The sequence below is a fragment of the Neomonachus schauinslandi genome, chromosome 13 (assembly GCF_002201575.2).
Source record: "Neomonachus schauinslandi chromosome 13, ASM220157v2, whole genome shotgun sequence".
Classification (NCBI taxonomy): Eukaryota; Metazoa; Chordata; class Mammalia; order Carnivora; family Phocidae; genus Neomonachus; species Neomonachus schauinslandi.
The window spans coordinates 59826642-60114248 of record NC_058415.1 but is presented as its reverse complement, the minus strand read 5'-3'; the positions used below and the strand labels follow the sequence as shown (position 1 = coordinate 60114248).

General features: G+C 48.3%; 2 protein-coding genes across 3 annotated transcripts; both read left to right on the top strand.

The window, feature by feature from the left end:
* Positions 1-146160: 146160 nt before the first annotated feature.
* LOC110581727 lies at positions 146161-149254 on the top strand. Its single transcript, XM_021691632.2, has 3 exons — positions 146161-146189; positions 147823-147877; positions 148727-149254. The coding sequence occupies exons 1-3, from the start codon at positions 146161-146163 to the stop codon at positions 149252-149254; spliced, it is 612 nt and encodes a 203-aa protein (XP_021547307.1).
* On the top strand, positions 149201-283128 carry SHB (SH2 domain containing adaptor protein B). 2 transcript variants are annotated; one of them, XM_021691446.2, is made up of 6 exons: positions 149201-150107; positions 198981-199101; positions 235801-236016; positions 253084-253255; positions 258673-258792; positions 282209-283128. In XM_021691446.2, the coding sequence occupies exons 1-6, from the start codon at positions 149394-149396 to the stop codon at positions 282390-282392; spliced, it is 1527 nt and encodes a 508-aa protein (XP_021547121.1). In that variant the 5' UTR covers positions 149201-149393; the 3' UTR covers positions 282393-283128. The 2 variants fall into 2 exon arrangements, with proteins under 2 accessions (XP_021547121.1, XP_021547122.1); XM_021691447.2 differs by lacking the exon at positions 198981-199101 and having other exon boundaries at positions 149318-149701; positions 149770-150107; positions 282209-283127.
* The last annotated feature ends 4479 nt before the right edge of the window (positions 283129-287607 follow it).

Below are 287607 nucleotides of genomic sequence, written 5' to 3'. Positions count from 1 at the left end.
ACTTTACAGTATCAAGGGAAGCACTAAACCTTTGTCCTTGGCATCACTGGGGCCTCTGCTGGACATCACTTGGACTTAAAGCTCCCTCCTTGTAGGGATCCACCTGGGGAAGGGGAAGAGCAATTAACACCTTTCCATCCCCTGGAGGACTGGCCCTGCCCCCTGCCAATTACTGAATCAGGACCCACCTGCTCTTGAAAGTGGTGACCAATTATCAGGAATAAGTGTGAAGGCGAGGCTGCTGCCCAGAGCCTCATTACCTGCCTCTTCATCAGCCTGTAGGGGAGGGAGAGCCCCATCCCGGCTCTCCCTAGAGCAGGAGGATCAAGGGAAGATGAGGATTTTCTGAGTGTTCATCCACCTGCAGGAAGGAAAGGCACTCACTCTGCACCGTCAAAGGAATGAGGCAGAGGCTTGTGGGTTGTTGTTGTTTTTTAATTATATGTGCATGTTTCTAGCAGATAATGCATTTAGATATTTGCCTGTGTTTCTTCTGTCATTTCCCTCCTGGTTCCAAGAAAGAACCTGGCCTTTACTCTCCATTGACTCTGGAAGAGCTGCTTGCAGGCATCGGTTCCCACTTGGCCTTTGTTTTCCGAAATACTGAGTTGTTGGAGGATTCACACAAGGGAGGCAGGGAGAGAGGAGCTGGCTGTGAGAGGGGAGATGTCCCAGCAGGGCTTTCAGGAGCTGGGGCCCACACCCACTTTTCCAAAGCACCAAGGGAGATGGCAGGCCTTGGAGGGGAATGGCTGAGTGCCCGCAAGGAGGCTGGACTGTGCCTGCACAATGCCCAGGCTCAGACCACAGGGCAACTGGCAGTGACCACATGCAGGCCAGTAGGGGCAGCCATGATAGGCCGGGCTAGGAGCCATTATCCCCTTCTCCCTGCAATTTGGGGACCCAGGGAGGGTGAGATGCTCCCTCACTTTCCGAAATGCCTGAGTCTGAACGTCCCAGCATCCTGGCAGGGGTAGGGAAGAGGTAGAGGCTGTGAGTGTGAGTTAGAAAAAGTGAAGTAATATGATTTGTCTTACTGATTCAGGTTTGTTTTTTTTTTTTTAAGATTTATTTATTTGAGAGAGAGAGAGTGTGTGTGCACATGTGTGGAGGGGTGCGGGAGGGGTCAAGCAGGGCAGGAGAGAGAAACCTAAGCTGACTCTGCACTCATTGTAGAGCCTGATGCGGGGCTCGATCTCACAACCCTGAGATCATGACCTGAGCTGAAACCAAGAATAGGATGCTTAACTGACTGCACCACCCAGGCTCCCTGGTTCAGGTTTTTGAAAGAAGACACAGGCTATGAGGGATAGCAAAAGGATAAGCCGTCCCAGGCTCTGGCTTGGGTGACTGGGTGCCTATATGAAAATGACTGGAAGGAAATTCACTAAATGTTCACAGTAGTTTTCCCTGGGTATAGGAGTTAAGGGGGATTGGTATTCTGTTCTTTTGGTAACAGAGCTTTTATAAATGTTCTCTAATAGGATGTTTTACTTCAGTAATAAGAAAAAACCTAGAATTGATGTACCACCCCTTTAGTGGCCCCTCATTACCTGCAGGCTAAAAGTGAAAAACCCTGTGGCATAGTTTTCAAGGGTTTCCTGCTTCTGGAATTTCCCCTCCCTTTAAGCCATTGTGTCTTCCTGTGCTCTGCCTCCCCTCCCCTGGCCATTCATCCTTTAAGACTCAACTCAGAAATGCCCACCCCCGGGGAGCCATCTCCTCCTCACCCACTTCTACTATGGCTCTATGATCCTACAGTGTAGTGCCTGTGTCCATTTCTATCTCCCCAGCCAGCCTAAGAGTACCACAGGGCAGGGACCAAGTCTAATTAATTTCTGTCCCCAGCCTCTGGCTCAGGCCTGGGCACACAGTTGGTGCTCATTAAATGCTTGCTGAATGAACCGTGGAGGAACTGTTGTCCTTTTCTCTGTGTACGGGGATCCTTCTCTCCCTGACGGGGATGAGGTGGGCAGTGCCCCCAACACTTGCCTGCAGACGGTAAGACCGGAGTGGGGACACGTGACAGGCCAGCTCATCTCTGGGGTATTGTCATCCCTTTTGCTCCCTGTGCTGATAGGGAGTTTTATGAATCAGGCTACAATGACCTTCAAAGAAATTCTTCAGGTTCCTCAGAGATGGCCACTGTCACGCACCAAGCCCTTGGCAGGCAATTCAGTTCCAAAGCACTCTGCTTCCCATCTTCAGCTTTCCTTCCACTTGGACCCTACCGCACCTAGCAATCCAGAGGTGTGATTGCCCAAGGAAGGTGAGGTGGGGTATGAGGAGGCCGGCAATGTATGCCACACAGGCTTACTCAAAACAGCATGGAGAGAACTGGAAATGCAAGGAGCTCCTCCTACCCAGTGCACACCTCTTCTCCACAACTGCTCATTCCTATAGATCTCTTCTCCACATGGCCTTATGGGAGATAATTCTTCACGGATTTCTCATGTTCCTGCATGTCTTACAAACAGAAACACGGTCAGCTTTCACTCCAGACTCTTCTTTTTTATGGATGTCTATATAGGGAACAGCCTTGGAAGACAGAGATCATTTCTCCCTCTAGGGCAGGTGTGCTTGCTGTCCAGTGAAGTAAAGGTAATGTCTCTCTCTGGGGGTGAAGATAGATCTGTGTATGAGCCCTTGTAAAATAGTTGGATTATCTAAACTTGGGGTTCCTCAGATTTAGCATACACCCATCATGCATGTACCATCCACCAAGGCTGCTCTGATCCCCCTGTGGGACTCAGGGAGGAAGGGAACTGATGTGAGCATGAAGCTCAAGCTGATGGCTATACCATGAGCAATAAACTCTTTTGTCTCTGACCCAGAGTCTCATGTCTTCTGCCGCCCTCCATGTAACTGTGGCAGGCTGGTTTGGTAGCTTTCAAGTAGGGGAAAATCTCAGACCTTCACAGTCCTTGACAGGTTTACATTCAAAGGAAATACTGAATTTTATAAAATGTTTCCAGTTTTCTTGAAGTTTTATAAAACTGGGAATGAGGCTGGAATTTGTTGAACTGGTTGCCAGTCCTTTACATTCATCATCTCACAGAATCCTCCCTACAGTCCTGTGAAGTATATGTGATAAGCCCCATCTTACAGATGAGGAAGCTGAGGCTCAGATGAGTGAGGGGACTTGCCCAGGGTGGACTGAATTAGAGACCCAATCTATTCTCATTCAGCCCTGGTGCCTCTATCTCAGATCCTAGCAGTGCAGAGAGCTCAGAGCGGCCTTGAAACCCACTCTGTGGTAAGAATCTAGGAAGCAATAGGTGTTTCTATGGCAACCAGCTTCCCAAGGTCCACATCAATGCAGCAAGCCTCAACCCTGAATCTGACCCTAAGATCCCTAGGCTGCAGTCTTGGAGGTTATTCCCAGGGAAATATTCTGGCCTATCTTTGGTAGAATCAATTCATAGAAAGGGGAGACCTCAACCCTGGTAACCATTGGAGTTGAGAAGTGCTAGAATGTGTACATCCTCCTGAAATTGTTAGACATTGCCATGATGGAGTCAAGAAGTAAATACAAATTGAAGACCTAGCATGTGCCAGACATTGTTCTGGTAGTAGGCATAAAGCAGTAAAGAGGACAGAAAATCTCTCTGCTTTCACAGTGCTTCATTTTTAAAAGATAAATACATAATTTAGTAGTGACTAATCATAAGTGTTAGCAGCAATAACAAACAAAACAAAAATAACAACAAAAACCAAACAGGGTAAGGACATAGAGAGTGAAGAAGGGGTGATAGTGGAGGTCAAGAAAAGTTTCTCTGAAGAGAGGAGGTTTGAGCTGATATCTGATGAAAAGAGGAAGTGAGCCAGAAAAACACATAAGGGAAGAGCACTCCAGACAGCAGAGACAACAAGTGCAAAGGTCCTGGGGCAGGAGTGTGCTAGCATAACTGAGGGGCATTGAGCTGGCTAGGTGGCTAAAGAGGAGTGACCAAGGGTGAGCCCAGTAGGAGATGAGGTGGGACTTGGGGATATGAGGATGGCCTCCCATCAACGCCAGGCAGAGTGGTATTTATGTCCTAAGGCCTGTTGTTTTCCGTTTTTGAGCTTGAATTTCCTTACCTGCTGCATGAAGCCACTGACATCTTCCCTGATGAGATAATGTATCTAAAGCATGATGTCCTAGCTACTGTAATTATCATGGGTTTATTATTGTTTAATTTCAGTGTCTTCTCCTCACCGTGCTCCTATTCTTGTACCACTAGAATTGGATGCTGTTGCTGCAGTGACTTTGGGCCTGTGAGCCGGGGCACCGGTGGGGTGGGGGGTTGAGCCTTTACCAGTAATTACTGCTCCTGGGAAGCCCTCTTGGCTCGGCTCCACACTCAGCATGGTGAGGACGACAGCCACTTGTCAGAAGCCTCCCAGAGAGACCACCTGGAAATGAGAGCAGCCCTGACCGGGGGAGCCGTGCTGAAGGGGAAAGGGAGTGCAGGCCCCTTTGTCATTAGGCAGCCAGAGCTGGAGGGATCGCTCCGGTTTAAATTAAGGATTTAATGAGATGAGGCCAAATTAGATGCAATTAAAAAGACACTTTAGAGCTGGCAGACAACCAAGAGAGGCAGTAATGACTTTCCTAGAAGGGAATCCCACAGGCTGGGGGTGGGGAGGACCAGGAGGGCTTGGTTTTCTACTCCTGGAAACATCCAGGGTTGGGGGATGGGAGGATAAAATAGAATCAATTATTGACAATGCTGGTGCTCAGTGAGGGCTGGATGGCCCTCAGATGTTGGCCTGGGAAGGGCCTTTGAGAGATTGCCAAGGCTTATGGTTTCCAAACTGGGATTTTTAGTGCCCACAAGGATCCAAAGAAGACCTTTACTAACTTCACCAAGCACTGTCCAAATATATATCCTAAATTATTTTAAATCTTGAAGCAAAAATGTTGTGCATGCTTTCAAATTTTAGTTCATGGGGGCTAGCCAACATGCTGCACAGTGAGATTCTATATTACCCTCAGGGTAAAGCTTCCATGGTGAGCCTGGGCTCCCGCGTGGATTCTAAGCACATGCACCATTGCTTGGGAAGGTTGCTCACCTGTCTCACTGTACTGCCCTCCTTGGGTAATTCAGGCCTGGACATGAGTTCACATGTCACATTGTCCTAGGTGAATCATGGACAGAGCTCAATTATATGTCCAGCACAGTTAGAGGCCTGTCTTGGACACCGAAGATGGGCTGAGGAGTAACAGGGGAGTAGGTAAAAGTGCCACAAATCTGATACTATTGTGTCAGACTATTGCTGGGTGTAAGTGTAGGCACTTCTTAAAAAAAAAATTTATTTATTCATTTGAGAGAGGGGGAGAGAAAGAGGGAGATAGCATAGTGGGGTGAGGGAGAGGCAGAGGGAGAAGCAGACTCCCCACTGAGCAGGGAGCCCGATGTGGGGCTCAATCCCAGGACCCTGGGATCACGACCTGAGCCGAAGGCAGACGCTTAACCGCTTAACTGACTGAGCCACCCAGATGCCCCTCAGCACTTCTTATTCGATCTGTTAACTCAGTGAGCTCAGTACGGTCCCATGGTTACTCTGCTTACTATTCTAGATAATGTGTTTTGCATAAAAATGAATCCTAAAGCTTGGATTTAACATGCAAAACAAGATGAATTTGACTGTTTGGAAAGTTTGAGTGAAGAGCTGTCAGAGATGGGCACTGAGGTGTGAGATTTTCTTAAGTGACAACCCTGGACACCCTTCAAGCTGCATTTGAAAAGTATTTTTCTACCAAACAATGAATATTTAAACTAAGAAACCTATTCATCATCTCTCTCCAAATTTAATACTGACTGTTTAAGGAACGAGAGCAGGCCTTAGGTATTATATTATTAATAATTCAACCCTGAAACAAAATAATTGCCTATTATTCCTCTTGAAGTTCCTAGATCAATTTAATTGGAGAATGTTCTGAGATTGGAAGGTTAAGTGTTTTGAAAATCTTTTACCATTTGCAACTACCTTTCACGGTGGAACAGGATCTTAATAATACAGTGAAACCAAATCTAAATACTGAAATAAATTGGATATTGATACGGATACCGGATTGCAACTATTATTTATAATGCCCGATTTCAAATTATTTGGGTTACTGAAATGGCCTCATTATCCTCATTGGTTGACTTTATAATAAGTAGTGCTTATACATTAGAAATGAAACATAAATTTATAATAATGTCATTCTTGTCAGTTTTACATAATGGACCTCCACTGACAAATGTGTTTGAATATTACTGTTGAAACGGTTGGAAACCGCTAACCTAATCCAACCCCGTGGTGGTACAATCAAGAAACAGACCCCAGAGAGGAGCAGAGGCTTGTTCACTCAGGACTACAGAGTCAGCAGCAGGGCTGGGCTTATAAGAGGGATCCCCTGACCTGCAGCTATAAAGAGGCCCAGCTCTGCTTCCTTTCCACCTGGCCCACCCTCTTCTCTCTCAGTGGGACCCTCTCCCATCCATCCCTCTCCACACAGTGCTAAGCTGTGACTAAGTTCCCTCCTTCAAATCCTGGGGTGGATTAGAACAGCACTTTCAAACCTTTCTCCCTGGAGCCGCCATGTCACATGGGGGAGCCTGGTGGCCCACTGTCAGGCAAAGGGGAGACTGAGCAGCAAAGCACCAGCCCCCAGCCCCACTCCAAACAAAGAAGGTGAGTGGAACATAGCGCAGTACTTGAGCACAGAGGGCTCTGACACTGGGATGCCTGGTTCAAAGCCCACCTGCCCCTCTAACTGAAGTAAACCGGGCATGGCAATACTGCCCGCCCAGTAGGGATGTTGGGAGAACTTAGGGAATCAATCCATGTAAGGCACATAGAAACTAGCAGATCACTCTTAGCCATTATTATCTGTTTTATAATCAGGCACTGATGTAAGATGTTCTTTTTTCTAAAGGACTTGGCTGCTAAGGAATGTAGGGTAAGAAACCGGCTTAGAATATAAATCTAAAACATTTTACCCTGGCGTTTGTAGTCTTCAGCCTTTTCCACCCCTCTTGGCCTGCCTTCCTGTGTCTTCTCACTGCCCCCAAGGTATGCCCCCCCCCACCCAGGCCCCCCACCCACCCAGGCTTTTGCAAACGCCACTCCCCTCACACATGCCTCATCTTGCAAGGCCTACCCATTATGCCACTGCTTCTCAGAAGCCATCCATGGTAGCGGACCTCGATAGTGGCAACTCCAGAATTTCTACAGGAAGGGTTAATGGCAGCACTGGATTGGGGCGTGGAGGCTGATGTCTGTGCCACACAGAGTAGCTTCGACCTAATCCTACCGGGCACTCTGGAGTGTAAGTCACACTTCTAGGTTGTCCTGTCCCTCGAGACCAGGGAGCTGGGCACCTGCCAGTCATTAGCTAAGGGGAAGCTAAATTCCCAGACACTTCAGTCTGCTGCACTTTTGGGAAGAGTTTTCTGGTAGCCTGGGGCAGGCTACTGAAGGGGAGTCACTGGTGTAGACCACTGAAAGCAAAAGAACACAGGAGGCAGGGGAGGAGGGCAATACACAGACAGGTAAAGGGCCTCTGAGGGGCACTGGGTGGAGCCCCTCCGGCCTCCACCTCAGACACTACACCATTCCCTGTATTCAAGGAGATTTCAGAGGGGAAAATGCATATGCCAACAGGTAAATTCAGATTCATAGGTGATCTGGGGTGATTAATTGTCTCCACTTTTCCGAAGATCACCTGCAAAGTGGGGAGTTATAAACTAGGAATTGAAGTGTGCTTTGCACTGGAAGTGACTGAGCTTGCATTATCATGCCTGATTTGCATCTCTCACTCCCACCCCCAAGTCGGGGCTGCTATCTGTGCTGTTGCCCCAGGATGGTTAAAGACAACGCAGAAATCACAGGCTCCCCACAGACTAATTGCAAGCCCAGGATATCAAAATGGACTGATTTCCCCAGGGACACAGACATGTTTTCATAATTTTGACATTCTCTTTCATCCTACATCTCTGACAGAGCCAGGATGTTAATCAAGTCATTTCCTGTGCATATCCACACTCCCACCTTTGGTTGTCAGGGCAGTGGAGACGGACACTAGGGAGGAACTGGGGATAGGGCTATGAGAGGGCTGCAGCTAGGTGACAAACCTGAGAATCTGTGAAGAGGGGGCTCTGTCTTCCCAGTTGATCCTGAAACCCAATCCTAATCCTGTGGAAAACTCATGGACTACCAGAGCTGAAGGGCCCTTGGTCTCCAAACCATGGCTTCCAAACAGTGCTCCTCCAACCCGACATGGCAAGAAAGGATCACCAAGGTCCCCAGGAGGGAAGGGACTAGCAACCTGCCCCAATCTTGAGTATGGCCTTCCACATTAGAGGCCATCTGAAAAGCTATCTGCAAATGGTAAAGAGTCCCAGGTGCACTGACCTGGCAAAGCCATTCCTCTTAGGCTACAGAGCCCCCCCAGACAGAGGGAAGGGGAGAGTACAGCAAGCTGGGCAAGAGCCTGGCCTGGACCCAGAGCTCCTAATTCCTAGTTTAATTTCCTCTCCTTCATTGGCCCCCACTGCTCCCCACCCCCAACTACCTCTCACCTAATCCGAAATTCAGAGCATGAGGCCTGGAAGGGACCCAACAGGTGATTCATTGCACACCTCTTCCTGCCATCAGGCACCTGGCTGCTCTCACAGCAAATGCTCAGCCAGCCTTAACTTGGACCCACCCAGCCACGGAGAGTTCATTGCCTCTTGTGGTGGTCCCTCCTGTCTTTGACAGCTCAGTTACAAAAGTCTTCCTCGGGGGTGCCTGGGTGGCTCAGCCATGAAGCCTGCCTTCAGCTCAGGTCATAATCCCAGGGTCCTGGGATCGAGCCCCGCATCGGGCTCCCTGCTCTGCGGGAAGCCTGCTTCTCCCTCTCCCACTCCCCCTGCTTGTGTTCCTGCTCTCACTAACTCTCTGTCAAATAAATAAATTAAATCTTAAAAAACAAACAAACAAAAGTCTTCCTCCTATTGTTCCCCAAACTGCCTGCTGCTCCACTTCCTCAGTCTGCCTCTGGGGCCCCAGGAGGCACAACTGTTCCCCTCCCTGGGATAGAGCCATTTAGAGGGCAATAATAGCCACCCCAACCTTACTTCTTAGAAAAGATTTCTACTAGCCCTTCCCACTCAACTGCCACCTTACGGGCTGTTCGTACTAACAGCCCAAATTCCTCACTGCTTTCCTATTCACATAATATTGTCACCTTCATTATGGCTCTTGCTCTTCAAGAGAACACTGTCCAATATGCACGGCAAGGATCCTATCAGTCCATTTAACAGCAGCAACCAACAGAAGTGCCGGGATTTGCTCAAGATTGCATAGCACAGCTAGACTCCAAAGTGTCCCATTTTCCTTAGGAGAATGCTTGGGTGCTGCATCTCAGTAACTATGGGGCTCTCATTCTCTCATCTAGCAGGTGTCCCTGGTGCTTCCCTTAAGGGCCCATCCAACCTTGCAAGCCCCCTAATTGGGGTGACATTGAAAAGAGTGTCTGGCTCCTGTGGCTGTGATATTTAAATCATCTGAGCCCTATGTGGGCAGGTAGGGAGGTGGCTACATGGCTCTGATCGCCTGGGACCCCTTCCTTAATCATGTGGGCCCCAGTGGTTAAATTCCATGTGGAGAGCTGGGCCTCTGATGTCTGACCTTCAAATATAGAGCAGCTCTGGCCGGGGGGAGGCAGCCGGAGCCGCTTACTCATAATGCCAGCTGACTCATTTTTTTTCATTTGCTCAGCCAATTGGTGGATGAATTAATTAAGTGATACAGCCAGAATAAACAGCTACAGGCTTCACTCTGCCAGCCTTAGCATCCTCCTGTTTTGGACTCTTTAGATGGATGTAGGGAATGGGGGAGCAATGGCTTGGGACTTAGGCTGAACTGGGTTTGAATCCCAGTTCTGCTACAGCAGCTTGGTTGCATGGCTTTGGACAAGTCCCTTCCCTGACACGAGCTTCAGTTTGCTGGTCTTTACAGTGAAAGGATTGGATTCAGTGAGTGCAAGGGGGCACTTTTCAGGATGTTGCTCTTCAGAGCCTTGTGTAAGAATGAGCTAGATAAATGGTAAACACAGATGCAGAGGTTGCAAGCTGATGGCCTGAGAGGTACATCTGTTTCATGGATGTGTTTTATTTAATGAGCATACTACTATGCAGGGATAGGTTTTTACTTTGAATGTGTTGAGATGGGAAGTACATGTTTTAGTTTGGCCCCAACCCCACCATTCCCTACTTTCCTATACCTAGTCTCTTTTGGGACCAGTCTGGCTTCTGAAGATTATTGAGTGTGCAGCCCTCAGGGCTGGTTGAATCATTTTCTATGGACAGGATAATAACAGGGATGACAATAATAGCCAATCCTGTTTTATGCTTCCGTTTTTTCCATCTATTGAAGTGTTTGGCATGATGCTAGAGTCTCCAGGCAATTTCACAAAGTCTCCAGTTCCTTATTCTCCATCCACATAGAATTGTGGTGAGGCTCAAGTTGACTGTGTGTGGTAGGGATTAAATGTATTCTTCTACAAGCTGCTTGCCAGTGTGATTGCATTTGAGAGATGAAAGCTAACTTCACCTTAGTGGATGATTGTTTGGGAAAACACACTATTGGATCTTTTTTATCCAAAGGCAAGGCCCAAGGCTTGGTTTGGGGGAGCAGGGGACGGTGGTAAAGGTTGTGATGGATGAATGGAAACAAAACTGCTCCACGTAATAAAGTAAAATTAGGCCATACTTTGGTAGAGAGTTTATAAAGTTAACTGGTTCCAGATTTCTTGAAAGCTCAAAAATAAGATTTGGGGTGGGGGGTACTTAAGACATGGGAGAGAAAGCGTAAGAAAAGGCTTTTGTCCTCAAACAGGAGCGAATCTGAGCAGCACGGACCAAGGGAGTGATTCTCAAAAATATTAAGTTGACAAATGTCAACACACTAGATCAGGAATCACCAAATTATGGGTGTGGGTCAAATCCAGCCCACTGCTCATTTTTTTACTGCCTACAAGGTAAAAATGGTTTTTATATTTTTAAATGGTTGGGGAAAAAACAGAATATTTTGTGACATGTGAAAATGATATAAAATTTGATTTTCAGTGTCCATAAAGTTTTCTTGGAACCCAGCCACGCTCATTTGTTTACGCACTGTTTACAGCTGATTCTGCACTACAGTCACAGACTCCAGTAACCGCGCCAGAGGCTGCACTGCTGCTCAGTGTACAATCGCCTCAGTAAACATGCTTAGAGCCCTTGGAGGAGGAATGGGGGACTCATCACCCTATAAACTTGCTATGGTGTTTTGGGATCATTCCTCCTAACAGCCTCCTCTTCTGTCAGTGGGTTCCAGGTATGAAAACTGGCTCAGGTCTATGAGCTAAGAAATATGCATGCCTTTTATTATTGGGGCAGCCATCCATCCTTGGCCTCCTGCCCCTCCGTTCTTGCCTTCTGATTATAGATTTCAAGCAGCGCCCTGGTTGGCTGACTGTCTATTTTGCCTGTAGGAATGCCGACTTAGCTCAGGCTGCTATAAGAAGATGCTGTAGACTGGGTGACTTAAACAATAGACATTTATTTCTCACAATTCTGGGGTGGAAAGTCCAAGATCAAGGGGCCAGCTGGTTTGGTTCCTGATGAGAGCCCTCTTCCTGTCTTACAGATAGCTGTCTTCTTGTTGTATTATCACACAGTTGGGGGCAGGGGGTAGGGAAAGGAGCTGCTCTACTCTCTTCCTCTTCTTATGAGGACACAGATCCCATCATGGAGGCTTCACCCGCTTGACCTTATCTAAACCTCATTACCTCCCAAAGGCCCCACATCCTAATACCATCACATTGGGAGTTCAGGTTTCAACATGTGCATTTGGGCAGAAAACAAACATAAAGTCCGTAAGAGATTCACTGCTCTATTAACACCTCCACAACTTACAGAGGATCAATCCCACTTAGCTGCTTCTTCAAGCAGCTTGACTGATTGTTACCATATTGGGGCCCCTCCTCCCGTGGCGGGGCGTGTGGTGGTGGGGTGGGGGATAGCACAGCCACCAGGCCTCTGTTACTTCAGGGCCCATGGTCCCCATGGCTGTCTACAAACCCAGACTTGTGACCACATTTCCTACCGTCAGCTCTGGCTGGCAGAGGAGAGCCACCACCCTACTTATCAGCACAAACCTGATGGTGCTTGGGTCTCCCATGGAATGTAATCCTCTGGTGGGTCTTCTGGCCTCACATGAGATACCATTCCAGCATGCCCACTTCCCTGAGCCCTCCTATCCCTCCTCTACCATCTCCCAGGGCAGCTCAGGCATTTCCACCTTGGTCTGAGTGGCCACTACTATTGCCAGGCATTTTTTTAAAATAAAGATTTTCTTTGTTTGAGAGAGAGTGAGAGAGTGAGGGGGGAGGGGCAGAGGGAGATGGAGAGAGAGTCTTAAACCAACTTCGTGCTGAGCCAGAGCCTGATGTGGGGCTCGATCTCATGACCTTGAGATCACGAGCTTGAGATCACAATTTGAGCTGAAACCAAGAGTTGGACACTTAACTGACTGTGCCACCCAGGTGCCCCTATTGCCAAGCCTTTAAAAGCTGTTCCAGCAGTGAGTTTGCCTCAAACCCTGGAGTCCTTGCCAGAGTGTGAAATTTTAGTATCCTGAAAAGTGCCCCCAAGTCAATAAATTCCCTCTTATTCAGTCTCATGTTCCAGCCTCCTTGCCAAGCACCCTCAAAATCCAATCCCAGAGCTACTCCCCTGGCTTCCCCTGGAATGTGCTAGCTAATTTTTCTACCTCCTCCTTGGGACTCACCATGTCCCAGAACAAGTTATGCAGGATTTAACCCTAGTTATCAACATGGCAGCCAGCTGACGAAGTGGGGGTAGCTCCTGAGGACAGGACTCTTGTTTTCTCGGGGCCAGGGCGTATAGAGAGTAAAAGTTTCCCTGAAAAGAAGAAGGGCTAGCTCCTACTACAGAGGAGTCGGCCACCTCTGTAAGCTCTGGCAGTTCAGGTATGTCAACAGTCAAAACTCTTGGGGATATCACCCAGAAGTCTCCACTCATGTTTCAAAGTCTGAGGTTTTCCTAGCCAGGACCTTCAGCACAACAGACAGACCTTGGCTGAGCATTTAAACATCTATGGCCTTCCACAACTCCATCAAGTCCTGACTGCTTTCATTGAAAAGGTAAGAATTTCTTTGTAATTTACCAAGGAGAGCCCTGGCTCTCACACTTAACCTTTAACTGTTGTTAACTGCCCTCAGTTTCCTATTATCTCTGTGCAGGTCCCCAAGTCACCTCTTGCAAAATCTTCAGTGGTTGGGTTACCACCTTGTACCAAGGAGTAACAGAGCCCAAATGCCACTTGGGATGGGTCCTCCTTGATACAGCCAGCCAGTGAGTGAGCCAGGCTCCAAACCCCATCATCTTACTGTCTGTTTTCTCATAGCCCACCTCTGTTAGTTCAAGTCTTCTAAGAAGTAGATACCAACAAAGGGTTTGATGTGCAAGGGTATTATTAGAAAAACCACCTAAGAAGGACAAAAGGGGATGGAATAGAGAGTAGGCAGAGGCTGCAGACTGTGACACAGGTCTGCCGCCCATGAAAGGAGAGAGGGAAGGAGGATTGTCAGGAAGGAAGTGTCAGACTCCAGTGCAGTTCTGAGAAGGTCTTGGCCAGTACCATTGGGAGCTCCCAAGCAAAGGTTAGAGGTGTCCCATCATGGGAAGAAAGGGGCCAACACCAGTATCCCAGTTGGGTTCAATCTGTGGCTAGAAACAGCCCTGGGGAAGTGTGGCCTCAGCATGATTGCCATGATGGATTCAAAGGTGGTACAATGGAGAACTGTCAGCCACCTGTGCGCTTCCAAAAACTTCTCTTAAAGGAACTTCCATGGCCACCACTACATTTCCATTGGCTTGTCCCACCTTCAATGCAATGCCACAAAAATTAGTTTACTGACCATAGAGCCAGGCAAAGGCATGGGGTCAGATAGAATCCAATTGAGCATTATTTTAAATTTTATTACAAGTGCCATCCCTGTCAGAAAGGAAAATTGGGAAAAAAATAAGGGAATTCATTTAGGTATTGAATAAAGTGATTCATTGCATAAAAGTAGATGCATCATGGTGGGTGGGGATGGGGTGTGTGTGTTGCAGACTCAAGTCAGATAAGTAATTTAGGTAATGGTATAACTTGCACCTAAGGGACCTGGGTTATGAGTACAACTCTATTTGAACACTATGAACTTAGAATCCCCTGGTGTCACATTAAAAAGTACATGAGAAGTATCACCCAGGACGATTATGTTTCTAAGTCTCCAGTGTCAGCCACAACCTCTGGACAACAAGTAATAGCTTCCCTCTGAGGTGGTGACTAGAGCATGGCCATGAACGAGTGGCCAGAAACCTCAGCTCGATTGAAATAAGTATTCCTGGAGTGGAGACCTCAATTCTCTTGGGATGAGAAAGCAGTTCCCTTTGTTAAAAGGAGTCTTTTTAGCCTCTGGAAGGTATAAATTAAATACAGAAATAATGAAGTCCATTAAACCCATAATATTAATACATTTGTATTTAAATTTAGGAAAGATCTGTACATATTTGGTATTTGCCGAGTTTGTGATTTGAGAATTTGGCATATCTGAGATTATACTGTAAGTATGTAATTGAGTAACTGATTTTAGACTTGTGATTTTAAATTAAAAGTTGTAAGAGAATTTGATTAGTTTTGTAAACAGTATTGGAATGTTTATGAGAAGTTGAGATTCATCATATTTAGGATTTTGATTTATTAAATTCACAAGAGTAATTTAGGTGCTTGGAAAGGTTTTGCTTATTAGATCAGGCACACAAAGTGCTCTGAGTGAAAAAAGGATGCATCAAATTTATGAACACACTTCAAAAAGCTTAAAGGAATTGAATAAAATAAATTGTAAATGAGACAGTTTAAGGGAATTTGGATTTACAATGAGGACAATAAAGTTTGAAATTAAACTTAAAGGCTTAGGTTTTAAAATTTGTTATTTTTCTGCATCAAAAAAATTATCCTGGTCATCAAGAACTCCTTCTGACACTACGTCTAAAAGGAATCCATCATTGTTCTCCACCCCAAACATTGGTTCCTGAGTGGTGAACAGCACTACCATGCACTCAGGTGTCCAGATGAGGGTCCTGGGCACACCTTGCGCTTCCTTCCTTCTTCTGCACATCTAAATAGCTCCCTGTTACTTATACCTTCTTCATGGCATGGGATCTACCCTCCTGTTTCCCCCTACCCCTCAGGCTTCACTCCTCCCAGGTTACTCATCTGCTTCAGGGGGCCTCCCTGCCTCTGGTCTCCTCCCTTCTTTCTTTTCTTTTGAGAATTGCAAAGACACTGCTAAGAGAAGTAGGGAGACCCAGCCTGCCTGGCTCTGGCTACCTTTACATCTGCTGCCCCCCTAGCAGCTCCATAAGTCTGTGGAGAGACATTCTCTGAGTACCTTGCCCCTGAGTAGCAGATGGTCCTTCCAGATCTGAGTCACAGCTTCCCGTCTAAAATGGCAGTATATCTCCATGAGCCCAGTTATTGAAGACTACTGTTGATGGTCACTGGCTAGGATGTGTGTTAGGAGAGGTGCAGCCTCCTCTCTACCCATCTGCTTCTGCTGCACCTCTGAGTTGGGGTAGAAGCCCTGGAGAGGTTGAGGGTGACAGCAGCTGCCTTCTCTGGGCCTTCCCCCGGCTGATCACTTTCCTCTAAAGATCTTGTCACCTGACCTAACTCTGAACTCTTGGAAGGCAGAGCCCTATTCCTGCCTCCCTTAAGGCAGAGATGGACATCAACTGGAGGTCAAAGAAGCAAGGAAAGGACCTTTGTAGCAAGAGCATGGGAAAAGAGCAGGAGCCCAAGTCCAGCTCCACCTTGGGCTATCTTTGTAAGCCTGAATAAACCATCTCCCACTCTGGACCTGGTTTCCCTGTCCCCCCTATAAAGTGTTGGAGACCCCTTTACCCAGCAAAGCCATTTCTAGGTGTTTGTCTGAATATACTCTCACATGTGTACCAAGAGACCCAAATAACGGCAACCTTGCTAGTAACAGTGAATAGTGAATAGTGTCCATCCCAATGTCAATCAACAGAAGCATCCTTGAATAAATCATAGCACACACGGAGACTGTGTCTGTCAGGGTACAGTCAAAAAGTAGAATTTGCTCCAGTCATTTGCAACCCACAACATTCTGTTACGAAAATTTTCAAATATATAGGAAAACTGAAAAAATTGTAAAGTGAGAGGTGCCTGGGTGGCTCAGTTGGTTCAGCATCCAGCTCTTGATTTTGGCTCAGGTCATGATTTCAGGGTTGTGAGACTGAGCTCTGAGTTGAGCTCTGTGCTTGGCAGGGAGTCTGCTTGCAATTCTCTCCTTCTCCCTCCGCCGCCCCCCCTTACCCCACTCACATGTGTGCTCTCTCTCTAAAATAAATAAATTTTTAAAAAGATCTTTAACAAATTGTAAAGCGAATATCCATATACCCACTAAAATGAACATTTGGCCTTAATTGCTTTATCATATATATCTATCCCTCTAACCATCTGTGTATCCATCTTATTTTTTGATGTATCTCAAAATAAGGTGCAAACAGCAATATGCTTTACCCAGAGACACTTCAACATGTACATCATTAACTAAAGTTCCATATTTGTTTACAGATTTTTTAAGGTAAATTTTCATGTAATCAGATACACAAATCACAAATCTTAAGTATTCTATTCAATGGGTTTTGCCAAATTCATCCACCTGTGTAATCCAAACCCCCAGCAAGATATACAACATCAACATAATAGGTAACTTCACTCCAAAAACTTCCAGGCTCCCCATGCTAACTGACAGGGCTAAAATTACTTTTTTTTTTTCTAGTCAGTCCCCACTGCCTCCACCTCCACCTGCAAACACTGTTCTGAATTTTTTCCGGTAGACCTTAGTTTGTCTGTTCTAGAACATTCTATAAATCGAGTCCTGCTGGGCAAGGTCTCTTTCAGTCTAATGTTTTCAAGACCCACCCATATTATGCATTGTGGTTTGTTTCTTCTTTTTGCTGAGTAGTATTCTATTTATGATATGGATAATCCACTGTTTGCATGACCACTATCCTGTTGATGAACACTTGGGATATTTCTAATTTTTGTCTATTTGTGAATAAAGCTGCTATGAATTTTTAAAAATATTTATTTGCTTATTTTAGAGAGGGAGAAAGAGAGAGCACGATCAGGAGGGGCAGAGGGAGAGGGAGAGAGAATCTCAAGCAGACTCCACACTGAGCACAGAGCCTGAAGTGGAGCTCAATCTCACAACCCTGAGATCATGGCCTGAACCGAAACCAAGAGTCAGATGCTCAACCAGTTGTGCCACCCAGGCACCCCTGCTATGAATTTTTTAAAAACAAGTCTTTTTGAGGTCATATATTTTCTTGGGTGAATATCTAAGACTGGACTTTTTGTTTATAGGGTAGGTTAATGTTCAGATTTATAGAAAGACCCAGGGCACTGCTTTCGCCCATACCCCACCATGATCAGGCTTGTATCCCCTCCCATTCTTCATCCCAGTGCAGATGCCAGCCTGCTGATGCCATCACCCTCCCTTCATGGTGAGTTTTCTCTTGGGGGATCTCCTCGCCATTCATCCTTGTCATCGGCCTGGTCTGGACCTCTCCAAGTATGCTTCAGTGATTGTAACACTCAAGGGGAAGGGCTAGATCTCTATCCCTTTTGTTCCAGGAGCCCCTACTTCCTTATAAATGTCCCTATCTCTCTCCCAGGAACCTCTAGGCTCCCCATGCTAACTGATAGGACCAAAATCAGGCAATAATATTGGCCTCTAAGCTGATTCTAAGCCCCGAATGAGTCCAAATGTTCCATCAGTAGGGCTAACCACCCATAGCCACCAGACCGCATTCTTCTCAGAGCCATTCAGAACCAACTCCCTGGTCCCATCTTCCTATGTTGACTGCGAGGGGTCACCAAAGGGATTACCAGTGCTCTCCAGCTTGGTGAGGGTCAGCCTTCATGTGAGCATATTATAGCACAGATATCAAACATGGACACCCAAATTCCAGTCCTGACTCTGTCCTTCTCCAGGCATTTCTTATTGCATCTATAATTATTTTATTATTGAGAAATTTCAAATACATTGTAAAACAGAGAGAGGAGTCTCTGCTGAGCTCCTTCTCTTCTAGGCAACCTGAGTTTCATGCTCTGGATGAAATACCTCCAACTAAGCCTTAGGTTTCTCATCTGAAAAGAGCCATGGGCAAGCCATTGGGGGGTGGGGAAGCCCAAGTGAAAAGAAGCCCCTCCCATCACTGAGGGCCATCCACTTACCCTTGAATTTGTGCCAGATTCACAGTCATCATCTATAATCTTCACTTGGGCTTTGGGAGGAGAGTGGCCACTCAGGAATTTCCTCCTCCTTTACAGAGGAGGAAATTGAGGCTGAAAGCAGGGGATCAACCTGTCACATCCCCAGGTGGGGACTCTCTTTGTGCTTGTCCAGCTGTTGAACACAGTAATTTGTGGTGAACTCTCACCTGTGGAGGGGGTGAGGCCTGATGGCTAAAAGCCTGGGTTTGGGAACCAGAGTGCCTGGGTTCCCATCCTGAGTTTGTACTTAATGCTGGCAAGTTACCTAACCTCATTGTGCTTTGGTTTATTCATCTGTAAATGAGTATTCTGAGAGGCCTTAATATTGTTAATAATGAAGCATTATTATTATTATAAGGCACTGTAAGAATTAAAGGTACACAGGTAAAACATTGGTAAACACCTGTAGAACAGAATACCCAATAACAGATGTTCCACAGACACTGGCCTGTGTCCCTGTGTCCAGTTCCTCTCTGTCCCTCCCTCTTTCCCTTCCCTGCCCCTCACATACACAGCTGGTGCAAGAATGCAAAGTGCTCAGAGACTGCCATACGAATGAATGCATAAATGCATTTAGGTCATTGGAAGCCTTGCCTTCTATGGATGTAAGACTTGGAGGCAAGTCTGGCTGGTCTAGCTGAAGTACACTGGAGCTACCCCTGCCTGCAGCCACATGAACGAGCATTTCCCAAACCCCTTCCCAGTTGCCCTGACCCTGGTAGGGTGAGCTGCAGGCCTCTGTGGAGCTGTTTCTCCACAGTTCATGGTGCCTCTCGCTGCCAGCCACAGAAATCCCTCTCTTTGTTAAGACTCTGTCCGAAGTCAGACCTTCTCGGCCAGGACACTCCTCAGTTAATGAAGCCCATGGAGACAGTGGAGGCTGAAACGTACAGCCTCGCCCCAGGAGTGGGTCCGGGGAGAGCAGTTTGCCAGAGGCAACTGGAGCAAGGCTGGCAGACACATCCCAAGTCCTGAGTCAGGGCTGGAGGGGCCTTTGCAGTCTCCCCACAGCTGCCTCCTTGTATGGAGAGAGGGGAGACTGGCCCAGAGGTCCCTGTCATGGGGAGTCAGGGCCCAGTCAGGCCCAGAATCTAGTGCTGTTAACATCCCTCTCTCCCCACACAACACAGTGGGTCTCACACTTGAGTGGGCATTACAGTCACCTGGAGGGCTTGTTTAATCAACAATTGACAGACCCCACTCCCAAGTCTGGAGTAAGGCCTGAGCATTTGCATTTTAACAAGTTCCCAGATGATGCCAATGCTGCTGACTGGGGACCACACTTTGAAAACTATTGTTTTAGGAAACTGCCTTGTTCCTCAGAAGGGGGAATGGAGCCTAAGAATATGGTGCTGAAGAGGGAGAGATAACAACTGCCTTCTGGTACGAAACAGGACAGAATCTAAAAAGATCCTATGATGGGCAGGCCTCAGGGGAGGGCAGCATGCGGGTAGGGAAGGAGGTCAGGGTCCTGGGCAGGTTCAGACTGGAGCAAGGCAAGGTGACTAGGGAACAAAACTTAAGGAGACACTCCCTCTCAGGTTTGCTCAAGTACAGGATCAGCAGCTTGAGAGGGACTGTCTCTTTAAATGTGCCCTAGAGTCTGGCTAGCTTCTCCCCAGTCCCAGCTTGGCCCCTATTGTCCAGATAATAGCCCAGCAGCAGTGCCACCCCTGTTTTCAGAAGCAGGGCATTTAAAGGCTTAGGCCAGGAAGGGGAGTGTGTGTGTGTGTGTGTATGTGTGTGTGTGTGTGTCTGAGAAAGAGAGAGATAAGACCAGGGAAGGTGGCAGAGAAAGGGCTCTGCAGGAGCATACAGCCCTGCACAGGCTCCTTGTTAATTCAAAGGTGCCTCCTGGACTAGCAGCATTACCTGCTGGGGAGCTTTAAAAAACTCTGAAGCTCAGGCCACACTCCAGAAGCTGCATTTTAACAAGATCGCCAAATGACGTAGCCCAGGAACACTGGGGCTCACCTGGGAGTTTTTTTTTAAATACTGATGGCTGGCTCCTGCTACCAGAGACTTTGATATAATCCTCCTGGGTTGTGCACGGGCATTGAGGTTTTGAAATCTGCCAGGTGTTCTGAGGGCTAGTGATGTAGACAGTGTCACAGGTCTTTAGAATTACTGCTGAAGGCAACATACATAGTAGAACTTATGGCATTTTAGTGTCTGGGGCATGAGTTCTAATCCTGACTCTGCCGCTAACCAGCTATATGGCCTTGGTCGGGTCACCTTCTCTCTCAATTCCCTCAAAGTAAACCGGAATATTAACAACCTCTCTGGACCAAAACATTTGTGATTATTAGAGTTCAAAGGGTCTTGGTTAACATTTAGGTCACATAACCTCAATTTTACCATTGAGAAAGCTTAAGACATCTCTGGGTCTCAGTTTCTCCACTTATTAAATTGGACATTGGCCACTAAGGACCCTTCTCCAAAACATGTCCATGTTTCTGCCTTTGCACAATAGTTCCTTCTGGCAGCAATACCTGCTCGCTCTTTCTCAGTTCAGCAAGCTCTCCTTCCTCCTCCAGGCATGGCTCAGGGTGGTCTCTCCCCTGCACCCTCCACCCTCACCTACTCAAATTTTAGGCTTCAGCTCAGAGTTTACTTCTTACAGGGAGCCTTCCCCGACCATCCCTTCCCAAGCCCAGGTTAGGGTCCCTACAGTACCTGAACTTTCCCACCCCTTCCTGCCCTTTATCACATGAGATATATATATTATACATATTATGTATATATATATAATATACATATATTATATATATATAATACATATATAATATATATATATATATATATATTTTTTTTTTTTAAGTAGGCTCCACGCTGGTGGAGCCCAATTCAGGGCTTGAACTAATGACCATGAGATCAAGACCTGAGCCGAGATCAAGACCTGAGCCAAGATCAAGAGTTAGACACTTAATCGACTAAGCCACCCAGGCACCCCTGTCACAGGGTATTCTGATTGTCTAAATAGTTGTCTGATTCCCAACTGGACTGTGATAGCCCTGTGGGCACCCTTCATATCCACCTTGCATCCCCAGTAGGTGTTCACCAAATATGTGCAGAACATTGAATGAGTGACAGCAGGAGGTTGTGATCAACAGACCTATAGCTAATTCTTGCTCCAAACTTGTAGCCTTTACCAATTTAATTCAACTCAAAGTTTAGAAGGGAACTGAAGCGTGAGGAAGACCTCATTAATTTAGGTCTCTTCCCTCCTGACATTATCCTCAATTATCTAACTGCTGGAGGAACATCGTTTTCTGGATGGCTGAAGATCAACTGAGTTAGAGGCCCAGGCAGAGCTCCACCACAGCATCTCCCAGATGCGCCACAGTTTACAAAGCTTTCCCATATTGTTGTCTCCCCATTGGGAGGATGGTGGTGCAGGAATTACGGTCATCACATTGAACTTGAACTGACGAAGGGCAGGCATCCCATCTATTTTGCTCACTGAGGTTTCCTCGGCACACTGTTGTTGCTCAATCAGTATGTGTTCTGTGAAGGAATCTCTTGTCTCACAGATACAGGAAAGGGAGGCTCAGGAAGGCCAGGTAGTTTCTCCCATGTTTACAGAGCTGGAGATTCAGAACTGAGGGATCCCCTGGGCATGCAATAACTAACCTAGCACAGAATTTATGCATATTTTGTATGCAAACTTTTTATGCCTCTCTGCTTACTTACCATATCTTGTCAAGCGATGGGGTGATGGTGTCTAATATCTAAGCCTGGCAAGTCCTGGGGGTGCATTCCCCACAGCCCAGTGTTTTCTCTGTCTTTGGCTTCTGTGGGCTTGCCAGTGTGCAAGCCTGATGGAATGTGCCCAGTGCCAGTTCACTCTCCTCTACCTCTGAGCAGAATCCTCAGTGCCCATCCCACTGTAGTCACAGAGCAAAAGGGTCTCCCCACCCCATCCCACTCCAGCCTTCAGCTCAGTACCTGACAGGGTTATCTAGGACTCAAAGAAAAGAGCAAAAGGAGGCTAAACCAGGCATTTCATGCCTGCTTCTAAGTTGGGCGGGGAAGATGGTGGCTGCAACATGGTAATGGCTGGGGGCAGCTCGTCAGAGTGAGAACGATGCCTCTCTTATTCCCCAGCAGCAAAGAAACCACAACATTTGGACAGAGTAGTCAATGATGAGCTCCTGACTGCATTTTCTAGCTTCTTTCAACACATTGTAACAGGGCAGTTAATAGCCTATAAATACAGAAGGAGAGGATTTCAGTCTTTTTTTTTTAATGTTTTTATTTATTTATTCATGAAAGTCAGAGAGAGAGAGAGAGGCAGAGGCAGAGGGAGAAGCAGGCTCCCTGCCTAGCAGGGAGCCCGATGCGGGACTCGATCCCAGAACCCTGGGATCATGACCTGAGCCGAAGGCAGACGCTTAACCATCTGAGCCACCCAGGCGCCCCGAGAGGATTTCAGTCTTAGTATGTGATCACCACTGACTTAGTATGTGATCTTGACTAAGTCCACACCACCCAGAACATTCTGGAAGAGCTGCCTTAAAAGAATGGACATGGGTGACAGCAGAATTATTACTCATTTAACACTTCACAGTTTCCAAAGAACTTTCACATATATCAGTCTGTTTGGTCTTCAGAGCAGGTCTGTGTGCCCATTTTACAGATGGATAAGTAGACAAATAGGTTAAGGACTTGTCCATGGTTGGTCACACTGGCATTATGAGGCAGGGCAGGGACTTGAATCATATTTTCTGACTAAAACCCTCATTTTTTTCTCTTCATTTCCAGTTAGTTGACTTCAACAAACATTTTTCTGATCACATACTGCACACAGGGCCCAATGGACCAGCCAACAAATGAAAATGTCATGCTGCCTGCCCTCTAGAAGCCCAGAGTCCAGTGGCAGAGTCAGACGAATACTTTACAAACAGCCCTTAGGAAGAAGAGGTGAGTGACCCTGTCAGGGTGGGATGGGTAGGGATTCGTGAAGGAGCTGGCATTGTCTCACTCTAGAACGATGAGTAGGAGCTTCGTAAGAAAGAGAAATGGGGGCGCCTGGGTGGCTCAGTTGGTTAAGCAACTGCCTTCGGCTCAGGTCATGATCCTGGAGTCCCGGGATCGAGTCCCGCATCGGGCTCCCTGCTCAGCAGGGAGTCTGCTTCTCCCTCTGACCCTCCCCCCTCTCATGTACTCTCTCTCATTCTCGCTCTCTCAAATAAATAAATAAATCTTTAAAAAAGAAAGAGAAATGGGAGAAGAGGCAGAGATATGTTACCACCAAACACACAGAGAGTGTGGAGAGGACAGAGGTTCCCAAGTGCCCTGACAGAGATGAAGAGAAGACAAGGCTGGAGAGTCACTGACCCAGACCAGGAAGGATTAGGCCAGCAGACTAAGAACTAAAGTCTCATCCTATATATGGCTGGGAAACTTTGAGTCTTTAAACACCATCAGATAGCTCAGATCTGCTTTAAAAACAAATTCAAAAAATAATTTTCTTGCTGTACATATTCCTTGTAAAAAATGGAAGCAAGCAAAGGAAATTAAAATCACTTTTAATCACATTGTCCAGAGATAACTACTGTTTTCTTTTTTTTTTTTTTTTTTTTTTTTTTTTTTTTTTTTTTAATTTTTTTTTTTTTTTTTTTTTTTTTTTTTTTTTTTTTAAAGATTTTATTTATTTGACAGAGAGAGATACACAGCGAGAAAGAGAACACAAGCAGGGGGAGTGGGAGGGGGAGAAGCAGGCTTCCCGCCGACCAGGGAGCCCGATGCGGGGCTCGATCCCAGGACCCTGGGATCACGACCCGAGCCGAAGGCAGACGCTTAACGACTGAGCCACCCAGGCGCCACCATGTTTTCTATAAATATATGTTTTTCTAAAATGTCTTCATAGTTATTCCTTTGTACCTTTTCCCCACTTATTATTTTGTGCACAGTTTCCATGTCATTCCATATTCGTCCTCAACTGTGGCTCTAATTTTTGGAGGGGTCATGGACCCCTCAAAGATCCAATGGAAACACAGACCCTCTCCCCAGAAAATGCACATCCCCAAATACACACCAGTCATGTCGCTAGGCAGAGGGACAGGCCCAAGATTGCCAGGTCTTTGGATGTTTCTAACAAGCTGGAAATCCATTTCTCATATGAAATCTCCTGGTTTCCAAAGTTGACCGCAAATATAAAATATTAAAAATAAAAACAAAACAAAAATACAAACAAACTCATGAGAGGTCTTAGTCTGTTTTGGGGCAGTCTGTTTATAACCTCTGGGCAAGACCAAAGTCACAGATATTTAGGGCTTATGGTCAGACCCAGCTCGTGTTTTCAGCCTTGACTTGCCTTCTTACACAGCCAAACCCCTCTCTTTACTTCTCACTTCCACACCTCGGCTCCTGCCACTTCATACATGAAACACCTGCCCCAAGCCCCACCCCTGCCACAGGTATTGTCCAAATCCCACTGGAATCTATGCAAGGCTTTATGGGTGAACCTCAACACCTGTGATGCTCCCTCTGTTCTTAGCTTCTTGTGGCACCATCTCCAGTCCTCTGCTGCACTGGGAACCCCTGGGATGGCACTGCTTAGGTCATCTCAGTGCCACCCACCATGGGGTCCCCCGCTGCAGGGCCCCTAAAGAGCCAAGTCAGAGCATATGCTCAAGAAACACTAGCATGGGTGAGAGAACGTGCAGCATTCATCCCTGTGCAAGTGAATTCCTCAGTCGGATTGGAAGGATGGATAATTACAGCCTGGCTTTAGCAATCTGCTATGCATTCACCCCTCAGGGTGTGTGAATTGCTGTGAAATTCTTATCCAGGGGAGAGCGGAGAGTGACTCTTAAAGGGAAAGTTAAAGGAAGGATGAGAAAGGAAGAAAAGCCCTTGTAGCTCTAGAGCCAGGCCCGTATTGACCTTTGAGTCACAGAAAAAAAGAAGACAGAGCCAGACTGGCCCAAAAATGCCCTGGTGTGACATGGGGTAGGTGTCTTTTCCCTTTCTGAATAGTAATGGGCAGAACCAGATCACTTCCTAGGGCCCTTCCTTTTGTATAATCTCAGATAATAAGATCTATGTGGCAATCAAGGGGATTTACAGTGTTAACGAAATCTAGGGGTTACAGAGGCTGACTTTTCTGGTGGTCTCTCTCTGATAAGGCTCCAACAGGGGAAGGGGAAGGCCAGGAGCTGTTGTCCAGAGCCCAGTAGAACAGCTGCTTCCACTTTCCCTGGAGGTGATCGCTTGGTGAAGTCCTCTGGGTCTCAAAATGCCTCTGGGCCAATGGAGATCTGACCACTGGGCAGACCCTGAGACTCTTCCTGGGACAGTGAGAAGCAAGGCTGAGAGTCAGTACCTGCAGGACCTTGAACAGGCCACTAAAACTCCTTGAGCCTCAGTTTCTTCATGAGCAAGATATGAACAATAAATCGAATTCTGGGTAGTTGAGATTATGACATTTAAAAATCCAGCACAGACCTGCCACATAGCAAGTGCCTAATAAATGTTAGTTCTTTGTCTCATGAGCCTCACTTTGATATGAACAGGTCAGTCTTTGGACACAGACCTAGGCAGTTCTGCAGACTCCAAGAACCTGTTGTGTGGGGTTTTTTCCCCTAAAGATTTATTTATTTATTTTAGGGGGGCAGGGAGAGAGAGAGACAAGGGGGAGGGGCAGAGAGAGAGAGAGAGAGAGTGAGAGAATCCTCAAGCAGACTCCCCACTGAATGGGGAGACTGATGTGGGGCTCGATCCTAAGACCCCGAGATAACGACTGAGCCAAAATCAAGAGTCGGACACTCAACCAACTGAGTCACCAAGGCACCCCAAACCTGGTTTTATCTTCAACTGAACGACCCCAGCCCCACCCTGATACAGCTTTGGGGAAATCATCTCAGCAGGGCAAGTGGCATAGGATGGTGAATGCAGGAGGGAGAATTTAAGAGAAGCTGGATCAGGTGGTGGAGGACCTGAAATCCCTCACTGGATGTGAGATTGTGAGTCTCAGTGGGCTCTGTCCAAGGAGCTGTCTCAATTATCTGGATCCCTAAGTGGGCAGGACCTGGTTCCAGGGGTCAAAGACTAAGGGGCAGAACCCCAGACTCTGAGCAGGGTCCCCCAGGTGGCACCTCCCAATGGCAAGGACTGGTGACCCCATGAGGAGGGGCACTGGGTAGACTGAAGCTACAAATAGGGGAACTGAGGCCCACAGCCACTGGGGGAAAGCGCTCAGGGGCAGGGCCAGAACCCAAATTTCCTGAGCCCTTCCTGGGTACTCACTGCCTCCCAGGGGAGGAAACCAGGAGGCAGGATGGAGTAACAGCTCTGGGCACACAGACCCAAGGCCTGAGAAAGAAGAAACCATCCCAAGTATGGGGTCAAACATCACCCCACTAGGCACTCTGCTCACAGGTGCCATGGCGCTCCTTGCCTTCCAAATGAGCCCTTAGCGTAGCAGCACTGGCTTCAATCTTAAAAATTAATTACTAGATTCCTGCCTACTTTTTGTTTTTTAATCAGAGTTTGTATGTTCAACATGCTTGTTTCCTTTCAGCCTCTTCTTTGTTCCGCTGCACTACTCGCTCAGCAGCTTTCAGATCATAATGTAGTGCCTGGGTCATAGTAAAGTTTCAAAAAATGCATGTTAATAGAAGTCCAGTTCCTTTCGTTTATGATCATGTTCTCTGGCCAGGCCCTGTGCCAGGTGCTGGGGGTACAGAGACACATCTCCCTCACCCTAGATCACCACCACCAGTGCTTAGCACTCTTGGCCTCCATGCCTGGCTCCCTTGATTGGGAATCCTTGAGGGCAGACCCCCATATTACTCCACTCTCTGTGGCACAGGGTCCAGCTCAGAGCAGGAGCTCAGAGAACATGGGATTAGGTGAGCAGAGAAGCAAATGTTTTGACCCCAAGGAAAAGATCCCAAGGGAAAGCAGAGCAGCCAAAAGCTAGAACTGCTACAACCTGTTGGTGTCTGTCTCCATCTCTCTGTGTCTCCATCTCTGGATCTATCATTCTTCTTCCCCCCCTTCCTTTCCTCTCCCCCAGTGTCTGCCTCTAGTTCATAAACATGCTCACATTTTTTTTTTCCATGGGTCAACTTAGAAATAAAGATAAGTTCTCAGTCATTTATGTACGACTAAGATGATTTGTGACAATAATCAGCATGCAATACAGTTGACAAGGGTAAAACCCCACATGGTTGAAATTTTCATTGACTAAAAATTGACTAAAACATCAAATCTTGACATTGATTTGCTAAATATGACCCAGGAAACTCAGGCTTGATCTAAATAGTGGCCAATATAAGAAAAACCACAATGGCAGATGTTATCATGAGTCAATTGAAAAAAAAACTGGTTGATAAACAAGTCTTCTTGGTGAACAGCCTTGATTGAAACAATGTCAGTACGACTAAGAGATCAACTAAATTGAAAAGAAAAATGACCAAAGGAATCAATGAACTTTATGGTGCTTGCCTTGAAAAATATTTTTCCCATAAAAATTAATCAGTGTTGATATAATTCTTATGAAAATATTGATAACAGCAGAGCCAAATGCCCAGGCCTAGGGTGCAATGGGGACACAGATGGGTGGGTTTGGTTCACCTGTCTGCTATCTCTTACTACTTACTCTGTGCCCTCAGCTGCCTACCATGAGCTGGCCCAGCTCTTCCTGATTTGTAATCATCACTGTCCTACCAGTGGTTTTTGTACTTCCAAAGGAGCTGAGTTTTTACACTAATTGCTGCCTCCTTAATCAATTAATGAGACTTAAAAGGCCATTTATCATTGGAAATTGCAACCAGAATCACCAGAGCACTACATTGGTCCACAGATGCTAAGGAATTGCATCGTACATTGATAATTGTACCCTGGCTTTAATGAGATTCTTATTAACATATACATTATTAATTAGACCATTAATGCAGATGTCATTTTGAGTCACACCAGGATTCCCGATGGCTCACATGGTTATTAAACCTCAGTAATTTGCAGGAGGAATTAATATTATATTAAAGGTTCTCTCCACTGTGTATTTTAAATTAAACGCTTGCTTTCGAATCTTACCCACAGCATCCACCTCCTACCTGTTAAAGAGAGGAATAAGAGGGAAGCATTTCATTCTAAGACCTGAGAGCTTCCTATTTGGCAAATAACTTTGGTGTCTGTAAGTAGGTAGGGAAGGAAAGGCAGAGAGAGTGGGGAGGAGAGAGGAAGGCCCTCCCTCCCCATCCCCCACACCTTGGGAGGAACCTACTGTTCTTTAATTAGCAAGGTTTCCTAATGCATCTTAAATAGGATATTCAATTTTTTCTTATAATAAAGCATCATTTATTTGTTGTAAATAATTTAGGAACTACACATAAGCAAAAAGGAGAACATTTTCAGTGCTCATTCTCTCTGTACTCAGTAATTACGCTCTGAACATTCTCATGTGCTATTTTAGTCTATTTTCTCTATGCTTAAATAGACATCCTTTTACACAAAGAGAATCATACTCTATATATCGTTTTAAAACCTTTCTTTTTTTCATATTTTGTGAACACTTTTCTATATCAATAAATGTTCTTCTAGAGTATCGTTAACTTTCACATTATACATACCAATCGACTTCATTCTTTTAAATGGACATGGGATGGTCAGCTTGATGCATCAACGTGGTTAGGCTATCACCCCAGTTATTCAGTCCAACTCTGATCTAGATATTGCCATGAAGGTATTCAGTAGATGTAATTAAAGTCCATAATCAGTTGACTGTAAGGGAGATTATCCTAAATAATAAGGTCTGATTCAGCCAATTGGAAACCTGAAGAGCAGAGCTGAAGCTTCCCTGGAGAAGAAACTTTGCCTGTGGACAGCGGCCTCTGCTCATGCCCGAGTTCCAACCTGCCCTATGGATTTCACCTACCTAACCAGCCCCCACAGTTGTGTAAGCCAATGCCTTGCAATTAATCTCCTAATACGTCTATCTCTTACTGGTGCTGTTTTTCTGGTGGAACCCTGATACAGGCTCACAGGATTTTACTATATGGCTATATCATAATTTATTTAACCAATTCCTCACTGTTGGACATTGTGCTGGATGGTCTTGCTGTTAACATGGCATTCTCACTCCTGTTTCAGGCTGGAACTGCCCTTCCCAGTCTACTGTTTCTGGAGTGGTTCCAGAACAGTGGAGACTGCTGATCAGAGGAACCCATACAAATTTTGAGGGGGAGAAGCTAAAGGGAAGCCATAGTTATTGGAAAGGCATGGCGGTCAGCCATGATGACAGCGTCACCAGGCAGTTTGGCAGATCTCCCATGAGCTCCCACTCCCCAGCCTCACTTTGGTCACCAGATGCATGCAGCTTCTCAGGCTTTCCCACGAGCTCATCTTTCCCACCTGTGCCACCTGCACCACCTATGCTTCAGATGGAAATGATTAGCAACTGCTTTTTGAACACTTCAACTTTTCCCTCTAGAACCTGGCTCCCACGTCTATTCCCAGATTTGCGTAAGCCCTAACTCCTATGTTAAACCCTCTATTCCTGTAATACTTGTGAAGGCTCTGTGTTCCTGACTGAAACCACTAGTAGTTCAGGGGACTATCCTTAAAACGGGAATGTGAAATTCTTTCACTAATATTAGAATTAAGGATGTTAATGTCTACATTGCCACATCATGGTTGTCCATGGCACAAAGTGGCAAAACACCTAAATTATATTAAATTATTATTACTTGTAGTCATCTGAAGTATCTGTAAAAAGAGAGTCAGGTAGCCAAACAGCTGCTGCAACAGAACATTATATTGGAAGTAAAGATCATAAGGACAGTGGAGTTAGTTGACTACTTCTAATTATGCTAAAGAATCTGAAAGAACGAAAACGGAGAGCTCAGGCTTTACATTCCCTTCATGGCCTGAGTAAGAAAAGATAAAGCTTAGGTGACTGCCCTGAAAAATTCTTCAAGATCACAGAATTTGCTGATCTGATCATGTTCCCATCACAGTGAAATACCCGGCCTGATAAAACAGTGGAATGGCCTTTTGAATACTAATTTATGGCACCAGCTGGATAACAAGCCTTTGCAGGACTGGAGTAATATCCTACAGAATGGGGTATTGGGATATATGCTCTAACTCAGTAACCAATATATGATACTGTTTCTCCCACAGCCAGGAGTGGCTCATATCACTATTACCCTTAATGATGCACTAGCAATATTTTTGTTTCCATCCCTGTGGCTTTGGCTCTCTGGCATAGAAATCTTTGTTCCCAAGGGAAAACTGCTTCCATCACACACAAATGCTTCATTCTGTACTCACGGGAGTGATTACTATACAATGGGGCTGCTGTAGATTAAATGTTTGTGTCCCCCCTCTCCAAATTCATATGTTGAAATTAATCACCCAAAGTGATGTATTAGCAGATGGGACTATTGGGAGGTGATTAGGTCCTAAGGGCAGAACTCTCAAGAATGGGATTAGTGCCTTTAGAAAAGAGACTCCCCAGAGCTCCCTGGACCCTTCCACCATCAATGAGTAAGTGAGCTCTCACCAGACACCAAATCTGCTGGCGCTGTGATCTTGAACTTCCCAGCCTTCAGAGCTGTGAAAAATAAATGCTATTTATAAGCCACCCACCCAGTCTCTGGTATTTTGTTATAACAGCCTGAACACACTAAGACAAGGGCAAAGAGGAGTCTTTCTGGGACCCAGGAGACTTTCTGGATGTTTCCTAATGCTCCCATGTCCTGTGGTCAAAGTGCATGGAAAATATCAGCACAATCTAGTGACATAGACTCTTCAGGAATGAAGGTTTGAATTATCTCACCAGACAGGAAAACATAACTATCCAAAGTGCTTGCTAAAAGCAAAACCAGATTAAGGAATGGGTAATAGAAGAAAGAAGTCAAACCCAGCTACAACCACACGACCAGTTGCCAAAATGAGAACCATTTGCTTTCTTGTTTCCTTGCTTTGATATGTTTATGAGTATTAACTTCTTTTTTCTGTTTCCCCCCTCCCATTCTTTTGCTGGCTAATATGAAGTATATTAATAGTGGTTAATTCTATATATCTGTATTTAAGGTACAGGATACAAAAAAGAGAGGTGAGGGGCACCTGGGTGGCTCAGTTGGTTAAGCTTTTGACTCTTGATTTAGGCTTAGGTCATGATCTCAGGGTCATGAGACCAAGCCCCACATCGGGCTCCATGCTCAGCAGGGAGTCTGCTTGAGATTCTCTCTCTTCCTCTTCCTCTGCCCCTCCCCCTGCCGCACGCACTCTCTCTCTAAAATAAATAAATAAATAAATCTTAAAAAAAAAAAAAGGCAGGGTGACCCAGCCAGAAGTCAGTCTTAGTGGAAGGGATTTGCATGAATGCCAAGTTGACAAAGGGGTGGACTCCTCTGGATCTTCTTGGAACAACAGCTCCTGTATAAGGCTGGGAACTGCATTTCCCAGAACCCCTTCCCTGTGTGGTTTGTAGAATTAGGGCTGTCAGAGGGGAACTCATATAAGATTTGAAAGGCAGAAGTGAAGCAGAAGCCATTTTTCTCAGGACATCATGGCAGTGGCTGTGGTAGCAGTTAGATGTGGTGGTTTCACAGAGGGGTCCCATGAATGCTCACATTATGGCTCCCCTTTGGTGGTCAGATATGCTGGGCTCCATATACCCCCCACCTCCCCACCATCCCCATCTTCAGTGTAAAGTGGTTAGTCACTGAATCTCCTGACTCTCCTTCCAGACCTCCACTCCCCAGGTCTCAGACACTGGCATGGCCACCTTGTCATGCAGGCCCCTGAGTTGTGATTTTCACTGAATCCTCCCTACGGGGGAAATATTATACCATCTGATTTTTGTTTTAAAGAAAAGTATTAAAAACTTGCAGAGCTTATGAAAAGAAATATTGGAGAGAAGTAATTAGCTGTGCAAATGGACCCTTCACCCTCTAAAGTAGTGGTTTTCAAATGGGGACTATTTTGCCCCCTAGGAACATCTGGCAATGTCTGGAGACATTTTTGGTTGTCATTCTGGGTGCGGGGGCAGGGGTGAGCTGGTTGCTACTGGCAGCTAGTGAGTAGAGGCTAGGAAAGCTGCTAAACTTCTTGCAATGCACAGGACAGCCCTCCCAACTACCCCTCAACAAAGGATTATCTGGCCCCAAATTTCAATCATACCTAGGTTGAGAAGCCTTGCTCTGGTACATGCTTTGGTGTTAGTCTAGATCTTGCAACTCCAAGTGTTCTCTAGTAGGAACACCCTCAAGGAAGTCAAGGAGGGAGGAAGGAATTTGAATGTTCTCAAAGTTAAGCCTACAGGCTCCCCTGCTCTAAAGGGGTCCCCTTATTATTGTAAGGACCTTTAAAATGGCAAATTCTCCTGGTTGAGGTTTCAAAAAAGATACTCAGATTACAAAGTCAGTTTTACCAAAATTTTTCCAAGCCTCACCCAACTGAGTGAAAGAGTGTCCAACTCTGCCCTGCTAGGACACACTGCACTGTTGTTCAGAGGCCCAAGTGCTATCCATATGGCATCTTAATGCAAATTAGAATAAGCCACCCCTCTTTACATCTTAATAATAATAATTACAACAAAGTCATTTTGTATAAAATAAACAAATCAGGGCGCCTGGGTGGCTCAGATGGTTAAGCGTCTGCCTTCGGCTCAGGTCATGATCTCAGGGTCCTGGGATCGAGTCCCGCATCGGGCTTCCCGCTCCTTGGGAGCCTGCTTCTCCCTCTGCCTCTCTCTCTCTGTCTCTAATGAATAAATAAAATCTTTAAAAAATAAAAAATAAAAAATAAACAAATCAACTGTAGAATATAAAAGAATACTTGAAATTCATTGAGCTGTACACAGAAAATGTGTATACCATATGTATATTAAACAAAAATAAATGTTTTAAATAAAATAGGAAATTTGAGCTTCTACTCACTAGAATTAGTACTGGAATACAATTATTTATTTTTAAACTGTTGTATCAGACACCTCTTATGCCCCCCCAACACCATATCCTCAAGGCCACTTTTTTACTCCAGCTGTTTCTAAAGCACTCAGCTGTGTTACAACGGTAACCTGAGAGCACCTCACCTCACCTGGCTCCCCCCCTCCCCATATCTCCTGATTTCTGCTCTGGGGCTTTTCTGCTGGGGTCACATACCACATTCTGACAAATGTGCAAACTTTGAAGTACACGGGGTTAACTCCCCAGAGAACAACAACCCCTGACCCATGGGGGATGGGCTCCAGTGGAGACATGCTCCATTCTTCTGCCCCATGGGGTGCATTCCATATGGCTCCTCTGGGTCCCAGCCAGATGGAGCCCAGGTGCTCACAGCATGGCCAGCTGCATAACAGGGACATGGATTGACTTATCTCCCTGTTTCACTTTTCCTAGTTCCTTGGTGCCAGTATCCCAAAATGAACCACCTTCACGAAAACCCCTGATCCAGCCTTTGCATTTTAGTGGAACCTAGACTAAGACATGCCTCTCATTTTCGTGGAAACAAAATGTTTATGATCATTTTAATGCTTACTTGCTCCAATATCTTGTTTTCTCTAGAAAAGATTGCTAGATTTGACTGATTATCAATCTTAAGCAATTTTAAATACATTTTAATTTCAAGAAGCTAGGCTCTCCATTGGCAACCAATGTTGTCAAAGTTAAATACATTCTGAGAGCTACAAAAGTATTCAGAAAGGCGTCCAGTAAATTATTGATGCAAGTGTATTGCTGAACATCAAAAGGAGAGTTCAGAAAACAGTTTAAGGTTTTAGTTGCTCACAGATCAATGCCTTGTCAATAGCACAGCAGTCAATTCCAGTTGTAAATTTTTTTTTTAAAGATTTTTTATTTGTTTATTTGACAGAGAGAGAGAGAGTACAAACAGGGGGAGTGGCAGGCAGAGGGAGAGAGAGAAGCAGGCTCCCCACTGAGCGGGGAGCCTGTGGGGCTCGATCCCAGGACTCTGAGATCATGACCCAAGCCGAAGGCAGACGGTCAACAGACTGAGCCACCCAGGCACCCCTCAGTTGTAAATTTTCACATAATTACACTTGCTCAAGTTCATCCCAATTCTTCAAATTACACGTCATTTAGAAGAATGAAAGACCAGGATATTTTTCAGCATTACAAACCTTTCTTATAAAAATAATATTGTTGTACCCAATATTTTTTTTTTTAAAGATTTTATTTATTTATTTGAGAGAGAATGAGATAGAGAGAGCATGAGAGGGGGGAGGGTCAGAGGGAGAAGCAGACTCCCTGCTGAGCAGGGAGCCCGATGCGGGACTCGATCCGGGACTCCAGGATCATGACCTGAGCCGAAGGCAGTCGCTTAACCAACTGAGCCACCCAGGCGCCCTGTACCCAATATTTTTAAACAGAAATTGATTTTGAAATTTTATGTGGGTCACAAATGGGCTGATCATAGAATTCATAGTCAAATGAGTTTTCTTCTGACTTTTTCCCTTATATTTCCTTCTTAAGAGAAGCTGACATGGGGGTGCCTGGGTGGTTCAGCCAGTTAAGTGTCTGACTCTTGGTTCAGGTCATGATCTCAGGGTCATGAGATCAAGCCCCGTGTTGGGCTCTACTCAGCACGGAGTCTGCTTGAGATTCTGTCTCTCCATCTCCCTCTATACTTCCCTCCATCTTGTGCTAGCTTGCTCTCGCTCTCTCAAATAAATAAATCTTTTTTAAAAAAATAGAAGCTCGAGCGCCTGGGTGGCTTAGTCGTTAAGCATCCGCCTTCGGCTCAGGTCATGATCCCAGGGTTCTGGGATCGAGCCCCGCATCGGGCTCCCTGCTCCGCGGGAAGCCTGCTTCTCCCTCTCCTACTCCCCCTGCTTGTGTTCCTGCTCTTGCTGTCTCTCTCTCTGTCAAATAAATAAAATCTTAAAAAAAAAAAAAAATAGAAGCTCACATCAATGATCTCCAATTTGTTTAGCATTAAGAATAATTATTCTTGGGACGCCTGGGTGGCTCAGTCGGTTAAGCGTCTGCCTTCGGCTCAGGTCATGATCCCAGGGTCCTGGGATCGAGTCCCGCATCGGGCTCCCTGCTCCGCGGGGAGCCTGCTTCTCCCTCTGCCTCTGTCTCTCTCTCTCTCTCTGTCTCTCATGAATAAATAAATAAAATCTTAAAAAAAAAAAAAGAATAATTATTCTTAAGTACTATCATTTAATTTCTCTTTAGAGAATGCTTCAATTCTTTTGATGCTTTCAAAGCATTTGGTATATTAGTTTTGGTTCCTGTTTATACTCACGCTACTAATTTTACATAAAATATCGTAACAAATTGGTATTAAGAAAATTAATACAAAAGTAAATATTTTTGAAAGTATGTGTCAGCTTGCATTCTGCAGTCCATATTTTCATAAACTAGGTCTTTTGATTATAAAATGTATTCCTTCTTCCAAAGTAGAAATAGAACAATAAGTATCAACCTGGTTAGAAGAAGACATTTTACTTCCCTCTGCCAGAAAATCATCATGATAAATGTTTATGTTACCCATCTTTAGAGTGAAAAAATTTATAGTAAAAATATTTTCTAATTTTCTAAACAAGGAGGTTGCTTGCAAAACAAATGGCATCCTGAGACATGACAACTTTGGGCAGTATACAACATGAACAGCCGCACATGGGAGCAATGTGTCTTGTTAGCATTTTAGACCCCTCCTCCCATAACTTGGCCCCAACCTACCTTAACAGCTTTTCACTTCACATACCTCTGCTCTAGCCAGTAAACATTCCCTATACCAGGTCTTTGCTTTTGCTGTTCCCTCTGCTTTGGATGCCAACCCTGACCTGCCCCTGCCTAGTGACATCTTAGGGGCACTCCCTCCCCCAAACCTCCACAGCATGTTTGGAAGTCATTTGAGCCTGACTCCTAACCAGGCTGTGAACTCTCTAAGACACAGAATAGATCTGTTCCATCTCAGCTTCCTAGCAGTCAAGCCTAGCCCACAATGGACTCAGAAAAGTGGGATGAATTAAGAAAGGCCTAAGATCCAGGAAACTCTGAAGACCATGGTATTTCTTGGTGGTGGCACTAGCTGCTGTTTAACTTGGAAGTGTTAGAATGATAAGGGGCTCATTCTCTGAGGGCCCTTCATGGGCAGAGAGGGCCCCCGTGTTAGAAAGCAGAGAGACAGGTAACCATGAGGCGTAAACTTTCTAAATAAGCCTTCCCCTCCACCTGAGCTCTCCTGGGGACACTGGGGCTTTTGTTAACTGCCTCAGCAACTTAGCCTTTAATAAGCACCTACTGTGTGCTAGGCCCTGAGATAAACCAGACACAGACTCTGCCCCAAGGAATCCGCAGTCTGGTGAGGAAGACACATGCGGATCAGTGATAATAGCCCAGTGTGTTTATATTAAATGCTTACTAGAGGGAAAGGCTAGATTTGATGCAGACACACATCAGGCAGCATCAAGAAGTGACACCGAAGCTGAGATGAAGGCTGAGGAAAAATTTCTTGGTTGGGGGGTTGGGGGGTCTAGGGATGGAATTCTAGGCAGAGAAAACAGGAAAGAGTTTGGACAAAGGCATGGAGGAGTGAAACAGCCTGGCCTTTCTGGGGAGATATGGATCATGTTGTGTGACTGGGGCATTCAGTTATGAGTAGAGGAGGCCCTAGAGACTGGTACAAGCCAGATTATGATGCCCGAGAGGTTAGACTATCCTGAAGGCAATAGGGATCCTTTAATCCCTAGACACAGATTGGAGTTTTAGGAAGGTCATCCTGGCGTGATCCACGTGCCCTGGAGACTGAGCCAAGCTACCTGATTGAGGGTTCATAAAAGGCAAATAAAGGACATATGGGTCACTGAGGATCTTTTTAAAACACAGCTTCTGATTCAGTAGGTCTGGAATGGGGCCTGTGATTGTGCATACCCCAAAAAGCTCCCCTGTAATGCTGATAGTGCAGGTCCATGGACCACACCTTGAGTAGCAAGGGAATGAAACTTATTTGCTAGCCCAGTCACTAGTGAGTGCTATGAATTCAAAGAACACCTTCTGTATTCTCAGGTTTTCACTTGCCAAGGACTGAAACCATTTTCCCTGGGCCCTGCTGGTTGCACCATTCCCTTGCGTACATGGATGAATCAAAAGGTGCCCATGTCTTTAAGTGGAAGCAAGGGGTGACTGGTAGATGAACAGTAGGTCACAAGGTCATGTGTCTCAGGTTGATATACAGGCAGCTCCTGGTCCTGCAATAAGCTTAAAAGGACACATTCATCACAGGGTATGTCTAGCCCACACTTCTGGAGTGCTGTGCTCAGCTCTGTGAAAGGAACAATAGTCAACCATAGTATGTCAGGAGTGAGAGGACAGGATGGGGAGAGGACCCAATGAATGAGGGATCTGGGGCACTCAACCTGGAGAAGACAGGCTCAATGGGACATAGTCACCTCCAAGTATCTAAGGGGCTATCACAGGACAAAGTGAGCAGATATGATCTGTGGTACCCAGGAGCTGAGCTAAAACTAGTCAATGGATTGGAACCATAGCAGGAGAGATCTCTTTCATTATTAAAAAAAAAGAAAATTTCCAACAATCAGAGCTGTCTGAATAAGGGATGAGCTACCTTGGATGGTAGTGAGCTCCTCATCACTGGAGATGGACAAGACTGTTTTAAACAGTAGAAGATTGAATTTTGATCTCTACGTCCTGAGATTCTCTCATCCACTTACCAGCTCAAGAGACAGTAATAACTGCGGTGAGCCCAGAAACCCACAATAGGATCCCAGAGCCAACTGAGTTGTCAATCCACTGGGCAAATAATAAAATGCTATTCATATTTTCACACTGTCCCTTCATATCCTACCACCTTGTTCTGACTGTACCATGCTTTGGAGAAATCCCTCACTCTGCTGGAAGTCAGGAATCATGGTTTGGCCTCTCTGACCATCTTTCTTTATGGCCTTGGGAATGCTGTCTCCTCTCTCTGGACTTCAATCCTGACCTTAAACATCACACCCTGACCCATTGCCCAACATGACAAGTAGGAAGTTCACTTAGGATGAGGACCATCTCAGGTTTACTGGTGAACCTCAGGCCCTAAAACATAGTAGGTGTTCAAAAAATAGTTGATAGATTGAATTGTGCTCAGTGCGGTGACTAGGATTGTTGAATGGAATGAATTGAGTTGAGATGAATTGAACTGAAATGAACTGAATTGAATAGAATTCACAAATGTTTTTGACACAGAGCAGCAGAATGTTGGTGCTAGATAAAATTTATAAATGGTATTTAGCCCCAGCCTCTACCACTCACCCTTCCTTCTGTACCCTACCTCCATTTTCTGCTGAAGGACAAAGGGGTTGATGCAGTCTGTTCTTACTCCTCACAGAAAACACTATCTCTGAACTATCTTACTTGTGCTAAAAGGTTCTAATTTTTTTATTTCAAACTAGACCTTTCCTCTAAGCTCTAGATGTGTTTGGCCTTTGCTCACCAATATTTCAATGATGATTCCACATGCACAACAAAATCAAGATGTCCTACTTCCCCCAAACCTGTCCCTCCACCGAGTTCTCATCTCATCCCTAAGTTCCCTTAGTCAAGAAACCTAGGGTCATCCTGGACTTCCCTGATTTTTAAAAAAACTCAGCTGACTCCAGAGGGTGGAGAATAATGAATGATTCCTGAGTTTATTATTTTTACATCAGTAATAAACTCAATTTTGCAAGCTTAGAATAATAATTTGAAAAAGACACAGTGCAGAATTGATCTGAAAGTGTACCTTTCAGCAAAGCACACAAATATTTGCTGAAATAGCCAGATTATAAATTCCATACTCATCACAGTTTTTTTTCCGGAGGCAACAGCCCCTCCCCACCAGGTTGGCCTTGTTGGCAGCCAACCTGGATCATGCTTTCTTGCCAAGAAGGGGTAGAATCTACTTGAAGGGCTGCCAGGGGGCTATTAAGTGCCTGGGGATCAGGCAAGCTGGGTTCTTTGCTCCCCATCTGTGTAAGGGGGTCAGGGAGTTGGACAGAGCCTCAGAATGCAGATCCTTGGACCTCACTGATTTAGTAGTGGGTCCCTGGAATGTGCATTTTCAACAGGCTTCCCAAGTGATCCTGAGGCAGTTGATTTGCCAGCACCATGGTGAAAAGTACCCGACTAGAACATTTCAAGGGGTCCTTCTGGGACTGACAGACAACCACTCCTCTCCAATGCTCAGAATAGGAGCTGGCTCTTATGTGTGACTGGGACCACTACAAACCACAACTATGTGATGCCCCAACATGCCTTCCTCCTGAGGATGGGGTCAGCTGTGCTAGGAATTGACCAGCAGGACCGGCCTCTGGAGTGGTGATTTTTAAGGAGAACTAAAATATTCTAGGAGACAAAACAAAATGTATTTCCCAGAACACTCCTCAAAGATGGAGCCATGCATGCCTGGAAAACATCCCTTAACATCCTGGGACCAAGATGCCAACCTGCCCTCTCAGGAGGGAGGGTGGTATTTGTTTCAGGGCTCCTGCTGGTAAGCAACAGAAATAGGCTCTAGCTGATAATAAGCAGAAAGTAAATTCAGTAAAAGCACAAGGAGCAACTCAAAGAATGGTTGGGACAGATGCAGAACCAGTATTAGAAAATGGGCAGGGGCCAGAACCACAGCCAAAATACCACCACACAGCCAGAGTATCAAGGAACCCACTCCCGGCCCCAAATCCCACTGGCAATGACTTGGAGGGCAGTGCTGCTGGTATGGGCCCTAGGTGCCTGCCCTGCAGGCAGGCTGGGGGCTGCTGCATCAGGAGGGAGTCTCCACTGTCTCCTCATGTCACTGGAGCAGGAGGGTCTGAGTAACTGCAGCCTACTGCAAGGAGACCTAGAAAGTGACCTTCCAGCCTTTTCCACTTCTACGATGAGAATCAGGCCCAAACCTAGGCAGGACGTTCAGATGCCAGGATACTTCCCAGCAGACAAAAGTCCACTCCAGAAAGACTGGCTACCTATAGGGCTCTGGTCTTTAGAATGGAACAGAATGGAAAAGAATAAGAATAAGAAGAATAAGAAGTAAATATATCAGGACAATAGAAACAGGATTTGTGTTGACATTCCTATTTCCTCTCTCTAATAGATTATTTCCTCTCTAAATAAATGTCAAGGCTTTTGTTTTGAAGCTGAGTTAAAGTACCCACCTGCCTGGGGTACCTCCAGGACTCAGTTAGAGCCTGACCATTCTCTGACCATGAGTTCCGTTGGGTCAGGTCAGGAAAGAACTACTTAGACTCTTGTAAGCAGAGAGATCTAAGCTCAAATCCCTGGAATGAGTTGTGGAGGCCTCTCTCGAATTGTATGGCCCCATCATGGGAAGAGGGGAGCCTGCAACCCAGCAATCAGCAATTGCAGCAATGCGATCTGTAAGAAGATAGGACAGCTGTGTGGCTGACAGCAGGAAGAGGATGCGACCACTGTGCCACACATCTGCCAACCTTTAGGATCCTAGGGTGGGGGTGACATGGTTGTATGGCCTCCACCCTCCTCCTCCTTGTTGATTTTCACTTGTCCACAACCCAATCATTTTGCAGACAAAATTACTAAAGCCCAGAGAGGGTCACAGAAGGCACCTTGCCTGGCAAACCCCAGAAATTGCAGGGATCCAGGTGGGAGCAGCTGCATCCCTTTTCCAAGATTCAGGTCAGAACCCACTTGGAGTCAAAGGGGCCTGAATCAGTCAGTTTTTGCTAACAGCCTAAGATATCAGTGACTCAAAATGAACACTTATTTCTGGCTCACATCCATATCCACTGTGGGTCGGCTCTGGCTCTGTTCCACTCCATCTTCATTTCAAGACCCAGACTAGATGAGAACATAGATGAGAACACCGTATTTCAGTCCCATGGAAGAAGGGAAAGAGCAATCATGGAAGTACCTGCTGGCTCTTAATGCCTCTACTCAGATCTGCTTATGGTACTTTCTTTCACTTCCATGGGCCAAAGCAGGTCATGTGGCTTTATCTGACATCAGTGAGGTGGGGCAATTATAGTCTTCTCACAAGGAGGGCAGAAAAGAAGGGGAACAGTAACACAATCCAGCATGGAGCCATCCCATGGGGAAGCCACCATGGCAGCCCCCTTCTGGGGCTCCTGCCCCTCTGATCTGCATGTCCTCCAGGCTCACCACGCCCCCCCCACCCAGGCTGGTCCATCCCATTCCTCTGCTCCTTCCACACTGTCCCTAGGATACGGCCCCACAGTTCTAGTCCCATTTTGAAGATGCAGAGACTGAGGCCCCACCAAGAAGACCCAGACCACAAACTTCTTCCTGTTGACCTTCCCTGGACAAGGAGCTCCTTGTCCACTCCACCCTCCTCCTTGCCTACTCTAAGTCCCTTGGAACTGTTCTCTATGGAGCGCCTGCTGCACACCTGCTATCAATCTTTATGTTCCTCCCAGAGTCTCCCAACCACTCTGTGAGGTAACACTGATTATGCATGCCCTTTCACAGAGGAGGAAACTGAAGCTTAAGGGTGAATGACTTGCCCAAGGTCACACCCACAGAAGGCAGCAAACCAGGTTTGTCCAACTCCCCAGCTGCCACTGCCACTCATGCTGGCTCAAATCCCCTCCTCCCCAGCCCCGACCCCCAATCACTGCCACCTGTGGTCAGGATGCCACAGCTATGGGACTGTTCACCTTCTCACCAGCACTAACTAATCTTTAATTCAAACCCATGAAGCCAGCCCTTCAGGTACTGTTGCCAGCCATAGAAATGAGGATAAATGTGGCTGTCAGCGGCTTCCTGCCTCTTTGTTTTTTAATTTACTTAGAGTGGGGTAGCAGAGATGGCAGGAGAGGAAGCAGATGGCTCAGCGTGACAGATGGGCTCCTATCCAGTGACACAAGGACAAGGTGAGAGAACGCGTGATCAGGAGAAAACCCAGGCTCCGTGTGAGAACTCGTGCACACAGTCTCCTGTGCTAGGGCATCTGGGATGTGGCCAGCTCGCCAGGCCTCTGGGTGCTAGGCTGGAACTCTCAGGGCTGGGGCTCTAGTTTGCCCAGCCCCACACCTTCACCTGACAGTGAGGACACCAGGGCCCAGAGAGGGGCTGCAGCCTGCCCAGAGTCACCTGGTCAGCCACTGAAAGACGCCTGACTCCACAGGGCCCCAGCTGCACTGTATCGTCAGTGTGGGGGGGTGAGGCCTGTGAACGAGCTCCCTGGGGATTGTCTCACCTTACCAGCCCTACCAAACATTTTTATAGAATTTTACCTTCAGCCTCAGCTCGCCTGTGCTAAAGACTCAAGGCAAGCTCTCAATAGTGTTTCATGCCTAGAACATCCCAAGGTCTCTAGCATATGAGTGGCAGCAGCAGGGCTCCAACTCAGCTCTGGGGGCTTGGAGAAGGCAGCTCCCATTCCACTTCTGTCCTGACTCCCTGAGAAGGAGCACAGGAGGGAGAAAGAGATAGGACATGGGGTGTCACTGGTGGCAGAGCCTTAGGGCTTCCCACGGTACTCCGCCCTGGTTGTGTCATGCAGGGAAAACAGTACTGCTTACGTGGGCGGCTGCATTCAAAGGGGAGAGGAGTGGGAGAGGAAAAGGCCCTTTTGTCTCCTGGCACACTCATGAGATTCAAGCAGGCAGACACAGGTGGCCCGCAGCAGAACAGAGAGCAGGATGGGACCAGGCTGCAGAGCTCAGCACAACAGAGTGAGAATCTGCGTTCCCAGGACAGAGGAGGCAGGAGGGAGCGAGGGAGCGGATGGAACCGGGAGAGCAAGCCTAGAGCCTGCCGTGGCAAAGTGCAAGCTTTGTTCCCTTCTGGGAGAGGTTGGTTTGTTTTCACAAAAATTGTAAAATGGGCTGGATTTTATGTCATTCAAGTTTAGAAAAGAAACATTAGTGAGATAAAAAGATGAGCCGGAAATGGAATGAACCCAGAGGCAAAGGTGACCATGGGAAAAGACCTCCCCTCGGAAGTTACAGAAATCTTGGGGAGCACCGGATTTTTCTCAGACAGGGATTAAAAGTTTAAATCTGTTGTAACATAAGAGGCTGCATCTGGGATACCGTATTATGAAGGTGATTTTGTAGGAGAGAGAGGAAAGTGGAGATAGGGAAGCAGCTTTCTCCACGAGTGCCCCCCTCAAGAGTGAGGAGCATCTGAGGATGAGCACAGGGGCGGCTGTGCCCAGCCCTTCCCACCACACCACGAGCACACCTCAGAGACCAGCATTACAATCCTGTTTTAGATGTAGGGAAAGGGACAATGATTAAGCGACTTGCCCATGGTCACCCAGCAAGTGAGAGGAGGATCCAGGATTCTACCTCAGGTCTACCCAACTCTAAAAGTCAGTTCCACTAGGACATGCTAAACCTGAAGGTAGGGCAAGGTTTTTCTCCTCCCTCACCATAGCTTTCCTCACCTGCCCCATGTGAGCCACATGGCATACTTGTCATTTCTAGAGACCCTAGGGCTGGGCTCCTGGTGGGGAAACACAGAGGCACAGCATACTCAGACCAGCAACCAAGACCACAGGGCCCATCTCCTATCCTGATGGGCCCAGGCTCCTGTTACAGAGAAGCCCAGGAGGAGAACCATCCCAACAGTGTGAGAGATGAGGGAGAAGTGGGCGGAGAAGGATTCCCTCAAACTGTGTGTTGCTGGAGGATAAAGACTTCTGTACCAATTGATTGAGGGTTCTAAAGCCAGGCTCTGCAATCAGACCAGGGGTATCCAGAGGTGAACAAGGCAGGAACCTGAAATCTCTCAGCATTTTGGCAGGAAATACAAATCCACTCGGTGAAGGAACCACTTGCAGAGACGTGAACAGGATGACGAGGCACCCAGAGAGTAGCCATATTGGGAGTCATTCCACCTGTAGCCTAAGGGGGCAAGGGGCAGACACCATGTTCTAAGAGCTTCGTGAGGGCTAAAGCTATATGTAGAGTGAGCTCCCTCACTTACTCTGATCATAGAGGGAGGCAGGCCCTGCCAGAAACATGATGCCAGGGCAGAAGAGGAGTCTGGACCTCTCCCTCCTACAGCTCTCCAGTCTGCCCTGGCACCTCCCCTGGGCTGAACCTAACCAGATGTCCGAGGGCAAAGAAGATGGTGTGATCCCTGGGGCACAGGGCAGGCCAGGAAAGTCAAAGACTGGAACGGAAGTGAATGACAATGGAGAAGAACCAGTCCCAGAATCTGACCATCCAATTTCTCCAACAAACCCCTCCTGACCAGGGCTTAACAAACCCAGTTATTTTTAGGTCACATGTTGGAAATGTGAATTCTACAGTTAGGAACACGCAGATTTTCTTCACTGCTTCCACCCTTTTATGAAATTACTGACTTTCATGTTGACTTGACCCTGATCAGATCCAGGCCACGGCCTCAGACCACAATGTGAAGACTGCAGTTCAGGCTGGAGGTGAGGCCATGTTCTCCATCCCTTCCAGCTTGGGGAGAGTGGCTGAGAGGACTCCTCCCAGGTAGGGCCACAGAGTCTGCAGTGACACTAGACCCTCCCTTCAGACTGGGACCTTCCTAACAGTGTTGCTGAGGACTCAAAGCACACAGCATGAAGAGCCACCTTCATTGATTTTTCACTGCACACTGAAAATTACACGAGTCTCCAATTAAACACACACTTTTACCCTCCCCACTGAGTTTTTTCCTCTCCTCCAAGTCCTGCTCCAACCTGGGACTAGACACTAGAACTCAAAAATCCTTTTTGGAGAGAGAATCTAACTCAGAACCTCTAAGTCACTGGAAGAGGCATGGATGATTCTGGAAGCAATGCTCCCAGTGACTTTGAGAGAAGGGGCGGATGTGTGTGAAGGAGAGACCCATCGCCCTCCATGAGATAATGCTGCAAAGATTTGTTGGATTTTAATAGATTAGCAAAACCACCTTAACATCAGCCAGAGCTGCAATTTTGATATCTTATCATTTGCATGTTCTATTCTCCTGGTCAATACATTCCTGACACACTTGCTTTCCCCCAAATCCCCAAAATACTTTACATCCTTCAAGGTTTATCTCATCATTCATTCATTTATTCAACAGATTTTTTTTTTCAACAGATATTTTTGAAACGTGCTTTACACAGAGCATATTGCTGGGCACTGGAGCTACAACAATGATGAAGACAGATTTGACCTCTGCTCCTGGAGGTTTTCTTCATCATGCAGTCTCTTCCCTCTTCGACCTCGCCCTGAGCACCTGCTCTGATGATCCTATCGCATTTGACTTTCAGTGACAATCTCTTGTGTGTCCAGTCCTCCACACCAGAACACAAGCTGCTGAAAGAGTGTGCCTCCCTCTACCTTAACCAGCGTGGCGCCAAACACAGGAAATCAGAATCCAACAACAATCTTTCAAACAGATGAGGCCAATCACTTAACCTCAACCTCTTCATCTGTGTAATGGGAGACATTATCTCAGGGTTTCCCCAGTTGAATTTTCTGAGTTGATGCTTGTGAACACACTTTGCAAACTGTAAACCTCTAAGCATCAGTAGGGAATATGCCCTTAATTTACCACCAGGACCATCCGAAGCAGTTTACCAAAAAGGAACTCCGTCCAGCTCTTCTGCAGATCAGGGGTTGCTGTGTGCTCCTGGTTTGTAAACCTCAGCTGAACAGGAGAGACAAAGCAAGTGCTGATGAATCTACCACCCCCGCGTCTGTCCCCATAGTTAAAAGGCGGGTCAATTACCAAAGGCTCATTTGTAATCATTACAGTTGTCTGTGCTGATTGCTTGGGTTAAGAAGGCCCTAATCAGTGGAAGGGGCCCGGGGGCTCAAAAGCGCCTTTTGTCTCTGAGCCCCAGCCTAGTCCCGCTGGAAGCTGGGGGAAAGGGTGTCCGCCGTGGGGTTCCGGTGCCTTCTGACTTCCATATCCAGGGATTTTATGGAGCCTCAGGGGCTTTTTGGGGCTGACCTCTGATGGAGGCGCTCCAAAGGTAATCCCATTATGGAAAGGCACCCCTGGAAAGTTTCATTACACTGATGCATACCGTCCATATTTCATCATCACCAAGACAGGTTTTCTCACTCTTTTGACACGAAGACAGACAGGTGGAGTCATTTTGATTTGGGCTGCCTAGTTTCGTCCTCGGGGAAGCTGCTTCCTCTGGCTCTCATGATAATTGAATTTCACGGATGGAGTCTTCCACATACTTCTCAATTAGGGCTATGTACAGGCAGCGAGGTTTTTCAGGTGTTGATCTATGATTGTCACTCTTGTTTTAGCTTTAAATTAATCTTCTTAATTTCCACCAGCTCTAAATCCGGCTTTGCTAAATAGCATTATTCTGACTTAAATGGTCTAATCTGTCGTAAACTGGGTACAGCTGAAAATCGTGTATGCAGGAGCCTTCCTCATTAATCACAGCTGACAAGAAGTCAGAAATCAAGAAGCAAAATTGTCTCTGAAGGCAAAGTGGGGAAGGATTGAAAAAAGCAGCCAACTAGGGGTGATGGCAGAGCTGGGAGGGCTGGGGTGAATCTCAGCTCTGGCTGTGTGGCCCTGGGTAAGTCCCTGCCCTCTCTGGGCTTGCTTCTACCTGTGTGTATGTGTGTTTAAAGGCAGGCAGGAAGGAAGCAGGAAGAATGGGGGATTAGATCGGTTGTCCTCAGGGACCTTTTCAGCTGTAACGTTCCCTGAGCCTATATATGACCTCTCAGAAAAATGCCACCAAAATGACATGTTGGTATTTAAATGCACGGCTGTTACCGACTCTTGAGAACACTAAGAGAACCTAGTCTCAGTACTTTACTGCAGCATTTTCCAAAATGAGGAAGGCAAGGCGATTTTCGGTAGTAAAGGAACACAGAATCAGTGACCCGGGTTCCAGGCTCCATCCCCCTGAGCAGCTGCACAAGGGCTGTTTGGTGCCGCACATCTGAAGTGCCTCTTTAACTCTGGCCCCTCTCCCAGCTTAACAAGAGAAGGAGCGGCCTCAGGCTCAGCTCCTTTGTCAGGCAGCAGACCCAGTTAAAATCCAGTATCTGGTGGTGGTGTGTGTGCTTTCTTTGTTTTTCTCCATATAGGGTAGAGACTGTTTCCTTTTAAGACATATTTATGAAGGAGCTGATTTTAAAGAATATTAAGTTAATGCAGAAGTTGTGCGGCTAGGGCAAAAATTAAAAGTAGCATGTAAATGTCCAGTTTTGCAGTCTCTGGAGAAATCTGTTGTGCCTCAGTAGAGGACCAGGTGCTATTCAGGTACTGGGGAGACAGGTGTGTAACACCTTTAGGTCCTTACCACGCCCCCACTCCCATATCCTGAGTGAGTGTCCAGGCCACCCTTATGACCCTTGCATGCCACCCCCATCTTGTCACCGATCATGGGAACCAGCCCTTCTATGAGAAGCCCTTGGATCCCCATGTTGTCACTACTCTGCCCAGTGGGGTGACCAACCGTCCAGAGGGAGTTCCTGGGACATGGGACTTTCAGTTTTAAAACCAGGACGGGGGGCACCTGAGTGGCTCAGTCAGTTAAGCGTCTGCCTTCAGCTCAGGTCGTGATCTCAGGGTCTTGGGATTGAGCCCAGCATCAGGCTCCCTGCTCAGTGGGAAGTCTGCTTCTCCCGCTCCCACTGCCCCTCCCCCTGCTTGTGCACACTCTCTCTCTCAAATAAATAAAATCTTTAAAAAAATAAAACATAAAACCAGGGCAGTCCAGGCAAACAGAGACAAACTGGTTCTAATGGGGAGCTAGCCCAATCCTGAAGCAATGCTACGCTCCACTTTCACTCCGCATGACTTCAGTGGCTACCAGTGCAGGTGAGTCAACCCCCACCCCCACAGACTGGCACCTGGCACCCTTCCAAACTCTAATCTTGGTTAGCACCACCTGCAGTCTTTTATAGCATTCTCCCTCTCCCATAAGAGCTATTTCACACTTCCTTCGTCCTCCCCAACACTCCTCCCAACACCACCCTCTCTCCCCAAGAAGAGTTTGCCTGGAGGGCAGCAAGCAATGACAATGAAGCCGCTCCCACCTGCCTGACCACTTCTCACTTCCCACTGGACCTGCCTGCATGTAGTCCCTCCCCCTCCCTCTGGCCTTTTGTCCTCCTTGCTCTCTCCCTTATCTGCAGTCACTCCCACCCTACTGGCACCTGCCTGGTCTCTCAGAACCCTTGCACACCTCCGCTTGGAGCTACCACCTGCCTGGTGGTCCTGTTCCCATCCAAATAACTCTCAGGAGCTATCTCCACTTCCCTTTCTCAGCTTTCCAGCCACTCACTTCTTCATCCCTGCACTATGGCTTCTGCCTCCTCTAAAGCAGCTCTCCCCACATCTCCCATAGCCCACTGATTGCCAAATCCAGTGGATACTCAGTGTCCTTTGTTTTGACTGTTTTATAGATATCGGCTCATTTGAGCGAAACACTTTAGGTGTTGTTAAAGTAAAATGATACATCAGCCTACTAAGATAGGTATTCTATTATCCCCATTTTAAGCTTGAGGAAACTGAGGAACAGAGTTTATGTAACTTGCCCAAGGTCACACAGCCACATATGATAGAGCAGATGGCTCAGAAGTCTGTGCTCCTCACATTCCCCTCTGGTACCTCTCTGCTGCTCCCATCTCTGATATCCATTCCTTTCCTCCTAATCTTTGCATTCCCAGCATCTGGGATAGGATCTAATACCCAAAGAGTACTCAACAAATGTTTGTGGCTGAACTAACTGAATGCCTGTGGCACACTTAGGGAAGTCACAATCTAGGGGAAGAAGATCAAACAGCACCTACCAGTGTGCTGGATTTGGTATGCCGGATGCTCATAGGCTCTTAAGACAGTGATGAGAAATAATAGTAACAGCCACAACGACAATGGCCACCCTTTGCTGAATTCTAATATGCACCAAGAACTGTACTAATTTATCTATTATCCCACTGCGTCTTCAAAACAGTCCTCTGAGGTATTATTCTTAAACCTCATTTTACAGATCAGGAAGCCAAAGTTCAAAGAGGTCCCCAAGGAATGAAACCTATATGTAGGGGAGCCTCAGAGAGCAGTGTGTCCTGGAATGCTTCCCAGAGGAGGTGCCACCTGAGCAGGGTTTTGAAGCACCAGTAGATTTAGTCAACTGAAGAAGAGCACGAAGGTATTCCAGGGAAAGGGCACAGTGTCTGCAAAGGCTCAGGGTCAAAACAGCATGTACTATCAGGGAACTCCAGATAGGCTAGGCTGGCTAGAGGTCAGAGAATGAAATGGGGAGTAGGTGAGGGGAGGCCTTCAAGGGAAGCGAGGAGAGGAGCCTCATAGGCCACAGGAAGGAATTTCAATGTCACTGGGGCACAGGGCCGTAGCTCTCAAACTGAGTGCATCAGAATTGCAAAAGTGATCCTAGACCTCCCCACATAATCTGAATCAGCAGATTTATGATAGGGCTCAGAAATGTGTGTGTTTGTGTGTACCTTATTAAAGCTCAAATAAACAGCTTTACAAGATATAACTGACACATTAAACTATAATATTTAGAGTATACAATCTGATAAGGTTTGGTGTATGTATATACCCACGAAAGCACCACCACAGTCAGGAGAGAGAGAGTATATCCAGCACCCTCAATGGTTTCCTCTGTTCTTCATAATCTCTCCCTTCCACTCCCATTCCTCATTGATCTGTTATTATAGATCAACTTGCATTTTCTAGAATTTTATAAATGGAATCATACTACACATACTTTTCGGTCTGGCTTCTTTCACTTATTTTGAGATTCATTTTGAGATAGACATGTAGTTCATATCAATGATCCGTTCCTTTTTATTGCAGAATAGTATTCCATTATATGGATACACAGTATTTTGTTTATCCATTACCTACTGATGGACAAATAATGCTTCTGTGAACATTTGTGTACAAGTCTTCCAATAGGCATATGCTTTCATTTGTTTTGGGTAAATACCTAGGAGTAGGATGGCTGGATCATATGATAGGTGTAAGTTTAATTTTTAAAGAAATGCCAAATTATTTTCCAAGATAGTAGTACCATTTTATATTCAAACCAGCAGGTATTATATTCAATGGCAATGAGTGGTATATCTCACTGTGGTTTTTAATTTGCATTTCTCTCATAACTGATGATAAACATTTTTTACATTCATATTTGCCATTATGTAGTGTAAGTCCCCTGATTTTGTTCTTCTTTCTCAAAATCATTTTGGCTAATCTAGACTCTACATTTAATAGGAATATTAGAGTCAACATGTCGATTTCTACTAAAAAGGCCAATTGGGAATTTGATTGGGATTGCATTGCATCTATAGATCAATCTGGGGTAAACTGACATCTTAACAATGTTGATCCTAGCAACTTCATTTTTTAAGGTTTTCTTTAATTTCCCTCAGCAACATTTTATAGTTTTAGGGTACTGGTCTCTCACAACTTTCCTCAGATTTATCCCCAAGTATTTTATATCTTTTGATACTATAGTAAGTGGTAATTTTTAAATTTCTATTTTTTTTGTTGCTAGTATATGAAATATACTGGATTTTTAGAAATTGATCTTATATCTTACAACTTTGCAAAACATACTTATTCTAGTAGTTTTCTTGTAGATGCTATTAGATTTTTCTATGCAGATGAGCATGTTGTATGTGAACAAAGACAGTTTTACTTTTTACTTTCCAATCTGGGCATCCCCTTTCTTTTTCTTGCCTGATTGCACTGGCTAAGACCTCCAGTACCGTGTTGAATAGAAGTGGCAAGGATGGATATCCCTGTCTCATTCTTGATCTTAATGGGAAAGCATCCAGCCTTTCATAATTTTTAAAAATATTTTATTTATTTATTTGATAGAGAGAGACACAGCAAGAGAGGGAACACAAGCAGGGGGAGTGGGAGAGGGAGAAGCAGGCTTCCCACTGAGCAGGGGGCCTGATGTGGGGCTCGATCCCAGGACCCTGGGATCATGACCTGAGCTGAAGGCAGACGCTTAATGACTGAGCCACCCGGGTGCCCCCAGCCTTTCATAATTAAGTATGATCTTAGCTATCAAGATTTTGTAGCTGTCCTTAATCAGGATCAGTAAGTTCCTTTTATTACTAGTTTGCTGACAGTTTTTATCAGGAATGAATGTTGAATTGTGTCAAATATGTTTTCTATTTAATTAAGATGATCATGTTTTTTTTCTCTTTTACTTTGTTAATATGGTGAATCACATTAATTGATTTTTGAATGTTAAACTAACCCTGCATTTCTGGGGAAAGCCCCTCTTGGTCATGATGCATTATCCTTTTAATCTATTGTTGAACTCAATCTATTGTTGAACTCAATCTGTGTTCATAAGGATTTATTGGACTGTAGTTCTCTTTTTGGTGTAATGTCTTTGTCTGCTTTGGGTATCAGGGTAATGCTGACCTCCTAGAATGAATTAGGAAATATTCCCTCCCCCTGTTCGCTACTCCTTAAAACTTTTTGGAGGAATTTGTGTTGAACATATCATACCTTTCTTAAGTGTTTGTAGGATTCATCAGTGTGGGAAGGTGTATACATATATATATGTATGTATGTATATATATATGTATGTATATATATATAGCTTACAAATTCAGTTTCTCTAATAAAGCGTTATTCAGGTTAACTCCTTCTCCTGGAGTAAGCTTTGGTAATTTGCGTCCTTCAAAAGACTTGTCCAATTCATTTAAGTTGTTGGATTTATTGGCATAAACCTGTTCATAATGTTCCCTTATTATCCTTTTATTATCTGGAGAATCTATAATGATACCACTTCTGTTATTCCTAATATTGAAACTGTGTCTTCTCTCTTTTATCCCTGGTCAGTCTAACTAGAGGCTTATCATTCTTACTGATCTTCTTAAAAAAAAAAACAGCTTTTGGTTTCATTGATTTTTTTCTACTGTTTTCTATACTCTATTTCATTGCTTTTCACCTTGATCTTTTTTTTTTTAAAGATTTTATTTATTTGTCAGAGAGAGACACAGCTAGAGAGGGAACACAAGCAGGGGGAGTGGGAGTGGGAGAGGGAGAAGCAGACTTCCCGCTGAGCAGGGAGCCTGATACGGGGCTCAATCCCAGAACCCTGGGATCATGATCTGAGCGGAAGGCAGATGCTTAACGACTGAGCCACCCAGGCACCCCCACCTTGATCTTTACTATCTCTTTTCTTCAGCTTACTTGGATTTCATTTGTTCTCCCCTTTCTAGTTTCTTAAGGTGAATGTTGAGGTCATTGATTTGAGACTTTTCTCTTTTTTTCTAATATAGCCATTTAGTGCTATAAATTTCCTTGTAAATACTGCTTTAGCAGCATCCTACAAAATCTGATGTTGTATTTTCATTTCATTCTGTTCTAAATATCTTCTAATCATTTTTCACTATTTATTTGATCCATGGGCTCCTTAGAAGTGAAGTATGCTATTTAGTTCCCAAACATTTAAGGATTTTACAGAGATCTTTCTGTTACTGATTTAGAATTTAACTCCAGTGTGATCTGAGAAAAAAATTTCTATGAGGTGAATTGTTTGAAATTTTTTGAGACTTGTTTTATGGCCCCAAATATAATCTATCTTGGTAAATGTGCCATATGCACATGGTAAGAATGCATATTTTGCTGGTGTGAGAAGTATTCAATAAATGCTAGCTGGGACAAATTTCTTGATAGTATTGTTCAAGTCTTCCATATTCTCACTGATTTTCTGTCTACTTATTCTATCAATTTTTGAGAGATGATTACTAAAATCCCTAATGATAATTGTGGATTTTTCTAGTTCTTTTTTTTTTTTTTTTAAGATTTTATTTATCTGGGAGAGAGAATGGGAGAGAGAGCATGAGAGGGGGGAGGGTCAGAGGAAGAAGCAGACTCCCTGCTGAGCAGGGAGCCCGATGTGGGACTCGATCCTGGGACTCCAGAATCATGACCTGAGCCAAAGGCAGCTCCTTAACCAACTGAGCCACCCAGGCGCCCTTCTAGTTCTTTTAGTTCTTTGAGTTTTGCTTCAAGCTTTATTATTAGGCACATAATATTTAGGATTATATTATCTTGATTACTTGACCCCTGCCCCCTTATCACATCATGAAATGACCTTTATCTCTGGTAATATTCTTTGCTCTGAAATATACTTTGATGCTAATATAGCATTCCAGCATTAATTCCATTAATATAGCATTCCATTTTCTTTGACTACTGTTAGCATGGTATATTTTTTTCCATCCATCCACTGTAACCTATCTGTGTCTTTATATTTAAAATGTGTTTTCCATAGGCAGCATATAGTTGGGACTTGCTTTTTTATGCAATCTGGCAATCTCTGCCCTGTAATTTGGGCATTTAGACCCTGTACATTTTTTAAAAGATTTATTTATTTATTTTTAGAGAGTATGAGCATGAACAGGAGGGTCAGAGGAAGAGGGAGAATCTCAAGCAGACTCCACACAGAGCACAGAGCCCCAATGCAGGGCTCTATCTCACAACCCTGAGATCAGGACCTGAGCTAAAACCAAGAGTGCTTGGGTGCTTAACTGACTGAGCCACCCAAGTGCCCCTAGACCCTGTACATTTAATGAGCTTGTAGATATGGTTAGGTTTAAATCTATCATCTAGATATTTATTTTCTAATTAACCCTGCTATTCTTTGTTCCCCTTTTCCTTTTTCCTTTGCTTCTTTTTTTTTTAAAGATTTAATTTTTTTATTATTTTTTTTAAGTAAACTCTATGCCCAATGTGGGCCTCAGATTTACGATCCCAAGATCAAGAGTCACATGCTCTACCAACTGAGCCAGCCAGGCACCCCTCCCTTGCTTCTTTTGATTACTTTATAATGATGAATATCTATATCACCTTTTATCACTGCTTTCTCTTTGTTTTGTTATTGTAGTAGAGTCTACAGAATACATATTTATCATAGTCTACCTTCAAGTGATATTGTGCCACTTCATGGATAGCATAAGAACCTTACAATAGTGCACACACATTTTTCCACTACCAACATTTGTGCTGTTGATATACATTCTACATTTACATATTTTATAAATCCCACATCACACTTAATTTTTTAATATTTAAATACCAGTTATAGAATTTTAAATTATATATTTATGTTCATATATGTATTTATAGTTTACCATCTCTAATACTTCTCATTACTTCCTGTGCATTTAGAATTCCATCTGGTGTCCTTTATCCTTCTGTCTGTTCAAATTCCTTTAGCATTTCTTTTCATGTGGATGTATTAATGATGAATTCCCTTCGTTTTTATGTCTAAAAAAGTTTTTTGTCTTTTGTTTTAAACAATATTTTTGCTGAATATAAAATTCTAGGTTATTGGGACTTCATCAAGATAAAAAGCTTTTGCACAGCAAAAGAAACAGTCAACAAAACCAAAAGACAACCAACAGAATGGGAGAAGATATTTGCAAATTACGTATCAGATAAAGAGCTAGTATCCAAAATTTATAAAGAACTTCTTAGTCAACACCCAAAGAACAAATGATCCCATCAAGAAATGGGCAGAAGACATGAACAGACATTTTTCCAAAGAAGACATCCAAATGGCCAACAGACACATGAAAAAGTGCTCAACATCACTTGGCATCAGGGAAATCCAAATCAAAACCTCAATGAGATATCACCTCACACCAGTCAGAATGGCTAAAATTAACAAGTCAGGAAACGACAGATGTTGGCGGGGATGCAGAGAAAGGGGAACCCTCCTACACTGTTGGTGGGACTGCAAGCTGGTGCAGCCACTCTGGAAAACAGTATGGAGGTTCTTCAAAAAGTTGAAAATAGAGCTACCATACAATCCAGCAATTGCACTACTGGGTATTTACCCCAAAGATACAAATGTAGGGATCTGAAGGGGTACGTGCACCCCGATGTTTATAGCAGCAATGTCCACAATAGCCAAACTGTGGAAAGAGCCAAGATGTCCATCGACAGATGAATGGATAAAGAAGATGTGGTATATATATACAATGGAATATTATGCAGCCATCAAAAAGAATGAAATCTTGCCATTTGCAACGACTTGGATGGAACTGGAGGGTATTATGCTGAGCGAAATAAGTCAATCAAAGAAAGACATGTATCATATGACCTCACTGATATGAGGAATTCTTAATCTCAGGAAACAAACTGAGGGTTGCTGGAGTGGTGGGGGATAGGAGGGATGGGGTGGCTGGGTGATAGACATTGGGGAGGGTATGTGCTATGGTGAGCACTGTGAATTGTGCTAGACTGTTGAATCACAGATCTGTACCTCTGAAACAAATAAATGCAAAATATGTTAAGAAAAAAAAAAAGAAGAAGATAGCAGGAGGGGAAGAATGAAGGGGGGAAATCGGAGGGGGAGATGAACCATGAGAGACTATGGACTCTGAAAAACAAACTGAGGGTTCTAGAGGGGAGGAGGGTGGGAGGATGGGTTAGCCTGGTGATGGGTATTAAAGAGGGCACGTTCTGCATGGAGCACTGGGTATTATATGCAAACAATGAATCATGGAACACTACATCAAAAACTAATGATGTAATGTATGGTGATTAACATAACATAATAAAATAAAATAAAATAAAATTCTAGGCTGAAAGGCTTTTTTATCTTTCAGTACATCAAAGGCATGGCTTCATGGTCTTCTTGCTTGTACTGTTTCTGATGAGAAATCTACTGTTATCTTCATCCTTGTTCCTCTGTACGTGTCTTTTTTGCTTCTTGCAACTTTTTGAAGTTTCTCTTTATCAATGCTTTTGGTCAATTACTATTATCATATGCCTTGATATCCTTTTCTTCATGTTTCTTGTTCTTCAGGCTCATTGAACTTAAATCTGTAGCTTTATATTCATCATTATTTGTCATGAGGGAACATACTCTGCATGTTTTCAACATTTAAACTTCAAACATTTAAAACATTTGTTTTATTTTTTGCCCAGTATATGGTCTATCCTGGTGAACATTCCATGGGCACTTGAAAAACATAAGTATCCTATAGTCGCTAGGTGTCAAAGTGCGTGATAATGTTGTTGAGCTCTTTAATGTCTTTACTATTTTTGTTCTAATAATTCTACCAACTACCACAAGAGTAAAACTATGGTTATAGATTTATCTATTTCCCCATTTAGTTCTGTCAGTTTTTACATCGTGTATTTTGACGCTCTGCTATTGCACATATTCACAATTATAGCTGTTTTGTCCTCCCAATGAATGGACCCACTTTTCATTATGAATCTTACTTCTTTGTCTCTGATAATACCTCTTTTGAAGTTTATACTCTCTGATATTAATATAGCCACTCTAGTTTTCTTATGATTAGTGTTTCTGCATAGTGTGTACAGCAGGGTCTACAGAAAATAGACAGTTGTAGACAGCAGATAATTAGCTCTTGCTCTTTTAACCAGTCTGAGAATTTATACCTTTAATTAAAATGTTTAGTTCATTTACATTTAATATTATTCTTGATATGGCTGCTTTTAGGATGGCCATTTTGATATTTGCTTTCTTTTCTTTTCTTTTTTTTTTTTTTAAAGATTTTATTTATTTATTTGACAGAGAGAGAGGGAACACAAGCAGGGGGAGTGGGAGAGGGAGAAGCAGGCTTCCCGCCGAGCAGGGAGCCCAATGCGGGGCTTGATCCCAGGACCCTGGAATCATGACCTGAGCTGAAGGCAGACACTTAATGACTGAGCCACCCAGGAGCCCCTGTTATTTGTTTTCTATTCATCCTGTTTTCTTTCTCTCTTTCTTCTTTTGTCTTCTTTTGAGTTAAACATTTTTTTTAGTATTTCATTTTAATTACTCTATTGGGTTTTTTCCCTCTTCCCAACATTTTATTTTGAAACATTTCAAATGTACCAAAATGTTTTTTTGAAGATTTTTTATTTATTATTTGACAGAGACACTAGAGAGGGACACAAGCTAGAGAGGGAACACAAGCAGGGGGAGAGGGAGAAGCAGGCTTCTCGCAGAGCAGGGAGCCCGATGCGGGGCTTGGTCCCAGGCCCCTGGGATCATGACCTGAGCCGAAGGCAGATGCTTAACAACTGAGCCACCCAGGCGCCCCTCAAATGTACCAAAATGTTGAAAAAAATTTTCAGTGAACACCCATATACCCACCATCAACAGTTTCTATACGCATAGAAAAGGAAAGACCTCATTTGGTCCACCTACCCTGTCTCTTGGATTTAAATAGAGTAGAGGTAGGTGCACTAAAAGAATTGCATGAATAGCAATGTAATTCCCAAAATGTGGGGAGTGAGAGTCCCATCCTCACATATATATCAGGCCTTTACTGTGAGAAGGAACTGGACAATCTGGACTGTTGCACAGAGAGTGACCAGGATAAGGCAGTGAGTGGATGCTAGGAGATTATGAGGAAGGAATTGGCTGTGCTGTACCCAAGAAAGAACAGGGGGAGTTAACAAGAGACATTTATAGGTCATAGCCTTCCAGCCTCAGGGGAGGAAGGGAAGTTGCCTTTGAGAGAGGCCAGGAGTCAGGATTAGACAGACACTCCATGAAAACAAATGTAGCTTCAATAAAAGGAACAACTAACAGGAAAAGCTGCTAAAAATGAGCAACACTTCCTCAGGAGACAGTGAACTCCCCATCACTGAAGGTATGCAAGCATTCACTCATTCAACAAATATTTGTTGATCCCTTATATGCCAGACACTGAGCTAGGCACTGTGGATAGTGCAGTGATTAAAGTAGATTTCTTGTCCTCATGAGGTGGTAAATATTAAATAATCCCACAAATAAATCTATGACTATCAGTAATGGATCATTCAGTACATCTGCTCTGGCAGGAATTCGAGAACAGGATTAAATGTTTTCTAACTCTGAGACCAAACAGCATAGAATCACAGGAAGCCCTATATAAGTGACAGCTTCTACAACTATATTATCATTATTACTATTTGTTGTATTATTCATTTGTTTCACATTTCCTGGGTGCCCACTTTTGGCTGTGCAAGGAGGCAAAGCTGCATGAGATGGGTCTTTGTCCTCCAAGTGGAAGGGACCATCCAGCGCAGTGTAGAAGTGCTGTAATTAGAAACCAGGATCCCAGGCACTGGCAGCCCAGGAAGCAGTTGGGGAGATCCTGGGGTAGGAGTGGGGCTGGGGGAATCTTCTAGAATAAGTGGGGGTGAGCTGGATCTTGAAGGGCAAATGGGAGGAGACTTGAAGGGAGGAAAGTAGGCAAAACTGCTGTGTGTTGATCTCCTCCGTGCCTTCTGCAGACCTCCAGGAAACTAACAATGTGAAGTGCCCCCTCCTCTCTAACCCCCTTCCGCATCCCCTCCTCTCCAACACCCATCCCCACCCCCTACCCACTTGGAGGTGGAGAGGTAAGCTCAGCTGGGCCCCTTAGCCAATTAACACTCTTTGCATCTGAAAAAGCTCAAATCAGCTCCTCAGAGGTGTTAGAGATCAGAGTAATTAAGGTCTCTTTCTCATGCAAATCTAAACCAGAAATTGAATGTTTGTCTCCTTGGAAAATTAGGGCCCTAAGTTCTGTAAGGTGGTTGTGAAATTCAGCATGGGGAGGTGATGGTTTCAAGAACTAGAAGCCAATTTGTTGGGACGCTCTCCAGAAATATTTGATTCAATTAAATAAATATGTACTCCACATGGCAGCAGAAGTGATATTTTTTAAACGCAAATCAGATCCCATCTCTCCCCTGGTCTCTGATGCACTCACAATAAAAGCCAACGCCCTTAGCAGTCTCAAAGCCCCTGCCTTCCTCCCAACTTCATCTCAGGTCCCTTCATAAAGTGCTTGTCACACTTTGTAATTATTTATTTACTGTTTGGCCTCCCCCACATCATTAATTAAATACATTTCTGTTACCACTCACCCTGGAGCACAATATATAAAGTTGTCCAACTGAAAAACAGCTCAACTGCAAATCAGCAATGTGCCCTAGAGCCATTGGGAATAGGACTCATATTCAAAACTTCCCTGCCCACGCATGGTATACCCTGGCTGGTGTCAGGTGTAGGGTCACCATCACTGACTTCTAGTTGTGTCTCTGGGTTCACTCTTCTGGAGAACAACTAACTGTTCTCTCTCTGAGATGCCCCAGCTTCCTGAGCACTCTTCACAAATGGCTTATTTTTAAGTTGGACACTCAACAAACATAACTTCCAAATGCAAAGAGAATTCCTCCAGTCATAGGAACAAACAGGAACATTTTATTTAACTGAGTTGTTTACTGTCTTTCTTGTCTCCCCAGTTGGGATGCAAGCTTTGGGAGGGCAGGGACCCATGTCTATCTGGTCACCACCTATCCACAGCACCTAGAACAGTGCCTGGCACTTAGGTGGACATTCCAGAAATAACAAATATTTTGAATGAATGGACTTTCTGAAACTGCCCACGTACAGGTTTGGTGCCAGCACCATGGGTACAGAGGTGAACAAACCCAGATTCAGCCTTGGAGAGGCTCATAGCCCAGCAGGGGCACCCACAGGACCCAGGATTCATTTGTTTACTCAGCACTTGAGCGCCCCCTACAGTGGAATCAGCCAGTAAGTGCAATGATAGAACATAAGCAAATCCGCCATCTGAGTTTCGGGGGAAGAAAGGAAGTAAGAAATGACCATCTTCCCATTGCGGGCAAATCCCCCAGCAAGAAAGGATCCCAATACCTCATTTAGTCATCAAACATTGTTGGAACCAGGCACTGCTCTAGGCACTAAGGATACATTGATGAATAAAGGCTGTCCTTGACCTCAAGCAAAAATGGGCAAAAACAACATCAAAAGAACCCACATCATAACACCATGTCACATGGTAACAATGGACATATAAATGAGTCCAGACCTTTCACAGAAGTAAGAATGATTTATCACAGGGGAGAAGAGAATACAGTGGGTTTCCTTGGGAAAGATAATGCCTGAGATGGGTTCTGACAGATGAATAGGAGTTTTCTGGGCAGACAATGGAGAGGGGAATGGCATTTCAGGCAGAGGGCACATCTGGTGCAGAGGCATAGAAATGTGAGCTAGCATGATGCATTTGAAGAACTGCTGAAATGTAATGTGAAAAGGGAGATCTGGAGGCACCAAGACAGAAGAAGTAACTGGGTCCAGACACTGGAAGGCTTTGCCTGGACCTTATGCCTCAAGCTATAAGGGACCAGTGCTGGGATTATACACAAGAATGATGAATCAACTTTTGCCACATAATAAACCAGTCCATATCTCAATGGTTTAAAATTGTGTTCATGACTTACGAATCTGGGGTCAACTGGAGTTTGGCTGGTTCTGGCTGGGCTTTGCTGCAGTGGTTTGGCTCTTCATGAGTCTCTTTTCTTCCTCCTGGGCCCAGGGGCCAACGTGCATGTGCCTTGATAATGGCAGTGGCAGAGGCACAGAGTACAAAGGGAGACCTGCAGGATGTCTGAAGGCCTGGGCTCAGAAATGGCACATTGCTGCTTCCACCTCATTCTGTTGGCCAAAAGAAGTCCCATGGCCTGGTCCAGATTCAAAGACATGCACCTGCAAAGTCATATGACACAGAACATGAGTAGAAGCAGGAATGAAGAACTGGGTCCATCAATGCACTCTAACACGGGTAACGTGATCGGATCTCTGTGTTAGGTCTCTTGGCCGAATGTGGAGGGTGGATTAAAGGGGATAAGGCAGTTTCAGAGATTCAGGCATGAACTAAACGAATGCCCCTGGACCCCACAATTTGTTCTTTCCTCTATTCCATGTACTGGGATTTAGCCAGATCAGGCAAAGGGGGGCTTATCTCTAGTCTTTTGTTCGATTCTAAGAGCTCAGCCTGAGCACTTTGGTGCTTGCAGCAGTGAATAGGGAGCCTTTGAAATAAGCAGATAAAGGCTAATATTCAATAAACCAGTGAACAAGGGTTTTCTTTAACTCTCTTGGAAAAGACATCTCTGAGACAAACACAGAGCTGAGCTGCAATATTGGATAAGCCCCACTGATCACAAGAAAACCTAACATAGGTAATGGACTATTGGCAAACGCAACAGAACCAAATAAAGCAAGTAATTAACAATTATTGTGCTGGGAGGTAATGGAACTACAAATCCAGGCTGCCTAGGTGTTTGTCCCAGGCATTGATAAGAACAGAGTGTTTGTTAGTGGGTGAGTAACCCAGGTGTGAAATTCATTTTATTAGACTACATCTAAAAATAGGCTTGAATCAGACAGTGGAAAAGAACAGAATTCATCCCCACTTGCTCACGGGTAATAAACTCAAGGCTCTGGTTTTTGTTTAAAAGGGGGGAACTGAGGTAGATTGTTTGCAAAAATGGTCCCAATTATTTCTCTTCCTGTATCGATGTTGTTTTGCAGATGTGATTTTGCAGCTCTTCCCAAGAACCCTGTCTCTTTCCCCACCTCGGACACCATGACTAACTCTGACCAATAGACCATGGCAGTATTATCCTACTTCCAACCCTAAGCCTCAAGAGGCCTTGTACCCTGCCACTTACTCTCTTGGGACCCTTGTCCCCACCATGTGAACAAGCCCAGGCAAGGCTATTGGAGGGTGAGGTAATGAGTCAACCCAGTTGTCTCAGCAAAGGCCCGAAGCATGTGAGACAGCTCAGCCAAAATCAGCAAAGAGGAATGATTGAGGAGACCTAGAATGGCTGGGGTGGCCTTCAGTCTTGGCATCTAGAACCATCTGGGCCCCTCAGGACCACCTAGGCCAGGGATGACAAATACACAACACATAGGCCCCCACCTCCTGTCTGGTGCCCAGGGCAGACATTGCTAATCTATTACCATACACTCCTCAACTGAGCCTAGAAACAACTTCTGAATCCTGCTGGACACAGCACTGTAGGCAATCTCTACCCATCAGCTGCTCATTCCTAATGACTTCCATTACTCCCATTTCACAGAGGAGAAAATTGAGACACAGGGAGAACAGGGGACTTGTCCATGAAGAGCTTTCCCTATGTCACATGGCCTCCATGTGGTTGTAGAGAACACTTTTATGCCTCAACTGTAATTCAGGGAATGACTCCAGTACATGGGAGGGGGTTTTTACAAGCAGCGGCATTTTTTTCCTGCTTCCAGTTCAAGTTGTTATTTGGCCATGTTTTAAAGAGCAGGTTTTTATTATCATAATAAAAGAACATAAGCAGTAGATTGTGCCCACTGCACTTAATAAAACCCTAAGGAATTCATTCATTCACCCATGGGCCAGGCAAGATGCTGGGCATTGAGTTTATGGGGACACAAAGGACATCCCAGGCACCCAGGGAGCTGAAATGCCCAACTCTGATATTCTGCTTAGTTGGGGTAAGGTGAGACTGGTTCATAAGCAGGCTCAGTTCAACTCTCCCATCCCAGGGCTGGGAGGGACCCAGAGATTCCACACATACCACCGCTCACTCCATCTTTTGTGCAGTCCTCTCTAGAGCCCTCTAACAGGGCCCCATTCACACACCTCCAGTGATGGAGAGATCATTACCTCCCAAGGCTCCACAATTCCATCTTGGGATGGTTCTGCCTGCTACAAATTCTTCCTTTTACCAAAAGGAAATGAGGTTCTCTGAGACTCTCTGCCCTCGTACTGCAGGGAACTAACTTTCTGGGGACCTAGGAGAAAACACTGAGAGGGGGAGATGTCCCAGGAAAGAGAGACAAGAAAAGGAAAGAAGGAAGACACTAAAACTGTCCTTCCCAATTTACAGTGTGGTGAGACCATTTCGTATCCTTGCTCATAATTCTTACTCCTATCAGTCGAACATCATCTTGTCCATTGTGCCCTGGTATATGCTGAGATCCTTGTAAACCCAGCTCCTTCAGAAGACCCCAAATGCATTTTCTACGGTATCCTGTGCAAGAGAGCTGGTTGCTATGGTAACAACTGGATATAAATTTTCCAGAACCCCTAACTAAACTATTAATCAGAAAGATGAGGAAAGGGCCAGGGAAGTAAATAAATCAGTTAAGAAATAGGCTCCTACCAGGAAGGGCAGGGCCACCCCACCCCAGCTGGGGTGATAACTCATCCCTCCCTTTGATCCTTTGATGGGGAGGGAGGGGCAGCTGGAGCCCAAGGGGAGCACTACCTCACTCCACTTTCCAACTATTTTGTCCCCCATTCTTGCAAAGTCAGAGAGGCTTGATAGTGAAAGCCAGTGCCTGGTATCTCATCCATGGAGAATGAGAAGGGCCCTGTTAGCAGGAACATCAAAAGTAAAATGTTGGACCCTGAGAACAGTGTTCTGGCCAGCTTGAAAGAAGTGTTCTACTGAAGTGTGGTGATAAGATTGGGAATAGAGTCAGCACGGATGGGTAATAGAAGGATTAGAGTGATGAGGGTCACATTTTAACGAGAAGTTTATAGGATTTGTTTGGCTGGGTTTTTTCCAAGGACTTTATCTTACTTTCTTTAATGTTTATATTTGGCTGTCTTAATAAGGATTGGCATGGGAAGGCTTACTAGGCCTTCCTGAAGTGAAGGAGACCCACCTGCAATCTGGTAGGTCCCACTACAAAGTCTGACTCTGGGATGGGGATGGGGGTGGGTGCTTGCTCTGATTATAGGAAACAAGGATGCTTTCCTGGTACACACAGAATCCTGCAAAGGGATCGTCCATGTGACCAAAAAAGGTTCTCATGCCTCAGGCCTGGGAATGGTAGGCTCCACCTTGGACTGGACTGTGTCCCCTGTTGACCAGGCCTAGTGGTGGTCCCACCCCTGGTATAGGTTGGCAGGGGTAAGGCAAGTAAGCAAGGGAGGAGTGACTGAAGAATCAGCCCTGGCTCTCCTGCAAACTCACCCTGAGATCTTGGGCAAAGCCCTTCCTGTGTCTGGGCCTCAGTTCTCCAAACTCTATAAGGAAAGGCCTGGGCCAACTGAGGTCAAAGTCACCATGTAACTAGCAGTAATGGACCTTGATGCAAAGTCTAACACAGGACCATTTCCCCCTAACCCTTGCTTCTCCTTAAGGGGAAAAGTGAACTTCATCAAGAACGTCATCCTTGGGCAAGAGAAATGGAAGCAAGGGAGAGGAATCCCACCTCAAAAGCTACCCTGGAAGAGATCTTACCAGAGAATACAGAGGGATGCCTCCAAGACTCCAACAGAGGGGTCCCTGATACCTCTTTGGTGCTCTCTCACGCTACATTTAAGGCTCTCAAGTGAGAAAAGAGGAAGGGAAAGGGATGAGAGGATGGAAGGGGGCTTTCCACTCTGAAGGCCGAGATTGAATTAAAACCTCAAAGAGAAAACTGAACGGCACCCCACCTCTCTCCCCTATGGAGCAAGTCTTCACCCCAGGAAAAGCACTGGCTACACAAAGCCACTTTGCCCACTGCCTCCTGTAAGCATCCTCAAAAAACTGTTTTAGGCTCATCAGAGTGGGGAGGCCTTGAAGGGAGCACTAAGACCCAGAGAGGGGAATGACAGACCCAAGGTCTCACAGTGAGAGGTGGGAGAAGCAGGACTCACAGCCAGGTTTCCTGTGCCTAGACCCATGCAGTTTCTACTGCCCTGGCCGAGTATCCTAACATTGTCTTCCTTGGGCTCTTGCTATAATGCATGCACATTCTGCAGTGAAAATGGCAAAGAGAGATCATGCAGGGATTGGTAATTTTTCACAATGGGTGGCACCGAAGCTTCCCTGTTCCCTGGAGGAGGGAAATGAAGGGTTGATTAAGTACTCGAAACATCCCTGCCTGTGGACCATTTAATAAGTGCCTCGTCCATCTCTCAGGCATTAAAACCAACATTTGGCTTGCTAATCCAATTTGGCAAGCCTCTCCAAGGCTGTGATCGCTGGCTGCTGGGCGCCATTTTGTTTGATGTGTTAGGAATCAATGCAAGCTCCCTGCACTTACTCTCACTACCACTTGATTAATTACAAATGAGACCTTTCCCTTTGCATTAATGTTCCAATACAGACAGAGCAACCCCCAATGGCCCAAGTAGCTCTGAGAATCTGGTGATGACCCAGCCAGTCATCTGATTCTCTCAGCCTAATTCCCAGATCTAAATAAATCAGCAGAAAGCAGGTGTGGGGTCTGCAAAATCTCCCTGAACTTTGATCTATGCTATGCTGTCCACTTAGCAAGAGGAAATCTATAAGCAGGAGCCACAGGAGAACATTCAGCATCTTACCTAAAAATTAATGAGATATGCTGTCATTTTGTTTCACAGTGTCCCTTATTTGAGTGCAGAATGAGTGCTCAGTGTATCTCTTTCTCTCAGCAGACAAGATTTTTCTGAGTTAGTGGGGTTTCTTTTGCCTTGCCACCAGGAAGCTCAAAGCTAAATATAGTTCCATGGTTCTAGATGCAGGTGCTTTCCTGCACAGTCAGAGTGGTTTCTCACCTCATTTTATTTATTTATTTTTAAAGATTTTATTTATTTATTTGACAGAGAGAGAGAGATAGCGAGAGCAGGAACACAAGCAGGGGGAGTGGGAGAGGGAGAAGCAGGCTTCCCGCGGAGCAGGGAGCCCGATGCGGGGCTCGATCCCAGGACCCGGGGATCATGACCTGAGCCGAAGGCAGACACTTAATGACTGAGCCACCCAGGCACCCCTCTCACCTCATTTTAAATAAATATTTTTAACTATTATATCATGTGTGTTCCTTAAAAAAAAAAAAAAACTATGAATTACTTCTTTTGCCCTGCAAACTTGCTTACAGTGTTGAAAATTTTCCTTCTTTCTTATAGGAGAATTCTCTTGGGAAAGGAAGATGTCACGGACATTTATTTTTGCCTCCGCAGTATTCATTCTTCAAAAGACACAACCCATGGGCCTCCATTCTTAGTTCAGGTTGTCTGGGTAGACTCTACCCTCTGGCCCAGGGATGGGCATTGAACTCCTTGGGCCACAGTGATTGGGTTGGAGTGCCTGCCCTTTAACCTAAGGTGGTTCAATCAGAGTGAACATCAGAACTTCTGCTGGGAATGCTGAGCAAAGATTCTTATCCCTTTCTGCTGGGTTTGAATGTGTAAGGATGTGGGCCCAAACACTGCAAAAAGTCATCTTGTGAACCAAAGGGGAAAGCCTGTCTGAAAATGACTCAACCTTGAGGAGGAAGAAATGAGAGGCAGAGAAAGAAAGACATGCATCCTGACAACATTATTTGAGCCCTATATCCAGCTATAGGAGCTGATACATTCACTTTAGGTGGGTTTCCAGTGGCTTGTAGCCAAAAGAACCCTGACAGTTTCTGGGCCAGGGGGAGGCTGTTCACTGCCCCTGTGCCTCCAAGTCACCCTCTCTCCAGCCCGCACCTTGAGAGACCACAGGAGCCCTGTGACCAGTCTGGTATCCTCCTCAGGGACGTGAGGGTTGTCATAGTGGCACTGGAGGCCTCTTTAGTGCCCTAATACACGAGAGGTCAGGTTTTGTTGACAACCTACCAGGCTCTCGTTTCTGAGCACCTGTCAGTGCAGACTAAAGGACAGTCTTGTCCTCTGCTCTCTCAGGGTTTCCCCTACCCCCTCTGCTCTCATGTTATCATCCCTCCTTTGGCCATCTGTCGGCTGATGGCTTCCAAGTCTATTTCCAGCCAGGCTTCTCTGGAGCTCCCCACCTGGATGCACCCCAACCTCTGTGCCAGGCACCTCAACCTCCATCCACATCTTCTACATCTTTGAGGGCACCTCCCTTTGTCAGGGCAGCTTAGAGACTTAGGGCATCTCTGCTCACTCACACTGTGCCTCTATCCAATTGGTCACCAAGTCCAGGCAGACATTAGCCTGATGTCCGTGGAATCCACTTCTACCTCCACTGTTTCTGTTTCAGTTCAGGTCAAACACAGGTCTCCACACTGCTAATCTCCCCTCCTCCAATTTACTCCCCATACTTCCATCTGAAACTCCTCCTAAAATACTGCCCTCACTTGCAGCTTCCCTTCTCACAACCTTCGAGGGCTCCCTGTGACCAAAGTCCTCACCTGCATGATCTGGCCCCACATTGAAAACACTCCAGCATACAGTACATCTTTCTCTACAAATGCCTCACACTTCTCTTCCTCCACATCTTTGCTCACATGTTCTATCCCCCCTCAGTCTCTACCAATTGAACTCCTAATCATCTGTCAAAGCCCAGCTCCAATTCTCCCTTCCTCTAAGAAACCTTTTACCTACGCCCACCTTTTTTTTTTTTTTAAGATTTTATTTATTTATTTGTGAGAGAGAAAGAGAGCACAAGTGGGGTGAGGGGCAGAGGGAGAAGCAGGCTCCCTGCTGAGCAGGGAGCCCGACGCGGGGCTCGATCCCAGGACCCTGGGGTCATGACCTGAGCTGAAGGCAGACGCTTAACGACTGAGCCACCCAGGCGCCCTACCTACGCCTACCTTAAGAGTGGAATCATCCTTTTGGCTTTTGGCTCAGAGTAGGGGAAGTTGCAACTGTCTTCAGCCGTCTCGAATCTGGGTTCATCCAACAACACCAGCCGCTTCCACCATGCAGCCTGAGTTCGACCCCAATGAAATCAAAGTTATATACCCGAGGTGCACTAGTGCCACGTCTGCCTTGGCCCCGAAGATCAGCCCCCTGGGCCTGTCTCCAAAAAAGTTGGTGATGACATCACCACGGCAATAAGTGATTGGAAGGGTCTGAGGATTACAGTGAAACAGACCATTCAGAACAGATAGGCCCAGGTTGAAGTGGTACTTCTGCCTCTGCCCTGATTATCAAAACCCTCATGGAACCACTAGGAGACGGAAAGAAGCAGAAAAACATTAAACACAGTGGAAATGTCACTTTTGATGAGATTGTCAACATTGCCCAACAGATACAGCACTAATCTTTAGCCAGAGAACTCTCTGGAACCATTAAAGAGATCCTGGGGACTGCCCAATCTGTGGGCTGCAATGTTGGTGGCCACCACCCTCATGACATCATAGATGACATCAACAGTGGTACAGTGGAATGCCCAGCTAGTTAAAAACTACAAAGGAAAATATTTCAATAAAGGATCATATTACAACCAAAAAAAGGAGGGGGTGGAATCATAGACTGCCATAGACAGATATGTACCCAACCTATAATTAGAAAAATTATTTTATAAGATCACACAGGCCTATCCCTGACAATTGAAGAACCGAGGACAAATAAAAGAGGAGTCTTGCAGCCCACAGCACCTGCTCCCTTTCTTTCCACCCTCCCCTGTCCCCTGATTCCATCCTGTACTGTAAGGGTATGTGCACATAAGTGTGGACTTTTAAGTCTTCATGCCCAAGGTCTACGTCAACCCAACAGCTCCTGTGCCATTCCCACAGTCACCTTTTGACCATCCCTTGAGGCCAGAGGTTCACAGCCTTGCAGAAGAGGCCAGTACAGGTTTGGAAGCAGGCTTGGTCCATTTGGGCAGGAGATCACAAGGTGGAGAGGGCCAGAGGGAGGTCTAGAAGGGGCCTGGCTCTGGGGGGTCCTCAGCCCTGTGGGGAGGATGCAGCTGAAGGAGGGTGTAACTATGGCCTCTGCAGTAGGGCTTATCATACATGACTGTGCACAAGAATCAGAAGATTCTGCATTTATAATGAGCTCCCAAAGGACACAGAAGCTCCTGGGCCATAGACCACAGTAGGAGTAGCAAGGGGCTACAGCACGAGGCTCAGGACCAAGGGTAGATGGAAGCTACATTAGCTGTATGGAGTCTTCTTTGCCACTTGAGCAAAGTACAACAGGAGCTTCGGTTCTCCAGATTGAGGGAAATAGATTTACAGGAAGGACATCTCGGTCTCACCTCATTAGCTCCAGGGTTCTCCTAGCAGCCCAGAGAGGCAGTGACTAGGCAGGTTGGAAGATTTGGGCCTCTTGACTCTAAGTCCAGGCCGTTTGTCTGCTTACTGCTGTGAGGAACCCACCAGAACCCTGGGAGCAGGCATTAGAAGGAAATCAGGTTGTTTCCTGAGTACATATGACTGCCAGTGAAAACCAACCTCGCCATCAAAATTGCACAGCTAGAACAATCCCACGTGGCATCTCAGGGATGTTGGAGGTGGGAAGACACTGTACTCCCCCCGGGGTCTTCCCTTCCCCTGCACTCTCTCATGCTCTAATTTCACATCCTAGCTAATTACTTGACTCTTTTCTCCCCCTCAGCATTGCTGACAAAGTTGGGCCTCCCTCCACCCATTATGGCCCCAGGCAAAATGTAGCATGAAGGCTTGGAAGTAGGGACAAGGGGTGGGGGAGAGTGGTACCTCCTGCCTTCTTGGTTGTTCCTGGAGTCTTAATAAACCACTTGAGCTTATATATGTCTCTTCTTGCCTGGAGAACATTGGGACTGAAAGTACCTCATACAATTGTCTCACTTAACAATGGGGAAACTGAGGCCCAGAGAGGTGTGGCGACTTGCCTGAAGTCCTACAGCAAGTTGATATGGAGCCATGGCTAAACAGAGGTCTCCCCACTCCCAGTGCAATTCTGCCCCCTTCCCCATACTGCCTCTTTGCTAAACCCATCCCTCGCCCACCTTCAACATATAAAGGACCTCTCCCAGTGAACATCTGAACGAGTTTCAGCAAACCATTTCATCTGTCTGAGCCTCGGTTTCCTTACTGCTCAGAGGGGAGGAGCAAGTCCCACCTCCCGAGTCATGGTGAGGACTAGGGGAGCCAGTGCGGGCCTGGGAGTGTGAAGTAACATGACTAAGGAAACAGCCCTTGCATCATTTTCCTGTGGCTGCTATAACAAATTGCCACCAACTGTGGCTTAAAACAACCCAAATTTCTTACCTTACAGTTTAGGAGGTCAGAAGTCTGAAATGGGTGTCAGTGGGGTAAAATTAGAGTGTCAGCATGGCTGTATTCCTTTCTGGAGGCTCTGGCAGGGGAATGGGCGGGGAAACGCAGGGCATCTGTTTTCTGGCCCTTTCTAGCTTCTAGAGGCCACCCACATTTCTTGGCCCATGGTCTCCTCCATCTTCAAAGCCAGTACTGGCCAGTATCACTCTGGCCCTCCTCCTCCCCTGCCTCCCTCTTTCACTTCGGACTCTTGTGATTACATTGGGCCCACCTGGATGATTTAGGACTCCATCTCACGGTCAGCTGACTAGCAACTGATCTGCAACCTTAATTCTCCTTTGCCTTGTAGCATAACATGTTCACAGGTTCTGGGAATTAGGGAGGCCATTACTCTGCCTATCACAGTCCTTGACCATTTGGAAACTTGGGAGAATCTGAGAAAAATCAGAGAAAAATACACAGGCTAAAAAATCTTGGCATGTAATCTCAGGGGATTCATGGGCACCCAAGCATGAACCCTGGTTATGACTCTTGGCCCAAAGGGATAATGTGGGTCCCCACCTATGACATTTATCACAGGTACATTAGTGTGTGCACCCACAGGCACATGTGCACACATGTGCTTGTACACATGTGTGCCTATACCTACTTATTTGTGCTATGTGTGCACATGCATCAAACTTACATGGATGCACACACATACATAGATGTACACATACCACACCATTTTCCCATGGAAATAGCAAGACTTTCTTTGGCTTTTCTTTGTGTGAGATATAGCACATTTGTGTGAGATACTGCACAGAAGAGCAGTCTGCCCCTGCACTGCCTCTCCAACGAGCTCATTTCACCTCCACCCCCGGTCCTTGGGGTCTGGCCACTCTGTGCTTGTCACTGACCTTCATCAATGACCTCTGGTAGATGTGGCACCAGAAAGTGAGTACCAACCCCTGGCTGGCATGAGCTCTGTGGCTTATTTTTCTGCAGTATGTTCAGCTTGCAAAGCTGCTTCTCTGAGGCTTCTCCTTGGGGTGCTGCTAATTTTTTGAGTGGTGTCCTTTCAGGGTCCCTGGTTCTCACACCTGTGCATTCAGAGCCAGAGATGAAGCCAATAGAGGCCAGTCACAAGGAAGACAGGAGGGTTGACTGCACCCAGGCACCCACACGTACATGCACACTCACACTTGGGCATGTCTACCAACACACGTTTATACACACACACACACACACAGTTAATAAACACAAAGATGGTTCCTATTTTGGGGGATTAAGTGCTCAACATTGACACACGGCAATCTAAACCCTAAACATCCATTCTTATTACAAACACCATTCAGGCCCCAGGGAAATACACTATCACATTGCCCTATTTCCTTGAAACACACTCAGTCTGGAAATGTTGTATTTCTGTACCTGATGATGCTGGAAATGGACACTGTTACAGAAATCAGGAAAGACTGAATGGCAGAAGAGCTTAGTTGATGGAAAAAGCATGTTACCTTGTTAATTCCTTTCCAGCACAAAGCATGAATGTTATATTCTTACACAACAAAATATCATTTCCCTACTGAGCCAAGCATCCAACTTCCTGCTTCTCTTCTAGCTCCAGTGCTGTTCCTGGAGGTACTCACTATTAGCAGGCCATTCACAACCACTGTACATGGTGGCTGAAGAACATGATGCCATACTCAACACTTCGTATTACTCTAAGATCTACACAGAATGTGCATGAAGCATGATATGAAGTATTTACCTTGGCAATCATGTGGATGTTCAGTGATAGCATGCCAAGTTTTATTTTCATAGAAATGTTTAGTAAGATTTAAATTTTTTAAAATAAAATAAAATACATTTATTTAAATGGTGTTACTATACATGGGTTATAATTTGTATTTTATCTTTCATTTTGTTAGATAATTATGACTTCTTTAGAAGAAAAATAACTTTTCTAGAAAATGTATTTGAAAAATGTTTTTAATTCTTTGGTTTTTATGTTCACTTTAACTTATGCTTATTTTTAACTTACACTGTTGGAAGGAAATATATTCAAATCCTGTATACTTTCACTACAATTACATTTCATGTTTTAATTCTTTAGAGTGGGGTTGACAAACTTTTACTTAAAGGGCCAGAGGGGTGCCTGGGTGGCTCAGTAGTTTGAGTGTCTGACTCTCGATTTTGGCTCAGGCCATGATCTCAGGGTCTGTTGGGCTCTGTACTAAGCACAGTCAGCTTGTTCCTCTCCCTCTGCTCCTCCCCACAATCTCTCTCTCTCTCAAATAAATAAACAAACAAACAAACAAATAAATAAATAAATAAATAAATAAATAAATAAATAAAATCTTTAAAGGGCCAGAGAGGGGGCGCCTGGGTAGCCTAGTCAGTTGAGCGGCCGGCTCTTGATTTTGGTTCAGGTCATGATCTCATGGTCCTGGGATCAAGCTCCACTTTGGGCTCCACACTTAGTGGGAAGTCTGCTTGAGGATTCTCTCTCTCCTCCTCCCCTCTGCCCCTCCTCCACACTCACACGAACACTTTCTCTCTCTCTCTCAAATGAATAAATAAATCTTTAAAGGGCCAGAGAGTAGGGCGCCTGGGTGGCTCAGATGGTTAAGCGTCTGCCTTCGGCTCAGGTCATGATCCCAGGGTCCTGGGATCAAGTCCCGCATCGCGCTCCCTGCTCCTTGGGAGCCTGCTTCTCCCTCTGCCTCTCTCTCTCTCTCTCTGTCTCTCATGAATAAATAAATAAAATCTTTAAAAAAAATAAAAAAATAAAAAAAAAAATAAAGGGCCAGAGAGTAAATATTTTAGGCTTGTAGATCATACAATTTCTGTCACAAGTACTCCACCCTGATGCTCTAACATTAAAACAGTCATGGACAATATGTAAAAAAATGTGCATGGCTATGTGCGAATAAAGCTTTATTTGCAAAAACAGGCAGTGGGCCTATAGGTCATAGTTTGCCAAACTCTGCTTCAAATCATTACTGTCAATGGAATCCAAATTTGTGAAAATCTTGATAATATAATTATTGAATTTCGCTGAGATGAAAGCAAGAAAAATAAATTTTATGAAATACATAACTTATGAATTATGTATACTTTGATTTTATTATTCATTCAGACATTGCCAGCTCATCAGCAGTATATCCAGATATATTTAGTCATAATTAAAGTCAATTGTTTTCGGTGATTTGTTGATTTTCAGTCATATAAAAATTATAGCTTGGCATATATTCTTGATTTTGTCATTTCAAAGGTGTAGTCCCGTCAAGGCGGGAAGATGAATATATGTCATTTAATAGTATGTTGGCTTGAATTACAACTTTTAAACAGATAAACATATGGTAGCTGGGTCTCCCTTTGTACTCATGTCCTGGACTCTGCAACAACTGGGAGTAGCCTGAGCCCTTCAGGAAGGTACAAGCTTGGCTGGCTTTCCCTTTCACCATTTTGACCTTCCTGCTTCCCTGAAACATAGACATGATACTGGGAGTTTGGCTACCATCTTGTGACCATGAGGAAGAGGCTAAGTAATGGTAGAAACTTAGGCCTAGGGGCGCCTGGGTGGCTCAGTCATCAAGTGTCTGCCTTCCGCTCAGGTCATGATCCCAGGGTCCTGGGATCAAGCTCCACATCGGGCTCTCTGCTCAGCGGGAAGCCTGCTTCTCCCTCTCCCCCTCCCCCTGCTTGTGTTCCCTCTCTTGCTGTCTCTCTCTCTATCAAATAAATAAATAAAATCTTAAAAAAAAAAGAAAGAAAGAAGCTTAGGCCTGACACCACTGAACCACCAAACTCAGTTCAGAAACTACCCATCCCCAGACCCTCACCATGTGAAGAAAACCAATCACTATGTGGTTAAATCACTATTATTTGGGTTTCTGTTACAAGCAGCCAAACACAAATTCCAAAGACATAAATCCCAACTGGGAGGCAACTCTCCCTCCACAGCTTTTCTGATGCATCCATCACAGATCCCACCACAGTCTGGTTTGAAGCACAGCACATTCATTCACTCATTCATTCATTCATTCAATAAGCATTTACAAGCACCTATTCTGTGCCAGTGCCCAGAGTAGTTCTGGGCTACCATAAGGAACTGGAGGGTAATACAGGGAGAGATCATCATAAGGAATTCACAGCTTGGTGATGGAGCTGAGCATGGAAATAATTACAATGGATCCTTGACTTCGTTAAGACATAGGTCCACATACACACATCAGAAGCCCAGACTAACGATGGCCTAAACAAAAAGAAGTTTATTTCTCTTGTACATAAAAGTCCAGGCTGGTATGGCAGCTCAGGCTGTGAAGCTGTCAGGGGCCCAGGCTTCCTCTTTCTTATTGTTCTGCTGTCATGGGGTTCCCTCGTGCACCTGGTCCAAGATGCCTAACCACCTGCCCATATGCTAGCCAGCTGGAAGGGGTAGGGGAGAACATGCCCCTAACCCTTTAGGGTACAACCTCCAAGATGCACATATCCCTTATACCCCATTGGGCAGAACTTTATTACACAGCCATAACTAGTTGCAGGGAGGTCTGGGAAATATAGTCTTGCTTCTGGGCAGCCATGTGCTCAGAAAAAACTCAGGTTTCTATTATATGGAAGAAAGGGAAATCAGCCATTTCTGCCATACTTTCCAAAATGGTGCCAAACCACAAAAATGATGAACTCAAACAGGTAGGCTTGTGACTTCTGGAATCACATTCCCAATAATACACTGGTACTTCCTCTACTCACTCCCCACTACTACTATTTAACTGTCTTTTGAAGATTTCATTAAAGTTTTGTTTATCTGCATTTATTACACCAAGAGTGCGCACACATACACACACAACAGGCAAAAAATAAGACGGTTTTTGTTTTTGGGGGGTTTTTTTGAAAGAGAGAAAGAGCATGCCTGTGGGGGGCGGGGGGGGGGGGGACACAGGGCTTGATTTCACAACCCTGAGATCATGACCTGAGCTGAAATCAAGAGCTGGATGCTTAACCGACTGAGCCACCCAGGCGCCTCAAAAATAAGAGTTTCTATCACTTAAGTAGAGGCATTCCTGATGTGATGAATTGAGAACACCAAACTTCAGGGACAATTGGACAATTGGACAGCAGGCAGTCTGCTAGGTTCAGTCACTAGCTCAGTATCTTGGTTCAGCATGCTGGCCCTCACAACTCAGGATTCCAATCCGTGGCTTTCATGGTCTTCAGAAAAAGCCAACACAGTGAGTGTTATGCCTGTGAGTGCCACAAATCCTGTGAACTGAGGTGAGGGTAATGATAAGTGAAACAGTCCATTTTAATGTTGCTATTTTCATTAAAAGGACTTTTTAATGTGGTATTTTTACCAGCTCATTCTGAGCTGTATCAAGATGTAAAAGCTGTTTGTTTTCGGTGCAAGCCCACCTTTAATCCCACCCGATTTCTCAGCCTCAATCCACTTCTTGCTTCACTCCTTCCTCACTCATCATTCAACTGCAAAATTTATGACCATAACAAATGGCCCATAATAAATGGGCCCTAGTAAAATATCTGTAAATCCACCAGTCCTCTCCCAAGGGAGATTTAATAAAAAGGAACTCAGATAAAAATACTCATTAAGATTGAAACAGACTGATAGACAGTGCTTAATTTATAATTAATACATGAGAAAATTATGGTCTTTCTCAAGGGTATTTGAAAATATTTTAGTCTCACAATTTTTGGCCAGTATCAAAATTGTTCCATTAGTTCTCATATTTTAGTAATGCCTGTGGTAGGTTTTTCTTTATACACAGAGATCATATTCTAGGTCTCTTTGGGGTTTGTCCTCACACTGGCAAATTTTCAGATGGCTTTGCTGGACTGACATTTTTAGTCACTATTTTTCATTTTCCTTTCATGACCTGACCTAACATGGGTAGAAATAATGAGGTTTAGTGGAGTTTATTTTTGACAACTTTGGTGGCTTTAAATAAGTGTCTTTGACCTAATTTAAAATGGTTGCAGATTTTTTTTAAATTTTTTTTTTTTTTATTTGAGAGAGAGAGAATGAGAGAGAGAGAGAGAGAGCATGAGTGGGGGAGGGTCAGAGGGAGAAGCAGACTCCTCGCTGAGCAAGGAGCCCGATGCGGGACTCGATCCCGGGACTCCTGGATCATAACCCGAGCCGAAGGCAGTCGCTCAACCAACTGAGCCACCCAGGCGCCCAAAATGGTTGCAGATTTTAAGGTGCATTATCTACTAAAGCATCAAATGGAACCACTGGGTCATTAGTTGCTACAACAGAATCATTTGAGCTGCAAAAGAAAAATACAAACCACTTCTGTTCACTGCTTTTAACTCTTCCTTGGCTAATGTCTTTTATAGTTCTTTTGCACTAACTATAAAAGATTTTCAGTATTTAAGAAGACTGAAGAGGTGGATCTAATTGTCCTACTCCAAAACTATCACCAGAGATACTCAGTTTCTTCATCTGTAAAAGGGACTAATAATGGCACCTAATGCACAGTGTTTGAGAATTATATTAAGATATGTAAAGTGCTTAGCATGGTGCCTGGTACATAAATGCTCATTAAGATGACAGCTATTGTTGGGGCGCCTGGGTGGCTCAGGCGTTAAGCATCTGCCTTCGGTCATGATCCTGGGGTCCTGGGATTGAGCCCAGCATCAGGCTCCCTGCTTGGCGGGAAGCCTGCTTCTCCCTCTCCCACTCCCCCTGCTTGTGTTCCCTCTCTCGCTGTGTCTCTCTCTGTCAAATAAATAAATAAAAATCTTAAAAAAAAAAAAAAAGATGACAGCTATTGTTATATTGTTGTTATTCTATAGGGCAAAGGGCCTGAGTCTGGACACAAGGAAACATTGGACTGACCCAGACTAAGAAATCCACCCCAGAAAGAAAGGCCTGTCCCCTCTAAAACTGTCAGAGACATGCATGAATAGTAAGGACTGGGGGAACTGCTCTAGACTGAAGGAGACTAAATGCAACATGTCAGCCTGGATTGGTCCTGGACCAGAGAGGGAACAGAGACTTTGTTGGGTCAGTTGACAACAATGGGAGTTCTTTGTGCAACTAGTCATGCAACTTTTCACTGAATCTAAAATTATTTCAAAGTGAATTATTGTCATTAAAAGGTGTCTGCATATTTCTTCATGCCTTGAGGAGGCAATGGGTTAATGTACAATTCCCTCAAGGGAGTGACCACCAGCCTCCACATACCTGAAGCACTTTCTTCTGGGGACTCCAGGTAACATGAGATCATCAGACAAACTGCAAAATATGAGTGAGAACACTTCCACTTCTGTTCGTAAGGATTAACTGCTACAGAAACTGCCCTCCTAACCTAAACAACTAAAATCTTTTTTAAAGATTTATTTATTTAATTAAGAGAGTGCAAGCAGAGGGAGGAGCAGAGAGAGAGGGAGAGAATCCCAAGCAGAGCCCCCAGAGCATGGAGCCTGATGTGGGACTCGATCCCAGGACCCTGAGATCATGACCCAAGCCGAACTCAAGAGTCAGACACTCAACCGACTCAGCCACCCAAGCGCCCCTTGCTGCTCCAGTTTTTAGCAATTTCCTTTTCTAGGTCTTTGGAGCACCTTGATAGGCCCCATTAAGAACTACAAATGAAGCCTAAAGAGTTTCTCAAATGCAAGTCTTGTCACCTTGAACTTCAGGACTGTCTTATACACTCAAGAAATTGCTCCCCCAGGGCTGAAATTCCTCTGCTGCTACAGAATGATTTTTATTTTGACCTGTTGCTGTGATAAATTACATTAACACATTTACTAATCTGAGCCATCTTTTTATTCCTGAAATAAAAAACCAACTTGGTCATAACATATTATTCTTTTAACATATTACTGGATTGAACATTATTTCATTTGGGACTTCTGCCTCTATGTTCTTAAGTGTGTAACCAGTTTTTTGAACAGTCTAAAGTCAGCAGAGTATAAACATAAAATGGTTTTATGTTGGGTACCTGGGTGGCTCATTCAGTTAAGCACCTGCCTTTGGCTCAGGTCATGATCCCAGCATCCTGGGATCAAGACCCGCTTCAGGCTCCTTGCTCAGCGGGCAGCCTGCTTTTCTCTCTCCCTCTGCCCCTCCCCCTGCTTGTGCTCTCACTCTCACTATCTCTCTCCCTCTGTCAAATAAATAAATCAAATCTATTTATTTTTGTTTGTTTGTTTGTTTGTTTTATTTGAGAGAGAGAGCATGAGAGGGGGGAGGGTCGGGAGGGTCAGAGGGAGAAGCAGACTCCCCGCCGAGCAGGGAGCCCGATGCGGGACCTCGATCCAGGGACTCCAGGATCATGACCTGAGCCGAAGGCAGCCGCTTAACCAACTGAGCCACTCAGGCGCCCTAAATCAAATCTATTTAAAAAATTATTTAAAAAATGGTTTTATGTTTTGGTCCAGTTGCTTACCTTTAAACAAATTCTGTTAAATCTCTCCTTTCTGCCCCATAATGACATTTGAACAGACCACATGGCTTTCTGGTCACTTTCAGTTACCAAATAGTCCAGGCCAACCTATTACCAGTTTTAAACTCCAGTTGCAGCATGGGTACTCTGCATGTGCAGGTCAAAGCATGTCTAGAACATTTTCTTAACCAAGCTAAGAAAAATGCAAAATTTAGATAAAACCCCACAGAAAAGCTTCAGAAATGTGCAGACACCTACAAATACCTTTTGATCCTCTCCATGGCCAGTGTGAGTTACAGAAAGTTGAGCCCATCCAGAATGCCTAGAAACAGCAGATGTCCTCTGTCAAGAACAAGGTGGTGACGGTGGCCTTGGGTAGGTGCCTATCTATAGAGTACAAGGACAATCCACACCAGGCCAGCAAGAAGTTATCAGAAGGTACAGGTCTCTCTAGTCCACCAACCACCTAAGGAGGAAGCAAGTGATATGCTCTGAAATAATCCATGCCCTGGCTGGAAACAAAGCAAAAGTATTCACCATGAGCCTGGACTTGGGGGTCTCCACTCCATGGAAACACATTTGGCCTGCTCAGCCCTCCAGAGAGGTGACAAAGAAAGGAAATACTCCTACATGCTTATAGCAAGGACCATCCTTGAAAACATACTAAGTGAAAGAAACCAGTCACAAAAGAGACCACATATTATATGATTCCATTCATATGAGAGTCCAGAATAGAGAAATCTATAGCAACAAAGAGTAGGTTAGTGGTTGCTTAGGGCTGGGGGACAAGGGGATAGGGGAAAAAAGAGGAATGAGAGGTAAAGGGTACAGGGTTTCTTTTTTGAGGTGACAAAAATGTTCTAGTATTTCCTATGGCGAGGGTCACACATATCTGTGAATTTACTAAAAACCACTGGATTGTACATGCTTTAAATGGGTGAAGTGGATGATATGTAAATAATATGTCATTAAAGCTATTAAAAGAAAGAGAGAAAGAGAGAGAGAGAGACTGCCAACTAGACTGTGCAAGAAACGCAATGCGTTAGGTACAACAGGCCTCGAGTGAGATGTCTGAATTCAAAATGGCCATCAGATCCATGCAGCAGGCACAGATGGGAAGGTTTGAATCAATGGTCATAGACAAGAAGCACAACCAAATCCTCAAAAGTATGGGAGGAGGGGATAACTCCTGGGGTACCCATGCATGAAGACATCCCCCTCACCCCAGGTGACAGGCTTTCTCTTTCTGTCCTCTTCTCTCTGGGAAGAACTTACTTTGTTCTGGTCTGGGGACAAGGAAGGGAGACAGAAGGACTGACTGTTTCTATAAAAACCAGTAACCTTGTCTGCAAGTAACTCCCTGTGGTAACAAAAGGGCCCTTTCTTAGAAAAGGACTCTGAAGTCATGCTTTTTTGAGGATTTTCAATATCAGAGCTTCTTCCCAGTCCTGGCTGTGCTGCAGGCCCCCAGACTCCAGCAGTTTCTCTACACTGGGAGTGAGTACCCAAAACTTCAGAGCTGGAATTTCTTTCTTTTCTTTGTCCCTGGTTGGAATGGAGACTTGCTGAGGAACATGAGGTCCCTGGTGACCCTCACCCTTGCTCCACTTCCCTATGCCCACTGGGAGGAGGGAGGCCTGGGTCCTGCCATGCTTTAGTCCTATGAATGGCAACTACAAGAGAAAAGAGTTTATCCAACACAAGAATAAGGTCACTGCTGGAAGAGTAAAGTAGTGTGAGTAGAATAGTCAAATGACGGGTTTTTAAAAAATATTTATTTATCTATTTTAGAGAGAGAGTGAGAGCATGGGGATAGGAGTAGAGGGAGAGGGAGACAATCTCAAGCAGACTGCCGCTGAGCACAAAGCCCAACGTACGGCTGAATCTCATGACCCTGAGATCATGACCTGAGCCAAAATCAAGAGTCGTACACTTAACTGACTTAGCCACCCAGGCACACCTCAAATGATGTTTTTAATAGCCAATGGTGATCTAGGAGGTTTTAGTCTTCTCCTGTCCTTCCATTTCTATCACATTCAGCCCCACTGCAGACCCTACTGTTAAGAGGCCAGGCTAATTCCCTAGTCCTAAAAGGCCTGGGAGCAGCAATACCCCAATAGCAATGAGCATACCTAGCGTCCGGATCTTGGCTTCTAAATACTATTCTCTGCTGAAAGGAATAAGACTCCTTGGAGAAATAGCTGACTCCAGGTTTTATTTAATTTTCTTAAAGATTTTATTTGAGAGAGAGAGACAGACAGAGAGAGCAAGCAGAGGAAGGGGCAGAGGGAGAGGGAGAAGCAGACTCCCTGCTGAACAGGGAACCCAACACAGGGCTCGATCCCAGGACCCTGAGATCATGACCTGAGCCAAAGGCAGACGCCTAACCGACTGAGCCACCCAGGCACCCCAGTTATATTTAATTTTTTTAAAGTATTAACTCACATTTTTTCTAATATCAGTCAAGAGTAAATCAGTACTTCCTGAGTCCTCTTTGCCTCTTCTTTGAGAATATTTTTAACTTTTCATTGTTTTGGACCACTTCTACAACTTCTAAGATTTTTCTCTGTTTAACAGGTACTTGCCCCCTGTCCTTTGGTACCAGGGCTTCCCCACTCAGTTCCTAAATTTGCTTCATCTCGTGACAATCTTGAATACTTCTCCAAGTTCCTTATTCAAAAGGGTAATAGGTGGTATGTTTTTAAACCCTTGCATATTTGAGGGTATCTTTTTGAAACTTCAAACATTCAGTGTAACTTTGTGGGACATCGGATTATTGGATTACAATCTTTTTCTTTATTCTTCTGGAAACTCTATAAACATCCTCTATTGAAATCGAGGGCAACAAGAATTGGAGGTCAGTCTGATTTCTCTTCCTTTGTAGGTTTCCTTTTTAGTCTGTGTGTATACTTGCAGGATTTTAAAAATCCCAATTCAAATATTTTTGTGAGGTGTCAGGAATAAGTGCGTTTTCAGCGATTTTTGCCTGGCACATATTGATCTCTTCCAAGTGGCACTCTCTGGATTGTGTAGTATTCTCTTATCTATTGGATGATGGCTCTCTCTGGTACCACTCTCAGAAGCATGGAGTATCTGCACGGTGCCTCTTTATTCTCTGGTCTCCATACCTATAAACTTTCCTCTTGTCATTTTAATTTCCCCTTTTCCCTGTGTTTTTGATGAGATGTTTCGACCTTGACCTCTAGAGCACTGATTTAATCATTTTACAGCACCAATTCTATTCTTTAATCTCACTAAGGGATTAATGGTGAGTTTGAATTTTGTGATTACATTTTTAGTTTCTCTTACAATGTTTCCTTTTCTCATTAATTCTCTTTTCATTTAATCTTTTTTTTTTTTTTTTAGTCTCATTCTGTGGCTTTTTAAACAATGTCTGTCCCTCTACTCTTGTGGCTTTCTGCCTTTATTTCATAGGGGCTGTATATTCTGACATATGTGAATGTTGAGTAGGATTTTCCCTATTGATCCAAAGTTGATGTGAAGACCCATTTTAGGACAAAGGGCTAGGTGCCCATGTTCTAGTTCAAGGGATGTGGCCCGCATAAACCTCATGATTTGATCCTGTGAATTCGACAGTTTGGGGGCTACAGGCCACTCCTAGGGTTCCTGAGCAGACAGCTGGACCTACATTCCTGAGAATGCTCCTCCAGAGGAATGACAAAGCCCCAACTCCCAGCTTCCCCCCTTCCCTTGAACCTGGCAAAAGCAGACCTGTCCAGAGCCCAGGAGGCTCCTTTTGTAGGAAAAAGCTCTAGGGCTTCACCTAGTCAACACTGTCCCTGGAGGGGAACTCAGCCTTTTCCCCAGCTTCAAACTCCTCCAGTTTCCTCTTCCTCCCCAGCACGTCTTCCTTGTCTCAGCCTAGGAACAAAGACATTTGAACAAATCCACAGGAACATGCTAATTGACAGACAGGCCAGGTTCCTGTTGCCCTGAGGGGGTCATAGGCTTGTTGAGTACTGCCAGGGGAAGAGGAGAAATGAACAACTTAGCAATAACACTGGCTCCTGTATTTTAATGTATTCAAATATGTCCCCTCAAGGAGTTTGCAGGCCCTCCGGGGTACAGGGAGTCTGAGCTGAAACAATTTCTCTTAATTGCTGAAGCAGACACCCAAATAGAATCCTGGATTTGAGATTCCCATATGGAGATTGGCTCACTCTGGTTCCAGGGTTGACGAAAACTCCATTGTAAATCAGGGTCTGACAAAGTGGGTTTTTCAGAGCACTATTTCCACAGAATATTAATAGGTATTTCTGAAAATAGGGTTCCAGTGAAAATAAATTTGAGATATTCATAGTAAACAGTAGCAGTTTCCTTTCTGCAGGACTTCTTGGCGTCGTGCATACTAATTGCTTATTATTCAGTCACTCATCCTGCATACACTGAGCATCTATTGTGTACAAAGTGTTGTGGAAACAGGTGAGATTTCCACATGGTCCATGCCTACAAGAAGCTCACAGCTGAGCATTCCAACCTTATTACTCAAATCGTGGTCTGGGCCAGTAGCTGCAAAACCAACTGAAAACTTGTTAGAAATGCAGACTCTCTAGCCCCACCGCCAGAACCACAGAATCAGAATCTGCATTTTAACAAGTTCCCCAGTGATGTTCATGAAGTTAAAGTATGAGAAGCCCTGGTGTCATGCATTGTTAGGAGCGAAAAAGAACACAAGTAGAGAGAAAGCTGGAGGCCTTTTACTGTGGAGTCCAAGTACAATAGTGGCAGCAGAATTAAGGAGGGGCACATTGTCCTCACTTCCGAATGGACACAGCAAGGCTCTGGACAGGAAGACTAAGGAGGACACAATTCTACTTTGGCATCAGTATTGGCTGAGGTGGGGTTCCACTTTGAGGAAAAGAAAAACCCGAAGTAACAGGGACTTACATAAGATAAAAATTTATGCTTCTCTTACTTTTGAGAAGTCCAGCAATAGGAAATACTGGGCTGCTATGGCATACCACAAGATCAAAGACCCATGTTCCTTCTATCTTGTTACTCTACCATGCATTCCAAAAGTCAGCTTACGGTCCAACATGGCTCCAGGGCCTCCAGCCACCACAGCTGCATTCCAGCAAGCAGGATATGAGAAAGAGGAGCATTTCTTCCTACTTTTAAAGACACTTCTGGGGCACCTGGCTGGCTCAGTCAGCAGAGCATGTGACTCTTTATCTCAGAGTTGTGAGTTCAAGCCCCATGTTGTGTACAGAGATTACTTAAAAACAATATGTTAAAAGAAATAATAATAAAAGTAAAGGCACTTCCTTAAGGTTTATACACCATCTCTATTTACATTCCATTGTGTGAATACATGAGGGACACTCTCAAGGAACAACTTGGAGAGAATGTGAATGGTGGCTGAAAACCTAGCAGAATTTAAGTTATTATTGTTAATATAACCTCCTTTGTACCCACAATGAATGAGGACCAGGAAATTCAGGTTACACTTGTTTCTAGAATCAGAGAGAATGAAGGAGTTGGAAAGTTCTCCAACTCGGGTGCTTTGGGAATTGGATGGGGTCATCCCACTCAATGGTGCCAGTCATTTCTCAATTTCCAAATAATGTAATAACATTAAATTCATGGAAAGAATTTTCTGAATTTAAATCTTATTTGATACATTTCCCTTAAAACTCTAGTGCTTGTAACTACTTATCTACTTTTGAGTGGAGATGTTTACAAAATAAGTGAACAAATGGCAAATGGTGAAATGAATATTAATAAGAGAATAAAATTGCAAGTTCAACAACTTTTCCATGAGCATATGGTTTTTACTCTATTTTGCATGGAGAAAAGAGCCATATTTCCCTCAGGTAAACTGTTTCTCTGGTTCTCATTTGCATGTTGAGATTTCCCAGTGAACTACAAAAGGTATAATGATGTCCAGACACTTCATCCCTGAATGGAGTTGAGGTCCCCTCTCTAGGAAAAGGCCAAAGATGACCTTTGATGATAAAATGACCCCATTGTCCTCTGTGGCCCAAACCAGACACCTGAATTCATGTCAGCATTGCCCTCAGTTCCTACCCCAGACCTGCTAAATCAGAATCTGCATTTTACCCCAACATGGTTCATGTGCACATTAAAATTTGAGAAGCACTGTTCAAGGAAAGGAGGGATTTAAGAATGGGGTTGATCACAAGCACGGGGTAGGGGTGCATTAGGCAGGAATGTTTCTTGAAGCTGATTCCTGGAAGCTCTGTGTATGTATGTGTGTGTGTGCAAATGTGTGTGCCTGCACACAGGTATGTGAAATAAACAAAGAAACACCAGGTCTTGATTTGCCTGAAACAGCCAAGCTAAATAAAATGCTTTTTCCTCAATACACATGTAAATACTTTCTCATTCATTCATTTACATACCACAACATTCTCACATGCATGCAGTAGCATACATTCATACGCAGGCACAGGGTCCCAGGCACACCTGCCCACTCACCTGCATGTACATGTTCACATGCATTCACACACACACCCAGGCCTGGGGTAACAGTGATGGTGCAGCTACTCACCGGTCCATTTCTCAGGTGTGATAGTGTGCCGCATGTTGGTACCTTGGCTGGTATATGGCTATCTCCAGATCCTTCTGTCCAGATTGCTGGAATTGTGATGAGCTCTGTCTCCATCTGTAACAACCCATTTCCAGAACAGCCTCGGGATGAGTGAATCGCCGCAGTGTTTATCATCTTGCCATGGGATGGCTTCTGTCTCTACCCTATCTCCCAGCATGTGAGTCGTAGGACCTCCTTTTTGACTTGAAAGGTGTCTTAAAGATCATCCCTTCTGACCTCCTTAATGTACAGGAGACTGACGCCCAGAGAAGGATAGGGATTTGCTCAAGGCCACCCACAAATTAGAGGCAGAGCTGAGCTTGAACCCTAATCTAGGGCCAGGGCCCCTTCTACCCTATGCCCCCCTCTTCCCAAGCCCTGATCTTACTACAGGTCCTTCCTGGCAAACTAGGTCAGGAACAGCACAAGATAGTGGCTATAAGTGGCCATGAGCACCCAGTGACACGTTGGCCACATAGTTAAGAGGGGCCAAGAGGTGCTTCTGCCCAGCCTGTGAGAAATGCTCCCACCCCATTGCCCTCATTTCCCCATGCAGGCCCTTCAAATGAATCAACATTCCTAGATCCCCTGGAGGTCAAGGAAATGGAGCCAGGAGAGGAGAGGGATAGATAGGCGAGGCAGTTAGAGGCCCAGCAACTCCTTTTTCTAGAAAGTAAATATGGCTCAGTCATTCCATAAATATCTTCTTTTCTCCTCATGCCTACTGTCTCCTGCCAGGTCTCATTCTCTCTGCCTGGTGTTCAGATCCATGACAGGCAGAGGGGTACCAAGAGGAATCAGACCTGAGGCTACCACAACGTCCCAAACCCACCACTGCAACCCAGTGTGGGAAGAGCTGACAGAACTCATGGGGGGGGGGGGCGGGGAATTTCCAAAGTAGTGGATACCCAAGCAAGTCTGGCAGAATTAGCCCCAGGAGGAGGGGCATTCTAGAAAGAGGGAGAGTAGGCACAAAGGCCTGTAGGGGAGAGTGCTTTGATCCATCATTTAGCATGAGTGGGGCAGAAATGCAAAAAGAGGGGTCAGAAGAAAAGACCACAGGGACCATCCCGGCAGGAGGAGGGCAGCACTGAGTAAGGGCAGCCTGGGTCCCAGGAGCCATCTGGAAGTACTCAGGCTGCCGAAACAAAACACACTAAGAAACATGCATGACCAGTCCTCTTAGAACCAAAGGGGAAACTGAGGCCCAAAGAGAGGCGGAGACAGCCAAAATCACATTGTGGGCAGAAGCAGTATGAATGCCAGGAACTCAACCCCTTAACTAACAATTTGATTATTAGGTCAAATCCTTTCTCGTTGCTTGCAAGTTCTGCCCATCCCAAGCTTGGGTATCAAAACATTCCTAGAGAGAGTAGTAAAGACACAAGGTTGTGGGGGAAGCTTTTCTTGCTGGAAAGAGCCTGACAAAAGTGGAGATGGGGGCCCAGAGAGACCGACAGCTGAGCAGATGTTGCATGACCAGGTGGGGGCTGGATGCCTTGAATGCCCAGGTATCTGCAAGGAGCCCTGTGACCCTGGGGTAACATGCCACCAGGAGCAGTTTCAGTAGGACACCTCCTCTGGCCTGCCTCCCTTTTGCATAGTGAGGGGAGACCCCACAGGCCCTCCAGCTCTGAGACTAGGTCAGACACTGAGCTAGACGAAGCCTCCGGAGACAGAACAAGCAGCTTCAGGTCCTGCTGAGTGCGTACTTACCAGGAGAGTTATCTCAAGAGAGAGGAAGCAATTATATTTAGTATTTTCTGCCCCATACATGATTCAGTTGAATAAAGAATGTCACCTTTGCTGTAAAAATCAATTGTAATAAGGAAAACACTTCTACATTCAACAAAATCCTCGGGATGGGCAAGCATTAATTAATAATGCTGCTGCTCCATCTTTTCTATCACCGCTAACCCCTATTCAACAGGACATAGGGTCAAAGAATTCCCAAGGTGGGAGAAACAGGAAATACCCCTCGGGGAGGGAGCCCTGTGCTCTGGTATCAAACCACCGGCTAACCTGGGGCAGCACCAACAGTAGCACAAACAGGAGGAAGGGAGCAGGTTATCCCAGAAGAAAGGCAGAAGGGACCACGCCAAGGTCCAGGCAAAGCCCTCAGCTGCCCAGCTCAGCAAAGGTATCAGCAAGGGGACCCAACACATAGCTCTGCCCCCTGGGACTCAGTTCCTCCATCTGTATAATCATGAGGTTGTTGACCCTTTCAGCTAACGTGTTCTGTGACTCTGGAATCCAGTCTGGGGCTGACACACTACAGCCTGCACACCAAATCAGGCCCACGGCCATTTCTGCATAGTCGGTGAGCTAAGAATTGTTTTTACATTATTAAAGGGCTATAAGAAGAATAGAAAATTGCAAGGAAAGCTATGTGACAGGGACTGTATGTGGTGGGCAAGGCTTAAAATACTTATTATCTAGCCTTTTACAGAAAGTGTGCTGATTCTTGATCTGGATAATTTTGGATCTGTGCTCCTGCCCCATTAGAGTTCATAGAACTCTCTGAAACTCTTTGGGATAAGCCAGGATTTCTCACTGGCTATGAAATCATTGTTTAATACTCTCTCCTCCGCGGTCCTGTAGCTCCAGGAAGGCTTGCTCCAGGGCACTCCTAGGCCCTGGCATGTAACAGATCTTCAGTCTGAATGAAGCCCGTGTTTCTCGCATCCCTATAACCTATACACAGCACCTCTTAACCTGCACAATTACTTTTACATAACGTAGACCGGAACCATAAGCTTATTTTATCCAATTAACCATCACTGAGGGCTTTACTAGGACAAGGTTCCATACTAGGTTGGTGCCCAGGCCTGGCTCTTTCCACCAGGAGCTTACAATCTCATAAGAAAAATCAGACATGGACACAAATAACTATAATACAAGCTAGACCATGATTCATGCCCCAGAAGAAAGTTAGAGAAAGTGAAATGCACACACAAAAGGGAGAGGCAATTATATCTGAACAGGAATTAACACTCCACTAGATAAATGGGCAAAAAACAAGGAAAAGAGAATTCACAAAAGGGAATACATTCTAATAAAACAAATATATGGGAAAATCTTCAGCATTACTAGTAACCAGAAAAATACTAATAAAAAGTACAATGAGATCTCTTTTTATGATTATTAAAATAGTAAAATATCTATTTCAAGTCATAATGCCCAGTGCTCTCAATGGTACAATGAAACGACTCTCACACACTGCTATGAGGTAGGGGTAAAATTGAATAACTCTTTGAAATCAATTTGGTAATAATATCAAATATAAAAATGTATAAACTTTATGATCCAGACATCCCATTTCTAACAATTTGACCAAAGAAAATAATTCAAAATAAGGAAAACTTTATATGCTAATATATGAGACTACTACCTTAGCAGTTGTTTGGAAGCAATATAAAACCTCACGATGGAAATCTCTTCCCTGGGTCCCTTTTCTATACCAGCTATGTGACTATTTAAGGATGACTCACATTAGTAGAATAGGACCTTGTCCCTAGAAACACAAGAGGAGTCTCCTCCTGAGAAAGAGGGACCAGTGTCTCGTGGGTGGCTGGACTATCCCAGGTAAAGTTTGGGCACGGTCAGTGGGTGTTTTCTGCCACATGGACAGAAAAAGCAGAGGAGGCTGGTCAGCTGAGGGAGGAAGGAAAGAATGAAGTTCACACAGACACAAGATATACCTTATAGCATTTGCATCCCTGTCCCAGGGGTCCCCAAAGCCGAGCCACTTGCCTACCGTTGGCTTCTGTGAGATGCCCCAATACCCTCTGCACAAAAATCTTCTGCTTAAGCTACTTTAGGTTAAGTTTCTGTATGTAAATATTAAATATTGCAGTGAAGACTATAGACGCAACATGGGAGAAAAGCATTTTGACTTAATAAGGGTTAAAAAATAAATCGTTTACATTACAAATGTGTCGCAAACTCAAAATTTGTGGACCGAAAAGGTAGAAAGGAATACATTAACATGATAAAAGTTTGCCAGCAGTGGGATAGAAGTGATTATTTTCTCTATTCTCATACTGCTGTATTGTTTTTCCTAAACTTCAAACAAATTCTGAGGAGATGAGTCATAGACCAACACAACTGTGATGTTGACTGAACAGTGCTTGTTGCCTGGACAGAGGGCAGATATGGGGCCTTGGAAACCAAGGGAAGGATATTTTTATTATCTCCACTGAGAGATCAGAGAAAACACCATGAAGGAAGTCGTATGTGAAATGGGCTTTTAGGTGAGAGGGAAAATTGAGATGGAGAGAAAGTAGAATTGAAAGCTTGGAGGCGGAGAGCACCTCGTTTGGGGAAAGATGTACTAATCTCTATGGCAAGAGCAAGCTAAAGCCAAGATCAGTAGGAAATCAAGCTACAGTGCATAAGTTTTAAAGGGGTGACCTTCAGCCCACATCGGCCCAGTTGTTTTTTATTCAGTCAACAGTGATCATGCGTTTCTAAATTAGTTGCTATGCCTCTCATCTCTAACCCAACTCCTCTAAGTTCTGCTTTGTGATGCTGGACCTAGGATGCCTATTTGGCTTGGCCAGTTGGCATCTTCGAAGCCCCTGCCGATAGGGGGCGCTAAAGAAAGACCACATGGTGGAGAAGTAAGGGATACACACACCACAGGTGGGAGCAGTCACTGATTTAGCTTTAACTTATAAGGTTGACTGTTCACATACCATGTGATCCAGCACTCCCACTCCAAGGTATGTCTTTGAGAAACCCATGTGCATTGGGAGACATGCCTGAGGATGTTCACAGTGGCATTATTCATGATAGCAAAATATCCTTCCCATAGCAGGAGATGTGGAAAGGGGAACAGGACAGACAATGCTGGACACTCCCTTCTTCAACCCCCAGACCCCAGAGCACAAAGCCGCATGCCCTCCCCTCCGGCCACTCAGAATAACCATCGCTGCTCAAGGAGGGCCTCAGTTTACTGCCAGAGGATTCCAGAAAATCTGCTTCCTTTCCCTAATGAAAAATTAAACAAAACAAAAGTGTGCCTTTAGAAACACAGGCAGGTTCCTCCCTAGGTAGGGAGCTATGCAGGCTATAGTGAAGCCTGGGAAGAAAATGCTTTTGTTCCTTCTGGAAAGCCCACAGGAGCCAACAAAACAAGACACCAATTAATTTTTCAATAATATAGTCTGTTAGATATCCAGTTTTAGCTAAATCCAATCTAGCCTGCTTTAAAAGAATAAGTCTTATCTCCCCATTGCTTAAATGCAAACTAAAAGGATAGAAATCTGCATACAGCAGGTAAGTAATGATCTTCAGGGTGGCCGGAAGAAGTCTGTCTCATCAGTGAGAGAGCTGTTGAAATGCATCACAGGGTTTTGTTTTGAGTCCTGTGGTTGGCTCAGGAATGACCCCAAAGATATCCAGGTCCTAATCCCTGGAACCGGGGAATGTCACTTGATAGGGCAAATGGGGCTTTGCATATATGCCAGGGAGGCTATCCTGGATTATCTGGGTGGGCCCTCAACGTGATCACAAGTGTCCTTATAGGAGGGAGGCCAAGGCAGACTTGGCACAGAAGAGGGGAAGGCAATGTGACCGTGGAGGTGAGCTTGCAATAATGCAGCCACAGGCCAAGAGATGTCCGCAGCCACCAGAAGTTGAAAGAGGCAGAGAGCTGGGGCCTCCCCTGGACCATTCTAGGGAATGTGACTTAGCCCTCTAAGACTCAGTTTGAATTTCTGACCTCCAGAAATTTAAGAGAATAAATTTCTGTTGTCTTGAGCCGCTAAGTTTATTAGAGCAGCTATATGAAACTAATACAAGCCAGGACACTATGACTTCATTGGCAGCAACCTTCTTTGCCTAAGAGACTTGAATAATTGGGTGCCCCCTGACTTTTCTGTAGGGTATAAATAATTTGTGTCTTGGAAGAAGGAAGGATGTGAAACTGAATAGGTGAACAGAGGTCAGATCATGAAAGACCTTAAATGACAAGTTAAGGACCTTGGCTTACCCCCAAATTCTGTAAAGCAAGAGAAGGTCTGGAATAGGGAAAAGGTGTGAGCAGATTTTTAAAAAAAATTTTTAAAGATTTTATTTATTTATTTGTCAGGAGAGAGAGAGACAGAGCATAAACAGAGGGAGCAGCAGACAGAGGGAGACGGAGAAGCAGGCTCCCCGCTGAGCAAGGAACCTGATGTGGGGCTCCATCCCAGGACCCTGAGATCATGACCCAAACCGAAGGCAGACACTTAACTGACTGAGCCACCCAGGCATCCCCAGATTTTTTTTTTTTTTTTAATATACCTTAGCTCTGTAAAGAAAGAAATGGGAGGCAGCAAAATTATAAGCCAAGACACGGAGAAGCAGCTGTTTCTGTCACACAGGAAAGAGAGGAGGATGGCAGGTCAGGTGAAGGGACACTCATGAAGGCCTTAGACCCTGGCAGAGAAGAGAAGAGTGGCTTTTATAAGAAGGGAGGTAGAGGCGGCAGGTCATTTTCAAAAAGGACAATCCAGGTTCTGTCTGGTTTGGGTGACAAGTACAAGAAAAGGAAGGCATTTGATCACACCTCCCTGCATGTATTTTTAAATGGCAAAAACCAACCAAATTATTCACCTACAAAGAGAAAGTCTTTTAAATTCCAAAAAGACTAGTGCAACTCTGGTTGGTGCCATGATCAGTGAAAGCCAGCTTGCACACTCCCTTTGAGCCAAATTTTGAGAAGCATTTCACATGGGGCCTTTGTGTGATCAATGCAAGTGGGACACAGATGTGGGGCTTTTATAAGGGAGGTGGCCTGGTAAAGAGAAAGATCCTTGAGGCTGGAAGGCAGGAACTCCTGGGTTCAGTCCTGGCTATTTTCATTAGCTGTGTGGCTTCAGACAAGTACTTGCCCCTCTCTGGGCATGTCTTCTCCTAGGTCAGCAGTGTTCAAATGGGTGGCAGAGCTCTGGAATTCTGAAGAGGTGCCTAGGGGCCATAGAGGCCTGGGAGTGGGTAGGGGGTCCCTCTCCTGACTCCTGGAGGGGCTGGTCAAATGTGATAATATTTTGTTTTCTTCCTTCAGCTGACATTTACTGACCCCTCACTATCTGCCAAGCACTGTTCTAAGTTCCTATCTGTATTACTTATTTTACGGATGAGGAAACTGAGTCACAAAGAGCTAAAATGGCTTGTTTGAGGTTGCAGTGCTCCCAGAGGACAGAGCTGGGATTTAAGCCCACGCAGTTTGACTCCAGGGCCTGTGGTTTCAGAAGCTTGCTTCACGTCCCCAGTTATTCTCTCCCTCCTCTGTGCTCCCACAGTCCCCTGGTTTGTCCTCCATCGCCCCTGTGGTAACGCTGTCAGACTCTTCCAGGGCACACTGGGAGCCAGTTGAAGTTCAGGACTGAGTCAGGTTTATCTCTGTCCCCCCAGAGCACACAGCCTGGCCCCATACATAGGCTTGGCTCTTGGTGACCACTACTGAGAGGCTGTCCAAATGAAGATTTAAATAGGGAAGGAGGAAGCCCAGCAATGAGGTGGCTCCTCTGCCCACTCACTGGGCACCAACTCTGTGCCAGACCCTGTGGACACAAAGAGGAATCTGACTGGGCCCCTGACCTCCGGAAGCCCAGCCTGGCCAAGCAGACAGATCCAGAAGCTGATAACAGAAGCCCTGTATACTATTGTCTAGCATCACCCAGACAAACCCTGCATTTCACTGGCGAAAATAATGAGATCACAGGAAACCTGCCTGTGCCCCTGACAGCCAGCCTTCTCCCCAGACCTGGAGCCCGGCTAGTCGTGGGGGAGGGCAGGTAGATGGCTACGCTGGCCAGCAGCCTCCACCCAAAGGGCCCTTCATTCCTCCATTCAGCCAGACGCAGGCTGAGCAGAGCCAGAGCTGGTCCTGGAGGGCTCAGATGAGATAGATCAGACACGGTCCCTGCCCTTGAGGACTTCATGGGCCAGTGGGCATGGTGAGCTGCAGACACATAACCATCCTACTAACACACAGGACTCAGACACAGGCAAAGCACCTCCAGGTGCTAGGTGGGGGTCACGGACTGGCAGATCACAACTGTTAAGCATGCACTGAACCAAACCTTGATTTTACAGAGATAGACACTGAAGGTCAAACTGGGGAAGGGGCTTGTCCGCAGTCACACAGTGGTCAGTGACAGAAGGAGGACAGGAGTCCATGCATTCTCTCTTCACACCCCACCCTTTTCTCCAGTTTGGAAAGTAGAATTCTTAACGAATCAATACATGCTCTCCCCAGCAGTTGCTGAGATTTTGGAAAAACAGACAAAAGAATTCAATGCTCCCATTCCCCACACCCACCCCCTTAGCCCACAGGGACAGTGGACACACTCCTGGTGTATTGCTGCTCTCATACCCAGCTTAGACCAGGCCGTGTCTGGGGAATCACATCCTGCTCCCAGAGCCCCAGAGGCTTGCCATCTGCTTGGGTGCTGACTGCCCCCAACCCACACTGCTTGCCTAAGCCCCTGGGCTGCAGTTCAAACCTCTGGGGTAGGCCCAGAGAAGCTGGGATTGTGAGGCACTTTTGTCCAGGGCAGGGAGTGGCGGGGAGAAAGAGGAGGGAGAGGGGAAGAGAGGGAAGGAGGAGGAGAAGGGGACTCCTAATTGCTGAGCACCTACTGGGTACCAGGGGTAGCACTAACACCTTCCCAAGTGTTCTCAATTCATCCCTACAACTCCTGTCTGGGAAGGTAGGATGACCTATCCTTCAGACAAGGAAACCAAGTCAAAGAGGGCCTGCAAGAGTCACTCCTGGCCAATCACCAAGCTCTGGAAGGCAGAAGGGCATTCGGCATCACCAATAGGGCCTGTAGGACTCACAGTCCATTTGTGAATACCATTTCCTATAGCTTCATTCCATAAATCATGGCCAGGCTTCCTTCTCCAAGTGAATGACAGCTGCTGATAGTAGTAACAGCATGAGCAGTATAAACAGTGGTATCACTGGAATGGACAGAGGCTTCAGGTTTCAGACTGAACCTGAAAGCCCTGGGGCTCTGGGGAGCTACCTCAGGGCTCAGGGGCCACTAGACATGGTGGAATCAGGCAGGCTATCCCTAGAACAGAGCAGAGTCTGGAGCAATTCAACTAATGCAGGGACCATCCTAACAAGTATATACTTAGTGAATGTCATAAAAAGGGGGTTCTTTGATTATGTCAATATCAATTCAGTCAGCTGTCCCCCATGGTATTCTAAATACCCACCCCCATGCAAAGGGTCTAAGGGGTCTGAGTGTAGGGAAATGCCAAATATTTTTGCTCATTCTCTATATCCAGCACCCCTAGCACAGAGCTAGCCACATGGTAGGCCCTCAATAATTTTGCTGGATGAAAAAGTACAATCAGGCAGGGCTCTGACCCCAGCCAAAGAAGCTCCTCTCTTTTCTGGTCTACATCACTGGCTTCTATGTAGGTTTTCCTTTGAACAAAAAAGGTTTTTTAAAAATAGAATTGAAATCCAATGACCTAGTTCATGCTCCTCCTTTTATAGAAGGGGAAACCGAGGCACAGAAAGGCAGAGGGACTTGCCCAAAGGCACAGAGCTCAGTGGTACAATCGAGTTCCCACAGACTCGAGCTTTCTTCTCCATGCTGTTAGATCATCTTCCAGGATCCTGAGACTATGGAGCCAAGAGAGGGGCTGGGCTGGGCTCTGCTGGAGCTACAGCCTCCGGCTGCCTGGTGCCAGAAATGCAGGGAGGGTGAGGCTCCTCTGATCGCTCCCGCTACTGGGAACAGATCTTAAATGCAGTCAGAGGTGGTGCCCAAGATTTATGCACCAGGATGTTTATCACTGTGTTATTTATAATATTGGAAAATTGGAAATGACCTAGAAACAGGTTAATAAATTATGCTACAACCTTTTAATGGAATATAATGCAGCTAAATTCATCTCTTTGGAGACTGGTAAATGGTAAGTTAGAATCCAGGCAAAATACAGTCCTCTAAATACAGCTGACACCAATTTTAAAAAATATATATATTCAGGGGGGAAAAAGGCTTGTCAGAATATATATCCTAATACTAAGAATGGTTATTTCTAGGGATGTTAAAGAGGTGGTTAATGGGTGATTTTTTTCCCTCTTCTACATATTTTTCTGTACCTAACAAATTTTCTGTAATAAATACATTTTACCCTTAAAATCTGAAAGGAAAAAAAAAATTAAGATTCTCTGACCAGGGCCAGACAGACTCTCATCCTTTGATTCACAAATACTACTCAACATTTTGTTTCAGACCGTTGTGTTTCCAGACAATAGAAAACGTCTCAGCTTTAAAGCACACAGATGCCATTTTTAATCCATTTCACGAGGCAGTCATCATGTATTAATAGGATCCTTCTTAATTGCTGAACCAATTATTAGAAATTCTGAAAATGTTGTAATACATATGGTGCATTTAGAAAAGCGATTTAAATGTTCAAGCTTTAAAACCCCAGAAGGTACTATTTATTTCTTTTGCACTCTGTAGATTGTCCATTGCCTTCTAAGAAGGAATCATGTTAGTTCTGTCCCCTGCATAGACCTAACGGTTCTTTTTTCTTCTAGCTGACCTTATGACTGGTACTAATGGTCCCTGGTACACTGTGTGACTTTGAACAAGTCACTTGACCTCTCTAGGCTTCAGCTTCTCCCTCTGTAAGAGCTTTTCCAGCTTGAGATTCTTAGCCTCTGTAAGAGCTTTCCAGCTTGAGATTCTTAGCCTCTCAGTTCCTTGGCAATAGCCAGGGGAAAGTGACAAGATAGAGATTTTCAGCCTCCAGACTGACTCCTTGGCCAGGTCCTTATATGGTAACCCTCAAATGCTGGGTCATTGATTTCTGCATCCAGATTTCCAAGCATTTCAGAGAAGCAGCATCCGTCAGGGGCGTTGCTAAGATAGATTAGGCATCCTAAATGGGGAAATCATTCTGATCTAAATCTTTATGGGCTCCCAGTGCCTCATTAAACGTCCAAGCCCTGGAGGCTCTGAACCACAGCTCCTCCTCCCTCACAGCCCTTCAGGAGGAGTTCTGATTACCCCATAAATTACATGGTGTCAGAGGGTATCTGCAGGCCCTTCATCTTCCAATCCAGCTGCCAACATTTTTATGGGATATGGATCCTGCCAGGCTCAGGCTCTCCTCCATCCCCATGGTTACCAGGGAGGGCCCAGCAGAACGTCTTCCTTGGAGCACTAGCTCAATCTCCACCAATGTTTCTCCCCTCCCAGGAACATACTAAATTCTCCTGAATGGAGAGTTCTTTCTACCAGAAGCCTTTGTTGTCAGCTCTCCTGCCAAAATGAGGTCTAGGTGGCTCGTGGATCCTGAAGCCTCAATGAAACTGAACAAGCCACTTTCCAGACTTGTGAAAAGCCTCACTTCTCATCCTCTTAGGATCTCAAAGGGGCTTGCCCAGCAGCCAGAATCCCTATTAGGATCCCAGTCTCAGAGCCAGACCCCAACCAGCCAAGCACTATAATGGTGGAGCCATAAAAACATAAAGTATAAAGAAGGCCAAAATCTCAGGTTGCCCTTACCTAGGCTCAAAAATCTTTGTCTCTTACCTCAGTGAGGCCTGCTATTGATCCCCATGCCTGGAATGCCTCCATCTCACTCCTCTGGCCATTTAGGTCCATTGCCTACTGTCTTATTTGGGTTTTTCTAGATGTAGACCCTGAGACAAGGATTCAGGTGTAAATATACATTTGGAAGGTAACCCCAGGAAACATGTGTTGAAGAGCAGGAGGTAAGGCAGAGAAGGGAAGGCAGCCAATAAAGGTGTGTGGTCAAGCTTCAACCCACTGGGGAACTCTGGGGCTCACAGTTCTCCATCCTCCTCCTCCCTGGGCAAGGTTGCTGGGGTATGCACACATTATTGGTCACTGGTTGGAGGTTGCTGGGGAGGACACTTTTAGTTCTCTGGCACTTCTGGCCTGCCGTGGGCTCTGGCCAGCAGGATAAGCCTTTGGGCAAAGAGCTGCAGATACTGACACTTGGAGACCAGGTGTTCATCGCAATGGGAAGGGTGATATAGCTACTACAGCTGCTAGAGGTGATATAGCTGCTATAGCTACTCAGTTGGCAGGCCGCTCACCTCCTCTAGGAAGCTGTTCTGGCCGCTGCATCCTGGGCAGAGTTAGACCAGCTTTATCCCCTTTTGTAACCTTGCTTTCCTGTGAAGAGGCAGGGAACATGTGGACACTGGGCCCCAGGGAAGGAAATGAGTGCCCTCACAGCCAGTGGCTACGGAGACAGGACTCGCCTGCTGATGACACCAGGTCTGATGGTCTTTCTCCACCTGGCTGCCCTTTCGTTCCCAATACTGAGGTGATACATTTGCTCCCTCAAGAAGATTTGGGGGAAGCCAGAGATGCATGCTTCATGATGCACCTTTATTGGCTGCCTTCTCTTCCCTGCCTTACTTTCTCACCCTGCACATGTGTTCGCTGGGGTCACCTTCCAAATAAACTACTTGCACTCAAAACCTTGCCCCAGGTCAACCTCTGGAGACCCCAAACTAAGAAAGCAGGCAATGGGCAGAAATGGTCAGAGAGGTGAGAGGGGGGCACTCTTCTGAAGAAGTCTAGATAGCAAGACTGAATAATATAAAAATGTCAGTTCTTCCCAAATTAAATGCTCTGCTTAATACAATCCAATCACAAACATGTGGGACATTTGGAACTTAGTTTTAAAAAGGAATTTTTAAACCAGTGTATCAGTTTCTTGTTGCTGCTATAACAAATTACCACAAACTTAATGGCTTAAAACAGCATGAATTTATTCTCCTATGGTTCTGGAGGGTCAGAAGTCTGAGATGAGTCTTAAGGAGCTAAAATCAAGGCGTTGGCAGGGCTTCTTCTTTCTGAAGTCTCCAGGAGATAATTTGCTCTTTGCCTCCTCCAATTTCTAGAGGCTGCCTGTATTCCTTGATTTGTGGCTCCATGGCCCCAAACTCTGCTACCATCATCTTCTCTCTCTGCTATTCCTGCCTCCCTCTTATAGGGAGCCTCATGATTACACTGGGCCCATCTGGATAATCCAGGATAATCTCCCCATCTCAAAATCCTTAACTTTATCACAACTGCAAAATCCTTTCGTCAGGCAGGTAACATTCATAGGTTCCAGGGATTAGGACATGGACTTGGGGAATGGGGATACATTATTCAGCTTACGACTATTAGATTAGACAAACAGATGAATCAGAATTGCTAAGAAACTTTTGAAGAAATAACAAGTAATGAAGGTAAACTTGCTTACTTGATAAACTATAAAACTCTAATAATTAAAACAGTATACCATTGGTAGAAAAACCAATAGTAATACAGTGATATAGAAACAAATCTAAATATGTTAAAGGTTGGTTTAAGAAAAATATGGTAAATCAAGTGGAAAAAGAAAGAAGTGATTATTAACTATATAGTTCAGTTGGTTAATTACGGGAGGACAGATGGTTTCCTTATAACTTAAACTGAAGGTAGATTAAAGAATATAAGGACACCTGGGTGGCTCAGTCAATTGGGTGTCGGACTCTTGATTTGGGTCAGGTCATGACTGCAGGGTCCTGGAATGGAGCTCCATGTGGACTCTGTGCTCAGGGGGGAGTCTGCTGGAGAGGCTCTCTCACTCCTTCCCTTTACCCCTCCCCCAGCACACACAAGCATGCACAGTCTATCTCTCTCTCTCTCAAATAAATAAATCTTTTTTTTAAAGATTTTATTTATTTATTTGAGAGAGAGACAGAGAGAGAGAGTATGGGGGAGAGCGCAGAGTGAGAGAGAGAAGCAGAATCCCCGCTGAACTGGGAGCCCGTCATGGGGCTCCATCCCAGGACGCTGGGATCATGACCTGAGCTGAAGGCATACACTTAACCAACTGAGCCACTCAGGAGCCCCAGTAAATGAATCTTAAAAAAAAAAAAAAAAAGAGTGTAACGTTTAAGAGTTCAACCAAATGAAGTAGTAGAAGGAAATATAAATAAAAGATATTTACTAGCTTTCAGTATTAGAAAGGATTTTTCAGTATAAAAAGAATAAAATTCCTAAAAGAAAAGATTAATGAATTTGACTACATAAAATTTAGTCTCTAAGTCAAATATACTATTATATGAATAGCCAATAAACACATGAAAAAGTTTTTGATGTACTAAGTCATCAGGAAAATGAAAGTTATTATTATGAGATACCACTACAAGCCACTAGAATGACTAAAATTTATAAAACTTGCAACATCAAATGTTGGCGAGAATATGGAGAAATTGCTGATGGGAGTGTAAAATGGTATAATCACTTGAGAAAATAGTTTGGCAGTTTCTAAAAAAAGTAAACATACACTTACTCTATAATCCAACAATGCCATTCTTAGATATTAATCTAAGAAAAATAAAAGCATGTCTACAAAAAGATTCATAGAAGAATGCATTATTCATAATAGCTAAATACTAGATACAACCCAAATGTCATTGGACAGAAGAATGAAGAAACAAACTGCGCTATATTCATACAAAGGAATACCACTAAGCAATAAAAAGGAACAAAGTGCATCAACAGTAATAACATGGCTAAATCTCAAACACAATATATTGTGAAAGAAGCCAGATACAGAAAGGTATGTACATCATAATTCCATTTGCATGAAATGCTAGAACAAGCAAGACTGATCTATGATGATAGAAATCAGAGCAGTGGTCGCCTCTGGCAGAGCAAGTGGGGGCTGAGGATTGACTAAGAAGGGACACAAGAAAACTTTTGGGGGGTGGGGGGAGGGGACACGGTGTGCCTGGCTGGCTCAGTCAGAAGAGCATGCGACTCCTGATCTTGGTGTTGTGAGTTTGAGTCCCATGTTGGGTGCAGAGATTACTAAAAAATAAACTTAAAAAAAAAAACTTTCTAGGGTAACAGAAATATTCTCTATTTTGATAGAAATGTGGGTCAAATAGGTATATGCTTTTGTCAAAATTCATCAAACTTAACACACTCTGTGCATCTCTATAATGAAAGATGAAAAGATAAACAAAATTAGAAGATAAATGACAAATTAGAAATAATATTTGTGAAAAATATGACAAAGTTTTGTGACTTTAATATATAAAGATTATTTGGAAATCAGTAAAAATTAACATTCCAAAGGGAAAAAAACATGAACATAAACAGTCAAGTCCCTCCAAAAGATGAAACACGCACACGAAAAGCAGTAATAAAATGACATGGATATATACCATACATACATACATATGTGCATACATAATACCTCAATATAAAATATGATAAAAGAAATCTCTATATGAAAAGTAGTAGTAAAAGAGATACAAATTAAAACAATAACTCTAGATATATCAACTTGATTAATAAAAATTTGGTTCATTATAAAATGCTGAAACTAAGTGGCTATCTGGATAAAGAAGGGGTAGGATGCTCAATAACTGATAAGAATAACAATAATCTTCCCTCATCCCAACCCAGCTACTCTGCAGCACTGGCCTTGGAAGATGACTCCCCTAGGAGAAAGGACAACACCCAGGTTGGAATTCTGAAATGCAGCCATGGTTGCACAGGTCACCCAGAGTTCCATTTGGAAGCTCAGAGATGGAGAACTCTGGGCCCACCACGTCCTCTATGCTACAATGCATTTTCATCCTGACACAATTTCTTTCCCACCTCTCTCATCTCTGCAACCCACTGTCATTACCTAGAATCCTATTCGTTTAGTTCTCCCGTCTACACTACTCTCTCACTGCCACCCCACGTTCTCGCGTAAGAGATTGACTTGATAATCTGGTATCAGTCAGGAACTTCCCAGAAATTCCCAGTACCTTAGAAAATAGGGGTTATTCTGATAAAACATTGGTTTATTTTCTTTGTGTAAGAATGTGCTGTCAAATGAGTGGAAGAGAGGAACAGGCAGTCCAGAAAAGTAGAAATGCAGTTAATTAACAAACATATATTAAAACATTCAATGTCACTGCTAATAAAAAATACAAACAAATTAAGGCCCTATTTTTTAACCTATAAAGTTAGCAAAAAATAGTTTTTATTGACAATACCCAATGCTGGTAAGAATATAATGAAATTGAGGGTACTATATATTGTACTGTCCTTTGAGAAAGCAATTTGACAGTATGCATCAAGTCATAAAAACATCCACACTACTGACCTAGCAATTCATCTTCTGAAAGGGAACATTAAGAAAAAAAGTCTAAAAGAAGAAGAGAAAAAGGATCTATGTACAAAGATGTGCACAGTCATTTGGAAGCAGCATAAATAATCCATACGAATACAGTTAAGTAATTAGGGCACACACATAAGATGAAATATCCTGTAGGCTTTAAAGAAGTGTGACTCAATCAAAATGGAAAAAGCAATTCACCAACAAAATGATCAGCCATCCTCATGATTAAATAAACGCAATTAGAGCAATAGAGATACACCATTTTTTACCACCCAGATTGGCAAAGATTTAAAATTACATTAATGTCCTGTTGGTGTGGGGCATGCTATTTACTGTTCATGGGAGTGTAAATATTGTAACTTCTTGTGCATGTGTTAGCTATTCAAGCATACAGAAAAATATGGGCAGTAATAAAATAAATATCTGTGTATCTCCCACCCAAGTTCTGAAATATTAACATTTAGGGGACTTCTTTGAAGAGCAATTTGTCTTCATCTCATTTGAAAATGTATATACTCTTATATACCATAATAATTTGATTTAATACTATGTATCCTCTTTAAATGTATATTCTGTGGTATACACCAAGAATTCCATTGCTAGGAATTTAATGTACAAAAATAGTTCAACCTGTGCACAGATGAATGTACTAAAAGGTACAATGAACTATTCTTACTATCTAACGATAATAGATTGGAAATAGCAGTTAAGTCCACAGAGTAGAGAAGTGGTTGAACAAACCCCACCCCATATCCCCTACAGAACTCCACCCTGCTCTTGAAACAGAATGAGCAATCTCTACATATGCTAATAAAAAAGTATCTCCAAGATACAGCATCGAGTGAAAAAAGCAAGGTATAGAACAATATGCACTGTACCATCCCACGTGTCTATTTAAAAATATATGCATATACACAATTATATATGCATTACAAGTTTTTGGAAGAATTCCCAAGAAAACTGTAAAAAGCAGTTACATCAAGGAAGGCAGCTTGGGGGAAGATGGAGATTTACTTTTCATCTTTTATTCCTTTTTGAGTTGTTTGCATTTTGTTTTACTATATACATGTGTCACTTTTGTAATTTAAAAACTAATTTTAAAAGATAAGTATAAATACTACAGCCAGATGAGAAACGTTTATAATATTAAGTGACCAAAGCAAAAAAACAAGCTAGAATGTGGACTCTGAGGCTCCAGAGCCTTGTCATAAGTCTTGCCACCTGCTACCTGCCTCATGCACTAGAAGTTCACAGTTCCCTCCAAGCTTTTGTGCATTCTGTTCTCTCTAGCTGATCCTAAAACCACTCTCATCCCAGTGCAATGTCTCTCTCTTTTAGTCCTAGAACACTTCTGCCTGTGCTTTGCTCCCCTGTTCAACTGTGATTGCCCAAACTCCCAGGCTACTCGCAGCTCAGCCCTCACAGGCCAAGGCATGCAGGAAACATCAATGCGCATTCTAAAGAAGTCCCTGGCTCACTGTTTTCTGGAGATAGTTCCCAACACCCTGTAATCTGGGCCATGGGTGGGCACCTGACCCAACTCAGGCCATATGGAATCCTTCTAGGGATGTCCCCAATTGAACCTGGAGAAAGGGGAACCATCACATCTCTTGGAGCAAAGCTTTGAGCTGTGGGACACTCAGTAGTGGTCAGCACTGTGTCCGCTAATAAGAAAGAAGCCATTAAACAGTGGGGCTGACACATAGATAAGCAGAGATGAAAGATGGAAGGAGGTTCTTGGCTGTATTCAAGTCCCCATATTCCTGAATTCAATGGGGACATGATTTGTTGACATGAGAAAGGTCTTTCCACAATTTAGTGACATGGAAAAGCCCAGTGTCTTCCCAATAACCTCCTTTCTCCTTTGGCCTTAGCTTGTTTAAGTTGAGTTTCTGTGATAACCAAAAGCATCCTAATTGAATGAACCAAATGCTGTCTGATATTACCTCTTGCTGTAAGGAATCCTGAAGTCAAGCTTGGTAGACTCCCTGTAGGATGAGGCCCCATTATACCCCCTCATCTGCCTGGGGCAACAAGAGGCCCCAGCCACTGCCCCTGTTCCAATCTCTCTCCACCTTCCCTTCTAGAGACTTCCATGAAATCCCAAAGGATCCGTACTGACAGGGGGCTGCCTGTCCATCCTCCTTGGTTCCAGGAGCACAAGCCCAAAGGGGTGGTGTACTCACTACTACTCACTCCTTCCCTGTCCAGACGTTGTCTTGGGACCTCGCACAGACAGCCTGACCAGCAGAAGGGCAACTGGGAGGGAGGCCTGGGGTGGTTTCCATGCCTAAGCTTGGGTGAGGGTTATGGCTTTGGGGAAAGCTTTGTCTCAGAAGATACACTGTACAAGCCAAGAACTGCTCTAAAGTCAATTTGAGGATTCCATCTCAGGGCTGCCTCTCTAGCCCCTTATCCTTAATGAGATGAGAGAGACAAGATAAGATAATGGCCAAGAGATAGCCTGAAGCCCTGGAAAACCCCTGGCTGGTTCAGAAGCCTCAGCCTCTAGTCCCAGCTCTGTACCGACTGGCTGACCGGCTGTGTGACCAAGCTTCTTCCCCTCCCTGGACCTCTCTCTCCAGGCTGTAAAATGACAGGGTTGGGCAATTTCTAAGGACACTTCCAAATCTGATGTTGGTGGACGCCCTGTTAGATGGAAAGGGAGAGGGTACAGGGAATCCCCAGGGGTGGAAGAAGAGAGTGCAGTACAAATATCAGGGGTGTGTAGACTAATGGCAGCCTGGGACCCCCATCCTAGGCATAGCCTGAGACCTGCACCTGCCACCCTGCCCAAGCCCCTCAGCTCAGACAGCAGAGTGCCATGGGATGAGATGACACCCAGAGATGAGGACTCATGGACAAGTTCTCTAGCTCCAGCCACAGAATGCGGGTCGCTGCAACCTAAAAAGGCATCTTTTCACATGCCACCATCTCTCCTCCTCCTACGTCATCTTGGCCCCTTTGATGGTAGAGAAAAGGGCAGGATGACAGGGGACAAGTCCAAGAACAAGCACCCTTGAGGGAGGTTTGGGAATGGGGGAGGGGGCAGAATCCTTGTCTGTGAGTCAGGAGACCCTGGTTCAAGGCCCAGCTCTGCCGCTATTCTGTGTGTCCCAGATAGTCCCTTTTTCTCCAAGCCCAGGTCTGCCCTCTGCACAACAAGGGGTGAGACCATATGACTGCTAAGGACCCTTAATATCTGACATTTTGTCTTTTTGGGAGCTGCTACTCTAGTAATGATTCTGGGTCCTCATCCTCCCAGGAATGGTGCAGCTCAATAAGCTCATAATCTCATTTACCAGGGGCATTTGATGACCAGCCTGAGTAGAGACAGAAACAGTCCTTTACACTCAACTTAGAATCTTTAGCCATCCAAGGGTAGCCAAGGAGCCTTACAGATGAAACCCTGGCCTCTTCCCAATGCCAACCCTGCCACCATTCCTATCTTTAGGAGACAGGCCACATCTTTTATAGGGCCTGGAAAGGTGGGCTCAGAGGGCTTTGGGCAAAAATAACCACCTCCCTGCCCCTGGGAAGGTGTGACCCAACGAAGTAGGCACCTGTGCTGTGGAAAGATGCTGGGAACTAAGAGTCAGCTGTGTGGCACCCAGGGATAAAGGAATACTTGGGGTCAGGAAGGGGGTGCATAAAGAAGGGGAGTAAAATAAATCACTGACACATCCCACTGGATGTTTGCTTGTGGTCTCCTGGCTTCTCTGGACCCAGAGCAGGAGAGTTTCCTGGTGGACCCCATGTAAATTCTCTGAGTAAACAACCCCGCATTTAAACACAGGCCCCAAGGCAGCCAACACACAGATGAAAATGGTTTGTGGCTTGTCTCTACTGCACCTTCACTCTATATAAATAGATGAAGAGTTGGTTTTACCCCCACTAGGCCCTGTCCTCTAAGACTGTGACCCTGCCTGGGAACTTACTATGTTCAACCACCAAGATTATAGGACAAACTGTTACTGCAAGTTGTCTACCCTAATACATTACCAAAGCAAACAAGTAGATCCATCTTTGCTTAACTTTGGGGGGCCTGAGGTTCTCCCTGGTATTTTGAGGTCCCACTCCTCTAGGAAGTTCTCTGTCCACTCTGGCCATACATGTCTATACCCAGCATAATCCTCCCTCACCCCCAGCATTTCATCACCATCCTCCAGGCCCAGTCTTCCCTCTGCAACTCTTCACCCCCACCCCCGCCCCTGAACCATTAACTAGAGCCATGTACATTCACTGAAAGTCTGAAGGTCCCAGCAGGGAATTACCTTACAGAATAAGAAAACCATTTAAAATGAAATATCAGGTTTCACTCTAGCTAAAGCTCATCAGCCAGACTTAACCATGGGGAGAGCCTTATTGCTTTGGTTTTTGGTAAGACTCCAGCCTCCCTGTGCTTATTTATTCATTCAACAGTTATTGACTGTGCACCTGCCATGCCCCAGGCACCCCTTTGAAGTGCTGGGGAGATGCAGAAAATAATGAAAAGTCCTTGCCATTACAAAGCTGCCTTTTTGGTAGGGACAAAAGACAACAAGCAAACAAATAAACATATAATATGATGTCAGAATTAAGAAAAATTATTCAAAACACGAAAGTAAGTCCTTTTCCACTATAGTATCGTCTAACGAGCTGCCTAATGTCCTCTAACTTCCGAGGACGTGTTGTCCAATAGGGTAGCTGCTAAAATTTATGGTGGCCATTTAAATTGAAAAGTTCACTTATTAACTCGATATGAATTAATGAAATATATTTAATATAAAAATTATATATTTACAAATAACATATTTGTCATATTAAATTATATTTCATTTATTTCTATTCTATTACATAGTATATTAGTATATACAGAAATATAATATATATCTAATATTTCAATTATATTTATTGAAACTTAATTTAAATAAATATTAAAATTCTGGGGGTGCCTGGGTGGCCCTGTCAGTTGGGGGTTTGATTCTTGGTTTCGGCTCGGGTCATGATCTCAGGGTTATGGGATCAAGCCCCAAGTTGGGCTCCATGCTCAGCAGGGAGTCTGCTTGAGGATTCTTTCTCTCCCTCTCCCTCTGCTCCCCTCCCCTGCAAGTGCTCTTTCTCTCTAAAATAAATCTTGAAAAAAAAAATTCTATTTCCCAGTCACACTGACCATATTTCAAGAACTTCCTAGCCACATGAGGCTAGGAGCTATCATGGTGGATGGCCCAAACATAGAACATTTCCTTCATTGTAGAAAGTTCTTTTGGACAGTGCTGTTCTAAGAGAGTAACTTTTGTTTGACTATTTGCTATTGATTAGGGCCCAGACTCTAAAAAGTGAAATGTTGACTTAAAGAAGATGGATAAGCTGCAAGTGATTTTTGTCCAGCAGAGATGCAAACGATTTCTGTCTGGAAGAAAAGATAACCCCAAAGGCTAGTTTTATTTTGCTATGGGACATTAACCAATTTGGTATCGAACTCTGCAATCTTATTCTGGCACTCTTTTTCCATTGATTATATGTATCAGTTTCTCATACCCCCTTTGAACCAGCTTTGTCATCCTGCTGATACCCTCACTAATGAGTTAAATAAATCACTGACACATCCCACTGGATGTTTGCTTGTGTGAGAGCCAGGTTTTTGACTCTGTAAATTATACTTTGTTTGATACCAGGTAACGATTAGGGCTCGAAGAAAAAAAGCAGAGTGAGGAGATAGAGAGCAACAGTGTGCAATTTTAGCTAGGCGGGTCAGGGGAGGCCTTCTGCGGAGGTGACATTTGAACAAAGACTGAGTGAAATGAAGGAGCAGGCTGCTTGGAGATCTAGGGGTGTGTGTTGCCGCAGGGGGAACATAAGTGCAAAGGCAGGTGTTGAAGCTGCACTGTACTTGGTGTTTGAGGCGAGTGGGAAGCTAGTGTGTGTGGAGCAGTGTGATCCTGATGGGTGAAGAGCTATGGGAGAGTCCAAGGTAAGGATTCTGGATTGCATTGTACAGGTGGGGGAGGATTTTAAGGTGGGACTATAACTACTCCCTCTCATACTCCAGGGGGAGTGTTGAACAATGTCCTTCGTGATCCGCCCTGCTGAGACCCTTCCTGGGTGGGAGGGATGGAAACTCTTCACAACATGCTAAGCCACAGAAGGTTCACTAGTAACAATGTGGGTGGACACCCAGAGGTGTGTGAGGCTGTGACCTGGGAGTAATCTCCCCTCACCACTCCCGCTCTCCTGCTTTAGCCCCGCGCACCTCTGTGTCTCACCTAAAGGCTCTAGAAGGAGCTTCTCTAAACAAAGGAACAATTTTCTTTTTTTTTTTTTTATTCTTTTTTTTTTTATTCATGAGAGACAGAGCGAGAGAGAAAGGCAGAGGGAGAAGCAGGCTCCCTGCAGAGCAGGGAGCCCGATGCGGGACTCGATCCCAGGACCCTGAGATCATGACCTGAGCCGAAGGCAGACGCTTAACCATCTGAGCCACCCAGGCGCCCCAAAGGAACAATTTTCTTTAGAAGACTTTGACAGACCTCCAGAAGTTTCCAGCTTTGAAAAGAGCAATTTTTCTTTTCATTCCCAATAAGTGAAGCTGGGTTTTCATCAGACATAGTTGCAGGTCTACGGCTTCAGAGAGCTGGTGAGTTTGTTAGTACACGCCCAAGGATTTGGGATGATAAGGAAATAAAGACAGGAGGATCAAAGGGACCGAGTGCAAATGGGAGGTTACAAAAAGACATCTAGATGTCTCTGTAAGGTGGAAGAGCAGGGGCAGAGGGAAGTTGTGGTTGGGGAGTGAGTGAGATGGCACAGCTAAGATTTCAGGGGTGGGGAAAGCACTGGTGAGTGTAGGTCCCAGCACACACGCACCTGCATCAAATCCTAGCTCTGCTACTTAGGACCTGCACGTCCTTGGGGTTTAGCTGGTGACAGCCCTCGCCGACTCCTGCCTCTGGCAGGCAAATAATCTACCCTCCCTATGCTAGTCTCCCTGAGTACAAAATGGCAGAAGAGTGTTCCCTCAGAAGGCTTGCTGGAGCATCAAATGAGATAACATGTGTGGAGGCCTTAGAACAGTGCTTGGCGTGAGGCAAATGTGCCCTAAACACTAGCTGCTCCTATTGTTATAAAAGATGATCCCAGGGGTGCCTGGCTGGCTCAGTTGGAAGAACATATGACTCTTGACCTCAGGATTGTGAGTTCGAGCCCCACGTTGGGAGTAGAGATTACTTACATACACACATACATAAAAGATGATCCTGGTACTGTGTGGCTGAAGTGGAGTGTAAATCCGGGGACACTGAGGTCACCTAGGATGGTGGTGGGAGTTAGTTGGAGAGTAAGAGTATTGAGTATTGAATTGAGTGTTGCCTGCCAGAGGCGAGAGTTGGCTAAGACTATCACCAGCTAGACCTCAAGACCTGACCTTTAAAGCTCTTCTTTCCAGCTCATCTTTTAACTCAGGCAAAAGACCCTATGGGCATGACATCCTGTGATGAAAATTGAAACTACCCCTCAAGCAATTACAGCCTGAAGGAAGAGCTCTGATGGCCCAGACCATCTAGACCAGTTTGAGCTAAACCCGCGACTCACGCCTGTGTAGATGGACCATGGAGTGACCTTCTATCTCTTCCAACATTACCAACATTACCTTTACCTCATTAAACAAGCTTCATTTACATAACATACAATGTATATGTAGGCATGATTCCTTAAGGTGTGTGGGTGACCTTATGCCCACCTCTTCATAAAATGACAGAGCTTCCCTATCTAAATATTCATCCTAATGATGAAGGATAGTTAGAAGGCAGGCAGGCAGGGACAAGGGGCCCCCTGCCCTAAGAGGAAACCACCCTTAAAAGGATTTTACACCACCCTGGAAGGAGCCCTCCACCCCTTCCCATGTGATAGGTAGGTGACAAAAACCTGATTGGATGACAGGTGCATGGAGGGTTAATCAGATTAAAACAGCCCAACAAGCCCATAAAACCCCCTAAATTTAGAAACTCTGGTGGCACTCCCCTGGGGTCCCTTCCCTCCTCAGGAGCTTTGTACTATCACTTTGCTATGGCTCAATAAACCTTGCTTTGCTGACCACCACTCTGTCTGGTCTACCTCTTCATTCTTCGAAGTGGCGTGACCAAGAACCATGGGCACCAACAGAGAAAAAAATCCTGTAACACTAATCCTAAATAAAAGGAACCCATTCACCCTTGCTCGGGAGTCACAGCTGTGGAAGTTATTCTCCATGATTTCCTTATTATATATATAAACTATAAATAAAGTTTACTTTGTGTGACAATTCCACCTAGTATAGTTTTTATCTGTGACTCACCTTAGTTTGGCTACAGGACTGTGTCAGAATGGCAACCTGCCTGCCTGGGCACTCCCCAGGGTCATCGTCCAAGCTCCAACTCCTGCTCCCCTCCTCCTCAGCAGAGCCCAGAGTGAACCCTAAGCCTCTAAGAAGCCCTCAGGGCCTCCCAGGTTTATGGAGTCCCAAGAACTTTACATGTATCACCACATTTGGTCCTAATAGTCCTGAATGACAAGTATGACCATCCCTTTTTCACCTCAATTCAAGGCCCAGGGGCAAGTTGACCAAAGGCTCAACAGGCGAATTTTCTTCCCTTGTTTTAATCAGAACAGCCTCCTTTTTGTTGGTGTCGATATTGGACTTTCTTTGAAGATGTTGCTTGACAAAAGGATGCCTAGTTTAAAAAGTAAACAAGGAAGGAAGAACTGACAAGACCTAGGCTTGATTATCTTAAAAGGGGTCTTAAAATTCTGACATTTTTGGCCCCCAAACTGTGCTGAAACCTTCCAGGTAACCCTCAGTTTCAGTGGGACCCAAAGAGGTCTTTTCCCCCAAGGTCACTGCTAACTATGCTCCTTCTGCCTCACATAGATCATCCTCAAGTAAGCAGAAATGCTGGGTTTCTGGGAGGAGAGAAGGGGTGGAGCCAGAGGGAGCAGAGAAAAGGAACCTGATCTTGTTCCTCTCCAGATTGCTCTTACTCATTGAGATTACACAGCAGGCTGCATGATACACTTCAATAGCTCTGCTCAGGAATTACACACAGAACACAAAGATCCAGCAAAGTTTATCTGCCCACCCAGGAGAGTCACAGGACAAAGGGCAGGCAGAGGGCGAGCCCATTCTGCTCCACCCCACCTCACCCCATCCCAGGTGCCACTTCCCTTCCTCCCAGAGAGGGCAGGGCCCTCATCTCTGCTGATGAAACAATCTCCACCCTGAGGCACCTTCATTCCATCCTCAAACAGCTTCCTCTATCTGGAAGGAACTGTCCTTCTGAGCTGGAATCCTCTCAATTGCTATCTCTGAGTATAAAGATGACCTTACTTTCCCATGTTTATGTCTAAGACGTAAGATTGGGTTAATTTAAATCTTTTCTTCTTTGTACTTTTCTGTACTTCTTGGTTCTGTTTAATTAGGAGGCATTGCAAATACAAAAGCAATAAAACTATTAATTTTATGTAGATTTTGTTTCTTTTTTTTTCTTTTTTTTTTCTTTTTAAAAGATTTTATTTATTTGAAAGAGAGAGAATGAGAGAGAGAGCACATGAGAGGGGGGAGGGTCAGAGGGAGAAGCAGACTCCCTGCCGAGCAGGGAGCCCGATGCGGGACTCGATCCTGGGACTCCAGGATCATGACCTGAGCCGAAGGCAGTCGCTTAACCAACTGAGCCACTCAGGCGACCCCTTTTTTTTTTTTTTTAAAGATTTTATTTACTTATTTGAAAGAGAGAGAATGAGAGAGAGAGAGAGCACATGAGAGGGGGGTAGATTTTGTTTCTTATCACTACCTACCTACAGGGTTCAGGAAGAGGTTGCTAATCCCCGGCCAAGGAGAACTTCTATCTCTTCCGAACCCCCAGAGCTCTTGACTTTCCTTCTTCCACATCCCTGAGCATTGTCTGTCTGCAGCTTTAGTGTTGAGTCCAGATCATACCTCCTTCCCAACCAGACTGTAAGTGCACTGAGGACCAAATTGAGTGATTTGTCTCCACTGCCCAACTCCCTACCTCCAATCCCTCCATCAACCCCACACCATTTCGCCTTTCAACAACACAACTATCACCACCCACCACCATCCATCAACATTATCACCACTACTTCCACCACCATCACTACACTCACCATCACTAACATAACCACCACCACCCATCACCAGTCATCACCACCACCATCATCAATACCACCAGCACCACAACTCCACCATCACCATCACTACCACTATTACTCCATCAACATCACAATCACTACTGTCCACCAATACCACCCAACAAAAACAAAAACACCCATCTACCACTACCACCTATCACCACCAATACTACCAACTCATCACCACCACCCATGACCATTATAGCACCATCATCACCAGCACTCATCAACACCACCCACCACAAACAAACATACCCCCAACTACCACCATCAATGCCACCCACCCCTACTACCATGACCGCTCCTAAGCATGTACACCATGAATGGTTGGTTGGTTACATGAGTGAACTGAACAAGTGTGTATATGAATGAATAAGCAAAGGGATAAAGAAAAGACAGCCTCAGAATGTTCGTGAAAGGACCATTTGGTGATTTGTGGTATGTAATGTAGGTAGATTTATACATCTCAGCTTTGTCTTTTTAACATCCCTTTCATCTCCCTGATTTGCCCCTCTCTGCTACCTTCTTCAGCCACTGTCCAGTATCTTCTAAAGCCCAGGCATGGGGCAGCCTCATCTAAGATAGTTCTCAGGTGGCTGTCAAGGCTTTGAGATAAAGGAGCTTAATGTCTGAGTTCCTGGTGAATGAAGTGAAGTGTACACCACCATCACCACCATGGGAAGATGGTGATAAAATGTGTCACCAGCTGCCTCTCAGCTCCTGGGGTGATGAGGTGGGGCTGTCCAAGTAGCTCTGGATAACAGCCTAATTTAAAGCAGGGGAGGGGCACCTGGGTGGCTCAGCTGGTTGAGCATCTGACTCTTGATTTCGGCTCAGATCATGATCCTGGGGTCATGGGATCAAGCCCTGCATTGGGCTTCACACTCAGTGCAGAGTCTGCTTGAGATTCTCTCTCTCCCTCTCCCTCTGCCCCTCTCCCATTCACATGGATGTGCTCCTCCCCAAATAAATAAAATCTTTTTTAAAAATAAAAAAATTAGGGGCACTTGGGTGGCTCAGTTGTTAAGCGTCTGCCTTCGGCTCAGGTCATGATCCCAGGGTCCTGGGATCAAGCCCCACATCGGGCTCCCTGCTCAGCGGGAAGCCTGCTTCTACCTCTCTCACTCCCCCTGCTTGTGTTCCCTCTCTCGTGCTGTCTCTGTCTGTCAAATAAATAAAATCATTAAAAAAAAAAGAATTAAACTGACCTAAGATTCACAGAAAAGCAGACATATTTTAAAAAAATAAAAATTAAAAAATTAAATTAAATTAAAAAGTGGGGGAGAAGAAGAGAGAAGCAGTATCAACCAAAATCAAATTCTGGGGATGCTTCTGGGGCATTAGTTATTCTCACTGGCTAAGAAACCTCAGTCTTGTCTTCCCAACTTCCCTCCCTGCCACTCAGCATGCAGCCTGATGCCCCAGGACATTGCCAGAAGCCAGAAAATCTTGGTTCTACCTTCTAGCTCCTGTCCTAGCAATGACTTTCTGGATCTCTGTCTCCCCATTTGAGCAATGAGGAACTTAGGAAAAATGTGTCTGGTGTCCCTCCGGTTTTGATGGTCTGTGATTAAACATTTCTACCAAGAAGGTTTCTTTGCTGGACAAATCAATAGGTGGGGTTATTCCCTTGATGGATAATCCCTTTCTGTTCACATCCTTGACAGCAGACATGATACCAAAGTAAGATTGGGGGGGGTGCCTGCGTGGCTCAGTCATTAAGCGTCTGCCTTGGGCTCAGGTCATGATCCCAGGGCCCTGGGATCGAGCCGCACATTGGGCTCCCTGCTTGGCGGGGAGCCTGCTTCTCCCTCTACTGCTCCCCCTGCTTGTGCTCTCTCACTCTCTCTGTCAAATAAATGAAATCTTTAAAAAAACAAAAAAAACAAAGTAAGGATTGGGAGTGAACATCAAAGAAAAAGGGATAGAAACCTTTATCTTTAGGTCCAATTGCTCCATTGGTCATGAAGTTCAAAACTAGAAGGGACTCGGGGATCATATGATCCAAACCCTGGCATGAAAACCTGCTCAAGACCCCTAACCAGGCAGCTGGGGGGTTGGGCCCAACCCCCCAAACCAGGGCTAGAGTTCCTGCAGCCCCAGGAAACCTGGATGAAACTACCAGATCAACCTCAACACTTTCTCAAATCCCTCCTCCTATACACATAGCTGCTGTAGCCCATACACCACCGGAAAAGCTGAAGCCCCAGCTCCCAGAAAGAAGTCTTGGGACAAAGGCCTCTGGGGCCAAGTCATCCTATAAGCCTCAGAGAACTCAAGGAGAGCAACAGCTATCCTCACCTTTGAAGCATTCAAAGAAGAGAGAGAGAAAAGTGAGAGTGTGGCAACCCCTGAGCTATATGATAAGCCCAGTAAGGAGTCAGGAGCAAATGGAGGCAGAGGGAGAATAGAGTCCTTGTCACAGAAGTCAAAGGTGGAGAAAGTTTCCAATCACATGTCAAGGTGAACCTTGAAGTCGATCCAGAGTGTCTTGTGTGTTAAATTCTTTTGTTTCTATATTTTATATATATATATAATATATATAATATAATATATATATGGTTTTGGGTTTTTTTTAATTTGAGAGAGAGAGAACAAGCGGGGGGGAGGGGTTGCACAGAGAGAGAAACAGACTCCCCACTGAGCAGTAAGCCCAATCCAGGGCTCGATCCCAGGACCCTGGGATCATACCTGAGCTGAAGGCAGATGCTTAACCGACTGAGCCACCCAGGTGCCCCTCAGCTATTAAATTCTTTTGAATTTATTATTCTGAAGGCCAGCTTGTGTTGCATTTTGTAGTACTTTCTTATAAAGTTACATATTAATTATAGCTGGATTTATAAGTGAAATGTCTGGAAGGTTGTTATCTGAAATGTTAACAGTGGTTGGCCTCTTGGGGATGGTGTCTTATGTTGTTTTAAATTTATTCTTATGCTTTTATGTATCACTTACATTTTCTACATGCATATTTATCAACTTTATAATCAGTAAAATCCATAAAGCTTTTTTTTGGCAAAAAATAAAACAAAACAAAACAAAAAAACCAGGCTATGTTGAGAAAATGCTGATAAATAATTTCTTAAATTTTTTCTGCTTACATGAAACCAGTATCATTTTGCTAGTTGCTCCCAAGGGGGGAAAAATGTCCAATTAGCCAAGTGATCACAATTCAACAGTTATTTTTTTTTTAATTTTTATTTATTTATTTGACAGAGAGAGACACAGCGAAAGAGGGAACACAAGCAGGGGGAGAGGGAGAAGCAGACTCCCAGCTGAGCAGGGAGCCCGATGCGGGGCTCGATCCCAGGACCCTGGGATCATGACCCGAGCCGAAGGCAGACGCTTAACGACTGAGCCACCCAGGTGCCCCTCAACAGTTATTTTTTGAACACTGAACAGGGCCCTGTGCTAAGTAAGCCATGCTGTGTGAAAGAGAAGGACATTTAGGGCACAGTTCCTGTGTTCAAGGTTCTTTTGATGTAGCAAAGGATCTCAGATGTGTAAATAAATAACTGAAAGCAAGGCAGAACAGAAGTCTAGCACAGAGGCACCTGCAAGATGCTGCACAATCCCCAAGGAAGCTGTGATTCGCCATTGAGGGATTCAAAAAGACAGGACAGCTTTGGAGTTTGGTCTTGAAGCTAAGTTGGATTTCACTGTGTGGAAGAAAGGAGGAAGGGGCACGTGCAAAGGCAAAGGAGGCACTTGTGAGCCCTGCCCCCCTTTTCATCCCCCTCCACCTCACCTTCCTTGCCCTAGCCTTCCTGAGCTGCTACGTCTGGGCACAGGCCCACAGTTTCACACCTTCGCGCTGTCGTTTACCTGGAATGCCCCTCTCTCCCTCACTCCTGCTATTCTGAGCCTCCTGTTCCTGTCACTCTTCCAAGAATTCTCCTAGACTGAGCAGGCTGAGTTCAAGGCCTCCTGCCTGTGCTCTGACAGCATTCTGAGTCTGTCTCTATTGTCACACTCTGTACCCTGCATTGTAATGATCTGTTGGGTATTTGTTTCCTTCACCAGACTGTGAGCTCAGGTGAAGGAGGGGCTGGGAGCCTGGCGCAGAGCACTAGTGCTCAGTAAGCACTTAACTGAATGGAACACACCCTGTAGCTAGTCTGGGAAGCAGGGATGAGAGGCATAGCTCCATGTGCCCAGCACACTCCCCCACGCTCTTCTTCTAGGAGCCCACCCTGCCCTCCTGGCCATGGAGTTGGGGCAGCGATGGCAGCTGGGCCATTTATCACTCACCATGCCCCAGATACCAAGGATGCAGGTGGCCCAAGCCAGACCAATCAGGGCCCTTCCCCAGTGCAGTCAGGTGGAGGCACACTTTCCCCACTGGGGAGTTAAGCTGACAGTGCCCATATTCTTCACCATGGAGAGAAAACCTGTCTGCAGGAGAGAATGAAGCCATCACACCAGACAAGCAGGAATGGGTGGAAAGCAAAAATGGTGTGATGGGAGTTACTGATGGAGACCCTGGTTCCAGTGCTTGAGATACCTAGAGCTAGCCTGGTCCAGGCAGGTCTTTCTTCATTATGTCTCCTATCCTGGGATCTTTCAGTAAATATCTTTGTGGGTATAAGCTAATTAGGTTGGGTTTCTGTCACAAGAGTTTCTCTGTTCAGTGCTGGAGTCCTCAGCAATACATACAGCTGGAAAGATTAGCTAAAGCCAAATTAAGAAGGATTCAAGTATTATACAAGGGGGTTTGGAGTTTACACTGTAGATACAGTAATGGGTAGTCAGAGACTCATGAGAAAACACCAGCAACATGTAAGTTTTGAATTAGAGGGAGAGACGAGACAGGAGGCCAGTTGGAAATGCAAAACAAAACAACCCCCATATATCACAGAGGTCAAGGAGAGAAAAGATTGAATAAAACCCTGGTTTTGCTATGTAGGGAAGAGCAGCGAGGCTTGTGATAAATGGGGAAGTAAGGGAGAAAGGTGGTCATGTCGAATAAATAGTCATTTCTGAAACACTGCAAATAGCCCCGTGTGCAAACATTAGTCACTAATACAAATGGGATCTCAGGGGTTTTATAAACAAGTGAGCCATTGCCAACACTCACATCTGGTAGACGATACATCCATCATGTGTAAATACTTCATGTAGCATCGATTACCCTGATCAATTTTAGGCATCTATCATTTTCCAGGCCAACAACCCAGCACAGAGAAATTACAAAGAAATAGAATGTTCTGTTCATTCTACAGCTACAGCTGGCTCACAGGAAAACAGTGAATAAATCCGTGGCAAAACTCAGGTGGTTTCAAGGCATAAAGAAAAAAGCTGCTATTTTGTTTGTCTGTACAATTATTTCTTAAACTAGATCAAGATCTTAAACTAGATCATTATTTTCAAAATTCACTATGAAAACCACCCTCATCGTGGGAGGAAGGAAGATCAGTAATGATATACAAGAAATATCGACAACAAATGCCTAAAACCAGGAACCATGGTCATCAAATCTGATACTCCAGCCTTCTTAAAGAAAGAGAAAGTAAGACAGGAAAGATAGAAGGCAATAAGCAGTTTAGGTTTGATCTTATAGGCAAAGGGTAGTCATAAGAGGTTTTTTAAGCAAGAAAATGACATGGTCAATATGGCTCAGAAAGAGCCTTTTCGAGGGGTCCTGGCTCAGTTGGGAAGAGCATGAGACTCTTAATCATGGGGTCATGAGTTCGAGCCCCATGTTGGGGGTAGAGATTAAACAAATAAAACTTTAAAAAAAAGAAAGAGACTTTTCTAGGTGGGCATGGAAGGCAGTGAAGTCCCTGCAAGCAGGGAAAAAAGTCTGCAAACTCATGATTGTCAGTCAAGAGGGATGATGGGGGTTGGAGTGGAATATGAGTGAGGAGCCATCAAGACAGAGGTGATTGCTAAGGCCCTGAAATGGGGCAGGAGAGAGTGACCGGCATGTGCTAAGGAGGAGATAGGAAGGAGCCACTGATCACTGAGTCCTGACTGGGCGCCAGGTACTACACTGGGCATTTTCTGTACATTATTTCACTTAGGTCCTCAAACAATCCTGCAGGGTAGCTGTGGTTGCTGTTATTATTTCCAAATTTACAAATGACAGGAGACTCAGAGAGTTTAAGTAGCTTGCCTGAAGCCATACAGGTCTTTTGGACACAAAAGCCTGTGTTGTTTTCAATTTAAGATATCACCTCCTGGGATACAGTATTTATCTATCTCAACTTCACGGGTAGGAGCCAAGTTTAAGATTTAAAAATTGACTAACACTCCCAGCTGGTGAGTGCCCAGTTTTGGAAATGCTCTCATTCTCCCTCACCACCCTACCTAGCTGATCTGTTAAATGAGCCTTTGTTCTGCCACTTTGTGTAGCTCTCATCCTGTTCAATGTTAAACCAGAAAGTCTTATTGGTTGTGCTTTAAAAGGGACCCTAAGAAGGGCTGGGGGGAAGTGGAGCTCGCGGGGTGAGGATGGCTCTTCCTTCTGCCAGGAGGAGCCTCACCACCTTTGAAAATAATTCTCCCAAAGTCTCCTAAAACCCCAAGTCTCTACCTAGCAGCCCCAGCCTGCCGAGGTAATTTCCAAAGCCCCAGCCTTGAAGGCTCACAAATCCTCCGTTCATGCTCAGACATATAAATTGCATTAGTGGAGAGGAGAACTATGCGTCTGGTGGTATGATCTATGAAGAAGAGAAGGCTCTGGAGCTCAAGTGCACACACGTGAGCACACTAGAGGCCTGGCCCATATCCAGCAGAGCCCAACAGGAAGGCTGGGCCTCTCCAGCCCTCTCCAGGCTGAGATTAAAAAGGAGCCCATTTCACTCTACAGTGTCCTAGTTGTGGGGGAGACAGATCTCCCACACTAGCAGGCACACGCACATACACTCCAGGTCCTTGTCACTGGAATTAACAAGTTTGCTCAACAGGCCTGGCTCAGAGGGTCTGCTGGAGCATATGGGGCAAATATCTTTTCCTGCAGACAGTCCAAAGAATCCTGCTTTTTATCTTCAGCACTTCCAGCTAGTAGTTTATAAGAATTCCAAAGAACGAAATATTTTTCAATCCATTCACATTTATCTTGAACTCCTGATCTGTTTTAGATCCTGTGCTGGGTTCTAAAGACCCAGAGATGAATTGAAAATGGTGCCTACCTCAAGTTCTCAGTCTACAGGGGAAAGCAGACCCTGAAAGAGGTCAAGGTCTTAACAAAAGGCCTCTGGGAAGATTTGGAGGCAGACAGACCTGGGATCACATCTCAGTTTTCAAGCTTGCTAGTTGTGTAGCCTTTGGCAAGTCATTTGAATAAATGAGCCTCTGTTTCTTCATCTGTAAGTTAAAATCTATCCAGCAGAGTTGGTATACAGAATACAGGATTGACATAGTACCCATGTGTGTACCATAGTACCCATGTGAGAGTTATCCTGAGGTTTTCTTGGACAGGACCTGGTGATTGACTGATTGATTGATTGATTGGCTTAACAAGGCAAGGGGAGGAGTCTAGGAGAAAACCTGTGTTCAAATTTATGCTAGATTGGGGCAGGGCCTTCCCTGCAGAGGTTGAAATAAAGGAGGGCTAGATCTGAAGACACGAGACCTTGCCAGCTCCAACATATTTTTGAGAGAACATCATTTTGGATGTTGTGCAAAACACTTTGGAATTCTCCGTACTTGGCCCTTTAGGACTGAGTGGGGAATCACTACCTATAGACATGGGCCCAAGCTTGCCTACATGGACACTCAGCCTATTATAGAGGTTTTGTCAATGCTGAGCTGAAGGCTACCTCCTTGTAGCTTCCCCCAATGGGCCCAGCTCTTCCTTTGAAGGACTCACAGACCTGCTCTCTCTGCTTGCAGACAACCCATGTCCCTTGAGTCTGTCCTTTGGCTGAACAGCCCCCAAATCCTTCACTTGTTCTAACACAAGTTTCCTGGCTGCCCTCCCAACCCAGACATACTCCAGGACACAAAACCCCAGGAGGGTCTGGTGCAGTCCAGGGTGCATGGAGCACTTACCTCCCTCCATCTAGACATTGCTCCACCATTAGTGCAGCCTAAGATCCTCTCAGCTTGAGATCCACCGAGGGTGGCCCCTCATGCTTCTCATCCATTGCCATCAACTCAGTCCCCTGAGCCCTCCTTTCATTTACCTCTCTTGAGCCAGGGTTCTGCACTTGGATTTTTAGCTCCAAGAGCAAGACTTGAAATTGAACCTGGATAAAACCTACCCTGCTACGGGGCCATCTAGAAGACAAACCAGTTGGAAACTGGAATGCAAAGAGCTCCAGCCAAGTCCTTCTGAGAATTTAGAGGCAGGTAAAGGGGAGCTGAGATGGTTCTGGCCCCGCTCTAGCCTCAGCTCCTCTACCTTCCATATGGGAATGATTAACATCTGCTTCCTGCCAACCCTGAAGAAGGTATCATACCTCATGCCTCAGGAGCGACAGACTCTGAGACATCAACTCATACATCCCTCTGCTGTTGGACGACACCTTCCCCAACTTATCTGAATGGAAAATCCTGCAGAAGCTATGATGTGCAAGCGTCTCCATCACATGGCTCTATGGCCTTCTCAGGGCAGAGCACCCTGGTGGCTGCTGGGGAACTCTGGCCATGACAAATTATAAACCTGGGGATTCAAGGCCTGGAAGAAGATCCCTGAGCCAGTCAGAGACACAAATTGGCCACCTCCCACCCGCAACACCTCAAAGTCTTCCCCCATCTCAGCAGCTTGCTCTGTAGAAACTCTGCCATCTTAAGAAACACAATTGCACTGTTCACAGCCCCAAAGCCCTATCCAGAAGATGATTAAAGGTCTAACTTGCTTAGTTGGCCCCTTATTTTATTTAACATTTGGCCCACCGGAAAAATAAATTCTAAAAACAGAGGCAGGTGATGTTGCTGACCATAGCAGTGATCTAGAAGACAAATCTCAGGGTTATTTTTCTTTAAAATTCAATTCATTCTGATTCACCAAATACCAAATACAGAGTTTAAAATAAAGTGATCCAGGTGTGCCTGGGTGGCTCAGTCAGTTAAGCGTCTGCCTTCGGCTCAGGTCATGATCCCAGGGTCCTGGGATCAAGCCCCATGTCGGGCTCCCTGCTCGGCGGGAGCCTGCTTCTCCTCCTTGCTTGTGCTCTTTGTCACTATCAGTCTCTCTCTCTCTCAAATAAATAAATAAAATCTTAAAAAATAAATAAATAAAGTGATCCAGAGTGACATTAGCAAAATGACACAGTAAGGATCTCCAAAAATCATCTCCATATGAGCAATGAAAATACTGGCAAAAATTGTCAGAATCAACTTTTTCTGTACTCTGGCAATTAGCCAAAGGCTTGCAGCAATCCAGGGAGTATATATCCAAGAAAACATATGTCCATTCAAAGACTTGTACATGAGTGCTCATAGCAGTATTCCTCATAATAACCCAAATGTGGAAACAACCCAAATGTCAATCAACTGAGGAAAAGATAAATAAAATGTGGTAAATCCATACAACATTATATTATTTGGCCTTAAAGAGGAATGATACATGCCACAAAAGGATGGAGTTGAAAACATGTTAAGTGCAAGAAGCTAGTCACAAAGGCCACATGGTATATGATTCCACTTCTATGAAATATCCAGAATAGGCAAATTCATAGGGACAAAAAGTGGATTCGTGGTTGCTAGGGGCTGAGGATTGTGGGAAATGGGGAGTGATGCCAATGGGTATGGAGTTTCTTTTTAGGGTGATAAAGATGTACTAGAAATAGATCGTGATGATGGCTACATAATCTTTTGAATTTAATAAAAACCACTGACTTGGACACTTTTAAAGGGTGAATTTTATGTTATATCAATAATACCTCCATCTTTAAAAATACCCAGTAAACTAGAAATACAAGCAAACAATAAACATCAACAATAGAAAACAAAGTATATGCATTTCTCTTCTGTTTAAAACTCTTTAATAGGAGTGCTTGGCTGGCTCAGTCGGTAGAGCATGCAACACTTGATCTTGGGGTGAGTCCTATGTTGGGCATAGAGATTACTCAAAACTCTTCAATAATTCCCAGTTGCACTTAGATTGAACCAGACCGTAATGACCCTCAGCCCACATCAGTCTCCCTGCTATGAACTAAAGCCACCCCTGTTCTGTTCTGGTACTTGTGCCCTCTACCCAGAGCACTCTTCCTGGCAGGGCTACTCATTCTCAGTCATCAGGCCTCAGCTCACAATCCCCTCCACCAAGAGACCTTCCCTCCCTCGTCACTGCCTCACCAGCCTGTTTGCCTACTCCACAGCCTTCGGGTTAATCCATACCCACCATTTACGACTTGCTTCCTTGTTTGTGATCTTTCTACCCAGCCTAAAAGACAAACTCCATGAGGGACTTTGCCTGCCTCATTCACCACACCACAGGGTGGGCACTCACTACACGCTATTTATAATAAATAAGTGACATGTCCTCTAAAAGCTCATTGTCATTTGGAATTAAATATTTTCTAATATTTCTTTTATTCTTAGCAATATATCTCTTTCTGAGAGAGAAATTTAGTCCGACTGGTCCCTTGACTAGGATTTTTTTTTTACTGAAGTATAATTAACATGCAGTGTTACACTAGTTTCAGGTGTAGAACATAATGATTCAACAATTCTATACATTACTCAGCGTTCATCAAGGTAAGTGTACTCTTAATCCCCTTTATCTATTTTCTGAATCACATGAAAGATACTGATTCTCTATTGGAATGTCTCAGTAACTGCTGTCCTACCGGCCATATTAGTAGCTTGCGACGCACCAGGAGGGGCTGCTGTTTGACAGGACCCTCACCTTCCTGGCAGAATGACTTATTTTTCATGTGAGTGGCACAGATTGAAGTGAGTAGGCCTGGGACCCTTCCCACATTGCTGGATGCCCGGGTTGGGCACAAGCCATGCTTTGCCTTGCAGGCTGCCGATACCGAACGTGGGCTGGGAGGAAGGGCTTCTGCTGTGTGCTGGTCAGGGAAATCCTCCCAGATAGTCTCCAAACAGTTTTTTCTTAGCTGGAATTGGCCCCTTCCTCAACCCAAAATTCCATGAAATTTCTATACAAATGTCTATTTCTCAAGCATGTAGAAGATACCCACTTAGATTATTTCCATATTTTTTCACTAATATCAAAAATACTTCTTTCTGTACACCTCCTGAGGCACATGTTTTTGCATTCTTATTTATTTCCTCTGATACATTTTTTAAATAAAGTACTGAATTAAAGAGTAGTCATACTTTACAATTTAAGACATATTACCCAGTTGCCCTCCAAAAAGGTTGAACCGATTTATGCTCCTTCTAGTGTATATAAGGTCTTATTTTTGAAGGCATTTCTCAAGAATTTTTTATTTCCAATTCCTACTTCCCCATATTTCGCTTTTCATGGGTATTGAAAGTAGACTCCCTCTCTCACCAGGGAAATTTAGTGGAGGAGGATCTGCCCTGGAGAGTAGCAGAGTGGGTGAGACTAAGGGTTCTCACCTCCCAGGCACATCCTGGGGTATACAGAACCGTATCTCAGGGGCCCTCCCCAGGGGTGGAAGTATCCTGAGTCACGCACGGCTACTCCAAGTGTCCACGAGAGAGGGGAGGCATTCCCACTGACATGAGGCAGCCTTTGTGCAATCCCCTTAAACATTCCAGACTCCTCCACAGAGCTGCCTGGGGAGGAGTCACACCAGGTCTTTCTTCCAACTGTTCTCTCTATGTCCTTCCCCACCTCCCCATGCCCCCAGCTCTGTGGTTAAAATTGGGCTCATCCTTAATCAAAGGCGGACTCAAGCAACAAGAGAGTATTGCTCTTCTGCATCAAAATGGCCAAGATTTAAAAAAGAAAATAGTGTTGGCAAGATAGGAGAGCTGCTCTGGTGCTAGTGGGAGTGTGATGGGTCAACGGGTATCCAAAGCCATAGCAGTGTTTACACTCTTTCCCCAGGAATTACACTCCTCAGAATCTGCCCTCAGGGAAGACACATACATACAAAGATGCTCACCATAGCGTTATTCATAGTAGCAACAAATCTGCAAACTACCAAGATATCTGATGATAGTGAAGTGGTCTGAAGAAGAACAAATCTGAAGAACAGAAAACTGAACAGCCATTATTATGTTTTTGAAGAATATTTAATGATAAGGGAAAAAACTCTTGACATATGAAAGGAAAAGAAGAGAGCGCTGCCAAATTGCATCTATACAATGATTTCAGTGTCATTAAACTTAGGTAAGAAGCCAGGAAGGTTATTTACTAAAATGTTCACAGTGGTTTCTCTGGATTAAGTGTGGCTATAATTATCTTCCTTACCTTTTTGTGTATTTACCAAATTTTCTTTTAGGAGAATACATTATTTTTTTAAAACATTTTATTTATTTATTTGACAGAGAGAGACACAGCAAGAAAGGGAACACAAGCAGAGGGAGTGGGAGAGGGAAAAGCAGGCTTCCCGCCAAGCAGGGAGCCCGATGCGGGGCTCGATCCCAGGACCCTGGGATCATGACCTGAGCCGAAGGCAGACACCCAATGACTGAGCCACCCAGGTGCCCCGAGAATACATTATTTTTAAATTGGAAAAAATATTAAAAATAAAAAATCCTATCATTGTCCAAGGCTCAGCTTAAATTATACTTTTTTCTGGAAACACTCCCAATGGATGTGACAAGTGTTTCAAAGATGTGGCTCTTAACATGACAAGTTCCTGTAACTATCAGATCTGGTCACTGAACCTTAGCCCTTGCATTTCTTTTGCAGACTCATCTCAGTCTGTCTTGCTTTAGAATTACTTAATAAAGTGCTCACCTGCTGCCCTCTCCCCAGCTTGTCTTCCAGATGGGGAGCAGAGGGACAGGGACAAAGTCTCTTTTTAGGTCCTGTTTTTCTTTTCTTTTTTTTTTTTAAAGATTTTATTTATTTATTTGAGAGAGAGAGAATGAGAGACAGATAGCAAGAGAGGGAAGAGGGTCAGAGGGAGAAGCAGACCCCCCGCTGAGCAGGGAGCCCGATATGGGACTCGATCCCAGGACTCCAGGATCATGACCTGAGCTGAAGGCAGTCGCTTAACCAACTGAGCCACCCAGGCGCCCTAGGTCCTGTTTTTCTAGGGCCAGGCACAGTGAATGTTTATTGTATTTGTTGAATGTGATCACATCAGATTATCCATAAAATAAGAAATTCTAATTGGATTCAGAAGATCGAGGCCACTGGAGCTCATACTCCAAGATAAAAAGATGCCAAGATTAGGGTCAAGACCTGTGCTTCTCACCTTGGTCTATAAAAAGGGCTCAGCCAGCCTCTGGGCATCTGTACCAACAACAGGCCAGCCCTTGCTCACCACTCCTTGTACACACTTGCTGTCTTCCTCAGTCTCTGGGCCACACCAACTTCCAGCTTCAGGGCCTTCACACCTACTCCCTTTGCATGAAAGCTTCGTCCTCTTCTAACCAGCCACCTCCTTGTTACCTGGCAAGCTTCAACTCTATATAGGCTGGTTTGGTCCCTCCTAATAGCACTTTCTTCTTTTCCTTCTTGCCCTTTTCCACAATTGTCATTCTGTATTTGTGTGAACATTTGCGTTATGTTTCTCTTTCCTGCTTCACTAGAATCTCCAGAAAGCCAGGTCTATCTTGATTATGCCTGGTCCCAGCATCTGGCACAGAGCTTGGCACAATCACGAGCTGAATGAATGAAAGGAAATAAATGGCACGGGATGGGCCTGGCACTTAGTAGGCATATTCCCCATTTCCCTCCTTTCCCAGATCCCAGAGCTGATCCAGCTCCCTGCACTTAAGCTGCCGATGTGGCCTCAGCATTAGAGCCAGCTGCGGTGCAGAGAGGCTAAGAGGCACACAGGGTACACAGTCTGTTGGTGGGATCGTGGGCTCCAGAGCCCAGGCTCCTGATCCTTGACACAATGCTCCAAAGAGCTAACACGTGGGGTTGGAAGCAACCCCAGGCTGGGATCTATTTTCCTACCACCCAAATCCCTTTTAGGAACAAGTCTTGTTTTGGTAGGAGGGAGCAAAGAAAGGCATTCATACCACCATTTATCACCAAGGCAGGGAAGCCAGAGCTGCGTGGGTTTGGATCTAGCTCAGTGCAATAACAGTAATCCCTTGCATCTTTACACTGCATTGTCATTTCCAAAGCACATTCACTTTTGTTCTCGTTTCAGCCTCACATGAGTCCTGTGAAGACAGGAAAGCAGCTGATCAATCCATTTTATGCATGAGAAACACAGAGGTGTGTCAATTTGCCTAAGGCCACAAAGCTGGTCAGTGGAAGAGCCAAGCCTGGAAGCCAGGCCTCCTGATTCCTAGTCCAGAGTTCTTTCAGTATTTCCAAATCTTTGTTTGTTTCATATAGCACTTTTTAAATCAACAGCATCAGGAGGGTGGGGGGATGGGGTATCTGAGTGATGGGTATTAAGGAGGGCACAAGTTGTGATGAGCACTGGGTATTATACACAACTAATGAATCATTGAACACTACATCAAAGACTAATGATCTACTGTATGGGGGCTAACTTAACATAATAAAAAAGAAATGTATTAGCGTAAAAAAAATTAAATAAATAAATAAATAAATCAGGGGCAGCTCAGCGTTGTTGGTGATTTGTTAAATGGCTGAGGGAGGAGCTCCTGGGGTGGTGGGTGTGGCTCCCATAACCCACTGTGGCCAGGCCCCAGTTTCCATCACCCCAATCATGTGGTCTGGATCTCCGGCTCAACATTCCTTTCCTAGTCCCTCTGCTCTGATGAAGAGCAAATACAAATCCTGTATTCTTGCCTCCATGCACAGCCCCAGCAAAGCAGGCAAAACAGGGATGGGGAAGTCCAGGGAGTATTTCTGATGGAATCAGGACCAGGGATTATGTGTATCACAGAGGAAAGTGCAAACACTTTCCAGTTGAGAAGAACTGGGGCTGTGAAACAAACAGAGAGAGAAAAGGGGGTGAGGGTTGGGATTCAGAACTCCAAGAATCAGATATAGAGTTCATCAGGAAGAAAGAATGGGGCCACCTGGGTGGCTCAGTGGGTTAAGTGGCCGACTCTTGATTTCAGCTCAGGTCATGATCTCAGGGTCATGGGATCGAGCCCTGTGACAGGATCCGTGCTCAGTGCAGAGTCTGCTTGAGATTCTCTTCCTCTCCCTTTCCCTCTGCCCCTCACCCCATCTGCGTGTTCTCTCTCTCTCACAAATAAATTTTTTTATTAATTTTATTAATAAAATTATTTTATTAATTTTAAAAGAAAGAACAAAGAATGATATGTTGGGAAAAGCCCAGTGTGGACATTAACTTCTGACTTCCAGTTAGGTTTTCACACTATAACCTTAGAGGAGTCACTATACCTCTCTGGGCTTTAATTTTCTCATTGTGTGGGAAGAGGGTAGGGTCAAGATGTCAAGCTTCCAGTCTTCCCAATTTGTTCTGACTGACCCCCAAACTCTCACTGTGACAGTTCCCACAAATACCTTACATGAATGAACAATCACTTAGTAAAATATCTAAAGAAAGTAAATTCTCACTATTTGGGACACCTTAGAACACAGTGCTTAAGAACATAGGCTCAGAAGCCAGATCCCTGGATTCAAATCTAAGTTTTGCCCTCCCTGGGTTCAAATCTAAGTTTTGTCATATCTGTGTGACCCTGGATAAGTTACTAATAAACCCCTCTGTGTATCAGTTTTCCCATATTTAAAGCAAAAATAGTATTTGTACCATTGCATAGGGTTGTTAACGCAGATAAAAGGAGTTAATATAAGTAAAGCACTTAGACTAGGGCCTGAAATAGAGAAAACATTCATTAAGTGTGATTCTTTTTTTTTTTTTTTTTTTAAAGATTTTATTTGTTTATTTGACAGAGAAATAGCAAGAGAAGGAACACAAGCAGGAGGAGTGGGAGAGGGAGAAGCAGGCTTCCCACCGAGCAGGGAGCCCGATGCGGGGCTCAATCCCAGGACCCTGGGATCATGACCTGAGCCAAAGGCAGCTGCTTAACAACTGAGCCACCCAGGCGCCCCCACTAAGTGTGATTCTTATCATTACCCAGCAAAATCTGGTACTCTTCATTCCACTTAAGTAAAATTTACTGATAACTGAAGCTTTCCCTGGGCCAAAATGTTAAAAACTATAATTATTTTGGATATAAATTAAGAACTACAATAATTTTCAATGTAAATCTTTCTAAAATACACTTTAAAATATTTTGCTTTCTTAAACAGTATCTATTAATTATGTTTCGTCTCCTCTCTTGACACAGGCTCAGCAAAAATAGATCATTTGTAGACTAGCTCACTTCTCAAGACCTTTCTAGTCTAAGTTCTAAGATCTCACATGTAAAATACCTGAAGAAAGCTCACCTCTATCCTGGGATGGCTTGTGATATGCCCTGTCCCACCCCAGCCCGCTAAGGTGAGATGGTACTTGGCATTCCCCCATGGAGGGCCGTGTTCTAGGAGCCCAGTGCCTATACCTGTCCCCTTCCAGCTGTGGCACCGCTAGACTCTCTAGGGTCTTCTTTGGCCCAGCTCCAGGGTTGATAGCAAAGTTATGCTCCCAGGCTCCTGGGCTCTCTCAACGTGTTGAAACCCAAGCCCGTTTGGCAAGAAATTTGGCCCCAGTGGTGCCAAGGATGGCAATTTGCCCACTGCCCCACTGTGTGCCAGGCTTGGCCTGAAGGTTGGAGCTTGCTTCCCTTCTACCTAGTGTTTAGGTCACACCAGGAAGGGACCATGAGGCCTCCTGGCTTCCCCTGTGGCCTTAGAGAAAGTTTCTGGCAAGCCCATGTCAGCACCCTCAGTCCCTTTGAAGAGAGGCCCTGACTGATAATGGGGAACCAGTGATGGTGTGGTTCCTGTCACTGGCAGAAAACCCTTTAACACCCAAAAGGGAGAATCTATGATTTTTCTTAAATTGGGAAAACTCTGCCTCTTGAAGCCCTACCTGAAGTAAGGTTGGACTTGAACTCTTGAAACTTGATGGATGAAATCTCCCTATAGGTCCACAGAAAATGCAGGGGGATGTCCCTGCTGAGGCTTTAGGATAGGCAGAGAAATGTGGTCCAGATGTTTGGTCAAGTTTCCTAACCTCTTTCGCGTGATTGGTTTTGTTTTGCTTTTTAAATGCTCAACATGGTATCTGGTATATAGCAGGTGCGTAATAAATATTGTGGATTCTTCCTCCTCCCTGAGCCTTCCCCACCCTATGTGTCCCAACACACACACACACACACACACACACGTACGGACACATGCATACTTGTGCCTTTCCCAACCAGGGCCTTGGAAGCCTAGATTAAGTAGGAATTAGGAAGTATATAAAGGGACCAATCCACTCGCCACCACTGCCCCCATTCCAAGTGGGACTCCCAACCCCCACCACACTACCAAGAAGAGCCAAGAGCCCACTCCCTTCTCCACCCCAGATAAAGCAATTATTCTGAACAATTATTGAGCACTTCCTCTGTACCAGGTGTTGTGCTAAACACCTTTCATGCGTTATTCCACCAGCACAGAAGCCAGGTCAGGCCATCCTCAGGGGTCCAGATGAGGGGGAGCTATAAAGACTAAACTAGTCTCCACAGCCCCAAAGTCCAGTTCCTTTAGACAAGACTGGCCCCAAACATCCCCAGGCATCTCTTGCTGAGCCCGGAAATTACTGAGAGGGTGCCTTTACATTCACTGCTCTCCCACACTCCACCTTTCTTTAATCTTCAGATTATCATTTAGATTTTCTTTTTCCTGAACTGATATAACAGTGGGGTTTTTTTTTTTTTAATTATACCACATTCACCAAAGTCATTCTTTTGTTGCCTTTTGCTGGTTTATCAACTTTGCTTTTGAGTTGAGTTTTACTGATTTTGACAAATTGGAACCACAATAATAGCTTTCTAGTTCTTTCAAAAATATAGAGACCCTCAACTAGGGAACTTGAAAGGAAAGGAAATTATCCATTTAAATAGACCAGTTGTTTCACCCATCAGCTCCCTTTCCCCTTCTTTTTTGTGTCTCTATACATATTAACATAATTTCATAAGACGTCTCTAAGCAGCGTTTCCATTGTAATTAACTGCTTTTCACTCAAAGTGACACATCTAAGAAGTGAACTAGCACAAAAAAAGATATATTTAAGAAATTGAGAGCTCAGTTAACTTTGCTACTGATTGTTGTGGAAATGAACAGCTCTTCTTCAGAAAAAGAGGGACTCTCAAGTATTAAAGTTTACCTCACAGAAGGCGAAAACTACAAGAAACAGACCAAAATGTTATCAGTGGTTGCCTCCAGGTGATGGAATAAGGGATAAATACTTCCTTATTTCTAATGCTTTTCTGAGCTTTCTCATTTTTTTTTTTAAAGCATGATTTGTTTTAATAACAAAAAAAAAAAAGGAAAAACACACTCAGTGTGATGACTGCTGAGGGGCAGGCATACCTAACAAGTCATTCCTCGGCTCTCATTTCTTGTCTTTTCCTGGAGAAAATGTCAGGATGGAGCAGGGAGGAGGGTATGTCACCAAGAAGTCCTTGTCCCCAGTGAGCTGATGGAAACTCGGAAGTTGCACAACTTGGCCAGAGTCACAAAGTCATTGGCAAAATTAGAAGAGTTCTCAGTCTCTAGGTTATCAGGTTATCTGCCCACAGCATAGTGGTGTACTTTCCCCATTGCTTGATTCCAGTGAATGATTAGAGGTTACGTTAAACCATTCCAGAACCACAGCTTCCTCATAAGCAACAGGTTTGAGGCACCCTCACACCCATTAGAATAGCTATGATAAAAAATAAATAAATAACAGAAAATAATGTGTACTGATGAGAATGTGGAGAAACTTGCTGGGATTGCAAAATGGTGCCATGGCTATGAAAAACAGTAGAGTCTTAGTGCGCCTGGGTGGCTCAGTTGTTAAGCGTCTGCCTTTGGCTCAGGTCATGATCCCGGGGTCCTGGGGTCGAGCCCTACATTGGGCTCCCTGCTCCGTGGGAAGCCTGCTTCTCCCTCTCCCACTCCCCCTGCTTGTGTTCCCTCTCTCGCTGTGTCTTCCTCTGTTAAATAAATAAATAAAATCTTTAAAAAAAAAAAAAGTAGAGTCTTCAAAAAATTAAAGACAGAAATACCACATGATCCAGCAATCCAACCTCTAGGTATATATCCCAAAGAAATGAAAGCAGAGACTTGAAGGAATATTTGACCACTCATTATTCATTAGTATTCACAAAAGCCAAAATATGAAGCAACCCAAATGTCTGTTGACAACAATGGGTAAACAAAATGTGGTATATACATACAATGGAATATTCTGCAGTCTTAAAAAGGAAAGAAATTCTGCCACATGTTGCAACAACGGATGAAACTTGAGGACATTATGCTAAGTGAAATAAGCCAGTCACAGAAAAATTCTGTATGATTCCACTTACATGAGGTACCCAGAGAAGTAAAATTCATAGAGAAATAGAAAGGTGGTGACCAGAGACTGGGGAGAGGGAAAGGGAGACACAGAGTTTCAGTTTTACAAGATGAAAAAGTTCTGGAGATCTGTTTCACAATAATGTGAATATACTCAACACTAATGAACTATACACTTAAAAATGGTTATGATGGTAAATTTTATGTGTTTCCTACCACAATTAAAAAAGAAGAAGACGACTAGGTTGATGGTATGAGCAGGCCACTGTCTGCTGTTTCCACAGACTTGAAGAGGAAGTATTATGTTACCAGAATAATCTTGGCAGTGCTCCGACTTGGGTCTATAATCACCCTCCCATGGAGCACATTGGTTCCTTTGTGCAACACACGTGTCACACACCCATGGCAAGAGCCAGGCAGAAGTGCACCATAGAAGAACAGGAGCCCAGGAACAAAGAGGATACTGGCACCCAGCCCATTGACTCCTAGCTGAGAGCCCTGGGGAAAAGACAGGACTGGCCTTAGAGTCCCACTAGTCTGAGCCTCTTAAGAGAGCAGAGGGTGGGTTCTGCCCCTGGAAGAGGAGGGCTGCGGGTGCAGGAAGCTTGGAAGAGAGTTATAGTGAAGCCCCTGCAGAGATGTAGAGGGTTTGCAACATAAGGATTGATTTCCAAAGCAGAAACCCGGAGAAATCAGTCCCTTCCACTGCTGAGCTGCCTTTTGTTTTTAAGTCACTGATGTGCCTAGGTGCGTCTCTCAGCTTGCCTCCTTAATATCTCCCTGACTCCTCCAGCTTCTGCTCTCCTAACATCTACCTTGGGTTCCCTTTCTTATGTCCTCCTATCATAATACCTGTTTGCTACCTCTGCTCATGCATTCCTCCATTTGTTTCTCTACTCTTTCTTCTCTTCATCTATTCGTTCAATGTATTACAGAGATGAAGAGCCATACTGCCTGGGTTCAAATCCCAGCTTTGCCCCTTACTTGTTGTGTGATCATGGGCAAGTTACTTAGTTTCTCTGTGCCTCCATTTCTCCATCTCTGAAATGGAAATAAAAATGGTGCCTACCTCAGATAGTTAGTCAAAGATTAAATCCATGAGAAGTGCTGAGAACCATGTCTGGCACATAGTCAGGACTCAAAGCAAGTTACCTATGATCATTCATTCGCTCATTCATTCAGCAAACATTCAGAATACATACTATACATGAGTGCAAGCGAAACTATACTGTGGGCCATGGGAAAAATAATCTAGATACTGCCCTTGAGTTGCCCGCAGCCTGGAGGGGGAATCAGGCTCATAAGCAACTAAATATAAACCAAAATGGTAAATAAAATGTAAGGGGCAAGGGGACAGAAAGGAAGGAGGAACTGATTGAGAGGGAAAGTCTTCTAAAAATGTGGCATTTGAACTGGACCCGTAAGACAGTGTAGGATTCAAAAGGTGAGACTGGAGGGAGTCTCTTTCTGGTGCAGCTTGAACCTAGAAATGTGTAAGTACTTGGGAAATGAAGAGAAGTGCTGGTGTCTCTGGGGTAGGGTTGCCAGAGAAAATACAGGACACCCTGTTAAATTTGAATTTCAAATAAACAACATATCTAAATTTTTAGTACAAGTATGTCCTAAATATACCAAAAATTTATTTGCTATCTGAAATTCAAATATTAACTTGGGGTCCTACAGTTTCATTTGCTGAATCTTGCATCCCTACCTTGGGGTGGGAATAAACCTTTTCCAAACCCTATGCCCTGGGCCTGAGCTCTGTGTCACCTACCACCCCCTCCCGTCACTCATGTATGGCCCACCACCTTCATGACTCATTTGTTATTGTTGACTCCAGGCTTTAGAGGGACCCTGATGAGCTGTCAGCAAGCCATTCAGTACCACTTTGTTATTAACAATCAACCGCCCCATCCCCCAGACAGAGATGAATGGAAAAATCCCACATTTGTTCATTTTGTTGAAGGTCACTGTGTCTGCCGTTCTTATGTTCTCTTCTTTATTTTTCTGAGATCACATCTCTTTTTTTCTTTTGAGATTCATGATGGAAAGGAATTCATTCCCTTCATAGTTGTTGTAAAGATAGAGAAATAAAAAAATGCCAGCCTAATGAAGTATCTGAAGACTGTGGCACTAGCTGTGAAATGCACCTAGGGGACCTAGGTCTTCACGGTGGGCCCAGAATGTTACAGGCTAGTGGCAATTTGTGCCAACTCTTTGGGAGTCTCTCTCTGTAGCTTCTGCCCAAGTGGGGCCTTTAAAGCTTTTCAGGTGAGCAGCAGTGGGTGAAGCGGATGGTCCCCTGCAGAAGAGGAACCTGGTGATCTGCATCCAGGTCAGAGGCTGGGGAAATAAAAGGCGGTCCTCAGGCCCCTCCCCTCATCCATGAAACATGCCGCACAAAGTCATTTCACGCCCCAGCATCTGCCTGCTGTTCCAGAAAAGTACACCTATTCATCTCTCTCAAAAATGTTTATGGAGAGAAATTATCAGCAAGAGAAAACAAATTCTCCGGTGAGATATTGCCCTTTGTGAGATACCTGTTTCTGTGGAAACATTGACAATGGGTATGGTGTCTGGCTTGAATGTGGTATGCCTGAGAGGGCTGGGAGGAGCCTGTCCTTACAAAATGTCCGGAGCAGGGGGATTCTGCCACCTCAGTGCCTGCCTGTATGACCTGGCTTCCAGATATGGCTACAGTGAATTTTCGGAGATTAAAGGAAAGTTGGAGGGGGAATCTTTTTCTTATTGATGCACTCAAAGCTTGCTCAGGCTCCCAGACCAGGAGACATGAAACAAAATATAATAACTGAAAGAAACACCCCCCACCCCCGCAACTCTGTCTCAGCTGCCTCAGGCAGGAGGGTTTTATTCATCAGGTACCACACACACAGGACTGAGGATATACAAGCCTTTCAAGAGCCTAGAAAAATGCTCGTACCTCGCATACATTCTTGTTGACTCCAAGATACAAAATGAAAATTCCAAAATCAAAATTTAACTAAATGCCCACAAAATACAGTATTATGTCAACTCCCTAAATTGTTCAATTTGGTAGCCATAAAAAGTTTATTATATTTAAAAACAATTAGTGGGTCCTTTCACTTCAAGGAATTCCTAACTATGTACTATGATTTCTGAGAAATCATAGCCACTGAAAATTAAATTAGCAAAATTATAAAAACACTCTTAAGATTATTTTAAAGCAAAAAATAATTGCATTTACAGTGGAATGTGTGCTATGACATGGGGGGGTACATCCCAAAATTAGCCTGTTTAGCTCTTACAATGGTCTTTGAACAGCCCTGGTCCCAGAGGTCAGGACCCATCAAAAGTTTTAAAGAGAGCAGGTGTACACAAACAGGAGTAAATGAAGTGTCTTTATGGGCAACTGAGCTGCTTTGTTCACAGAACCCAAGAGACCATTCAAGCTGGAAGGATTCCTGGCCACCATGGAGCCCACTACAAAGACAGGGTTGGTCTCTGAGTCTCCAGATACCAATTCTCTTTGTATAAGATGAGACACCCAAGGCTCAGAGAGGAGAAAGTCATCCCCTAGTCATGCAGCAAAAGCATTTATCAGGGCTAAGGACCTACAACCTTAGAGATGGAACTCCAAGACTCTTTCTTTCCAGACTTTGCCCTTACCACTATACCATGTTTGGATTTCCTGCTTCCTTTGCCAAGGCACTGAGGCACCCCCTTGTCGTTAAGAGACTATCTAGATCTCTTAAAATTTCACTCACTGCTTTGATTTTGGAGGTTCTGATCATTCTTAGATGCCTGTTGATGTCCACCATCCACCTGTTCATCTCTTGGCTTTTCCATCTCTGGTCCAGGCACCCTCCTTTCCAGGACCTCTGCTGGGGGGCCCACCTCATCCTGTGCAAGTTACTTAGACCAAGAGCTCCTTTCCAGCGGGGCTCAGCCAGCTGACTGGCTGGCTAATCGAGCTGCCATATCTATAGCTTGACACCTGGGCCGTACCCTCTGCCGCCCTCCTGTGGCCACTAGGAGAGGTGCACTGCTTGGGACTCAGTCCATCCTTTTGTGCCAAGCAATTTGAGCCAGCTTGATTGCTCTTTCTGGAAAGGCTTCCTTATTCCTGGATGGCTAGTACCTGGACAGCATTCCTCTCCTCCCCTCCTACTCCTCCAGTTAACTGCCCATGGCAACTTCAGCCTCTCCACTGAGCAAATCAATCCATCAATTCCCAAGTATCAACTGAGCACCATAGGGTGATAAACCTGGGGATGGGGGATGCAGAGAGGATCTAAGATGTAATCCATGGCCTTGAGGAATTAGTTTGCAGTTAATAAAAGGAGTCAAAACATACACAAAAAAAATTAAAAATAATTTTATGTTCAACTGTTCTGTGCCAAGAACTTGAAGAATTCAGAAATGGGGTGAAGTAGTTATGGAGGCCCCTGGAAAGAGCAGATTTGAACTGGTATTTGGAAGACAGGAAGTATCTTGAAAACAGAAAAGTATACGGGCGCCTGGGTGGCTCGGTCGTTAAGTGTCTGCCTTTGGCTCAGCTCATGATGCCAGGGTCCTGGGATAGAGCCCCGCATTGGGCTCCCTGCTCAGCGGGAAGCCTGCTTCTCCCCGTCCCATTCCCCCTGCTTGTCTCCCCCTGCTTGTGTTCCCTCTCTCGCTGTGTCTTTCTCTGTCAAGAAAATAAATAAAATCTTAAAAAAAAAAAAATTCCTATATGTCTTCTTTACTCTCATTGTACTACCACACAACTTCTGACACGAGATGTGTGGGTTTTCCACATATCAAGCAATTCTGTGACACCAGCTGGATATCCCACAATTTAACTCAATTCTGACACTACCTGGAGATAGCATCAGATCTTACAGGTTAAGTGTTCAATCCCACAAGACTGCCTCCCCTGCCCCACTTCGGATGCCAATTCCAAGTCCAAGTTACCTATGCTTCTGACTCACCAGTTATAACTTGGAGGTTCCCACAACCCCCTCCTCGGGTTTGATTAATTTGCTAGAGCAGCTCACAGAACTAGAAAAAGTTAATTTATTAGATTACAGGTTTATTACAAAAGGATATAATTCAGGAACAGCCAGATAGAAGACATGCTTAAGGCAAAGTAAGTGGGAATGGGTGAGGGGCTTTCATGCCTCTCTCCCCACATTTCCACGTTCACCAACCTGGAAGCTCTCTGAATTCCATCTTTTTGGGCTTTTATGGAAGCTTCATTACTTAGGCATGATTGATTAAATCATTGGCCATTGGTGACTAATTCAACTCCAGCCCCTCTCCCCTTCCAGGAGGGAGGGTGGATCCCGAGGGTTTCAGGGCTCTAATCACTAGGTTGGTTCCCCTGGCAACCAACCCCCATTTTTAGGGGCTTTCCAAAAGCACCTCATTAACATAAACAGGTGTGGTTGAAAAGAGCTCACTGTGAATAACAAAAGACAACACTGCACTTTTATGCTCTGAACACTTAAGAAATTCCAAGGGTCTTGGGAGCTCTGTGCTAGGAACAGGATGAAGACCAAGCATATATTTCTTATTATAAATCACAATACCACAAGAAGAAAAGGAAGAGGAGTATTCTAGAAGGAAGCAAAGGACATGAGAAATAACAAACTAAGATAAAAGTTATGGCTAAAATAACATTTCTGAGACAAAATGGAGATGCACTCCCTTCTTACGTCATCTCTGGGTATGCGTACCACTTTGTTAGTCCTCTTTGTATAGCTCATACCACATTCTGAGTGTGTAATGTTCACATGTCTCCCCCTGCTATTCATTAGGACCCTTTTGGTTTTAACACAAATCAACTTAAATTGGCTTAAGCAAAAAAAGAAATGTATGGATTAAAATAGCTGAGAAAGACATGGATAGTACTGGCAAAAGGTCATATGACCAAATCCAGGGCTGACACAATCTTATCATCAGCTTGCTATCTCTCTCTGTCTCCTTCTCCATCTCAAGCTGTTTTTCACTCTGTTCTCATCTTTTGAGGTCCTCATTCTCTCCTACCGTATCTGAGTTTCCTCCAAGTCAGGAAAGATGGCCTCTACAGTAAGCAGTTTCATATACTTCCAGCTGTGACCACAGAAACCAGAGAGTCCTCTTCACTGGCTCCATCAGAAGAGTCCCAAGGAAAGACATTCACCAACCCAGCATTCCTTCTACGCTCTTTCCTATATCGCAGGGTTTAGAACCCTGGGAAGTACATGTCCCAGAATCCCTATCTACACATCCTAGAGTAGAACACTTGAATAAGAAACACTTGACAAGATGTGGAAGGCAGAATAAGGCAGAAGCCAGATTTTTGCCCCTCTGGCAATGTCAAACTTTAAGCTTAGGCAGACGTGACATTTTGCAGTGGCTTCTGAGTATTTTCCTGAAAATCCTGGGCCTTGGGATTGAAGGCAGCTGTGATCATCTCTACTGGTTTCTCGAGTTTCTTCAAATTCCTATCTATGAAAGCTAGTGACAAATCTGGTGATCTTCGTTGATCTTTGTCCAGATTTTCCAATGATTTTGTAAGTATGTAATTCCCTTTATTTTGTTTGGTAAGATTTTATTTACAAGTAATCTCTACATACAACATGGGGCTCCAACTTACAACCCTGAGATCAGGAGTTGCATGCTCTTCTGAGCCAGCCAGGTGCCCCTTAATTCCCTTTATTAAATACCTCCCTACTTTAAATTCCAGTGGTTCCTGTTTGTGACCCTACCCTAACTGATACATGTGTATATACCCAGCAGTGGAGGAGAGGGAAGGGTCACCACTCTAATGAGGGAAAAGAAAAGATGTGTTAGCAGCCAAATCAAAAGCAATCACACTTCCCCATGGAAAACAGTGGGATGCTAAGTTCAGGTAGGTGGGATGAGATCAAACTATGGAAGGTGTTGAATATCAGGCATTCAGCCTTGATGTATTGAGGAAGGAGGCCAGGTGAATATGATAGCAAGGAACACATTTTAGGGCAACCAGTAGTAGGTAGTATGTATGGGACAGATTAGGGGGTGGGCAACAGAAAGGAAGCAGTAACCATAGAAGTGCCCTAGAATGAAAGAAATGTGAAAGCATGGAAAAAGGTGCATCTCAGAGATGTGCTGGAAAAAAAACAGGATATTTTGAGTTACATTTAAGGTATTTTGGTAGATTGTATTTAAGGTCAATCAGCTAGAGATCAGAGTCAGGACTTCAACTTGCTTCTCTTGCTCTTCAAAACCTGCATTCATTCCTCAAAGTTATGCTGCTTTTCTTCCTACCACTAGTCCTTTTAACAAGTCAAATGGTCAAACTGTATCCTCTCACCTGGCAAGAGACTGTAGAGGACAACCAAATGGCATATCTTTTGTCCCTCTGACATGAAGCCCTGAGAAGAATACAGTCATGAGGAAACAATCTGACACAATAATACTCATTAGAAAAGTGGAAAAAAAAAAAAAAGGAAAGAAACAATTCGACAAATCCAAATTGAGGGATATTCTGCAAAACAATAGGCCGGGTCTCTTAAAAAAATGTCAATGTTATGAAAGACAAAAAACAAAAAACTGGAATACCATTCTAGATGAAAAGACACTAAAGAGATGTAATAAGTAAATGCAGTGAGTGGTCTGGATTGGATGCTGAAAAAAAAAAAAGCTATAACAGACATTGTATAAACAATTGGTACAGGGTGCCCGGGTGGCTCAGTCAATTAAGCATCTGCCTTCGGTTTGGGTCACGATCCCAGGGTCCTGGGATTGAGCCCTGCTTTGGGCTCCCTGCTCAGCAGGGAGACTGCTTCTCCCTCTCCCTCTGCTTCTCCATGTTGGCTCATGCCACAGATTGGAGCTCAGAGATGAGCCAGAGCTTCTTGTGCTCTCTCTGTCTCTCAAATAAATGAATAAAATCTTTATTAAAAGAACAATTGTTACAGTAAACCACATATTACATAATAACGTATGTGGTAAAATGTGGGGTGATGATCAGGTGGAAGCCAGTGGTGAGGGCGGTAAAATGATTTACCCAAGGCAGAACAAAGGAGATAGAAGTTTACTGAATGCACTGTAAGGGAGTGGGGGCAGGATAGCAGAGGAGAGACTGTCTGCAATGAGGCCATGGGTGGGGGCTATATTTAAAGAGGGAAGGTGAGTGGGGCATCTGGGTGGCTCAGTCAGTTGAGCGTCTGCCTTGGGCTCAGGTTGTGATCTCGGGGTTCTGGGATCAAGCCCTGCTTTGGACTCCCTGCTCAGCGGGCAATCTGCTTCTTCCTCTCCCTCTGCCCCTCCCCCTGCTTGTATTCTTTCTCTCTCTCTCTCAAATAAAGAAATAAAATATTTTTTAAAAATAAAAATAAATAAATAAATAAAGAGGGAAGGTGAGGAGGTATGGGGATGGAATTCTCCCTTTTTCGGTAACTGTGCCTGGTTGTAAGTAGCCCATTGGTTAGTTAGGGCCTATGGATATTTTGACGTGGGTCGCATGATGGGCCTGTCTTCAGCCAGGTGGTCGCTGTGGGCCCTTCTGCCTTGATCGAGTTTCCATTGCTCAAGCCTGTTGTCTAAAAGCGGCCTCTACGGTGTTTTAACGTTAAACTTACCAAGTATGATAATTTTATTGTGGTTTTATGAAGAATGTCCTTTTTCTTTAGAGATGGGCTGAAATATTTAGGAGTAATTCAACACAATGCTTCAAAATTCTGAAATGGATTAGTAAAATCAGATAAGGGTGCAGAGGTGGCAAAATGTTAACAAAGAGTCTATAAGGTTGATTGTATTATTCTTGCAATTTTTCTGTAGTTATGAAATTTTCAAAAACAAAAAGGGAAAAATTATAAATGCAGTCACTCCTCCCAACCCCCAAGAAGACAAGTAAAGAGGAAGGCCTTCAAGTTGAAAAGACCTGAGTCTACCACAACTAGCTGTGTGACCTCTGAGTTCTCATCTTCTCAGCTGGAAAATGGCAGTCACCGCCTATCGTGAGCGTTTCTGCAGGACACTGGCAGATACCATTGGTGTGATGCCCAGAACACAGTTAGTGTTCACATTTGTTCTCCCCCCCTTTCTCCTGCCTAATCTCCACTTCTCAGAACCCAGTAGATTTGCTCAGGATAAATAAGAACAACCACATGTGCTGCTGAGTGCACAATTGAGGCTACACGACGCCCTGCAGGGACACACCACAGCCAGCCTGCCTACCTGCCTGAGATGCAGGCTGGCTGACCCTCTGAACATCAGACCACAGGAACAAAAGTCAGAAATGCCGCCACCACAACTTGTTGGCTCATGCCACAGATTGGAGCTCAGAGATGAGCCAGAGCTTCTCAAAGTGGGGCCCCTGGCCCATCTCAGCCGAATCAGCTGTGGTTCATATAAAAATGCAAATTCCTGGGCCCCACCGCTAGGATCTAAGTCAGCTTCTCTGCAGTGGTGTTGGCAGTGTACATTCTAAACACTGTTTTCTAAGTGATTCTCAAGTCTGAGCACCACGACCCACACAGTGGCCATGGTGGATGTGCTACTTTACAGCAAAAGTGGTCCACTGGAGAAGTGAATTCTTGTGTTTAGAGCCTAAGTCCACAAATGGGAGCAAATGGAAATACAAATAGAATTATACATAGAGATAAAAGCGGGAAACTCGTGAAGAAAGCAACGATTCTCTCTGGGTTTTGCTAGGTCCAGACCCCAAGAATATAAATGAAATGCTGCTCCAGCCTTGGAGGTGAAGTAAACCCACAGTCCAGAGCCCCCGAATTCATCACTGTCTTAACTTTAGGACCAAAGGGATCAGAGTGGGCTCTGAGGACTGGTCAGAAGGATCTCTTTCATTCACCATGACTCAGGGAAGCTGAAAAACCAACAGTTCCCTCCTCTGCACAAGTACAATAAGCAATGATTCTACAGCATCTTGTAAACTCCAAGAACTCCAGAAATTCTAGTGACCTGGGGCTCACTTAGATTCTGCCCCCATTCTGCCAGTGCCTCTCCAAGCTGTGCCCACAGGCCTTACAGGACTCTGTCTGGGTATGATAGTTCTGTAGGATGCTACGTGGGTGAAAGAAGCTGGCACCTGGTTTCCCTGTGACCTGGTGAGGACTGGTTAGTGGATGTTTAGAGTTCAGAAGGTGGCTGGGCTCCTCTCTCTTTCAGCCCAGGAGATCAGATGTTTTGGCCTTGAAAGTTCCCCTCTGATCTGGAGAATCCTCTATTCCAAACCAGCTCCCAGCAAGCATTTACCCTCAGGGTCTGAGTTATTTTGGGAGACTTAACATCCTGCACTCAGCCCTAGGGAAGGGAAGAAATGGACAGACAATTGGGCAGTCTCCACCCCCACCCCACCCCCAAACCCAGACAGAAGACAGACGGCCATTTGCAACTTTAACTCTTTCCTGGCTTTGGCTAAGACCAATGCATCCACTCAGGAAAGCCTCAGATGACAGCATGGTGACCATTTTAATTCAAGAAAAAAATTGTAGTGGGAGAAAATTATGCATGGAAAGTGACTTTTAAAAATTGTCTTTAAATGTTACAGCCAAAGTGAGAGGATGGAAATTGCATCAAAAGAACATTTTCTGTGTATGTTCTAAATCACTTTCCCAACCATAGGGCTTAAAGTAATATTTCACCTTTTCAGGAACTCCGAAGTTTATTTTGGAGATGAGGAGAATCAGATTAAACTCCTCAGATTTACAGTTTTACACACTAGCACAAAGTCATTCACATTAGAACCCAGGTAAGTGAGATCTTGGAGGTTTCAATGTTTGCTGCCACTGAGCAAAGCCTGGGGGTGGACAGAAATGAATAATGCACAGCCCCTGCTACCTGCCCTCCAGATGTCTCTCAAGGACAAGACAGTCACATATCCTGGGTACCTGGCATCCCAGAAACAAATAAACCTGACTGTGAGACCCCCAGAGAAAACCTGGTGGTGCTAGTAGGTTTGCATTTAAGTCCTCCTCAATTGCAGAAAAATGATGCTCTGTTCTTGAACACTACTTGCCTCTTACAAAACAAAGCAAGGATAGACTCCCTTCTCCATCTCTGACACCCGCCTCCTCCAGTCTACATCAGCTCTGGCCTGCCCTGGTCCCGGTTCCTCACAGAAGCAGTGTGACTTGGCCTAACCAACCCTAGAGGTATCCCTGATTTTTCACTGCCCCCAGCCTCGTTGGGACCTGGACTGACCTAATGTACCACCCACCTGGGGTTTCTTCCTGCCACACTTTCCACTTTCCCCTTGCCCATGGGCTCCACAGCCTCTTCGGCTGGGCCTTTACGTTGCCTGACCCAGAACTTTATGCCCTCAGACACTTCTGGTCCACATCTGGCTCTTCCTGGCCTAATTTGTCCTACTGGCAATAAGCTCCAGGTGCCAATGGTAGCCTTCAAGACTGCTGTCAGACTGATAGTTGGGACTGAAAAAGTTACTGCACCCAGTAGGTTCACAACCTCCATAACTTATGCTGCAATCACCACAGGACAGGTGATTTGCATCACTGCAAAGCAATTAGCTGGAAAGCAAATTAGTTGAAAATTTTCTAAGGAAGTTTCAAACTGGATTTCAAACTTCAGCTATAGCAGAATTACCTGGAAACAGGCTTGCTGGGCCACAACCCCCAGTTTCTTTCTTTTTTTTTTTTTAAAGATTATTTATTTATTTATTTGACAGAGAGAGACACAGCGAGAGAGGGAACATAAGCAGGGGGAGTGGGAGAGGGAGAAGCAGGCTTCCCGCCGATCAGGGAGCCCGATGTGGGACTCGATCCCAAAATCCTGGGATCATGACCTGAGCCGAAGGCAGACGCTCAACGACTGAGCCACCCAGGCGCCCCAACCCCCAGTTTCTAATTCTGAAGGTCAGGCAGTCAGAATGACAATTTGTATTTCTAACAAGTTCTCAGGTGAGGCTGATGCTCTGGCCCAGGGACCTCACTTTGAGAATCTCTGCTCTAGTCCAGTGGTTTTCAAGTTTGGCTGCACATTGGACTCACCTAGGGAGATTGTTTTTCTTTAAAGATTGATCTGGGGTGCCTGGGTGGCTCAGTCAGTTAGGCATCTGCTTTAGGCTCACGTCGTGATCCTAGAGTCCTGGTATTGAGCCCCGAGTCTAGTTCCCTGCTCAGAGGGGAGTCTATGTCCCCTCTTCCTCTGCCGCTCCTGCCCTCCCCCCCCCCACTGGTGCACACGCTCTCTCTCGCTCCCTCTCTCTCAAATAAATAAATAAATAACCTTAAAAAAAAAAAAGGTTTTATTTATTTATTTACAGCGCTTGCATGAGCAGGGGAGGGGCAGAGTGAGAGGGAGGAGAGAATCCCAAGCAGACTCCCCACTGAGCGCAGAGCCTGAGGCAGGGCTCAATCTCACGACCCTGAGATCATGACCTGAGTCAGAAGCCCAACCAATTGAGCCACCCAGGCACCGCTGGGAGTTTTTTTTTATTAAAAAAAAATACAATGCCTGAATCCATCAGAAATTCTGATGTAACTGGTCTGGAATTCAGACTGGTCACTGGGTACTGTATAAGTTCTGTAGGTGATTATAATGTTCAGCCAGGGTTAAGAACATCTGCTCTTGTCCATTTCATTAGCAGAGGCTGGGTTAGGGGTTGGGAGCCTTTTTTATCTCCCACATGGACAGATAAATATAGGACACCCAGTTAAATTTGAATTTCAGATAAACAACGAATAATATTTCACTGTAAGTATGTCCCAATTATTGCATGGATGTCCTTTTTTGCTATTGTTTTGTTTTTTTCTAGATCTGGCAACCCTACCCTTAGACACTTCCATAACACAGAATGGGAAACAATGATCTGCCAGCTCCTATTTTATAAATAGTAACACCAAGTCACATAGGAAGTCAGAAGAGGGCCGGGATAAGAACTCAGGAGTCTTGACCTCAGTCCAGAGCTCTTTTCCTTCCATCACACTTAACTGTGCTAAAGACACTTGTTCCCTTTTCTTTTTTTTTTTTTTTTTTTAAAGATTTTATTTATTTATTTGAGAGAGAGAGAGCACATGAGAGGGGGGAGGGTCAGAGGAAGAAGCAGACCCCCTGCTGAGCAAGGAGCCCGATATGGGACTCGATCCCGGGACTCCAGGATCATGACCTGAGCCGAAGGCAGTCGCTTAAACGACTGAGCCACCCAGGCGCCCCACTTGTACCCTTTTCTTGTTAGGGGGTTATTGTCAGTTGCCTGGAGGTGACTTCAAAGGAGTCAGTATGATTTACACCCTCTCTGCTCCTGTGCCAATTCTCACCTCCACCCCCCTTTCTACTGTTGCAGGTATCACAGAGGTTGTCCTAGGATACGGCCATTCTCAGAGCCATATCTTAATGGCCACCTCAGGGAGGAAGTGGACTGGAAGTGGCACTGGTCAGAGACAGCTGTGAGCGAGAGCCCATAACTGGGTAACACAAGGACAGGTGGGATTTGGCACAGGCAAACTACAAGTAAAGCATGTTGGGAGAGGCCCACTTAATTCGCAGAGACACTCGGAATTAGTTGTAAATTCTCTGGGAAGAGATCAAGGCAGCGGCATAAACAGTTCAATTAAACTGTCGGCTCAATGCTCAATGTGTGGTAATGGTCAAAACACAGCCTTTAATCTAGATATAGAGGATTATCTTTGGATCCATAATGAGATTCTTAAGATTAGTTGTACCTGAGGTGGAGAGAACAGAGCTGGCTCAGTGACGCACAGACAGCCTCGAATGTCAGCATGACCAGGACTCTTGTGAAAGGGCTACCTGGATGCCACAACCTTCCTGGAACCCGCTCTGGATGCTGGGAAGACATGCATAAACCTCATTCAGCTTCCTCTGCTTAAGAGAACAGCCTGGGAACAGAACACCAGAACACATCTGCTTCAAAAACTCAGCAAGTCTGCGATGTTCCCACCTCCAGACCAAAGTTAATAGCCACTAGCACCAGGTCCAAGGCAGAGATGCCAAGCTTTAGCCCTCTGCCATTCTGCCCTCCATGATTAACCATTCACGTTCACTTGTTCATTTGACAAATACTTACCGTGTGCCTACTAGGTGTCAGGCAGTGTGCTGAACACTGGAGATATACAGTGAACAAAAGCAAAGATCTCTTTCCCATTGTGGGGCAAGACAATAAACAAGAAAAATAAGTAAAATATGCTGTGCATGAAATGGGTCTGGGTAACATTCAGAAAAATAAAGCTGGGAAGGATAGAAAGTGTTGAGTGGGAACAACAATCCTAGATATGGTGCTCAGGGGAGGCCTCACTAAGCATGTAACATTTAAATACAGACCTGGGGCACCTAGGTGGCTCAGTCGGTTCAATGTCTGACTTCAGATCAGGTCATGATCTCAGGGTCCTGGGATCGAGCCCACGTAGGGTTCCCTGCTCAGGGGGGAGTCTGCTTGTCCCTTTCCCTCTCCCTCTGCCCCTCCCCCTGTGTAAAATCTTAAAAAAAAAATAAATGAATAAATACAGACCTGAAGGGAGTGAAGGATGAGCCATGGGGACAGCTGAGGGAAAGCATTCCAGGCAGAGGAAATACAGTGCAAAGGCTCCAAGGCGAGAGTGTTCAAGGAATACCAGGAAGAGGCAGCCTGGCTAGAGCAGGAGAGAGGACGATACAAAATGAAGTTAGGAATTTGAGGGGACTAGGTCATATAAGGCCTTGTGGGCCTCTATAAGAATTTTGGCATTTATTATTAAGGACATGGGGATTTAATGGAAGATTTGAGCAGAAGAGGGACATAATCAGATTGAGTTTTGTTTTTTTTTTTAAAGATTTTATTTATTTATTTGAGAGAGAATGAGAGACAGCATGAGAGGGAAGAAGGTCAGAGGGAGAAGCAGACCCCCTGCTGAGCAGGGAGCCTGATGTGGGACTTGATCCCAGGACTCCAGGATCATGACCTGAGCCGAAGGCAGTCGCTTAACCAACTGAGCCACCCAGGCGCCCTCAGATTGAGTTTTAATAGGATCACTGGCTGTGTTGAGACAGAAGCAGGAAAATGGGTAACAGATGCCTGTGATGATCCAGGCAAGAGATGAAGGAGTGTTGGGCTGGCGTGGAAGCAGTGGAGGTGGTGAGAAGTGGTAAGATTTTGCTTATTCCTTGCTGAAGGGTTGGATGGAGCAGGAATGAAAGAAGGATGTCAAGGATGACTGAGAGTTTTGCCTCAGATCTTCTTAGAGCACTAAGGACTCCCAAATCTATGATTCCAGTCCAGATTCCTGCCCTGGGGCCCAGCACACAGCAGGAGACTGACATTACCATTTGATGACCTGAACTGAAAGAAGTAGAGGAGTCTGTTGTTTCTCCAGGCCTCTATCAATGACATAGCCTACCTCCAGATACTGGAAGGAGGATGCAGGAAAAAGAGCTGTCATGTCCCCACCTTGGTCTAAAGTGAGAAGTTGAGACAGGGCAGAAACAGAAACAGGGCCATATGGAACCCTTCCAATAAGAAAATCAGGGACAAGTGCCGGGGCAACAGGGGGGTGTGGAGCTAAAAGTAAAAAATGGCAGTGATGGGCATAATGTTGGATTTGTGGTATCAAGAGACCGGGTACCAATCCCAGCTGTGCCTCTTGATTTAATCTCTTCCTTTCAGTCATCCATTTTCCCTCTGTGAAGTGGGGTGACTGGCTCTGTGAAAGGACAGTCTGTTCAGCTCTGACTGCCTGTAGTGCTCTGATCCTTTCCCTACAAGTTCCTGTCTTCTTCAACCATTTGACATACTACTTTTCCAATATTGTCTTTAGGAAACTTTTCTGTTTCCTTTCAGAATGATTATTTCTGAATCTGTCTTGTAAGGTGTGTCTCCACTAGCTCCCAGAGGAAAACACCTGTGTGTTTTTGCCTGCTTGAAGTAAATACTACCTTAGTCCAGTTACCCCATCTGTAAACTGGGAATAACACCAACTTGCAGGGCTGATGAGTAGGGTTAATAATATACGGAATGTGTTGGGGTTGAGCAGACACACAAGTGCTCTGGAAGTTCTTGGCATAATACTATAGCATTACAGTAATTTTGGCTTGCAAATTATACCCCAGCAGAGGCATCACATGGAAAAGTGGGTCTAACCCCATGGTCTGCTGAAAGTGAAATGGAAAAAATAAGTTGTGAAATATAACTTCTCTTCCTAAACCTTTGGAAAAGGCAGAGATAATTCTTCCATGTGCAACCCACATGCAGGGAACAAGCTTCCAGACCCCTGAGAGGACTTTCTTGTCCTGAGTGGCCTGGCCTGTGGCCAGTGTCTAGCTGCTCCTCCTTACTGGGCCTACAAGCAGAAATGGGAAGAGAGGGAGCCAGAGAGGATTTGAGGTTGGTTGAGAAATAGGGCTTACAATGAGGATGTACTTGCCTTTTGGGTTTTCTTCTATTTGGGCCTCCCTTACTTGCAGAATAATTGTTTATACAGCAGAGGAGTGATTTAAAGGGTAATTTGAGATATTTAAGTTTAAGGTTACCCAAAATAAACACCTTAGGCCCAAGTCAATTTCTGGTTCTTCCACCATTCCCCAGACACATCACTCACACTCACACGCACACACCCTAGATTATTTCCTGAGAAATGCCAGGTACGTAGATCTCAGGCAATGAAGGGGCTGCGTAGATGGTGTCTGTGACTGTGGGAGTTATAATGATGGGTTTAAAAAACTTAACTTGCTCATAGAGGATGACAGTCCTGTCTGACCAAAGAGGGAAAGAGCAAATGGCTTGATCCTAAAAGGACAATTTGCAGTCAATTCCATTACATCAGTGTGTGCGGCTGAGTGGACGGAGCACAACCTTCAGAGGAAGACCCAAGTTGTAGTCTGGGTTCTGCCCCTTCCCCACTGTGGCCTCAGGCACTTCTTGTCTGGCTCTCAGACTGAGAATGTGACCTCCACCACCAGCGAGGCTAGGGCTGTGTCCCCTCCAAGAGAGCCTCTGGCCTTCTGCCTGCCCTAACAGGTCCCACTTTTCCTACGGGGATACAGAAAAAGACTCCCGCCAAAGCCCATCTCTTAAGACACAGGTAGCAAGTGGAGATAATAAAGGACGCGGGCTATCGTCCTAATAAGTCAGCCTTCCTAGAGAATTCCTGCGACTTCGGGTCTCAGTTCTCACACCTTAGGGTAAAGCATATTCTGGGGTTTGGCGGCCAAACTCAAAGGAGGACCGGCTCTAGTGGCAGTTACCTCTTTTCCAGGCAGCTCTTCCGGCTCCACCGGGAGCCTTGCGCCTCCCAGGAAAAGCTTCACTGGGTAAGCTGCGCCCCTGCCTCGGTCTCAGTTTCCTCAGCTTTGGTTAATAATCAAAGCACGATCTTAAATTGCAAAGTAGAGACTGGTGGAAATGACATCATTTCGGCTCCACCTGACCGGGAAGTGGCAGCCCGGCCCACCTGGGTGGCCGGCCCTCCTTTGGGCCTCAGGTCGGCGGTGCGCGGGGTTAAAGCCCCGACTTCCTCAGAGGTGAGAAGGTGAGCCAACGTCCTGCCTCCTCTCAGCCGGGCGCTGAGACTGGTGCCCGGCCGGCCCGCCGCCCCTCCAGGCCGCTTCCGTCATCCGGACTGCTAACACGCTCATTAGCATAGAGACTCCTACGAAGATCAGGCACGCGGGGGTGAACCGGAGTCTCCGTCCCTTCAAGAGGGGGATAAGGCACCCTGTCCCGGAGGGGCCCCAGGGCCGCACTTTATTCGCGCGAGTCACACTGTAAACTAGAAATGTCCCGGGATAATTCACCCCCGCGCCCCGCCCCCAACAGTGGGTCCCTGAAGTGCACAGCGCGCGGGCACCAGGAGATGCGCACGGGTCTGGCCTCTGCGCGCGGCGGGCTCACGCTGGCAACCTCACGCCCCAGGCGCCGGCGGGCTGCGAGCGAGGCGGGGCCAGGAGGGCCGCCGGACCCCGGTGCCCTCAGGCGCCACCCCGGGGCTGGCGCCGAGGTGGCCGCGGGTGGTGGCGCGTGCTGAGATGGAGAGTTGCGCCAGCTGAAGACCCAGGCACGAGGAGGGCGGGGCTTAGGCCGCGATCTGGCGGCCGGGCTCGTGGGGGGCGGGGCGGGGCCTGCGGGGGCGGGCTGGGGGCGGGGCCCGCGCGCGAGCCCAGGGAGGGCGGGGCCGCGGCGCGGGGCGGGTTCTGGCGGCCCGGGTGTCACACACGCGGCGGTTCGGGAGGCGGCGGCAGCGGCAGCGGCAGCGGCAGGCGCCGCCGGGACGGGCACGGGCGCGCGGCTCGGGGGGGCGCCGGCTGCCTCCCTCCGTCGCTCGCTCGCTCTCCCTCCTGCTTGCTCGCCGGCTGCGGGGCCGGGCTCTCTCCCAGCGCTCTCGGGAAGGAAGAAGGGGGGCCAAAGACGCCGACAAGTTCCCGCAGCAGCCGCAGATCCCGGCCCAGGCGGAGGCTGCGGCTCAGACGGGGCAGGAGAGCGCTCCGCGGCGGAGCGCACGGCCAGAGCGTCCCAGGCGGGGGGCGCCCGGGCCTTTCGCTCTCCGCGGGGCCGCGGTCCGGGATCCCATGAGACGCGCCCGTGAGGGGCGAGAGATCCGAAGCCCGGGCGGCGAGAGGCAGAGGCGGAGGGCGGTGCTGCAGCTGCTGGAAGCCGGGATCGGCCGGCAGGAGGCGGCGGAGAGAACTTGAACTTGGCGTCGAGAGCGGGCGCCCCGGACGCCCCCCGCCGGGGCCGGGGCGCCGAGAGACCTGGGCCGCAGCGCTGCTCCCCGAATGGCCGCGGCGGCGGACCGGGCTTCCGCGCCGCGGCCCTAGGCGGCCTCTCGCCATGGCCAAGTGGCTGAACAAGTACTTCAGCTTGGGCAACAGCAAGACCAAGAGCCCCCCGCAGCCGCCGCGGCCGGACTACCGCGAGCAGCGGCGCCGGGGCGAGCGGCCCTCGCAGCCCCCCCAGGCTGTGCCGCAGGCCCCGGCGGGCGCCTCGGCGTCCTGCGGTCCGGCTGCCGCCTCCTGCTTCTCAACCTCGTCGGGATCGCTGCCCGACGACAGCGGCAGCACCAGCGACCTCATCCGCGCCTACCGCGCACAGAAGGAGCGCGACTTTGAGGACCCCTACAACGGGCCCGGTTCGTCGTTGCGCAAACTGCGCGCCATGTGCCGCCTGGACTACTGCGGCGGCGGCGGGGAGCCGGGCGGGGGCCAGCGCGCCTTCTCAGCCTCGTCCGCGTCGGGCGCCGCCGGCTGCTGCTGCGCCTCCTCCGGTGCAGGCGCCGCCGCGTCCTCGTCGTCGTCCTCCGGCTCCCCGCACCTCTACCGCAGCAGCAGCGAGCGGCGGCCAGCCACCCCGGCCGAGGTGCGCTACATCTCCCCGAAGCACCGCCTTATCAAGGTGGAGAGCGCCGCGGGCGGTGCGGGAGACCTCCCGGGGGGTGCCTGCTCGGGCGGCCGCACCTGGAGCCCGACGGCCTGCGGTGGCAAGAAACTGCTCAACAAGTGTGCCGCCTCGGCCGCGGAGGAGAGCGGGGCCGGCAAAAAGGACAAGGTAAGGCACCCCTTGTTCTCACCCCAGGTTCCTGAGCCACTGTGCTCACGGGGAGACTGAGGCAACGCTCTGGTTTCTTCATTAGCTTCGGGCTAGGACCCTGGGGTAAGGGCTCCCACGCTGCTTCCCAGTTCTTCCCTCTCGCACGCTCTTTCCTCTGGATCCTCGGCCTCTGACACAGACTCTTTTACCTGCTGCTCCTAAAACGTCCTTTCTCTGAGCCCACAGCCAGGTGCCTCCTTCGGAAGTAACCTGACGAGAGCGTCCTACCAACCTTGTCCAAGAAAGACCCAGCCAGCCCTTCCGTCCCCCAAGACCTAAAGTCTGAAAGTCAGAGCTGGCAGGGATTTAGAGGAGCGTGTTTTGTTTTTTGTTTTCTCCCTCCCACCGTGCTATAGATGGGAAACTGAGGTCCAGAGCTGGGAAGGGACTCGCCCGATATTACACAGCATTCTCAGTGGCAGATCCGGACCGGCTGTCTTTAAAAGTATATATGTAAATCCCTCTAAAAGCCCTGCCCTGCCCCACCCCTCGCGCCAGGTTTCCAAATCCGAGCGGCCTTTTGTACTGGAGCTGCCCTGGGAACCCCCACGCATGCTTTTCCGGTTGAAATACGCTGCCTCCAGGAGCTTTACACTTCGAGAAGTCAGTTCCTACCGCCGCGCGCACAAGGGGGTCCGCCAGTCCATCAGCTGGAAGGAGACTCACCCTTCCAATCCTCACCTCTTCCTGATCCCACCCCCCACCCCATACAGTCCCAGGAATGAGGGGGACCACTTAGTGACAACCCCCCCTAACATATTAGGCCATTTTGATCCCCCTCTTTGAAGCACACCAATTACAGCTAGACTGGACCCCTCTCTTCCCCCTTCACACTCCTGTTGCACCCTCCCTTCCCCCATAAAATAATACTTGTTCTGTCTACTTATGGTGGAAGGCAGTGTTTTGATTACATCTGAGGCCCAGCGCCCTGTCAGGCTCATGTCCCTCTTGTTCTCCCCATCACCCCCACCTTTTCCCAAAGGTAAACTTTTGCCCAGGCATGGGCTGGGGAAGACTGAGAGTCTGAGCTCCCTTTAGGACTGGATGTCCAGACAGGAGACAGACAGGCTCCTACCTGCCAGCTGGTGCTTGGAAAGGGATGTTTTATTTTCTAGGCAGGAGAAGTAAGGGGATGCCCTTCTTTTTAATTTTTCTGCCTGGATTTTTCTCTCTGAGGTCCCACCCAAGAGTATCCCCTCCTCTCTGGATCTGCTAAAGGCAAGGTGGGCGGTCCCTGGAGCCAGTTTGGGGGCACACTTTGGAAGCATGGACTCAGGGCTTCCTACAAGAACCTGGGAGCCAGGTGGCCACCCAGGTGCTTGCTGCCTTGGAGGAGGGGGATATTTCTCTGGGAGCCCCCAGGATCAAGGGCTTGTGGTTGATCTGTGAGGGAAACAACAAAGAGGCTCCTTGCTGCCTTATATGTGGCTCAGGTTTGGCTAGGGGCTGGCTTGGGAGAATCTGAAGTTCCTGCGTATGGTTGGTTTGAGCAAGGCCCTGCCTCTGAAGATGGAGAGATTCCCAGCAAATGGTGCTAGACTCCTGGGCCCCCCTTGTTACTCCACAGCTACCTTCCTGGTGGGCAAATCTTTCCCTCCCACTGCTTTGTAAAGTTTTCTTTTCTGGCTTTCAAAACTTTAGTAGACTTTTTTTTTTTTTTCCCCAATTACAATTAAGAGTATTTCAAATACTGAGGAATAAAATGTCTTATAGCTAGAATGTCAAGTGTATTTGAGAGTTGGCTTTGTTCACCATCAAGTTTGTTTTTTTAAGATTTTATTTTTAAATAATCTCTACACCCAGTGTGGGGCTCAAACCTACAACCCCAAGATCAAGAGTTGCATGCTCCACTGACTTAGCCACCCAGGCGCCTCTCACCGTCAAGTATTTTTTATGGGTCTTTCCTGTGCCCTCCCCTGCTGGGTGCTGGAGCAGTCCCTCCTGAATTTTGTGGCCCAGTCTGCAGTGTGGATGATGAGTGCTGTGATGGGGGTGCTGTTACAGGAGGGCTGAGGTGGGGGTGGTCAGGGAGGGCTATTATTGTGGGGGAGGGGCAGTGACTGTGGTTGGCTCCCGAAAGAAAGCCTGGCACTTGAGGGGATGCAGATAAAGTGCCTGTGGCTGGCATTGAGAGGTTAGAGTTTTGCAGGACCCCAGGGGAACAGCAGGGCCCAGGTTAGGGAGGACCTTATAAGCTAAGCACAGTGAGAGCAAATGAAGGGATTTATTGGGGGGGGGGGTTTGTTTTTTTGTTTTTTATCTCTCTTGGCTGCATTTCACTTACTGGGTTGTGACTTTGAGCCCTTTGATATTTTGAGAAATTGTTCTGATCCAGAGACAGGAGTTTTAGCTACCAGATGTTCTTTCTAAAGAGGAAGAGGGGAGGCAGCCACAGAGGGTCACACTGTGCAGTGGTTCTCAAACCATAACTTGGAGGGCTCTTTAAAACCGATTCATCAAGCCTGCTGTGGGTCCTGAAAATGTGCATTTCTAACAAGTTCCTAGGTGATCTTTTGCTGCTGATTCTGCTATCACACTTTTGAGGGCCATTATGTAAGTGACTTCTCCTTAACCCTTCCCCTGGGTCTTCTGGTTGGAACTGCTTTGGGATGCAGAGACTCTAGATCCTCTCCTCTCTGCCCTGTGTGGGGCTCTCTCCTCATCTGGGGCCAACACCCACCCCCCATTCCTGGTCAGGCAGTCTGAATGCAGCCTGGTTTTCACATTATTTTCAGCCAGACAGCTTTTGGAAGGCCAGGCATACTGTATAGATCCAGGCCTGAACACCTCGGAGCCTTCCTTCTACCACTCACCCATGGATCCAGGAAAACCCACTTCTAGTACCCCGCTTAATCTCAGGCCCAGCTTCCTTTTGTCAATTGTCAGAGATAAGACAAGAACCCATAAGGCTGATGAATGCCTCCACCACACTCCCACTCTATGTGCCAGGCCTTGTGTTTGTTTTTAACATCAGGCCTGAGTTGGGAGTTACTGTGGTGTGGGGTAGAAGCTGTTGGTACACAGATCGTCTTTTCACTGCCTCCAGTGCCACCTCCCACTGTGGTTTATCTTTGGGGGCCCTGCCTCGTGCCTCCCTATGTCACACTGAGGCATCATTTTATTCTCCCAGTGAGTTCTCTGGCGCACCCCCTCCTCCCGAGCATCCAGTCTTGGGCATTATCCCTTTCAGAATTATGTGAAAGAGGGGGAAGGAATGAAGGCTGCAGAAGACTAGTCAGTAATCTCTGGCCTAAGTCTCTGGAGGAGATTGTCACACACTATCTTCATCATTTGTTTCCCCGGGGTTTTGTCTTGGGGAATTTTGTGAGGTCTTTACCTAGGAGGCAGCTTTGAGCTGGATCTAGAGATGGAAATGGAATTTCAGTGCCGGGGAAGGGGCCGCTACAGCCTGCAGCAGCACTTCTGTGTCAGGGCTCTGTGTACATGTGCGGATGTAAGTTTGTGTGCATGTACATGTGTGGGTATGTATGTGTGTACGTGTACATACAGAACTTCAGTATGGAGTGTGTTCTTGGAAACCAGAGCTTTCTTGCAGTAGGCCTCCATTGGGGAATGAAAGATGACATCAAATAGGTGGGGGGCTGAGTTTGGACCCCACAGGGAGTCCTTGGAACTGGTGAGCCGAGAAAGGGACGGACTCAGCCATGATTGAGCTGCCACAATGGGGGGTGGGGGATGGGGTCAGTGTTAGGGGACAATTAGAGTCCAGGTGAGAGACTGTGAGGACCTGAGCTCCCAGGAAGAGAGAACAAAACTAGTCAGTAGAAATAGCATTCCTTAGGGTTGTCTTTATAAAAAGTAACCATGACAGAAGAAGCCAGTAACTTACTTGGTTGGTCTCCCTTTGTGCAGCCGAACAGGTCTCATCCGGTTACGTTTTCTGCTGAAGTCTTGTTTCTTTTATCATAATTAAGTAAATGTTTCCACCACAACTGAGAAAGTCAAGATGCATGATGACATCAGTTTCCCAAGTTTTAAATACATGCTAATGTGTACCAACACTTTATATTTTGTCAGCATCCACAGGGTTGAGTTAAATAACATGTTTCCTAAAGAATAATATCATGTCTAACCTTTTTTTTTTTTTTTTTTTTTTTAAACATTCAGCAAACAGTTTCTGAGCAGCCTGCTAGACAGGGGATATTCAGAGAATAAATGGTGGCCAGCTTCAGCTTTCCAAGAAGGAAGATTCTCTTTTGCAGTTGAACACTAGCTTCTCAAGGTCTAGTCTGGGAGACAGATAACTGCCAAGGAGACCTAAGGAATGCCAGAACAGAAGTGTGTGCAAGGGGCTGGTAAGGCCTCAACTCTGGGAAGTCCAAGAGAGCTTTCAGGAGGAGGCAGCATTTGAGCTGACTCTGGAAGGATGAGTGGGAATTTCCTAGGCAGGGATGAGGGGGGAGGGCTGTCCATGCAGAAGGGATAGAACAGCTTGTGCCAGGGCCTGGAGGCTTGGGAGGGAATGGCTGGAGGCTCAGCAGAGTAGGTGTGGTGGGGGCATTACAGAGGGAGGTTGGAGTCAGAAAGGGAAGAGAGTGTCTTATGTGCCTTGCTGGGGAGTTGTAACTGGTCTTTTGGGCCTTTTCACATGCAATCATTGATGTATGGCTTGATTGAAGCCCGAGTCAAACATGAGTTGTCAATTTCCATTTGGTTAATGGGCATATTCTCCAGTTCTTAGAAAGTAATTGATGGATGGGCGCCTGGGTGGCTCAGTTGGTTAAGCGACTGCCTTTGGCTCAGGTCATGATCCTGGAGTCCCGGGATCGAGTCCCGCATCGGGCTCCCTGCTCGGCGGGGAGTCTGCTTCTCCCTCTGACCCTCCTCCCTCTCATGCTCTCTGTCTCTCATTCTCTCTCTCTCAAATAAATAAAATCTTTAAAAAAAAAAAAAAGAAAGAAAGAAAGAAATTGATGGAAAAGGTAAGAGCCAAAGTTGGTATCTGTGGTTTGGCTTGGGATACTTTCTCCTTTGAAGTCCTGTCCCTTGAAAGTTGTGTGAGAGAAATGCTGCCTATCAAACTCGGTTTTTTCCATTGATTCCCCAGTAGAGAAATATTCTCTAGGCTTCATGCTAACCACTTAATTGGTCATTTAATCCTCACGGTCACTCTAGAAGAGGTTTAGATACTGTATCCGTTAGCTCTTGCTGCATAACAAATCACCTCAAACTCAGTGATTTTAAACTAGGGGTTGGCAAACTTTTCTTAAAGGGCCAGATAATGAATAATTTTAGGCTTGAAAGCCAGACAGTCTTCATCACAACTGTTCAACTTTGCCCTTGCAGCTGGAAAGCAGCCATAGACAATATATTAAATAAAGAGCATAGCTGTGTCTGAATAAAACTTTATTTACAAAAACAGGCAGCCAACCTATGGTCTGTAGTTTCCAACCCCTGCTTAAAATGATAAGCCTTTATTATTGTCCACAAGCCCATGCATCTCAGTTTTCTGGTTTTTGTAGTCTCAGCTGGGCTCACACATGCATCTGTGGTCCATTCAGGGTGGATGTGCAGCCCTGCTGATCCTTGCTGGGCTCTCTTACATGTTTGCAGGTAGCTGGGTTAGGATGGTCTTGACTGAGACAATTGGATTCTGTTCCATGTGGTCTCTCAGTCTCCAGCAGGCTAGCCTTGTTCATATGATCATGGCAGTGTTTTAAAAGAACAGAAGCCCATAAGGTTTCTTGAGGCTGGAAACTGGCACACTGTCCCTTCTGCTCCCTTTGTGTTGACCAAAGCAAGTCACAAGGCCAACCAGGATTCAAGGAGAGAGGAAGAGTTGCAGAGTCACATGGTAAAGGGCAGGGATACAGGCAGGCCATTAATCAAGGCCTTCAGTGCAATCCCATCTACCACAGGTAGTATTGCCCTTACTTTATAGATAAAGAAACTGAGGTTTCAAGGTTAATGATTTGCTTGATGTCCCACAGCTACCAAGTGACAGAACCAGGATCACATCTGTGCGATCTGAATTCCAAGTTTATAGGCTTTTTTTTTTTTTAAAGATTCATTTATTTATTTGAGAGAGAGAATGAGAGAGAGAGAGCATGAGAGGGGGGAGGGTCAGAGGGAGAAGCAGACTCCCCACTGAGCAGGGAGCCCGATGCGGGACTCGATCCCGGGACTCCAGGATCATGACCTGAGCCGAAGGCAGTCGCTTAACCAACTGAGCCACCCAGGCGCCCTAGGCTTTTTTAAATCAATTTTTCTATTTTCCATGATTTAAATGGAGATAGTAAGGCTCTGATATTTACTGGAATGTGCGTTATGTGTCTCCTCCCTTCACTTAATGTTCCTCTTCTTGCACCCCTCTGCCTGAATTCCCACCCCTTTCAGTCTGGGCTTTGGTGGTCCCCAGAAGAAGCACCAGAGCTGGCTTTTCTCTCTCCCTCCCCCATCTGCCTCTGAGTTCCATAAATGAGATGTTAATGCAGCCCTTGAATTATTTTATAGAGAAATTCTGCATGCAGAGTTGGCACTTCCCAAGGGACAGCTGCACAAAATGTGTGTCTTGTAACTGTCACGTCTTCTCATTGTAACACCAAGCATTCCCTCCCTCCAAGGATTGGTGAGGCTGTGCATGCTGTTTTAAGAAAAAACGAAAAAACTAATGGCACCTTGGACTTATCAACAAGGAACCTAAGTTTCCTTAAAGGAGATCAGGTGACCGTCTTCTAATCTGACAATCTCGGAACAGGACTGATTTCCCCCAACTTAACCCCCAAGACTTGACCTCGTCCTCTCCCCACCCCCAAAGCATTTCTGACCCATAAAATAGGTGTTAAAGGGCAAATCTGAAACAGGTGTGGCTTCCTCTGGTCATTTAGCAAAGCTCAACTTAGCCTGTGTGAAACACTCCCCTGGGCAGTTTATCTTGGAGCTGACTTTTACATCTTGTGCTGGGAGAGCCAAGAGGTAGTGGCCTGTGGGAGAAGGGGGAGGTCAGGCTTGGCCCTAGAAAATAAATTGGGATTTATAGCTTTGAAGCAGAGAGCTGGGATGCTGGCTGGCTTGATGGTAGCACCTGTCGGCATTCTGAATGGTGGCCATGGGTTTCCTGTAGGATGGAGACAGAGGGTGCTGCGGTCTCTGCCGCCCTGACTTTATAACTTCTGTTTGGCCTGTGTTGACTGAGGAATTGCCATATACAGGCCACTCTCAGGAGCTGTATGGGTACAGGGATGAGCCAGGGGGTCTGTAGTGCCTGCCCATAAGGAGCTTATTGGTGAGGATACAGGAAGCAGGTGAGAACAGAGATCTGTATGGCAGAATTTATCAATAAACAAAGTGGTGTAGGTGGGCTGAGAGCCATCCTGGCACAGAGGCTGTTCTGGGCAGAACCTTGGTTCCATGGATCCAAAGGAGAAGCAGGGTAAGGAGGAGGAGGGTGGAGGTTTGTTGTTTTGTTTTGTTTTTAACAGAGAAGCAGAGAAGTCTTCTTGGAGGAGGAGGCATTTGAGTAAAGAAAACATCGTCATTTCAATTGAGGGAGCTTTCCACATAGTAATATTAGCCAGTGCTTCCATTACACATACTCAGCCAGGCACTATTCATTGTGCTTTATATATGCATTAACTCTTACCAAATCCTTGGAGGTAGGTGCTGCTGTCATTCCCATTTTACATACGAGAAAACTGAGGCACAGTGCTGTTAAGTAACTTGTCTAAGGTCATACCACCAGTAAGTGGCAGAGGTGAGATTCAAAACTGGATCCAGAGCTTTGTTTTTGGCCACTGTACCATCCCCCCCTCAGGCTGCACAGTCTCCAGGCTCATGCCTGAATTTCCTCTGCCTTACTTGTGGCAAGACTTACTCTTTATATAGCCTTGTAGGAGCAACTGATTCCTACATTTATGTAAGTATTTTGTAACTTAAGGGCATTTTTATACCCCTAGTTAATTTGCTTCTTAGAGTCAGTCTGTAAGGAAGGTGCTATAACCCCCATTTTGCAGATGGAGAAACTGAGGCTCTGGGGAGGAATGGAGCCTGCCCTGCTTCACAACAGGTACTGGCTGATCCAGTGGCTAGACTGTGGACCTTCTGTTCTGAGCCTGGTGCCCTTTGTGCTACGGCTGTGGAGGTAGCTTGGCCAAAGCTCCAGTCCACAGGAAGGGTGACAGCCTGATTGATTTCCGGTTCTTTCCATGTTTTGATTCTGAAATACTTTACTGAGACCATTAAGGAGCATCGACAGAGGACCTTGCTTCCACAATGGAATTTTCCTTCTCTTCCTGTTTGGTATTTTCCAGTAATATTTCTATTAATGTTTCACTTTCAGAGGCACTAGCTTCCTGAGAGTTTTTCGCTTTCTCAACTGCTGAGCCAGGAAGAATTGAATTTTCCTCTAAATCATTCAGTTCCTTTCCATTTTCTCCAAGGGGAGCCCTCTCTGGATTTCCCATTATGCTGTAGAGGAAGGATCCTGGAGGTGGATCCAAGGGATGGAGAGAGAATTAGTCAGGGCCCTGGGGAATGACTCACGCCCTGTGTTTTCCAAGCAGGACTTAAGAGTAATGGTCAGAAAGGGGCTTCCCAAGGTCCATGAGGGGAGAAGTGACTTGACAGGTGGGTGGAGTGGGGAGAAGTGGATATTGCTGGCCCACTGCTGGGCCTTCACTTGCAGTCTGGACCCTGAGTCTTCAGCGGGACCATAAGAGCTTATACCAAGACCTTTTCCCCATTCATTCATTCAACAGACATTACTGAGCACTGCTATGGTGCCTGGGGATACAGCAGTGAACAAAACCAATAAAAATTTGTGCTCCGTAGGGGCACCTGGCTGGCTCATTCAGTAGAGCATGTAACTCTTGAGCTTGGGGTCATAAGTTTGTGCTCTCCTGAGTTTGCCCCCTCATGAGAGGAGTCAAGCAAATGTAGTGTGTTGGATAGAGAGTATGAAGAAAGGTAAAGGAGGATAAAGAGACTAGGGTGGGCGTGAGTTTGGAGTGGTGCTGTTTTAGATGGGTTCTCAGAGGGCTTTGCTGAGGATGTGACAGCAGGATTCCCATGGCTCCAAGGGAAGGGCATTCCACACAGGAGGAGCAGTCAGGGCAAAAGCCCGAGGCAGGAGCAGGCCCAGGTGCTTCAGGGAAATGAGCATGACTGGGCAGAGCAGGTGGGAAGTGGGCCAGGGAGGCTGAGTGTAGTGGGCCTTGGGGGCACTGGAAGGGTCTCTCACTTGAAGTCTGGGTGAGACAGTGAGATGAGAAGTCAGTGGAGGGTTCTGAGCAGAGGAATGACTGGCTCTGACTTAGGTTTTGAGAGGATGACTCTGGCTGCCTAGTGAAGAACAGCCTGAAGGGGGTGAGCGGGGAGGCCAGCTGAGGCACGTGTGGCTGCTGGAACAGGGGCACTAGTGGGGGGTGAAGAGAAGACACCGAGCTCAGGACGTGTTCTGGGTAGAGCTGCAGGCTTTCCTGACAGATGGATGCAATGTGAGGTGTTGGGGGGTGGTCAAGGGTGACCCCAAAGTCTTGGCCTGAGCAATAGGGAGGATAACTCATCATGAGCCAAGATGGGAGGACAACAGAGGAGCAGTCGTATAGTTCAGCCGGTGGGGTTGACCCACCAGCTCCGTAGTCCTGGGGCTAAGAGCAGGACACACTCTGCCCTCCAGGGCCATGAGGTTCCTGAGAACCTGAAAGAGGCATGGGGGACCTCTGTCCCAGCTGGGGAAAACCACCCTACGGGAGGTGGGTTCAGAGGAAGGTGCAGATGGGGCATCCTGTCCACAGTGGTTGAGATCAGAAGGGGAGCACTGCTGCTGGGTGCACGCAGGTGTGGCCAGAGCCTGGGGCTCGCCTTGGTGTGACTGCTGGTGATGGAAGACGGTGGCGGGGGTTGTGTGTGAAGGGCCTTGGCTGCCACGGGTCTGAAATTGCCCCAGTTCTCCAAATTTAAAAGCGGCCACCTGCTATGTTGCATGCCTGAGCTGGGCACGACAGGAGGGTAAAGATGAGTGCCAAGGTTAAGTCTCCAGGGACAGGGCTGGAGCCTGCCTGCTTTGCTAAGCAGAGCGTTTCATTGCTGAGCACTTGTGATTGTTAGGAAAGTTCTCCCTTACATGGGGCCCAGCAGTATGTGGGCTACAGGGAGGAGACAAACTGACGTAGGAGGAATGGGACTTTCCTGGTTTCTCAAAGCCATGACTAAATTCTGAAAATGAAAATGTCCAGAAAGTTCTTTACAGTGAAGCTTCGCTATTTTTTGGATGTGCACTCCCAGAAAGCCAGACAGCCCCATAATCCCTCTGGTGCATTCCAAAGCCATGCATGTGATTTGGAGCCTGGGTGGCATTTGGGGAACGGTGCAGCCTCTACCTGCCCTTCTGTGGGGGGCACTTGTGAGTTGGCTGTGTTCTCAGGTAGTTCCTCAGAACCGCAAGCTTGGATTTTTTGATATGTTTCAATGTTTATATCTGTGAACTTACCCCCCCCCTTAACAAAACTAAGACAAGTTTGGTATAGAAAATGCAGATAAGCAAAACTAAAATAGAAACCAACTTTAATTCTATAATTCAAAGAAACCATCGTTAACATTTCACTGTTTTTCCCTTAGCCTTTTTCAATGCATATATATACATTTTTCCCACAAAAATTAATAATATTGCATGTATTTATTCTCTTTTTGTTTAAAGACGTGGAAAAATGTCTCCATTATCTTAAACATTCAACAACAGTAATTTCATGTCTGTGTAGTGTTCTGTTCGTACATTTAAGCTTTCCGTAGTTGTCCCTGATTTAACGTTGCTCTAATGAACATCTTTGTTAACTGAATTCTTAGCCGAAGTCTGTGATGGTTTCCCTGGGACTGAGTCCCAGAAGGAGGATTGTCGGGTAAGAAGGGAAAAATTTTGGTACGTGCTTTCAAATTGTATCCTAGAAAGACTTCACACATTGGCGCCTGTTTTACTCTAATCCAATTTAGTTTCATTTGCAATTTCTTGGGTTGCTGGTGCCTATGTGCTTTGACCATTTCTGTTTCTTTTCTAAAATTGTATACTTAAATCTTATATCCAACTGCAGGATTTATCTTTTTATTGAATTGTAAGGACTTTTTGTAGATTAAGGATGGCAGCCCCTTTACCTGCCATTGTGGGATACAGAATATTTCTTAGAGATGTATAATTTGCATTTCGGTTTTGTGTTTGGTGATTGTTGTTGCTTACAATGAATTGTTTTCTGTTGTTAAACAACTCTCAGTGTTCTTCATGATTTCTTGAGTATGCTGCTTAGAAAAGTCTTCCTTACTCCAATGTTTACCTGTATTTTATTCTTTTTTTTTTTTTTTTTAAGATTTCATTTATTTGTTTGACAGAGAGACAGCAAGAGAGGGAACACAAGCAGGGGGAGCAGGAGAGGGAGAAGCAGGCTCCCTGCCGAGCAGGGAGCCCAGTGCGGGGGCTCGATCCCAGGACCCTGGGATCATGACCTGAGCCGAAGGCAGAGCTTAACGACTGAGCCACCCAGGCGCCCCCTGTATTTTCTTTTAATACTTTGATTTTTCTTTTTTTTTTTTTTAACGTAGGAATCTTAATCTGTTTGGAGTTTGATTTCAGGGTATGAGGTAGGGTTTTAATTTTGCTTTTCTGAATGACCAGTCTGTGTCTGGACATCCTCTCCTCGTTTCTTGCTCTGTGATCTATGTTTCTCCAGGTGCCTATTTAGGCTTAAATATTTTGACTGTCTCGCCATGACTGCGTTTAGGTCTTATCAGTTATTATGATAATGATGATTTCACCTTGTCTTTATAAAAATGACACCTTCCGTCTGCAGATACCCATGCGCTTATTACACATTCAATTCCTGACACCTGAGGGAAGTAACTGAGAGTTAGCACTTCATCTTTGGATGCCAAGCGTGACGCCGTGGGTGGGGTGAGGCCAGGAGAGCCCCAGCTCACCTCTGATGGAGGCAGCGTCCCCGTCCAGGATCAGGGGGCTGGATATTTGTATGTATTTGGGGTGACCACTTTCTGTGTTCTGCCCTGCGTGTGTGACCTTATCTGGGTGTGTCTGCTTCAGCATTCACACAGTGACTTGTGGAGAAAGGGATGCAACGTTTCATCCGTGCAGCAAACATTTTTCAGATACCTACCATGTTCCAGCGCTGAGCTGAGCCCCGCCGACATTGAGAGATGAGTAAGCCCTGGTGCTCTCCCTCAGAGCCCAGGAGGGATATTGGAAAGGCCAGGGCTCCCTCCAGTGCAAGACAGAGTTCAGGTGTGAGGATAGAGAGGCAGGTGTAATGAGCCCACAATGGGCGTAGGCACTAGTGGAGCTTGCTGTGAGTAAGAGAGCTCAGTCTTGGGGGAAGGCTAAGACTTGAAGGTGTGGCATGTGAGGACTACATTATTTTGGTCACTTGCATGTTTTTCATACCTGCCAAAATCCATTTCAAGCGGTATGAATTGACAGAGTTCTCCCCACACCCCCAACCTTTCCTGGCCCCTTCAGTCCAGGTGTCCTGTGTCTTTAATCAGCAAGAGACCCTTTCTGAACCCTTGCTGCATGTTCCCCTTTTTCTGGCTCAGGCCATGTCAGGGTAATCCATCTTGCAGTGTCTGCTGTGAGGTGACATTAATGAATTGGTGTTAATGGTACAAATTAAGTCCAGGAGTATTCACAGGGAATAAATCAAGAAAAATGCAGATTTTTGAACACTGAACATTTTTATGATTCTAAGAGGCTGAGGTTATCTACCTAATTCACTGTACTGTGTGTCACACCACATCACTGAACCCTAGCCCAGCCCTCATAATGCATTAGAATCACCTAGGGAGCGTTTTTGAAAAATTTCATTTCCCCAGACTAACTACCACCATGGCTCTTTGGGCATCAGTGTTTTGGGAAGGTCCCCAGGTATTCTGATATACAGCCAAGGTTGAGAGCTGCTGTCCTGGACGTTAGTTTGGCATTCCAGGGGAGTCTGGAGGTCACTCAGTCCAACCCTCTGGCATCCACGCCTGAAAACTTTAAGTGATAAGGGGATTAGTCACCTCCCAGGCCACATAGCCTACCCACTCCTTCGCACAGCTGGGCTTGCAAGGTCTTTTTGCTGTTCCCTCCAGTTTAGCACAGGTTTGTTGAGTACTTGGTGTTATGGGACCTCTGCTCTGCTCTGCTTCTGGTTTAGTTGGACTCTTTGAGGTCAAGTAGAACCAGTCTAACCTTAGTTCTTCCACATGATGACCCTCCGATGTGTGAGACCCTCAGATGTGTGATTGTATCTTCAGAGGCAGAGGGAAGCTGCAGGTTTTAACAGTTCCCCATAGAGCCAGAATCCCAGCCAGGACACCAACTGCTAAGGGCAAGGACCCTCCAGTATCACGAGTATGGAGGGCACTGATGGATCCCAAGTCTGGGAGATTTGTGGGCAGGAAGTGGCAGGCTAGACCAGGTTCTGAGCAGGTGGGCTGAGGTTAGCACTGAAGAGTTAACCGTGCCAATGCATGACCCAGTGGGGAGCAAGGTTGGATTCCCAGGTGGATTCGGGCGGGGGGTCTCAAAGCCAAGAGAGTGGAGGAGTAGATTCCAGGGGAGGATGTAGGATCTTGCCACCCAGGACCTCAGGTCCTGAGCAGGCAGGAAGTAGAGTAGAAGTTGCCCAGCTGAGAGTAGCATGGTATAGGGGGCCAGGCATTCTCTGTCCTGGTTCTTTGCCCTTTGTGGGGGCTAGCCACCACAGATGCCCAGAGCTGTTGATTTAAACACTGTGGAATCCTAATGGTGTCCAACCTTGGTGGTGTGAAATGAGCATCCACTTTGGGGTCAGAAGTCTGGATTCAAACCCTGGCCCTGGTGCTTGGAAGCTTAGTAACTTGGGACAAGTGATTAACTTCTAAGCCTGGAATGCTGGGTTTAACAGTAGTAGAATGGCGTCCTGACCGCTCAGTCTGTGCCTTGTAGCTGTATACCACTTTCCGTATATGTTCCTCATGGCAGGTCTTTGATGTGGCCCTGTTAGAATCCCCTTTTTAAATGTGAAATATTCTGGGGATGAGGTCCAGGGGTAGTATATAGGGTCATTGTGGAGCTTTAACGAAATCATTTGTTTAAGTGGCTGAGCACAATGCCTGGCGTGTAGGAAGGGCTTTATGAATGTTTTTATATTCTTTTGGCCACAGTCTATCCTGGGCCTCAGCCCAGCCCAGAACTCTGGGCTTCCTGTAGTCACAGTCAAGCCAGTGGAGCTGCCCTTTCTAGTCTGAAGGGCGTCCTCAAAAAAGTGGCCCTGCCCTTATCTTGATGGTCACTTTGTGTTGACCCATGATTCCCTGCAGTGGGAGAATAAAAACTCCCTGGACCATCATCCAGTTCTAAGTGCTTTATGTATATTAATTCACTGAACCCCACAGCACTCCACTGCTAGGAAGTAAGTTCTATTAAGAGTCTTATTTACTGGGGCGCCTGGGTGGCTCAGGCGTTAAGCGTCTGCCTTCGGCTCAGGTCATGATCTCAGAGTCCTGGGATCGAGCCCCACATCGGGCTCCTCGCTCTGCGGGAGGCCTGCTTCTCCCTCTCCCACTCCCCCTGCTTGTGTTCCCTCTCTCGCTGTGTCTATCTCTGTCAAATGAATAAATAAAAATCTTAAAAAAAAAGAGTCTTATTTTACAGATGGGGAAACTGAGACAAGCAGGGTTTTGTTGTTTTTGGTACATTGTTGTAGGTCGTAGGTGACACAGCTAGTCAAGCTGCAGATGGGGGCTACATAGTCTAGCTTCTGTCTACCCTTAACCTCTCTGCTACACAGCTATAGGGAACAGTGAAAGAGATCACTTCCATATAACCTGGTGGTCTCAAAACTGTGATGCCAGAGCCATTTAAAACCCATAAAGTTGATAAAGCGTCTGGTTTAGGCCAGGCACTCTTCTATATGTGTTCTCAAGATGATGCTGCCGAAGGAACAGTGAGAAGGCTCTATGAAGGAGGTGGCAGGAGCGGGGCCTTCATGGGAACGGAGCACTTGGATATTTAGACATTGGCGGATGTGAGGAGAGTGTCTTAGGAGGGGCACTGTGAGGGGTCTCAGGTGACTGAAGGAGAGGCTGTGAGAAGGTACAAGGGGAAAAATGCTGCAAATGGGAGCCAAGGCCAAGTGTCAGGAGTCCTGAGGGCCAGACCGCAGAATTTGGTCTTTATTCTGTGGGTAATGAGAAGTGGTAGAGCAGGGGAATAACAGGGTCAGATCTGTGCTTTAAGAAAAACTGTGTGTCAGCAGCTTAAGAGGACTGGTTAGAGTGGGGAGGGGGATGCCTAAGCAGAGCCTGCAAGTGGGGACCCCAGTTGGGAGACCTGGAATGCCTTAGGCAGAGGCAGTTAAGAGCCTAACCCCCGTCTGCGTCCTTAAGCCATGAAATACTGTGACTGAATGCTCAGGCAGCTTGCAATGACACTGGTCAATGGAGGAAAATTGAGCCCTTGCCAAGGGGACAGGTTTTCCTGGATCACCTCGTCAGCAGCTGAGATGCCTTGTGTGGGAGTTTGTGAGTTACCTGGTCCTCCAGAGCATCTGTCCACACTCTGTCAGTCAGACAGATCTTGTGCCTGGGGTCCCTGGGCCTGGGCTGGGAATGGAGGTATATCTCCACGCGTGGTCCTACTGGTGAGCGAGTCAGGCAAGGAGGCCTCGAGTGAGTCCGACAGCACCTCAGCTGGTTGTTTCTGCAGAAACATGGAGCAGGCAAGGGCAGAGCCACCACATGGGCAGCCTGTCCATGAGGGAAGCTGTGCAGGTGAGGGAGGGGGGGAGTGGGCAGTGTTTGCTCTGAGGGTCCACAGAGCTAGCCCCCCAGCCTGGGACTGAGGCTTAGCTCTGCCGTTGGATGGCAGCACCTCACAGAGTTGGAGGCATTCTGGGACATTGGGGCAGTCAGTCAGAAGGCAGAAGGAAGCTACGGTAGAGCTGCTGGTGGTGTGGCTAGAGCCTTCAGAAGAAGGGAACACTGAGGCTCTGGACGCTGCTGGGATGCTGACCTTCGGAGGACATCCTCCACAGGAGAAGCTCTTTGAGAAGCAGTAAGTGCTCAGGAGCCATCAGGTCCCCAGAGGGGAAGAAGCATTAGCCTTGATGAAGATGTTTGCTGGGCTCAGTCGAAGGGCCCCCTGAGGATCCCTGACCAATTCCTTCCACATTCAGTACTGAGTCAGAGAGCCCCCCTGGCCAGCAAAGCGTGCTTCCCGAGCCCAGAAGAGATGCTTTGTAAATAAAGATCCAGGAATAATGTGCCATCCGTCCAGCTCAGGGGGCTTGTGCTGCACGCATGGGGCACATGCTTGGGGAATTGGACTGTCAGTCAACTCCTGCTTGCTGAGCTTCTGTGGGGCTCGGGATCCATCTGAAAGCCATCTGTGGTGTGACTGCAAAGTGACAAGATGGTGGGAACTGGTGTCATCACTTCCTAGTCACCCACAGGATGGCTGAGAACATTGTCAAGGCTCAGATCACACGCACGGGCCTTGGGCCTGAATGTTGTCAGAGTGCAGACACCAAACCCAGGCATGCTTCTGGAGTCTTGCCTTCCTTCCCCTTGTCCTACCCCATCCTGATTTTTGTCTGCACCCTTGATTCTGATTCTTTATCACCCACATACTAGGATAGAAGTGGGCCTGGTTTTGAAAAAGCTGAGGAACTTCTCTCTATCCTTTGTTTTGAGGAGGCCTTAAAGATTACTAGACATGAAGCCTACAGAGGAAGCAGAAATTGCTGAATGTGACAGCTCACAGAGGGATGCTGATTAAGCAGTTTGGAAGTAAGAAGTTGCAGTCAATGGATAGGGGTGAGGACTCATTCTTGTGAGTTTTTTTTCTGTGTGTCTTTGTTTTTTGTTTTCTTGTTTGTTTTTGCTTATGTCCTATTCAGAGAAGTTCCTCTCCTCAAATTAGAAATGCCCTTTTTATTCCTGTTTGATCCTTTGGGGAATGGTTATCCCAGAAAATCTAGTAACCCTGTGCTCTTTTTTTATTTTTTAAAGATTTTATTTATTTAGAGAGAGAGTGTGTGAGCAGGGAGAGGAACAGAGGGAAGAGGGACAAGCACACTACATGCTGAGTGTGGAGCCCGGTGTGGGGCTCGATCTCACAACCCTGAGATCGTGACCTGAGTGAAAATCAAGAGTCAACCAACTGAGCCACCCAGACGCCCCATAACCCTTTGTTCTTGATGGTTTCTTCTGGTTTTACCTTTTTCTCCACAACCTTGTAAGCACTGCAGAGTATTGCGTTCCTTCAACAGTTTGAGGTTCTGTTTGCACTCAAACATTTCTTACTCTGAAGGTAAATTTCAGTTGCACACTTTCATTCATTTTATTTTAGACATTCCTGATGGCCACCTTATAGTTATGGATGGGAAAGGGACTCTGATACCTAAAGGGTACTGAAACAAAACAAGAAGTTTATACATTCTTGTCTTCCCCAACCTTTTCTTTAAAAATTCAAAAAGGGAAATTGGGTCTTTGCTTGTAGGAAGAAGCCAGGCTTCCTTAGAAGATATGTGTATTTGCATTTCAGAGGCTTGTTTGAATGTAAAATCTAAGAACATCTTGCCTTCACAGTCTAAAAATCAGAGATAAGTTTGTTAGATTGTCATTATAAAGTTTATTCTGATAGCCATTAGGGGCATGGCATGTTCTACTCCTTAGTTCTTTAGTGGTAGAATAGAATCGTCCCCATTGCTGAATAAAAGAAAGAGCCCTTTTGCTGAAGGACTGTGGCATTTCCCTGCATTGGTCTGCGGCTGGGTGGTCAAAACATTGACAGGCATTGACAGGTGGATCCAACCAAAATTATGGGGTGTGTCTTTTTTTTTTTTAAGATTTTATTTATTTGAGAGAGAGTGCGCGCTTGCGCGTGCACGGCAGGGGGAGGGCAGAAGGAGAGGGAGAAGCAGACTCCCTGCTGAGCAGGGAGCCCAACCTGGGGCTCAGTCCCGGGGCCCCAAGATCATGACCCGAGCCAAAGGCAGACACTTAACCGACTGAGCCACCCAGGTGCCCACATAGGGCGTGTCTTGGGGATTTATAGCAAGCTGTGTGTGTTACAGATTGTCATGCATCGATTTTATTTTTATTTTTTTAAAGATTTATTTATTTATTTTGGAGAGAGCGAAAGCGAGCACGAGCAGGGGGAGGGGCAGAGGGAGAGAAGCAGATTCCCTTCGGAGCCCGATGTGGGGCTCAGTCCCACGACCCTGAGATCATGACCTGAGCTGTAATCAAGAGTCACTCAACCAACTGCACCACCCAGGCGCCCCTCACGCCTCGATTTTAAAATACCTGCATAGTACCTGCTCAAACACTGCTATGAGAGAAGCAGTATAGGGCAGTGAAGGAGCACTGCTCAGGCTTAGTCTGGATTCAAAGTTGAGGGCCTGTGACCTTGGGCAAGTCGCTTAACCTCTCTGAGTCTATCTTCCCATCTTTAAAATGAGAGCGCTTATCCTTATCATGAGGTTAGCTCTTAAGGCTGCTGTGAAAGGACTCAATAAATTAGAGTTGCCCTAAAAATGTTGTTGACTTGGTTCCAGGTCAGAAAGAGTGACAGCAAACAGTGAGGGAACAACACGGAGAAGCTGAAAAGTTGCTGCTCTGTGACCCAGTGTTTCCCCTCATAGGAATTGATCCTAAGGATAGAGTGAAGAGAGTCACAGTGATTTAATTACCAGTAACCTACAGCAATTGGGAAAGCGAAAAACTGGAAATCCCCTAAATATCCAACCACAAGAAATGGCTAGCTTGGGGCCCGTGCACGTAGTGGAAAGGGACGCAGCCAACCAAAGCTGAGTTGAGTAACTCCTCTGCGGAATAGTCAAGCAGGGAAAGGCTCAGAGAGAAAAAACTAAGTATTTGTATTCTCCCACTACCCCATTCCCACATAATCTGTAGAAAAAAGGCTGTAAGTAAATAGATCCAAATGTGAACAGTGGTCGTCACTGGAAGATTGGGTATTTTTCAGTTTTTAAAAACAAACATTTAATTACAGAGGACTTTTTTTTTTTTTTTTTAACAAGCTAATGCTATGTCAAGCACAAAGGAGAATGGGAAGGTAAGCCAACGCAGGCTCTCTTCCTCTCAGCCCCTCGTCTGAATGAGTTGCTGAACGTCAAAGCCAGGGCTGAGAGTGTCTCATTGTGTTGGAATGTGGGCGATGAGGATCACAGGAAGTGGTGACAAGCCCTTTGTTCTGTAAGCTCACCAGGCTTGCTCGGTGCCAGAGCTGGCCCTTGGTGTTCCATCGGGAGATCGTCTGTGCCCGTGGTCACAGCCTTAGCCCGGGCAGAGACCTGCTACCGGACTGTGTTGCCAGGCACAGGAAGCCACAGCTGCACACCTTCTCTCACTTAACTCGCGCTGCTACACAGGGCTTTTCCACGAAAGGAGAAGGGCCATTGTGGAGGGATTTACTGGCATTATTCCCAACTCGGGAAGGTGTGGGGATTTTCCCTTGCCCCTTTGGAGGAAATCTACCCTGACTGCCTCTAAAAGCCAGAACCTGCTTTTCGTCTGCTTCTGCTTCTCCCTTCCTATTTGTCTGTGCTGTGTTTACAACTGTAGTCAGCTGAAGGAGTTAGCCAGGAGAGGGGACTGTTCCCTCGGGCTGGGAATATTGCTGCTCCAAAGGCAGATTGCAGTTTTTCCCCTCTGTTAATCTCCCTGTAGGAGGCAGGCAGAACTGGGCCTTGCACATGACAGGTGCCCAGTGAAGCCTTGCAATCTTGAAGGGTTTCCTGTATGGAAGGGTGGGTGTGTGTCCGTGCTTGTGGGTAAGGATCATGGAATATTGCAACAAGAAAACATCTCGCTTTCATGCCTTAAGATTATGAGCTGCTTTTTTTTTTTAAGATTTTTATTTTTTATTTTTAAGTAATCTCTAACCCAGTGTGAGGCTTGAACTCACACCCCAAAATCAAAAGTTGAAGGCTCTACCAGCTGGGCCAGCCAGGCGCCCCAAGCTGCTTTTTATTGAGCACCCATTGTATGCTGTACTCTGCTGGGTGCTTTAGGTACATCAAATCACTAATCCTCCCAGGAGCTCACAAGGAGGATGTTGTCCACTTTTCACATAAGGAAACAGACATTCCCATCTTACTGGATACCAGGGACTCTACTACTTGAGAACATGTACTCATTTTTGATAGACCCCTGAAGCTCCTGGCTCAGAACCTGGAACACTAGCTGCTCTGGATGAATTGAATATCAAGGGTCCATGGCTGAGTGACTTTGGATAAGTCCCAGCCCCTCTCTGGGCCTAGTGTCTCGATGTATAAAGTAACCAGGTATTCTCTTCTGTCACAAGGCCCTGTATTTTTCAAAAACTTGCCAGGACAGCCATCCCCCTCCTGGCCCTTCCCCCCCCCCCACAGGTTCCTGTGGAATGCGGTTGGTCTTGTAAGAGGTAGTCACAAGCAACTGAGGCTTTTTTACTCCCAGGCTGAGGCCCAACCATCAGATGACTGTTGTCCCCAATTAATAAGACACATGAAATAAAGTTGAGCAACTTTATAATGAAACCACATGTCTCACTGGAGTTTCAATTCATCCAGCATTTAAGGCACGCGTCCTGCCCCTGGCAAGCTCGCATGTTTCATTCCTTGGCACGATGACCCACCTTTTCACCTGAATTGGTTTAGAAAAGCCTTGGGCAGTTTCCAGAAATTAAATCTAGAGGATGGAAGGTTCACCACCCCAGGATGTTCAAAGAAATGTGTGGCCTCCTGTGAGGGCCCCACTCAGAGAGGAGCCCAGAGCGGCTTTGGGAATAAGTACATTGCCTCCCATGGTGGTCACTTGTTCTTGGGTGTATAAGTTCCCATGTGTCTCATGTAGGAGCCAGTGAACTTTCTGTAGAGGGCCAGCCGGTAAGTATTTCAGGCTTTGGGGCAACACAGTTTCTGTTGCATCTGCTCATTTCTGGCCTGGTAGTGTACAAATGGCCAGAGACAGTGGATAAATGGCCAGGTGTGGCTGTGTTCTAATAAAACTTGACTACAAGGGGCACCTGGGTGGCTCAGTCATTAAGCGTCTGCCTTCGGCTCAGGTCATGATCCCAGAATCCTGGGATGGAGCCCAGCATCGGGCTCCTGGCTCAGTGGGAAGCCTGCTTCTCCCTCTCCCACTCCCCCTGCTTGTGTTCCCTCTCTCGCTCTGTCTCTCTCTGTCAAATAAATAAATAAATTCTTAAAAAAAAAACTTGACTACAGAAATAAAACTTTGCAGACCTCTGGTCTAAAACCTTAGGCACTGGATGCCCGGCTGGCTCAGTCAGTAGAGCATGTGACTCTTGATCTTGTGACTTTGAGCCCCACATTGGGTGTAGAGATTCCTTAACAATAAAATCTTAAAAAAAAAAAAAAAAATCCTAGGGACATCTCTTCATAATCACAGCCCATGTTCACTTATTCTGTGTTTTTTTTGTTTTGTTTTTTTTTAAGATTTTATTTATTTATTTGAGACAGAGAGAATGAGAGACAGAGAGCCTGAGAGGGAGGAGGGTCAGAGGGAGAAGCAGACTCCCTGCCGAGCAGGGAGCCCGATGCGGCACTCGATCCCGGGACTCCAGGATCATGACCTGAGCCGAAGGCAGTCGCTTAACCAACTGAGCCACCCAGGCGCCCTTATTCTGTGTTTGATACAAACCTGTTTTGACCTCCTGATTGTATGGAAGTCCCCTCCCACCGCTTTGCTCTTGCAAGCTGTCTCTGACCTAGACACACCATGAGGTCTTTGATCATTACTTAGTTGCACAGAAGTTGTCCGCATTCTCATGTCAACTTTTGGGGGTGTCTGGGTGGCTCAGTTGGTTAAGCGACTGCCTTTGGCTCGGGTCATGATCCCAGAGTCCTGGGATCGAGCCCCGCATCGGGCTCCTTGCTCAGCAGGGAGCCTGCTTCTCCCTCTCCCTCTGCCTGCTACTCTACCTGCTTGTGCTCTTTCTCTCTGTCTGTCAAATAAATAAATAAATAAATAAATAGAAGTCTTTTAAAGATGCACCATGTTTTCCTACAACTGTGTTGTCCTTTGTAGGATCTCTTTTTGTATAGTCTGGCTCATTATTAAGGTTTAGGAAATTAATACATTGTCAGATTGCTTACTGTTACGGCTTTTTCAAATGCTATCAAAAGAAAAACCCCATACCTGACATCCCACAGTGCTTAAGTCTTGACTCTTCTGGTTGATCCTTCCATCTCCTGTCTTTCAAAAGTGACTCAGGACATGTCATTACTTAAACACTCTGCATTGGCTTCTATCATGTCTAGACTCATAGCATGAAGTTCAGGCTGACCCTTACCTCCCTGAAAGGCTTCCCATTGCTCCATGTTTCCTGGCCTGCCAGTTGGAAGCCTCTTGCCTTCCACCAGAATTTTACCTATGTGCCCCTCTATCTTTACATGTATTGTACCTTTATCCCTTCATCCTTCCCCAACCAGCTCAGCTGTCATGCCTTTGAGGAGGCGTTCCGATCTCCCACGCTTCCTTCCTTTATGTACCCGTGTGTGATCTGCACAGGCTTCCGGGTGGTGGGACTTGGGGATCCTTCAGCTCCTTCAGCATCATGCCTAGCATATATATAGTAGGTGCTCAACAAAGATTTCTTGAATGAATAAATGAATTAGACCAGAAGGAGGTTTTCCTGGAAAGATTTGTGGCCCGATTGAAGGGCACAAATGCCATACAAAGGAGTTAGTTGAGCCTTCATCCTGTCGGGAGTGGGGGACTCAAGGACAGGTTTGTGCAGGGAGGGATGTCTGCACGTGTGTCGCGCTTACCCCATTATCTCCCCTTTCCGTGTGGCTGAGATGCCAGATAATGAGTTGTTGAGCTGCACAAAGCTTCCTTGTGCGGGAGAGAAGGCAGGGCTGGCCTTGAAGCCAGTTGGCCATCAGCCTCCTCCCTATAATTTATGTGCAGTGGCAGGTTGGAGCGGGCTGCCAGGCAGAGCCAGGGCTTGCCCGCCTCTCTGGGTCGCCGCCTCAGCTTGCTGGCTCCAGCGTGGGGGCCGTGGCCCTGACGCGAGGCCTGCCCCTCTGAGCTTTCCCTGCTGCCAGTGTGTTCGGGGAGGATTAAAGGCACCTGCCCCAGCTCTTCCCAGGACTTGCTGACTCAGTTGATGGTTCCTATGGTACCAGCGGACCTTCCGTTTCTGTCCCCACCACCATTCCCACTACACAGTCCCAGCCTCGGTCACCTTGGGCTTCTCCTGCCTAAAGGCAGCTGGCCACTCGGCTAAGTGGTTTTGCCCCTCTGCCCCCAGAGACCACTTTTCCAGGGAGGACAGAACTCACTGTTTTCAGATGGAGAAATGCACAGTTAAGATGTCAGTCCCTGGAGTCAAAGTATGTAGAACAATTAGCTTGTTCGTGGGGGTGGGGGGAGGGGGGAGGATCAGCAGCTGAGTTCCTGCACGTGTACTGGGTGAGCCCCCTGGCGCGGGCACAGTGGGGCCTGTAGAACAGGGCATTGTGGAGTAGGTGGAGAGGAAGAACCTGGGAGGCAGGGCGGCAGACACAAGTCTTTCCGCTGCATGGCAGAATGGTCAGGGTTAGGGGGCATCTGATTGATTCTTGCAGTGGGATCTGGGCAGGCTCCTCTGAGGAGGTGGGAGTAGGTTTCAGTCTGTCCCTGAAAAGTGGCTGGGAAAAGAATGAGTACTCCAGGCAGAGGGCACAGCTTGGCGCAAATCATGGAACTGATGGGAAAGATGTGGGGTTGGAGGGGCGCCTGGGTGGCTCAGTCGTTAAGCGTCTGCCTTCGGCTCAGGTCGTGATCCCAGGGTCCTGGGATCGAGCCCCACATCGGGCTCCCTGCTTGGCAGGAAGCCTGCTTCTCCCTCTCCCACTCCCCCTGCTTGTGTTCCCTCTCTCGCTGTCTCTCTATCAAATAAATAAATAAAATCTTTAAAAAAAAAAAAAAGATGTGGGGTTGGAGCTCATAATGAGAACAGGTGGGGCTATGGGTGATCTGGCAGAGGGAGGCATTGGAGGGGCCCCAAGGGCCTGGCCAAAGAGTGGTGTGGTTCTAGAACATTCGTAATGGGTCTGAGGAGCTCCTGGTTGGGCCTCTGTTATCACAGGGATGCAGGGAAAAGCTAGGGCCTGGCCCATAATGGGAATTAACAGGAATTTGATTTCTAGGCTGGGCTGTGTCACCCCAGGAAAGCCCATGCTTGGCCAGGCTGGAAATGAGCCCCTGCTGTTCTGGCTGTGGCATCTGCTTCCTTGGGCTGGCCTTGGAAGAGCCTGTCACAGTGATTTCTGAGGGAAGCCAACAGATGGGCAAGTTGGAAATGCCTCTCCCGCTGAGGCAGATCCTTTCTTCACTCCCAGCTGAAGTTGGAGACAGGGAAGCACTGACCCCTCACATGGGTACTTTATAGTTTGCCCTGGGCCCTCACGTTGGTATTGTCTCAGCTGCTCCAGGAGGCAGAGAGAGTGGGCCTCCTGGGTAGAGAAGAGAATTGTTGGAAGTCACCCAAAATCAGGGAGCCCCCCTGAGCAGGGCTGGGCCTCTCCTACTCCCAACGCAGTATATTAGTCATCACACAGCACAGTCCCTCAGTAATTAAAGGGCATGTGCACAGTTTGAAGTTGAGGTTTGCAGTTAAATGACAAGTGAAGATAATGGGTGATTTCCCTGATACATCATACTAAGCTCCTACTTTGTGCCAGGTGCTGTGCTAAGCTCTTCTTTGCTTCATTCTGGCAACAACCCTTGTGCGTTGTTGTACTTTCATTATCCCTGGTGAGGAGACCCAGGCACAGGAGTGTAAGTAATTTGTGCAACACCCCAGCACAGGACAGATGTGGCATTTGAGCCCATGTGGTCCCACCAGTGGCCTGCTTTAACCCAACACCCTGCTGCCTTTGTGAGGCCAGACGTGGGCACGATCCCCTCGTCTGCCTCAGCACTCCTAGCATGCTTTATAATTAGAACAGACTGCAGCTCCTGCTAATGACTTCCTCATGAGATCCATACTCAGAAACTCAGGAGAAAATTGAAGAATGAGAAAGGAAATAGGTAGAGAATGAGGTTGTTTCCACTGAGACCCAAAGCACTATTCATAAAAAGTGTGTTTGAAAGCTTACTGTGGCTGGCTACGTTTTGGCAATCCATAGGCTCCTACCGTTAACTTTCTCCTCTGCTGTGCTTTGTGTGGCCCCACCTACAACCCTGTTATGAAGGACAGCCGACATTACATGCCTCCAGCAGAAGCACAACTCTGATCTGGTTCCTTGGCTTCTCAGAGTCTTCGGTGACTTCCCACTACCTTCTGGAGTAATGTTGAGTTGCTATAACCTGGCTGTAACCTGGCATTCAAGGTGGTCCCTGTCTCCTTTTCTTGCCATTCTTCCCTAAACTCACTGAATTTTTACTGCTCTGCAGCTTTGTCCATGCTCATTCCTGAGGCTGGCATGCCTGTCCTCCCTCCCGCCACCTCGTCCTGCCTTGCCAACGCAGGTTCAGCCAGATCCTGTCCCTCAGCAAAACTCAGTCTCTCTCTTCTCCCCATCTGTGGGTATTGCTTTTGGGCCTTGCTTGTGTCTGCCTGCCCCACCTCATGTGTAGTGGTGTGGTGTCATGACTTTGTCCCACCCCCATACAGAGCTCCTTGCTGGGTGGTAGACCCATCTGTATGTGTGCATGATGGGAGCTCCTTGCTGGGTGGTAGACCCATCTGTATGTGTGCATGATGGGAGCTCCTTGCTGGGTGGTAGATCCATCTGTATGTGTGCATGATGGTGGGAAAGGCAGCTCAAGCAGAGCCCTTCCAGGCAAAGGTAGAGTGATTAGTAGAAATGGCCTTCTAGGTATCAGGCATGAAGAGCCAGTTTCTGATTGTGTAGAAAAAGAACAGAGCACCCAGTGGTGACTGCACTTTGGCCCTCTGTTCCTGGCTGGAAGAAATGAAGCTGTGGCCTTTTAGCCCGGGGAAGAGAGGACTTGAATCAGGACAAGTGTCCTAAGACCTCATCTGTTCTAGTCCCACCCGGTACCAGGTCTTTGAAGTAACTTCCCTATAAACATCTCTGGGGCAGGTATCTTCTGTATCAGCCCTGTCCCCTTTCCCCAGTATGGCTGCATTCCCATCCCCCCCCACCACTCCCCCCCCATTCCATCACCCCTTGTCCTGCTGAGCACGTGTTACCCCTCCACTTCAAAACACTCATATGTTCTCCATTTCCAGTAAAGCCCCAGAGCAGAGCCCTCAAAATCCACCCCCAACTCCATTTCTACATATCTTGGCTGTACACCTACCACACAATCTCTCCAGCACTCTGGCCTGGTCTCTTTACCGCTCCATCCCTCACTTGCACGCCGGCCTCCAGGTGCCTTCCACTCTTGTTCCCACCAGAGCCCAGGGGAGAGCTGCCCGCCTGGCCACTCTCACTGGTATAGAGCACAGTGGCCAGGACCCCAGAGTGGTCAGAGCCCATGGACTTGTCCCTTCTCTGCAACCTGGCTTCGGTGATAACGGCCTCATCCACCTTTGTGTGGTTTCACACACATGGTCTCATTCCCTCCCAACAGCCTTCAGGTGACAGTCTCTCTCTTTTCCCCATGAGGCTGCTGAGGTTTGCCCAGGGTCAGATACGCAGCCAGCCGGCGGCCCGGGCAGGACCATGGCCTAGCCTTTCCTGGCTCTTCGTGCCTGAAGCTGGAAGTTCAGCCGCTGTTTGCATTTCTCTGAGGGAACTGAGGCTCTGGGGAGGAACTGTGGGGGTGGTTTGCGAATTTCTGAGGACAAATCACAAGTCTTCAAGGAACAATTGCACGGTAAGAACGGGGCTGCTAATCAACACTGCTGTCTGTGGTACAGCTCTAGAGTGTGGCCTCAGAACCCGAACCAACAGTTCTGGCTTAAAATAGAACTGTGGCTCTGGGGATTTGTGGAGGGCAGGAATTCCTCCTGCTCACCCCTCTCCTTTCACTTGTAAGCCATCTTGGAGAGGGTTTGCCCTATCAGAACCATGTCCCTGTGCACGGCCCCTGCCAGGGCTGGCGGTCGATGGCAGGCAGGCCCCAGGCTGGTAGGGGATGTCTCAGACTTAACAAGGTAGTTGAGCTTCCCTGAGCTATTCCTTACACCAGAGTTGTTTCCGGACAACTGTGGGTTGTGTGGTCAAATTAAAGAGGTTGCTCAGAAAGCCAGACTGGCATCTACAGGAAGTAGGGATTATAAGGGGACCTCGTGGCTTTGTGACCTCTGCTCTGTAGATGGGGGAGGGCACCGGCAGGGAGGGGCAGAGGGTTGTAAAATCAGAGGGCTTGAGCCAAGAAGCATGGAATCCATTCATTCACACACTGCTTTGCCACAAAATAGGATGCAGTCCTTGGCCCCGGGCCATGACCCGTTTTCTTTGGATCTAGCAACCTTGAAATCTGCTGTAGCACAAACAGGCAAATGATGGAGTAATAAAGTCTTACACTCCGCTTTCTCTTGGGCTTATCATTCAAAGTGACTTTTTTTGTAAAAGAGCCCATTTTCTGTTTTCTTCTGATTGAGCTGCAATGACAAATCAGAGTAGAGTTTTGAATTTTTTTTTAAGACTCCAGTCACCTGGTTTGGGGACAGTCTTGCAGGCATGAAGACCCGACAGCAGCATTTGAGAGAGCACTTTATCTTAAGGATGCTTTTCATCATTCTAACAATAAACGATCTACATTTTTCGAGGGAAGCAAACCGTCTGTGGCAAACCCTTTCCCGTGCTGCATTGTCCTGGGCTGTCGCGCCTTCCTGCCAGCCCTGCCCGATAAGCTTCAGGAGTTTAGAAACCTGTTCTTCACAGCTGACAGTCTGTCTCAAAAACTCCCATCTTCTCCCTCCCTCCGGCCCTTCTCCCTGTGCCTGGCTTTGTTCTCTCTTGGTCAGGCACTTCCTCCCTGGGGCTTCATCTGCCTTGCCCCCCTCTTCTTGTCACCTTCCAGTCCCCACTGCCCATGGTCCCTGCCCACTGTCACTCTCTACACCCAGGTTCTTCTTGTCCCCAGGCACGCCTGCTGTTTCCCTTCACTGTGTGACCTTGGGCAAGTTTCTTAATCTTTCTGGGCCAGTTTTCTCACTTGTAAAGTGTATTTTCTCACTTTCTGAGCAACTTTTTGTGTGTTGGGCCCTGCATTAGACACAGGTACTAGAAAGATGCATGGACATAGGCCCTGCCCTGGAACCCCAGTTTAGGAAGAGTTCATAATGATGGCATGATGACTTCATGGATCTTTGGGAAGAGTAAGAGACCTCTGACCTGGAAAGAGTGTTGGTTACTGGGGCTCTTGGGTCCATTGCTTTGACAACAGAACAAGGCCTGTCTCGAGGTGCTCTTCAGTCTGGCTATCCCTTCCAGCCTGGTGCCTGTGCACCCACCCCGTTCTGTGGCTGCTGAGCTCTGGCGTGCTTGGAATGCATGGGTGGGAGCACACATCTGTGGGGGCACAGGGCGGGAGCGAGTGGGAGCCGGACAGCCAAACCCAGACTGCAGAGTAAGGGAGGGAGAAAATTCTGGGAGCCGTTTGGAGCTCTCCAAATGTGGTTTGACCCGATTTTTTAAAACTCTTAAACAACTTGTCAGGAGTTAGTGAAACTAACTTTAGTCAGTGGGACAAGAGCCAGATTTTTAAAAAAATCTTGTTAGAGTGTGACAGGATGTGAAATGTCACTTCTTAGCCCCTCGCAGCTATTTGTGAACCCGCGTCTCCCCCTGACTAGCCTGGAACTCCTGCAGGATCGCAGGAGTGTCTGGTTCTGCTCCGTGTCCCAGAGCCCAGCATGGGATTTGCCTCAAGGGTGGTCCAGGGAGGCTGAGTGGAGGATAATACAGCTGAGCCCCTACTGTTGCCAGGCACTGAGGTGGGCTCTGTTACTATCCCTACTTTATAGATGAATATAGACACTGAAGCACAGAGAGGTTGAGCAAGCTTCCCAAGGTGGCAGAGCTAGAATGTGAACTCAGATCTAACTCCGGAGCTCACGTTCTCAAGCACTGTCCCTTGGAGACTGGGTAGAACTTGAATGTGCAGTGATTAGAGAAGGGAGCACCCCAGGACGGCACAGCTGGGCAAAGACCCATGGCGGGGTAAGCTGAGGGCCATCAACTCTGCATATGGGGGGGGCAGGCAGTGAGGGGATCACACTGGAAACAAGCATGCAGCCTTCCCCACCCCAGAGATGAGGCAGGAAGTTCCTGAATGACATGGGGTCTCCTAGACAGGCTGGCAGACAGAGGTGGCTCGCCTTCCAGTAAAGCGGGCCCTCAGCACCTTGCGTGAGCCTGTTCTGTGTCATAGGAGCTGGCAGGGCCCTTCTCAGTGAAGAGAGAGGGCTCTGTGAGGGGTGGCACATAGAATTGGTTTTGCCCAGCCCCTTACTCTCTCTGGGTCTGTTTCACCATCCTTGCAGGGGTGTTGCATTGGTAGATTCGCTGCACTGAGCCACAGTCTGGGACAGAGCAGCTGAGCTTGAGTCCTCACTCTGACTCACCGCCTTGGTGACCCTGGGCAAGTTACCCAGCCACCCTGTGCCTCAGTTTGTTCATCTGTAAAATGGGGACACTGTAAGAACCCACTCCATAGCGTTGTTACGGAGTACTAAAAGAACCGAACATAGGGGCGCCTGGGTGGCTCAGATGGTTAAGCGTCTGCCTTTGGCTCAGGTCATGATCCCAGGGTCCTGGGATCGAGTCCCACATCAGGCTCCCTGCTCCTTGGGAGCCTGCTTCTCCCTCTGCCTCTCTCTCTCTCTCTGTGTCTCTCATGAATAAATAAATAAAATCTTTAAAAAAAAATAAAAAATAAAAAAAATTTAAATTTTAAAAAAAAGAACCGAACATAGCCCCTGGTAGCTCCTTTTTTGTATTAGTACAGTAATAATTGGTCCAAGTCCTTGCTTTCTTGATCCCCTGACCATCCTGTGGCTCCATGGAGAGGAGGGAGGATCTGGGGCTCAGAGGCTCTCTGGCCACCCTCAGAGCTCAGGGATGCCTGGGTTTGCCCTGTCTGCCTGAGTGCATTTGCTCTGTAGACGTTGAGATCATCACTGCCAGTGGCTGCCCAGCCTCAGCCAAGCTCTTGCAACATTCCCCAGGGCTCTGGGGGGTTCCTTGTGCCCAAGTCCTGTGTGGGCAGAGCTCCGGGCAGGCGGCACGTTTTGGCAGGTCTTTAGTGGTGTCATTGGTAAGGAGTTTCCTGTGGCTGCACTTCTTAGGACTGAGGAAATACACTTTTTACAGTCCTCTTTTGTTCCTCCCAGATGCCAATAAACTGTTTAAACTTTGGTTAAAATGCTGTTTCTCAAAAGTAAGGGAGATGTTTTGGGATTCTGTTCCCGTGTTAGTATGAGGTCACTGAGGTTCAGTCTAGGGAGAGGCTAGGTCCTGTGTATTAGAGTGGGTTGGGTGAATGTGGTTGGTATTTTTCCAGGGTCCTCGTCGTCCTGGAACAAGGGGGCATGAGCTAGAAGGCACCTGCATCCCAAGCTCTGGGATGGGAGTGTGAGCCCATCTGTGTGTCTGCTGTGGTGCAAGGGAATGCTCATTGGCTGAGAATCCTTGCCTCTTGACTCACCGTATGACCTTGAGCGAGTCACTTCCCCTGGGCTTGGTTTGTGAAATCCTGTGGATTATTGTGAGATAATAGTAGGATTGTAAGTGCCTCTCTTCTGCTGGAGACCAGTGATTCTCAGTCTTGGCTCCATAGTACAATCACCTGGGGGAGGTTTTAGAAAACACAGATTCCAGGCCCTTACCTCTGACCACTTAAATTGGAATTTGGGATGGAGCTCAGGCATTGCTGTTTGCAAGAGCTCCCCAGGTAACTGTAATGTACAGCCTGTTGAGAACCATTGGACTAAATCAGAGGTGGGCAAACTGTGGCCCTTGGGCCAAATCCAGCTGTTGGCCTATTTTTGTAAATAAAGTTTTATTGCCACACAGCCACACCCATTTATTTAGTTGTGCAGTAAGGCTGCTTTTGCATTACAGTGGCAGTTGAGTGGTTGCCATAGAGACTGCAAGCCAAAATATTTACTGTTTGGTTCTTTATAGAAGAAATTTGCGGGGGCGCCTGGGTGGCTCAGTTGTTAAGCATCTGCCTTCGGCTCAGGTCATGTTCCCAGGGTCCTGGGATTGAGCTCTGCATCGGGCTCCTTGCTCTGCGGGGAGCCTGCTTCTCCCTCTCCCACTCCCCCTGCTTGTGTTCCCTCTCTTGCTGTGTCTCTTGCTGTCAAATAAATAAATAAAATCTTAAAAAAAAAAGAAATTTGCTGACTTCTCTTACTAGACTTTTCCCTCCTTGAGGACAGACATTGAGCTATATTGGTTCTTCTGTCCCCGGTACCTGGCCCAGCATGGGCATTATCGAATGTGATTCTGTGCTGCTTCTCCCACAGTACCCAACCTGTCAGATGCTGTTGGGAGGCCCTGTCTAGGGATGGGCTGAAACCTTCCCTCCCCTGAGTGGCCCAGGGTCCCCCACCTTGGAGGTGCAGGAGATGCTGGAGCTCACACTCACTTGCTGTGTCTCATCTTCACCTAGATGGTGATGCTGCCTCTCCTAAGGCAGGCTTATCTAGCCTCCCACCCTCACGCGCTTTTGGGGAATGAGCAAGTTGTACTGTAGAGCAGCACCCTTTGGGCCCTACAGCCAAGAAGTCTTAGGGGCTTCTTGTGGAAGTAAGAGAAATGCACTTTTCTAAGTTTGGACCAGCTCCTTCAATACTGATTCCCATGTCCTGGGTCTCATGCTTTGGGGCACCATAAAAATCCCAGGAGAAGCATAGAGTTTCCAATGGCAAAGAATCTTAATCTAGGTCCTTCTGCTGGCTGAGTGCTCAACCAAGTTCTGCCTGGAGATTCCTGTGACTGGGAGCTCACTATGTCTCAAAAAATCCTGTTCTAATTTTTTTTTTTTTAAGATTTATTTATTTATTTTAGAGAATGAGAGAGAGCGCACACACAAACAGGGGAGGAGCAGAGGGAGAGGGAGAGAGAGAATCTCAAGCGTTCTCCTCACTCAGCATGGAGCCCAATGCAGGGCTTGATCTCTTACTAGACTTTCCCCTCCTTGAGGACAGACACCCTGAGATCATGACCTGAGCCGAAATCAAGAGCCAGATACTCAACCAACTGAGCCACCCAGGTGCCCCAAAATACCCTGTTCTATTTTGATGGGCTCTGTCTGATCAAACGTTGTTCCTAAAAGTGAGTTGAAATCTTTTCCATAACTTCTACTGCTTGGTCCTCATTTTGTCCTCTCTGACCCCACAGAACATATCTCCATCCTGTTCTAGGGATTAGCCACCCATCCTGCACCGTGCACACATGCCCCTGAATATTCTCTAAAACATACGTACTCCTTGGTCTCTTCAACTGTGTTCATGAGACATGGAGGCTGGGCTCTTTGTCAGCCTTGGTGGCAGCTCTTGATCTAAAGTGCAGGGCCCAGAGCTGTACGTGATGATGAGTGGCCCTCGGTTTGTTCAGATTGAGGGAGACCATCTTCGTCCCTAGTAGCAGAAGTCATAATGTCACACCACTGTTTACACAGTCAGTGGGCAGGTTTGGCTTTTGGGAAGCTGGGTTAAACCATGTGACAGCATCACTTTAATAAAGGCTCCAGGCAACTGAGACCCCTGGGCTCTTGCATACCTGTGGCAAGTTATGGCATTGTATCTCCCTCCTGCCCCGCCGCACTTTGCTTTGTGGAGTGTCATTGGCCTTTCCAAAGGGCTCTCTCCTTTCCTGGCCTACCCCTGGGGTGTACCCACCCCCGTCACCTGGCAGATGGGAAGTGTGGTCATGAGAGCGCTTTGTGGGCCCTGGGTTTATGGGTTTATCATTGGGCCAGGAATGAGGTTAATATTTTTTTTTTTTTTTTAAAGATTTTATTTATTTATTTGAGAGAGAGAGCACATGAGAGGGGGGAGGGTCAGAGGGAGAAGCAGACTCCCCGCCGAGCAGGGAGCCCGATGCGGGACTCGATCCAGGGACTCCAGGATCATGACCTGAGCCGAAGGCAGTCGCCCAACCAACTGAGCCACCCAGGCGCCCCGAGGTTAATATTTTTAATGATGAAGGGTGAACCCCATTATTACTCCAGCTCATTAATCAATGCCAGAACCCGTTTTACCTGTTAGATGCCCTTGGTATGGGGAGTTCATGAATGGGAATCCAGTTTCTCTTTAAAACCCAAGCTTCCTGTCCCCTTCTTAAATCTGGGAGGTGGTTCTGGGGAGGGTGATGGTATTTTACAGAAAATTTGTCTTGGGTGGAAAAGGTTGGGGGCAGCCTTGGAGGACCCTCCCTGCCTTACTCACCATGCCAACTCTCCCAGCCAAGGGTCCAGGGAAGGTGGTGGGAGCTGTTCAGCCTGACCGAGCCAGTCCATAAGCCCAAGACGCCTGAGCTCTGATGGCTCCAGTTATGGGGTCCAGGGTGGATGGGGAGCTCAGGACCGCCATCTGTTTGGACCTGTTGCCCACAGATTGGTGGAGGATGGGCATGACAGAAATGTGGAGAGACAGGGAGTATAGCCAGACCACTTAGGTGGACCCAGTCCTGGTCAGCTGGGGCATTAGTTTAAATGTCTCTAGGGAGTGCATTCTTCTGGGGGGGGGGGGGCATTGAAAGGACCCTTCCCTCCTCCCCAGGCAGGTGGCCCACATTACCTGTGTTATCCCCAAGAAATGGGCATGATGGGGCACCCATAAAGACGATGGGATGTCCACTTTTATCCCAGGAGAGTGCCGCTTTGAGTTATTCCTGAATCCCCTTTTAGGCACCATCACCACCAGCACCTCTGGGCTTCGAGGGCCCGTAGGGATTTCAGGCTGGCTGCCCTGACCCAAGGCCTCTTCCATAGACGGAACACGTCCAGTGCCTCTGTGTGTGGACACTTGGTGTTTTCAAATCCAACTGGGCTTAACACTAACAAGATGAAAAATGAACCAACTCTACCATAAAATTCCCTCCCACTTTATCATGAGAAAAATGAGACTTACTTCACAGGCCTTCTTGAAAATAACAGTAACTTAGTGCATGCTGGGCACTGTCCAAGTATTAACTCTTACTAATGAAGCAAGAGGTGAGGTCATGGTCACCTTCCAGCTCTCCTTCCTCTCCTGTGCTGAGTGATGCTTCCATGTGCAAAGGTTTGGGGATGTGGGGAGAGAGGCCCCCGGGCCTCCCCACTGCCTCATTCCCTCTAATGTAAGGACTCCGCCTGTGCAGTTCTGCGCTATTTTTGGTGGTGGTTGTAGGGAGAAGGAGAAGGTGGAATCTTTCTGGCAGGAAGGATGAGGATGAGGCAGTAGGGGATGGAGGAGGAAATTACTGGAAGCGGAACACAGGGTTACAGGCTGCGGGCGGAAGCGGCTGCTTCCCCAGGTGTGGCCCAGGCAGGTTGCAGGTGTGCTGCAGTCATTGGGTGGCTGAGGAAGAGGAAGGGAGCCTTCCAGCTGACTGAGGGAGTGTCAGGGGTGGCCCTTGCCTGAGGTTGGCACATCAGAGCCAAATTGGCAGAGCTTCCTCCTCTTCCTTTCAAACCTCTCTTCAGAGATTTCCTCCTGCTGTCGAGAAGGAATCCAGGATATTAGAAACTCATGCAATAGGCCGTGGGTGGCATAGAAGAGCCAAAGTTTTGGAGTGAGGCCTGCACTGCCTTGTGTGCTCTGTGGCCTTGGGGAAACGACTAAACCTCTCAGAGCTTTGATTTTGTCATCTGGAAATGATGTAATTAGCAAGATGAAATAAGACCATGTATGTGAAAGCACATAGTCAAGTGCCTGGCACATAGTAGGTACTTTCTTCATCATCAGCATCCCCTCTATAAGCCTCTTGCCAGTTCTAATCCTCCAGATTAGAGGATTCGCTCAGGCTCGTGGAGGGGCTAGTCTGAGGTTCTTAGGACCCTTGCCTCCAGGAGTCAGTCCCGTGAGCCATGCATGGCTTCAGCATGACTCCACAGAGAGATGTGTGAAGAGAGGAAGCCGGTGGAGGGTTGGGATGTCTTGTGGCAGCTATGCTATCAGCGAGGGGCTGGGCCTCCCTGATCACTTGATTAACACAGCAGCAGTGGATCCTAGTTTGCTCTTGAAATTGATAAGTCTGGGATTTAGTTCCAGATACCTTTGCCTCCCTTTAAGGATAGAACATTTCCGGTAGTGGGTGATTTATGACATTCCCTTTGGAAGGTAATTTTACCGTGTGAACTGATAAATTAGGGCCAGTTCGTGCCTGATTCATGAGGCTACTGTCAAGTACCGTGTTGGTGTTTCCTAGAGGCCAGTCCTCAGTGGTGGTCTAGAATGTGCCCTTGGAATGAGCAGGGAGGGAGAGGAGGGGAGGGGAGCCGGAAAAGCCAGCGCCCTAAGTCATAGGTATACATCAACCTAAAGGAGGGCCTGACTTTCAAAATAATGATGGAAGGACTGAAATGCCGCTGTGGTCCAGTGCTTTCCCCAAAAGCATAGAGACCTCCGCTGCAATTAGAAAAGTGAAAAGTTAGGGAGTTTTTTGTGAAGTTAGATTCATTCCTTAAAGGATTGTGCTTTATTCTCAATTTCCTTTTTACTATTTAATGTTATTTTTCTTTCCTTTCAAAAATGTCAGTGAGGACAGATGGTAGTTGGGTTTCTTTTAGTGTTGTGATCCTGTGTCTTTTCCCCCTCCCTTTGTTGGTAATTATAGTGGTCTGTGAAATCCAGAATTCTGGCCCCGAGGGTCACTCTACCCTTCCAGTTTTACAGATCGGGAAACTAAGGTCCCGACAGGGAGTGTGACTTAACCAGTGGTGCCCATGTGGAGAGAGAAAGGGATTAGAGTTTGGGCCTCAAGTTCCCCATGGAAACTTCTGGATGTGAAAGACCATCAGGATCAGCAACGTAATTTGTGGGGCCCACCAGTGCAAAATAAGAATGCATGTGGCCCCTTGTTCAAAAATTATGAATAATTTCAAGAATGACAACAGAGCAGGAAACCAAGTGCAGAGGCCACATGCCTACGTAGCTGGCGCTAGGCACCATAAACATCAGACTCCTGAAGGACTGGCCTGTAAAAATAAGAACGTGTCGTACTAAGCCCAACAAATAGAGTGTTTTGACTGGGCCCTGAAATCCCCACCTAGAGCATCTCCTCCGCTCTCCCCAGCCCTCTGCTTGGAAGCTTGAAGTCAGAGAAGAAAGCCCGTGGAGGGATTCTAGAGGCGAGGTCTCATAGAACCTGCAGGAAGGAGGTAAGGTATTTATCTGGCTTTCTCTGCGGTTTCACCTGCCCGTGTTTGCTTTGGTAGCTCCGTATCTCCAGGGAGAGGTAATCGTGCATCACTGAGGCCCAGTGGGTCTGAGGCCACCTGTCCCCGGGTTGGGCGGGGGGCGGGTGTTCTCTGACTAGAGCAGCAGGCTGGCAGAGAAGAGCCCAGGCTGGGCAGATAACTGGAATGGTGCGAATGACCAGGGTTTGGCAGCCATGGCTGTCAGTCAGTGCACTGGCTGGACTTGGCTCAGTGGGTTATTTTTGTTTAAGGCAGACTGTGGCCCTTTTCTATTTGCCCATTGGCTGTTCAGAGTGCACGTATCTGACCTCACAACACATCAGGAAAAAGCAAATCAAGGTCCCTGCTCTGTAGGAGCACATGTGAGTGTGGGCAGATGTGCTTTCGTGGACATCCGTGTGCATGCGTGTGTGGCTGCAAGTGCACCTGCTAGGCATGTATGTATATGTTTACTTCGGTGATGCTTACCTTTGTTTGGTCTGTGCATGGTTCTAAGCGTTTGACAAATATTAAAACAAGTCTCATAATGACCTCATAAGGGAAATCTGAGTATTATTCAAACTTTATCAATGAGGGAAACTAAGGACAGAGAGGTCAAGTAAGTCATGTGGCTTGCCTAAGTCATGCAAGCCAGGAAGTGGCCAAGCCAAGAAGTATACAAGTGCTTAGGTAAAAATGTGCTTATTTATAGTGCCCTACTATGAGAGGCCCTTTATGCGCATGGACATTGGGCTTCTGTGCAGAGAGAAATGGCCCAACAGACCCTCCCTGGATTCATTAACTAACTGACTCATCCAGCATTTGCTTGTACCCCTTTATGCTGTGAGTAGACATGGGGGGTGGAGATGGACAGAGCCAATCAGACCGCCCTGGTGTCGAAAGCTTCGGGCGCTGTGGCAGCGCTCTGGGATTTTTAGGGCAAAGGCTACAGTGGTCTAAAATCATCACATGTTTACCAACTAGGCATCTCTGGGTAGGATACAGCAAGGGGGCCGGGACCATGGAGGGGAGGCTCTTGAGGCCAGAGCGTAGCTGTGGAACAATGTTCCCTGAGCCTGGAAAGCTCAGTGGTCCTGTGTCTACTAGTCCCCGCACTGGGGAGGGTGGCATCTGGGGATGGCCTGTTTCTTAGATTCTGTACAGTCCCTGTTGCATTTGCAAAGCCATTGTCTGCTGGAAATCCCAGGAGGGAGATGGGATTTCCGCACAGATGTGGAAACTGAAACTCAGAGGAGACCGGTGAGCTGGGCAGGTTAGGGGCCAAGTAGCGCAGGAGTCCAGGTCCTGTTGCTTCACTTGGGTAAACTTGCCAGGTGGGACTTCTCAGCTCACCTCACTCTCTCTCCCTGAGGCTCTTCCCAGCCCTGGGCAGTTGATGCTGTCAGGCCCCACAAAGTCCCTCCAGCCCTCAGTTTGACCTTCTCCAGCTGGCTTGAACCCATATCTGGCCCAGGGCTTCATGCAGAACCAGGGGTGGGGATAGCCACCCTACACACACACAGTAGAGAGGCCAGGGACAGGGCCCCACGAGCAGCCTCCAGTGGTGACTCCAAGATTTAGTTGATGTCTGGCCTTCCCAGCTCCTTTGCCCTTGGTAAAGTAATTCTGATGGGTGCCTTGTGCATGATTTCCCAGTTTCCCTGTTGGATGAAGTTCTACTTGCCCACCTTGGTAGCTGGCTTGATTACCCAGCTTTTCTGCTGCCTTCCCTTCCCTGGCTCATTTCCACACCCCTCATAAGTTTTGGGTCCCAAATAAAGGGTTTGTACCTGAGTCCTGTCTTCAGGGTCTGTGTGTGGGGGAACCCAAACTAAGGTATATGTGACCTGTGGCATCTCAAAGATGAGAATGGCATCTTTTCCATGTTTTCCAGTGCCTCTCACTCTTACCAGTACAGTGTGCCAGCCATTATGTTATCCTTTGGTCCATTGACTCAGTTTCCTCCTACCCCGGGAGGAAGATGTTCTCCCAGTGAAAGTGGGCGAACTCAGTTTCAGAAAAGGTAGGAGACATCCTACCAGAGCTCCACAGCTGGTGAGAAGCCAGGAAGCACTGAAGCTCAGACCTCTGAATGCAGTACCACCCTCAACATCCCTGCCTGCCCTGGCTCCTCCCAGCACACCTTGCAGGGGCCCTGCTGCACGCTGGAGCTGACTGTGGTATGCAGGGAACCGGCTCTGGAACCTGCCTCCCAGGTTTGGTGAAGCAGACAGGTGTCCACATAGCTGCAATTCAGGACAGGGTATGAAGGGGCCTCACTCCTCTGCCTGGCACATGCTGGCTGCGTCTCTCCTGCCCTCCCCAGGGAGGGGAACTGATTAACACTGCGCTCCCCAGGAGACCGGAAGCTCCACGAGGCAGGCCTCGTTGGCTGGCATGTTGTGAGGAGGGGGTGCAGGCGGTTGAACAAGCCGCTGACACCGGTACAGACAGGTATGTTGTTGCAAAGCTCTGTGCCCAGTAATTTTCCTGTACATTGGAAAGTGCTGAGTCCATACGAGAAGTGCTTGGGGGTTCAGGGACAGTTTCTTGGCCTAGAGGTCTGCATGTGAGAGTTAAGTGAGGCTTGGTTGCTTGAGGACTTCAGAAGATGGCATCATTTTAAAAAGCGAGTCACCATTTACCGAGCACCCACCATTAAGCGGAATATATATAATTGGGAACCCTCAAATACGGTGGTGGTAATTATGGCCGATGCTGTGTGTCCTCAATAAAGAGGCAGTAACTCTTGGGGGAAGGCAGCTGTTTATTGCTGCTTGTGTTTTAAAGATGCTCCGGCCTGCCTTGCTGCTCTTGTGTTAGAAATGTGCACACACCATCCTAATGGGACCCACTCAGAGAGAAGCGCCCCTTCCCTTAGTACGGATCCTGGGCCACTGTCGCCCATCACACGGGCTGCACCTGGGTTGAGCCCCTTCTCCCCTTAGTGTCAGCTCTGGGCACAGAGCTCATACAGGCTGGAGAGACCCCATCACCCAGCCACTCCTGCTCATCTCCATGGCCTGCATGGAGGCCTGGCTTTAAAGGTACCGGAGCCCTCTGGACGGCCTTTGGCTTCTAGGCTCTGCTGTTTTGCTTTACATACTTTTCCTGTGAGAACACTGGAGAAGTTGTTCTTACTGTACAGAATCTTCTATCACCGTGAGAAAGCCTCACGGGCATTCTGATCCTTTCTCAGGAAGGGAGCCGCAGAAGGGCCGGGCCTACCAGGAGTGGAAAAATGACTTGAATTCAGTTGTCCAAAACCAATTTTGGAAGCAGGCAGGATAGGTTACCAAATGACAGGTTCTTCTATGGTTGGGATTTGCTGGGAGTTTGGTTTTGTCACCCCAGTGACTCATTCTCTTCCTGGATTTCCAGACGACCTCCACAAGCCCTTTCCCTTTTCCAGGCCTCAGTTGCTTCCCCCATAAGACGGGGGAATCCATCAGTCTGGATGATGGGTTGAGATGATGATAGTCACACCTGACGTGTCTTGAGTGCTTGCTGTGTGCCAGGCCTGTTCTACCTCACTTAGTATTGGTTCATTTTGCCTTCATCCTGTTGTCATTTTATAAACAAGGCAGCTGAGGCACGGAGAGGTAAAGGGCTTTCAGGGCCATCCCGTGTCCCTGCTCCAGATGATAATTCTCCTACCCTTCCAGCCCTAAGTGTCCTGCAAAGAAGAAAATCCTGATCTTGATCTTACCCTTCTTTTTTTTTTTTTTTTTTTTAAAGATTTTATTTATTTATTTGAGAGAGAGAGTGCGCACACACATGGGGAGAGGGGCAGAGGGAGAGGGAGAAGCTGACTCCCTACTGAACAAGGAGCCTGATGACTCAGGACTTGATCCCAGGACCCTGGGATCATGACCTGAGCCGAAAGCAGATGCTTAACTAACTGAGCCACCCAGCCACCCCGATCTTACCCTTCTTGATCCAGGGCTGGTCTGAGAGCATTTTCTAGGCAGTGACCCCAAACCCCAGGAGGAACACTTGTCCCACTTGAGCAAGAAGCTTGCAAGAAAGGACTATCTGGGAAGCTGGGTGGAGGTTGATGGGGTTTGTCAGAGGGCTGGGCAGTGCTGAGCCAGAGCCCAGGGATGGATGATATGGGTGGTGGTCCTTGCAAGAGGCGCTAAGGGTCTTTTCCTGGGGGTGGGGAGAGTGATTGTGCAAATTGACAATGTTAGGAATGATTTTTTTTTAAGTTTATTGATTTTTTTTTTTTTTTTGGTAATTCTTATACTCAAAATGGGACTCGAACTCAGGACCCCGAGATCAAGAGTCATATGCTCTTCCTGCTGAGCTAGCCAGGTACCCCATGTTAGGAATGATTTTAAGAGAAAAATTAGATAGCCATACAGGTACTGCAGAAACAGCGTGGGCCTGGGTGTTAGGAAACATTGAGTTACCTGTTTTTGGCATTGACCTTTACCACCCACCCACCCAGGGCCTCCTGCTCCCCAGTGAATTCATGATTTTGAGACTGTGGGCAGTGTGGCACATGTTAGGGTTCCATGTGAGATTTCCTTTACACAGTTACACACGTGGAATTCTGAAACCCACTGGACTACATTATCTCCCAGGGCTCTTTCTGTTCTGACCTCACATGTAATGACTCTGCAGACCCCTGGGAGCTTCTGTCCTCAGGAGGGATGCACTGAATTCTGGCTCTGGCCTTAGCTGAAAGCAATTAAGAAATTCTAGGACTGAGCTATTTTTGAGTTCAAAATAGAACCTTCCACTGCTTGAGAGATGCTGAGAAGCTAGTCCCTACCACTTAACAGCAAGCTTCTGGAGTAAACAGAGGGCTGGGCCGGGCTCCACTCCAGCAGCCTCCCACCCAGGACCCGGAGCCTTTTCCACAGGGTTAAACCGAGGGAGGGTGAGATGTGTGTGTGACTGTGTGTGTGAGAGAGAGAGGGGCTGAGCAAGCAGGGCCTAAGAGGAGCTGACAGAGGCTATAATTTGAAATGCGTTTTTCCTAACAAGTTGGAGCCTGCAGGTGTCTAGGCAAACAGCTGTGGCCGTGGGAGGGGCAGGACTGGAAAGACCAGTGGAGACCACTTGAAACACCCCTTGCCTCCTGACATGGGGTGGGGGGCAGGTAACTGGCTGGTCTTTAAAGAGGCGTATACAATAGAGCACCCAAGGTCTGCACAAAGAAATGAATGATGCCTGCTGGAGGAAAACTGTCCCAAACAACTGAATTAGCAAGTTATGAATTCCCCATCACTAGAAGCACTTGACCTCCATGCATGAAAGAGGGGTTTAGAACTTTGAGGTAACTCCGCATGGCTGAGTCAGACCTCAGAGGAGAGAAAGGAAACCAGACCTAGGTCGGTGTGGAAAAGTGCCACCCACCCCCACCATCTGGTTTCTAGGAGTTATGCTGAATGCATGAATGTAGCTAATTAATCTTCCCCAAATTAATTTCCTTAGCACATCAGAAATGATTTATTGGCATGCCTGTAAGGAGAGCTGGTCTGTGATGGTCAAAGCCAGGGTCAGGGAGAGGCGAGCAGGTGGTGCTTGCTAGTATCCCCACTTGGGGCATCCCCACAACCCTGTGTGTTACAGCCTGGTTCCCTGAGCCGCTCGAGCCCTAGGGACCAGGAGCACACTACTGTCTCCCAGCACACAGGTGGGGCAGCCCTGAGCGTCCCAAGAGGTTCTCTTCTTCTTAGCAGATGCCCCCGACTAGGAGGTACACCTTTCCCAAATCATAAAAGGACAGAAAAGGGTTGTTTCCCACAAACATTTTTCTTTTTGTGGTTGAGAACAATGACAGCTGTTGTCATGCCCAAATGCATTTCCTCTGTCACCACTGGGGCCTTGACAGGTTCTTGTCAGGTCTTTGTTTTGTCTTCACTAAATTTCTGCTTCTTGTGGGCAGGGGCCCTCCCCAGGACTTAGCTCCATCCTGGGCACCCAGAAGGTGCCACCGTAGCCTTTTCTTTATAAACTGCTGACACATCCCCGAACCATCTCAGTGTTTGCTCCTCGCAACATTCATGTGAAGCTGAGACGGCCATCGGTCTTGTTCCATGGTGCAGGTGAGTTGCTGAAACTGAGAGATGAAGCAGGTTGCCCAGTTACCCGGCAAGGCTGGGGCCGAGGCAGCTGCACTCCAGAACTCTGCTTGTCTGGGCTGTCCCTGCTTGCTGGCGTCCTTTCTGTGGTGCCTCTGCCTTTTCTGTGTATTGGCGTGGCCCCCGGCAGCTGCCGCAGCACACCCACCACTGGTCAGCCTCGGAGCTTTGGAAATAACGCCTGCCTTGGTCACGTTGGGGTTTCTGCAGACAGCCACCCACCGAGGCGTTTCTCAAAGCCGACCTTCTGCTGTGGGGCAGCTGAATCTGTGCTAAGAAAACTGCACAGACAGGTGATATCCAGTTAGCTGACTTCTGCCCAAAGCAGACACCCACCTTGGCACCTCTGCTCGGACACTGAAGTGATAAGAACTCTGGTTTCCAGGCAGCGTGTCCCTTTAGCGGCTGTTAATGTCCTTTCTGACTCACTGAGCTTGCTTCTGTATAGTTTCTGGGTCTATGCAGAACATTTGTCCACTGCCTCTTTCCTGGGCAGCGTGCTGGTCATTTAAAGCCCTCTCCAGACCCCCAAATCCGTTTCTTTAAGGTCAGCTCTTAGTTGGCATGGCAACAGAGCCTCCATCGTGGGGATATCATGCCTGCCAGGGCCCGTGTCATGGTGGATCTCAAAGGAGGACCAGGACTCCAGTCTGTCTAATCCCCTGGTGGGGGACAGAGGCAAGGAGCCTCTGGCTCCCGCTGCCACCTCATGCCCTGCATGCCGTTTGATCACCTTCAGGGAGCCCTCTTGACCTCCAGAGTGGGAGAAAGGGCCAGGTTGCCTCGAGTGCTGTGTGGCTGTAAGCCACGATGCATCACCTCAGGCCGTTCTTTTCTGTGCCCCCACACTCCGCAGACAAATGACGGGCCAGGCATGCACCACACTGTATCTTCAGCCAGGTGAGTGGTGTGTGTTGAATTATGATAGTCGCACTGACTGCCACTGTAAGGCCTAGAGAGGACGTCTCGTCTTAGCTATTCCTTAGAGGAGCTCAAATGCATGTGGGCTGGGTCTTAACATAGTGCTCCTGACCTTTCTGAAATGTGCCCTCACTTTGCAGGCATATATAAAAGTGGTGGAGAGAGCCACAGCTTCATCACTTAGCAGATTTCTGAAGTGATGTGTGTCAAGTGACCCCCAAACTGTTAAGAAAAGTAACATATGGTCTTACTGCCAAAACTGACGAGGAAATGGTCCGGTTGGGACCATGTAAAACATTCCCAGGTGTGTTCATATGCAGTTTGCTCTGGGGTAGAGCAGAAAGAAGTCATGGGCCTGGAAAGGACCCAGGACCTCATGGGGTGCTGCCCCCTCACTTCCCAGGGAGGGGAGAGCAGCTTACAATGGGGGAGACTTATCTTGCCTCATCCAACAAGTGGATGAGCAGGGCCAGTTCGATGCTGCTGGTTCCCACAGGCAGCAGAGCACATGGAAGTGACCTTATGACTCAGGATGTGCCCATGGGGCAGTGGGGACAGTGCGGGTCACCCACTTCTGGAAGGTGATGGCTGTTCCCCCTCTTGTCATTTTTTTTTCTTTACAGCAGGGTTGGAGTGATTTTATCGGGGATGCTCCCTGCATTTCAGCAGTGGCTGCTCTGCACCGTCCTGTCAGCCCTTTCTGGGGCTGTGCCATCTTCCTGTGCCAAGAGCCCAAAAGGGTCTATGCTTTAGAACAGAGAGCCTGGCACATGCTCATGGCCAGGACTGTCGTCGGGCCCAGGTTCCCCTCCTGAGGCGGGGTGGAGCAGGGCAGGGTCTTGCCTGGTGACCCTCTCCCCGCTGCCCAGGCTGTGTTGCTTCATCTGGGGCCAGCCCTCAGAATTGCACAGGGATGCCATGACCTCCACGTCTTAGATTCTGGAGATGGACCAAGGCATGTTGGGTCATCTCTTACTCCACTTAATCCCCAGGGAAGAAAGCAAGCGAGAACTGCATTTAACATCGACTTCTTGCCTCAGTTTAATGAACATGACTGAGAAATACCTGGGGAAAGTGAAATTCCAGAGTGATATCTGGAGGCTTAGCTTCAGATTGGTGGGGGAGGGTGCTGGCTCTCACTTAAAGCTTCTCAAACTTTCCTGGTAAGAATCACCTGGGTTACTTATTAAATACACAAATTATTGGGCTAGGAATCTGTTTTTTTAACAAGCGTTCCAGGCCATTCCTGTCTTCAGGCAAATTTGGGAAACAGTTTATCTACTGTACCAAAAATAGCCTATGAGGAGGAGTGCTTTTTTAAAAGTTTAGTTTTGCGTGTAAATACATTAATAAGTTTTCCTTCTTTGAAAAATGTGTTAACATTACAGACAAGTATCCTTTGATTTCCTCTAACCACCCGATCTCAGTCCTTCCCTTGTCCCAGAGGAGGTATCTGTTTAGTTTGTATCTCCCTAGGGATTCCTGGCTTGCTCATTCAGTAGAACGTGCAACTCTTGATCCAACCTTAAAAATTAAAAAAAAAAATAAAGTTTCTATGTCCCTAGACCTTTTCTTTACATTAGATAAAGGTTTCTGTTTTATTTTTCATGAAGAGGTATCATATTTATCATTCCACAGCCTGCTTCTTTTCCATTCAAAGCTATGTTGTGGAGACATGTGAGTGCATAGAGAGCAACTGCTTTTTTTTTTTAAATCTCCTGAATAATATTTCATAGTGTGGAGCTAGCACGTTTTATTTAGCAGTTCTCCTATTGATGGGTATAGCAGGTGCTTACAGTTTCTCATTATTACGTGCTCCAATGAGCATTCTTGCCCGTCTCCTTGCGCACATTTGGGAATAAATACTGAGAAGTGAAATTGCTGGGTCAATCCATGTGCATTTTTGGATTTTCATGGGTTTTGCCAAAAGCTGGCCTTCAAAGTGTCTCTGCCAATTTACCTTTCCGCTGAGAGCGTGTGGAGAGGACCCGTTCTCCCCACAGGGGCAGCTGTCTCACAAAAGCAAACGGCCCTGTGTGGTCAAGTGGCAACACCCATCTTCCTCTAGTGCTTCCCTTTGGGCCTGAACAGGAAGACTGCTTCCTATCACAAAGCTAAATTCCCAAGATAAAAACACCCAGGCCTCAGAGTACTGGAAGGGAGGAACCAGTTTCACAGAGCAGTGTGTGCAAACCAGAAAGGAGGCTTGTGGAGCCCACTCCCAGTCTGCAGCTAGCTCACAGAGCCTTGTCAGAAAGGCAGCAGACATGGTGGCATTCTAGAACCCTCTGGGCCGTGGTGGGCCATTATGAAAGGAGCGTTTGGAGCAGGGCTCTCAAGGACCCCCAGTTTCACAGCTCTTTAAGCCTGTGAAAGTCCTTTGGGGCACTGGGCTGACCCAAGGTCTCCAGTTTTATTTGAAAGCAAGAAGAGCCTTGCCTAGGGTTTAGCCATAACTCTCCTTTTTTGGAGATGGGCCATTGCACCCATCCCAGGAAGCCAGGAAAGCGAACCTGACTCACTGGCTTGACAGGCTCCAACAGCCTGCCTTTCTGCTGCTACCTAGCTCCTTAGCGGAGTGGTGAGACCAGTGGCCTGGGACCTCCTCTCAGCTCTGCGCCTGCCCCTTGGGACCATGAGCAGGCCACATTGAAGGGGTCCGATGCCTGTCAATCCAAGTTTGAAATCAAGGAAAGCTTCTTTTTTGTGTATGTGGCCTGACCCGCAGCCTGATGACTGGCTCCCTTTTGGTTGAATTGTTCAGTTAGATTGGAGGGCATTTTAAAGTACAGCGGAGTCAGCCCCCGCAGGAACCCAAACCCACATCTGGGGAAACTCATTCCCTTTCTTTTAACTCAGAAAATCAGCAGCCTCCACTCAAGCCCCCTGCCGGCCCTCCTGACTTGCAGTGAGCCCTGGGCAGCTTGGACAGTAGTCACACTGCCCAGTGCTGGTGGCTGGGGCCTGTGGCAAGCCGCTCGGCGCTCTGGTTAACTGCCTGCTCCACTCTCTTAGGACCTGGTTAAACTTTTACTCCAAAAACCAGGACATGATTTTGCGGAAAGGTCAGACAGCTCAGTGAGTGTTTGCCAAGTTTCAGGTTGCTCAAACCTCAAATTCCCTCCCCTCCACCAACCTCACTTTGAAGCTAGAAAGCAAATTGATTAAATATACATTTTAGGAACCTTCCGATTTGCTTCTTAAACTAACAGAATTGTAAGCTTTTTTTTTTTTTAATGGAAGGATTTTCAACTGTCAGCAGGTATAACTGGAACCATATGTCAGCAGGGACCAAGGGCTTTTCCTGGTTTTAGGATTTGTAAATTCTTATTGAAACGGAAGTAAGCAGGGCAGGCAGCTGGGGTCCCCCTTGACAACCTGAGCTCAGATCTCATTTTAATTAGAAAATACAGATAGTGTCTGCTGAACCGAAGGCCTCCCAGAGCTCCTGTCCCAGGGCGAACAAAGATTTGGTTTATATCCTGCAAGCCTTCCCTGTTTGCAAATTACAGAGCACTTCCGAGAGGAGCTGGAATGTTGATTTCTAGATTATGGAGACTGCAGCCCACTCCCTCCCCTGTCCTCCCCTTCCTCAGCTAATCCCCCCAAAATGATTTGCTTTTCTTGGAGAAATATTTGCTCCCTTCCTAAAATAGACGGAAGCCGTTCGTGTTGAAAAGAGAGTGTAAGGAAATCCAGGATGAGAGAAATGAGAGTAGAGGTCATCTCTAGTGGGCTCGTCATTTTCTCCATTTGGACTTCTGGTTCCTTGAGCTCTGAGACACAAAACCCTAGATCAGATCAGCCTCTGCGCTCTTCTGATGGTGGTTCACGTGTATAATTTGCTCCCTAATGTGTTCCGCAAATGGTAGAGTAGAAATATCAAATGAAAGACATTGCCAGACCCAGTGCCCCCCTACCCCCATCTTTCCCCTGCCTGGTGTCATTTGAGCTCAGTGAGTCTCAGAAAGGCCACGATGACAATGTCAGCATCTGGAAGTGTCCCCTCTGGGACTCCGAGCCTGACCCACAGCCGTGATGAAGCAGTGGCAGGCGGTGGCGGGCGCTCTGGCCCCGGGTCGTTCACTGATAAGCTTGCTCTTGTTTGGGGAGCGGTGGCGGCTTGTGCCACGCCTCCCATCAACCCCCGGCCACACTCCCGTGACGGGGCTCCTGCCCGCTGTCCCTCCGTGGGCATCACATTCCAGGCAGCTGAAGGTCATTTGCTCACCCTGCCAGGGCTGCTGCCACAAGCTGCCATTTACCAGGCAGACAAAGGGGGATTTTCCCTTCCCCTGGGTTTATAGGCCCCTCAAATGCCTTACATTCCAGGATCTGGGAGAGAGCGGAGGCTCCTGTGGTTTCTAATTAAACCTACAATTTAAATAACAATTCATGTAACCCCAAGGGTTGAGAGAAATGCTAACCTATCCCCTCCCAAGAGAGGCAGCTGGGTGGCCCAGGCTGAGAGGCTGAGGACTTGCCCTTTGCCAGATGTGACCAAGGGGGCAAAGAACTCAACAGAGGTCACAGCGAGTTTGCAGTGGAGCTAGGGTGTTGTGGCAGGGAACGGGTTGGATGGGTTCCTGTCCTATCCCCACTGGTCAGTGTGCCCTTCATGAAGCTTAGGAAGTAAGAAATGGTAGGAAAAACTGCCATGTTTACTCTTAGCCCAAGAATTTTTATCCTCCTCCAGGGAAAATGTGGAACTTAGTCTCTGCAACGTTCAAATCTCAGATTCTGGCATAGTCCTAGGACTCCCCTCGCTGCCCTGACTGCCTACCCCGAGGTGACCCTGTCTGTTTGCCATGGGACTTTGCTGTATTCTTAAATATGGACAAGTGAGGAGGCCAGGAGAATGACCCTGGGAGGCAGAGGATCTGCCTGAGGGTCTTAGTCAAGCCCCTTCTCTCTCTGGAACTCAGTTTCCCCATCTGTTATAGAAGGCCCTTTCTGGCCATGGCAGTCTATCCTTCCCTGAGCTGCTTTTGTGTTTTCATTGGGTCTGCCTGCAGCCATGGTCATGTTTGCAGTGCGCTGATCTCACCAAATTGTTGTCCGATTACCCAAGGCATGCTTGTGTTCCAGATTCAGGGAAGATGGAACGCTGAACATAATTATCTCTAGACAGACTAGTAGGACTCAGCCAGCACCAGGAGCCTGTCAGCATCTCTAGGCTTTCTGCTATCTCATTTCCAACTTTCCCCCATTTCCATTCCTTTAAATTGAGCAACTCACATTCCCCAAAGACACCCTCCAGGTTCTTGCCTTTGTGCTTCTCTACCCAGATGCCCTTCTGTTCTCACAGGGCTGTGCCTGGAGCAGCCAGGCTGCAGGCATAGGCTCAGAGGCAAGGAGCTCTGCCGGTGTGGGTCTCTCTGTTACTCCTCCGAGAATGGGAGCTCCCCAAGGAAGGGCACCAGCTCTGTTTCCTGTCTCCAACCCCTGCTCCTTGCTGGTATGATGCAGGCTCCATTTCTGTTTGTTGGAGCGAAGCCTGGCTGTGAAAGAAGTGAAGCAGAAAGCCAGAGGTGGACTCATACTCCTGCCGTCTTGCTCCTTGCAGGTGACCATCGCTGATGACTATTCGGATCCCTTTGATGCCAAGAATGATCTCAGGGGCAAAGCAGGAAAGGGAGAGAGTGCTGGTTACATGGAGCCCTACGAGGCCCAGAGGATCATGACAGGTAAGCAGACTCGCAACTCAGCAGGGAGGCAGAGGGGACACTCTTGGGTGGTCCCCAGCCAGCATCAGCAGGGGAAGGTTTGTGCTTTCATCGTGGTGCTTGGAGGGCAGTGCTGTGTTGAATCTTCACCGCAGTTCACCAGTTCATGTTTCACCTACATCAGGAAGTACCTGGAAGTGCACAGTGGAAGTCCATGTACACGGTACCAAGTACAGTTAACCAAGTCACACCCCCCCCAAAAAAAACATGGGGAATTTCTACTGAAGAAGAATACAGTATTTGATATAGAAAACTTCCCTGGAGCTTCCTAGCAGCCAGGGCAATAAAAGAAGCATGCAGGGTCACCTTGCTTTCAGTATCTAGTAGAAGGAGGTGGGTTAGATCCCTGGGGACAGAATTATCCCTCGCCCCTTACCAGGAAATCTTTGGCAAGTGGCTGGAAGCAGTGTAAAGTCCCTTGGACTATGGGGCAGGTTTACAGAAAATACAGAGACTTTACCCCTGTGGCCGTTTTCCTATTGGCCCCTAACGACAAAACCTTGTCCAAGCAATTGTATGGGATCCAGAAGAAAGTGGCCGTGCGTGTAGTATCCTGAGGGTCTGTTTTCATCAGGATAATGCCTGGAGCATCTTTAAGGAGTGAATGGTTATTAGGTTATCTGCCATCTCAGACAGACCCTGGGCATGAGCAGGGCAGTGGGGAGAAACCACCCATGTGGGTCCTCCTGACTCAGGAGGACAGTCCAGAGACAGAAGAACAGTCGTGTGGGTTGGTCCCCTCTGACCCCACACAAGACAGGCACATGAACAGGAGCACCACATGGGTCTAGAGTGCAGGAAGGTGGCCAAGAGTAGATTGGGAGCCCCTCTGAATTTTGAGGCTTAGTGAATTGGTGCCCTGTGTGTCTTGGGACTTGGGGTACAGATGCCACTTTCTGTGGCCCTTTTACTCTTCACTTGGTGTTCATGTCTTTGAGTACATTCTCTTGATTCATCTTGAATTAGAAGAAAGGAAGCAAGATTGACTGAGTGCTTAGTGTATGTTGGGCCCGTGCTAAGTGCTAGCTCATGGGGCTACAGAGACCTCATAGGACACTTCCTGAAGGATATGGGTACACATTCAGGCCCTGCCTCTAGGACTCTGCCTTGTGCTCTCCTGTTCCTGGAGGTTGATTGTCTGACCACCAGTGTGGCCTCCAGAACGCTTGGCCACTTTGTAAGGGGCCGAGGCAGGGAGCGATGAGGCCAGACTTCTGTAGGGCCTCATGCTCTCTCCTGATCTCTCCTGGCAGAGTGGCCTCTGTGGGCAGCAAGAGGCAGAGAGCTGGGGCTGGGGTCAGTGCTCCTCCAGTGACTTAGGGAAGCAAGTCTGCTGGTGGGATGTTCTTCACCTCAGGACTGTAGTGACACCCAGCCTCGCTGCCACATCCCATCACCTCTGCCAGGCTTGGTGAAACATCAGCTCTGTGGGAGCGCTGGGGGGTGCCAGCCCGGGGCCCTGCCCATCCAGTCTTGCAGTCGGCAGGTGTTGGCCTGGGGTTAAAGGACTGGTGGTTACAAGAGTGCCTTTGGGGCCCTCTGGCACGTTCAGACGTCAGGCAGCAAAGGATCTTCAAGGTCATTCAAACCCAACAGCCTTGTGTGATAGATGGGGAAACTGAGTCTATGGAGGGAGAGGGACTTCCCTGAAGACACATAGTAAGTTGGCAGAAAGGCAAGGTGGCCTGTGCCTGGCAGGGCAGTCTGTGGGGTGGGGCACCGGGGGAAGTGTATGTTTGTGCTTGACGCTGGGGGATCCGGGACATGAGGAAATGGCAGGAGCCATCTGAGGCTGGAGCTCTTGCCAGGTTCCAGGCTCTGTACTGGGCCCTTTAACAGACATACTTTTTAAGCCTCACCATGTCCCTGCAAAGGAAGTGGTGTCTCATTTTCCACGTGAGAGAAACAGGACAAGTCACTTCTGGGGTCACACAAGTAGAAGTGAGGGGCTCAGACCTGCATCTGCAGAACGTGGGACCAGGGGGGAAGGGGACCTCTGGGAACCCAGATTTTGTGGACACCACCTGGTGTCTTCAGAATGCAGCTGGTTCCTCCTGGGTGCTGCCATGGACCTCAGTGTTGAGTAGCTGATTAGCCACTTAGCTGGATAGAACTGTCCTGTGGGACTTTGACTTTTTAATGAGACACACCCACAGTGGCCAGGTCCAAGGCAGGGCAGATTGATTTAAATAGAGATCTGTTAAGATCTCATGCATTCTGTCTCCAAAGAGGCATCCTTACATTTGCTGTTCTGGACTTTCTTCTGAGCTTAGAGGCTATGTTCAAATTTACTCACATTTTCTGTTTCTCAGGAAATAGGTGGTTAAACAGAACATTTTCTGGCTGTAACGACCTCACTACAGCTCCCTTTGACTCAAAATTCTTTGTGTGTAACGTCACTCCGGTGACTGATGGCAGGACTGGGGGGCTGGGATGAGCCAGCGCCGTGTAAATGTTCCAGGAAGCAGCTCACTGAGCTGCCATGAAGGTCCTCGGGGAGAAGGGGGGCAGTGGAGCACGGGGGTGGCACAGAACAAGTTACGTTCCATCTTTAGGGTGACCTTTATTTGATGCCGTAACATTTATGTGTGCACGTAACTTCTAGGAACAGGGCAGGCATCTTTGGTAGATAAGAATAACCCTGCTGGGAAGAGCATGCCCTCTGCCCGAGATGGCATGCCTCTGTGTATGGTGCGGAAGGGGCCCAGGCTGGAGTCAAGCAGATCTGAGATGGCCACTTGCCACCTGAATGATCCTGGGCCTCAGTTCCCCTTACAAAGCAGTAGCCTTAGGGCAGGCAGTTGGTCATAATTCTAGCTACTTTGGGCTGCAAACTGGCTGTGTGACCTTGCGCAGCATAGTTCGTGCCTCTGTTTTTCCCTACGTGTGGCATGGTGGGTCAGTAATGACAGCAACAGCAGTGGGGGCCACTGATAGGCTCCCGCACCCGTTGGCAGCACTTGATGTGAATTCTTTTTGTATCCTCACCATCACCCTTTAAAGTGTAGTGCCTTTTTACTGATGCAGAAACTAAGGCACAGAGAAGTAAGTAGCCCAAGGCAACCGAGCTGGGTCGTGAATTGTGGGGCTGATTGCCAAGGTGGTGTTTCTGCACTGAGCCCTGGGGTGCCCCAGCTTGATTTTCAGACTGCCTCCCCCCTCCCCGCCCCCGCCCCGGGTGGCTGACCTGGTCTGTGATTAACTAATAAGGTTTTGTTCTTGTGTCCTTGGTTCCATGCAGCAGGTGGGGCGTAGAGGGAGTGCTTGGGGAGGTGTGCTTTTGTGAACAGAGAACTCAGCCCAGCCCCATAGGCTGTGGCTACAAAGGAGGGTGGGGAGAAGCGTACCCATTTTCTCAGGGGCTCCTCTCATCTCTTCCCTCTGTCTGCCTCAGTTTCCCTCTCTACAGACTCCCATTTGTGTCACCCATAGGAATTAGGTTCTGGCTCCAAGATGGAGGTATAGCTGTCCATAGAACCTCACAACCCAGATGCCCAAGGATTGCCTGGACCTCATTCTCTGCCCCCATTGCCTCTCTCATCCCAAAAGTAGCTTCAGAGTAGCTCCTGAAAACCCCAGGGCTCTACGGAATCCAGTGGGGAAGCTAGCGACCCAGTTCAAGCTTTCCATTTTATAGGTAGAGAAACAGGGGCTCAAAAAAGTCATAATCCTTTAGAGATGCTTTTTATTTTTTTATTTTTTCAAAGATTTTATTTATCTTAGAGCAGGAGCAAGGGGAGGAGAGGAAGGGTCAGAAAGAGGAACAGAGGGAGAAGCAGACTCCCTGCTGAGCAGGGAGCCCGATGCGGGACTCAATCCCAGGACCCTGGGATCATGACCTGAGCCAAAGGCAGACGCTTAACAGACTGAGCCACCCAGGCATCCCTGAGATGTTTTTTTAACCCACTGATTAAATATGAAGCTGGCCCATGAGGCCATGTGTTGCCCATCCCTAGGTATCCAAGCCAAGGCAAGACAGCCTGCATTAGGAAATGACAAAGGTAGTTAGGTTACACATGGGTGGTTGGCTCAAGCCACCTCTGAAGTTTAGTCACTGTGCATTGTGTCATCATTAGACACCCAAGACCAGCCCCACAAAAGGGAGTACCTGAGACCAGCTTTGAATAGGAGAGGATCTGGTTGGGGCTGGCAGCTTCCCTTCTGAGACCAGCCTGGCTTGTGCTAATGGTTCAGCCCTAGTTCCCCTTTTCATCTTACTTGGCCCCTCCCTTGAGGTCACATTCTGGCCTTGGCCTTTTCCACACTACCTGGGCCTCAGATTCCTCCTGTGTCAATTGAAGCGGAAGAATCAGAGGGCTTCTAGTGTCTTTCGTGTCCCCAGGTTAACCCTCCCTCCAAAGCCCTACCTCACAGCCCATTCTTACCCTCTTCCCTGAGTCTTCATCTCAGGTTTGAGGGCCGGAGGTGCTTGGAAGCTGCTGATTTGGTGAGAAGGGCTCTGGGCTCCCAGTCAGGCTGACTTTTGCTTAGCCTCTTGAGGGCCACAGCATCCTCTTTGTAAAATAGGGCACGCAACACTGATGTAAGTCTTGGGTGGAAGAACAGCTTTGCATGTGTGCGGGAGATTGTTACTGGGGCGTTCTGTGCTGTTGAGTTCTCTGGCTGTTCTCTGTAGGGGCCCCTGCGCACCTGGAGGTGGGCGGCCAAAGCAGCAGGACAGTGGGGCAGGTGGAAATCAGGCCCTCTGCAGTGCACTTGGTCGTCCAGCCTGGAGCCCTTGCCCCACCCTATTGTGCCGAGGACTTGACCTTGTCACCTAGGTAGATATTGCCACCGCCTCCACCCATCCATGAAGCAAGGAGCCGGGCCTGGACCCGGGTGGTCAGTGGTGGGTGCATGGAGGAGATGAGTGGGTGAATCTCCAGGAGCTCGGAGGAGGGACGAGGGCTTCTATGTGAGGTGGGTGGGGGGAGAGGTGGTAGGTGGTGGTGATGAGAGCCGGGGCTGGCAGCCCAGGCAGAGGGAAGGGCCAGAGCAAAGGCATATGGAGGTGTGGGTTCTTTCTGCTGGAGAGGAGTGGCAGGAAATGAGGCTTTTGATAGGATAATGATTGAAAAACCACATGGGACAACAGCTTGTAAAGACTGATTGGATCATGAGGCCCTAGTGGACCTAAAGGCACAGAATATTTTTCAACCGGGACCCTTTCTCCCCAGGCCTTCAGCCCAGGCGCTCTCAGAGGTACCCAAGGCAGGGGTGGCGACTGGGATGGTGGTCATTCATCTGTATGGAAGGTCTGGGTGCCAGGCACTGCTCCAAGGACGCAACCGTGATTAGCTCATTTACTCCTCATAAGGAGCCTGTAAGGTAGAGGTACTTCTGTCATCCCCATTTTACAGACAAGTCTGCTGAGTCTCAGAAAGGTTAAGTAAGTGGCAAAAGTAATGCTCTTAGCTGCAAATAAAACACATACATCTGTCCTGTACTCCCAGAGGGTCTGCAGAAATAACTGGGGATTGTACACTCACTTAGGCCCCCCTTTTAGGTATGATTCCCCCATCATCCTTTATAAAATGTGCAACGTATCATTTCACAGGATGAATCACATAAACATTAATTGAAAGCATTTTCCCATAATTTTTATTATTATAAGCAATTACACATTAAAAAGTCTTTAGCATGTTTTTATTATTAAATCAACTTTATAGCATAATAAGAGGAATTTAAAAGAAAGCCATTTCACACAGAACCCTGCCGCCTTGACATGGCCATTTTCCTTGCTCACAGCTTGCCTGCTCCTCTTTCTTCTCCTATGTGCTAGCAGGTACGTCCAGGTAAAACCAGTCACGGATTTTAAAGGCAAGGTGGGGATAGCCTTCCGTATCTTCTCATCCTCTGGTACAGCCTCTTCTAGTGGCAGTGTGCTTTCTGAGAATGGGGGTATGTACCATGTTCAAGTCTCTGTGTTCCAGCTGTGACCTGTTTTCCGGAGGAAGGAGGTGGGCAATGGGGTCTGCCTCTGCCCTGGTCTGCTGTGTGACCTGAGGCAGGTTGCTTCCCTTCTCTGGGCTTCCATTACCTCCTCTGAAAAATCAGATTTTGCCTTCTTCCCTGGGTGCCTGCCTTCCCTGGGTGCCATGAGGGCCTTTGTAAACCCTTCGATTCCCTGCTGCTGTGGTCATATTGGGCTTCTCCATCCTGGTCAGAACTGTACGTCCTCTCACCCCACTCCCATTACTTCCATGTGGCACCAGCCCAGGCCTTGCCAGATGGGAGGAAGAGCTGGTGCTAGCAGCCTCCCAGGAACATGCATGCTGTCCTCTCTACTCTCAGGACAGACAGGGCTGGGAGCTACAGGTCTGTACTCTGAAAGACCCGCAAACACTCCTCAGAGAAGGGGGCTTTTGAGTTTTGATTGGTGTCAGAGAGGCCGATTCTGGCTACCTTACCTCAGATTTCCACCTTCCTCATGTGTTTGACGTCATCTCTGCCCCCCTGATTCCAGGCAGCACTGTTCTCCCTCTCCTCCTGATAGCTGTGAAAGTAAAGGGCCTTTCTGCTGGGCCCCTGAGTCTAGGCCCTTCCCAGCTCTGCAGTACCTGTGGACTCTGCTCCCAGAATGTCCATGCACTTGTCTCTTCTTCGCCTAGCCTGCTCTGCACAGCTCTGCTCCCCAAACAATTACTCCCGCCCACCCACCTGCCTCTCACCTTCTGCAGGCCCTTCACTCCCCCACCCCCAGCCCTTCTGCCCTCTCCCCATGCTGTCTCAGGCTTCAGCCTGCCCTGGTGGTTGCAGCAGCTCTCCCAGAGTTGAGAGTTGTCAGGAAAGAACTGTCCTTGAAGAGCAGTCCTTTTTCCCACCCAGAATCATTTTCCTGCTTGAGGCCCAGAGGAGCTCGAGCTGGTCAAGGTCACACATCAGCAAGCTACAGAATGGGTCTCCCGACTTCTAACCTAGGGCTTCTGGGCCTTGTTTTGAAATGTTTTGAAACCTGCCCTTCCACCCTCTCGCCTGGCTTGTCATGGATTGTGCAGAGTTCCCTAGCTGGTCTATCATTTACCAGAATGACTTACCTACTGGACAGGAAGGAGATAATCAAGTGTAAATAGATTTTGTATTAGTCACCCGATGACTTTCCTGTTCTTGAGAAACAGCAGGGCTCACACACCCAGCCCAGTGGTGCTCACCTGCAGAGCTTCCCAGTGGGGAGCGGGAATCGAGGACCCTGAAGCCTGGGTTTCCATGGTGACCATTGGGCCCCTTCCCTATTCTCTCACTCCACACGCACCTCTCCCTTTGACCGCCCCCCCCCCCCCCCACCCCCGCGCCCAGAACACACACACTCAGCTTGCCCACCTTTTTAGGAAAATCGGCAACAGGACTGGTACAGGCCTCAGAAAGCTAACAGTTACTGACAGCACACCTGCTGTGTGCCAGACATTGGTCCCTGGTGCCCCCTGTCATGTGGGGGAGGTTGACAAGGACTGATGTCTGTAGTATAAAACAGGCAAAGAGGAGTGTCCCTGCTGGGAGACAGAGGAAGGGGTAGTACTGTCTCCCGAAGACCAGTGTAGACGGCACCGAGCAGTGGCATTGAGCAAGGCCACGCTTAAGGTCTTGACTCAAAATGGCATTCCACCAAGTCCTTCCCTGGCCACTTGTCTTAAATTTCAACCCATCCTCAACACTTCCCACCCCCTTTCCCTGTTTAATTTTGTTCCTTAACACTGGTCGCTATTTAGCACACTCTGTATTTTACTTATCCTTTATCTTGTTTATAGTCTCTCTACCACTAAGATGTGGGTTTAACAAGGGCAAAACATTGCTCCCTGCTGGAACCTAAGCGCCTAAAGTAGTACCTGGCACAGAGTTGGTGCTCAGTAAATAGTTGTTGAGTGCATGAGTGTATTCATCAATGCCAGGGGCCCAGGGCTGGTGTACAGACATGCTGGGGCCCCCTCAGGATCCCAGGGAACTCCCACCCTCCTCGGAAGATTGCCAGATCTGGAAAGTCTGAGTTTAACCAGTTGCCAAATGGGTGGGGAGTTGGGAAGGGAGCTCATTTGGCCTTTGGGTGGGAGTCAGGCACTGCTCTGTGTTAGAGACCAACTCTGTCTCCATGCTGGGGGACTGCATGGGGGTGTCTGGTAGTGCCTCTTCTCCCCACCTCCCTCCCTGGCCTGAGAGCTCCTTGGAAGAAAGGACTGGGTCTCACCCATCTTCATATCTCCTCTGGGCCCAGTAAATATTCAACAACAGAATGACTGAGTGTAGGAATAAAAGTCTATATGGAGAATAAAGAATATATAAAGAAAAGAAAAGGAACAAACAGTAAAAAACTACTCGCTGTTAACAACTTTTCCCATTTTGCCAAGAATCACTTGCATGAAGTCACAGGCCCTTAGTGAACAAGGTGTGATGCATTTAATCATTGAATGGGTGTTTGTGGACATCTGCTATGTGTTTCTGGGTACATGTTCTGTGTTCTAGGGGTTGTGAACAAAACAAAGTCCCTGTTTTCATGAAGCTTACACTTGAGAATCAAGGGGGAAGTGTTAGCAAATTGTAATTCCCATAAACTCATTTCTGGAAATGGCTGGTATGGGAAGGTCTGTTTCTAAGGCACTGCTGCCTCTGGTCACAGCAGCGGTAGGTTACTGAGGCCTAGAAGTTAGAGGCTTGCTCAAAGTCAAGAGCAGAGTGGAGATTGTCCCCAGCGCCCTGGCCACCTTCAGGAGGCAGGATGGTCTCCATGGATGAGGGGCTCTGCTTTGGCCCAATGGCTCGCAACTGTATTCCTCTCTTACTGGCTTTGGTGCAGGCAAGGACTCTAGGGGTTGCCGTGGATTTTTCCAGAGCAGTGAGTGTCGTCCTGTGCTGCTGGCACCCACCCTCATAGGTGTGAGGGCCCCTAATATCCTCCTGGGGGCTTGGCAACGAGGGCCCAGACCCCCCAGGAAAGTAGCCCATAACCCCTTTTCTTTCCTGGAAGCTCAGAAAAAAGCCAACATTCTCCCACAGGAAGAAAAAAAGGAGAAGGAACCTGAAATAGAGGAGCTTACCTCCCCACCCCTGCCCTTTGCCTTTCAGAATCCCAGAGAGACATTAAAAGATCTGAAGGCACAGAAACTGTTGGTAATGCCTGTCCAGAAATGGATTCAGGGAGACTCATGTGGGTCGGCAGCCAAGCTCCTGGCACCCTTTCCCCCAGCAGCACCCCGTGTGTGGGGCAGACTGTGGAGGCTGTAGGGAAGCACTTGCCTGTTCCTGAGCAGAGGTGTAAAAGCATTAGGAAGTTGTTCAGGAAGTCATCCCTCCCTGGGTGCATAGGGTGGATTAGAGCCGAGACAAGCAAGAGGCAGAGGGACTGGTTCTGTGGTTGGGTGGCTACAACAGTCATCTAGGCCAAGGGGTGGAGTGAAAGAGCTTGCCAGCCATTGGGGTGCAGTGGGTAAGGGAGGGGCCGGGATCCTGGTGAGTGATGAGAGAGTCGGTTACCCCAGAAGGGGGAGGACAGTTCTTGGGGAGAAGTCGGTGCATTCAGATGTGGGTACTTGTGCATTCAGGTATTCAAGAGGTCCCGGAGTCAGGTCAGAGAGGGGCCCTGAAGTGCTCCAGTGGCCTGAGGAGAGGAGCTGGTTGGCAAGGGCTGTCCAAGGAGACCACCAGCCCTGGTTCCTGTCCCTCCAGCAGTCTTGAAGAAGGAGATTCAGTGATTTGCCCCACACCCTATTATTTGGCTGATTAATTAGTACCCTCCTCTAACTTGGGCTCAGGCCGGCTTTCTGGAAGCTTATAGAGATGACAGAGGGCTGTGTTTAAGGGCACCTTTTGTAGATTATGCCAAGAATCTCCCTAAGGCTCTGGGAGGAAACTGTGTGATTATTTCCATTTTGCAAATGAGAAAGCTGAGTCATGGATGCAGATTGGAACTGTGCCCCATTCTGAGCAACCCCTCTCCCTGCAGGGCCTCTGCCTGGCTGTGTGAGGGAGGGATGCGGAGGATCAGCAGGTTTAGTACCCGCCCTCCCCCGTAGCCCTGCCTTTCAGCTTCTTTCACCTGGCTTGGTCCAGGTGTTTTAATGTGGTATACTGCCTCAGGTTCTTTCCCCAAACAGGCAGCATGAGCATAAATAAAGAAAATGCCACTTCTCTGCCTTCCAGAACCCGGGCTTGTAATTATACCTGGCAACCTAAAAAATGATGCACTGGAAAAAGGTCATCTCCCGGGGCCCACGCTTCGTTGTGGGTCCTCCCTGTTTTAGCTGCCACGATCACTCTTTGTACAATCACGCTGATACAGCACTTAAACTGTGCGGCGGCATCATTCATCTGCCAGACTGGGGGCCCCTGGAGGGCAAGGACCACAGGGCTTAGAACTCTTGCCCCCAGACTGTCGGCGCCCAGTGTTTGAGATATTGGCCCGGACCTTTCCAGCAAAGAATGTCCCCAGGTCAGAACTTGCTGGTTCTGGTGGAGTGTTGTGCAAATGATCGTAAACTCTTCCCTGAAGATTAAAGGCTCTCAGGGACTTGAACTGGGTCTCATTGTCTCCCTAGCCTGCTCACCTCTCCGTCCTTGCCAGCAACTCCACATGTTCCTCCCTTGGGTCCTGGCCTCACGCCCGCTGGCCTGTGCCTCTGTAGGTTCACACCTGTCACCTTGAGTCCCCATGAAGGGACTGGCACCTGACACTCATGTCCCTGAGCCCCAACCACTGAGCTCTCCATGAAGCCACCGTCTCTAGCATCCCGTTACCAGCCTGGGGGTCCTTTCAAGTCTTGACACTGTCCTCACTGCCCTCCTGTGGCCCCCGGAGTCGCCACCTTCCCCTTCCTGTCCCCTTCTAGCCGAGTGCCTGAGCCCTGCTCATCCTCAGCTTTCACCAGGCCTTTCTTCAGACTAGCATCTTGCCTGCCAAAGCTGGAACAGCCTCTGCCCTGACCCCACCTGGCTTTCCCAGCCAACAATCGTGGCACATAGTGGGGTCACGGGGAGAGTTTCTCCTGTTGATGTCTTCCTCACTTGGCTCCATCCCCGTATCTTTGCTCACGTTCTGCCTTTCCCTTCTAAAACCCACCTGGCCTGCCAGCTCAGGGTCACCTTCCTTTGAAGTTCTTCTGCATGCTTCTGTCCTCTCCTGCCCTGTTTCCTCACACTCCTGCAACTCCAACCAGAACCAGCCCAGTTCGCGTTCATTCAGGAACCCTGCCTTCATAGCACCTGTCCTCCACTTCCCTGAGGCCCAGAGGAGGCCATTTGTAGGACTTGTTTCCATTTCATTGATGAGAAAGCAGGAGTAGAGCCTCGAGCAACTGCTCTGGTCATGAGGGAGGATTTCTGGCATCCTGGGAACTGTGTTCTGAAAGCCAAGCAGGAGCAGGTCAGGCGGTCATTGGGGTAGGAGGAGGATCACAGGCTGAGGGAACTCTGTGGATCTGAGCATGGTGGTGACAGGGATAGGCAGCTGTGGGGTCAGATGGGCTAGATCCATGGGGGCCAGTCCTGCCCTCCCCAGTAACAAAAAGCAGAACCCTGAAGTGGGACAAGGGACCACACTAGCAGCAACTTCACAATCCAGCCAAACTGAAAAACAGCCAGTGGGTGACAGCCTCCCCACCACTCCACCTCATTCCAGCCCCAGCTTCCTCGGCCTCTTCTACAGCTTTATTCCAGTTCCCTTGCTCAGCTGCTCTGCTGAGTCTTTGCTAAGGAAGAGTTAATGCTGAGCTACCACTGGGGGAAGGGGATGGGACTGGTTGGAGACCGTGTCAGAGCCTAGTCAAATAGAGAAGGGGCAGCCCACCCCAAGTTCCTCTCCCCGCCCTTCAAGGTAAAGCTGAGGAGGTAGCTTTGCCTAGCGTCTGTTGAGGCCCTGCTGTGCTGGGAGCTGGAGCCCACCTGGGCCTTGCCCCCAGGAGGGTCATTCTAGTGGGAGGTGGCCATGTGATGTGTAATGGTAGTCAGTCTTTGAGGTAGGTCAGGTGTGGGCATGGAGGCCTGTACCTGGGGGCTAAAGGCGAGGGGATGGTCTGGTCCGCTTGGGTTGGGGGATGTAGGTTAGAACAGACTTCCTCTGGAGACTGGGCTGGCAGGGGTGGTAAGAGCAGAGGCGGCAAAGGGGGTGGCCTAGCCCCATGATCTAAGGGTAGACCTGGAAGGAAGAGCTGATGGACTGTCCTCAGTAGGACCCAGGGAGGCCCCTGTGTTGTGCTGAGGGGGCCTTATCATTGAGAAAATTTTGCCCCAGGACAGGTGCTTCGACCGTTGGCTCACCCACCTCTGCCCCATCCCAGCCCCAGCCCCAGCTCAAGGAAAGGAGCCTTGTTGAATGGAGCCTCAGAGGAAACTAGGCCATGTTTCCTTTATTTTCATGATTTACACCCAGAGATTAGGAGGAAAGGTTTGTTTGTTATTAATGTACTAAGCCTGTTTACCCCCTAGCCTTGAAATTAGTTTTCATCTGGACCAAGATTTGCTATAAATTCCCAAGGCTCCCGGTGCTAATGAAAAGCCCTGGGCTGCCTTTATGGGCCCCAGCCCCATGCCCTGCTCTCGGTCCCAAACATTGGCAGAGGTGGTGAGTCTCTGGGACTAACGCTGAGGTGGGGTTGCCTTTGGTTCCCTCAAGCTCTCAGGCCTCACAGCCTCCGTGGGGGGACTTGATGCCGTGTCCTAGAGGCCCGGGAGCTGGTGCTGCTGACTGTGGCCCACACTGCCTGTGGCGCTGTTTGGAAAGCTTGTACTCAGGTGGTAAGACCTTTCCACTCTCCAGAAATCTTCCTGCAGAGAGGGAGGGTTGTGGAGCCGGGACTGTGTGGTCACCCCCTTGTCTTATCATGAAGAAACAGAAGGCCTGGGGGCGTGGTGGGGGCTGCCCGGGGCTGCCAGGTGAGCAGTGGAGAGGGGAAGTCCTAGCCCAGGCCTCCCTCTGGTCCCCACCATGTGGTTCCGTAACTGGTCAAGGCCTCCTGCAGCCAGTGTCCCCTTGCTTCTGGGGAGTTTGTTACCTATAAACCACTTGTCTTCTCTCCTTCATGCACCTGGGACTTTCATGCTCAGACCCGTGGGAGTTGTCACCTCTGTCCAGTCATGGGAGAGAATGAAGCAGGCCCTTCCCCCACTCCATCCCCTTCTGGGAGCCCCATCTAGGTGGGTCCATCGCTCTGCTACCAGAGCCCCTTCTGGTCTGTAGGGAGTGATGTCTTTTTCCTCTTCCAGGGCTTGAGAGTCGGAGGAAAGCATCTTTGTTTCAGCAAATCTGTCGGTCTATGTATATTTCTAATTAATGCTGTCAGATTAGTTGGCCTCTCTCTAATTTTTTTCAGGACCTCTTCTATCGGTTATATGTGTAGGGTTATTGTCATTACAGTTGATATTGACTTTTCCTTTTACTGATGGCAGGGTGCTTTCTTAGACATTAACTCATTTCATCCTCAGAACCCTGGCAGCAGCCTGCCCAAGGTCACCCAGCAGCAGGACTGGGGTGTGACACCCCCCCACCCAAGTCCAGTGCTCGTTTTGCTGTACCACATCAGTCTCTGAGCCAGATCTTTTGGGGAGGGTTCAGGGGGGATTAAAGACAGTCACAGAAACTCCTGCCCTCCAGAACTCACAGAATGGATGGGAAGCGGTCCTCTTATCTACAGAGGCTTCAGTAGCTCTGTGTGGGGACCTGTTGAGTTGCTTGAGTCCTTGGTGGATGCTGGGGGAGAGAGAGCCCTGTGTGCCGGTGAGCATGTGGTGTTCAGTGGAGCTAACAACCCTCTGGAGCTGGCCAGTCCTTTTTCCTATTCTCAGGTCAGGGATTGCCTGTTGCCTCTGTGTCCCCAGCAAGGGAGGACTGCAGAGAACCCAGCTCAGAGCGTATCTAGCCCAACTCTCCTGGATGAGGCTTCCAGGTAAAAGCATCCAAAGGGCTTGGCCCCTAGAAGCCACCCTTGGCTGCAGGGTGGAGCTGTGTGCAGACTCTCCCCATCCACAAAGAGCCTTGTGTGTTTTTGAACACAGGGCGAGAAAGCCGCAGTCGTGTCTGGAAAGAGCCCTGGGTTTGACACTAGACGCAGAGCTATAATTATCATCTTTAATTACATGACAGTGCCTCTGCCAGGGAAACGTGCTTGACGATTATCTCCTCTCCTGACATGGGTGGTTCTGTCTGCCTTTATAAGTACTGACATAAACATACATGCTCACTTGAGATTTCAGAATTATAAAGGGCCATTCAGAGTTGCCTACTGAGGACCCCTGGCTTCTTTTCCAGGAGAAATGGGCAAGCCAGTGAGCCACGCAGGTGCCTTCTTGCCTACTGCAGGAAAATAATTACCTCTGAGTTGACTTGATCTCTAAAACTGGAAGAAAAGAATAAACCTTTTCCTGAAGCTTAAAAAAAAATGCGTAAGGAGAGCAAAAATCTCTGTAATAGGGCACCTGGGTGGCTCAGTCAGTTAAGTGTCTGCCTCCGGCTCAGGTCATGATCCCAGAGTCCCAGGATTGAATCCTGCATCGGCTCCCTGCTCAATGGGGAGCCTGCTTCTCCCTCTGACCCTCCCCCATCTCATGCACTCTCTCTCTCTCTCTCTCTCAAACAAATCTTTTTTTTAAAAAAATCTGTGTAATAGTAATATTGTCTTCACGTTGATACACTGAGTAAATCTGCTCTCCTTTGATTTTCACCCCCCACCCACCCCCCGCCAGGAGGTAGGCCTGGCATGCGGTCCATCCCTGTTCCACAGCGGGAAGAGGAAGGCTCAGAGAGGGTAAGGGACCCCCCTTTAGTCCCCGTAAGCCAGGCTTCCACACTCACAGGGCAGTTTTGTGTGTGGTTCCTTTTGTGAGCTGTACCCCTGACTTACTCTGGGCCTCGAGTATGGTGGGTAAAGTTTGGAAGGCAAGTGGTGCCTGTGTCCCCAGATGGACGGTACACGTTAGCTGCAAGTTACAGGCAGAGTGGTCTGCTCGGCTTCAGAGCAGGAGTACACAGTGCAGGGGTGTGGAGGCTCAGGGGGACACCTGCCTTTGCCATCTGCCCTCTTCCGCTCTCTCAGAGGCTCCTCACCCCAGCCAGTCTCTAAAACTTAAGGAGTGTCGGTCTGGCACCCTGTCCGCCACCCTGAGTCAGGGTGAAGGTCAAGGTGCCCTGAAGATCCATGAGTGCAGGGCCTTCCAACACCCATTTGTACCATAGTCATATGGAGAAGCGAGGGTGAGGTAGGTGGGCAATGTGGAGAATACGAGTCCCTAGCTCTGCCCCTTACAGGCTCTCAGTGGAGCCTAGGGATCTGCATTTTAATACAGGACTCCATGGTTATGGGGCAGATGGTCTCATGGTTTAAGGGGCCCTGCTTTAGCCTAGGGTCTCCTTAAATTCCTGATGCCTGGTCTGGTCTGCCAGCTACATCTTTTCCCTGACTTCTTGGCTCATTCTCTTTCTGCCTCCATTGCAGGGGCATGGACATGCATTCTGGTGTCTCCTTGACATTCCCCATGCACGTCCTGAGCACCTGGGCCTGTGGAGAGGAGCAGAAACCCCCATCCTGGCCGTGTGGGAGTGAGGACCCAGCTTTGCAAGATCACCTTGTTAGCTTCTCAGAGCTGTGATCTTATAGCTAGAACCTTGTAAATCTTTGAACGGCCAAACAGAGCAGCCTGGGTGTAGGCTGTGGTATGGTTATGGGGAAGAATCTCACGATCTCAGCAGGTCATCGCAGCTCATCCATTGATTCCTGATTTGAGCGTGGATACGGCATTTCCCCTCTTGGGCCTCAATGTCCCCATTTCTAATGTCAAGGCTCTGACCTGATCCTAAGGTGACTTTAGCGCTAACCTGTTCCAGTGGCAATGAGACACGCTGAAGCACACAGATCCTACTCGGCTCAGAGACAGGAACTCCCACAAACAAAAGCCTTTCATGTGCTGACCGTTGGGTCTGGGTAAGTCCCTGGGTGCCTTTCTAATCAGACCTCTGTACAGCACGTGACACTTGGTGTTGGCAGCTTCCACCCAGCACCCTGGAAACCTGTTTCTGAGCTAAAGTCACACTAGACTCCCTGGGGGATGCCTTTCCACAGAAGACTGCTTCCAAATGGAGCATAATTTCGCTGTGCCTACTTAACAAAATTTTTTTTTCTTATGTATTTTAAAGAGCTGTCATTCTGCACGTGCATTGTCCTCATCAACAGGAGCAGCCCTTGAGCTCCTGAGTACCCCATATGTATACCACTGTCTCTCATCTTCATGGGGGGCGGCTCTCGGAGAGGGGAGCAAAGCCAGATGGGGGGTTCAAGGACCAAGGAAGGGGCCGTGTGCCATTGCTGCCCCTCATTGTCACCAGATGATTTTCCCAGGCGTGGCCTGCATTATTCTCCTGCTCAGAGACCTTCATTGGGTTCCACAGATCCAAGTGCAGACTTTCTAGGCCTTGCTCAAGCCACACCTCCCTCTGTATCTCCCCCTCGCGGGGCCCCAGGGTACCAGGCAGCACCTCCAATAGCTCTCTGCTCTCTGTGTCAATTCTCAATGTCGCCTCCTTCCAGGAGCCTTCCCCAGCTCCTCGCTCCCACGGCTCACTGAATACTTACCCTCCCTCTCTCTCTCATTCCTGTTCTTACTTCTAAGTCCCGAGCCAGCCTCTGTCTCCCCCAGCAGCATGGGCAGGGCCTGAGTCAGTTGGTTCCTCAGAGCCCATCACAGGGCCTGACACTTGGGCAGAGCTCGTTGAAATGGGATGAAAATGCATCCACCTTAGCCTTGCCTTTGAAGTTGATTTAATGGCTGCAAACATATTAAGCAGTTGGACTTTTGGATCTCCTGTTTGTCCCTGAACAATGAGCCACACACACAGAAAAGGAATGATGTTGAAGCTATCAGAGCACATGCTCTCCTGAATTTGAAAACAGGCAATGCAGAGATGGTTTGTCTTGCTCTGGGGGGAAATGTTGTGAGTCTCTAGGGCACCTGTGGTTCTGGGAAGTTTACAGTTTACAGTTTATGGAGCTATTCGTGGTTGGGAAGCTCAGGCCAGCAGGGTAATGGTCTGGTCTGGCCCTGTCCCTAGTGCTTCCCCCCCCCCCCCGCCTTCCCTTCTTCCCTCCTTCCTCCTCCCTCTTAGCTGGTCAGTGGTGCCTTGGAATTATAAATCTGAGATCTTAGAGCAGTAGGAATGCTGTAAATCCCCATCGCCTTCCCCTTTACGAGAAGGCAGGTGAGCAGGGTGTTGCTTTACAAGGGAAAGAAGCTCTGCCACAGCAAAATACGAAGTGCCTGTCCCACAGCTTTCCCGCCTGCTGTTTCTCCTTGCTTTGTTGAATTCAGTGGGCACCATGAGCCAGGAAGAGGCATAGCTCATATTCGTCCTCACCCTTGTTTCAGGGCCCTCTGTTCCTCAGCAGGGTCTCCTGCTGTGACCTGGGGTCCCTAAGGCCCTGTTGTCTGTTCTCCCACTTGCCCTTGTCACAGCGAGAAGCTTCTGTCCATTGTGGACAAACTGACTATCAGCTTTGGGGTGAAGGAGCAGAGATGCCTCTGTTTCTGTGTGTGGCGTGAAAGGCACAGGACTCCGGGCACTAGACAAGAGGAGGATGGAGCTGGACATCACTGCTGGGGCTTCTCAGGTCAGCCACAAAGATAGATGATTTGGGGGGTGTCATGGCAGTACTCCAGGAGAGCCTGGTCCATTCAGTGGTCATTTTGCAGCCCCCATGTGCCAGGCACCAAGGGCACTAACATAAACGGGACCCTGGGAGGCAGCCGTGGACCAGGTCAGGCACCGAAGTGTCTCAGACTTCATTTTGTTGGGTGCACGTCCCCACCCAGAGATGGCGTGATCATGTAGGCTCCAAGGGAGAAGGCAGGAAAGGCTTCCCAGGAGTTGAGGCTTGACCTAAGTCTTGAAAGACAAGCAGGCGGGGAGGAGGGCACCAACATGGTGGCCCTGGGGACCCAGCAGCAGGTTTCCCAGAGGCAGGTGCTCTGGGGGGGTGGGGAGGGGGAGAAGGGGGAACGGCCTTGCCGGGGGAGAGGGAGACAGCTTGTGCCATGCCCAGAAGTGAAGAGGGCCACCCAAGTAGCCAACGTGCCTGCAGCATCAAGGCACATGGGGAGGGGTGCAGCTGCCAGGTTGTTTGACCGTCCATTCATGGAGGGCTGTGCTAGCCCCTGGAAGGAATTTGAGCTTTACCCCGGGGACCGTTGGGAGTTTTCGAACTGTAAACGGCCCCCACCCACTTCCCATCCATCAACTTATCTTTTCCCTAAATCAAATCATCGAGCTCATTAAGACCCCACTGGTACCATGTAAGCGCTGGGCCACTTGGGGCGCACAGATGGATTCCATAGAGCCTCTGTTCTAAAACTGAGGTCAGGTTAGAAAGTTAGTCCAGGTAATGAGGTTGGAGACATAGAGTCACATGGCGGTTAAAGCCAGCACTGAAAGAAATGTCTTAAGGCCTCGTATGATTAACTGACATATGAATTGGACGAATAATCATTGCTAGAGTGGGCAGCAAAGGGGCAAAGCCTAGCCCTGAAGGCCTTTGGTATTGAAAGGAGGAGCTGAAAAGAAAGGTTATTGCTGGTCAGAGGGGTGGGGAAAGGACTCTGCCCTTGGCCCAGGGCCTGGCACAGAGTGACGTGCTGATGTTTGTGATTCCAAATCTGTATAGCATTCAAGGGATGCGGAGCTAGCCAGTGTTGAAGAGATGAGAGTTTTATTTATTTTTTTAAATATTTTATTTATCTGAGAGAGAGAGAAAGAGAGCATGAGCTGGGGGTGGGGGAGAGGGAGAGGGAGAAGCAGACTCCCCACTGAGCAGGGAGCCTGACGTGGGGCTCGATCCCAGGGTCCCGAGATCACAACCCGAGCGGAAGGCAGATGCTTAACCGACTGAGCCACCCAGGTGTTAGTTGAATTAAAGAACTATTGCAGTACTTAAAATAAGGCTATGCAGTCAGGACACTGTATGCATTAATCACAGACTCTGCACACAACCCAGGCCTTGGGATCTGGTTTAGGGACCCTCCATCCCGGGCTGGCCAGGCTGCAAGGCCATCGTCCCAACGTACTGCTGCTCCACCTTGAGCAGGCTTCCCCTGGGAGCCTCAACAGGGCTCAGAGGTTGTGAGGAGAACCAGAGGTGAGAACCTGGGACAGAGGTGGGCTTCAGAGCCTCCTGAAAATCGAGATGCTCAACCAAGCCTGTGGATGGGAGGTCACCCTGTGTCTGCTCCCACTGGGAAACCATGGCTGGCCTTGGGCACACAGAATGGCAGCAGTCAATTCTAGCTTGGACACTTTTCAAAACAGCCATTTCAGGTTGTCCACCAGAAAGAAAAATCTTCATAAAGCACCCCAGTACGTATTTAAAACAGCAGGAGCTTTCTGGTGAACCCTGTAAAGAGAATTAGTTGCAAATTAAACCCCCCAGGAAACAGAATGATTTGACCTATTGTATAGAACTGTTGGATGTGAGCCAATTAGATGTTGAAAGACATCTGCCTAAGATGATGATTTGGCTCTTAGAGTAATTGATCTTAAGCTGTTCCCTCTGGTAGATGTAAGGGAGTGCAACTGAGGGTCCTGACAACAGCGACCTTCTCCACAGAGTAGATAAGAATGACAGGAAATTAGCCGGCTCCCTTTCGGTGTATAACTAGAGCCCCTGCCTGTGCTTGTGGGTTTTCTCAGTACATTTGTTCTCCTCTTGATTTGAGCGCCCCTCTTCTCTCTGCTACTCCTGCCCTGTCCCCCCACTCTGTTATTCTGACCATTAATTGTACTCGACATTATCCCCGAGGAAAGCAAGATAGGCCGAGGAAGCCTTCTTTCTAGTGGAGACGAATGAGATTTTAGTGGAACTTTGGTGAGTGGAATCTCCTCAGCAGGCTCCCTGAGGTCCTGTCCTGCCTCAGGCTTGGAGCACACTCTGACCGCTGCCTTTGGAGGAGCCTTCTCCCAGACCGCGGCCAGCCCCCAGCCCCTCTGAGTTGGTAGTGAGACTCAGCACAGCAGAGCCTTCTCCCAGGCAGCGGGGGCAGGTGGCTGACACATCCGGCCCAGAGGCCAACAGGTTTAAACACCAGAGGAGAGCTTGCACTAATGGGGAGTCGAGAGATTCCTTGAGAGGCTGGGACCTCTTTGGGGAGGCACAGCCTCTTTGTCTCACTAGGAGGACGAGCGTGTGGAGTCCCCAGTCATGCGGCCTGTCGCTGGTGCCTCGTCAGGGGGACGTGAGTGAAATCTGAAGTGCGTGTCTGCGTGGCGCGGCTGTAACGTGACAGCTGCCGCCCTCCCCCCACTCCTTCCCGGCTCTTGCCGCCCCCACCCCGTTTCCGAGCAAGGAAGCCTGTCTGGCAGCACCAACTCAGCTGTCATACCACATCAGTTTTTGTAGGTTCCCAGCTAGTGGGAGAGTGCCAAACGCGAGCAGATGATCTACTTAATGAAACGCTCAGGAAGAAAGCTTCAGTTCCAGTTATTAGGGGGTTTACACATGACATAAAGGCACTCCTTTTCCCAGAGCCTTTGCGAATTGTTTGTGGTAGGTGCCGTACAAAAACCGTGTCATGTTTCTGAACCCTGGAATCCGATCGTGCCTTCTCAGAACCCTGTCACATATTGCGGGGTCCTTCCTTTTGGGGGGCAAACATTGAAAATATTGAATAGCGAAATGGAAGTTGATTCTATTTGTTCAGCCTCGGTGAAAGGCACAGTATATGACTGATACTACAAAAGAAAAATGAAATGAGACGTCTCCTTGTGGACATAAACTAATTGAATAGCGAGTCATTTATACCAGATGTCAGCTCAAAATCAGGTCTTGTATCTATCTGTGCACATGTATGTGTATGCTGCTCTAATCTGTAACATCTGCATAGGGTTTTATGGTTTACAAGGCTCTTTTATATCCTTTGTCTGGTTTTATTTTATAACAGCCCCATGGAGTTGGTATTAGTATTCTCCCCACCGCACAGCTGAGGCCGCCAAGGCTCTGCTGGGACAAGGCACTCCCCACAGGGTGTGAGCTGGTAAATGGCAGGGCCAGGCTCGAAGTGAAATCTCCCAAGTCCGGTTCCAGAATGTGCATACCAGTATACAGAGTTGCTGATGTATTCGGTACCTGGGATTGAAGCACACTGTGTTCTCAGGCAACGTAAGAAGTTAGTCATTTGCATTACATTTGCATTTATTCTAAGATGGTCAAGGTGTGAAACTAGAGTGAGGGGTCGGGCAGAAGACGCTTGCACAGTGCTCTTCGTTTGTTATTCTTACTTGGTGAGGTCTAAGTACATCATTTGGCTATTGAGAAGCTGGAGGCCCAGAGGGGTTGGAGGACTCACTGAGGTCACCCAGGTCAGAAGTAGCCATCCGATCCCATGGACACTGTACTCTTCCGTGGTATTGGGTTGCCACAACCATATAGAAGTATAAAATGGAAATACATTTTATATGAAGAAACAAAATGGAAAGGGGGTGATTCCGTAAATAAATGAACTGAGATCAGTGGGCCATTTTCCAGATGAGAAAGCAGTGAGGAGAGGCCCACTTGGGGTCTGCTAGCAGTGAGCTTGAGACAGGCTCCTACCCGCCCCGCGCGCACCCCCCCCCCCGCCCCCCGGCCTGCCTGAGTTGGACCCGTTGCCTCCTGGGTCTCGGCTTCAGACAAACCTTTGGGTGCTGAGTTTTCTGTCGGTCTTTGAGCGGGCAGGTAGGAATGCTCTGGAGGTTGATCCTGTTCTCTATCGCCAGCTTCACAGTTGGAAGAGAACCTTCCATTCCATACTGCAGCCACCCTCCCTACCAAGTGAGACTGCAATCTCAAGCTCATATCAAAAGTTCCATATTTCTCAATGGTGAGTCCGCATTAGGACTCCCAGTTATTTTTAGACGGGAACTTGATATTTTCTGTTCTGTCCCACTTTGTTTTCCCGCCTAGCTGGGGTTATATTTTCTGTCTAGCAATAATTTGGAACTGCCTTATTTTTAGCTTTGTTTTTCTTCCCGTGATTTCCTTTATCTTCCAATTTAGTACACACTCAAATAGGCTTCCTTTCCCACCCCACCTTCCCCAGTTCTCATTCACTGGGTCACAGAACCTAATCCAAAAGGCAAGTGCTCAGCCTCATCACACTGTAGGCAAAAGCAAGAGGAAGAATCTTCAGCAAGCCCTGAGTAGCTGCTTGTGACCTGGGCTTGCTGCTTATCACTTTATGAAAGCTGCTTCACCTGTCACGCACCCCATGTGTCCCTGACTCCCTACATGTGTATGCACCTGAGAAAAAATGCTTCCGGCCCCTGCATCCCACCCACCCCCACCCCACCTCCACAGAAAAACCTGCAGACCAGAGTGAAGGGGGTGGGTCCGAGGGGCTCCGGCATTAGGCTGCTAGAGCACCTCACGTGTGAGCATGTAATTCTGTGCATGCGTGTACGTACATAAATGTACACACAGCCACACACATACCTTTATATACTCTGGTGCTCCTTAGGCCTTGTCTGCATTCTCAAACCAGTAACATTTGACTCTGGCTCACGGCCACTTCCCTTGCCATAAGACCTGTGGTTGTTACAGCACATTGCCTCAGTTTCCTTCATTTACGCTGCCCTGGCCCGCGTGCAGTGGCAAGGCAGCACTGAGAATCCAGTTTAAAACTTGAGGAAACAGGCCCAGGGAGACCAGACTAGCTCAGCCCCAGGCATGAGATAAAGACCTGGGGCCTCTGCACACCACTTGGTGTCTCCCAAGCCTTTGACGGCGCCCTGTTGCCTCACCACTAAAATATGAGCCTCTTAGGCTAGGAGTACTTTGAAAAGGTTGTGTTTTAGGCTGTGAGCTTCTTTAGGGCAGCCACCAGGGTTGACTGACCAACATTTCCCCATCAACCGGCAACACAAGTGCTCAGGAGGGTGAGGGAGTAAAAGAACGAACTAGTTAAACTAGTTGCCGTATCTGGTCCTCCTCCCTCGTGCCCTCTAGCCCTGGGGATTTCCAGAGTCTCAGCTCTCAGTCCATTTCCCAAAGTACGTTTCTTGTGTTGGAACCTGGAATCCTGTGGATAAGAACTCTTGTACTGCTTGTAATCCCTTCTGATCCCCTCGGCAAGGAGCCATCTTTCAGGAAGCAACCACTTCTGTAACCGGGCATCAAGGTGTAAACCCCATTCGTCCCTGAGCACACCCCCCTCCCCAAAGGGCAACTGTATGCTTATCACCCATCGGGTTGATTCGGATTCACAGCTCGCTGATCACAACATTGGTTGACGGGAATTACCTTGACTCGTGACCTAGAAGGATGGATAACAAACTCCCGGGAGAGTGGGGACCCTTTGCAGTGAAACCATGGGCCCCAAAAAGCGATCAGACCTACTCTCGCAGCTGTGTGTCTTGGGAAACTTTCATCTTTTGTGATGCCCAGACTGTAACTGCAGATCTTTCCTGCGTCTTTAAAACTCAAGTGCCTCCGTGGACGACCAGGGCTCCGTTTGGGGGTCACGTTATAATTAAAACGCACATCTTAGAGTGAAAAACCGAGACAGAACTTCCTCTGAACTGTATTTCCTAAACTTCAAGTGTGTAAACATGACATGAAATGGAAATTGTTTAGAAACAGTCACAAAAGCAGAAGCTGTTGATCTAAAGCCTGTTCCACCGGAATGTTAAGTAGAAGATGAGGGAGTCCCACAGCCGGTGCTTCCCGAAAGCAGCAGGGAGCGAGTGATAAGGACCGCGTGCAGGGGCTCTGACGAAAGCAGATGTGGCAGATCCCAGCTCCCCGAGCAGCCCGAGTTACCTGCTCATCCCGATGCCCCCCGTTTCCTCATCTGTCCTGGAAAACTCCTGGCACGGTTCCCGGTGCAAAGCAGACCTCAACAAGTGTCATCCCCACGACCACGAACAATAAAGAGGACGGTTTCACGTGCCACATCGGCACATGAAACTTCCTTTTTCAATGTCTTCAATTTTTTAAAAACTTTAAATTAAAAAAATTTTATTACATTAAAAAAATAATGTGCTCTGTGTGAGAAGATTCAGCATACAGGCAAAGAGGAAGTAAAAGGTGAAATCTCTCTCCAGAGACAAAGATTGTTAGTAACCTGTGTATTCGTTTGGCCTTCGCCCATTCGCTTCCAGAACTACACATCTCTGCATATTACAAGCGTGTTTTCTACATAAATGCTCTCCTACTAAACATTGTTCTGTGTCACAGACCTTGTCCAAGGTCATCCGTTGTTTTTGTCTTTTTTAAATATTTATTTTTTTATTTATTTGAGCGAGAAAGGGCGTGAGCGGGAGGGGCAGGGAGAATCTCAAGCAGATGCCACACTGAGTGTGGAGCTGGACTTGGGGCTCGATCTCACGACGCTGAGATCACGACCTGAGCTGAAACCAGGAGTTGGATGCCTAACCAACTGCACCACCCAAGAGCCCCATGAGGTCGTCCTTTCTTTTGAGTGCGTTTCTATTGTGACTGTGGCACAGTGTATTCCATCATTCCCCTACTTGTAGACTTTTAACTTATTTCCAGTTTTTTGTTCTTATATTCTGAAGCAAACACCCATGTATATATACTTCTGCACGAGTGTCTGGGTATTTCTGTAGGATCGATTTCCAGAAGTGGAACTTCAAGCCAGGGGATCTTTAATTTTTGTTATGTCCACCAATTTTATCTCTGAGAAGGCCATTTCCAGTTTCTGCTCCCTCCACCGGTCTATGAATAACGTTCCTTTCCTCAGGTGGACAAATATTTTTAAAAAAAATTTTTTCTGTGCTAAATTATGAATTTGCAAAAGGCGCTTTGTTTCTGTTCCTTCAAGCAGTATTTACAGAGCATCTGCAGAGCCAGATTCTGTGCTAGGAATTGCAGGGGATGTGTCTAGAGGGATTGGAGTTGAACTTGGCCCTCAGCAGCTGGGGCGGGCATGGGAGCCGAGCATGCAAATGGCTAGAACCATGGTAGAGAGTGTCAGCGTCCCTGGGCTGACTGCTGACGTTGAGGATGCGGAGCGGCAGGGGCGGGGGGAGTGCTAAGAGACCTCAGGGACCCCTTCCCAGCTTCTTGAAGGCAAGTGCTAGCGAGAGGGTTGGGTGCACGTTTTAGCTGCCGAGCCGCCACTAGCACACTGAGGGGGTTCAGCACATAGTGCCCCAAACTGAGCAGACACCTGGGACTTGGGGCTGTGAGGCAGCCGTTGCAGGCCTGGGCACCCCGGAGGGAGCCAGGTGGGAGAGGCAGCAGGGGTGAGGTGGCTGTCTCCACCAAGCATCTCAAGGTGCCTTTGCTCTCGTGTTCTCCGTGTCGATGGCACCTGTGTGAACACGGTATGGAGTCTCTGGGGACGTCTTTTTCGGGTCCTGAGGAGGGGCTGTTCTTGTGCTTCCCAGCACAAAAACATTCATTCTGCAGATGTTTCTTTCCAAATACTTCTTGGGATGGCTGTATGGATGGTGTAGTCTGTAGTAGCTGCTCAGTGGAAATCAGTGCTTGAAAGTAATTCTGGACAGTGGCGGTTTTCAGGTCGCTAAGTCTTGTGTGTAGCAGCACCCACACACCTTCCCCTTGCCCACTTTTCTTTCAAACAAAACAAAAAACACCTCCTTGGTTGCTGTGCTGTGACACCAAGAAATAAAAGATGTGACAGTAAAGTTGTGAAGACCAGTCAGGTGGGAATCATGCTGATTTCTCACTCTGACTTTGGCAAGTCCCTTCCGTCCTGGGTCTCCCTTTGCCCTGTTAAATGGGGGCTCTGGCTCTGCCTACCAGGATCTGTCTGCAGTTCAGTGGTTATATGAACCAAATAACAAAGGGCTTGGACAGCCAGAAAGTGCTATATGGAAGGAGGGAGTTTTGCTGTTGGTTTTTTTTAAATTGAATTTGGGTTGACTCCTGGGCCGGGTAGGGATCCCTGCCAAAATTCCTGGTCTCACGGTGGCAGGATTCTCATTGCCTATTGTGGTTGAATTTTGGAGGAGTTTGCTGGAAGTTAGTTAGGATGCCAAGGTCAGGGACCCCACACACTGGTAGGATGGGTACTCTCGTTTATGTCCGCTTCTTGGCATGCTGAAGCCACAGCACTGGAACAAGAAGCATGTGTGAACATCCACGCTTACAGAAAAAGACCGAGGGACTCTGGGGCCAGAAAGGCCTCCAGGATCTCTGCATCACCCCCTCCCACCTCACCTGTAGGAATCTTAGCCCCTATGGATCAGGCAGCTGGCCAGGGTCACACAGTTGGTGAGCGGAGGCCAGGCTGGTCCCAGGCCGGCCGCCTTATCATCACCATCCAGAAGGCTGAGGTTGTCTAAGTCCCCAGGGGGATTAGTTCCTCTTGAAGCAGTTCCAGATTGACGAAGGCAGAGAGCTTGCCAGATCTCAGCAAGTTGCTTCCGGCCAGGCAGCTGCACCGGGCACGGGGCACAATGCCAGCAACACCCCTCAGCATGAGGCAGTGACCCCCATGGCTGGCTTCAGGGCTGCCACCACCACCAGATGGGTATGGGTGAGGTTTGACCAATTTGGCTACCAACCTGGCATGTGGCGAGGGGGGCTGTCAGGTAAAGGTGGAGGGAAGGGTTGTGCCTGGAAGAAGTCTCTGGCTCTGCCCTGGGAGGCCGGCACCCTGTACCTTGCTTAGGACCAACCGGACTGGAGCCAGCAGCCTGTGTTGGCCACCCCTCTAAAGATGAGGATGCACTTGAATACCTCTTTAATGGGCATTCTTCTTCCTCATGACACCTCTCTGTGCTTTCTTTTCTTTTCTTTTTTTAAAGATTTTAAGAGAGAGAGTGGGAGTGGTGGGGTGGGGGGTGCGACGGAAGAGGGAGAAGCAGGCTCCCCACTGAACAGGGAGCCTGATACAGGGCTCCATCCCAGGACCCTGGGATCATGACCTGAGCCAAAGGCAGACGCTTAACTGAGCCACCCAGGCGCCCCCGCCCTGTGCTTTCTGCTTAAAGTGCCTGACCACAATGATTACTTTAGGGACCTGTGTGTGGTCCTAGTCAGATAAACCCTGAGATGACCCAGGTACCCTTCTTAGTGAGCAAACCAATGACCAGAGGGAGGAAGTGGCCTGCTGGCATCACTCGGCCACGGTGGAGCCAGGACTCCGCTCTTCTGCTGCTTGCTTCCCTTGCTGACCTGAACTCATTCATGCGATTGTGGACCCAGAGGAGTGCAGGGAGCCCCGGCTTGGCTTGGAAAAGCAGTGTAAACAGTTGCACAGTTCAGAACATGGACTTTGGACCCAGACTGCCTCCATCACTGGCTTGCTTTGTGACAGCCTTGAAGATGGGGATGTCAGCAGCACCCCCTGGTAGAGCTCTTGTGGGAATGAAACGAGGAGCCAGATGCAGTGCACCTAGCACAGACCCCACACACAGCACGCACCTCTGCACAGCCTGCACCCGGCACTCAGTCATTCTTAGAATGCGTTGTAAAGAGTGCAGCCTTTGAGACCGAGGATGAACCGGTCAGCTCGCCTGACCTGCAGATTTCTTACCAGTCAGGTGGGGAGGGAGCTTGGGTTTGGTCATGGCCCTTCCAAGACTTGCTCTCTGAAGTTCCATGAAAATGGGCCGGAGACACTGCTCAGCTGAGGGATGTAGCCGTGACTGGTCTGGCGTGAAAGTCTGTCCCCTGTGGCTTTATCACATTAGTGTGTGGCTGGAGGCCTCTGTGGAAGCTGGGACCTCACTGCACCCAGCAGACTGGAAGATTGCACGGCGGAGGTGGGGGTGACGGGCCCTCTTTATAAGTACTGTCCTTCAACACCCAGAGGACGTAAGATGATGGGGCTTGTGTCTGCCTCCATTTGCTGAGGCCCCAGCTGGTCCCTGCAGGGCCCTGGCCTCTGTCTGCAGCACAGGGGTCAAGGGAAACCTGCCCCTCTCAGGATTGACTTGAGAATGCTATGCCACCCTCGCCTCTGCCCCTCATCTGGTGGAAATGCTTGCGTTTGGGTTGTTTGCAGAAGCATGTCTGTCTTTCTGGAGCACTGGGCATCCTCTATCCACTTCTTGAAAGGGCGGAGCCCTAATTGTTTGCAGGGTCAGACCCTCAGATCATCAGCAGCTGATTGCCTCACCCTGGTATTTCCTGTCAGCTTCTGAAAAAGGCTTTTTGGGTAAAAGTGCAAACCTGCTCAGGGCACCTGATCCACTTTTTCCAGTTTCCTGCCCTTTCAAGTATGCACCCCTCCTGGCGTTTAGGGGCCCTCCGTAGCCCAGCTCCAGTCTCTTTATCTAGCCACTCCCTGTCCCTTCTTCCTCGTGAGCACCGAGCCCAGGGCAGCTCACAATATGTGGCTCTACCTCAGAACCCTTCGAGCTTTCCTCTGTCCACGACTGCTGGTGCTTGACATGCCTGGGTTGCCCTTCTCCTGGTGCCCCTCATCTTTACCTGTCTGTCCTTTCCTTGACTCTACCCAGGGCTCACCATTCACTGTCTGTGAGACCAGGCAGATCCCTGGCCCTTGAGGGGCCTTCTTGCGCTAAGACTTGAAATGCCATCTCCCTGCAGGTTTGCAAAGTCCCTGGGACAGCATTTGCTTTCTGTCTCCACGAAGCTGCCACTGTCTGTACCAGTTTAGGGTACTTGGGGCCCGTTGGAATTGGGTTGGTCCCAGCTGGGCCTCTGAACCTGAGCCTCAGTTTCTGCATTGTAAGATACGGTAGCCCTTGCCTCTCTCTGCCGTGGGGATGAGGAATGATATACAGCCAATGCCCTGGTCTGTGCCTGGCCTAGGCAGGTGCTCAGTAACTCATAACTGTTCATCACTCAGTGCTTATGGATGTTGGCATCCTGATTCTCCTGCTAAACCATGAGGTCTGGTGGGGGACGGGAAGGAGCCTTGTCTCACACCCTGTGAGTGTTCAGCATTTGGCCTGGGGCCCACCTTAGTGCACAGTAAGGGCTCAGTGGATGCTAGAGAAAGAAAAGCAGACAGGCTTCCTTGATTGCCTGTGAATTTGGGTCTTGCAGTTAACGTGGAGTCAGAAAGCTGTCTCTTGAGGAAGTTGCCGCTCTAAATGGAGACTTGTTTATGCACTGCTTTGAGCCCAGGAGCAGCCAAGATCCTGGAGCAGCAAGTTCGCCTCAGTGAGTCTCCACAGGGGATGGCGACAGAACTCTGGCCTACAGCCTCTCCGAGGCCTCGGCACGCCAAAGCCGTCCCTGGAAGAGCGCAGGGTGACAGGCAGGGCTGAAGGACTCAGCCATTATTGCAGAGAGGGCCTGAGAGCTCTGGGAGGAGGCCCACGTGGCTTTTGAAATCATGAGGGAAGCATATGTGGGTTACCAGGTGCGCGTGCTTGTCTGCCCCCTGGTGCCACACAACAGAGGGCCTCAAGGGAAGACCCCATCAACTGCAGCTGACCGAGGGAAGGGACCAAACTGGGCGCCCTGGCTCAGACCAGGGCCTTGCCCTCGCCCTCGCCCTGAGCATAAAAGAGCAAGTGGTGCAGGTCCTGGCGGGCAGGGGCAGCGGGCAGCGACAGGCCCTCTCTGCTCCCTCCAACATGACCATTGTTCTTGTGCCCCGCCCCCTGAGTCCGCAAAGCGCATCCTCCGCGTCTTGGGTGTTTCTGTGCAGGTCTGGAAAAGATGGTAAGAGAACTCCAGTTAGTCAGCCTCCTGGCTTCTAGACAGCTCCGGAAACCAGACTAGATAGAGGAGGAGGAGGTGGGGCCTCCTGCGTGTGTTGTGCTGGGTTTATCTCCAGGCTCCATCTCCGAGCCTCCCTGCCCCACCCTTGCTGGCCTGCAGCAGGACTACTCCTGCTGCCCCATTCCACCACCTCAGCCTCAAAGGGCTACCTGAACTCCGACATCCGTTGAAGCACCTCAGTCGGGAGTCGGGCCTTTCTCCAGCAAATGTTTTAACAGTTCAGATGGGGATGAACATCCCCTGTCTTCCCTTTGATGTGGTGCCCTGGAACTTGGCTGATTTTCAGCTGCATGCCTAATTAGGAACAGCCCCCCGCCACTCCTCTGCAGCTCCTCGTTCGGTCTGTGGTGCTGGGTGTGATTTTAACACCTCAGACCCGACTGAAATAGATGCCCCTGCCTCCAGAAGATTAAGAACTAGACAGTCTGATAAAAGAGATGTCAGGAAGTGTCTGGGAAAGGCAGGAGGAGGAGTCCTGGTCCAGGATTTAGAGGACCCCTGACCTCATCCCTGGTACTTTCTTCCCATCCCAGGTCTCAGTTTCCCCATTTGTAAAATGTAGTGATTAGACTGCTGATTGTTGAGACCTCCCCTGTGTGCTTCATGTGATGCACGAGGGTCGATCCGGAGCAGGGGTACCCCGTGGAGGCATGAGATTGCCAAAGCAGCAGCGAAAATCAGAAGTTTTGGATCCAGAAATGGAAGTAGGTTTGGAGGTTGGTGTTAAAACCCTTCCATTTCGAGTGCACGGTTGGCCTGTCTGATTTCAGGAAGCAGACCTTCCATGGTTTTGGGGGATGAAGAGCAATCTCCGAGGAGGAGGGGTCTTGGGCTGGTGTTCCAAGGAAGCCCAGTAGTAGTAATTTGAATAACAGCCACATCTCCAGAGTGCTTTCTATGCGCCAGGCCCCATTCTAGACGCCGAATGCACATGAATTCATTTAACTCTCATAACATCCTTCCAAGGTGGATACTGTCATTCCCCGCCCTCCAGAGATGTGGAAACAGGGGCGACTTGCCCTGGGTCCTCCCGCTGGAGCCAGGCCTCGGCCCCAAGCAGTCTGGCGGAATCTGTGTTTTCAGCCACTACACTGTGCTGTGGAACCTGTCACTCACCCGGACAGGGCTTTGCCTCCCTCCAGGTGGATGGTACATGCAGTCAGTGGAAGGTTCATTGTACTAGTAATACAGCCCCGAACTTCTGAGTCTAGTCTGCCCCCATCCCTGGCATCTCAGGCCTGGGTCCTGGTGGCTTCCACGCCGTGATGTGGGAGAGGTCTGGCGGCACAGCCAGGCACGCCCACCACTGGCTGAGTAGAGGTTTTTTTGACCTGGGAATGGAGGCCTCGTGGGCCACACGTCCCTACTGAGCTCTGCCGCCCTTATGCTTTGGAATCGAGTGTCAGTTCTCAAGCAAGCCCAGCGAGGAAAATGAGAGGTGAGGGGCCTGACGGCCAGTGTCTCTCGTTTCCAGTTAGGCTTCTGCACGCCTGTGCCTGCCTCTCCCCGCCCAGCTCCACCCTGCCCGGAGGGTCTGAGGCACCTCTCCTTAGACACTCTTGGAGGTGCCATCCCATGGCAGCCAAGAGCATCCAGAACACACTTCCACCTGCCTCCAGCTTCCTCTCCCAACCGGGCGCCCTGGACAGTCCACCTCCCCCACATACACCTTGTGCTTCCAGCTCCTGTGCCTTTGCTTCAGTCCTTCCCCCAGCAAATGTCCACTTTCCCTGCCGCACCACTGTGCTATGACCTCATGTCCAGATTCCTTAGAAGTCCCTCCCAGGCTTCTCCCAGCTGAGTGATAGTAATCACATCTGCTCTGGCCCTCCCTTGCCAAGGGCTTCTTGAAGACCAGGATCGTGTCTCCCTCTGGCTCTTGTGCCAGGCATTCGGTAGATGCCTGGCTGGGTGTGAGGAGGGGTGGATACCAGCGCTGCTGGAGGAGGCTGGGTGCACCAGGGATGCACACGGATTTCCTCGGCCTCCATCTCCCAGAGACCTCCTTTTCCTGTTCCTCAAGGGAAGGTAAAGAAGTAAAGGTTTCTTTTCTTCTAGTTTTTTTTACTAGTAAAAGATATTTACCATGAAGTGTGTTACACATTTTTTCATTTAGATGTATATCTGTCTGCTTCCAAAATAGAGATTTGAGGTTGTCCATCATTTTTTAAAATGTCTATAATGAGGCCATTATAATAGAAATCAAAGTCCATGTAGAAGGAAGGGCGAATAAATCTGTACAGTATCTAAGACAACATACTCACTGAAGTTAAGCAAAATTAACCCTGAGCTTCCTGGCAGCCAAAGCAAAGAAAAGGAGGGTGGGAAGGCAGTGGCACAGAGCTGGTGAACCCTGGAGTAAAGTGTCGCTTGTTGCTGTGGACTTAGGGAACTGTAAACCCTCATCCAGTCTCTTGGAGTTTGCACCAAGTTCTGTCCTGGGCCCCTCACTCAGACAATCCCCTGGCCCTTGCTTCTCCACCCCGCCGCAGCCCTTTGTCAGCACATCTGCCTCACCTCCCAGCTCAATGCCTTTGGTGAGTGCTCCCAGGGTCCCTTCCAGATCTAACATACTCTGATTCTAGAGAAAGTGCTGATTAATTGATTAATTGATTGATTATTTTTTTTCTTTCTCTATATGTAATTCCACTTGACAACCTTTCTATTCCAGAGGTCAACAGAAATCCCCACCCTGTCAATTTAATGTTTCTGCTCCCTGCTGAAGAGGCATGAAATCACAGCCTGCCACTGATATTAAAGGTCATTTTCCATGAATTTATAGATGGTAATGTCCAGATAACTTGTGACTTAAAACATATGGTCACCAGCTCCCCTATTAAATTAGTCTCTCGACCCTCACAGATCAGTCTGGGTAATAAGGAGGGTGGGCCCAGTCATTAGGCAGGAGACAGTGACGTCTGGTGAGCTGGCCTGGTGCAGCGGCCCTTGACTTCCTGGGGCCCTGGGCGAGCATCTCTGGGGAGAGAAGATGCTCCCGAAATGAGCATTTTCTCAGGGAAGGGCAGCTGCTTCCGAAATGTACATAGCTCCTGGAAGCCCAATCTTGCTTCAAACCATATTTACTTTCACGGTCTCCTGTCTTAATTACATTTTTTCTTTCCTGGCGTCCCAATTCATTATTTAAAACAACTTTCAAAAATAATTACACAATAATTCCTTCCCCCGTGCACAGTAGCTGCTTACCTATGTCAGGTTGTCGGCTCTTTATTCATGCGTAGCTGTACTGAGAACATTGCTGTCATCAGAGTCTGCGTATTGTGGGCAAAGTGTGTGATGACAGTGCTCAGTAATTCCTAAACAAGGAGTAGCATTCCCTTTGGGGCCTCATCCGCAGTGGCCAGAACTTGTTTAGAAAGCCCACGTTATGCAGTTTGCTCAACACATAAACAATCTTGTATTTTACTTTTTAACTTAGCATAATTTCATGCACGCTTTTCCATGTAGCTACATAATCTTCCGATTTATCATTTTAATGGCTGCTTAATATTCCATCTAGTTAGCATGCCATAATTTACTTAACTGTTCCCTATTGTTGCAGCCTTAATGAAAATTTGAATTCACCATGTACTACAGGGGGAAGCTCATTTTAATGATTACCATTATAACATTCCTTGCCCTAACTGCATGCCATTACTAACCCAGCTTTAGGAAGGCACAGATGCCTTTGGAACAGTAAATTCTGTATGAGAGGTGTAGGCACAAGTCCCTCTGATTCAATAGCTAATCTGTTCACTGCACGTGTTTTCCTTTTATGCTGGTGTTTATATAGAATATCCATCTCTTCTGCATATTGTGTAATACTAAACTATATGCATTTGGCGTATTGCTCCACATACTTTATCACTGCTCTCAGGGACTTCCAAAAATTAACAGGAATTCGGGGGTAAGGAGTGAGTTTCTGGCTGTCAGTTGTCGTTCATTTTTCCCACCCACACTCATTGAATATCTGCTTGCAGCCAGGCTCGATGAGGGAGAGAGCAAGGGCACACCTGATTATTGGCAGCCCACAGATGTGCATCTGTGAATTGCTTTGTGGCACCCAAGATTAAATGGTGATTCTCACGCAAAGTGCCTTGTAAACTGTAGAGCGCATTACTGGTCGCTGGTCCTGCTTGTAAAGTAGGGTGAAGAGGAAGATGGTTTTCCTGGGTCAGTCAGTGCCCATCAGCTGCAGCCCCACTGTCCTCAGACGTCGGAATTTTCCAAGGACAGGAGGCTAGACTGCACTCGTAGAACCAGTGAGAGTAACGCAGATGACAACCCCACAGAACAGATAGTTTGGTCGGTTTAGTGAGTTACAGAGTCATCTATGGTGTCTTACAGTTGGTACTCACTTTGAAGTGACCAAGTCCTACCATTTACAGCTTTTCTCTTTTCTTCTCCCTCCCCCATAAAAAGGGAAACATCATCCTTAAAACTAATAAATGATCCCAGTTTACTCAGGGGACCCAGTAAAGCCATGTTTTGCCAAAGTATGGGACATCTTCTCGGAGGGGATGGGATTTTAGGAGCCCTGAGAACCATATAGCGAGAAGGCTTTTTCCATTTTGTTCCTCTCTCTTTCTAAAAAGAGAAAGTGACTGTTTGCCAAAGAAAGTATCTCTGCGTGCTGCTTGCACCCCCACCGGCTCACTAGCACTTGCGTGTGTCCCTTCTCAGCGGAGGGAAAGCGGGCCTTGTGCTAGCTCCCCAGCGGGCTGGAGGGCCTACCTGCTTGGTTTTGTTCTCATTCCTTCTTTTTACGCTTATCAACTATTTGTAGTAAAGGATAACAACTCGTGGGTGGTGATAATAAAATTTTTATCATAAATTTATTAACTCTAAAAAGTGAGGCAACATAAGTAAAAATAGAAAAGAATAACCCAAGCAGTAGTTGAAAACAGCAAAATCATGAAGTTGCTGTGTGAGTTAATGAGGTCTGGGAAACACTACCGTAATGTTAGTTAATGTCAACACTAAGCACTGGCACAGCGTCAGCTGGCTTCTGTAGTATCAGGGCGTGTGCATGGGGATTTTTGTCATCCCCGTGAGCTGGCCCTGGAACGTGAAGCCCAGCCTGAAAACAATGTTCTTGCTCAGATGGGCTGACGTCACCGGGTGTTTTGTCAGCTGCTCTTCAAGGTACATAAGTCCCGTGGGCTTCTGCCATGTCTTTATGCCGTTGGAACTCTGATTTGGAGAATGCCTCAAGAGTCCTTTTAGGGGCGCCTGGGTGGCTCAGTCAGTTAGCGTCTGCCTCCGGCTCAGGTCATGATCCCAGGGTCCTGGGATGGAGCCCCACATGAGGCTCCCTGCTCGGTGGGGAGCCTGCTTCTCCCTCTCCCACTCCCCTTGCTTGTGTTCCCTCTCTCGCTGTGTCTCTCTCTGTCAAATAAATAAAATCTTTTTTTTTTTTAAATAGCTCACTCTCAACGACCCTCACCCCTTTAATGTCAAACCTTACCTCTCCCCTCTCACCTCCTTGGACCCAGTGCTCCAGCAAAAGTGGACAGTGAATAGACCTACAGTTTTATTCCGCCTCAAAAAGAAACAAAATTCTGACACATGCTACAACATGGAAGAACCTTACAAACATTATGCTAAGTGAAATAAGCCTGTAACAGAAGGACAAGTACCGTATGATTCTCCTTATATAAGGTGTCAGATTCATGGAGACAGAAAGTAGCCTGGTGGCTGCCAGGGGCTGGGGGAGGGGGAAATGGGGAGTTAGTATTTAATTAGGTACAGAGTTTCAGTTTGGGAAGATGAAAAAGTTCTGGAGATGGGTTGTGATGATGGGTGCACAACAGTGTGAATGTACTTAATACCACTGAACTGTATAATTAAAAATGGTTAAAATGACAAAGTGATGTTATGTACATTACCACAGTGAAACTGAAAGGCAGTGAGCCTGTCCGTCCACTCCAGCCACACCGCCTTGGCTCCCCTCAGTCTCACCATAGAGAATGCCAACCCTCCTATGTTCACTTGTCGGAGTTCACGTGTCGTCACTCTCCCCCTGCCTCATCCCTTACAGGCCCTGCGCTGAGCCCCTTTGCCAGGGGAATTACAGTGATTTAGGTGCCTATTATACCTCTTCTGGAAGCAGTGGGCTTCCTGAGGGCAGCCGCTCCAGTGAACCCTCCCTTCCGTATGTCCCACGCAGGCCCTTCACAAAGTCAAGCAGGTAAAGTGTCACTGTTTGACTCAGAAGCACCCGATTCTAGTATCCTGGCATCCATCTTTGAGCCACCACTGGCCTCTCAGAAATGAGCAGCAGCTGACGTGGATGCCCCCTGTGTGGGGCCTGGTCTAGACAGGCGGTCACCCCTCAGCCCACAGAGGGCCAGGCCTTGGCATCCTCTCCAGAGGATTAAGAGTTTCCCCCCCTTATTCAGCAGTGAAACTGGACACGTGCTCTCAGGTCCCTCGGATGTGCTCAGTGTGTTAGAAGACAGGCAGGCTCTCGGGGAGGCAGAAACACAGGGAAGGGGGTGCTCGTGGGGCTTTGTAGGGGAGAAGATGGTGGCCCTGGGAAGGCTCTTGACTTGTTAGCTGAAGGAAAACTTGAGGATTGTTTGGCCTAATTTCATTTTTCAGGTAGAGAATGGAAGTCCAGAGGATGGGGAACAGTCCTAGTGGGGAAGACCCTATTCATCTATAAAGCAAAGGGGTGAGGGCTCTTTGTGTTCTAAGCTGATGTCAGAACACACCTGGAAGAAATGTGCACATCTGGGCCCTGCCCTTGCAGACTACAATGAACGAGCAGATGGTGGTGGCGGCGAGCCTTCTGGTTCTCTCATTAGGTCCAAGAACCTGAGATCTGTGTGAGGAAGCCTTGCCCTGTGAGAGCAGAGACGCTGCCTTCAGGGGATGGGGAGGGACAGTTCAAGCTCAGAAACAGGGTTCTGTTCTTGTGCAGTTCTCCCCTCTTTGGCTGGTGACAACTCCTGTGGGTGTCACCTGGCAGATCCCAGGTGAGGAAGTACATGCTGCTCATCTGTTATATCTCTGCTTCCTTCCTTTTGGCCTGCAGAATTTCAGAGGCAAGAAAGTGTCCGGTCCCAGCACAAAGGCATCCAATTATACGACACCCCTTATGAACCTGAGGGCCAAAGCATCGACTCGGACTCTGAGAGCACGGTCAGCCCCCGACTGCGGGAGAGCAAGCTGCCCCAGGATGACGACAGGCCTGCCGACGAGTACGACCAGCCATGGGAGTGGAACCGGGTCACCATCCCAGCTCTGGCAGGTAAGGAGCCAGTGGCCCCCCTCAGAGGGGGCTGCTGACCCCACACTCCATACTCATCTTCGGTAAAGGGCGTACATGCACCGTCCCTCCTGCTCAGGTAAACCACAGGACTTCGTTTGATAATCCATTTGGACTGGGCTGTCCTCTCCTCTAGTCCAGCTGGGCCCCTCAAAGATGATGAGGGTCCTGGAAGGAAGGGAGGCCAGGTCAGGCCAAGGGGAAATCCAGGGCTGGCCCCTAGGGCCTCAGTTCCAGTCTCCCTAGTCTTCACAGACGTTCCAGATGATCTCATTGTCTGACTGTCTTTGTCCTGTTGGTAATGCTCTAATTCACTGAAGCCTATTTCAGAAGGAATTTTCTTACAGACTAAAAGAAGACCAATCTGCAAAGCAGCTCGTGCTGGGCATGAGGGAGCCCAGTGCTTCCATCTAGCTGTACAGCTGTGATAGGCCTGCATGCACCAGGGCCACCACGTCTCCTGTCCCAGCTCGGGCATGAAGCCATTCACGGAGCATAGGCATGGGCACATCCTGACCTCAAGCTGGCTCTTGTCCTGGCCAAGAATGACTGAGGTGCCCCCCTCTGCCTTGCTCTGAGACTGGTTCTGCAGAATCTGGATATCTGTCCCAGCACTAAAACTCCTCTCACACAGCCTTTTGGAAAGCTGCCTGCCACATGTGTTAATAGGTCTTAAGCTGATGTGCACACCCTTTGATTCTAAGCCCAGTCTTTAGGATCCATGCCAGGGTTTTGATGGAAAACTCAGAAAAGGCATTGTTTATGATCATGAAAGGTGGGGAACAACCTGAATGTCCAGTAGACAGGCATTAGTTAAATGGAATACCATACAGCCACTAATAGGTGATGTTGACAAAGAGTTTATAATAACTGAGGAAAATGCTTCTGTTTAATGTTAAGAGGTGAAAAGCCCGGGGCGCCTGGGTGGCTCAGTTGGTTAAGCGACTGCCTTCGGCTCAGGTCATGATCCTGGAGTCCCAGGATCAAGTCCCACATCGGGCTCCCTGCTCAGCAGGGGGTCTGTTTCTCCCTCTGACCCTCTTCCCTCTCGTGCTCTGTCTCTCATTCTCTCTCTCAAATAAATAAATCTTAAAAAAAAAAAAAAAAGAGGTGAAAAGCCCGATGCAAAACTCAGATCTAAGAGTTAAGGCATATGAAAAAAGAGACATTGAATGACTCATTTAATTCTTGCCACATTGAAGGTCCAAAAGGGCGAGTTTTTCTTTTCTTTTTTTTAAGATTTTATTTATTTAGCGCACGCATGCAGGGGGGGCAGCAAAGGGAGAGGGAGAGAGAGAATCCCAAGCAAGACTCCATGCTGAGTGCACAGAGCCTGACACGGGGCTCAATCCCATGACCCAGAGATCATGACCTGCGCTGAAATCAGGAGTCAGATGCTTAACCAACTGAGCCACCCAGGTCCATAGGGGAGTTTTTATTTTTAATTTAAGATTCATTTTTGCCTGAGGTCTCCCCTTTTCATGCACAATTAGACCTTTCCTTTCTAGCCCCCAGCAGTGAGGCCTCTGCCCTACCTCCATCCTGATCCCCTCAGTTGATGTTCCAGCCGCATACTACTCACAGTTCCCTGGATGTAGTATGCAGTGTGCAAATCCTATTCCTTCTGCCTAAATGTCCTTCCCTGCCATGGCAAAAATCCTGTACCTCCTTCCAGACCCAGCTTAAATATTGTCATCTCTGTGAGCCCTCCCTGAGACACAGCCGTGTGTCCCAAGGGCTTTTTTACTGCCTCTCTGGGCCTGTTGAGCTTCTTGCACTCAACTCTGGTAGAATGTTTCTTTCATCATATGGTTAATTCTGTTAGATGCTGGTCTCTGCCTGCCAAGCTGTGAGCACCTGGCCAAGAGCCAGAGACAAACATAGTTGTGTGGTTGAAGGTCAGGTTGCCCCTGTGCATTTTATAGCCTCCTGTCTTGCCCTGGCACAAGGGAATCCAAGGACTGCCCCTGTCCCCTGGCGTGGCTAATAAGGGGCTTTACTCCTCCTGGGCATGAGAGGAGCTGGAATGGGGCCAGTACCATCCAAGAGCTTACTCTTTGCAAACACCATTTTGATTAAAGGGCTTATGTGGCAGCTCTCCCAGACATCTAGAGCCCTTGGCATGAGATAGTGTGATGGGGCCTCACATTGGACTGACCACCTGCAGGTCAATCAAGGGTGATGTTACCTTTGATGCTCTAGTTTGGTCTGGTGCCATGCTGCTCAGAACGTGGTCCCTGGACCAACAGCGTTGCATCACCTACGAGCTGGTAGGAAATGCAGGGTCTCGGGCCCCACCCCAGACCTACGGAGTCAGTCTGTTTTAACAAGGCCCCCAGGTGATTCACATGCATGTTAAAGTGAAATGCACTTAACCTATAGGACCTTAACTGTTCAAAAGGCTCTCGGACCAGAACCTGCCCGCTTCTGCCCAAAGGGGGTTTTAGAACTCTTGTACATTCTTTACAAAGGATCACAAGGTCTCAGCTAGAACAGTCTCCTTGTAAGTTTCTGGGCCACAGATATCCATTCTGGACTTGGCTTCATGTCACTGTGTTGCTGTCACAGGTGTCATTGTAGATCTGCTTCTTAGGGTGCCGATAGAAGACAGACTCAGAATCAGGTCCTCGTCTGTGTCTCATCAAGTCACTTGGTTCTATGTGGCCTGCTCCCAAGTATATACTGGCTGTCCTCTTCCCAAGAAGCTTTTGGTTTGGTTCTGGTTTCTGGGGCATAGAAGGAAGCTCTTTCACTCGGGCTGGAGGGATGCTGTAAGCACCAGTCTTTAGTCATGACCGGATGCCTCCCCGTGTCTGTGGACAGAGCCTGTTGATGTAGTGTTAGTAGGCGAGGAGCACCCTTCGGTATCCTAGCCCAGAGTGAAAATGGAGTGAGAGGTGGATGGGCCACCTTCCAGGTAAGGAGGATGAGTTGAAACAGCACAGTTGGATAGCTCGAGTGCTGCCATGGACTCGTTTGTAAACCCAGAAGTGTGGCTGCCCGGGAATGAAGAACAATGTCCCACGTGCATATGTAGTGTTTGTGCACATGCATGGCTATGTCCGTATGCATGTGCTTTGTCATTGGTGTTGTCAGGGAGCAAGGCAGTGCTTGGCTAGGCCCTGTCCTCCATGCAGTACCTGTTTGAAATGTGCCACATGGTTTTTCTAGACTTTCAGGAGCTCTCTGATAGGCCCTGGGGAGTCTGGGGTGCAGGATCTGTAGCTGGGGAGCATCTGTATGGGATAAAATTGGCTGGGCAAAATCATTACTCTCTCTTTCCACCCTTTGTGTTCTCTGGTTCTGCATTTTTAGCCTGGATGAGGGAACCTGGGCAGTGTTTTCAAATGTCCAAAGGGTGTGGATTGTGAGGGAGCCCCAAAGGGCAGAGCTGGGCCCACCAAGAAGGAGCCACAGGGATTTAGGATCCAGGTGAGCGGTAAGAATGTCATTTATACCCAGAAGTATATGAGCTTCCCCTCACTGGGAATTTGCAAGCAGAAGCTCAGTTGAGGCAGGATTGCTGGTAGAGGCTTTGCCCAGAAGTGTGGGGGTGGCCTGTCACCTCCAGGATTGCTTCCATGTTTCAGCACCCCACCATGCTGATCATAGACTGGGAGAAGGGAGGGCCTCTGAATTATCTCCATGATTCAGTTATTGCATTCATGGCAAGAGGCATTTCTCAAAGGCGGGCTTTGGCATCTCCATAGAAGTAACCCTTCCCAGCCAGTGGCTCCAGACCAGCCTTTATGGAAGTCAGACCCTTCCCAGCTCAGCCATACTCTGAGGCTCTGGGGGCTGCTGCCTCGGGAAGGCTTGATTATCACTCCCTGGTTGTCGTGAGAACAGCTATTGCATGGTGTGAGGTGGTTCTGGCTTCTTGGGAATGAAAGTCTTCCCACCTCCTAGAATTCTATGGCCAGGTGAGTGAGAAATACCACAAGGTCTTCAAAAAGCCTTGGGCCTTCATTGCCTGCTCTTCCTCCAGGAAGCCGACTGTGGCCTTAGCCAGAACCTCCAGTCACCCAGCACTGGAGTCCCTTCCCACACACGTGGCCTCTGTTGATCCCAGCCCCCTGGTCAGGTTTCTGGCACCTCCGACTACCAGGAACAGGCAGGCTGCAGCTGGGCCATGCACGGAGAGGTGGTGTGGCTTCCATCAAGCTATCAGCCCCTTTCCCCCCTGGCAGAGACACCTGCCTTCAGAGCTGGTGGTTTTAGGTCCTGGCTTGCTTCGACTCACCCCCTGGGAATCTTTACAGCAACAAATTGCAAGGTGGCAGGTGGGTCTAGAAATGGTCTTCCCGCCTAGCCCTAAGCCCCCAGATGCAGCTCTGAGCCCACACAATGGCTCTTTGGAACTCTCTGCCCAGTAGTGGGGCAGGAAAAGCAGCCTCGGGTGATTCCACACTGTCTTGGGGAGGCATGGGTGGGTCTGGAGGGTCTAATCAGCCCTGGGCATTGTGGCAGGGTCTGTGACATGGACAAAAGGAACCTGCACAGGAGGTGGCCACACAGGGAAGGGCAGAGGAGCTAGGAGCATAACCTGGAGAAGCAGACATGGGCTCAGAGTGGCATGGGTTAGGTGTCTTCACATCTCTGAGGGGCCACTGGGAGGACAGGGATTGAACCTGTCGTAGGAACCTTGATTTTCTCGCCTGGGAAATGTGCCCACTGCAGATGGTCCCAGTGAGGCTTAAGGGAACCGCATCACTAAAGTGCTGGCCATTGACTAAGTACTTTCTGTCTGCATTATCTCATCGAATCCCACAGCACCTGCTGGGAAATGAGTTTCCTCATTTTACTGATAAAAAAGACTGAGGTCCAAAGAGAAGGGGCCCATGGCTAGTCAGCCACAGAGCCAGGATTTGAACTTGAGAAGTCCAACTCCAGATCCAAGCCCGAACCCTGGATGTCCAGGCTCCCTGCTGCTGTCAAACATGCTGCACAAAATATGGGTGGAGTCCATGGGAAATGTCACATGCCTTTCATTTGTACAGATTTGTACAGATTTCTCCCTCTGGGAGGCTACCTTACTGGGATGTGTGTGCCCACCTAGAATGGTTCCAGCAGAGGATCCAGGAGGAGCCTAAGTTCTGGAAGTTCGCACGAGGATGGGGGGGTGACCATAGCCATCCCACGGTTAGTCATGCTCTGCCACCATTCAGCACAGGGAGGGGCTCCCACACCATGGCATCCCACTCCTCCTTGTCCAGCTGGGGAAACCAAGGCCCGGAGAGGTGAGGAGAACTGCCCAGGGACCTCATAGTAGAGCTAGTCAGGCCATACACAGAGGATAGATCAACGTTCCCTCTTAATCCAATGAGTAAACAGCCACATCCTTAATAATTTGTAATTGCCTCTGAGAAGCAAATGATCAGAGTGCCCAGGCGGCAGGGCATCCTTGAAATCTTTCAAAGGAGCAAAGGCTTCTCATTTTTTCATTTTCCACTCACTGAAGATTCGTCTCCGTTGAAGCTACTTTTCAGGCAAGACCCTGGATTCAGCCGGCAACAGGTCTACCTCCCAGCAAAGATAGAAGACAGACCTATGACTCAGTGCCAAACATAGTTATTTTGGGAATTTGTCTGTCTTCCCCACTAGCCCCTCAGCGAGGCGCTCTGCCCTCGAAAGCCCTGGTCAGTGTTGTGCGTGCCGGGAGTCCGTGGCGCAGTAGAAGGGGTCAGACAATCCTAAGTCCACGTGCCGGCTTCACCACTCACCAGCCGTGGGGCCGCAGACAGGCTGTTCCATCTCTCTGAGACTTCGTTTTCCCATCTATAAAAGGGGGATACTCATGACTCTTGTCACGCTGTATCTCCACAATGATCAAGGGAAAAGACCTGGATGAAAAGACTTTATAAGCCCTAAAGGGTCACACATGAGAGAATGGTTATTGGTGTTCAGGGAAGGCTTACTGTGTTAAATAAAATTTAATATGAAAACAGTACTCCCTGAAGAGGTACCTGGAAGGCACAGAGGCCCCACTTAGAGAGTTCATTCCTCATTGCGCCCGGCACCGAGCTGCATGGATGCCGTGGGAAGCAGTACTTACGTAGGGGGTCCTAGTCTCCGTTCCTGCAGTAGTTCTAACTGTGAGCCACCGAGTTCTCCCATTCTTTGTTCCGTCCTTCCCAAGGATTGGGCCACTGGTCCCTGGGTGTGAGAGGGTCCCCTCTGTCACCCTCCCCATTCTAGCCATGACACACTTGTGGATTGGTTGCTAGCCCAGAGCGAGTAGGGAAATCACCAAAAGGAAACATTAGATTGTTGGGTCCCACTCCTCAGAGTTCCTGATGCAGTAGGTTCTGGGCATGAGGCATGAGATTTTGCATTTTTAACAGGGTCCCAAGCATTGCTGATGCTGCTGACCTGAGGACTTTACATTGAGCACCTACTGTGTACCTTGTACATGTTATGTGTTAGGTATTAGGGTCAGGAGGTAGAGAGAGGGGATGTCACAGCTCAGCTCAGTGGTAGCAACACCACCTCCTCCAGGAAGCCCTTCCTGGACACGTGCAGTCCCTTCCCCACCCTCATCCGGGGTTGGGCTGGGACCCCTCTGTGCTCCTATCACACCCTGTATGGGGGGGGGGTTGGTTTATAATGGAACAGCCAGATACACACTAGTAGGGGAGATGCTAATGCTGTGTCAGTCCCCCCTTAGCCAGGCACCCTCTTGAGTTCTGACACCTTCCCAGCCTCATCAAGTAAAGCCGAAAGGGCAGAGAGAGGGCAAGGTCCTAGGTATGTCTATTTCCTAAACAATTGTGAGTCATCTCCAAAGCAGCTCAATTGGCTAATTTAAAATAATCCTATTAAGGTAAGGGGGGAAATGGGGAAAGGACAGGAAATTAACATTTAGTGAGCACCACTTGTGAAGTCCTGCAAGGTGGGTGTGGTTTCATTGTCATCACACAGATGCCAGTACTCGGGCTCCAAGAGGATGAGCCCCTTGCCCACAGTCACCCAGCTAATGAGCCCAGGTCAGGCTGACTGCAAAATCTTGGCTCTTTCCACCGCTGCCTTGTCATCTCAAGTGAGGAAAGGGCAGGTCGGATCATTGCCTTTACCTTGTGCTGGTGCCGTGTGCCTTTGGTCACTGTGAAGGCAGAAGCAGTGGCACTCACTCCGTGCTGACCTCGTGACTTGTCACTGTCAAACGCACATGCTGTGGAGCGGGGAGCGCTGATGTTCTGCGCACCAGACACTTTGTCTGGGCTTGCTGTTCCCACCGAGCCCCATGACTCATCCTCGTGCCCTCAGAACAAACAGGCTCAGCCTCTGCGGGAGGTTCCTCAGGGGGTCTTAGACCTGCCACCATCACCTGGCGCGCCCAGACCCCCCTGCCCTCCCCACTGGCCCCAGTGGGGCTCCTGTGATGCTTCCTGTCTCTTGCACAGCTTCCCAGAATGCCTTGGGTCTGCGAGGAAATAACAATTTTGTTTGTATGGGGAGCTTTTTGCTATGTAATGAGTAACAGTTGTAATTAATGTTTAACACATACGAACAGCAGGTCTGCAGAGAAAAGGGGGGTTTAAGTGACTACGAAGAGAACTGGGATCACTCGCTTCCTTTGGCTAATATGTTACTGAGGGACAGGTTTTTCCAGTCGGTTTTTCTACTTGACATGTGGATGAATTCATTTAGTAGCCCCCCCTCAAAAAAAAGAAGAAAAGAGAAAGAAAAACACTAGTGTTTAATAGCTTTGGTTTGTCTACTAATTATATTGATAGATAGAAATGTTCCTTCTAGTGCCTTTGTCTCCTGGATGAAAAAAAACACAAAGATTTGATAGAATCTTTGCTGTTCTGTTTGGCAGGGCAGAAATCTTCATGTGGATAGAGATTGGTTAAGCTCTGTGAGGTCAGAGACTCTGCCTGCCTAGTTCACCCCTGGGCCTGTACCTAGATCCGTGTCTGGCACATAATGAACATGCAGATATGTGTTAAATCATTGAGTAAATCCTGTCTCAGGAAAACCAACCCCATGATTTCTTCAGGACACTAGAATACCTAGGTAATGATGCAGCCTACTCAGGGATAGTTTATTTTCATATCATTTTTTCATGCCATACACCTGTCTTCTCTCCAAAGGAAGCTGAGGGACCTGCAGCTGGAGGGGCATTTTTTGCACAGCTGTTAACTGCCACAGTTGCCACCTCTGGTCTGAATTCCTAGGAAGAAGCTGCGAGTACGTCCCCGCCTGTCTGAGGATTGGCTCAGGCGTCCAGATGCCGTGTTGTAGGTGGAGAGAGTGGTGTGCTAGCGGGTGGCATGCAGCCCCCTGAGAGCCATCCACCTGGCTTGTCCCCTCCTGTCGCTCTTCCTTTCCCTCGCTGCCCTCTGCAGAGGGACGGCAGCAGAAACCTATACACAGCTTGGCTGGGGCTTTGGGGCTCCTGGATGGGGAGACGCGTTTCCACAGATGCCCACCGTGCAGGTCCTCTGAGGCTTGTGGATGGGGGAAGAGTCTAGCCCTAGGATTCTAAGTGATTATCTGTGGGTGTCTGTAGGTGTAAGCATCGGGAAACACGCTGCATCAGACGTGAGCAGGCATTCTCCACCTGACAGGTGAGCCCGGCCCAGAACTAGCAGAGTACACATGAACTCAGATGCCAGAGCCACAGGATCTGTATTTAAAGCCTTGTGCTGCCATTTACTAACAGGGTGACCTGGGGCAAATTGCCTCTGTTTCCTCGTCTTAAAATGAGGTGGAAATTGATCTGAGAGTCGGGACAGTGAGTGCTCAGTGGACACCGGCTTTTGGTACCACTGTCGTTTTGAACTCCTGTTTTTTGACAACATATTGCACTACAGACAGGATTTGTGCTGAACTTGTTAAAGGCCTCTGGGAGGCAGAAGACTTGGGTTGAAGTCCAAGTTCAAATCTAGCTGTTGACTTAGGGCAAATCAGTCCCATTTCCAGCTCTCTGATTCTCATCTGTAAAATGAATTATGATAATAAAGATGGCTTGCTTCAGCAGCTGTAAAGGTCTCTGCATCTGGGTCATTTCACAATTTTCATCAGGATTTATCCTTCAATTTCCCATAGCGGAGCAGCAGCCCTTGGGGTGGGGTCTTTGTACCAGACAGTGGTGCCTGTTTCCTATGGTGGGTGCAGAATAAGGGGACGAAGACACACACCACCCCGCCCTGGCCTTGTTCCAGGGCCTCCTTCCCCAGCCCAGGCTTGGGTGTACATGCATGGACGCTGTTCCTGGAACCCCAGCGGCATCCCGGCGCCTGCCTCACAGCCTGTCCAATGCCCTGCTTCTCAGGGAGTCACCGCTGCCTCCTTTCACAATGAAGACTTCTGTTCTCGGCACTGCCCACTAGATATGGCAGCGTGGTGCCCTGGGGCTTGCATGTGTCTGGGAGGTGAACACAGAGGCCTCTTGTTGGCAGTCCTGGAACACAGACCAAACATTTGCTGAGCCGCCTGCTGTCTTACAATACCTGGAGGTGCAGCTCTTACACCCGGGATGGGTGGGGGGAGGCGGAGAGTGAGGCCTGCTTTTGAACTGGAAGGGAAAGGGGCCTCACCTCTCTGGGCTTGTTTCTCCATCTGTAAAATGGGAATTCTAATATTGATCTTGCATTGAGGAGCAGATGAGGTAACTCAGAATGTATGTTTAGAAAGTCGAAGCAGCAAAGCCGTTGTCATGGGAACAGTTTCAGTCAGTTGCAGGTGTTTGCACATTATCGTGAAAGTCTGTGGTGTTTCCAAAGACTCCGGGGATCACGTGGTCCACCCCAGCTTCCCAGACCACTGCACTGTCTCCCTCCTTGCTCCCCTTGGGGGCTCACAACTGCCTAGGCAGCAGCCCCTTATGTGCCCCTCCACCCCTGCCCTCTCTACTCCCTTCCACAGACACACACACACACAGACGGAGGCATCAGTGCCGAGGACTGTGCAGAAGGGGTGCCTTTGGCAACTTCATTTTGTTCTCTGTGCCCTTGTGTTCTCAGAGTATAGGGCATGCCCCTCCTGTGAGCCCCATGTGGTTTGCAAAGGCGCCCCATATTCATTTCTGCCTCACCCGCAAAAGGCCTAAAGAAGCCTCTTCAGTGGGCTGAGAGCTCCTTGCATGCGTCCTGCTTTCAGTTGTCTAATCCTTCTTGCCTCTGCTTAAAGGCCCTGTCCTGTGGGGATAACTGGTGGGTCAGAGACTCCAGGCCAGCCAGAAAGCTGCAGCCACTGAGCTTGGAACACATCACAGGTCTCGCCTGGGGCCCAAAGCCCCTGGGCCCCCTTTGCTCCTTTCCAGCTGGCTTTGAATGGGCCCTGTCCTCTGGGGCCACCATCCACACCCTTGGTCAGCTGGGAGGACTGAAGGATGTTTGCCAGGTCACTGACTTCTTTCCCTGCCCCTCCCCAGGCGAAGGTATTCCTAGGGTACCCCCCACCCCCAGGTGAGAGGAGGCCTTCCAGGGCTTAAAATCCCAAAGCAGAAGGGGAGCGGGTAGGGGCTGAGACTGGCTGCCTGATGTGGCAGGCCGCTCCTATCAGCTTGGGCAGGTTACTGGACTGCATCAGGCCTTGTTTGTAAAACCTGGACAAATTGCCCTGACGTCTCCTAGGCTTGCTGTGGGGGTCAGAGGAGAATGTCCCATCAGGTCTCATGGATGCCTCCCCGTGCACAGGAAGCATTCGGTAAATGTTAAGCCATCTACGAAATGTTTTAAAATAATTTGAAGAGATAGTCCAGCTCCCAAGTTTCCTTCCTTGATGCATAGAGGTTCTATGGTCCTGCTGGCCCAGGTGGAGATTTACTCACTCGGTAGATACTGAGCATCTACTATAAGTCAGGCACTGTTCTCAGCACCCATTCAGCTCTGAACAAAGCAGACTATGTCGTGCCTTTGGACCTTCCAGCTTAATCAGGAATCCCAGCAGAGGCTACGGAAAAAGAATGTGGTTTCTGATGCAAGGCACTTTATCCTCCTCAGTACACGAGAGGGGAGTATTCAGAGCATTGGGTGTGACCGTGGGGAGGGAGTCACCACTTACAGGGACCTGCCTGGACTTTGACACGTCATCTGTTACTAACTACCTCCATAGTCGTTTATGATATAAGAATAGACAACCCTGTTTTACGGAAGAGGTAGCTAAGATTCAGAGAGGTTTAGAAACTTGCCCAAAGTCACACAGTAATGGCAGAGGCAGGACTCAAACATGGGTTTTTCTAAGTCCAGAGTCCATACCCTTTCCATGATGCCAAGCTGCTGTGGTTCCTCCATTCCCTGGTCTTATTGCAGCCCATAGGCTCTTCTTGTCGGCTGCATGTTGGCCATGAGGAGAGGTTCAGTGGAGGCTGAGGTACAAGGCCCCATTTCCATCCGGTTCTGAAAAGACCTACCTACCACGCTACTGGAGACTGGGGTGGGATCAGACAATGGCATAGACCAGGGGATGCAGGGCACAGAAGAGAAGGGAATTCTACCTGGGGATCTAGGGCAAAACTTCCCCTAGGAGGTAACATTGGAGCTGAACCTTAAAGAATAGCAAGGATTTGTGCACCCAGAGATAGTGAAGAAGGATTCCAGAGGGCAGGCACCCAGCGATAATGAAGGAGATTTCAGGGGGGCAGGCAAAGCAAAGCAGAGCCCTAGGGGCAGATGGTGGATTTGGGGACTGGCCATTCTTTGTGACTGGAGCCTAAGGCTGGGTGTGGACCCCAGAGGGGTTTTGTAAGGGAAGATGCGTCCAGAAAGTTGGGTTGGTGCCAAGTCACTGAGGATCTTGAACACTAGAGTGAGGAGTTTGCCCTCCATCCAGGGGCACTGGGAGCCAGCAAGAGTTTGTGAGCCCAGCAAAGCTGTGCTTTAGAGGCCCATTGGCCTTTTGGAACTTGTTTTCTCTGGCCAGCCCTGAACGATAAACAAGAAGGAGCTGGACCCTGAAGGAACACATTTATTTCATCTAAGCAAACATTTACTAAACACCCATCTCCATAACAAGCACTGCATTAGGTTTAGGAGCAAACAGATTGGAGAGGGGAAGAGAAAGAAAATCAATCGCAGGCACTGCCCCCACAGAACACCCAGGCTGACTGGGGAGGCGTAGGAGGTGGTGCCATGGAGCTGCAAGCCAAGTGCTTCTGAGGAGGAAGGGGCTCTCAGCAGGCAGGATAGGGGAGGCTTTGTGGAGAGGTGGCTTTTTGCCAGGTCTTGGAAGCTTCTAGATGTCCTATGGGTGGAGCGGGAGGGTGGTCATTCCAGGCCTAGAGGTGGGAAGCACACCACAGACTGAATGAGGGGTGCACAGCCCCTGCCTGACCACAGGGAAGAAGGACCTGAGGGGGCCGAGGGGAAGCTGACCCTGGTGACCCACGGCCTGGGCTCAAGCCTGGTCTCCCCCACCCCTTAGCTTTGAGACCCTTTGAGGTAAGTTCCTTCTCACCTCTGAGGCCCCGTCCCTCACCCATCACCCACAGGGTGGCGGGGCTATTGTGAGAGTCCGAGCCAACGTGGGTACCTGGGATGCTGTCATCCATTATTGGCAGTGACTGAACGTCAGAACCGATTGGTATAAAATCTATCCTACAAGTAGGAAGGGGACCACCAAAGTTGGATGCTAATGTGGATGGAAAAAAGGCCTGGAAGGACAGCAGTGGGAGCACCTGAGCTGGGTCTTTAAAGGCTGAGGCCTGTCATTAGACTGGAATTTTTGGAAGGACATTTGGGGCATGGAGAAGGGGCCTCCTCACCTGCCCTGGAGACAGGCTGGTGGTACATCAGTGGGGCCATGTCTCCCACTGTCTCCCAGGGCCTGGTCCCTCCCCCTGAGCCTCCCCTCCCTCCTGCACAACTCTGATTCCATTTGTAATTGCCTATAGGTGCAATTAATTAGGTTCTGTCATTCTAATGACTCACAGGGGTGGCATATTTTTTCTCTAAATGCAGATATTCTTTTGAGGGTTTGTGTCTTTATCTTTTGCAGAATTAAAAGAATTGCCATTTTAAATTGCAGATTAAAGAGAAACTTAATTAGAAGGAATGAAAGCAGTTGTGTTTGGAGCTTTTGTTCTTAAATTTTTTCTTTTGCTGCTGAATGACTGCACTTGGAGTTTGTGTTTTTTATTTTAGGTGAAATGATTTGCCTAATTAAGCCTGTCATTCATCACCACCTGTTCCCTCTGAAATATATGGCTATATTATTAAGCTTGCAAGTGAATGTATAAATTAATTCAGTGGGGAATTACAGTGTTGACTGGGATGTTATTAGGTTTTATCGAGTTTATCTGGTATGAAAACCAATATTTTTTTCCAATAAAGTGAAACAACAGCTCATTAATTTTCTTCATTCAGTCATTCATTGGGTACCTGGTAGGTTGTAGGCATGTGCTAGGGCAAGGGGCGCAAAGGCATATGTGGTACAGCCCCTGCTCTTGAGGGGCTCATGGGGCTCCAGACCAGGAAACTGGCCATTAGGAGGCCATAGACCGAGATCAAGGCGAGTCTGGGGAGGGGGTGAGGTCAGGGAAAGGCTTCCTGGAAGAGGTGGCCCCTGAAGGGCAAGTGGAGTCAGTTAGGTGAGGAGACTGGTAGAAGGGGATGGGGTGGTGGTAGTTCAGGCAGAAGACATGGCCTTGAAGTGGCCATGGTGAGGCCTGAGGCTGGACAGGCAGCTGGGTCATGGGCTGTGCTGAAGAGCTTGGCTTCCTTCTATAGATGGTGTTCCATGTTTCGTGTCTGTCCTCCCTATTCTGTGCCAGGAGGTATGTGTGGGGTTTTATATTGGCAGAACTCTCCGAATTCTGATTTTAGTCAGAGGTGAACATGTCTTACAATTCATTTCGTCTCTCCCTTTCCTTAGCCTGTGGCAAAACCGAGCCTAGAACCTCGTCTCCCGCCAGCCCCTTCCCACATCATGCCTCTTCACTGCCCATCTCAGGACTCATAGACCCCAGGAGCCAGGGGCTTGCTCAGCAGCCTCCCTCCATTCCTGACAGAAAGTTAGCAGAGAGAGGGACTGAGGAAAAGTACACGCTGTTCCCATGGTCCCTGGCCCCCCTCTCCTACTGCACCCCAGATCTCCTCTCAGTGGAGCATCACGCAGGGGCCTTCCCTGGCTCAGGCCGTGAGTAGTCGAGTCCTGTTGGCATCACCTCCTACATCCCTCCCATCACAGAGGGATTCAGCCTCTGTTACCTTCCCTAACTGGTTTCCCTGCCTCCCTGGTTGCCCCCCACATCCCATCTCCATCAGTAGTCAGAGACCTCTCTAAAACCCAATCTGAGAATGACATTCCCTGACTGACCCATCCATCGGATCAAGACCCAGCTCTTTAGAAAAGGGCTGTGTGAACAGGCCCTTACCTGTCCACCTGATCCCAGTGCTCACCCCTGCCCAAGGTCACCCATCTAGGACTCTGCGAGACAGATGGCTCACCTCTTCCTAACCCCCCTACCCAAGAACATATATGCCATTTGACTAGTTGCCGTGGGGCTACTAGTTGCCTGGATGAAGCCCAGGGCTGGTGTGGTTCAGCAGGAGGAGCCCTGGTGGGAGAGCCTGGATGCTGGGAAGCCAGGCAGGGGCCCACGGTGACATGTGTGCTAGGGCCCCAGCTCTAGGCTTCACCCTCTCACTACTACCATGCAAACCCAGGTTATTGACCAGATGGAAGAGGGCTCTCTCAGACACCCAACCCCAGGACCTGTATGTTAGAGGGCCTTGTCATTGCTGTGTGTCCCTGTGGTTGGGACCCAGGAAAGAACTGTAGCCCGAGAAGAGGGCAGAGCCCCAGCGAGTCCTCACTCTGTCCCTGCTCTATACTGCTGGTCCTGGCCTCACAGGCTGGGGGTGTCTCTAGGTTGGAGTTTGGCCTCCTTCCTGCTTCCTCACAGATTTTAAGTACAGTTTTCTGTGAACCTTCACCTCCTGAAGAATGCCAGCCCCATCCATCCAGTGCTCAGGCCATAGGCCTATAGCCTCTCCATCCTCTTTCCCAATGCACAGACAAAGCCTGCACGACCATCCTCACTGCTCTTGTGCATCTCTCTCTCTCTCTTTTAATTAATAAACTTTTTAAAGAGCATTTGTAGGTTCACGGCGAAATTGAGCAGAAGTGCAGAGAGTTCCCATCTACCCCCGTCCTCCCATCCCTTTTCAGCACAGCAGTCCTGTTCGAAAATGCCGGGTCAAAACCCTCCCCATCAAAACCTCAGCGTGGCTCCCCATTTCTCTCAGAATAAAATCAAAGTCCTTTGCAAGACACAGCGCCCGATGACCTGATACTGTTTCCTCCCACTGCCCTCCATTCCCCCTGGGCTGTGTTGTTTCTGTCACCTGAGGCACGTTCCCACCTCAGGGCCCTTGAACTTGCTCTTCCCTCTGCCTGGAATGTCCTTCCCGCAGGTTTGTCCACGGCAGTTACTGCAGCTGGTGTGCATTTATTGTGTCTGTCCCCACTCAGATTCGGAGCTTCACAGGCAGGGATTTCTCTGTTTCTCCAGCCCTAGCTTGCCTGGCACATGTGAGGGAGTGTTGAGTGGGGCAGGTGCATGGACAGGCCGCCGGCCTCTGCCTCAGTCGTGAGAGTGAGCGCACACACATGGGCCCAGCATGTCTAGAGCCTTCCGTTGGCAGGAACCTCCCTTCCCATTGCTTTCCATAGTGGTTAATGGAGAAGAGTGTCTTGGAGGGATGGAAATGCTTTGCGGTCCTGATGGATGATCTTGCTCAGCAGCTGAGACATAGAACAAGTTCATCCACATTCCATAGTCCCATAGACAGCACACCACCTCAGTCAGGGCTGGGGTTTCCCGCCCTCTTCGTGAATGGGAGGTTGATTGCCGTGTGTCTGGCCAGGGTAGAGGACAGCTCACCACATCTGTGCTTGCTCTTTGGAGAGGAGATTCCTGCCGGTGTGTGTCTGTGGCCTGCAACCGGACCTGGCTTTGAGAGCCTTGTTCCGCAGGGCCTGGCCCATTCACTCGGCACTCTGTGTGCTGGGCCCTTACGATGTGTTCTCTCATCTGATCTTCGCAGTTACATGGTGAGGTAGGAAATGGAGCCTCAGAGAGGTTGAGTAGCTTAGCCAAGGCACACAGCAAGTTACTGGCAAGCTTGGAAGAGGAACTCAGTTTGGTTCGGAAGCTTACGTGAAGTACCTAGTACCGTGTCCTCATTGAACAGAGACGATAATAAAAGTAAATATAATAACATGAGTTGAGCAGCAACTGCATGCCAGGCACTCTGCTAAGATCTGGGTGACATCACCTGATTGAATCCTCACAACAACCCCATGAGGTGGGTACAGTCATCAGAGAGAGAACTTGCAAGGTAGACTGACTGGTCTCTAGGAATGCTTCTGGCAACTCCAGGTTCAGCTCAGTATTTTCTGCTCTTTGTGGGCTATCTTTGAGGTCCTGCCCTCGAGAGGTATCCTCCCCAAGCCTGTGGAGGTAAACGATGCTCTCACAGGCGCAGGGCGGGGCGGAGGCACATGGCAGGGCCTGCCCACTGTGCTGCGCACTGCTTCAGCCTCACCTGGTGCTGGGACTAGGCTCGCTGCGTGTGGGGCCCATGCAGAGGGCACTGAATGAAGAGGAGCAGATGTGGGGGATGCAGCATGGCCCTTGATTGGAACTCTGTAGGGTCATCCCGAGAGAAAGGGGGCAGATGTGGCCAGTATGCCCTGGGGGGCGGTGGGGAGAATGGGAGCAGAGGAGCCACTTGGAGGCAGAAGATGGGGAACAGCTGCTTCCCTGAGAACTGTCCAGGGGACTGAGCCCCAGTGGGAGTGCCGTGCCCCGCCCCCTTGCTGGAGATTGCAGGGGGCATCCTTTGGGGATAAGGCTGAGCTCAGTGGCCTCTGGAGGGAGACTCAGTCAGCCCCTTGAATGCACCATCTGGCTCTGACAGCACCTGCTGCAGGAAATTCAAGCGTTTTGAGCCATGTTCATTAATTGCCAGGAGCTCTTCCCCCTCTGAATCGTAAAGCCCCAAGGGGAGCAATCGGCTATTACCCCACTCTGCACCACCCAGTAATCCGTCGGGCTGAGCTCTGGTGACCGCATGCTTTTTCTCTCCCCCACAGCCCAGTTTAACGGCAACGAGAAACGGCAATCCTCTCCCTCGCCTTCCCGGGACCGGCGGCGCCAGCTTCGAGCTCCGGGAGGGGGCTTCAAGCCCATCAAGCATGGGAGCCCTGAGTTCTGTGGGATCTTGGGAGAAAGAGTGGATCCTGCTGTCCCACTGGAAAAGCAAATGTAAGTTCTAAGGGATCAAGGCCCAGCCTCAGCTCCAGTCTGTACAGTCACTGTTAAGCCTGAGAGAATGTCAAGGCCACCATCAAGTCTCCTGATTCCTACCCCTGGGCTTTCTCCCTCCATGCCGTATTGCCGCCCCTACTTTTGACTGCTATAAATTAGATTTGTTTGTTAGCCACAGTGATAGTTTTGCCTCACATCTGCTTGGTATTTGTTGAGCAAGGCTTTGACACTTTTTTTTTTTTTTAAGATTTATTTATTTGAGAGAAGAGGGGGGCAGAGGGAGAGTTTTTTTAACTCAAATGTTCTGGGTTTTTTTAAGATTTTTTTAAAATTTATTTATTTGAGAGAGCATGAGAGCTAGAGAGACTATGAGTAGGGAGGGGCAGAGGGAGAGGGAGAAACAGGCTCCACTCTGAACACAGAGCCCGACATGGGGCTTGATCCCAGGACTCCAGGATCATGACCTGAGCTGAAGGCAGCTGCTTAACCAGCTAAGCCACCCAGACGCTCCTGGCTTTGATGCTCTTCTTTTGGGTTTTCTCAGCCCCTTTCCCCTGAGATTTCCCACCTCCAGTCGGTAGCCCAGGCCCATCCCTGCTGCCCCCTTCCCTCCCTGCTCTTCCCCAACACTGTCAGTCAGGCCCTTTACCACCCCGCCCCTTGACCTCCCTTCTCACTGTGCTCAGGTCCCTGCTCAGCTCTGAAACCTTCAGTGGCTCCCCATCACCTCCAGGATAAAGTCTCATCTCCCCAGCCTGCCGCTTGCTCTGTGAATTGCCCCCACACTGCTTGTTCAATTTCTCACCATTCCATACACCTGGACTCCAGCCAGCTTCTCTAGAGACTTGATGAAGTAGGTCCTAGGTCTTGTGCTGATACCTTCAGGTGTATTATCTTCTTAATAAGCAAATATGCGATAAATGGGGTTATCATCCCCGTCACTTAGATGAGAAGTTGGGACTCCAAGAGACACAGAGCCTTGGCCAGAATGTCACAGCTCCCAGTGCAGAGGTAGGATTGGAACTCCAGCCCTGTGACTTGGCCCCACACTCTCCCCTTCCTCCCCCTCCCCATACACACTCTTCTCCCCAAGCCTTCACACACGCCTGACACAGAGTAGGCACGCCGTAAAGACAGGAGATGAGCTGACAGCAAGCCGATCCCTCCTGAGACTGTCCCATGTGTGTCATGTACTGTATTAATCTCCAGCGGGGGATTCTGGCCTCAGCATAGCCGGCAGTGCATCCCTCACAGGAAATGCTCACTCGGTGAGCAGGATGCAGGGTTTTCCGAATGATGTCATGTGCTATGTGCCCCCTTTCAGCACGTGCTATCATCTGGGGAGGGCCTCAGCCTCCTTCGTGACACCATGTGCCTGCTGTACTAAGCACGTGGGGGAGTGCTCCCAGCGGGCGTCTTTGCTAACCTTCTGTCACAGCTACCCAGACTGGTAGGTGTTGCTTGTTTCTGATCACTATGTCCTTTTTAATGAACAAACAAAATAATGATCCAGAAATGGCTGGATCCAGCGTGCATCCTGCCCTTGTTGGAACATAAGCTCTGTGAGGGCAGAACCTTCTCGGGGTCACCACTGAATCCTCGGTGCTTTAGAATGGTGCCTGGCACGTAATAGGTGCTGTCCAGGAAATGGATGAAGTCCCCAAAGAGCTGTCAACACTCTTCCTTCCATCACCTCCCATTCTCTCTCGCTGAGTGCAGTAGACAGCTCCCTCCTTTGGAGACACACTCTGCTCCTGGTTTTCCCTCTGCCTCCTTGGCCACCTCTTCTGTCTCCCCTCCTGGCTCCTCACCTCAGCTTTACCTGAAAGTTGGACTGTGTGGGGCTCAGGTTCCAGCTACATGCTCTCACTGGGTAGTCTCCTCAGGATCCTGGTGGTGAGTCACCAGTGTGCGTGCCCGGCCCACACCTCTCCTAGAACCCCCACCTCCTACATCCAGCTGCTGTCTTGGCATCTGCACTTGGCTGACGAATGGACATCTCAAATTTAGTGTGTTTAAAACTGGGCTCCTGATCTCCGGACACTCGCTCCTCCTCCAGCTTCCCCACCTCCATAAATGGCATCACATGTACCTACTTGCTAAAGCCACCAATCTGGAGTCCTCTGGATCCCCTTTTTTTACCTTATACTAGCATCTAATGCATCTAAACTAGCAACTTCTGCTAGTTTTCCACCCAGAATATAGGCTGAGTCCATCTGCTCCTCTTGTCCCCGAACCAGCTCCCGTCTGTACCGCCGCAGAAGCCCCCTAGCTCGTCTCCCACTTCACTTCGCCTCTGGCCCCTCTCCAGGAGAACCTGGTTGGCCTTTGGCAAGACCATCGAGAGCAAGTAACATCCTCTTTTTAAAACACATTGCCCTCTGCTATGCTTAGAATGAAATCAGACTTCTTCCCTTGCTCACAGGCCTCAGGGAATTGGGCTCTGCCTCCCATTCCACCCTCATCCTGTAGCACTCCCTGTGCTCACAGAGCTGGAGCATTGTTGCTGCCTTTCTGCTCTGTGAATACCCCCAGTGCATTCTACTTCAGATCCCTTGCAGTCGTTAGTTCCTCTGCAGAGAACGTGTTTTCTTGGGCTCTTTACATGATTGGCTCCTTCTCACGATGCAGATTCTCAGGTCAAATGTCATCTCTTTGCAGGCTCCCCTGTCTGTTCGTTCTAACATAGGCACTTTCCCTGCCCCGGTCACTGCCTAGCACAAACTCAGGATTCCTACATAGCACTTGTCACTTTCTGCAGTTGTGTCCTAAATCTGTTTATTGACGCCCCCTCTTCCCTGCATCAGCCCCATGAGATCAAGGATGTAGTCAGCGGTGAGGAAATATTGGGTGAGCTAATGGGTACTGCATAGGCTGGATGGCAATGGTTGGGTCTTCTCAATCCCCATAATTCTGGCCTGACTGGCCAGCTCTGCAAAATCCGGCACATCCCCAGAGTGCCTCCTGCTTAGATTCTGTTTTCAGTCTAGGTAGAGCCTGCTGGGGCCCAGCAGTTGGCCCTCAGCCCCCCATGGGACCACCCAGGCCCACCCTGTCTCCTGGTGCCCAACCTCATGCCAACCAGCTGGCCAGTGGCTGGCCCCAGCCCCCTGATCATGTCCTTTGGCCCTTTTCTCCCAAACTAACTCGGGTCTCCTGTGAATCTCGACCCTAGTCCCTGACTTTCTGTGTGCAGTAGCTGGGGCAGTAGGCAAGGAGCCAGCAGCTTATCCTGTTGACCCTCCAGGCATTACCTTCCACCAGGATCCCGAGCCTCTGGAGGCCATCTGCCACCAGCTCAGCTCCTGTGCTCAGGGAGAGGCGCAGGGCAGACAGCACTTCCCTGGAGACCTCTTCTGGGCCTTTCCCTGAGGATGGCTCTGCTTCAAATGGCTGGAACTTGTTTTCCTAATAAAACAACATGTTTGTCAGCTCACCAGGCGTGCATTACACGGGTGAAATTTCCCAGAAAACAACCTTGCCAAATCTGTTAACTCTTGGTTCTGAAGTCCATTCCATCCTTGTCTAGCTGTTTCTCCAAACTCCAGTCGTGTATACCTTCTAACGTGTGACTTCAGCCCTCACATCTCTGGAAGTGCTTTCACTATGGGATCCCTTGCAATCCCTAACTTCATATTCCTCTTCATTCCTACGTACATTTAGAAAGGAAGGCGGGTCTACACTCCTCCTACCCTTTCCCTTGGCGAGTCTCCCCTCCAGATGTCCAGCCCCAGGGCTCACCTGCTGTGAGCGATCACCTCCCAGGCAGTCAGCGACTCACTCCCATGCTCAGTGGGCAGGGACACTCATATCTACTCCCTAGTCCTTGCTTTCCTGAAGCAGGTAGGGTTCTGAGGTTATCATTATGTCATCACCACTGCTGCTAACTGTTCAGAACACTGCCTTGTAAATGGCAGAAAGGGTGCAGGGTAAGGAGTGCCCTGTTTGTCCCCACGCAGAATGTCTGTCACAGAACTCTCAGAGGCCCTGTCTGCAGGGCCCTCCTGGGCCAGGGCCAGGAGGCGGCAGCACCCCTGCTTACACCTGGGAATTTGAAATGCAGCCTACGGGTGGCCTGCAGCCTGAATAATGACAGTTGGGGGAGTTACCCATGGCCATCAGCAAATTCACTCTCTTGATGCTCGGAGCTGCTGTTTGTTGAAACTCACCCATCCCAGGCTCTGCATAAGCCCTGCTATGCATCCTCCCATTTAATCCTCACACCCTAAAATGGGGGTGGAGTGACCCTAACTCTAGAGAGAACCGAGGTGCAGTCAGGTTCTGCTGCTTGCCCGTGACCGCCCGGTTGGCGAGTGTGGCAGGGCGGTCTGTGCCTCTGTGGCCATCCAGCGCCTATGGTTCTCTTCCTGGCCCCCTCTTGCCACCGTCCCACTGCCCCTGCACCGTAGTGTAAACAAAAATGCATCCTGACTCGCATCTTGTGATCTTCAGTCTTCCTCCAAAATTCTACCTTCAGCTCTCCCAATCTTGAAGATCAGTGTTCCTCTTTTGTCCTGCAGCCAGGGGCCTTAGTCAGGTCATCTGCCCCTGCACACCTTCCTTCGGATTCTGCCGCTGACCGCGTGGTATCCGAGAGCAGTGATGCCGGGCTTCCCGCCTTCCCAGCCGATGCCAGATTTCCTTGACAGGAGCATTGGTTGGCTTTCCCACCCAACTGCCTGCTTTCCTGAGTGATGAGCACCACCCACTTGTCCCGCAGATGTCACAGAGAGGCAGCACGTGTCCCTCCTGTCAGCACCCTCTGATGGCCTCCGTGTCACTCAGACGGAGAAAGCCAGGGTCCTCTCCCTGCGCACGAGGCACCCTGATCCAGCCCTGCCCGGTGGCCGCATGGGTCACACTGCCCACCCCCACCCCCACCCCCACCCCTTTGGGCTCTCTGCCGCTGTGCTGGCCTCCTAGCTGTTTCCCAGGCTCATCAGGCACTCCCTCCTGCCTCGGGCCTTGGCTGCCCCTCCCTCTGCCGGAACGCTCTGTCTACCGGCCTTTGTGGCTTCCTCCCTCACCTCCTGCCGGTCCACACTGAAATGTCACTCCTTCAGGAAGGCTCCCTGGCTACTGCTTAAAATAGCAGTCACTACCACGAGCTCCAAACCACACCCCACCCTGCTTCGTCTCCTCCGCAGCACCTGGGATGTAAGCCCTGTGAGGGAGGAGGCTGCCGGTTTGTTCACTGTGCTCTCCCCAGGATCGCACGTGAGCAGACATATAATTCTGTATTGAAGAATTGAATACGTGCACCCACACACACGTGCCCCTGCCTCCTGACGAGGACACTGGGACAGGCCAGCTGCCCTCCGAGGGAGCCGAGCCTCCCCAAGGAGTTTGCAAGGGTATCGAGTGCTGTGGGGGTCAGGTCTGTGCTGGGTTCTGACCCTCTCCCTTCTCCCCAGCTGGTATCATGGAGCCATCAGCCGAGGAGACGCCGAGAACCTTCTGCGGCTCTGCAAGGAGTGCAGCTACCTTGTCCGGAACAGCCAGACCAGCAAGCACGACTATTCCCTCTCCCTGAAGTGAGTACAGCCTCATCTACCCTCTCAGCCCTCCTCGGCAGCCTCAAGTGAAGCGCTGCCTGGTTCTTGTGTCTGTGGCAGCAAGATCGCCAGTGTCCCCTCCCCCGGGAACGTGCCGGCATGAGTTATTTCAAGCCTCAGTTTTTCAATTTGAACTTACTCTCCTGGGAGACAGAGGAGGTTTTTAATGTTCTCTGCCCCAGAAGAGGAGGGGCATTTTCCTAGGATTTAATATTAAATACCCAAGAATAGCTTTCATATCTGCTGTGAGGCAGGACACAAATGAAGCTCTGAGCATACCTCATCCCTCTCTCAAACCTCACAACAGTCCTCTGATGAGAAACATATTGTCCCCATTTTGCAGGTGAGGAAACTGAGGCTCACAGGGGGGGATTGGCAGGCCCAAGGGGCAGGGCCAGGACTCAGGACCGGCTGTTTGACTCTCCACGGCGGCCCACTGCCGCTGTGGGAACAACCCTTCCCCTGTGTCCCAGGCTGCTTTTGGGGCAGGTCTGATTTTTATGTGTGTCGCAGAGGTTGTGAGGAGCGCTGCGAAGAGCCAGGAAGAATCCTGCTGGTGTCATCTGTGGCTGCTTTGTAAACTGTTGGGTCTTTCTGACCCATGAAACGTCGCTGTTGATAGGCAGCCCTGAAATAAGAGGGTTTTTTGCTTGAGCGCTTCATCATTCAGTGCTGTTACTGAATGGGACCCAACAGATTGTCTAAAACCCATTTTACAGATAGGAAGACTGAGGCCTAGAGAGGCGAGATTTCCCAAGGACACAAAGTTAGTGACAGAATTGGGGTTTAAGGACCCCAGGCCCTTTGGCCAGCACAGACCAGCAGGAGCAATGAAGCCCTCTGCCTGGCTTCCTCCCTGCTCTATCACCGTTCCTAGAGGCCATGTGATAGAGAAGGGGCCTGCTGGGATGTGGCTGCCAGCCGTGTAGACCGTAGCAGCAGTGTAGCCACGGAAGGAGAGACTGGCCTGCTCTCTCTGCTCAGGACTGGCCCCACCCTGTCTGCTGGGCTCTGCCCCAAGAGGGACCGTGACAAGCTGCAGTGCATGGGCAGCAAACAGAGGCACTGAAGTCTGCCTGGAGAACGGAGGACATGTGGAGACATGGTGGAAGCCACAGATTGCTCCAGGATGATCAGGGCAGAAGGAGCAGCTGTGGTTGGGGGTCCCCAGGTGGGAGTTATGGGCGGGCAGATTCCAGCTCAGTGAGAACAAAAGTTTTTTAACAAGCAGAACTGATCCGGAATTAGAGCCATCCAGAGCTGCCTCAGGAGGTAGTGAGTGTCTCATCACTGGGGGTGTACAACTGGGGCTGGATGGCCCTCGTCAGGGAGAACATGGAGGGCATTTCTAACCAGCTGGGAGGGCACTCAGGACAAGCAGCACTTGTACTTCGTTGTTTACTGTCAGACCGTTGGCTTGAAGAGTCAGTTCAGTTATCTCAGCTGAGAAGAATTCAATACTGAACTGCAGCTGGGCTGGGAGGCTGGGCTGGAAGTGAGCAGAGTTAGCCCATCATGGATGGAGGAGAGGGCGGCTGTGGGGGACAGGTGCACGCCGCGGGCCATGCTGACAGAGACCAGCGGGTCCTCGGCGGCTCACAGCTCACTGCTCCGTGCAGCCCTGCCTCCTCCCTCACTGTCCAAGGTAACGTAGCAACCCAGGAGCTCTTGAGCGAGTCTTCCCGAGCTTCAAGGTGCAATGTGCTGTCCAGGCTGGGAGAGGTTAAAGGAAGCAAGTGACATCAGAGACGGGATTCCCGCGTCACTGCCCTTCCACGCTGACTGAGGCAGCCTGCCCACCCCCTAGGCTTCCTCAGAGCGGCCCTCCTTGTGCTGGTACTCTAGGAGTTGCTCTGTGACTCTTTCCTCCTGGAATCCTGTTGTCTGGGGCCTGGCCAGAGGAGTGTTCCCAAAATGGCTAATTGGGTGCACCAAGGAAGGAGGGACAGAGCACCCCATACCAGGCCCGGCGATCCTCCATGAGGGCCCGGGCCCCACTAAGTTTCCTATTTATTTGCTGGGCAGACCTGGCTGGGCACCGGGGCCCCACGGTGACCCCAACACAGCTCTGCCTGCAAGGGAACTTGGCCTCCTGAGTACCCAGGATGTGTCACCGCTGAAGCAGCAACATGGGACCATATACGGAATTCTCCAGCCAGTTGCAGAAGTGACCATACCATGATACCTGCGGGATCCATTTCCCAGTTTCCTGTGAAACGTGCCCTTTGTGATGCAAACGGGCCTAAAGTCCACCTGAGATGGGTCTTCAGGAGAGTATTTCCACCACAGCCCCGAGAGTGCAATTCCTTTTCATCCCGGGTATGCCACATTCCCTGGGTTGGACTGCTCTTGAGGGACGGACAGCACCTTGATTCTGTTTTCACAGTAACGGGCTTGGAGTCTAGGAGTCGGGGATGTGTGCAGTGGAGAAGGTAAGGGACAGGCCTCCCCACTCCATGGCCTTATGGCCTTGGCAGTCACAGCACCTTTTGGAGCCTTTTCTGTGCACAGGGGGTGACGATGCTCTTCTTCCAGAGGGAAAGCACTTCTAGCCCCACCAGTGCAGTGTAAACCCTGTCTTATATCAGTCCCATCCTGCTTTCCCAGTTTCCCAACCTGGGAAACGGTAATGGTTTCATTAAAGGCCATTTTTAAGGGCAGCAGAGAGGACCTGTTGACCAGAGTTCTGGACAAGAGTCCTGACCTATTAATCACTGCTCGCTGTGTGACCTTGGGCAAGTTCCTTCCTTCTGGGACTCAGCATCCACATCTGTTCATGGGGACTTTGATGACTGCTAAGGATTCCTCCACCTCTGACATCAAGGTGTCTCTGACTCCCTGGATTTCCCGTGTCCTTGGACTCAGGCTCCCCCTGTCTGTGGAGCACTCTGGCCAGATCCCCTGCACCTCCCAAGCCAGGGAGGAGGTGGAGGAGACTGAGGGCCAGGGCCAGCAGCCTGTGCCAGAACCCCAGATAAGAACATCTGCCATCAGGCCTGAGTTAGGATGACTGGTCTCTGCCCACGGGTGCTGGAGGTTTAGTTTTGCATGTTTGTCTAAAGCCATGAGATCCCAAAGGCCAGATGAGTGGTCTCACGTGGTCAGATTTCCCTTGAAGAAGCCCGGAATTGAGGAGGTGGGGTAGGCCATCCTATGGCTGGGCAGGGCAGTCTGTTAGGGGGAGGTGAGCTGGCTTCCCAGAGTGGCCCTAGTTCATGATGACCAGGTGCCAGCCAGGGAGTGATACCTGGCATTAATCACCTTGACCACAAAGGGAATGGCCCTGGTACTGAACGTCACGGCTGCTTGGACCGAGTGCCAACTTTGCCAGCCACCATGGGAGGTGCGAAGTCTCTCAGATCCCCGAGGCCTACGCGGTGGGGGCAGGGTAGGATTGGCATTCTCCACGCACGGTGTTGTCAGGAGCGTGGTGCAAATTGACATTGGAATTCCAGCTATGTTTTCATATGAACTCTGGGTCCTGCTGTGAGGATGTCCTAGGGTGGAGAAAGGATTTGGGGGAATCTGGCCTCAGAGGACGGGCCCTCCACCCTGTCTGTCCTTCTCTCAGCAGATATTTATTGGAGCCTCCCGTACCAGGCACTGGGCAGGGCAGCATAGGGAGCTGAAATGAGAACAGCTCAGCTCAGGCCACAGGAGCTCACAGCCTGGCCCGTTCAGCCTGGTCTTCTTACATGCAGGTCTGCACGGGCGGCCTTGGGGACCCGGAGTTGGCACAGGGATGGGCAGTCCCTGCCATGGAGGGTTAGGAGAAGCTCCTGGTGCACTTGAGCCTTAAAAAGAGGGTAAGTGGTCTCAGGCAGGGACCAGGTGGGGGGAATCTCAGGTGAAGGGGACAACCCAGGCAAAGCCCTGGAGATACAGGAGAGACATTGGTGGGTCCTGTGCCTCACAGAGGAGTTGAGACTCCATTTTTCGTGATGGAGCCACTAAAGTGCACTCTCAGGGACCTGCCTTTATGCTTAAGCCCCACTTCCTGACCCTGTCTCCCTGCGTATCTGCAGCACCTTACATTTTAGAAGGCCGATGTGTTTGCCCCAGGATAGCCCCACCAGGTGGCTAGGACAAAAAGCATCATCCTCTTCTTCATTTTAGGGTATAGGCAGCTGAATGAACTTCCAAGACTGGAGTGGAGGCCATGGACTCCCAGCCTGGTCTCTTCCCACCCCTCCCAATTATACCAGGTCAGAGGTCATCTGGAAGCGACCTTAGAGGCCCATCTAATCCAGCCTTTGCTTCATGGATGGGGAGACTAAGACCCAGACCACACTGACAAGAGCTGGCGACTGCTTCCCACTGTGGGGGGACAGGCCCACGCTGCCAGCCACCTGCCACCAAAAGCCCTCTGCACTCATGGCAATCCAAGATGGCACCTGCACTCCCCACCCCCCTGCCTCTAGATCCCCTCCCTGGCAGACACCCCCACCTATGGAGCAGTCTTACAGAGGTCCTGACTAGCTGCTTTGGAACACTGCCCTTATCCCCTCCTCCCTACAGAGCTCTCCCTCTTCCCATTCTCCAGCCTGACTACGCTCCCTCTCAGCTGCTAACAGACACGTTGGCCTTCAGAACACTCACTCCAGCCTCAGGGAATGAAGGGGTTGAGCATTTAAATATTGGCAAGAAAACACCACACTCTAACAGCTTCCTGTCTGGAAAGGCAGGCAGTAGGGGAAAGGGATGAAAAGTCTTGAAAAATCTCATTAAAAGGGTTCTTCAGGCAGTTTGGACTACGAATGACTTTTTTGCAAGTTCCAGTTTCATGAGTTTTTGCAAAGGAACCTGGACACGAGGGAAATAGGACTTCAAAGACGAGGGTTTGCAGCTGGTGGGGGCAGGGAGGCAGGGTGAGTGCCAGGGCTCCCCTCCCCAGATGCGGGGCAGGCTCTGCCTGCATTGGGCCCATCCCTGGGAGCAGGCAGGCAGAGTGGCACTTAAAGGCCTCGCGGGGGGCTCCCAGGTGGCGCAGTCAGTTAAGCGTCCAGCTCTTTGATTTCAGCTCAGGTCCTGATCTCAGGATCGTGAGATCGAGCCCCACACTGGACTCTGTGGTGGGCGTGGAGCCTGCTTAAGATTCTCTCCCTCTGCCTCTGCCCCTCTCTCAAGAAAAAAAAAAAAAGTCCTCGCAGGGACACCAGTACTCCTTTGACAAGAGCCCAGGTCCAGCTTTCTTTAGGCAGTGAGAGTCCCAACCCCAGTGGGAGACATGGCCCCAGGAACCCCCACAAAGGGGCCTTCAGCTTTCAAATCCCCAGAGGCAAACTGCCCAGCACCCTTGCAGATGTGGCCCAGATTCTGACCTCAGGAGATGCTTCTGGGGTCTGGCCTGTTTCCCTCAAGTTGCAACTCAGTCTTGATCATTCAGGATCCCCTCCCATAAGCTCTGCCCCCTTCAGTACCCTTTGTGTACTGGATTCCAGCCCTCCAGGAGTTCACAGCCCAAGGGGAGAGCATATGTACACCAGAACTCATATACTCGCAGGAGTGCTGTAGGGTTACCCAAGGCAGAAAGGGCTCAGGGCTGTGAAAGAGGGAAGGCATCCGAAGAGGAGGTATTTGGAGGGTGAGCAGGTCATCCTATAGACAGGGCAGCCCAAGCAGAGGAATGCATGGAGGCAGGGAAGTGCAGACCCTATTTGTTGTGTAAGAACAACAAATAACACTTCCACGGGAGCTGAGGAGACGTGCGGCCCTACTGTCCAGGCTAAGGACTTGGGGCCCTCTCCTCTAAGGTAGCAGGGGTCCCTGAAGGTTTTGAGCAAGGTGCAGTCATGTCCTCAGAGCTGGATTCTAGAGCCATTAGTGAGCCAGGGTGCACCATGAGTATTATCCAGGAAAAAAACCACCGCTTCTGCCTTCCCGAGCCCCCCTTCCCTCCCCCATGCCCACCAACAGCCACTCAAGCTAGCACAATCCGAGAGCCTGGGAGGCAGGCAGCCTGTGGGCAGGCATCCCAGGGGCGGGCAGTTCCAGGGCAGCCCTGTTTGAGATGTAAAGGGAAGAACATGGGCTCTGCAGTCAGAGATAACCTGAGTTTGAATCCTGGCTCCGTCTTTTACCTGCTGTGTTGTGCTAGGCAAGTGACTTTGCTTCCCTGATCATTGCCTGGAAAACAATGGGCCACTCTCATAAAGCTGTTGTAAGAAGTAATGTGGCTCTGCGGGTTGGCCCGATGCGTGGCCCACAGCAGGTGCTCAGTGTAATGCCGGTGTCTGCTCCTCCCAGCTTTCCCAGAGCTTATTAGACATTGGAGGCAGACTGGGCAGAGTGCTGGGCCAGGTCAGAAGCCCTGGGAGCGTGGCCTGGCTGTATCTGCTCCTGGGTGCTTGGGCCAGTGCCTGCCTCCTGCGTCCACAGAATGAAGGCCTGGGGTTTGATCAGTAAATCTGCTTCCAGGTAATGGGCTTCACACAGTGAGGATGAGGTGCCTTTCCCCTAGGTTCCAAGGATGGTGGGAAGACTAGGGCCCCATCTCCTCCTCCAAGTAGGGGAGGAGGGGGCCAGACCATTTATCTAGAACATGCCTCCTGCTCTGATTGCTTAAGGACACCCGGCTGGTTCTGGTTCGTGCTCTGCTCGGACGTGCAGGTTTGTGCTGCGTGCTGGCCAGCCAGTCACCATCAACAAAGGCTTCCCAGGGCTCCAGCCGTAGGTGGTGGGTGTAGCCCAGCCAGGAGGAGCAGATGGGTTGCATTCCAGGGGTGCTGGGGGCACACTGCTGTTAGAGTTGTTTTTCTTCCTTCTCTCCCTTCATTGATTTATATAGTAAAGGAGAGAGTTTTCAAACAGAAGGCATGTCTGGGTCTGGGCAGGCAAGCGAGTGATTAATCTTAGTTTGTTGCTGCTGACAGCCAGGAGCAAGAAATAATAAAGGTTTGCAGGGTGAGGAGGGGGCGAGGGGTGAGAAAAGGCTGCTCAGTCCTTGGCCTTCAGCGAGGAGCACAGACTTCACTTCCCTCTACCATGGAAGCATCCCTTGTTGGGTCAACAACTGAGGCTCCAAATACTTCAGGGTAGCTGCCTGCTCCCAAGGGAGAGCCCCAGAACAGTCCCTCCGACCACACCAGGGCCTCCCCAGTGGTTGAGCTCTCTGCCCTGCATGACCTCCAGCCCCAGAATGCCTGGACTTACTTCATCAGTGCCCTTTTCTCAGCCCTGCCCCTGAGGCCAAGGCCTAAAGGAAGGCAGGGTTGTGCACCCAGAGGATGGCCCGGCTCTAATGAGAGGGACCCTCTGACTCCGCACCTCTCCAAGCTGCCAGGTGGGTGTGAGGGCTGGAGGAGGAGGGGCCTACAGAAGAAAGAGAGGTGGTCAGGCAGATAGTGACCCCAGGAGGTGCTGGGCCGGGGGGTGGGGGTGTGAGGGTGTGAGGGAAGGGGGGCTTTGACCTGGTCCAAGGAGGATTCAGGCAGTTGTGGGTGGGCAGGGTAAGGCCCTACCCTTGCTGGGGAAATAGCAGCACAGGAGAAAAAGCTTCCTACTTTTCAGTGCACAGTTAATAATATATCCTGTCCACCAGCAAGCACCCTCTCCTGCCCCCGTGAGATGACGCTCTGTGCAGCAGAAGACATGGGCTCTTGAACCCCAGCTCTGCCTCTTTTTTCCTTTTTTTTTTTTTTTAAGTAGACTCCACACCCAGTGCAGAGCCCAACACGGGGCTTGAACTCATGACCCTGAGATCAAGACGTGAGTTGAGATCACGGGTCAGATGTTTAATCGACTGAGGCACCCAGGCACCCCACCAGCTCTGCCTCTTAATAGCAAGGTGGTCTTGGGCATAAGGGTCTTAACATATCTGAGCCTCAGTTTCCTCATCTGTAAAGTGGGTATTACAGATATATTAACGAAAAGACAGTATGTGTGAGACGCTTAGCATGTGCCTAGCATGTAGTAAGTGCTCAGTCAGTCAGTGAGTGGTAGCTCACAGCCTTTGTTATAGACTTTGGAGAGCTATAGGTTGTTGAGGAAAGAGCTCAGTGTGGTTCAAAGCCTTGTGGATTATCTGGGTCTGGCCTAGAAGTCTCTGTCCACACCCACGTCCACTTCCCTTTATTAGGGTGGGATTTTAGAGTTTATGCAGGCTGCAACTCGAAACCCTGCATTGCTGTGACTGAGACTTCAAATCACACAGAGCTAGAGTCAAAGCCTGGCTGTGTGACCTTGGGTTGGTCACTTAACCTGTCTGCTCTCCCAGCTGAAGATGTTGAGCACCTCAACAGGCATTTCCTCATTTTCTCATGGGAAAGCATTTTTGTGGCAAGCCGGGGCAGCAGCTCTGGTACACTGAGTACACTAAGCGGAAATCTTGGGATTTGGGGAACAGAAAGAGAGTTTTTTTAACTTAGGCTTATTTATTTATTTTAGAGTGCCTGGGGGTAGAAGGGGGCAAATCCCAAGCCGACCCCCCACTGAGCACGCAGGCCCACACGGGCCAATCTCACAGTCTCACGAGCCAAAGTTAAGAGTCAGACACCCAACCGACTCAGCCACCCAGGTGCCCCCAGAAGATGTTTTAGATCACCTGGCCCAATGCCCTGTATAGATGGAGAAACTGGGACCCAGAAAGGGGAAGGAGTTGCCCACCTCCTGGCTTCCCGACCAGACCCTGTTTTCTGGCAGCATTTGCGTCAGGCTGAGACAGAGGGCAGCAGGGACAGGGCTGGAGTTGGGGGACGTCTGTGTCTTTGCTCTCACTATATAGATTTCACTTCCTTTCTGGGCTGATGGAGGAAAAAGGAACTTTCTACTCAATTAGCATGCAGTGTGCTTTCTCCTTCCAGAAGGTTTAAAGGAAATGCCACAGGAGCTGCTACTGTAGGCCAGACAGAGGCTCCTCAAACGCTCCTTGCAGGGGACAAACCGACAACAGTAAACCTCCGAGTTCTACATATCAAACCCTCCCGCCCTGTAGTTAGCGTGAGGTGAGAAGGGCAGGAAGGATTACCTTCCTCTTACACATGCAGAAATGGGCTCACTCTGTTGCTGCAAGTGAAGAGCTGGGCTTTAATCCATCCCAGTGCCCTCTTTCTGTCCTCTGGGACCCTCTCTGAGCAGAAACCCCCAACCCTTCCCCTCCATCTGGGCCCAGATAGCCCAGCCAGGGCCCCGGGCAGGTATCTGTAGCCCCAGGACCACAGCTGGAGTTTCTGAGCAGGACCTGGGCCACAAAGCCATTGCCTGGCATTGCCTGGCAACTTCCCCAGGGTGACGTGTAGATGGCCAGAGACCCTAGGCTCCTTCCCTCGGCTTGTGGGAATCTGAAAACATTGGGGCTTTCTGGCTCTGAAGTGACAGTGTCAGGATACATGACCCAACTTTGGAGTCCACTTTCTTCTCTGGGTCCACTCTCAAGCAGCAGAAGCTGGGGGCATCTGGGGATCTGGTGGCAGAGAGGGAAGTTGTTGAGGCCAGCTCTCAAGGGACAATGGTGGCCTCCGTAGCTGGCGAGACAGGTTTTCAGAAGCCCCATCTGACCATGGATGTGTCTGGAAGGCAGATCAGCGTGCAGGCTGGCTCCTGGGGGGCTGCAGTAAAGGACTACGGCAGCAGGAGGAGAGGGGAGCACGTGTCGTGGTGGGACTGATGGGGGTGAGAGAGGGCAGAGTCAGGACCTCATCCAGCTTGCTGAATGACTGACGAGCAGCGGTTGTCACCAGTTGCAACATGGACCTGGGGTGGCCAGTTTTGAAAAGACCCTGGAAAACACGCCCCCCTAACTAAGCCGCACTCTGCACTGCTGCCCAGAACCCAGAGCGAGAGGCACCTGCATTCACACCTCTAGCCCATTCTCCAGCGCGCCTGCTGGCCTGCCAGTGCCGAGCATGCCCACTGACAGGCTGGGTGTCCCCCCCACCCCAGCCACACATGCAGTTTTTGCTCCCCTGAGAGCTCCCTGGTCCCCCAATTCCATTTCCAGCTGGTTTTTAATTATCTCATATCAGCCCACATAAATCCGCCCGTGTGGCTCACCTGCCAGGGGAGGCTTTCCAACTGCCCGTCGGTCACCAGGAAACCTCTCATGCCCCGGAACAGCTTCTCTGAGGCACTGGGTGGTCTCTCCAAATGAGAAAAACATTTCTATCCAATCATATTTCTGACATCTTGTTAATATGACTTGTTTAATAATATTTTTGCAAAAGCCATCTGGGAATGGCTTGGTTGGGGACTCGGGGAGGGCATATGGGTGCTGCGGGGACCATCCATGGTGACAGATACAGACCTCGCATCTGCCGTCAGTGAAGGGGCAGCAGCATGGAGAAGGATATAGCGGGGGCCCAGAAGCCCCGGGCCTGAATCCCCCACTGCTGCCCCTTGCATGAGGGTCACCCAGCAGGTGGCTTCACGGCTCCCAGCCTCCTGAGCCCGGAGGCTCAGGAACACAGTGGGAGGAAGGCAAGCTCTCTGTCAACTCAGAGGCTGTGCTAATGCAGGTGGGATTATTTGCAGAGCTTCTGTGCTTGCCCCAGGAAAGGATTGTGGTCTTACTTTGCTTCTAGCTAGGTAAATAACTCGAAGGCCCCCTGAGGAAATAACGATTAGCCCCCACTTAGAGGCATTTGGCAGGGCTTGAAGCAAATAGCTTCGTACAGTAAAATCCCAAGATGTGGGGTGGCTGTTCCCTAGACCTTCAGGCCCTTAAAGTCAGAAGGGTCTTGAATCATCAGGGTCAAGACCCTGGCTTTGGGATGGGAGAAATAGGCCCAGGAAGGGAAAAAGACCTCCCCAGAGTCCTGTGGCAAGTCGCTGGCAGAGCCCAGGTGCTGTCACCCTCTGAGCCCCACAGCGCTGTATTTTCTTCTCCCATTTTCTGCATAAGCGTTCTTGGTATTTGAGGCAGATTTATAAAAGCGGGTGTCAGATTTTATAGCTCTCGTCTTTGCTCCCACAGTTGAAAGCCTAAAACTATAAAAATGATGTTTTGCTGTGTACGAGTGTGTGCGGTGTCACACTCACACACATGCATACCCTTCCACTTTGCTGGGGCGGAGGCCTCCCCACCCTGGTTCTTAGTGCCTCAAACCTTTGTCCTGGGAGCTTCCTGAGTGAGCGGCCACTGTCTACTTTCCAGCCAGGGGTGATTTCTGCCACTTTTAATGCCTTTTTAACTTTTTTAAATACTACTTCGCCCAGGAGGAATATCAGAAACAATTGGTTTGGCAAAGCCACCTTATTAGAAATGCTTTAATTAGAACTTTTTTTTTTTTTCCTCCTATTTTCCTTTTGAACATGCACACGCTGCTCATGGTCCCAGGCAGCGTGGGAACCAGCCTGCCACGTTTCAGCAGACTTTCAGGGCAGGGCCAACAAACAAGTCAGCTAGGGCTGTCAATGCTGTGATCCCACTGTGTGCCAGGCCTTTAACTGGGCAGGGAGACAAAGGTACGTCAGACTCTATGCTGGTAGTCTGGGCAAGGGGACAAGCAGGCAGGTGAGTGCTGCGGTATAGGGAGATGTGGCAGATAATAAGTGGAGGAGGAAGGAAGTTAAGTTTGACCAGGGGCATCTTGGAAGGCTTCCTGGAGGAGTTGGCATTGGATCAGGGCTGTGGAGGATGATTTTTTATTGAGAAGTAACAGAAGGTAGAAGGATGGTTAATTAAGTTTGGGATTGGAGGAGAGGGCTCTGCAGTATCCCTTCTTCCTCTGGTCCCAGCTGGAGTTTTCAGTTGTCCCTACCATGTGAGCCCTCGGACTCCCCAACCCCTGCCCAGGTGACCAACACTATTATGGACAGAGACATGCCTTAGAAACTCTGAAGTCCCGTCAGCTCTCTCCGGCTAGTCACAGCATCCCCACTTCGCCCTCAAGGAAACGGGCTCAGCCAGACGTGGCACTTCCCTGTGGCCACGCCAGCATTCCACATTCCCAGGTCTTCGTTCTTTTGATCTCCCACTTTGCCAAAGGGCAGGCCGTGTGCCTGTCCTCCGCACTTGACACTGAAGGTGTATACCGCACCCAAGCTGGACGTAGCGTCCCAGGGAGAAATGCGTTTACACAGTGCCCAGCAGGCTCTTTGCAGCCCCAGGGACGTAGGAGAAGCCGATTGGAACGGGCTTCTGCAGAGTGTCCTCTGAGGCAGGCAGAATTATACCAATAACTGATGAAAAATGCGAGGCGGGGTAGGAGTTCTGACACCATGAGAGCCAGCAATCTGGGCACACTCAGATTTCAGACCCACAGTCTTCAAATGTTAGCATAATCCTGCTTGGACTTCATACTTTTGGGCCTGAAAAATACCTTTTCTGTCTTGAATTGTTCTAATCTTAACCAAAAAGTATTTATGAAGAAATAGGGTGGACTGTTTTGCTTTTGTGGGAGTTGTGCTTTTAAAAAGCAATCAGTTCCATTTAGTAAGTAACTTTTTGGAACCCAATTACTTGCAGCCATGCTGAAAAAAACTGTAATTAATGTGGTCAAATCCTAGCCAAATAATAAAATGAAAGCTTTGTTGTGTATCAAGGCAGAAATCAATTTCATTAGGGAGCAAAGAGCTGGAGATTTAATTTTGAGAAAATTCTCCACCCTGTGGGCAGAGGTTGTCAAGAAGCTGCCAAAATGAATGCCCAACACCAGAGGACTCACCCTCCAGAGCCCAGATTACTGAGGGCTGACTGACCTTTCAAAATTGCATTTGCAAACCTTCCGAGGGTAGCCAAAGCCAGTGGGCTTTTGCTTCTTAATGTTCTTGGACCTGGTGCTCCTTTTGGTTTTGGTCAGGAAGTGAATGTTATCTTCACCTGATAACACTTGCATGTCTATAAGATCCTTTCCTTTGGAACTTGGAGGACGTGGCCTCAGGAGGTCAGCAGACACCAGAAAGGAGATTAGCAAAGACCTGGGGTGTCCACATTGATGGTGGGGTCATATTCAGACAGCAGGGCTGAGGGCAAAGCTGGAAAGACCCACCAGGGACAATGCCCAGTTGCAAGACCCCAGTGCATGAGAGATAGTGAAGAGCAGGTGTGACCAGGATGGGAAAGGACAGGAGATTCTGCCCTGTAAGGCCAACTGGAGAGAGAGAGCAGCCCTGGGTCTGTTCCTGCTTCTTCTGTCTTTTGGTCTCTGAGGGGCTTTCCTGGAGGGGAAGGAATGGCCGTGGCCTGCAGGAACCGGAGCTTGGAGCTGAGGCTACGGTCAGTGAGCTGCACTAAGTCCAAGAAAGACTTTCCCATGGTCAGAGCCATCAAAGTTTGGAAGGGGTTGTCTCGGTAGGGAGTAAGCTCCCCAGTGCTGAGGGTAAGAGACAAGAGCTGGACACTAAATGTTGTGAATATTACAAAGGTGTTTCCATCATGGGATAGAACTAGAATGGGGTGCTAAAACCTGAATGTACATCAGAATCTCTTAGCATATTAAAAGCAGATCTGGTTCTAGGGACGCCTGGGTGGCTCAGTCGGTCAAGCATCTGACTTTTGGATCAGGTCATGATCTCATGGGTCATGGGATCGAGCCCCACATCGGGCTTCATGCTCAGTGGGGAGTCTCCTTGAAAGAGTCTCTCCCTCTGCCCCTCCCCCCATCAAAACAAATAAGTAAATCTTAAAAAAAAAAAAAAAAAAGAGACAGATCTGGTTGCAAAGGGGCCCAGGGAGCCTCAGGTTTAACAAGTCTCGAGGGACTGTGATGTGGGCATTCTGAGGCACATTTGAAGAAACTATGTTTGAGAAACATGCACTCCTCTTCCAGCCCTGGGATTCTGGGGCTTCTATAAGGAAGGTGAGTCCTTTTGTTTAATATCCAAGTAGTCATTCCTTCTTCATCATGAGGTGTGAGCATCTCCTACGTGCCAAGCTTCAAAGGTTTACAGGTTTGCAGGACCTCAGGGGTCCTCTAGTCCTGTCCCTTCATTGTAGAGATGGGGAAACTGAGGCCTGAGAGGGCAGGAGCCAGGGCTGGGACCAGGTTCCTGATGTCTAGTACCGAGCTCTTTTCACTTGCTTTCAGTGGACTTCAGGGAACATTGAAAACTACTCCCCATTTCACAGATGAAGAAACTGAGGCCCAGATTCCAAGGACTGTTGGGAGTTTTTCCACTGAGAAGCACTATCATTTATATGGTTTGCAAAGGCCCTTGGCCAGGATGTTTGGGTGGCTTGCAGTCAGCCGTGTGCCTTTGAAATTCCAGAGAGGAGAAAACTACTCTCAGGTTAGGTGCAGGGTCACTGAGCAGATGGATCTGTTTTAACTTGTAGTCTTTAAAGAACCCTCTGGATTTTCTTTCTTTACTTTTTTTTTTCTTTTTTGAAGCAAAACTGTAGGTTGGATCAGGTGCTTTGTGGGCAAGTCCCTTCCCTTGCTGTGCTAATGGATGCCCTCTGTCAGTAAGCAAGGGAAGCCCCCACCAGGACAGGAGTTGGGTTGGGAGGATAGTAGGGGCCAGCCCCATGATTTAAGGAGAAGGATGAGATTCAGGGTGTGGCTGATTGCTGCTTCCCTCCTCCTCTCTGACGCCTCCCACATCCTCACCCTCCACTTTGCCATATCCCTTCCCTGCTGACGAGAGCCTATAAAGGCTACTGGTGGTGGCCAAGCATCCCCTACACCTGATGGCATGGGGGTGGGTATGGGGGAATTCCAGCCCCTGATTCACTGGGGACTTAGAGCAAACCTCCATGCCCTCTGGGCCTCTAAATCATCTGTAAAATGAGGGCAGAGAACCAAATAGTCTCAAAAGCCTCTGCTTGGTATCTGTCTGCCTCAGAAATGGTGAATACAGAGCAATACACATAGGTACTTAATAAATACCACAGATCATGTATGACCAGTATTTTTTTTTTTTAAGATTTTATTTATTTTAGAGCGCTAAAGAGCACAAGCAGGGGGAGGGGCAGAGAGAGAGGGAAAAGCAGACTCCCCGCTGAGCAGGGAGCCCAGTGTGGGGCCTGATCCCAGGACTCTGGGATCATGACCTGAGCCGAAGGCAGACGTTTAACCGACTGAGCCACCCAGGTGCCCCGGACCAGTGTTTTTTAAGCACAGAAATTTCCTCATCTTTCCTATTCTGTTTTCATGTGGAGCCCTGTGTGTAACAATGTGCTTTTGAGAGTGCTATGAAATACCACTTGATGTTTGGGGAAATTGATGTCAGGGAAGTATACCCTTCCCAGTGTCACCCAGTGACAGAGCCGGGGCCAGAACCTAGGCCTCCTACCCCAGCCAGGTGGGCTGCCCAGCTGGAGGAGGTGGTCCTGCAGCCAGGAGTCTGCCTGGCCATCCATGGCTTCTAGGCTGCCGACATGGCAATGAACGATAGACCAGACAGACGGGAAGACACATTCACTGCTCAGCCCAGACCGCGTGGAGCCAGCAAGACAAACCAGATGGGCAGTAACTTGTACGCAGCTCCTACAGAGCGGGTGGAAACAAAGCCATGTCAGAACCCCGAGCCTCAGCACCTGCCAAACTTGCTCATGCACTGCCCAGCTCAGACCTCAGACAGCCCTTGCGGGGGGCTGGGGGATGAAAGCTCCATTCCACAGATGCAGAAGCTGAGGCCGAGGGAGCCACAGCTCGGTGTGGCAGGAGAGGGACTCAGACCCAGGTCTGGGGGACCCTGAGTCCACAAACGGTGGTTCCTTCAGGAGCTCTCCTGCTTTCCTTGTGCCCCTCTGAGTCCTCTCCTCAGCCGCTGGTGCTCACAGCTGCCTTTGCCCACCACCTGCCTGGCCCCTGTTCCGGAGCTTCCTTCAGGCTGGCATGTCCCCCTGACCTGCTGGTTGTGGGGGGGCGGGGGTTGGGCCTTGAAACAGCTTGGAGCCCTTTGCAGCCAAGCTCTTTGGCCAGTTCTGTGTTGTGTCTCAAGCCCTCAAATGTGGAGCCAGACAACCTAACCTTTTTTATCAGGCGTTCACACTTCACTCACAAGGACGTTCTCACTTACCCTCATAACTACTGTGGGGGGGACTCTCGTTATTCCCATTTCATAGATGCAGATTTTTAGGCACTGGAAAACAGTGAGTGTTGGCTTTAACCTCTTGCCGCTGGAAGTTGGGGCTGGACGATTCTTTGTTGTAGGGGCTGTCCTATGTGTTGTAGGGTTTTGAGCAGCACCCTGGCTTCCACCTAGATGCCAGCAGCACCTGAGTTTCCAGGCATTGCTGGATACCCCCCCAGAAGGGGTAAACTCACCTCGGTGGAGAAGCACTGCTCTGAGCAGAGTGTGGGCTGGGGAGGGCTTGTCCTGGCAGATGGAGACCACTCTGGGCCGAATGCATTCTGTCCATCTGTGGGCACAGGCGTTAGGACTGCTTTTGTCATCGTGCCGTCCCTAAGCCTGAGGATCTGCTGTGCCCAGCACTCTACTGGTCTTTCTTCCTACATGAGGGTAGCCATCCTGCCCTGCCTTAGTCCTCCTGCCTGCTGCTGGGGTGGCCCCCACCACGTAGAGATGTCCCTCACTGGCTTGAGAACTTTAGTGCCAGAGAGACCTCGTCCACCTTTTCCAAATGGGGACACTGGGACTTGCCCAGCCAATGACATCAGTGGGATCAGAGTTTGAACTCAGGCCGGTCTGACTTTGGTCCAGCCACCCCGCCAACCCCACCTGTCCTAAACACAGAAAGGCATTCGAGTTCCTAGAAAAGTCTTCACTTAGAAGTAAAAGGGGAAACCGAACAGAACAGGCTAGACCGTCTTGCCCCTTCCCAAAGCTCTCACGTTTCATACATGTCAGCCCCACCCCTGCCTCCACCCCTCCTACAGTCTTCATGTATGCTTGGCTGAGCCTGAGGACCGCTGGGAATACCGAACAAGGGGCCTGCAAAAGTCACCTGGCCTGACCCCCAGGCATCATTACCCTCCTGCTTTCACACCTCCAGTAACGGGAGGCTCACTCTCTTGTCAGCCTTGATCCTTCAGATCCTCCTGTCTAAACTTTGTTAGTCTTCTCCTGAGAAAATTGCCCAAAATGGATTCATTTTGGCCTACCTGCTGCTTTGTGTGGCACAAAGCAAACGTTATGCCTCTCCATGTTTGCTGGGAGAGGCACCTGCCACCTCTCCTGCTTGCAGATGGCTCTTTGTCATGATTTACTGAAGGGCCTCACCCTGAGCCACCCACTTAGAGCTTGAGAAATGCCCAGGCGGCCCAAGAAGGCTAATCACTGCTGATGCATTTATTGAAAGTCTAATTATTTGGTTGTAAATCAAGTCGTTGGGCTCAGCAGCATTTACATTTAGACGTTTGTTCGCCATAACTTGGCATGTGCATCTTAGGCTTATCACTGTGAAGGCTATTTCCGAAGGCAGTGGGCGGCATGCAGGTATTTGCCAGGTGACCTTTTAAGCTCCCAGCTCCCTTGACTCCTAGACCATGTCAGCTGGAGGGAGCCTCCGGTCCTCCAGCTCCATGCACTGCAGTTGGAGACCCCCATCACACGGGTAGAAGATCTCACGTCCTGGCCCTTGGGCTCAGAACACCCTGATGTCCTGTTGCTGTGACCCAGACAGCTTGCTTCTCCCTCCAGCCCTTGGTCCTCTCATCTGTGCCGTGGCTGTCATGCAGGTAATGCCAGCCCTCACAGCATCTTGCTGAAGCCACGGGTTGGTCCAGTTGTGGACCGAGGGGCACTGCTAACACGGTCGTACATCTTGTGTGCCCGGCTCCGGGCCCTTTGCTGGAAGGTCCCAGCATCTGCGGATGCTAGCCTGCACACAGTAGGCCCTCGGGAGATGGCAGCCAGGTTCCTGTCCCCTGAGGCACTTGAGTTCTGACTATTTCTTTCCCACCTGGCCCGGGCCTCTCACAGCGTGTTTCTCTGGAGTGGCTACACACTGCTCACAGGTATGGTGACAAGAATTTCTGTGTAGACACATACCCAGCAACAGATCCAGTCTTGCTGGAGGTCAAAGAGAAGCTAGGAGGGGAGCAGACGTTCTGAATCACAGAGCCATCTATCTGCTTGCAGAGGTAGCATTGCCAACTGCCAGGCGGAGTCAGGCCAGGAACAGCCTTTTCGCAGGCCCCTCGGAGGCCACGATGGTAGGAGGTACCTTGCCGTGGTCACCCTCCAGGCCGGCTCCCTCACCCAGGGTCACAACAGATCAGCGTTAGGGGCCAGGTGTTTTGTTTTGGGGTTTTTTTTTTAAAAAAGATTTTTATTTATTTGAGAGAGTGAGAGAGATCACAGAGGGAGAAGCAGACTCGCCGCTGAGCAGGGAGCCAGACGTGGGGCTCGATTCCAGGACCCTGGGATCATGACCCGAGCTGAAGGCAGACGCTTACCCAGCTGAGCCACCCAGGAGTCCCACTTACCCCCGCATTGATTCAGCACAAACATCTGTGTCCGTCTCTGCCCCAACAGAGGCCTGGGCTCTGCGGCTGAACACTGGTTGGCGTTGTGCTCACAGAGGGCAGGGGAACTGCAACACTTCATCCCCTGAGAATCATCCTGCAACCAATTGTTGAGGGTATTTCAAATGCCCAGGAAGACCATGGCTTTAGGAGGGAACTTGTCTCCTATTTGTGTCTCCTATTTCTTGAGGCCTGGGCAGGGGGCACTGGCTGGCTCAGTTGCCCCCGGAAGGATTTCTTATAGAAACTGGGGGAAAGAGGGGTTTGACCCATTCTTCCTTGTGACCTCCCTCAGGCAAGACTTCTCTTTCTGACCTCTGGGTGCCGCTCATGGCTCTGCCCTCACTAAGCTTGCTCAGCTGGTCCTCACTGGCTGGCCTAGCTTTCCCAACAGAGCAGCTACTGTATCCGGCCTTGGGGGCGGTGGTTTCTACCCTGGCGGGGCCACACTGAGGGACAGGGCAGGACAGCCACTGGCCTGCCCTCAGAAGCTTACAGTCCAGAGGGAAGGATACGTAGGGCCTCGTTGCTGGCTCAGGACAGACCCTCACTAGATAGCTGATGGCTGGATGGATAATGGACGGATGGACCAAGTACCCAGCTGTGGGCCAGGTAGGTGCCGAGGGCCCGGAGGGAAGTAAAGCTTGGCCTACTGAGGAACGTCACAATGAACAGACAGGATTCTTGACCTCAGGAGCTCACAGAGCTGCAGGGAACCCACGTCTCAAGGCAGAAGGAGTCCAAAGGCCCACGTAGACACCTGGATCCATCTGGTTTGGTGGCTGAGCAGGGAAAGATGAGGCTGCAGTGGTAGCTTCAGATCCCTGAACGCTTACCTCAGGCTAAGAAGAGAACATAGGCTTTAGAGTTGGATAGCCATAGTGAAATCCCAGCCCCACCATGTCCTGTGGAACTTGGCATCGGTTTTCCCGTCTGTAAACAGTGGTAGTTACACCAACTTCGCGTTGCTGTGGGCTTACATGAGCTAACACGTAGCACCAGCTCAGCTCCATGCCTGCTGCACACTGGGGGTGTGAGTGGCGTGGGTCGCCTTCCTTATGTGGTGCCACTGGGGAGCCATGGTTGGCTCTGAGCCGAGGGACAGTGTTCTGAGCATCTCTGTCAAGGGAGCGGTTCCCCAACCACCTTTCAGCAGAGGGGAACCAGAGCTCCTTGCTGTGTGTAGATTCCTGTAACCAGGTCCTACATGCTAGTCCCAAAAGGCAGTTTCCTTGCCTTCTCCTGCATAAATATTATATGCAAGTATTTTTAAGTCATTTCATCATGAAAAGAAGCGATTTAACATAACTATTACTCAGAATTCTTCATGAAATATGCATCAAGCAATTAGGTCTAAAAGCGAGAGGTGAGGCCTTGTACCCTGCTCGGGCCGGCAGCTGCGGGCTGAGTGATGTTTTATTAAAGCCCGTGATTATGAGACGAGGTGGGGCCTGTTATTAGGCCCGGCACACCAGGCACGTTTGATAATCCTGGTGATGAGGAGGTGCTTTTTGTGATGTTAATGAGCGATCTAAACGCGGTGACAGCCCCAGCACCCCCAGCCTCTGTCAGCCATACATGACTCATTAGACAGGTCAGCCACCAGAGACACCCCTAATTGTGACTTTGCTCTCGGAAGATGTCCTATCAAAGGAGGCAGGACTGATGCAGGAGCCTGGCGGGCGGCAGCAGCCTGTCCAAGCTCCCTGGATGCAAGGGCTCCGGGTTCTGGCTGCAGCTACAGCCCACCTTGCTGTATGCCTTGGGCCAGAGTGTTGCTCTCTCCAACCTCAGCTTCCTCCCAAGTTCCCCAAGAGGGTGAGAGGAGATGGTCCCCAGGTGGCTTCTAGCTCCAGAAGCTCTGTCCAGAGCAGGCACAGCATCCCCGGGCATGCTGGTCATCTGATGCACATTATGTTCTCCCTAGAAATTCTCATTTTTTTCTCTTCTCATGCTAGACGTCTTCTGTGCTGAGTTGGGAGTCATTAAAGCCATCCCTTCCCAGCTGTTTTTAAAACTTTAGCTATTGCTGGGTAACATCTCACTCATGGGGACCTTGTGGCTCACTGATCAGGATGTATTATTATAACACATCTCTTAGGTGTGTGTTGACAAGGTTTTACCTGACCTTTTCGTGAGTCAGAGTTTGACAGATTGTCTCAAAAAGCAAGCCTGCTCACCCCTCAGGGCCTGCTAACCCCATGTAATGGGTCACCACCCTGTCCCCATAGCTGGGAGCTTCAGCAGTCAGGACAGGCCATCCCCAATGCTTGGGATGACCTTTCCGTGCCAACCCTGTCCTGTCTGGCCCACCATCAGCTCTGTGGGGTAAGCACCTGGGGACTGAGGCCAGAGTCAAGGAGTCTCTTGTGCAGGGTCTAATGTCTCTCCCCTACCACCTTGCCTGGCCTCATGTGGAGTGTAGAGGGCTAAGTAGGATTCTTGCTTAGAGCCGGATGGTACTGAGGTCAGGAGCATGGACCCTGGGAAAGGCCCAGCAAGGAGGGGAGCAGCCCCACTGCTGATTGCTGTGTGAGACTGGGTTGGCCACCTTCTGTCTGAGCCTCGGGGCTCAGCATACAGCCTGGATCACAGAAGTGCTCAAGAAACATTGACTGTGCTGACCATTCGGGCCAGTGTCCCGTGAGAATAAGACGGGGCCATGGGCAGCAGTGAAATGGGGCATGAGACTGCCTCCAGGCCCCTTCCTGCAGGACGCCTTCACAGAGTGGGCAACAAATTATGCTTATACACGTGGGATCCAGGACCTTAGGCCCAGAAGCACCCTCAGAGGTCATCCAGTTAGCCTCTCCCACAGATCAGTGGATGCAGGGACAGAGCCCAGCACCCCCAAAGGACTGCCTCAGGTCCAGCGAACCATGCGGCTTCTTCTGCCTCTGATTCTGTCAGCTCCTCTCACCATTCCTGCCCACTTCCCTTGCTGCATGTTTTAAGAACGGCCACTGTAAAAACGTCCCATTAAACCATATGAGTTACTTCCCTTAACCTCCTTAAAAATTAAATCCACTCCTCCTGTAACTTCCTACCTGTGTTGCGGGCACAGCTGTGACATTCTGACTGGGCCCGCGGCGAACACATCCTACGCTTTGCACCCCAGCTCTAGATGTGTGACAGTCGTTAAAGCCCAGTGGTCTGGCACCCAAAACATCGCCCCGCGCGAGCCACTCACACAGAGACGCACGACCATCCCCACCGCTCACCTGCTCCAGCCCGTGCTCTGCCCGTCACACCCCTTCTCCAGGTGAAGGAGCTGAGTGCTTTGTAACTAGTCCCAGTTTCCTTCGCCACACAATTTCAGCACTTCGTTCAAGCAATTCCCGTCCTTTCCAGGCTGTCCCAGCCCTGTGCTCTCTCCAGTGTGGTGGGTAGCTAGTCTTCGCCTAAGTGGGGTTGTACCTTTCTCACGTGGTGCACACCGCTTCCTTTTAACGGCTGAAGCAAGCGCGCCTCCTGCTTTGCAGACGTGTCGAGGCAATTCTCCAATGAAATGACCCTTCGCTGAGGAGCAGAACTTGCCACAGGCTCTGTAATTAGAACATTGTCAGCCTTAAAAAATCTTGATTTAAATTTTAGTTCTTTACAGGAATTATTCTCTCTTGAAACATAATTGCTCTTGGAACGATTTCCTTTAAGCTGAGGGTGATATCTCTAAATACATTATTATGAGCAGCTGTATTGCTCATTGCCCGCACTTCATTAAGCATTTGCTCTGCCATTTGAAAATGGTCCTGGAGTCCAAATTGACAGATTAATAGAGCAGGCGCTGGTGAGCGTGTGGAGCCCAGTCCTGCCTGGAAAAGATGTATGGGAGCCCTCCACTGCCCCTTTGGGGGCTGCCGGAGCAAGAGAGCTGGAGCTGAGAAGCCTGCAAACTTGTGTCCACATGGAGCTCGGCCTCGCCAGCCTCTCGGCCTTGGTGTCCTGGAAGCCAGGCCCCCAGGGCTGGTCCCAAGTTCTCAGTGCCAAGGGACAGGGTCTAGAGAAGGCAGCAGGAGGTCAGAGTCTCAGCTTTCTCACTAAGTGACAAACATGAGGTAAATTGGACTGTGCTTTGGAAACCAAGCGTCAGCAGATGTGGCAGCAACATCATAAAAGGCCAGGCTTGGAGCTGAGTGGGCAGGGAAAAGGTGGCTCGGACAAAGGCAGATTGACAGAGGAGTGAATGATCCGATGTGGCCAGAGACCTGGGTGGGAGGTGGGAGGGGTCTGCTCCGGCCAGGCGGAAGCAGTGTGGCCATTGCCGTCCGAGAACTGTGCCACCCCAGTGTGCTGATATAGCTAGCAGGCTGCATGGGGCACAGGGACTGGGCCTGCTCTGGGGAACTCTCAGGAATTGGGAAGATAAGTAATTGCAGTTCAACCAAGTAAGTGCTGATGGAGGCACGAGTATGCTCAATGCAGTCAGAGGAAGAAAGGAGCCCTACTTGTGGGAGCCTGGAAGACTTCCTGGCAGAGGAAACACTCAGGTTGGGCCTTGGAGGAGGAGGCCGAGTTCACTGAGCAGACGGAGGAAGCCCAGAGAAGAGAGTGCGGGCACAGGGGCAGAGCTGGGGGAAGAACACAGGTTCTCACCACATTCCATTGGCTAAAACTAGTTACGTGTTTGCAATGGCTGCAAGGGAGGCTGGGAAATGTAGTCCCTGGCTGGGCCACCCCTTCCTAGTGACAATAGAGTACTATGGAAAGGGGAGCATCCATTTCTGGAAAACAGCTCACCTGTCATCCCTGCGGCACTGTTTCCTCATCTGTAAACTGGGGGTGATGACCTGTCCTGCACGCTTGTCAGGGAATTGGGGACTTACACATACATTGCGCCTGTCATGCAAGCCTTAAATACTTGCGTGTATCAGCAGTAGGAAGAGGAGCCGAGTCTGGGGGTTTGTTTTCCTGAGGAAGCTCTCGAGGTCCAGAAGACTCTCCAGCAGTGTTTGTTGCTGGTTCCTAGTCCATGCTGGGCTTGGGGGAGCTGAGGTGCAGCTACATTTCATCTGGGCTTGAGCAGCGTGGCTGTTTCAGCCTTTGTCACTCTGCAGATCCTAATAACCTCTGTGTTTTATTCACAGGAGCAACCAGGGCTTTATGCACATGAAACTGGCCAAAACCAAAGAGAAGTACGTTCTGGGTCAGAACAGCCCCCCGTTCGACAGTGTCCCGGAAGTCATCCACTACTATACCACCAGAAAGCTGCCCATCAAAGGGGCCGAGCACTTGTCCCTCCTCTACCCGGTGGCTGTGCGGACCCTCTGAGTGGACCGGCCCCACGCAGCTCTGTGACAGGGCCCAGACTTGGAGGAGCCAGAGGCCCCCGCCCACCAGCCCGGCCAGTTGCGGGCCGCGTCCGATTTGTCGTGTGTATGGTACTAGCACACCACTGCATGTCTCTAGAATGCTGTTGCCACTCATGGGGGCTGGAGAAAGCCTGGATAAAGACAGAAGGACAGTCAGTGCGCCACCCCAGCCCCCACCCCCACCCCCTCCTTGAGTTTCTGTGAATTAAAATATTTGCAAATCCAAAGAGATGCCTTCCAGGATGAACAAAGGAGAGCAGCTCCAGAGGGGCGAGGGGCGGGGCGGGAGCTCCCTGGGTTGCAGCTCTTTGTTCTCCAGCTGTCACGAGTTCACACCTGTGGGAGGGGGCACAGTTTCCCACCAGGGCCCTACTGGTGCTGGGTGACAAATGTGGGTGCTCTGAGAGCCCAGAAGACCCCAGGAGTCCCGCCTCCCCTCTGGTGTGTGTGTGTACGTGTGAGTATGAGCACATACGTGAGAGAACATGGTCACACACAGATGTGAGTAAGCCCACTAATCCACTTTTAGTCACTTCAGTGTAATCATTAGGAGATCTTCAAGGAATCATTGTGCAGTCACAAAGAGGATTCAATTATTTATGAATAGGGTGTGTAAATAAAATAGTCATTTAATATATATTCTTATCCTTTTTTTTTTTTTTTTTAAATACACCACAGAGGGTCTGAGGGGGAGCACTGCTGGTTTCATTCCCAGAGCAAGGTATGTCTCTGGGTACGTGTGGTATGACAGGCCGTGGCGGCGGGGGGCAGAGCCCTCAGCTCAGGGCTGAGGTAGTCAGTGGAGCAGAGGGGTTTTCTTTGCCCCCTGAGAGCCAACCTGCGGGAAGGTGCAGCCATGCCCTGCATTCAGGCTCCAGCAGAGGTAGCCTCGGGTGCTGACCCACCAGCCAAGCTCTCCCTTCTGCCTACCACAGACCAGTGATGGCAGGTCTGCACAGCACCCAGCAGTCCACAAAGGGCTCCTCCATCATCTGGTCACTGCCACCCTGTGAGGCATTTAATGTGGGGAAAGGGTGGCACCGAGAGGGAAAGTAACCTGCGCAAGGTCACATAGCTCATAAGCAGAAGAGGCCCTTGAGCCCAGACTGGCAGGCTCCAAGGCCAGTGCTTGGCTCTCCACGGCCTCGCTGTTACCCTGCTCCTGGGGGAAGACAAATCCTGACCTCTCGGGGGACCTGGAGTTCTCTTGCTCATCTACACTGCTTCCCACAGATACGAACACACACATTGCCACACCCCACCTCTATCCTTGACTGGAGCAGGGGTTCTTCCCACACTTTCAGGTTCTTCCCACATTCTTTAGGGCAGACCCTCCTAAGGCTGTGAGGTTGCTGGCTCTTACTTAGCTCCCCCTCCATCCGCTCCCACTCACGCACCTCCACGCTGTAGTTAAATGCTGGTGGAAGAAATAGAAGAATCCAGGGTGCCTGGGTGGCTCAGTCGGTTAAGCATCTGACTCAGTTTCGGCTCAGCTCATGGTGTCAGGGTCGTGAGATCGAGCGCTGCGTGAGGCTCTGCACTCAGCATAGAGTCTGCTTGTTTTTCTTCCTCTGCTTCTCCCCCCTGCTTGTGCGTGTGCTCTCTCAAATAAATAAAATCTTTTAAAAAGAGAAAGAAATAGAAGAGTCCCACCCAGCAGCATGACAGACACAGCGTCCATCTACCGATGGAGGTACAAGGGTCCAAATAATGGCATGAGTTGCAGTGTCTTTCTACCTGCCTCCCTGCCACACAATATCTCGCCCTCAGCATTTTGTCTCAGAACACAACCTCCAGCCACTAACAGTCCACGCCTTTCTACCTGCCCAGCTGATCTGAATGGAATGGAAGCTTGGTGACCATAGTCCCCAGCACAAGGGGCTGAGTTCGAACATCACCAGCAGTTCTAGACATTCAGTACTGCCCGGGCTTCAGAGATGCTTCTGGCACACTGTTCACATGCAGCCTCAGAGGTCCAGCGAAGAGAAAGGACTCGCTGCAGCCGCCTGTCAAACCAGGCAGAGCAGGACTGAGAGCCATGCCCCTTTAGGGAGCTGCCGTGGATTGCCAAGGTTTGTGGCCAAAGCTGTTTCCTTGGCAACCGGTCTTTCCGCCCAGTCCAGCCCTTGGGTCATCCTCCCCGGGGCTGTGGGTCTCGGCAGCCCCTCCCGCCTGCGGATCCCACAGGCTGAGCTGCCTCATGATTACCACTTAGGCCACGGCCTGGGTCTGGTCTCCAAAGACACCATCCCGACTTTTGTCGTTTTGCATTTTCCCAGACATCCTTTGAGGCAAGAGAGTACCTGGAGTGATTCACATTTCTCTCTCCCTCTCTTTCTCTCTCTTTTTTAGTGAATGAGAAAATGAGTGAGGAAATGGCACTTGTCCAAACAAGTGCCAAAGGAGACTGGATCCCAAGGATCCACTTAGAGGCTGGGGACATGGGAGCAGCCCCTCAAGCTGAGGTGGGGTGAGCCAGCATTAGCTTTCTCCCCCAACCACAGGCCCAGATGCCCCCGGGGCACTCTGAGGCTACAGGCTGGGGCAGTACAGGAGCTGTGGGAACCTTCTCGGTTCCCACAAATTCCTCGTCAGAAAAGGCTCTGTGCCTGTCTGAGGAGGAGCTAGGTTGCTTTGCTGTTGACTTTGCTCTTTTAAGGGATTCCTGGGTCCTCCTGCCTTCCCCCCGTGCCATTCCCCCCCCACCCCCCGCCCCACACACATCTTCCTGAAGTTTCCCTGGGAGGCCCAACCTCCAGTAGCCTTAGGGACAGAGGCCGGCAGAGGAGCCAGCTTACAGGATGGGAGCTGCCAAAAGGAATTTTTGCCTTAATTTTACGAACCTCTCCCTCTTCTTCCTCTAATTGTGACCATTTCCTCTGTCGGTGTGTATTCATGTTTTCTTGGATATCTAACAATTGAAACGGCTTTTCCCTTTCAGAAACACTCACATTCAGGTTACTGGCATTGCTTTGGTTTTGGTTTTGGCTTTCTTTTTTTTTTTCATCTGCTGCCAATTAATGGAAAAAATGAGCTGGATTTCTTTGAGGGGAAAAAAAAAGCCTCCCTGCCACACAATATCTCGCCCTCAGCATTTTGTCTCAGAACACAACCTCCAGCCACTAACAGGCTGCGTTGCTCAGAGCCACAGGACTGGGTTGTTTTGTTTTGTTTTTTTCTTTCTTTCCCTTCTTTGCTGGCCTCATTATTGACCATAATGCCCTTACCACTTCAGCAGCTCTATCCTTGAGCCCTGAGGGGTCAAGGGCCTTTTTGGCAACCCCCAACCATAGATGGTGGCCACAGAAAGAAAGGAGGCTTTGTGGGGAGAAAGGGCCCACCTGCCTGTCAGGAGAGAGCTTCATGGAGCAACCTTTCTAAGGAAAATGGTGAAAAGGGTCTGGGGTTTCAGGAAGGTGGGGCCAAAAGGAGCTGAGCTATGCATCCCCTCCCAGGGCAGCTCAGGGCTGGTGCCCCTCTGTGGCCAGTGAGCGAGCAAAGAGGAATCCTTATCTAGCTTCTAGCAAGGGCCTCATGTCAACAGGTAGAGCCCTTGGCAAGCATTCTGCTTCTACTGCGGTCACAGGACCTGGAGATACCCTTTTTAAGATTTTAACCTCAAGCTCTGGCAAGCTCTCCAGGACACTCTCTCAAAAGCGGTTGATGTCTCTTGTTCAAGGGCCTAGCAGGGACAGACGGCCAGGCTTGCCATTTGCTCTCACAGACCCTAGGGAGACCTGGCAGACGGAGCAGGCTGACATTGGAGTTGGCCCGTAGATGCCCATGAAGCATCCCGGCTGGATCGGGCGGCCATCCAGCAAGCTGCCATGTCTGTTTCTTCACCCTTCCAGATTTAGTTACCAGCACAGACCGAATGGACCAAGATGTCCAGAAGGAGCCAGCTCAGCCCAGAACCTTAGCTGTCGGAGCAACCTTCCAGAACCCCATGGAGATCCACTCAGATGCCCCTGGGGCACGGGTAGCAGCCCTCAGCCTATCCCCCTCTCTTCAGGGCTGTGGGTCACTGCCAAGAGGCTGTGCCAGCCACCTACTGCTAAAAAAGTGTCCTGTAAAGCTCTAATTCTGTGTGATAAGCTGTATAATAATGTATATTTAATGTGAAGTTTTAACATACAGTTGTTTTGTTTAAATGGACCTCATTGAGCACACGTGTGTTATTTCTTTGTAATGCAACCGTGTGCCCTAGAAATCTAGTTTGATTGCCTTCTGCTTGCAGAAGCTGAGGTTCTGCCATCATCCCCCAAAGGTGAATTGTTATAGGAAAAACAGAACCTCCTGCTTCCTAATTAAGAGGAAGATAGAGCCCTAATGAGCTCGTTAAATGAAAACTAATTTGTTCAGCAAACATTTGTTGAGTGCCTGCTAGTACTCGGACCTGGTGGATACACAGGAGAATGAGACCCAGACCCGACCCTCGGGAAGTTTCCATTGGGGGGGGAGAAACAGGTAGCTACACCTGGTGTAATAGGATGGGGCCAGGAGCTGAGGGGGCCCAGATGGGGGAATTGAATCTGCCTGCAGTGGTCAGCAAAAGGGCCTTGAAGGATGAGGGCTGGGTGTTCCAGGCAGAGTAACAGGTGCCGGGATCATCCTGGAGAGTGGAATGGGCCGGCAGGGTGCAGCCTGCCGCGGCAGGAAATGACCAGGCTGCTGGGTCTCTGAGGGCTTCATCCTGTGGAGGCAGAAGAACAGAGCAGGGCAAGGGGAGGGGCCTTCCTTCGTCTTCTCTAGTCAGGAAGCAATTCCCTGAAGACTTGGGAGGTGCTGGCCTCCTGTTTTCTGGAGGGGGTGATTACCAAAGGAGAGGCACAGGGTCTCCCATCCTTTGCCCTCACCCTAGCAGCGTGATGACGTCATCATGCAGCCTGAGGTAGGAAGGGCGAGGGAGGGTCTGCAGCCCAAGCCCACCCAACAACGATCAGCACCTGTGGAGTGGCCCCTGACCCCCACCTCACCTTGTAGGAACTCATGCCTCTCCTGCCCCTCTCTCCCAAGGACACGGCCTTCTGCCCCCCAGCAGGCCCCATCCTCCCCCACTGCCCCCAGGACTCAGGCTTTGGCCTCTCCACTCCCATTTTCCAATAACCCTGAATCCACTCCTCCAACTCCCAATCCCAAGCCCCTCAGAGCACGTCCCACATCACAACCACACC

Bases quoted from the DNA above. Each gene is read 5' to 3' on its own strand.
- LOC110581727 (XM_021691632.2), top strand. From the start codon at position 146,161: ATGTTGGATTTGTGGTATCAAGAGACCGG. The intron at 146,190-147,822 runs GTACCAATCCCA...CCTCTTTTCCAG, and splicing joins TTGTGGTATCAAGAGACCGG to GCAGCTCTTCCGGCTCCACC. The intron at 147,878-148,726 runs GTAAGCTGCGCC...GCGCGAGCCCAG, and splicing joins CCCAGGAAAAGCTTCACTGG to GGAGGGCGGGGCCGCGGCGC.
- SHB (XM_021691446.2), top strand. From the start codon at position 149,394: ATGGCCAAGTGGCTGAACAAGTACTTCAGCTTGGGCAACAGCAAGACC. The intron at 236,017-253,083 runs GTAAGGAGCCAG...TCTCCCCCACAG, and splicing joins CACCATCCCAGCTCTGGCAG to CCCAGTTTAACGGCAACGAG. The intron at 258,793-282,208 runs GTGAGTACAGCC...TTTTATTCACAG, and splicing joins GACTATTCCCTCTCCCTGAA to GAGCAACCAGGGCTTTATGC.